The following is a 263765-nucleotide window of genomic DNA, read 5'->3' as shown; positions in this document are numbered from 1 at the left end:
AGATATATATATATATATATATAAATACGTATTACAGGTTTTATCAAAGAAAATATTTATTGTCATGACATTTATTGTTCGTTCAAATTAACATCAGGATGTCAAATCAGAAAGAACCTGAATCATAACTGTATGCTCAGCACTGAATACTGAACAATGACTTTGATCCTGAAGCATCGTTTGAACATTAAATGTAAGGTTCCACTGTTCTAGATCTGCCAGAGTGTGTTAATAAAACAAAACGTTCTATCAGCCAAGACACCAGCTGCGGTAATCTCATTCACTCGGATGTGCGTGGAAAAAAGACGTTAGCACGTAAAACATTCTGATAGTAATTCAAATAGTAGCATATAAATCTATGTTGGAGGAATGGAGGAGAGGGTGGTATCTTTGGACCTGGGGCAAGAAAAGCTAAGTGGCCCCCACAGCCTCTGCCCATGGTGTGAGTACACTAACTCACACACACACTTACTCACTCTTACTCTTGAGCTCTGCTTGTATGAGGTATGAGCTGCTGTTCTACCACTATTGGGTCATACAACCAGGGCCGGCACTACAATGGAGCCGACTGGGGCAATTGAAGTGACGTCAATTTCCGGCGCTCAGCATTACAAGCCGGCACCGTGGCAGAGCAGAGAGACTCGCCGCAGGACTGTTTAAAGGTAAGTACCGGGGCGGGCGTCGGCGGGGGGGGCGGCATTTTAAACTTCGCCCCAGGCGGCGTTAAGTCTTCGGCCGGCCCTGCATACAACACAACGATGGGGTCCCATAATACTTCCTCTTTTTGGGGTTTATGTGTAAGTGTGTGAGCATGTATGTGTAAATGTCTATGTGTGAACCTGGATACGTGTGTGAGCATGGATGTATATCTGTAAGTGTGTGTGAACATGGATGTGTGTTTGGGCATGGATGTGTATATGTAAGTGTGTGTGAGCATGTATGTGTAAATGTTTATGTGTGAGAATGAATGTGTAAGCATAGATGTGTAAATGTATGTGAGCAAGGACGTGTATATGTAAGCATGTATGAGCATGAATGTTTATGTGTGTGTATCATTGGCGGGGTCAGTCTAACGCGCTCATGAAAACTTCTGTGCCAACAAAATGATGGTCCTATGCGGACATCATGCGGTAGGGCAATATGGTCTTCTACCAGACACATTTGCTCTGTGCACCACTGACAAGTGATTATTCATGCTCATTTTATATCTAGCATCAAATTGGAGTTAAAATGAATAAATTTTAACAAAAAAGGTTTATCCCGGGCTTAAAAAAACATAAAGTGACTAATGTTTCATTTTATTCAACACATCGTACTACAAATATGTACAACATATTTGCGATACCCAAATATTAAGTACAACGGATGACAATCAACAATGAAATGGTTACATTCTGTAATACAATTACATACCACATACATGTAACACAGCAGAATAATAAATAAATGAACGATCATACAAAAACATTTGTGACGAACACACACATTCCTCCATTACAAATGAACTTAAATATATTAATTTAACGTAATCACGGATGGCACTAGAGCAGCAGTCAAGTCTTTAAGATTATTTTGTTGCCAAAGCGCAAAACAAAATGATAGTTGTATTGTTTCACTACGATTGTACCGCTATGTCTTAAACTGCAGTATTTTAAAATCTTGAAAAAGTCAATTTAAAATTATTGTTAGGATTCATGAATATGTAGCAGTTTTTTTAATATCACACTGATCATAATCATGAGAAATTAGATGGCCATCAGTATAAGCTTGATGACCATTTGAAATTGTATCTACATTGTCTCTTCTGAGGCTTTGTTTCCGGTTACAATATGCACTCGGAAGTAATCCAAAACCATTAACCTAACCCGATCCTGGACAGAAATAATGTTCTTTTACATAAGAATATTTTTTCTCCAAATATTTAGAGAAGTATTCAGATAGGGAAAGAAGATAAAGTTTGTAGACGAGCCTCAAGGGTGCTGAGATACCTTCTGGATGGCCAAACCCACTTGTGGTCCTCAAGAGTGGACCTTGTTGGGGCCAACTGCATTCAAGAACCTTGGTCATTCCTACAGAAACTTTCCTTAGACTTTGCATGAGTTATCAAGCTTCTAGCAAATAGCGCAGTTGACTTTAACAAGTTAAATTTGTCGTGGAATCAACAGAGACTCAACGCAGCAGAATTTTCCGAGATGCTTGGAAAATGGTAAACCCACCAAGCATTGGAACTGAATAAGAATGAGGATTTCATGTCACATATCGGACAAATGGAACATTACGTTTACCCAGTTCATTTCATGTTGTAATCAATGGAGACTCAACTTGGACAAGAAACTAGGAGAAGCTTGGAAAATGGTAGCTTCACCAATGTTGGAGCTCATGGTTGGGCTTCCTTAAACGGATTACTTATTGTACCAAATGGAGCATTTAGTTTACCAAATTAATTCCATTTTGGACTCATTGGATGTGCAACACATTTGCAGAAGCTGGGGGATGCCTTGGGAATTGTAAATGAACCAAGACAACTAATTTGGGACAATCAGCATAAAATGTAATGTACCACACAGAATTACCCTCTTATTGCAGAATGCATTGACTGTAACAGTACAAAGAGATTTAATACAAAATACAATACATTTGTTACATAGATAGAAATAGGAGTTTTTTTTATATAAAATGTTTCATTATTCGTATCATTAGCGTCTTTAAAAGAAGTTTAGCTACTAATGAGCTTACGTCCCCATTTCCTAAAAGTATATTGTTACTCTAGCAGTGATATTTTTAACTGAATATAATAAAATAGGAAGAGGGTTATCTCTGAAGAAATGCACAGCGCTGCCCGTTATTAACAAGTCCTTTTTTTTTGTTGATTTTGCACATTTTTCACATAGAAACATTTAATGAGCTGTTCTCGGAATATATTAAGCAGTGAACTTGGCCAACTCAGAACAAACTACCGAAGTATAATGAAAAATTAAAAGATGATGGATGTTAAGTGGCATTGTGCGCATAATGAGACCTGGATATAAGATATGAGAATACTTTATCATTGTTTCCAAACAAATGCTGCGTCGGATGGTCATTAAAGCCACGGAGAACATCTGTACGAGATGTTACAGCCGGTATGTAAATGCAATCCTTCCTGTAAGCATTCTGTCAGCAAAACAGATTCCGTCTTCTGCTGAAGCTGGGAATCGTCCTTGTGGGACGTGCGTGTATTGCTTAGATCATAAAAGCAGGTTTTTGCAGATGTGCAGGTTTCTCCAAAAATGCAAAGTGGCACATTCGAGGTCTTCGCAAGGTCTTGGGAGACATTTTGTGGTGCAAAAGAGAATATTAACAGAGCAAAGGTTAGCAGATAGCGTTCAATTTAGTAGATAAAGCAATGATCCTGGTTCATTCCATTCAATCCATTGTCTTCTTGGATCTTGGTTCAATCTCAGCGGACTATGATGTCACATCCAATGCTTGCGATACTGTAATGTGTCATGAAAAGTGTCCCTTAAGGAGCTGTTCTTCCCTAATATACTCAATGGGTATATTGGGCGCCTGCGAGAACCCAAGAGCATTTGGGCTCTGGGAAGCTGCTTTTATTTGCCCTAAAAGATGACCCAGATAAAGCCTATGTACTAAGGTGATTGAAAGCTTTCTCAGCATGACAACGAATCTCAAGCGAATGAGACAGGAACTGGAGAGGTTTGAACGGGCGTTAGAAAGGACTGATAACCAGGAGAGCTTTCAGAGCTTACTTACCATCCAAGATGAGCCATGTGCTCCACAACTTGGTAGAGTTTTCATATTGAACAAGTGGTACCTGCCTAGGGCCAGACATATAACTGTCCAACTATAGGGCTGTCCAACCTGCGGCCCTCCAGCTGTTGCAGGACTACATCTCCCATACCTCTTAGCTAAAAGAGCATTATGGGACATGTAGTCCTGCAGCAACTGGAGGGCTGCAGGTTGGACACCCCTGACTTAGTACAGGAAGGACTTCCTGCATTCTTTGATATATATATATATACATATATATTACACTAAAGGAATGTGTAGATCTAGTTTTAGGGTCAAGTTTACCTACAATATCCCTCCGGAGGACTTTGATGGCCCATAAGCTGCGCGTAATTAATTAACGTCAACTCTGCTCCTATGAAACGTGAAACACAGATCATACTACGGGGAAAATTCACAAAAAATCTTTCCAACCAAGCTGAGCCTCTGTGACCTTATTTCTTACATCCCCCAAGGCACGCGGCCGCCACAGAGTGTCCGTCTTCCGACAACCTAGTTCCATAACAATCCACGTTAAGCATTCTTTCAAAATAGAACCATGGCAGGGAGCGGTATATCTGGAAATAAACACGCAGGTGTTAACGGCTCAGTTAATAAATTAGAGAGAAAAAAAAAATATCAAGTGTACGAGATTTCTAGATATACCACACAGGTATTAGGGGGTTAAAAATTAATTTTGAAGTTCCGCGCTGCCTCCCCCATTCTTCCTGATTTCTAATTTGTTTTATAAGTTGTGCAGAAATGAGGAGCAAGTGGATCATACCGCTAGGATCATGCGTTTCTTAATATATTATTAAATATATATATATATATATATATATATATATATATATATATAATATAATTAGATATAATATATGCATAGATATATATATATATATATTTAGATATAATAAATATACATATATAATATAATTAGATATAACATATATATATATATTATATTAGATATAATATATATATATATATATTTGTTAAAAAGCAGCTGAACCATTCAAAAAATAATGTAACATTGATTAGGATGAGTTTTTCCATACGTTATTGAATAATCAGAAGTTACTGGGTAGTTTTAGAATCATCTAAAAGCAGCTTTTAGGCTTTAGTGGATAACCTAATTAGTCGTTTTAATTGACATTACCTTTAGAATTCAGTGGTTTATAAAAACCTTGGTGTCCATTAGAGCTATTCTCTTCCGGAATGACATGGTCTTATGGCATCATCTTTATGACATCAAGTTATAGAACCTCATATTATCAATACCTCTAATGCATCCTATCAATTCCAAGATGTGATTACGAGGAACCCAAGCAGCTTTGATGTAATTTAAAAAAATCACATTTCGACAGATCGTTGAACGTCTAATCAAATAAGCTACATTTAGCTCGCACCTTTCATAATTCTTTAAAAAAAAAAATCTATTGCACTTTATTAATGTAGAAATAGAATTATCCATCAAAGGGTTATGGATGTCTTCTGTTCGTATATCCAGATCGGTCCCAAATAAATCCTTATTCCTCGTCGTCTTCATCGTCTTCGTCTTTGCTGGGAGCACATCTTTGGAAACAATGTACCGTCGTAGCCAGGAAGAAACTCGAAAAAATAGCAGCGATAGAAACGGCGACTCCAGAAAACATGATAATTAAAAAGTCCGTCAACGACAAGGTGAATTTGCATTCCCCGAAACTGACGTCCGACAGTTCATGCAAGAAGATTTTTCGGTCATCTAAGGTGCAGTGAATTTCTTCTACACCTGGAGGAAAGGGAAAAAAGAAAGGAGACAAAATCAGGACAGACAATGTCAGTGCGCTTGTTTCTTGGGGATGATTGATTGCCAGAAATAAACACCAAAGGGTCTATTTAAAATTGTGTATTTTAAGGGGCCAATCCAGCCATTAAATGCACTTTAATGCATATGATAGCTGTGTTACAGTGTTTCTTTTGGCCATGAAAATAATGTATATGAAAGTAGTTACAAAGTCATTTTATTTGCATTCTTCATTGATGAGGCCGTATGAGAACTTGAGTTGCCCGTTAAAGAACCTGATCTGTTGTAGCACTGGAGTCATGTACTTAAATGCACTTGGAAATCCAATGGTTTGCCCCAACCTGGGCTGGATTCTTCATAAGATAGAGGCACTGTGCCACTGGTGAGCCTCTCTATTGCTTGCTACATCTGGAATCTATTGCCAGCCATAAAAAAACAGTCTAGAACAGTGGTTCTCAACCTTCCTAATGCCGTGACCCTTTAATACAGTTCCTCATGTTGTGGTGACCCCCAACCATAAAATTAAGTAAATATATATGGTGAAATATGTGTTTTCCGATGGTCTTAGGTGACCCCTGTGAAAGGGTCGTTCGATCCCCAAAGGGGTCGCGACCCACAGGTTGAGAACCGCTGGTCTAGAACAAGAATATTGTGGTTCTCCTAATTAGGGCTATCAGGTAAAAAAATCCAATGATTTGCCCCAAACTGGGCTGGGTTTTCCATAAAATAAAGACACTGTGCCACTGGTGAGTCTCCCTTGGGTGCTTCATCTGAAATCTAATCCCAGCCATAAAAAAACAGTCTAGAACACGAATATTGTGGTTCTCCTAATTAGGGCTGTCAGCTCCTGAAGTCGTGGCACGTGAAATAGACGCAGCTTAATTTAAAACAAAGTCAGAGATTTGATACCCTCCGGGGGCAATCATTACCGACCCGGCTAATAACGTGTTCTGGAGCCGAAGGTCGATCAGCTGAATGAATGGGGAGAGTGTGGATCCATTTCATTTATCACTACAACCAATTTTAAAATCGGTCCCAAAAATGGAGAATGGCTGATAAATTCCAAAATGTTGAGTAATGTTGGGTATTTTAGTAAGAGTGATGGAAAATGAAAACCCCGGCTTTGTTGTCCAGTAATTTGTTCTTGATATTGGTCCATTTGTAACAGCGACCAATATTCTCAATGCAGTCATTAACATGATGTATCTATTGGCTTCTACAGTCCGGGAACGCTTTAAATGCTATCCATGATCAATTAACAAAACAAATGGAGTGAATCCCATACTTGAATAAAAGCCCATACCTTCTAAATGTCCTGCTTTAAGATTTAAAGGTGCAGTTCCACATATTCTGCTGAATGTAACACTTTGTAACTATACAGATCATTAGAGACATCCTTCTTAGGACTGTTGAAAGTCAGAACCCTTCCTAGAAATAATTAGTTAATTATGTGAAATGTTGCCTCATTCATCGTTTTAACCAGAAACATTTGGAATTCACAGATAAGCTGTTTCCATAGAAACTGAAAACTTTTCCCCTAACCGTTTGTAGAAAGGAATAAAAATGGCCGATCTACCAGGATGCATACTAGGGAGCGCAAGTAATGTTTTATTTAAGTGGAACAGCATCTTTAAATCTCTATGCCTTTTTTTTTTCCTCCCCTCCTATCCACCTTTTCTAGAAGCTTGAATATTTTACGTATGTTAAAATGTATTTCAACGTAAGAAAAAAACGATCGATTTCCAGAAATACAATTTCTCTCCAATCTGGAGATCCGCAAATCCTCGAAGTGCTTTTCTAGGCGGCGAATTCATTTTCTCAGCCAGTGACACTGAGAAAATGAAACTATTTTTGTACTTCTCACCCGGCTGACAGCAGGTGGTAATTAATTTTTGTCATTATGGGCTGGAAATTGCAAATTATCTTTCTTACTCAAGCTTGCAAGCAGTTGTAATTATGTAGCGCTAATTTAATTAAGGGTCAGTCGATGGGGTCATGGGAATCCTCCTCAATCATTTCAAGCCAACAGGGGGAAAGAAGGACATGAATTACTTTGAGTTTGGCTACTCCTTAACCAAAGGTTTAATGCTGATCCTTTCATTAGAGCTTAAACACTTAACCAAAAAACAAAATCAAATGAAAATAATAATAATAATAATAAATGTAATAATAATAATAATATTTATAAAGCTCTAAAACATTTCACAACTCAATACAATTTAATGAGGTTGTCAGACAAAGGGAAAGAATATGAAAAATAAAAAATAAAGCCTTGCATTAAGTACAGTCCCCATGTAGTATTGTGGTGGGCATAGGTTTAGTGGCGCCTGGTGGCTGTATTTCTTCTACTTCCCGTAACTAAAAGACATTCACATACTAACATGCAGACTCACTATAACACCGTAAACATACATACATACATACCTCATCTCCCTCCTCTAATCCTTAGCTAACCCCTGATTCTATAACACCATACACACATACTGACATCAAATACTAACACACACACTCATGCTAACACCATACTATAAAATACACACACTCTAACACCATATGCTGACACACACTTCTGCTAACACCATATGCACACATGCTTATACAACAGACAAACACACGCACACATACAGTAACACACAGTCACGTTAACATCATACACTCATGCGCACTAACACCATACACTGACACGCACACACTCTGCTGCTATACAGTAACGCTCACTTACTCTGACATCATACGCTAACACACGCTTACAACAAAACCATGCATTTCCACATACTTACCCCGGAACAAAGGCCATTTGTGACTTATCGACATGAAAACGGTTATCATTTATAGTAAAATATTTAATCCAAACAAGGTGGGAATTATACAGCAGATGGCATAGGCTAAAAATATGTCACACGCAGCCTCGTGCGTTTCACACTGTGCTGTCTCTACATGATGGAATACATGTTTCTGGGCAATTATTTAGGTGTTACCCTGGGGTAGTCCTACCGTAGTTATTAGCTTAGAAGAAGTGAAAATATAACCAAGCCAAGGTGACGTATCGCAACCTATACAACATTTATTCCTGATTAAAGTTCTGTTAAGGCCTAAAACGGATACAATACCAACAAGTAAACTGCCGGTGTGGTATCGGCCCCGTAACCGAGTATTCTATACCTCCTGGAACCTGGAATTTCTGCCCTTTAATGTATAAGAGAAATGTGAGAAATGTGTCTTTCACCGGACTTGGCCGGCATTGCGCTCGTGGATGGTCTCTGATGAAACTGGAGCTCCAGAACTCACGGAGAGGTCAACCGTGTCGTTTTTCACCTGCTCTGTTCACTTATGTCGTGGAAAGAATCACATTCACATTTTCAGCATGTACTGTGATTCCCGCCGTAGGAAATATAATGTCTCGAGAGAAACCGGATCTGCTTACACGGATGCCGGGTTAGACAACCTTGTGCTCTTATAACAGAGGTGGGCAGCGCTCCGCTGTATTTATATCACATCCCTCGTCATGCTCCCTCCATTAAGTCATGGCTTCTAAGGACCAAATGTACTTTCCGGGAGCCCCTAAGCAAAGAGAACATCATCCTACTGTCTTTGGGTGCCCAGAAAAATATCAACGGATGAAGGAGAAGAACGAGAAGAGGGAGAAAAGAAGTAATAACCTTAACCCTAAATTAGCTGGTGTATTTTAAAAGCCCCCCCCAAACAAAAAGTATTTTTTAGTCTTTAGCGTTTCCAATTCCATTCTCTTTTATCTTTTTTAAAAATGTCCAACTAAACAAAACAGTTGCTTACAACTTAAAACAAGACGAGAGACGGCGGAAAGTGAGAAACAGATTTCCTGTAAATCATTTATAACGTGTTATTCATTCACCTTTAGAGTCTTTTTGATGATGTTGTTCGTTACTGGATGGTTCTTTCTATCACGTTTAATACAACAAAGATAAAATCACGCTCAAGTTTGTAAGGCCCACCTCAACATATACAACATACGCATTTTAGAGACAGCAGGTAATAGAGCTTGTGGTGGAGAGACTGAAAGATACGTTATATTATCATCGGTGTGACAATGAACCTCTTCCAAGTCATGGTCGGCGACTAGAAAATATCCAGATGTTCATCTTTGGCACCAAGGCCAGACTGGACATGACTAGGAGGCCCTGGTACTTTAAGGCCAGTGGCCACCAGATGGATGCATACGGCCACACGTGACTGCTCTGCAGGACCTGATCTGCCTCTGGAATGGCAATATGGGTAAAATCCCAAAGTCACATAATAATAAATCTACATGAAGTCACCCCCCCCACTCACAACTCTCCACAACCCTCAAAACACAAGTGTCCCTCTAATCATTTCACCAAATATTATAATCCAGACTTTCCGGGGTTACAAAACATTATAAAAAAATATAATAAATATTACAATCTCCATAATATGTAGATTTCTGCTACTTGTCATAAGATGTATTATGCTTAAGCTTCGGTGCATCTTTAAATGATCTGCAATAGGTCTAAAATGTAACCAATCCGATTTCCGGGTTCTCCACTTAAAAAATGAGTGATTTCCAGCGTCGTCCTTTAAAGGTAATAGAAATGCCTTGATAGGAATGAACCGCCGCTACGGATCAGACATCAAAGGGTTTCATTTCAGCAGACCTTCTGCCACCAGCATTTGTAGGATAGTGGTTTAGCTATTAGGCTACACGGTATCTCGGGATCAGTCTAACTGACGTCGTGCTCACTGCCAAGTCCTGAAATGAAGCCGCCTTCTTAGGTGAAGTACATGGCAGGACTTTTACTAAAGTTTATTGGTGGCACGAGGCTCCCATGGAATGCGGCCAGATCCTGTTTAACGAGCGAGAATCGAGCCTATTGAAATCTAGACGGGCCATATGGCGCATCGGGAAAACGCCTGGTGGGCCACCGGCCCGCAGCACCACTCACTCGAACAGAACAACGTAGCCACGCATATCCAGCTGTCGGTCGCGCTTGTGTCGTCAAGCGCCCGCTGGCCTTAAAGTGCCAGCCCTGGAACGATCCCATGTCCAGAATCTGTTTAATGAGCAGGGCTCAAGCTCAATTAAATTGTTACTTCTCAAGGATGGAAAGGTATGTTCTCATATGCAGAGATGTATTATGGTACCGAGTCAGAACCTCCAACACAACCCAAAATCTTTAAACCCGCTGCTTGCATTATCTTTTCACAGCGGGGTTCCATCTGAGATACAACAGAGCCTCTAGTGGCTGAACCGTGTGGTGCTCCCGGATATGATATCATAGCTGCCAACTCTCCACGGTGCAGCGGAACAAGGGGAAAAAAACGCAGAGATCTGTGCTAGAGCGTCACATCTCTCTGTGATTTGCTAATGGTGCAAATGTTAAAACTGAAAAAAACATTTTTTAGAGAAAAATGGAAAGAGAAATTCATCAATTGTGAACTGTGTAGGGGTGTAACGTGATCACTATATGCCTAGTGCTTCTTTGGCCATTCACGTTTCTAGTTAGAATAGTGCTAAGTCCTAAGAGCAACCTTTACCCTTATGTCTAAAGGAGGGTGTCTATGCGGCCCCCTAAACATCAAAGTCATCAAAGATGGACCCCCATTACCCAGAGACATAAATCAGGTGGGGGCAATTAATACTCCCATTGGAGATCTCTTGGGGTTCACCTCATGTGTAAAGGTGAGTCAAGACCTGGACCTCCTTGCTCGCTTGTACCTAGAGGGACACAAATTGCACCCCACTGATGGGGTCTATGAAGGTCCAGACAGATGCCTCTAAGGGTTAAACTGCATTATTGGCGCAATGTAACAATCTAACTGCACACGTGATAAGTTCGACTTCATAGCATCACGTTAATAAACCGCTGTCTCTGGATAATAGGCAGACCTTTCTCAAAACGCTCATAAATTGCACATTACATATAATTTAATTTAAAGCTCGATAAGAAAAACGGATATCTATCAGTTTTAGCCCAAGAGGAAAGCGAGTCTCCGGTCGAAGTTTATGTCATTTTACATCTTTTTCTATGTCGGTTCAATAAAAAGTATCAACTTCAGCTCAAGGTTCCATTTAGCGCTCGACATTCTATTCTTGGTATCCGCTTCATCTGTCTTTGTGGCTTCTCGTCATGATCGTTCCTCTGTGTGATGACCTGTAACCAATTTTCTGACTCCAGAGCAGATTACTTAAAGGAACGGCTCGCATTTCACCGTCTGGTTGGAGATCTGAATTTATTAGTAACAGGAGGTGTCAAAATGCTTTTTTATGTAACAATGTATCGGTATCTAAGACTATCGGTGTGTGCTTAGAGAGCCATGTTTTTAGAGATGCAAATTTAACAACACTCATGTCTGCCCTTGCTCCACCCCTTTTTTCACATTCTCTGACCTATTTAGGCCTTGACAGAAACAGAATTTGCTGACATATCAGCCCCATTCGGCCCGTCTAGTCAGCTTGTTGGTCGGTGGTCTCGTCTTACGGAGCCATGTGCCTATCCCATGCATGTTTAAATTCACTCACTGTATTAACCTCTTCCGCCTCTGCTGGGAGGCTGTTCCTCTCTACCAGCCTCTCAGTAAAGTAAAACTTCCTTCCATTCCATCTAAGCCTCTGACCCTCTCGTGTTAGATTCCGGTCTCTTGTTCTATCATTTCTCCTCCTTTGGAATAAACTCCCCTGCTGTACTTTGTTAAATCCCTTTATGTATTAAAAGGTAAGAGTAACTATTGTTATTATAGTTAATTATAATGTCATTATAATTAAATATATTTAACTGTTGGTAATTGTACAGTATGTGGGAGGTATAACCTCACAGGAGATCAGCTACATCGCTATACTCCCCACATACTGCAGGGGGCAGCACTTTACATGTGAAATGATTAAGTGTCCTGGATAAAAATGGCCAATGTGTTCACCCAGGGGCTACCTAATATACGTCACTAGCAGTTTGATATCACAGTGCACCGTCCACCTCTTTTTAATCACATTTATTGTCTGCTGAATCAGACATCATAAATGGGACGTTTCCAGCACCCCCAAAAATCGGGACGCTGGGTGGTACAAGGAACTTAAGCCTGACTCTTGAGACTGTCCTGGGAAATACAGGAGTGTTGGCTTGTATGCGAGTGGTTATTCTTGCGTAATAGATGAGTATGAGTTATATGCAGCCCTTGAGGCTGGAGTTCCACACCTGTCAACATGTAACTGCCCAGCTGCTCTGAGAATACAGACCTCATAAGGCTCGGTTACCTCGAGGCGCACTCACGGGATGCTGGGCGTCATGGGAGTTGCAGCTGGATAGTTACTTGGTGGCCGACCTTATAATTTACCTTCCAATAATAATGATTGTAGTATGCGATTTGCATTTGGTGTGTATGGTGATGTCACAAAAAGGGGCAATGTAAACAAATTAACCCCTTCTTATCTTGATGGTATCCATCTGCTTGCATGACTCCTGGTGTGATGTAATAAAAGAATTGCCCTATGTGCCCAATAAAATAAGGAAACAAAGCCATTTCTCATGGTGCGCTCTGAAATGGATTTACAAATGGGTTTGGATGCGTTAGGGTTATTTTTTATTATTATTTTTGATTAAAATTCCATTTTTTTAATTGTTAGAACGTTTAAATGGAGCACAGAATTCAGGCAGGTAGGAACGGCTGATTTATTTTCCTTAAGTCCTTGAATCTCCTCTTTTGAGACACCGCTGATTAAAACAGATGGTCGCACCTGCTCGGAAAATAAGATTTTTTTTTTAGGATAATCAGCCTCCTGCTCTACTGACCTTGTGTGCGACACACAAAAAAAAATAGTCATTTTCAAATAGCCTCCAATTTACCCAGTAGATCCCCTGTGGGTGATGGGCACTGTACCCAAGCCTAACCCTTGTATATTATAGGGTTAAAATCAAGCTCAGATTCATTAGCCATACAAAGGGGCTTCATTTGATTTATATACTAAACTAAATATCTACTTTTTCATTACAAAATATCCAAATTGCAAAAATCATCCTCTCTGTTAACTGACACTTAAAAGAAAATCTAACATTCCGTCCGAAAGAATTTCAAAAATATCGATTTTGCTCACCCGGGACGTGTTTCGATTTAATTAATATTATTATGATTATTTTTTCTTTATTGCATCATGGTGGATTACTTTCATGCCGCATTATGTATTCATTTGTGGCATTTTAAACACCAATTATTATTATTTATTGATTTGCATGGCACCATCATATTCCGCAGCGCTGTACAATGAGCAAACAGGACATTACAGGTAGAGCGTAACGTGACATCCTGGACTTACAGAGACAAAAAGGCCGTATGAGCTTACATATCATTAAACCCCTGCGAATAAACACTCCCATCACTCTCAGGCATTCCTACGAATCCACAGTTCTTGATATATCTTTGCTGGTTTATGCATCAACAAGCAGAACTCTGACGCTGCCATCATCGCTCCAGCCCTGAGGATGTACGTGGACTGACAGGTTGCCTGGGAATGATAGGAGTTGTAGCCTCCAGCTGTCAGAGGATTCCTATGCAAATTCAATGATTAAAGAGTTTTTTTTTTTATGGGAAACGTACCTTTTGGAAGCTTATTTGAATTTTCATCAATCCAAAAAAAGAGATTGGCAAAGCCACAGTCACATGCCCACGGGTTCCCCTCCAAGCGTATCGTTCGAAGGGATGGAAGAGATTGCAGGGCTGTCACGCTTAAACTTTGCAAGTTATTGTCGTTCAATTCCAATACCTGCAGGGATCCGAGGCTTTCGAAGGCAGCTTCATGCACCTCAGAAAGGTTATTATTCCCCAAATTCAACCTGATCAACCTCTCGGCCGATTTAAAGATCCCAGCGTCGAGCTGCGTCAAGTTGTTGTAGCTCAAATCTAGAAAAACCAGCCTGGAAGAAGTGCTGAAGGTGCCTTCCTCCAACGCGGTCAACGAGTTATTCCTGAGGTCCAGATACACGAGATCCCCGTAGTACAAGAAGAGATCGGCCGGAATGCTTTGAATGTGATTGTTGGCTGCCAGGAGTTTCCGTACGTCCAGCGGAAACGTGTCGGGAAGACTCGGGAGCCCTTGGTCCCTGCAGTCTATCGTGTGGTGGTCTATACAGACGCAAACCGGCGGGCACAGGAAGCACAGAGGCATCATGAGAAAACAGCACAGGCAGAATAACGGCGAGGTCCACAAAAGGAAACATGGCAACATTGTAAAGGTGCGAGAGCATGAGAGCAGAGCTAAGAGGCAGACATCGTGCAGGGGTGGCGAGCAGAAATGCCGGATACATGTGTGTGTGTGTGTGTGCGTGTTAGTATCCAGGAGATCACATATCATCATAGATCAGATAGCAGCAGACTTGGGGGGGGGAGGGGGACACATGGTCTGATAAAGGGAATATTTCTTCACTGTAGCGAAGGGCTGAGAAATGCAATCTCGAGCTCCGTTCCCTGTGCCGACCCCATGCTGCTCGAGCCTCTGCAGGAATTTCAATACATTTTTTTTTCACCCCCTAGAAGATGTTTTTCTTTTTTTTTTTTTTTTTGATCACATGATTTCTAAAGCGTCGTCGCCTTCGTGCCTTGCTGGCAAATTGGCACATTGACCTATGCCAGTCGGCGGGCTCCTTATAACGCAGTGAATACATTATCCAGTAATCAGGTCCAGGGATGTCTCATTCATTCATCTCATTCATCACCCTAAAAGATAAAAAAACAAATAGTGCTAGAATTACATATATATATATATATTTATATATAATCTCTATTTAATATTTGGTTTGGTTTTTTTTGCTTTTAGGGTGATTTTTTTTTCTTCTTTTTTTTTTAATATGTAACATTTTATTATAAAGGCTGCATGGTGCATTTTAATAAGATTCCCCCCAGCATTAGGAATAATCAAGAGAAGGTGCTGTTCCACTTAGACAAAAAAAACATTTACCGTGTTAAGCAAATAAACCTTGGCAGATCTGTCATTTTATTGCTCAAAAAAAAAAAAACAAGAAGCAACAACATAAACTTTTTTCAGTGTTTATGGCAACAACCTATCGGTGCTTGCTTTTGAGTCACATGACAATTTAGTGTTCCCAGTACAATTTAAAATAAAGAAAATTATTATATCCGGGAAGCGTCTGGGCATTCATTATGCTTTCTAATAGTGAATTTACCAAACCCTGAATTTATAGGGACGCTCCACCCGCCATATGCGTGTTAATGCTAAGCGTTACCTTTAAATGAATGTTTCTTGTCACCCCTACATGCTTTTTGGCCAAAGGCATCTCTTGTATAGTAATGCGCAAACTCCAGCCAGCTCCAGCACTGGCTTCTTCAATAACCCTAGGGTGTCTAATGAGACCTCCAGCATGCATGCGCTGAAAGCGCTCCCATTGAATTAAACACACCCTAGTGATTTTTTTAAAAAAAATTTGTATTCTTCACTGGTGGAGCTGCATTAAACTGGCAATTTAAGAACCTCACAGGCATCCTGAATATTAGCGACTTAAATTATCCCCACTCGCGGTACTCTGGGGTAATACAAAGGCGCTCGTTTGTCTTTTAAAATTGTATTATTTATCCTTTTGATACTCTGGCTTCTAAAGGGTACAAAAATGCATTGTTTAGCATAACTGAAGGTTAATGATTTAATGATTCCACATCTTGTAATGTTTTTCAATAAAAAAAAAAGCACACAAATTTGGGCTTTAATTAATGCAGGAAAAGAATTCTATAAAAAAAAAATAATAATTGTGGCCAGAAGAAAAAAATTGGGGTTTATAATATCCATGGAACCAAATATTGTTTTTGTTTTTACTTTGTAGATAATAATTAATTTTAATGTCATTTATTAAAATCTGGATGCAAATAATGAGCAATCAAGTAAATTGTGATGTGAAAAAATGAAGATTTTTATTATAGGCAGAAAAAATAAGTTACATTTTTCTCGTGGTCCAAGACGCTCGACAAATCTTGAACAAGAAGTTGCTCGGTACTGGGTAGACTTTTCAGCAGCAGTAAAGCGAGACGGCGTGCCTCGATGAGCGCACGGCGGTGTTAAAAAGCTCATTAGCATAAAGGGTCATGTCTGCAACAAATGAATAAAGACAAATACACCCAATACGCAAGGACCCTGCACCCTATCGCATTCCTTTCTTACGTCTGGGTAATTCTTAAATTGAGTTTTCTAATAAGCCGCCGGCGCCCTCCTGACTCTGCCAGAGAGAATTTGTTGGCCTTTATAAATAAATAATAACAGTGATATGAGCAAATGTGTCCTGCAATTCCTCCCCAGGGACATTTCCCAGCAGCGTATTCCCGAGCAATCGCTGCGAGATTATAATATACCAATAAAGCATCTATTTTATTATATTTTTATTATCTTTTATTATATCTGTTCACCAAAGTGTTTGGCATTGAATCGGGAAGTGTACGTGGCCACGCGTTCTGTAGCGTTATCACCGTACGCACGTAGCTAGGAGCTGTCAAGGTCTCCCGAGTCCCATGGGGTCCCCTCCAATCTCATGGTCCATGGTCCCATCTGGTACTATTCTCATTGTTATATCATAGCTGAAATTCCTGCTTGAATGCAGGTGAGTTCATCTACAATATCTCTACCTCCTGACAAGCCAAGGTTTCCAATGGGTGGCCACCATTGGTGATTAAGTACGATGTGAGCCAAGACAGACACGGGTCTTCTGGAGGATGGATTGCTCTTCATGGTTCTGGTCTTCCAGCCAACCTAGACCTATAATTGGGGTATTTGGGGGGAACACACTACTAGACCATCTTCTCCCCTGCCCTATTCAACAAGGACGATCACAAACATATTGGGGAGACCCACCATACGGAAGGCCAGGGGTAGTACATGCACAAGAAACACAGCATTCGCCAGCAGATCAGACCCTTTCGGCCCCCACCTTCGTTGGTCTTGTCTTGGATTCAGGAGCCATGCGCATGTTTAAATTCCCTCACTGTATTAGCCTCCACCACCTCTGTTGGGAGGCTGTTCTCCTTATCTACCACCCTCTCAGTAAAGCAAAACGTCCTTACGTCACATCTAAAATCCCAAGGCCCCGGTGAAGTTATCATCCGCCTCTGGGCAGAGCCGGCGTTATATCACGGTGGCAGGCCATTAATGCGGACATTGAAATATGTCAGACAGGCCGTTGTTAACCTACATGGAGCCTGAAGCTGGAGTGATTGATCGGGAGGCGCGCAGGGAAATAATTCACGGGCTAACAGGTGGATTGCAGCCTGTGAAATGAATGGCGGATGGGATATTGTTGTGGGAGATGGGAATTTGAGCCAACGGCGTTACTACGTATTGAGTTCGTGAAGAAAAATGAGTTAAATAAGACTGCTGGGTCTGGATCTCGTTACATGAAATCACATCGCTATATCTTCTGCATCCCAATACACGCAGCAGACAGGGTGACCCCATCCGCCATGTTTCCCAGGACACTAATAACCTCCACGTATTGCTGAGCAGCACACGTAAAGCGCTGCCCCCTGCAGGGCATTATCTGTATTACTGAATCCGTGCCACGGGGGGACATTTAAAAAAACCATCATTTTATTTGAATTTTACAATTTCATAACATTTTGGGAAGGGGCTCCGTAGAAAAAAGGTAAATACCCTTAAGGGAACAAGTGAGAAAGGAGGTCCACATCTGGACTCACCTGTACTCTTGAGGTACGAGGACAACTCACCTGAGATATCAACTTAATATTCTGCCCACTAATGTCTAGAGATCGCACCAATCGCACCCCACTGGTGAAGCCCATGAAGGCTGAAACGTGGTTGTTGGTTCCCTGGTGGAGAGGAAATTTGCCTCACAGTTTGGTTCTAGACTGCCCCTTGAGGGCAGGATCAGACAGATATGTCAATGGAGATTTTGACTCTAATAGCACAAGTGAGCTAATGCTTGAGTCCATACTCAGTCGTATCTTTTTGTATGCTGTTTCTCCCCTTGGGGAATCTCTTGGAGCTCACTCATACTTGGGAACTGTCCAGGTTTGGCCCAGAGAACTCTCCACGTCAACACCTGAATCATCTGGGTGGCGGAAGTGGGGTCCTGACACGCCCCACTCCCCGCCCGTTTCCCCTTTAAATGGGGGTGTTTCCTACAATGCCAGCGGGAACGCCCACTGACGTCCGTGGGAACACCCACCATCGTCAGCGAGACCGCTCACTGGCATCAGTGGACAGTCCTGGCCGCGTCCAGCAAGGGTAGGCTCCGGGTAGCTGGAGCCCAAAAGTGGACCTCAGATGTGGACCTCCTTTCTTATTTGCCCCTTCAGGGAAAACAGCTGCATGCTGTAGATAACGCCTATCCCAAAAACCATGAGATTGGGGACCATGAACTGTATGTTCATAAAACAAAAAAAACACGTAATTTTCCGCTCGGGTGGGTATTCCACGCACCCTTTCGCTGGTGCAGAACATTCTGACGTTACTCAATTTGACATTTAGTCTCGCTAATAAAATGAGCGAAGTGTCAGGAAAAATTAAATCACCCCGTGGACTGATCTCACGCGCATGAACAATGGAACTCGGACTTATTTACAGCTGGGAGAAATCACGATAGGCTTGTCATACAATCATCACCATCACGAAGAGGAGACGAGTCCACACAACCTTAACGCAGGGTTAAAGCTGCTAATTAAACACTTTCTGGCACATTTTAAGTGTTCTTCATGTTCATTAACCGTAGCGCAAACATCGTCTCGTGGATTCAATGTCACGGCCACGGCGCGAAGAGTTCACGGCGCCCCCTCTATACACTCTAAGTAATTGGATTTTTTATGTCAGATAATAAATCTTGATAAATTATCTCAACTTCTAACAATATATTAAACAAATGGCGCAAACACCCTTTCAGTGGCGCTTTTTCACTCCAATATAGGTATGTTAATGTGTGTAGGGTGTATATATGTGTGTATAGTGTTAGAGTCCATGGGTATATGTTAGTGTATGGTGTTGCGCCGTGTGTGCATGTGTATAAGGGTGTGTTGTTAGCGTGTGTGTTTATGGTGTTGTGTGTTACTGTATTGATTAGTATGAGTGTGTGTATCCCTATGTAGTGGTAAGCGTGTGTGTGTATTGGTGTAAATGGTGAAAATGGCCACAGTGGAATCGGATGCCACGAATATTAGTTTTTTTGGTGAAGGAAGTGAGGTAGCCTCTCCCAGTTGATTCCAGAAGTCCTTCGTCTTGCGTGGCCCTTCTGGCCGAGGAGGGAAGGAAAGGGTTGGCCAAGTGTGACCACGGAGCATGAAAACTGGTTGCACAGTGAAGCACGCAGTGAAGCACGCAGTGAAGCACTTAAACCTCTGGTCTTCCGAATAAAACGTCTGTATGTCTGAGGTTGTCGGTTCCCTTGTCCAGAGGACATTTGTCCTGCGTTGACCTGTAGGACAGGCTATGAGCAGGAGCAGTCTTTTATTTGTTTTGGATGGCATAAATATTTAAATTAGTTTTAAATAATAAAATGTTATTTATCATTATTGTTTGTCACCGTGTCACCGTGAATACATGATGTTATTATTCTGGAGAGGCCATTACGACCCAGTCGTCCCAGGACCCCAACTGATCTCAAACCTCTTAGGGTAACTCAAAGGTATTTGGTCTTATTATTATTTAAGTACTCCGAAGAGAATTAGGTGACTTCTAACGACCCTGTTAGCAGCCGCAGCCTGAAACGGTAACCCGCAGGCGAGATCGTGTTATAACGCTGACCTAACGGTGATTGCTGGGAGGGTGAAGAGTCTCTGAGACCACCTTATTCAACCCCCACCTTCCAAAACTTCTTAAGAACCTCCCTTTCCCCCATGCAGCTCCAGTCGGGAATGACTCTGCATCTATAACTGATTGAAAAATACTTTATCGGGGGCGCCGTACATTTCTCGGAGTAGAAGACGTCTTCTGGAGAAGCAAAATGTTCGCGTTACACCTTCTTCTTTCTCTGCTGATGGGTCTGGCCGTGGCCCAGGAAGGTAAGAAGAAATTTAAGATCTCAAGATGTTTTACCAACCACGGGACACCTTAAAATACCTACTGGCTCTTAAGATATTTATATAAAAAATATAAAAAAAATATTAAAAAAAATAAAATAATATATATATATATTATTTTATTTATAATATCAGATAAGTAAAGTTATATGTTTAAGTTTATTTGTTTTATTGCGCGTTGGTTAGAGTAATTACATAATTATGTAAAAAACGCAACATTTAACTGACAAATTTTATGAGTTTTTCAAAAAAATACTTTTTTAACAAAAAATTTCCCATTTAAATATATTTTGAATATATTATACTTTGAATAAAATGTTCTGTAAGACAAGTTTATTTTTGTGAGCTTCTTCTATGCGGAATGCTTACAAATGTATCATTTAACCCTTTAAGTGTAAATATCGATGTTTCGATCTGGTACACGGACCTCTCCCGATCTAAAATGTTGGCTCGGTGAACCGGCGCTCGTTTTACTGCAGATATATGCGTCCATACATGCATGTTTGGCATTTTTTGGGGGGTTTTTTTCTTGGACGCAGGCTTCATGTTTTTTTGGAACATAGAAACCTTTTTTTTTGCTTTTGGAAAAAAGTTTTCACAGAGGCTTCTTCATACAAAACTGTAAAAATAATCCTAACAGGGGAAATCCAAATTACATCGGCTGATTCCTCCGGGACATCAATAGTAAATCAGTACCTGTGTTAAGTAGGACCAGCGTCTACGTTAAAGAGAAGAAGAAAAAAAACAGCATTTGAAAGGGTTATTATGTAGCATTTAGCCGGAGAATGCGTGGAATGGTAGGATAAATATCTTTATGTCGTTCTTTCTCAATAATTCCCATTCATGACGCGGAGTACGTATTCTGCACGCTGATTACGGACGTTTGGGTTCAAAAGTCAAAAAAACGAAACAATGGAAGCCATTCATAGTATTCCGAGACGTTTAGAAGGTGATCCGTTGCATCCATGAACCAGGTTTGCAGGCATAAAGTATCCTCATCAGGCAGGTTCATTCAGGGATAAGCAACCCCCTGACTCTCCAGATATCGTGGACAATAAATGCCATGATGCGTGCGCTCCAGCTGCTACACACTGCATCCGCCATGATGGTGGAGTTGGAGTCCAAAGCAACTGGGTGGCAGCGGTCCTCATCGTTCAATGAAAGTTAGGAAGCTTTCCTATACCACTAATAACTAGTAACACGCCTGAAATGTATCACGAGAGGGTGGTGGATAAGTGGAACAGCCTCCCAGCAGAGGTGGTAGAGGGTAATACAGTGAGGGTATTAAACATGCATGGGATAGACATACGGCTCCTGAATCTAAGACGAGACCAACAACTGATTAAGGTTTGGGTCTTTACAGCAGGAGAAACGGGCGACTAGACGGGGGCTGAAAGGGTCGGATTTGCCAGCAAATTCTATTTTCTATCAGCCCCAAAATGTGAAACCATGGAATGGGGTAACTTGGCATCAGGTCCTGCCCTGCCCTGATATCACATCTGCTTCTAAGACTAAGAGGGATGATTGAAGGCAAACGGATGAGGAAAGAAAAGGGGGGGGTCGGAATATAGGGGGATTTACTGCAAATCATTCTAGGCTACTGCCTAGTGCCCCTGGATAGGGCCATAGGCCCCAAAATACAGTCTTACTGTAGACCCCTTTTACTGTAAATGATGTATAAAAGCTGATGTTGGGTAGTGGAATCTTGGTCCTGCTCAGAATGCGGCAGAAGAGAGAAAGAGGGCAGGTAAGTAAATGGCCGGACAATGGAAAACATCTTAGGAGAAAGAGTGAATAAAACAAAGAACAAACTGAATACCCAGTAAATGAGTCACAGAATACTGATTAGCTAATCAAGCCCTCTTTGTTGGCTATAAAGAATTAAAAAAATATGTTTCAAGACTTTTTAGAAAGTAAATAGAACATCAACTACTTATAACTTTAAACATTTAAATCTATTTTACCGCGTGTTAATATATTTTTTTTTATTATATAATATTTTTTGTCAAGCTACAGTGCTGCCAGTCACAGAAGACGCTGGAACGTTGGACGTCACGGAAAAGACTTTCATTCATTCTACCGACCCGCAGACCCAGGTATGTGCGTTCTAAACGCCAGCTCCGTATTCTGACTAATGAAAGTCTATGGGGGGCTGTCCATATCTTAGTACCATGGACAGGGCAAGGGGTACATGTGGACCTTTACATTACCTTACATTTTAATCACATTTATTCTGCCAAACTAAAGAGATCGCAGCGTTTTGTTTTAATCCTCTAGGCTTCCACGGCTGAAATAAACGTTACTGAATTCATTGGCGTAACAGAGAGTTCATCTTTGGAAAGAGCGACTCTGAGTTTGGGAAACGACAATTCAACCGATATCGTAGTTACAGAAGATCCCGAAGGTACACGAATATAAATACGCAAATGGGACAAACTGGTCCTGCATGATGTATAGTTAATAAACGATCATTAATCACAGGGCATCTCACTGATTTAATCATGAATTATGCAAGCCCAGCTCCGTGAAGAAGCTGGTATTCATAATTTATCGTGTATTAAAGATGTTAAAAACACTACTTCAGAATCCTGCAAACCTTCAGTTTGGGGTTTTGTGGCTGGCTCTGCCCCCTATGCCAGTTTCAGGGCCATATCTAAGTGTTCTGGTTTTCGGAAGAGAACCCCGATTTCAGTCAGCGGGGATCATGGGCCGTTCCGGGAGATCTTCTGATCTCCCTCCACGTGTCCCAGAAGCTGTAAAATCGGTGAAACCATTGGAGCCCCCATGTGGTCACCACACGACACTGCAGCTGAGTGCCCCAAGATGGCCCGCTGGGCAAGGTGGGTGGCCGAGCCTCGTTCTTCGCCCACTCCTGTCCTGCCCATTCCCTACCCCTAGTCCGATTGGGACAGCTGGAATCTCGTAGGGTATCCAAGGCTCCTATACGAAGGAGCACATCCCGGCCAACGTTCTCCATAGTCTACCCCTGTTCATATCTGGAATGTTCTCCATAGTTTACCCCTGTTCATATCTGGAACGTTCTCCATAGTCTCCCCCTGTTCATATCTGGAACGTTCTCCATAGTCTACCCCTGTTCATATCTGGAACGTTCTCCATAGTCTACCCCTGTTCATATCTGGAACGTTCTCCATAGTCTCCCCCTGTTCATATCTGGAACGTTCTCCATAGTCTCCCCCTGTTCATATCTGGAACGTTCTCCATAGTCTCCCCCTGTTCATATCTGGAACGTTCTCCATAGTCTCCCCCTGTTCATATCTGGAACGTTCTCCATAGTCTACCCCTGTTCATATCTGGAACGTTCTCCATAGCCTACCCCTGTTCATATCTGGAACGTTCTCCATAGTCTACCCCTGTTCATATCTGGAACGTTCTCCATAGTCTACCCCTGTTCATATCTGGAACGTTCTCCATAGTCTACCCCTGTTCATATCTTTAACGTTCTCCATAGTCTCCCCCTGTTCATATCCGGAAAGTTCTCCATAGTCTCCCCCTGTTCATATCTGGAACGTTCTCCATAGTCTACCCCTGTTCATATCTGGAACGTTCTCCATAGCCTACCCCTGTTCATATCTGGAACGTTCTCCATAGCCTACCCCTGTTCATATCTGGAACGTTCTCCATAGTCTCCCCCTGTTCATATCTGGAACGTTCTCCATAGTCCCCCCCTGTTCATATCCTGAGTCTTTTCTGGTTATGCCCGGTTCTGCAGTCAGGATGCCGCGGCCGCGCGGCTCAGCCCTACACACACATTGTGGGTGAAAAACTCACATTAACTTTGCTGAGTAACAAGATTTCAAAACCACTTAAAAATGTGTGGCGTGGAATCGAAATTCTGCAGTTGCGAGCATTTGAAGAATACGCCTGTTATTTATCAGAGACGCGGTATAAACCCATCACGTGGAATATTTACCATTTGATGAGTCACTCGCAAGGTTTATTTTGAGATATGTCTAACGTACAAACAGTATCCCTATTCATAGGTTTTTTTCTTTAACATAACATTCCGAAAGGAACTTACTATTTTTTTACAATTATTAAGCAGGGTCTTTCAGGAACCAATTTTTTGAGGTTCTTTATGAAGATAACAAATCAATCCAGATCCAAAATCAATTAAGAACATTTCTGAATATGCTTTCTCTTGCCTAAACTTAAAGGAGATTGGTCTCATGGAGCATGATTGCCATAGCATCAATAAAATGGTTTCTGTACTCAGAATTTATGCAATTAAAGTCACTTTTTATAGCGCTTCACAGATAAATTCATAACTTTTTTTACGTATTGACGTATTTCATTACCTTGCAATTTTTCCCCCCGGTAGGTCTGGGATTAGCAACGCTTGTGGGAATTGTGGCTGGCGTCATAACACTTATTGGAATAAGTGCCATTATTATTATCGTAATTGTGAGAAAAATGGGAAGATATTCGTAAGTAGGTTATTTTTTTTTTTTTAATCATGATATTATTTAAAAAAATAATAATTTATTCAGAAAAATAATAATCATGTAAATATCTTGATTTTCTGTACATTTTTGCATGTGTTCACCAAAAAAAAATAAAAAATCAAATATATAATTAAATAATGGCAATTGTTAACCAGGTTTGACTATGTTGCAAAATGTTAGACTTCAAACAAAACTTATTGAGGCAAAAAATGAAAAATTAAAGACAAACATTTATCATTTTTCTTCCTGGGGGCAATAAGTGTCAGTTTGGTCATCTAACAGTTCGCGTTTCTATTCCAAATGGAACATTGGGGAAAAATGTACACGCGGTAAGAATTTATTTTTTCTCGTTCGCAGACCCGGAAATTGAAGGAATTCGTGATGAAGAACAGAAAAAAAAAATTTATTACATTGAAAACAGTTAATGGTAAATTCTGGGCAAAAGGAAACATCCAATACAAATATAACATAAATGGAAGATATTAACTCCAAGAACACACAGGGACGAGTATGCAAATGTATCCATTTCCATGGGGTAAAATATGGGATAATATTCTAGTTATTGGGTGATATGTACAGGAAAAATAAGATTTTTTTTTCTTTAGCCATGCCATAAAGGTGTGTATGTAAATAATATGTACAGCATTTAGTACATGTGCTACATGTATACATCTACAGCGGAAGGTCCCACTGCAACGCAAAATATTAAAACCATAACTGTTTTTTTTATTTTATTTTTTAACCAGAGCATAAAATTTTAACATGAAGCTATCAAACTCATACATTAACCCTATAGGTGCGCTCTTACGCAGGTCTGGGACACCTATGCGTTTCTCTTGTGTTTTTATTGAACAATCATGCCCCCTGCTGGCCTGAAATGATACTGCGTTCAATAGATACGCGGGAAGCCCGGCTCCGCCACGCCAATGAATGTTATTATTAAAAATGGAAGCTTCATTGTGTAGTTAAAACAGATTTTTTATTTGCTGATAAAATGATACAAGTCACTGCAAATTAGACATTTTTCAAGTTAACTGACCTTGCCTTTTTACCGTTATTTATTAGATAGAGGAGGAATAAGAAATGGCTTTCTAGCTGTTGAGCTACCATTCTCAGGGCTAATTTATGATTTGCCACATAGTGACCTTGACCTTGAGTCCGAAAGGCTGCTTACTGACTCGTGTACTATATCAGGTCGTCTTCAAGGATGAGTTTCCAAGAGCAGTTGAAACATAGAATTTGCCCATAGATCAGACCCGGTCGGCCCGTCTAGTCTGGCTGTTTTGTCTGCAGTAAAGATTTGAACTTTAATCAGTCGTTGGTCTCGTCTTAGATTCAGGAGCCAATTGCCTATCTCATCCATAATTTCATTCCCTCGCCGAATTAGCCTCTACCACTTCTGCTGGGAGGCTGTTCCACTTATTCACCACCCTCTCAGTAAAGTAAAACTTCCTTACATGACACTAGTATTATAGAGATACTATGGGATAGAGTTTGGTAGCCCTTCTTTTCACTATTTTCCAACATGCTACATTTCCTTACCCGCACATTCATGCGCTTGCACATTCATTCATTTCTTTCTCTGCATCAAAAAACATCAATCAATGTTTTAAACCAAACCTTTACAAAAGATGCTAAAATGTCAAGAGTGCCATGGAAGCGCTCTCATTTTATCTTCAAAACCACTTGATGATATTTATTCCTCTGACAGAGAGGCCATTTCACCAAGGTTCAAGCTGATTATTCAGTTACTGACCTTCCTTACAGCACTTGACTAACTCAGCCTGAACAGTAGCCCTTTCATTCACAGAAAGCTGAGTTGCAGTTGATTGAGACGCTGGGTCAAGTTGCCGCTGGTTTGTCATTGAGTTGAACTCAACTGTCCTTGTGTTGTCCGTTGAGCTTGTAGTATGAGCATAATAGTATGAGTCTATTCAGTCAAGTCAACCATAGAATTTGGAGTTCTAGGTCTAAGACCACCTACTCGACCCCACTCAAATGTCCGAGCATAGACTATGTTTTTTGTAGCAACTCGCTGTGTGTTGATGATGGAGTCGACAATCATTGCAGTTGAGTTGACAGTTGAGTCAACATGCAAGTTTCTTATTATGAATTTATTCAGTTGGGTTGGCCTGATCAACTCTTCTTGACACGGGTCGAAACCTTTGTGAATACCACAATGGGACATCTCAAAGGCACAGCAGTCTCTACGGACACAATGCATGAGAAGTCAGTAATACCCCACTGACGGGGGCTTTCACTCTCTGTACGTTTACAAACCAAAATCCGATGCCTATTTGGGTTATTTATTAGTAGCAATTTCGCTTAATATTTCATTGTGATTTATATTAATAGAATAATGGATGACCTGTGAGGATTCCAACACACCTTTTTTTTTGTTCTTCACTTTAAAAATGTTTTCATTCATCGAGGATGTTTATCATCAAAGTATTTTAGCTTCCGATTGCTGGCAATGGAATATTCTGTGTATTTTGGCAGAATGATATGATTTGTGAATGTAGGTTTTAACATTTTTCCAAATAAGACCCAAAGTTGTAGATGGGATTGAAATAAAATGCGTCACTCAAAAATGTTTGGTCTAGCGATTCATTGGCATTCATCAGGCCTGGTACGCCGGGATGGAAAAATGGCGTCCTCCACTGGGAACGGGGTAACCTTCAGCTGGGTGCAACCAATACTCATGCATGAGGTCTGAGCAAGCATGGAGGCCTCCCTGATCTGTCACAGGCCACCTTATTGGTCCTCTCGGGCTGATACACGTGTCTGGGTTCCAGATGGCCCCTCTCTGGGGAGTAAGGCCTAGTGATCCCTTCCCGACTTCGGGGCCATGGTAGCACCATTACGAGCAAGGGAGGTGAGAGGAGCATGCGGCGGGTAAGAAGAGGTCCATGTGATGAGGTGGTGGGAGGAGCATTGGGCAGGTAAGAAGAGGTCCATGTGATGAGGTGGTGGGAGGAGCATTGGGCAGGTAAGAAGAGGTCCATGTGATGAGGTGGTGGGAGGAGCATGGGGCGGGTAAGAAGAGGTCCATGTGATGAGGTGGTGGGAGGAGCATGGGGTAGGATGGGCCAATGGGACCCTGTCTTTAGGATTGTATTGGGCCCCAAGATCTCTGATGGTGGCCCTACTGCTGAATAGTACTAGCACGGATCTCTTCATAAATGCTTCCTTGTTCACGGACCGCGTACCATTGGCTGCTCGGTGCAGGGATATGATGTCATACCTCAACATTCGAAAAAAGCACCTTTTACACATAAGCCAATGAAAACAGACTTTCTCAAACATAATGAACATCACTGCTCGGCATTGCAAATCAACCTCGTCCTTAATCAGTCGTTGGTCTCGTCTTAGATTCAGAAGCCGTATGTCTATCCCATGCATGTTTAAACCCCCTCACTGTGAGCCTCTACCACTTCTCCTGGGAGGCTGATCCACTTATCTACCACCCCCTCAGTATGGTAAATGTATGATGTTTATATAAACACATTCCATGGTGTTTCTACACAAAATATTGTGGATTTTAGAACACTGATACCCAGCTCCTACTGAGCTTCTAGAAAGGAGGAGAGAAATAGGGTCCTATTTGGGGTCCTAAACAGGGGCATTTTTTTTTCCAGGGGATGCGGTTGGGAGGCAGGGTTTTTCTGTTACTTTATTACTTGACTACAGCATTTAGAGGGCAAATAATGCATGTAATTGATACAATTTAGTTTACAAACACAATCCCTTCAACACAAAATATTGTGATTTTTTTAAAAATACAAATCCTGAGCTCCTAGAAAAAAAGGGACATCAAGGTGAGGAGTGAAGGACACAGGGATTTGGGTCCTAAGAGGGACTGCCCCTGGTACAGAGGGACACTTTAGAGCTATGTTTTGAAGATTTATATACCTAATTCCTGGGGCATGCAGTGTTACCATTTTAATACATTAAAAAGCCATAATTCATTGAAGATCAACCCCATTTGGTGCTGAAGCTGAGCATGATGGGAGTGATTTAAAAAAGAACCGTGATATATTGATACCTAGCCAACATTATGAGCTCCTGTGTGGGGGCATCAAGGAGGGGAAGGACAGATGGATTTGAGGGACTGCCCCCTGGTAGACAGGGACACTTGGGAGGTATGACTTGGAGGCATGCACTGTTTCCCTTTTAACACAGTAAAGAGACATAGCCCCTTTAAGATCGGCCCCAGCTGGTGCTGAAGCTGAGCATGCTGGGAGTACTATTCAGTGTGCAGGCCTGAGCTGGAGAGAATACAATCGGGGGATCCTGCTGCTGCTGCTGCTGCTGCTGCTGCTGTCAATGGGAGGATCAGGCAGGCTGGCGGGGACTGGAGCCGGGGCAGGTAGGTAACCATCAGCCCCCAGCTCAGCACCAGCTCAGCACCAGCCAGGGGGGGGGGGGACTCACTGAGGAGCCACAGGACTTTACTCCAAAACACAGGGAAGGCTGGAGAGAGGCACTTTAACCCCAGGAAGTTCTCAAACAAGGTAGACAGAGAGGATCAGGCAATGATAATTAATATTCAGGCCCCCAGGGGCCCCCAGAGATGCTCAGCCCTGCCACAGTTCATCTAGACCCCCCCTTGATGGAATCATCCCATTGCAACATTGTATCAATGAACATGTGCTGCACAAACCAGCTGTGGGGATGATAACATGGCTTTGTTTAAATACCTTGGGCTTCTGTCTTTCTTTCTTTCTTTCTTTCCTTCTTTCTTTCTTTCTTTCTTGTTGTTGTCCCCTGCACTTTCCAGGCAGGTCTCACTAGTCTCTTTTTTAATGATCCTCATGATGTGGGGATCAGGCATCGTTGAACTTATTGATCGCTGCATTCGGTTGGATTGCGTTCTATAACTTGTTACATTTGTATACAAAACACCAGCCTTGATCTGCATCAACTCCGTGGTAATTTCTTTAAAATCTTTTAATTCCAGCATTTTTAGCAGTTTTTTTTGGGTGCAGATCCATCCCTTTTAATCCAATTATTTCTGTCTGGGGGTGATAATTGATTGGTGTTTTGCTGCACTAGTAGACACACCTTTTTTTTTTTAAGTCTTTCTTGGATTTTTGTTTCCCATCCATCACTGACTCCCCAAAAATGAGATCTAAATATAATTTTGCCTTAAAAAGCCAAGCATTGGTGCATCAGAAGAGCAAGCAGTGTGTGGCACCCCGAGGAATCAGCCATTGCTTTGTTCTATTGTTGATGGTTTTGGTTCATCAGACTTGGATATTCAGCAAAGATTTAAAAATGTTCTTTTTAGAAAAAAACCCTCCCACTTTTCTGGTAATAGTGAAACAAACAAAATGTTTCACATTTAATAAAAATCTATATTTCAAATGAAAAATATAACCCCCCCCCAAAAAAAATAATTTACTTTCTCCAACTAAATAACTTATTTTATTGTTGCCTGTGTTTCTTTGTCCTTGTTCACTACTTATTGTGAAACTTAAATAATTTTTTTTTTTTAGAGGAATAGTGTTTTTTTTTTTATTTAAAAAATACACAAACAATTATTTCATGAATATAATCTGTTTGCAGCCATCTGTCTAGCACTGTTTTTAATTCCTGTTTGGGTGGTTTTGAAGTGATCTGTTCACCACTTTCACTTATGTGGTTGCCAAGCTGTGTTTTTTTTATGTTGTTTATTTTTTATTTTAGTGTATTTTTTTTTTTTTTTTGCGATCATACTTTTTTTTTTTTCTTTAATTTTTAATTTAAAAAACAATGCAATTTGTCTAAAAAAAAAAAATTACAGGTGGTGATTAATGCCAGTGGCAGTGTGCTTAGTTCTTAATACATTCTGGATGCATGTTTGTTGATTTTTTTTTTTTTATTATTTTTTTTTTTTAAGTGCGTGGCTGGGGTAATTCTCCGGATGCACCAGATCCGCAGGGGGTACTTTAGTGTCTGCGACAATGTGACAATTTTACACAGTAGAATTTTAATAATTCTTCCTGACAAAGACGCCATGTTAGACACATCATGCTTTCTTTTTCACTGCACTCTTTCTTTTGCATGAAAATATCTTGATATCATGTTTTACAGAAAAAAAAAACTCATTTTTTTTTCTTAACTTAAGCAATTTCTAATTAATTGTTTCAGATTTTGTTTTCATTTTTTTTTTATCACGTTAAAGAACAAAAAAACTGAGCTGCAAAAAGGAAGGAAAACATTTTTTTTGTGGTTTATTGTATATTATAACTGAACCTGCATTCTTTAACATTTTCCTTGCCAGCGTTATTCTTATCACTGCTGTCTGGGACTGAAATATTCAAAACATTTACTTTTAAAATAGAAATTGGACACATTGCTTAGGTGAGTAGGCAGAGAATTGTTTGCGAATTATTTAGTTAGAAATAAAAATTCCAAAGTTTGTATTTTTATTAATAATAATATTAAATATACAGTAGCAGATTACAAGGGATTTGCCAAACTGGCTATGCTTGTGTAAAGTTGCATCCAGGAAGGCAGAGGTTAAGTGCTACAAATGTGTCTTTTAGCGTTCATGGAAAAAGCATATTTGTGTGATTTATTTGATTATTTTTGAATTTTTTTTTAATATATTACTCTATAGAAGAAACATTTAATAAATTATTTTTTTTCTTTTAAAATATATATATTTTTTTTACCGTAAGCATTATGTGGCTGTCTTTATAGAACGTGCTGTAGGTTCTGTAAAGATAATTTCATCCGTGCTAAAGAAGTTCCTTTGAATAAAAAAACTTGTAAAAACAATACTATAGTTTACACAAGAGAAGGAAAATTGCCTGCTGTTACAAATATTTGGATTTTCTTTATTTTTCTGCTTGATTTTCTCGCTTGTGTCTGGCTACCTGTTGAAAACATCTGAAATATTTTGCCCGAAAAAATGTTTTTGCGGAGTTTCTGGCCACCGAAATTAAAAAAAAATTGCTTTAATTTAAAGAGCCAGCGAGAATAGAAGCGCTTGGCTATGTTTCGTCGGCTAGTGGCTTTTTAGGCCCTTAGGAAGGTAAATGCCCCCCCACTGCTGGTTCTTAATGCCCTTTTAAAGGCCTCCTTTATCTCAAAAGAAATTGTGCTAGATATTTATAAATTCACATGTAGTCCGCTTATGGCATTAAACTGTTCACTTTTTTATTCTTTTAGAGAACAGACCCTGGCAATTAAATCTCGGGGCTTAGCCTATAAAGCCGTTGGCTTCTAGAAGGTTCTCGGGGAGGGGTATGTAACAGGCTTCCCCGATCGGACGCAGCCTCCTATTTTGGGTTCCAATTTTTATTTCCTGATCTCCCAGTGCCCTGTATTTATTTTTTTTCTAATGCGCTCACTCCCATCACACTCAGCCATGATCCACGCTAAAGGACTTTGTATGAGCAGGACATCCCGGCTGAAATAATTTTTACAATTGATCATTTCACTCCACTTCCTACTCAACTGGGTCCTTTTGCTAGCATTGTTGTAGCTATTAATAAATATATATATATATATATATATATATATATATATATATATATATATATATATATATGTGTGTGTGTGTATGTATGTATGTATATATATGTATGTATGTTATAGGTGTCCATGATCAGGATGCGTGTGTGGTTTTGCATGGGCTTTTATTTGGTCATATCCTCAGATTTGGTTAGTTTGGAGATGTGACCTTCACAGGTGAATATATATCTGTATAATGATACCTTTTAAATGCAACCTGGTTATATATATATATATATATATATATATATATATATATATATATATATATATTTATTTATTTTCCCGCAAATATGGAATTTAAACATGCATGGGATAGGCATACGGCTCCTGAATCTAAGACGAGACCAACGACTGATACTAGGTGAGGGCCGAATGGGGCCGATCTGCCGGCAGGTTCTATGTTTCTATATTCTAAATAAAAAGGGAAAACCGGGTCACCCTAGGGTAGTAACTCTGACTATGCAAAAAGCCAGAAGCTCGTTTAATCGGCGTTTGCAATTTGTTTTAAGTCTCTGCGTCCTCCAAAGCGTTTGCAATCCTGTGTCGTGTAAGGAGGGTCTCCAGCTGAGAGCTGCCAGAAGACCCGTCCGCATGGAGACCACCCTGCTTATATCCGCGTGATTTAGGGTTCACTTCAATGAAATCCGTGTCATTGTGGGGCGATTTTCTCAAACAAAGGAAGGGATTTTGTTTTGAAAGCCTTTACGTTTAACAGACAAAGAGCCGTGTTGCTCACCCCCGTGGCTTTCAAGGGGTTAAAGCAGTAGCACACAATACATTTATTCAAAGTGGGCAGTAGGACCCCTTTCTCCCAAAAGCCAGATCTTTCCGACTTGGTGCTATTGAAAGAATTGGAGCAGTGGTGTCCGGTCCAGACCTGGAGGGCCAAGACTTAATATGTGATCAATAAATGGATAGGCATGCCTGGGGACGAGCTCTGGACACGCGTGTTCACACTGCCCCTGGGTTCATCTCCGTTGCTGGTGGACCCGTTCTGCCGCAGAAGACCTTTTGTGTGGTGTCTTCGCTGCGTCGCCTTCTTTAAGAAACTCTCTACAGGTCACATGAAGGATTTGTTAGCCAAATTCAAAATATCATTAAAAATAGTGTTGGCTGTTCTTTTAGTGTTCATCGCTAAGCAGTTTGGTAGACATTGTCCTGGTTTGTTTGTGCCCCTAGGACAATGCTGGAGAAGATGACCCATAAACGATATATGTTCAGAAATAGCTCTTTTTCACTTCGACGGAAAAGCCGTCCTTTGGAGTCGATTAAAAACGTTCTACGAAGGCTCCATTCACTCGGTTACTCGATCAGAACCTGCAGATTACTTAATCAGGTCGAACGTCCACGAGGACCTTCAGGGTTCAGCGGAATGCGCGTGAAACTCAATGGTTCCGAGTCTCTTCCAGGTTTATCTGGACCACCGAGTTCCATTTGGCCAGCAGAGCCTGCCCAACTTCCAGGAAAGAGCAGTGTTTGTTTGGCACCTTTACGTCTTGTGTTATGGACCCCAACGCCTTTTGGATTGTAAGCTTTTGTTCTAGCAGAATCCTCCTTAACTTTTGTATGGGTGATTCCAACCTGTTAACTAACGCGCTACTTATTACTGCTCTGTGGAATATGATGGCGCTATAATCAATAATATATATATTTTTACTGTCTGCATAAGTTATTTGATGCCCATGGCATGCGTTGAAGGAATGGTCGTAGTACGCGAGTTCCGCACGCTGGATACGGCCCTAGGCGTTCTCTCCGTCGTGCTTTTTTGTTTTGCTCCATTATTCAGAGTAACTGAAAGCTGTAAACGTTACGAGATCTTAAGACTTCCGGATGCACAGAAATACGCTGAGGAAAGGCTGACAGTTTGGAGAAGTTTCCTACCCCACCCTGGTTAAGGTCTGTGTAAGGAAGAGTGTGTGTGTGTGTGTGTGTGTATATGTGTGTGTGTATATGCGTGTGTGTGTATATATGTGCGTGCGTGCGTGTGTGTGTGTGTTTATTCCACTGTGTCTGTACATTTATTATAGTGTAAGATGCACAGACCTTTTTGTTCCGTCTTACATGGAAATAACGGTCCAGATTACTTGGCATTCCAGAGACCGTTTAATATACATTTAGTTTTAAATTGTATTATTTATAGCATATTTTGGTTCAAGCTATCTAGCTACGTATATATTTTGCAACTTTCTAAATGAGCTCACCCTGACACTCTTTACCTCTAACAAGGTCCTTTAAAAAATGTTGGCACCTGACCTCTGATTTAGAGCGGGCGTCCTGGGACCCCCGTGCGCTCGCAGTGAACTTTCGAGCACACACGTGTTGGCCCATGAGCGATGTTACTGGCCTCCATTTGTGTCCGGATCCATGGTTGTCTCTCCTGAATTAGAAACTGAATTGGTTTAAACACCAGAGACATCCTAGCACTTTTTTTACATGGCAGTCAGGATGCGCTTTGCAGGACTGTGGAAGGACCATCCTCCCGTACCTGCCTGTCTATACCTGCCTGTCTTCTCATTAGAAGCTGATGCCCATATAACCTTAATAAATCCTGATATTACAAAATAAAATGTTGCATATGACATCATACATTCCATCATTCTCCTTTTAATGATGTCATGTAGTGTTCCCAGCTGTTTGTGCGCAATACCCATCTTCGAAACCTTTAAAAGTGCATAAAAAAGTGTCTCTTCTGAGCCCTGCAAGTGGGACAGGTGACATCTAAACAATAGTTTATTCTCATTCCTATTACTAGAATGTACGAATACTACGCCACGCTAAAAGTTGTTGTTGTTTTTTGACTGGATCCTTTTATGATTCGCAGCGATTCCTACAGTTTTCAGGAGACAGGCTGCTTCTTTAGAAAGAAATAAAGCAAGTTGGCTTGTTGGATTTCTTTGTGATGTCCTTGAAAAGTCCTGGTGGGGAGTCTGGCGATTGTTTGGCTGCTGGTAACACCGGGAAACGAGCCAATGAATCGGCTACTCCGCCAAGCCGTCGGGAGGTAGATACAATGGGTGAGGACAGATGGTGGATTATTAGTGTCCTACAGATAATACGCTTCTTCCTCGCTCCTCTTTAGTTACTAAATGAAAAGTCCGTTTTGGTTGTGTGGTATTGATTTTATGGATAAATGTATATTAAGGGATTTTACTGGACAATCGACTGATGTATAGAAGAAGTGGCCCCTGCGGAGAACGGTGGAAAACCAATTCTCTGTCCTTGTTACAGACGGTTCCTACAACCCCGTTCTTGGGGCTGCTAGCATCTGACCGGGTCGGGACAGTACAGCCTGCTTTATGGCCCCCCCAAAGAGCCACTTTACAAAGCCCACCATCAGAGCGCCGGGCCATGTCGGAGCGGTCATGGAGGTCTTGTGCTGTGGCATCAATTTATAGCTCCTTGGACTGGTCAGGAGACTTTGGACCTGGACCATTTTGTTACGCTAGGCTGCCTATCCTATTGGCTTGTGTTGCGTCATCCTGGTCAAGATGGCACCTACATCCTATTGGCTATTTAAGAACTACTCCGGTGTCTTCCTGGATCGAGAAGATCCCCCTCGATCCCGCATTACGGGTGGAGATACCCGGTTTCTTACTTTTCAATAAACCTTTTATGTTGCTGGGAACATGCGGCTGCCTCTATTGCCAAGAGATGGTAGAGGAGAAGGTGAAATAACTTGGCTTTACCACCAAACGAATGGCTTCCATTTCTGGTAGAAGGAAGAACAAGTGTGTGTGTGTGTATATAAATAATATTATTATATATAATACATGGGTGTTTATTGTATGTTTGGTTTTAGGCAACAAGTGATCAGGGGCACGCCATCAGAGGGCTCAAGATGAATCAGGTGAGTTTTAATAACCGGGATGGTTTTTATTTTTTTGGAGGGGGGTAATTACCGTATTTGCTCGATTATAAGACGACCCTGATTATAAGACGACCCCCCAAAATCTGAATATTAACTTAGGAAAAAAAGAAAAAGCCTGAATATAAGACGACCCTAAAGGAAAAAAGTTTTACCAGTAAATGTTAATTCATGTAAACTATTTTTTTTAATAAAAGCTATGATTGAGAAAAATATTTTTTTTTTGTTTTTATTTCTTTTATATTTTCTATTGTATTTTCCAACCTGTCCCCCAGTTACGCACATCTGCCCCCAGGCTTGCCACACCAATATGGCACTGTGGCCCATGATATGCCTTTTAACCCTCTATATGCCACTGTGCCCCATGGTATGCCTTTTGACCCCCTATGTGCCACTCTGCCTCCAGAAATGCCTTATACCCCTATATCCCATTCTGGCATTTAGGGGGTTAAAATGCATATTATGGGGCAGAGTGGCATATAGGGAGGTATAAGGCATTTCAGGAGGCAGAGTGCACTATTAAATGCCCCCTTAACGCCACTCTGCCTCCTGAAATGCCTTATACCTCCCTATATGCCACTCTGCCCCATAATATGCCTTTTAACCCCCTAAGTGCCAGAGTGGCATATAGGGGTGTAAGGCATTCCAGAAATGCCCTACACACACACACACACACACACACACACACACACACACACACACACACACACACACACACACACACACACACACACACACACTTACTTACTTACTTACTTACTTACCGGTGCTTCCAATTTCCTGCTGTATTGCCGGGGCAGCGGGTTGACGTCTCATTCCGCGGCAGCCGGAAGGAGGTGGAGTTGGCAGCGGGGGTTTGTATGCGTCCGTCGCAAATACCTTCCCCGGCTGTCAGAGATCAGGAACTCTGGAACTCTGATCTCTGACAGTCGGGGAAGGTATTTGCGACGGACGCATACAAACCCCCGCTGCCAACTTCACCTCCGGAAGCACCGGTAAGTGTGTGGGGAGGGGGGAGGGGGGCGACGACAGGAGGATCCAGGTCCCCTGCAGCGGTGCGGGGGATCTGGATCTTAGTCTCCTAATCAGACCTCTATTTGAGGTCTGATTAGAAGACGACCCCGATTATAAGACGAGGGGTATTTTTCAGAGCATTTGCTCTGAAAAAAACCTCGTCTTATAATCGAGCAAATACGGTATTAAGCAAGTAGGGGGAAAATGGCTCTTTAAAATATGTCAACATGCCATAAATATGATCAGTGCTATGGTTTAATTTCTTAAAGCAGCAGTTCCACTTTGGACTAATCATTAAGTGCACTCTCTAGTATGCTTAGTATATAAACCTGAAAATGTAAATACATAGAAACAACACTTAAGGTTTAATTTTTATGCCAAGTGACAATTCTTTCCAGCGGAAAAAATTATGATCGAGGCTAAATACATGATTAAAGAATAATTTGGGCATTCAGCAGTACTGGTAATGTTTTATTCTAATGCTGTATTTTATTACAAAAGTGTTAGATTTAGCAGAGTAAATGGAACTGCACCTTTAAAATTAGATACGTGCTTTTTTTTGTTTTATCCTGTGGTTTAGGGTTTAGTTTCCCTTTTTTATTTGGCTAAAATAGAGAGGAGCTGAAGAAATCCTAGGGGTCATTTTAATTTATGTGGCTTCCACAGACAAGAGGAGAAGTTTAATAATAACTTTGGTGTTTTTCTTTAACGCGTAGGATGCGGTGCGGCTTCCAGGGGCAGCGGAGACCTTGGCCGAAGTGCCTGAACATATACTTAGGGGGATTCCTGAAGAAGTAATGCTTTCGCCTTCTAACGTTGATAAGACGCGGCTTGGTAAGCAATTCAATTATAAAAGTATCAACAAAGCTATTTGTCGACGCTACTTTCTGTGTCAATGTTAGAGATCTGATCTCAAATGACATCATCAGCTGACATCATACTGCCTTCTGGATGTTATGGTTTATGACCTTTTTCAAAAGTTTCTCTCCACATAAACATCGCTATATAATATATACTATAAAATAAAGTATACTGTATCTGTACGGCGGGACAGGTCTGCTTTGCTATTCACTGAAGTCACGGGAAGCAGAATGACTGCTTCTTTAAGAAAATCCCTCTCTGACGCATGCCTCATAATTGTAGGTTTAGTAGAATTAGTGTAATTAGTGCTTAGACAGGGATATCCTTAAACATCGGCTTGAAAGGCAACATCAGGACACGGCTGGAAAAAAAAAACAGATTTGTACCATTTATTATTGTTTTGCAGAAACATGGTGCCACTACCACTCAAATGTTTGGCATCGCTTGTTTCTGTAAGAAAAGCACACTTTGTCCATTAAAATAACATGAAATTAATCAGAAATCCAGCGCAAAGGCCCTTTATCACTCCCATCACTCCTGTGTTCCACTGATCCTTTACCACTCCCATCACTCCTGTGTTCCACTGATCCTTTACCACTCCCATCACTCCTGTGTTCCACTGATCCTTTACCACTCCCATCACTCCTGTGTTCCAGTGGCCCTTTATCACTCCCATCACTCCTGTGTTCCAGTGGCCCTTTACCACTCCCATCACTCCTGTGTTCCAGTGGCCCTTTATCACTCCCATCACTCCCATCACTCCTGTGTCCCAATGGGCCTTTATCCCTCCCATCACTCCTGTGTTCCAATGGCCCTTTATCACTCCCATCACTCCTGGGTTCCAATGGCCCTTTATCACTCCCATCACTCCTGTGTTCCAGTGGCCCTTTATCACTCCCATCACTCCTGTGTTCCAAGGGCCCTTTATCACTCCCATCACTCCTGTGTTCCAATGGCCCTTTATCACTCCCATCACTCCTGTGTTCCAATGGCCCTTTATCACTCCCATCACTCCTGTGTCCCAATGGCTCGTTGTGTTCGCTGATGCAAGTTTAAGTTTAAAAGGCTAACTGATGGTTAGAAAACCCTTTTGCAATTATGTTACAGCCAGAAATGTCCTTGTTTCCCATTAAAACCAAGAATAAATCGCTGGAGGCTCAGAGTATTGTAGCAGCATACACGGTCCTTGATGTTTATTAGTGAAGGGTTCATTTCTGTTTGCACGGTGACCTCTGTCATCTAGGTATTTGTCCCGCTGGCGTTTCTTCATACGTGTTTTATTTTTATTATTATTTTTTTTTTTTTTTTTTTTTTTTTTTTTTTTTACTTCTACTCCCGCTGGTAAAGCCGTTCTGGAGATGATTCTCCTGCTTTTTCTGTTGAGTGGTTCACCCGCTGTAGAATTGATGCTGTGCCTTCCGGAGGGCCGAGATAGTTAGGTGTTTAAAAAGGGAGATTTAAATCCGCATCTCTTGGTTTTGATCACGGCAAACCGTAGCCTTTGATTCTCCCGTGCCGAGGCAAGATCTATTTTGGATTCCCAGGTGGCTTCCCTGGAGGTTGAAGCGATGCCCGGTTTCTCTTTATTCAGTGACCGCATTTTACTGTTTCCATGGCTGATAATATATGTTACAGATTTATTATTTTTATTATTTATTTATTTATTTATTTCTTTTTTTAAACTTATTTTATATACTTTGATATTTTTTTGTACCCGGCAGAGAATGATACACTGGCTTTCTTTCTGGGCTTATACATTTAATACTCGTGAATATGAAACCTTAAATATTTTGGGTTAAAGAACCAATAAATCTAAATATACCAATTTTTTTCGACAGTCTCGGGTTGTTTTTCTGATTATATCTGTCCATGTTCCTAGGGCTCAGGGCTTTGGTCGGACTAGGCTGGAATACGTCGCTGGTTGGTCACAGGACTTTATAAAGACTCTTTACGTGACTTTGTTCATATGAATTGGTGTCTTCCTATATGTCCCTTTAATATAATGTATCCATTAAATATTAGAAACTCCAATCACTTCTGTCCAAAAAGAAAACTGAACGTCTAAAATTCTTCTGAAATATCCAATTTGGTTAATTCACTTTTTAGGTGTATATTAATCTGTAAGTAATTGGACATCTTTTATCTGTAATATTTATTTAATTGGTGATTAGAAGCGTAATATACTTACATCAGATATAAAAAGCACTGAATTATCTATCGTCTGTAGGTATCTGGACAAGAAAGCCGGTTCCAAAAGGAAAGAAGTTTGGCCCGTTTGTTGGTGAAAAGAAGAAACGGTCCCAAGTAAAGAATAACGTGTACATGTGGGAGGTGAGGCTCATGACCCCTGTTGGGACCTTCGGTTTGGCTTATTGCTGGTCTGATCTGGCTAATGCATCTACCTGCTACCTAATCGAGCGGACTTCTTGTTTGTTGTTACCGAGATGCACCGGGAAAACTGCATTCCGTTACCAATGACCAAAATGGATGTGGAATACAGGCGTGCGACATTTCAAAGTCCATAAAAACTCCTCCGAGGCAGGCAAAGCGTTCACCGCTATCATTCATTGGTTATGAGAAAAATGTATATAGTTGTAAAAATAGATTCTTTAGAAACATAGAATCTGCCGGCAGATCGGCCCCCCGTCTAGTCGCTCGTTTCTCCTGCTGTAAAGACTCAAACCTTGATCAGTCGTTGGTCTCGTCTCGATTCAGGAGCCGTATGTCTATCCCGCGCATGTTTAATCCCCTCGCTGTATGAGCCTCTGGTGGGAGGCTGCTCCCTTTGTCTACCCGTCCAGTTTAAGTTGATACTTTTTTATTGGGCCAATATAGAAAAAGGTGTAAAGTTACATAAGGTTTTAGGACTCATCTTCAGAGGACTCTTCTTTTCTTCTGTGTTGGTCTAATAAAAAAATAAATAAAAGGTATTCCTCTATTCCTGGCCCCTGTGCCCCAGTTCGGCTTTCCCACGCGTAACCGTTGGCGTTCACCATCGTGCATTCATTGCTTTGCTTAAATGATCATTTCTGTCTCCGCGTTTTCAGGTCTATTACCCAAACCTGGGGTGGATGTGTATCGACGCTACGGATCCCCAGGAAGGCAACTGGTTGCGCTACGTGAACTGGGCGCGCTCTGTAAAGGAACAGAACCTTTGCCCTCTAGAGATCAACAGGGCAATTTACTACAAAACCCTAAAGGTACAAAAAATGGTTTAAAGCTTCTTATGATGGAACCGTACAGCACATAGGATGCCCGTGAGCATGCGCAGAACCCTAAGTTCGCTTCTCAAGGTCTAAGACTAAACGGAGTCTAGTCTTACATCCTATGGGTTCTTCACCTGAATTCAGGGGACCCAAGGGCCTTAGATAAGGAGTGAATGGGTAATAATCACTGACTGCTCGAGGTGTGGAGGGCTTTGCTACACCATAATATTTAAGATCTTATTACATTTAACTCATATTTACAATTACTGATACTCTTAAAAACACTATCTAATATGTTTCTATAGTTAACCGTTTGCGGTACATGGTGTCCATGTAGAAAGACGCTTGAGAAACACGCGTTAAGGCTTCTTAAATCTCAAATTCTGGCCCCGAACCAAACCAGGGAAAACATTATGGAGTCAAACCAAAGATTGATCCCGTTACCCCCAGGGAAACTCCTCGGAGATATAGACACATTGAAACACACAAAAGACACCAAGCCGGGTTAATACAGAAGTCTGGTTGACCTATTAAGTTCTCGAATCCATTATGGGGTAGTTGGGGAGGTTCAAAGGTTTCTGAGCTCAAAGGCCTTTCCTCCTCGTCATCATCATGAAAAATACACAGCGTAGATTTACCGGGATGGAAATAAACCCAGCCGTAGATCCCTGCACGGGAAGGGTTCGTGGATTTTCTGCTGCTACCCTTTTGAACCCTCATCCCAATAGAGCAGAGGCATCCAACGTGCGGCCCTCCAGCTTCTGCAGGACTACATGTCCCATAATGCTCTTTCAGCTAAGGGGCTGGCTGAGGAGTATGGGAGATGTAGTCCTGCAGCAGCTGGAGGGCCGCAGGTTGGACGCTCCTGTAATAGAACGTCACCACAGACAGCCCGTTTCTCCTGCTGTAAAGACTCAAACCTTAATCAGTCGTTGGTCTCGTCTTAGATTCAGGAGCCGTATGTCTATCCCATGCATGTTTAAATCCCCTCGCTGTATTACCCTCTACCACTTCTGCTGGGAAGCTGTTCCACTATTCAACCACACTCTTAAGGGCCATACATTTTAAAGCCACATAACACCATGAGTGGGACATTAGTGTCATGCCAAATTATTGGACATATAATCGACTCTTCTTCCCGATCATAAGTTGTAAGGTGGATGTTGTGGGAGATTATTTGTCTCCAAATGGTAATAATACGTCGCTAACGTACAGAATGCTGTAAACGTTTACTATTAAATGACTTTTGATTGGCTCTCCCTGCAACTCTTGCTGGGCAAAGAAATGTTTGACCTAAGGGAGCCGTCCAAAAAAAGACCCAAACGCATCATACCTATTAATATATATATATATATTTTTTAAAGTTACTTTTCTATATTTTGAAACGCTTGTCAAAAGGAAAATTCTGTGGATGATAACAAAAAAGGGACTTTTCATCGTAGCTGAAATGAATCTGTAGAAATATGTTAGGGTGCGTGTGTGCGTGAGTGTGCGTGCTCAGGATTATATACTGTCAGAACATAACGGACATCAAGAAGTTCTGGATAATGGATGATTTTGATGTGGGAATAATCCTGAATCATTGGGGGGGGCTATGATTAAAGATCGATTCTGGCGCAAGCAGCGCGATTACCATACGAGGCAAAGGAACGCCTCCGCTCTCCGCTATTACCGCTTTTCCCAAGAACCGGCCTTTTGGAGCTGGGGTGGTAGGGCATGTGACTGTTAAAAGGGGTAAAAGTAGGTGAGTGGGGGCTTAAATCACTTCCCCGCCTGGTGAATGAAGGGCTGTTCCACCATCTTATTGGCTGCCAATGGCCATAGCAGATCAATGTAGTCCATGGTGGGGCCACAAAGTCCCGCTGATCGAGATGCAAATATTAATATTTAAAGTAAAATGCGGCCTTTTTGTAAATGTTTTATCGAATTCCATTGTCTGCATTGCATTCTGGAGCATCGTTGGTCCTTCTTTTCAACACGGGCGAAACGCTTCATAAACAGAGCGATCTGATGAGGGCCATGTGCATTCTGACCGCATATCCTAGAAGAACTAACCAAAAATAATTATGCAAAGGCCCCGTTTATTCCCAGCATGCAGTTTGTCTGGAAAGAGTTAGAGGTTTACCCCAAGTGTCGCTCGCGTGTGAATGAGTTTGATGAAGGCTGTTTCGGAAGAGACGTTGGCCAACACAGATTGCGGCGCTCTAGCGGGTCGGTGGCTACGCGCGCAAGGTTCCAATCTTCAATTCTTTTACAAATGTGGAAATGTAGGAATGCTGGTGCTTCCCAAACCGCTCTAGAATCGGGCTGATTATCTCATAAATCACAAATTAAAAATTTTTTTTGAATCCCACACACACGCTCATTCTAACACTGTACATTGAAACCCTGCAGTCTAGCACTGTACAATCGCACATACAATCATTATAGCACAGTACACACACCCATACACAGTTTAACTAGTACACTGTAACCCCCTACACATTTATTCTCCTCGTTGTAACCAGGCGTAGTCGTGGAGATGGTTCATGGCAGACATCTTCATGGTTGCAGGACTCGGAAAATTACTAATTTGAAAAAAAATATAAAACAATACTACATAGAGCCCCCGGGTTAAATGTGTTACAGAGAATCTATTCCCTCTAGGCACAAAATAGCAATAGTATTGGATAGACAGATTACACATATAATTCCTGACCATACACACATACACACGCACATACACACGCACACTCTCCCCTTTCTCTTTAACTGTCCTATTTTTTTTCTCGTTTCTCCTCCGATTTATCTCTTATTTCTCGTTATCTCTCCCCTTTCTCTTTATCGGTCCTGTTTTTTTCATTCTATTTTTTCTCCTTGTCTCTCCTATCCGTCTCTCCCTCTCTCTTCTTTCTCTTTATCTCTCCCCTTTCTCCCTATCTCTCCCCTTCTTCCTCTCCTTTTCTGTCTCCTTGATTCCCTCCGTGGTAGGGAGCTCCAGGTCCGTTTTCAGGGCTCCCTCGCTGAGCTCCAGGTTATGACATCATACCCCGGCCCTCGGCATCATACCCCGGCACGCGGGCCGAAGGGAGAGCCGCAGCAGAGGCCTCTGTATGAACAGACCTCGCGCCCCCTTCGTTTTGATCTGGTGCGGTCGCTGGGACCCGAAGGAGCGCGCTACTAAGTTACTTCCAAGATTTAAAAAAATGCAAGGAATTTCTACACAAAAGGTTACATTTTAACCAAAAACCTCCTGCTGCGAGCACGGTGCAGAAGTTTGACTCCGCATACATTTTGTTTTGTAATACGCAGACGTGACCGAAATCCACCCAGATTGGTGTCGTTTATTTGGATCACGCGCATTCTATTCGGCGTTCTGTAACATTTGTAGCAAGAAGCGGTCGTATGGCAGCCATACGTTGGGTTTGTTGCTCCCAAAGTCCTGGTTTTATTTTTTTCCCTTTTTAATGCTTAACGGCACAAAACGTTCGGTTAATCTTTTGCAGCGAATGTTTTGGCACCGGGGGCCAAAGTACAGTTTTATTTTTCTATTGAAAATGCTATATTTTAACTGCCCCGGGGTAAAAGATTTGTCCCGAATACCTCATCCATTATCCAGAACAGAGCGAGTGTGCGTGTTAATAGTACACGCTCCTGCCGCTTCTGTAACGTGGATCGGGACGGCGCTTCCTCCGGATCGCCCGCGACGACCGCGTTTAAGATGCCAATCACATTTCTCCGCCGCCAAGGGTCATTACTTCAAGGTCGTTTTTTAGGTCTTGTGTTAGAAGGAAGCATCCTGGGGATACGTACCCTCTATTATGAGAACTGCCCCAGAATGCGGTCCGTATTATGGCCCAAGTGGACACGGCGGGGTCTGGATCAGTGTGATGGGAGTTGTCGTGTACATACAGCGTGCCAGATACCGCTTATTTGCAGAGGATTCTTGGATTGGGTTGTAGGTTTTTATGCATCGTGTATAAAATGAAATAGAAATATTAAAACAAAATCCAAAAACTGAGTATGGTACATAAATAAAACAGCCTCCCATCAGAAGTGGTAGAGGGTAATACAGTGTGGGAATTTAAACATGCATGGGATAGACATACGGCTCCTGAATCTAAGACGAGACCAGCGACTGATTAAGACCCGAGTCTAGCGGTCAGACTAGATGGGGCCGAATGGGGCCGATCTGCTGGCAGATTCTGTTTGTGTGAAACGTTAGGATCTGGACGCCGATGCAGCATCGATGAGTTTTAATGCGATGATTAGCAGACGGGGCTGATCTGGAGCCATAAAAATGCCCCCCTGTTGGCTATCTGCCCCCCAGCCTTTTAGAAGCAGAATTTTCCAGCAGATCGGCCCCATTCGGCCCACCCTCTCATCAGCCTCTTTTCCTTGCTGTAAAGACTCAAATCAGTCGTTGGTCTCGTCTTAGATTTAGACCCATGCATGTTTAAATCCCTTCACTGGATTGCCCTCTAGCACTCCGGCCGGGTGGCTGTTCCACTCATCCACCACCCTCTCAGTAAAGTAAAAGTACATTCCACCTAAGCCATCTCTCCTCCTTTAGAACAAACTTCCCTCCTATACTTTGTGAAATCCTCTTTAATAATGCAGTCCTCCCTCCAGCAGAGGGGATTGTACTAAACCCTCCTTGCCTATTCAGCCTCTCTCCCCCCCTCCCTCCATCCTCCGGCATTTTGCCTGCAGTCTGCTCTTCCTGTTTGGTCAGTTAGGAAATATGTCGCTAGCGCCGAGTACAGCTGTTTATAATCCCCATTGCTAGCTCCACGCCCTCTGGCCCCGAGCCTGCCTCAGCCCTCTCTCTGCTCTCCCCACTCTCTCCCTTTTTTTTTTTTTTGCAATCCACTAACAACCTCCCCTCTGATTGGTGTTATATTTGTGTCTCTAATTCTTCCAGCCAATTGAGCCAGGAGAGGAGCTGTTAGTCTGGTACAATGGGGAAGACAACCCAGAGATAGCAGCTGCTATTGAAGAGGAGAGAGCCGCCAGCCATCGCAATAAGAAGAGCTCGCCCAAAGGCAGAAGGGGTATGGAGATGGGGGCAGTTTCGGGGGGGTGGGGGGTATTGCACGGATCGAAGGGGGGAGGGAGGGGGCATTGGGTAATGTCTGCACTGGGCTGTGACCTTTCTCAGACTGCTGTCTGATCGGCTGACGACTACTCCTTAAGGCTGAATCATATGATGTGCTGGCTCTGCACTCCTCCTCCTCCTCCCTGCGAACAGGCAGCCCTCCGATCCCGTCCCCCCCCCTCTCCAACAATCCTCCTCAGATATATCATGAACCCGGAAACTGGAACTCCCTGAGACGGCAGAAACCTCGCGATCGGCTCTTCCTTCCTGCCCTCCCCGGGGCTCCCGGAGCGCGCCGGCTGTTTTAAGGTTCGGTAGAGCGCGGCTGTGGTACGAAGTGTCAGTTTCTGGACACGTAGCACGTCAGCAAAGTTCTGGACACGGGCCGGTCACGTGATCGCGGAGGGAGGGAGCGGGCGCCGGGGCATGCAAGGGGTTAAAGGACACGGGGAAGTGTCATATGGATGAGGATTAAGACAGCGCAGGGCCTACCGAGGGGGCAAAACCCTCAGCCCTGATTTACCCCATAGAGCTGACACCGGTATTTACCACTCTGCTTAACCCTTTGGTGTATTTCACCTGCGATCTAGTAACTGTATATGTCTGTGTGTGTATATGTATGCCTCTGAATATCCGTGTTACACGCATGCAGCCGTGTGTGACCTGGTGTTAAACCAGGAAATGTGTGGGTTTTTTTTATACCGCTTTATGATGCAATTCCGAGCACTTCGGTTGCCCAATTCTTTGTTTTTAATCTTAAGCAGAAACCTTATTACCCCCCCCCAGCAGACACCTAATTTATCTGTCGGCCCCGTTCGGCCCGTTTTTCCTGCTGTAAAGACTCCAACCTTAATCGCTCGTTGGTCTCGTCTTCAGGAGCCGTATGTCTACCCCACGCGTGTTTAAATCCCCTCTCCCACGTATGCCGAGAGGCTGTTCCATTAATCAAGCGACCGCCTAGGTAAAAGTAAAATAAACTGGCTTGGTGTCGGAGAAATACCTTGTGTTATGTAACACTGTTTTCGGGGACGGAGATGCATTGCATCGCTCGTCTCTCAGGCTCCTGGTACTAAAGGGGTTAAGTTTTTCTATTTCGTTGGTTTTATTGAATTGACTTGATTCCGTAGACGGTAGTTGTGACTCACGGCTGGCGCGAATCGACTAAGCGCAGCGAGCGTTCCTTCTCGTAACCCGAACTCTTAACCGAATGCAAATGTGTTTTCTGGGGGGAAGCCGGGAGGTGCGCTCGGTGACCTCTCGTCCGATTAACCTCTTTAGCTTTAGAACCCCGGGAAACCCGCAGCCTTCTGGCCGTTTGGGATACCCTTGGATTCCGATGCTCGTGACCTTGTGTCATCTCCCTACGTTGTGTAATAGAAAAAACCCCCCATTATGCTCTGTAGATGAGAAAAGCCTCTTTGTGTCGGGGTTGAGAACATCTAAGATTACAGAACAACTATTTAGTAAGTGTTGCAAAAACTGTTGCTTGAATTCTTTGTGTACTGTGTTACTTTACTGAGAGGGTGGTAGATAAATGGAATGGCCTTCCCTTGGAAGTGGTAGAGGGTAATACACTGAGGGTATTAAACATGCATGGGGTAGACATACGGCTCCTGAATCTAAGACGAGACCAACGACTGATTAAGGTTTGAGTCTTTACAGCAGGAGAAACGGGCAGACTAGACGGGGGCCGAGTGGGCCGATCTGCCCTAAATTCTATGTTTCTCAGTAGAATGTTGTTGTTATTATTCTTAGTTTTGTTGGCGTTTACGGATCTGGTAGGATCAGGACGCTGGAAAGTAGTTCTTTAGACTTTTTGTTATTTAGAACTTTCTGAAGACCTTGGAGTCCCAGAATCCCGATGATGTCTCTCGGTGGGTTTTGAGTCTAGTGGGTTGCGAGATGTCCTCCACGCTCGTGGTCATCCCTCTGTCGCCGTTACCTGCAGATCCAGGGCGACATTGGATGGCTGGTCTTCTGTCTTAGAGAAGCTGTTGGTCTGTTGACCACCAGTGGTTTCCAGGACACTTCAAGATGGTCTTCAAGATGGGAAAAGCCTTGTGGAAGATACTCATCATCAAAGACCATCAAGGTTTTTAATACGCATCAAGCCCTAAGAAGTGCTTCTCGTTGGTGGCACGTACGTGTGGTTGCATTGGGGGGGCACGTTTGCGCACTCCTGGTCGTTCTCCCCCAACTGTCTGGTTTGAGGGTAGGACCCTGCTATGATCTGCCCTTCTTCTAGCCCACTGGACAGGGTGATATACAAGCAGGGGGCTGATGCCAAGGCATTAGTTCTCCACTTCATGGAACTCCAACTTGAGTTTCCAGCGGCCACCATACTTGTGGACTCATTCCTAAATTTAAATGCTTTTTTGGACCAAGTGTATAAACGCAGTGAGAGGGCATGTGAGGTTTATCAAGCTGGCTCAGGTGAGAGTTGTTTGAAGAAACCTTTAGTTTAAACCTTTTTTTGGTTTTCTTATTCCTTTTATGATCCGCAGCGGCGCTATAAGTATAAAACACTTCAGAGGAGCCCGTAAGTAATAACGAGTCCGTGTAATCCGGTCGCACCGGGATTGGAGGTGTTTGAAGATAATTCTTTTGTTCTCTCCAGAATTTTGTCTCTTCTGTCAAACTGAAGCCATCAAAATTCTGAAGACCTTCCGGCTCAGGAGTGTATTTTTGTTTTTGAAGAGGCGTCTGCTTTGTGTGAAGTAAACTTGTTAGAAGTGGGTGGGTTTCACTTCAATAATATTTGAAAAAATATCAATATTAATCACAATTGTAAAAATATCAAGTTTTGCTTTAAAGGGACCCTCCAGCCATCCAATCATTTGAATGCATACAATAGGCGAGAGGTCCCTTTAGGCTCTCCGGGGGGTCTCACCACCACTTCCAGGGCTCCTTCTTCTTCTCTATGCTGAAGAGATCTCTCAATGGCTTTGGCTGTACGTTTGTTTCATGCTGCAGAATAAATTGGGGGCCGATCAGGTGCCTCCGCGGTGAAGTTGCATGATGGATAAGTATCTGCCTGTACTTCTCAACGTTTGTCAGCGCGTCTCTGTAAAGGAGAAATGTATTTTGGCCGGCTGCGGAGATATAAATTGCAAACCCTCTTAGATCTGGTAATTTTGTATCATGAATATTGTGTAATAACATATATTACAATGGTAAGCGTGTGTGTGTGTGTGTGCCCAAAAGGGGCATTTACAACTTCAATTAAATTATACATGGCACGTGATAGGCTCGGCCTATACTCTGGGGGGCAATTGATCCCCATCGATGATTGGCTGATTCAGCAGCCCTTTCTATTAGTGTCCTGGTTAAAGGCGCCGTTATATTATCAGATAGTATTCAATGTTGCTTTTTTTTTATTTTTTTAAATAAAACAATATATAAATTATAAATAATAATAATATATAAAATAACGTTCTGTAGAATCTTATCCCCAAGGGACAGCGATGTCTCGAGATGGTTTCTGGAGCGCAGAGCTCACCTGTCTGATCCTTGAGCCTTTAAATTCAGACAGACACTTCTTTAAAGTCCCAAAAGTGCCATAATCTGCCTTAATCTCAGGTGGATTTTGTTGTTTTTTTTGTATGAAAGAAGGCTGAGCAGCGCAGCGTTTTATTACGTTCGTCTTTGCTGTTGGAGCCTTTAAACTTTTATCTTTTTGATACATCGAGGCAAATAACATTCGTCTACATTCTAAGATCTCTGAAGTCTAATTACAAGCTTCTCATGAAGATGAAGATGTTCTGTCGTTAAACCTTTTCGTTACTGCGGAAGAGTCCGTCGTTTTCCCAAGATCGGGGCTCGTAAACGGGTCGTCGGATGCAGGTCGCTGTAATTATTAATGCCGAGCGATGACGTCGCCTGTCTTTGAGTCTCGTCTTTGAGACCACCTCGGAGAGACGTGGGTTGGACGCAGCCTGAAGCAAAGGCATTTTCTGAGACGGAGCCTCGGCTGCGTTTAGTTGATGCGGAGGCTGCCGGCAGCCTGTTGCCAAGGAAACCTGAATTGCGAATACTTTTGATGTATGACTTGAAACGGTTGCTCTGATGTTACTGTAACTTCACGCGTAGCTCCAGACAGATGGCTTCGGTGCAAAGCGCGAATTAGCCGTTACGGAAAATCTTTGTGACGGCTGCGTAACCCGACGGGTCTTCTCGCCGGACAGACTTCGGCAGGGATCAATTATAAACCCTGCAGTCTCGGGACATGCAAAGGCGTCCTTGAGGAGCGCGCATGCACACCAAAGTCAGCCATACTGCCTGAAGAAGGCAATCCGGTACTACTGAAAACTGGCGCTAAGACCGGTCCACGCGTCGAGGCCCTCTTTGTTTAACGACGTGCCTGTAAATTGGCCGATCCACCTGGAGGCTGCCGTTTGGGGCAGAACTTCCCATTCCTAATGAAAAGCCCCCGGTGGACATATAATAATGTCTTTAATATGCCGTAATAGTCTACTGTGTAACCCGGAATAAGATGTGTTGTCTTAGTAGAGTGTCCAAACAGGCTAATATTAAACTAATAATGAAAAGCCCTCTATGGGAAGACGATTCCCCTTATAAAGAAGAGCCTTCTGCATGGCCGCCCCAGCTATGATAGTAGCGTAATAGTAGCGCCGCTGCCCTGGCGCAGAGGGATCGCTCAACGTCAACTATGTATTGATATGGAAGCATTTCAGATATTTGACACGCGATGAATGAGGCATTCCCGCAACCGATAACCCTCGCTTCCTTTCGACTTTATGTATTTAAAGTCAATGGTGTATATGTGTGTGCATGTATGTGTGTGTTATGTATATGTAGATTGTGACGCAGGAGAGTAAGAATGTCTGTATGGTTTATGGTATAAAGGCATTATTAGGACTTTAGCGGCTGCCGCAGGAGAGATCCATCTCTGATTAGTATGTAGTACTATATGGATATGTGGCCCCTTGGGGTTTACGGTAAATGCGTTCCTATAGGAATATATAGAAAATGCATGTTGAATGAGTGTTGGGGCGCTGCTGTTGGAAGTTCTATAGTAAACCTGTTAGTGTTACCGGAGAGTGGGTTGATTGTTGTCTGCTTTTTTTTCTCCTTCAGGTAGAAGAAAATCAATCAACAGTAAAAAGAAAACCGAACTCGGCAATCAAGAGAAAAAGACTCCTCCGGAAATCGGTGTCGGCGAAATGAAGGACTCTACAGACGGTAAGAGCTCCGTTACGGTCGTGTTTAGGACATAACATGGTATGAAGCGATATACGCTGTCTGTATGTTTAGCATAGTGGTCTTTCGGTATTATTTTTGGATCCAATGTCGGTCACTCGTTAAAATGAGAAATACTTATGTTTTCCTTAAATCTTATAAATCTACATAAGAATACATTGTGGGTTTTTGCTATATTGGAGCCAAAGTGTATGTCTTAAATGGGGTAGATGGGAAATAGGAGTTATGGGCTAGAATTTCCCCACCGGTTTCATGTTTATTATGTTTTCTTCACACAGCATAGGCAAATTACACACTTTTTTTCTTTTCTTTTTTTTTTCCACAGCCTCCAATGAAGAAGATACGAAGCCACTTGGTTCGCCAGTCCTGTCTCTCGAACAAACCGCGGTGATCCAAGAGATGGTGAATCAGAATGTCCTTCCGGAGCCCATTTCCATCGCTGCTCCAGAAGTACAGACATTACCGGAAAGTAAAAGTCCCGAACCTACCACGACGGAGCCCGACGCGCTAGACGAGCTGAATAAGGAGCTTTCGGACAGAGATTCTGTAACTATGGAAGATGACCAGTCGGAAGTGCTAGAAGATGTTAAAAGTACATCTGACGAGACTCCAGACAGCTCCCCCAAAAAGAAATTGTCTGCTAAACTTCCTAAACTCAAGGGCGAGGTGAACGGAGATTCGCAAGAAGGTTTCATGTTTCCGTGCCAACACTGTGAGAGGAAATTTACAACCAAACAAGGCTTAGAGCGTCACATGCATATCCATGTCTCCTCCATAAACCACGCGTTCAAATGCAGATACTGCGGGAAGGCGTTCGGCACTCAGATTAACCGCAGAAGGCACGAGCGGCGCCACGAGGCCGGCCCGAAAAGGAAGTCCATAATCCTTTCTTCAGGGGAATTTGGTGAAAGTCATAAACCTATTATCGATTCCCTGAAGGCACCAGAAGAAAGCAGTTGTAGACCTCATTATAAGCTGGCGGACTCCGACAGAGAAGCTTCACATTCTGGGCAGGGAGACGAAAATGGAGAATTGAGGGAGCTGCACCCGTGTAGATACTGCAAGAAAGTGTTTGGAACGCACACCAACATGCGTCGGCATCAACGCCGGGTCCACGAGCGCCACCTGCTTCCCAAAGGCGTGAGGAGAAAAGGCAACATGCTCGACGACCCTCAATTAAAATGCGAACAAAGTAAACCCGACGAAACCATTTACGTAGAAAATACAGAAATTGAGGAAGACGGCGAAGCGGAGGATATATATATTATGGATATTTCCAATAATATCACGGAAAACCTGGCCTACTACATCGACGGTAAGATACAGCCAACCAGCGCCAGCAGTTGTGATGTCGTGGAGGTAGAAACCAGCTCTACGGAGGTCCTGGGTCTTAACTGTCTCATCACTCCGATTAAGGTCGAGGTTTCTCAGAACTTCAGACCGTTACAGATCTCGTCGGATAATCCTCTCAGCGATTCGTCTTGCAGCGGGAAGATGGAACCGAAAAAGAGAAGAACGATTAGTCCACCTCTGCTATCGAAAATCAAAACCGAGGTGGAGGCCGAGCCCATAACGCCATCTTCCTCTTTAGGTATTCCTCTGAGCGTGTCTGTCGGTGACAGTATAGTTATTCAGAAGGAAAAAAACGTATTTTTATCCTCAAAACTTAAACAGCTCCTTCAAATGCAAGATAGTAACAAGTCTCCGGCCGGTCCCGCGTTGCTCTCGGAAGTTCCCAAAGTCAACCCTGCCGTGACCTCTCTGTCGGCCGGGACAAATAGGTTCAAAAGACGCACGGCCTCTCCTCCGACGTCTCCTCAACTCAGCCCAACCCCGAAAGACTTTGTTAAGCAGGCAGATGCGAAAACCACGTGGAACGATAGCGTTTGCTCAAAAATACCAAAGTTAGAAAGCCAGAGTAGTTCCCCTGTCTGGAGTCTGTCTGGTAGAGAAGAGCGAGAGGATGCCAGCCCAATGTGCTCGGAGGATGTAAAAACATCCAAGGATTGGACTTCAAATGTAGTCTTTGGGAATGTGTGCAGCCAGCAACCTCTGGATTTATCGAGTGGCGTAAAACAAAAATCTGAAGGCAGAGGCCGCTCACAGGTTCCCTGGGAATCCGTTCTGGATCTCAGTGTCACCAAGAAGCCGTTAAGTGACAGTGACGTGAAGGAGTACAAAGGGAATAACTTATGTGCTGGCACCAAAAAGAAAAAACCCACGACCTGTATGCTGAAGAAGGTCTTGTTGAACGAGTACGATGCCCCCGGGGTAACTGGGGACAGTGTCCCACCGACGGATACTCCTCTGGTCGTGTGTAAATTAGAGGAGAACAGAGTGGAAATTGGTGTTGGCTCCATAGATGTCTCTCTTGTTCCTGACAATGCTTCACCTGATCCCGATGACAGCGTCTCTGCACCGTTGTGTCGATCGCCGCCTGTTCTTACTCCATCAGCGGCGCATTCGCCAACTCATTGCCCTTCGTCTCTGCGTGATACATCATCATCATCATCACCACCACCACCTCTGCTCTCCAGTAACCTTCCATCACTCCCGGGTTCTTCATGCAGCGTGCCTCCCACTCCGTCGTGCCCGTCTCCGCTATCTGCAGGCACCCAGTCACCGCTTCCAATACTTTCACGTACTGTATCGCCTTCCCAGTCCCTTTCACCTCCGCCTTCTACAGCCGATCATTCGATATGTGCTTCTCCTGGACCTCCTACCCTGTCGTCGTCATCATCATCGTCGTCATCCTGTTCGTCTTCTTCGTCTTCCTCCTCGTGCTCCTCTCCTCCGCCTTTATCGGTGGTTTCATCTATCGTATCTCCCTCTGAATCTTCAGCTGTGGTGGTTAAGAAAGAGAAACCGGACGGAGAGGTGGCAACAAACGAATCGTTACACAAAAGGGTCAAGGATTCCTTTTCCGAAGGTTTCAGTAAGACCTTTGTGTGCAATGTTTGCGAGTCGCCGTTCCCATCCATTAAGGACCTCACCAAGCACATTATCGTACATGCCGAAGAATGGCCCTTCAAATGTGAATTTTGCGTGCAGCTTTTTAAAGAGGTGTCTACTCTTTCAGAGCATCGCTCTCTGCTTCACGGGGTTGGGAAGATATTTGTCTGTTCTCTTTGCAAGAAGGAATTTGCCTTTCTTTGTAACTTGCAACAACACCAACAGGATCTCCACCCGGATAAAGAGTACAGTCATCGTGAACTGGAGAGTGGGACTCTTCGACCTCAGAACTTTACAGATCCCGGTAAGGCCAGCTTGATTCATCATCCAGGGGCAGACGATGACCCCATGACTCCATCTCCAGAAGAAGATGGAGATTTGAACGATTCTTCAGAAGAACTTTACACAACAATAAAGATAATGGCGTCGGGGGAAAAGCAAAAAGATCCGGATGTCCGGATGGGCCTTAACCAGCACTATCCCAGCTTTAAACCACCGCCTTTCCAGTACCACAGCAAAAACCCCATGGGCATTGGGGCATGCGCAACCAATTTTACCACGCACAATATTCCGCAAACTTTTACTACCGCGATACGTTGCACTAAGTGCGGAAAAGGGGTCGACAACATGCCGGAGTTGCACAAACATATTTTGGTGTGCGCGTCCGCCAGCGATAAAAAGAGATACACTCCTAAAAAGAATCCGGTGCCCCTGAGGCAGATCGTGCAGCCCAAAAACGGGGTCGTGGTTCTGGAAGCCCCCGAAAAGACTTCCTTTCGTCATATGGGGCAGCCCAAAAAGCTTAACTTTACCCTCGAAATTAGCAGAATGTCTTCTAACAAACTCCGATTGAGTGCGCTGAAGAAGAAAAACCAACTGGTACACAAAGCAATCTTGCAGAAGAACAAGACGGCCAAACAGAAGTCGGATTTTAAGTCGGAGCTGCCGTCTGATCTTGATTCTCACGTCTGTCCGTACTGCAACCGGAAGTTCACGTATATTAGAAGTCTAAGTAAGCACGCGTCCTTCAGCTGTCCCAAGAAGCCCGCATCGCCGCCCTCCAGAAAACACACGGCCAAGTCATCGAAAAAGAACGTTCATAGTTTTCAGTCTTCTTCCAAGAAACGCAAGGTCAGTAGCACCAGGAGAACTGCTGACGCGGAGATAAAAATGCAAAGCACAGAGGCGCATTTAGGAAAGACGAGGGCGAGAAGTTTAGCGCCGGCGCCCATCCAGTTGACTCCATTACCGGTGAAGTCCAAGCAAAATGGGAAATACGTACCTCAGGTGAAATCCAAAAAGAACCTTCCCAGTATCAGGAACTCCAGCCCGGTGAGAACGGCCAAAGGTCACGCTGCCCCCGAAGGGAAAAAAACGAAAAAAATTACATTGAGCAGCCTGCCCCAATCTTTCGGAAAGTCGGCACGGAAACTACACGTCCGGGTGCAAAAAAGCAAGCTGCAAAACAAATCCTTGGCGAAAAAGAAAAAAATGGACAAGTTCAGGGGCAAATCCAGGGAGAGGGCTGGTGGCCCAATTACGAGAAGCTCTCAGCTAACCACGAGTACAGACAGCAAAAGGGATGATGCGCATGGAAAGCAGGAATCCAGGTAATTTTACCATCCGAAAAAAAAAAAAAAAAAAAAAAAATCTAATTATTAGAATGGACAAACTGTTATTGGAATCATCCTGAATTTTCGGTGAATGTTTTTATGTTGCCTTTATAAAAATAACCATAAAATACCCCTTAAAGTTCAGCTTTTCCACAGGTTTTTTTTTTATTTTTTTTTAAATGCGTATTTAAATTATATTACCAAATTTATGGCCTAAAGAGCCGTGTTCCCGTAAGAGGGAGTAAAAATAAGACTATTTAGAATTGCTTTATTACATGCGGGTACAGAAGGAAGAGAGGGCCCTGCTCTCGCGATCTTACAATCTCCATTTTTGGATTGGACAAATAATAATAATACAATAATAATACCGTTTTGGTGTAAAATGGACACTTTTTTTTTAAAAAAAATATTTTTATGTGTTTCCTCTTCTCAGGAGCCTGCTTTAATGCAAGACCTGTTTCTGACCGTCTGTGAACCACAGGCTAGCTGTTGCACGATGAATTTGTAAGCACTACAAGAACAAGAAAATGCAAACACAGCTGCAAATTTCGAGCCGCCAGTCCTTGCAGTGAAACGCGTAATTTTTTTTTTTTTTTTTTTTTTTTTTTTTTTATAATCCTTCTGGCATGCTGAAATAAAGGCTGTTCATTCCAAAACGGATTCTGAACATTCAACTAACAAATACTCATTTTAAGAGTAAATTTATCTTTTTAATGTGACTGTACTTGGAACAAAATGTATAATAATTAAGCAGGGATTGTGGATTATTTCCCTTGTACCATATAGAATTTTTTTTTTTTTTAATGTTGGCAATTCAGGGTTTGCAATTTTATTGCTGCATTTGACACATATTTTGGTCACGTACCAAATCAGTTAAATACACACTTTTTCTATGAATCCTGAAAAGAAAAAAAAAACAAATTCGGAAACTTTTTTTTTTTTTTTTTTTTTTTTTTTTTAAGCCCATTGTCACAATTTTATATTCATCCTGAGCTGATGGTTTAAAAACTATGTAAAAAAAAAAAAATTTCTTCGAAAAAATAAAAATGTATTATTTTATAAGACAGGTCGGAAAGTAATCTTTCGTAAATAGTTGTGAATTATTATTAAAATAATGTTAAATATTGCACACCTTCATTTTAGTACCTTAGAAAATGAATAGTTTGGCCTATTAAATATTTTACAATATTTCATTTTTTCAGGTTTTCATTTTTGGGGGGGGTTGTTTTTTTTTTTTTGGTTTTTACACCTACATTCAGAGCTATATCGTTCCACTTAGCTATGGATAATTACATTTACAATCCCCTTGTTATCAGTTTAAAAAGTAATCTACCTCCTAGACAGTAGTTTAAACTTTTTTTTTTTTTTTTATTTTTTATTTTTTTTTAGATATGTGCCACTTTATTGCATTTATTACCATTCCCATTTTGTTACATTTCTCAAACGGGGACTTCAGTGTTCACACATTGTACAAAGCATTTGTAGTAAGTTTAAAAAAAAAAAAAAAGTAAAAAAAATGAGCAAAAAATAAATAAAATATTTAAAATTATTTAAATTTTGTTTGGAGATGTCAGCTGTATTATGTGATTCTTTCGTTTTAGGAACTGTTATGTTTTGGGGAATTTTAATCGTAATTGTTCTTGTACTTAAAGTTTGCTGTTGGTTCCATAGGTTTTTTTTTTTGTATTTTTTTTTTCTGTTTTATCTTATTTTAATTTTTGTTTGTTTTTTTGACAATTGATTTTAAAAAAAAAAAAATATATTGAAATAAGGACAGTTTGCAATTCTGGCATACGAGTAAAGTTGTCACTGCTTTTAAACATTACAACGTTGATGAATATATTTAAAGTTGTATACAACGAAGATGTGGTTAATGCTATTTTTTATTCTGGCATGAAATCTTGTGATTGTCAGATGTGTTTTAAGAGGAAAACAAAACTTTTATGCGGTTTCAAGCACTTAACCTTATAGATGGGGCTACCATTATACATTTTATATATCTGTAACCAATAAAAAAAGAAAATCCACTGATTTTGGAAATATTGCATTTTGTTTTACAGTTTACTAACTACGCTTGCTTTTTAGGTTAATTGAGTATAGAGGCACTTTTTTGTACTTTGTTTACCAATCAGCATTAAAAAAGAAAAGTATGTTTTATACATTTTTTTTTTTTTATATATAAGGTTTATTCACTAAACACAGAATCTGATGGCAGATCAGACACAGTCTTGCAGTAAAGACTCAAACCAGTTCTTGGTCTCCTCTATGTACTGTATTAATTTCTACCACTAATGCTGGGAGGCTGTTCCACGTATTTACCATCCTCAGTAAAGTTTAAAAAAAAAAAAAAAAAAGTTACCCATTAGTGAATAGATTGTGATTAAATGTTTTATTTCAAAGCCATTATGGATTAGTCCATTAACAATAATTTTGTGTTCTGGTTAATATGACAGTAATGTTCTTTTTTAAAACTTTTACCAAATTGTCTATGTTTATCAGTTTAGGTTTTACATAATATATCCAATATTTCTATTTGTTGATTCAAAATAAAAACAGATCATGTTAATTTTTCTCACATTTCCAAGAAAAAAGGGAAGCGGAAAGTTCTTTGTAATCAACTGCTATGTAGTATTCAGTTTCTTCGGAGCGAAGAGAACGTTTAGATCTTTACAGGCCGCAGTTATTTGGAGGTTCCTTCATTGTGTCTTCAATACCTCGGAAGATGATGCGACGGCCGTAGCCTTGGAGGGGTCGGCTGCGGTCAAGGAGGTATTTTGATAAACTATTACGGTCTGCAATAAAGTATGAAAGACATCAGGACCCCTGTGTGATATATTGTAACCAACGCAATAGCCCAGTTACTGTTACAGTAGCCATAAAGTGTTTGCTTTCTACATCGGCGTCTAGAAACAGCAGGGTAAGGGAGCGTTACATGTTGGATGTATCCGGGAATCCTTACCGACAGACAAGTGCCAGGAGTGATAAGAGGTTTGTGTTCTATTCTGTTGAAGTACGTTATGTTTGTTCTCGTGTTTACTATAAATGCCTTCAATTGGAAATCTACAATTAAGTTCGGAATACGGAACCATCTTTAATAACGGCGTAGATGCTGGTTCTATGTTGAACATTCTAGAAAACCACCTGGTTTTAGGTGCGTGTGACGTTGGAAGTTGGGTTTTTGGACCGTTCCAAACTTAGTATTGAAAGCATTCAATCCATTAAACCATTGGGAAGTCATTCTGATTTTAAATGCGAAAGCTCGGGAGAGAACTTGAGATCCAACCAAAACTTTTAGGTGGCGCTTGGAAGCCAAGCCCAAGAGAAGACACCACGCTGGAGCCGCTAGGTAATCAATCAACCTTTATCAAGCTCTCTGGGTCACGAGCGGTGTCGATGAAGCCTGAATGATTTTATCAAATTATCCGAATGTAATCTGCATTACAAAGTCTTGTATTATTGTGGTCTATAAAATTACTTAAGGGTGACCTTGGAAAACAATGCTTGATGACCTCCGAATGGCTCTGGATAGACCCTCCTTCTTTTATGTTGTGGTAACGATTGGGTTCTCCATTAAATGTAACAAGATATCTCCCCTCACAAACTATATTACACTCAGCAGCACATAGTTTTGCTAAAATGCTTTTTTTTGTTTTTTTCTATTAACTTGTCCATACCTACCATCTCGCTGAAAGATGATCGGCATACGGCTTTACATCCGAAGACTGATACTGATATGGAGATGCAGAGCTCCAATAATGTAAAGATTACAAGTAGCAGCACCAATCCTTTCTTTACAATCTGCAAGTATTTAGAAAATATATTTTAAGTAATGTCTTCTGCAAAATGATTGACGTAGTGATATTATCCCCACTGCCATTAAAGTCCCTCTACGGAACGATCCGTATCGTACGGACGGCCACGTAGTTGCGTAAAGCAGATTTACTTCATTAATGCCCCTTTTCTCCCACGTTCTGTTACGTCGATGATTCGTTCTCACCTCTGACTCAAACTGTCCTTCGCATTTCTGACTTTCACCGTAATACGAGCAATAGTATCGCTTGTAATGAAAGCTACCAAAAGAGAAAATAATTAAGAAACTGATGACCAATATAATAATTGATACGGCGGCAGCTGCTGCGCTGATTGTGTTCATCACAAGGCTGGATCTCAGCTGAAATAAAGAAACAAAAGCTATATATTAGGAGCTTGAAGATCTTAAATATTGTGTGGCGTTCCCCCAAAATTTAGAATTCTTGTGTTTAGTTTCTTCTTCTTATGTTCCTCACCATTCCAAGTTTTGCTTTGTTTGATGCAGCTACCGAGAGTGATCCAGAAATAATGTACTGTGTAGGAAATGAAAAGGAAATATTAATAAATATCTGCAAGGTGTGTTATCCCCAAAGTTTAGTGAATAACCTGTGAAGCTTGGTCCGGATCTGCATCTGTAGACATCACATGGACGTGAATGGTCCATTTAAATGTTCATGTCTGCAGAATCCTATGCATTTGCCCCTTTTCCACCCCGCCCAGCTAAATGCCCTGCATGTGATATACTCTCCTTCAGTCAACTCCATCGCTGGCTCGGGGAACCCCGGTGTGGACCCCCAATGCGCATGTTCAGAACCGCATGCATGAAAAGTCATCTCATTATTTCAATGGAAGCACCTTCCTATCACCGATTGGCCGATTCAAGCAGCCAATAGCCCCGCTTTCCCTAAAGTGCCAGAATATACCTCGTATTTTGTATATGATTTTCATCCTCTCCGCTCTGGCGATTCCTTTTGGTGGATTAAATAAGAAAATGGCCAACCAGGTTTTGTCAGTAAGTCTGTTTTAGAAGAGGGGTATTCTTACCATAATTCCAGCCCAAAAAGGTAAACCGGTGTGAATCAGGACATGATACGAGCTCCTAGGTTCAACCATACTAATAATAATCCCGGTTAAGAAATGATAGATCCCGATAAATATCTGAACGACCTGTGGAATACAAGAGATATTCAAACTTTTCTTGCTGCTAACAAAATTCCAACTCTTGTTTCCTTCTTAATGTTGTGCAAGGCGGTCATAAAGCTACTTACCCCAAGAGCCTCAGGTTCTCCTTTGTAGAACACTTTGAGAGGATCAACCCTAGTGACTGGTGCTTTACCACCCCCTGCGGCACTGGCTCCATCGGAAGGGGTACTTGGTGGATTTAAGTGAGAAATAACCACAGAAGCACTGTCGTCACACTTGCTCGAGGACATCCTTTCCCACCTGTTCAAAGTGAGATTAAAAAGAGTCCGTCGTTAATGGTTTCTCCCAGCTGGTAGTAGGCTTTCTGTACAGCAGACCATCTTAGGTCAAGAATCTTCCCTTAAGGGTTGTGGTCACTCTTAGGTGGTCCCTCACTGAGTATTGAGATTCATCTTCTGCTCCTTGTGCTTGCTGACATCATAGTGCTCTCTATCCTCGACAAAGAAAGCACAGGTCTCAACTCTCTACTCCGGACCACCAAAGACTTGGTCTTCAGGCGGGGGTGTAGAGAATCAATCCTTATCAGTCGTTGGTCTCGTCTTTATGACTATCCCATGCATGTTTAAATTCCCTCACTGTATTAGCCTCTGCCACTTCTACTGGGGGGCTTTTCCACATATCTACCACCCTCTCCGTATAGTAAAGTAAATCTTCCTTACATTGTATCTAAGCCTCTGACCCTCAAGTTTTAGATTCTGACTTCTTGTTCTATCATTTCTCCTCCTCTGAAATAAACTTGTACTTTGTTAGATCCTTTTTAAATGTTTCACATCCCCTCTCTGTCTTCTCTCCTTGCCGGTAAAGATTAAGTAAGAATCCAGTTAAATAATAAGTTACTATTTTATTCCACCTTAATAACTCGAATATTAGAAATGAGTCTATGTAGCACTTCCCATACACAGCTGGAAATACAAGTTATAAGTTTATAAAACTGAGATGAATTAGATCAAATATTTGCAAAATATATATTTTTTGTTTCCCGTAACCAACCTTTTTTTCCCCCTTTTTTCTTTTCTTTTCCACCAGTCTTTCAATAACCCGTTATTCGGTTTCCTCTGTGATCTGCTGAATGCTTTATAATGAGTTATCTTCTCTATTGTCTTTCTGAAATCATGAAGTTGTTTACAGAAAAGGAAGCCGTCCGTTGTCATCTTTGATTGGGGGGGGCGGCGTGAAACGCACAGGGATCAAGTAAAATAAATATAAAAATGAATGGGAAAAAAATGAAAACACAGATTTATGGTCAAGTTTTACACTTGAATTTCAATATTTGCTTATTTTTTATTTTTAAAGATATTTGGTTCTTACGGGCAGCATTGGAACAGTATGAAGAAAAATGAGAATACAAGGATTATTGACTTTTTGCTTTTAACAATAAATGTATTAAGCTATATTTTTATAAAGCTTTTAAATGTAATGTGTGTCTGTTGGTGGTATGTGTGGCAGAATGTGTTCTGTTTGGCTGAGTATGGTGTGTGTGGCTGAGTATGGTGTGTGCAGGTGTGTTGGAGTGTGATGTGTGTTGCTGAGTGTAGCGTCTATGTGGTTGAGTGTGATCTGTGGGGCTGAGAGTGACGTGTGTGGTTGAAAGTGATGTGTATGGTAGTGTTGTTTATGTGGCTGAGAGTGGTGTGTGTGGCTGAGGGTGATGTGTATGGTAGAGTTATGTGGCTGGGGGTGGTAGGTGTGGTTGAGGGTTATGTGTATGGTAGAGTGTGGTTTCTGTAGCTGAGAGTAATGTGTATGGTAGTGTCGTTTATGTGGCTGAGAGTGGTGTGTGTGGCTGAGGGTGATGTGTATGGTAGAGTTATGTGGCTGAGAGTGGTGTGTGTGGCTGAGGGTGATGTGTATGGTAGAGTATGACCCAGCTGAGCGCTTGTCCCTTCCCTGCTGTATCTCACTGCCTTCATCGCTGTATATTATGCGACACTCATTAATAAGATACTTTATAACTACATTCAGAATGTTTCAGAGGGAATTAACTAAATCCAACTAACCTAAGCATGTGAAGAGCGCCGATCGATCCAGCAGATGTCCCTCTAACCCCACAAAGTACGGCCCTCCGTGTCCTACCAAGGGCAAAGATCTCACAAAATGTCCTCTTTTGTTCATTTGGGTTCCGGGAAAGACTTAACTCTTTAGAGAATTCATGAAAAACTGTAGTTCTCAAACATTTACCCAGAAATACGATGCAGAGGGACAAAGTCTTACTGCTGAAGAAGAGACTGCTATTCACCCCCAGAGCTCATGCGACTGTACAACTCCCCTATTACCGGGGGGTGACGTTGTTGTCTCAGTGGTGTCCTCAAAAAAGGAGCGTGAAAAAGAGTGTGAGAGAACAGGTAAGAGTGAGTAAGAGAGAAAGAAAAATGAAAATTCAGGCCATGCTCCATTTCTGTTTGCTGCGTTGGGGTCCCTCTCATTTTCAGACATCTGTACGAATCCAAATGCACAAATCTACTTTTCATATGAATTTATTACCCCATTCTGTTACCCCACTTCATGCGAAAAGTAACAGGGAGTGCTGGGAAGAAAGCAGGGCCAAAATAGCCGTGTGGTTGGACATATACAGCACCCAATCTGTCTTTCGGCCACCGACCCATCCAGCATTGGCCAGTGTACCAGATGGTCAGTCTCCATATTTCACTTTTCCAGCGTGGCTCCCGTGGATGTTTTATACAGAGGTCGATGTGTCGCACATTAAGCGCTTAATACCAGCAGGTTACAAATCTTCACAATATTATAATATTATATAAAATTCACGAGTCCTAAAAACCCCTTTATTGTAAAACAGGAATGATATACGGTTATAAATGAGATTCAAAATGGTGTTATTTGTTAACTATTTCTATCCTATTTCAGAAGTGTTTATATAAAATAATACATTTTTATCTAAGGTCTCCAATTTATATTTTTTAATATGCGCCTGGCGGGTTCCATTGTATTTAATTCATTTCTTGTTGGGGGTCCCCGGTGTTCACGTTTGTTGTTTGATATATAATCACGGTCTGGAAAGGAATGACAATGTATCGTTAGGCTTAAAATCAGAGCCGCGTGTAACATTGTAATTATTTCAGATTTTGTTTCTTGCAAACAGACCCTCGCTGAGAAGAATACGTATAAAAGTACTCTGACGCCGTCCTCCGCGGTATGACGAGTCTTGCCCCTATTGGCTGCTTGAAGCAGCCAATCAGCGTCAGGAAAGCACTTCCATTGAAATCGGTAGAGGATCTTTCCAAGCACATAGGAATCTGAACATATTACATGCTGGGTGACGTGTCTGGTCAAACATGCAATAAAGCTGGGGGATGGGCAGAGCCCCCCCATGCATTTACAAGGGGGGGCACCATGAACATTTTAGGGGTCCATGCAGTCATCCTATACATTAAAGTGCATATGACGGCCGGAGTGTCCCTTTAAATGTAATATGGAGTGTTTGCTTCTATTCTATTACAGATTTCAGGATATTCTCCTCCACATTCATACAATTTATCTGATTAATTAACCGACGCATTTAAAATAATTGGGATAAGAGATAAATAATATAATAATTGTTAAGTAAATAGAAGGCAACATTTGACAATTTCTAATATTAAACTAAAAAAAAATATGTCTGGTGCTTTACTCTCATTTTAATGCAAGTTACCATTGATTGATATTAAGCACATATTAGGGATATTAAGTATTTTACTTGGGATTTTTTTGTTTTTTAGACATGGTATAATAATTAATGGTAAAATTATTTACTTGATTAATTATTAAAAATAAATAATAAAATTCGAATAATAAGCATGAATAATAATAATATTTAGTAAAACCCCCCCCCAAAAACTGTAAACCCACCGTTTCACTAAAAGACGTTCGGCACACGGTTTTGCATCCAAACACAAATGTGGAAATCATGATACAGAAGTTCAGTACGGTAAATATTAGAAGCAAGGAAACCATACCTGCCAATACCACCTACAATAAAAAAATACAAATTACAAAATAAAAAGAAACACCCCCAAAAGTTGTTAAATTAATGAACATGCGCTGATTTATTTTCCGATTATTTAATTTAATGTAATTATCATTTTTTTTTTAGAATTGAAACCACATGCAAACATAACTTATGGTGTGTATGTAATGATTCAACATTTCATCTGCTAGAATTAACACTAAAATGTTTAATTTAAGTGACACTAACCCAAAAATACCATTTAGGAGAAGGTGGTCCAACTCCATGGTCTGTAGACACAAAGGGAGACATTTACTTAACCGTTAAAATGAAAGTATAAAAAATAGAGGGGGGGGAGTGAAGGGATTTTCTTCATTTTTAAGTATTATTTTTTATAAAATATGCAATTTTCCATTTGTAGTAAGATAATGCGATTATTATTCTAATTAATTAATGAATTGAAGACAGATTTTTCCGTATCTAATATGTAGAGCTTGGGGGAAATACGTTTTTAGTTCAAAAGAGGGGAAATCATAACGTGAAAGTAGAGGGTCAGAGGTTTAGATGGATTGTAAGCATGTTTTGAGAGGGTGGTAGATAAATGGAGCAGCCTCCCAGCAGAAGTGGTAGAGGCTAATACAGCAAGAGAATTGAAACATGCTAATGGGATACACATACGGCTCCTGAATCTAAGACGTGAAGAACAAGGACTGATTCTTTGCAGCAGGAAAAACAGGCTGACTAGACGGGCCGAATGGGGCTTATCTGCTATGTTTCCGTTCAATTCTATTGGTTTCTGTAACAAAAATAAAGCTTACCATTGGATTGAAGGACCCCTCGCACGTACCAGATGTTTCATGAAATGCACAGTATAAACCCCTACTGTATATACTAAAAGTTTTCACAGAAGCGATGAAGATTGAATACATTATGATCCCGACAGCGCTTACAAATGTAGTGATTATGTGCAGAACCAAACTTGATATCACCTGAAATAAAGCAGGGTATTGTGAAGTTACTGTATCGCATCCGAAGGGATTCCGGAATTTCCTAGTATTATGCCGGTACATTAATACGGATTATTTCCTTTTTCGTTCTATTGTTTCTATTCAAGCCTGTACTGGTCCTCTGGCACACGGGGCAAATGCCTGGTGGGCTGATGGCCGACTGCAAGGGCCGCTTAGTCATTGCAAGTCTGCCCCTGCTTACCCCCTTAAGGACAATGGGCGGTCCACAAACCCATTGAAAACAATGCATTTTGAGCCTGTACATGTACAGGCTTTGTCATTAAGGGGTTAATTATATATATTTTTTCACACCCATCCCATTAGAAACCCGGGAGGAAATTATTTTATTACCCATTTTCCACTGCACATAGCAGGGGTCCTTTTTAAAAAAATATATAAAAATATTTTAACTTTTTTTTTTTTTGCTCTCTCTTTCTTGCGAAGTTTCAGGTGAGGGCATGCGAGACGTCACACAATGAGGGTCGCACGTTCTGTTGATTGCTTCTGTGCACTCTAAACCCTATTATCCTAAGCCAGTAAATGGTTAGCATGCCATAATAAAGACAGCAAATATATCTTACCTTCCCCGGTGTAGGTTTATTTGCAGCAGCGACTGATAGTGATCCAGAAATGATATACTGTTAACGGAAATATTATTTTAGTTTCACATAACCCTATAACATTCTTACTGTCCTAAATACCAATTTTTGAGGTTTACGTTAGATATATTTTATGCAGAGAAGAGTTTAAATTGAGAGTCTCCGTGGGTTAAGGTGCAGTCCCACTGATTCAGCTCCTTGATAAGCAATATAGCCAAGAAAAATAAGATAGGACTCTCCGAACTTGGGGTGCTTTGACGTAGTGGCGGGCGAAGCAATATATGGCCATAAAGTGTTACGGAATCCCCAATATTTATGTCTTTGATAGGTGTTTTTTGAATGGTATTCACTGGGTATGACTGTAAAAATGATACATGTAGAATATACTGTAAAGTGTTTCTGTGATCCTAAAGTGTTTAAATAGTCAGTGGCGTCTTGGGGTCATAGGACTTGGTATGACAATAAGAGTCAGCGTCTTCCATATGCTCTTTGTCTGGTCTCTAAACCTATCCAACTTCTAAATCCTTTCACGATTTAGTGATGTGACGTAAAACCAAGAAAAGGTTTAATAAGAGTAAATGAATTGACTTTCTTACCATTATTCCAGTCCAAAAGGGTACGCCGGAAGTGACAATAAAAGACTGAAAGTAGTTGCAAAAGTTCAGACAGCCGATAGCAAAGGCGATGCCGATGGCAATGTGAAGGATTCCGGTAAATATGGAGGTCACCTGGAAACAAAGTATCATCCATATGCATCTATATAGTATACTCCACAAACAGTGGCTGTGGTGGGCATTAAAAGCCCATGTGATATCAAAGAATACATTCAAACATTTACACACCAAAATAATGCCAGCCCCCTACATAGTCACAATTCGGGTTACTCATCCATGTAACAAAAAGGTTACAAAAACAACATAGAAAATTCACACCCGATAAAATGTAACCAAAAGTATGTGGACTCATGATCATCACGCTTAAGCCTGTTGAGCATCCCATTCCAAAACCAGGTTAATATGGCGGTGTCCCCCTCCCTCCTTTGCAGTTTTTATAGCTTCTACACTTTCAACAAGATTTTGGGGTGGTTCTGTGGTTTTTGGGCATTCACCCAGTAGAGTATTTGGGAGGTCCGGCACTGATGCCCACAATCTCCGTTCCAGTTCATCCCAAAGTTGCTCAATGGGGTTAAGGTCAGGGCCCTGTGTGAACCGTGAACACTGTATGTGGTCTAACGCTTCCCGGGTCAGCACAGAGGACCGGGGCAGATCTAGCAGGGCAAAACTCAATAATTAGTCCACACACTTTTGGTCACTTAGTGGGTCATCCAGGCCAAAATATCATGCCTTGCACCACATGGCGGACTATCTTAATTATTCTTTTCACCCACAGTGTATCACTAGACAAGTATCTATATATATAATATAATATATAGATATTGTGAATCTGGTACTTACCCCAAGAGCTTCAGGTTCTCCTTTTAAAAACTTGACGACTGGCTTTGGTGTTGTGGTTGATGGGTTACCAGCTTGAGCTTGTGCATCTTGTGTATTACTGTTTGGATTTATTTTTGAAATGACCACAAAGCCCCCGGCGTCTGACGTAGACGAGGACATGCTTAGGTCGCCTATTGAAAATGTGAACGCTCATGTGATACATTCTACTCCCTTAAAGCTAAATCATATACAGGATCAACACAAACATATACATTGAAAGGGTCCCCCATAATGCACAGAATACTGAGCAAAGTATAATGTCTACCATTAGCTGTGCCAAGAGAGCCATTAGGATGTACTGGTCCGTAGTGACTTTGTTGCAGCAGCATGGACATCTCCCTGGCATTACAAGAGAGATCAGGCTGGGATTTCCGATTGCTTCCCCTGCTGGATGATCGCATGTATTGCAATCAGCAATGCTGGGCTATGTAGCTCTGCTTGCTGATCACAGTGTGATCAGCACAGACAGATCAGGACGATGAGAGGTCTCCCCCTTCCAAAGAAATGGGAAAAAAAGCAGTGCACAAACTAACTACATAAATAACTAAAAAGGGGAACTTATAAATAAAAAAATAATATATATTTTTTAAAAGGTGCCCCAATACCCCTTAATCATACCAGTAAAGGTAGAAATAATAATAATAAAAAAATCATCAAACACCTTAAGCCAATAGTATTAACCCTTTAAGGACAATGGGCGGTCCCCAAGCCCATTGAAAACAATGCATTTACAGGGGTTAAAAATTGAGCAAAATGTCTATGATTTTAAAAGAAGGCCCTACCTCTCCTGAGCAAACCAATATATAATTCTATGTTACCATATCCATGTAGCAAAATATTTGCAACAGCTGTGTGGCTCTTGGGAGCCTTGAACAAAGGGTTAATTCCCTATAGAGAATGCTTCTTCAGAAAGATACTTGGCATCGATGTCAACTTCCTCCTCTGTAAACATGGGGAACTGATTTCATGAAGAAACTATTGTAATGTATCCAAAAGATAATTGTTACATGAACGTATTCTAACCCTTTAAATGCTGAAGCTCAAAACAAAGCCAGCGCCCCCCCCATTCTGTACTTAATTATCAAATATCTCCTGCGAGGCATTGATTTCACAACGCCTGAAGAAGAGCTCATTCTTGACATTTTGTATTGATGGGCGAAGACTTGGATTTGTGTTTCTCGATGGGCTGGCCATGGGTGGGTTAAACTTTTGTTAATAAATACCTTTGTTTTCTTGACGTCCTGGTCGGCGAGAACGGTTACAACGTGAGAAGGTTTTCGCCTGGCAGCTAGGAACTTGTTTACAAAAAATAAGACCAAACCCACGCCGACGTCTCTAACGGGGAGGAGAAGTAATATTTTTAACTGTATTCATGCCAGAGGTCTGTACAGTACCGAGCTCAGCATCCTTAAAGAGGAAGTGTCGCCATCACAATTAATTTACCGAAACTATAAATCAGCATTTAGTATGAAAAATATCTAAAAATGTGGGGAAAATTAGGGGAAAAAAGGCTAAATTTTCACTATAATATATATATATATATAACCAGTGCAAATGGAAGAAAAAACCTCTAGAAATGTATTTAGGTATTTGTCCTGTTTTTGAAAACACCTCATATGCCTGGTATTTTCATTTATTATGACACTTACGGGGTTAAATATGAATGACGCGCATCGCTGTTTGTAAACAAGATTGGTGTGCTGGGAGTTGCTCCCCAATAGTTTAATTTTTAAAATTGTGGGGGGCTCTTTTGTGCAGTTGCTGGTTTGCCGGTGTATGTGGAGAGCTGCCCATGACCATCATCATACCCACCCACATTATAATTCATTCATCATATCCCTCACCACAATCATTATTTCATTCAATCATTTCAATCCCCTACCATTATCATCCCATATTGTACCACATATGGCACACATATGTGCACACACACACATACTCGCACTTACACATACTTATACACATATTGTTATGCCACACACAGACCAACACACACTCATGCTAACACACACACTTGCACAAACACACTCCTTTAACAGACATACACATTCATTCCTAACCATTTACACATACACACTCACGCTCATGATAGCAAACATAATTATACATACAAACTCATGCCAAAACATACACACTAATGCTAAAACACACCACTTAAGCTGACAGTTCTCCTTATACATACACACTTGTGCTGACACAGACACATACACTAACATACATACTCATTCATTCACCTCCCTTCCTGGAGGCTTCTTTTAGCAGCAGCCGCACTTTCACTGTAGGGGTCACGTAACATTGCGTAATGTGACCTTACTGTGTTCCTGCCTCCATTAGAGGGCTGGTCCAAGGTGGACCGGCTGGCCTGGCCTGGGTCCGGTCTTGAGGAAGCCCTGAGTCTAGAACGTTACGTAACTTCATAAGATGTGATGTCTCCACGTAGTCACCCCGTGATCGCTCTGTGGCTCCCTTGCATCGTGGAGCAGAGACTACCTAGGCACAGTTCTCCATAACGCCACCACTAGACGGCCTAGGCTTGAACTCACCATTGGCTTAACGTGCTGCTCTTTTTAGCCTGAGCAAGGTGACATGTCAACACAAGACAGCCGAGACATAACTGAAAAGAACAGAACACGGGGGGCCAAGGAACATCATAAAGATCTATGTTTATCCAACAATAATATCAAAATAAATAACGAAATAACGAGTTTACTAAGATGAGTGGTACTGAGCGAGGAAAGCTTAATGCCTTAAACAGAACCTTATGTTACCCTGACAAAAGTAGACCCTCACAAACAGCGAGGCTTGGAGACCCCAAACCAGACAGGGCAGAGAATCTTAAACCAATGGCTGGCCAAATCATTTATTATATTAATCATTATTCTGCTCAAAATCCCTTGTTATTAGCCAGTGTATATGTTTACCCCAAGGTCTACTTAAAAATAAAAATAAATCGGTAATAACGTCCTAAGCAATTATTGAGGCACTAACGAAGCGCAGATTGAAATAACTGGAAAAAAATACAACCCTTTAGAGATCAGTTCCCATCGGCAGAAAAAAGCGATATTAACTCATATTAAGCATGTTGGACGTCCATTAGAGCTCCTTCCCACGCAGCAGGCACAGAGACCTGATTTCTGCTGAAAAATCATATATTTTACAGAAGATATTGGGCATCACCGGGGATTCAAATTTGGGAGGAAAAACAGAGATTGCGCCACGATACTAATTATATTTAAGGAAATACAATTCCTATAGAAAATCATTTTCTTTGATTTTCTGCTCGTCTTTAAATTATGTTTCAGTGCTAGCCGGTATCCTTCAAAATAAATGTAGAATAACATTGTTTTCCTTTTATTATTGGAAATTTGGTGTATATTGGAATGTGAGTAAAAATCAATAGAATTTCCACCTTAATAACGGCTAAATGAACAATGTAAGTTACTGTATATATCTCAGAAACGCTATTACGTTTTTTTTTATATATTGTATTTGCTATTTATTTTTTCTTTGTGCTCAATGTGTGCGTTCAGTAGCAATATCTTTAAAAAAAAATATTTACTGTAAAATCTTTTATTATATATTTTTTTCCGATTTTTTATTCTGTGCTTATGATAAATTTTGTATGTACCAGTGAACGTTAAAAAAAACAAAACACATTAAACTTGGCAACAATTAATACGGCACATATTATGCTTTAATGTAAGTAAAAGAACTAATTTAAATCAGACCTGGTATTTGAAAAAAATATATATATTTTAATTTAAAAAAAACCTATTTTTTTTTATTTTCTAAAAAAAGTTTTAATAGCAGATTTTAACTCAACTTTCAAAAATCTTGTTATTTTTCTAGCACAATAAAATTATTTATTTGAGTTCAGCATACGTGCTAAGTGTTCCATAGCCGTTCCCTTTAGTGAATTATTGCTATTATTCTTCCAATCTACAGAAAGAGAGAAACCATATGGAAAATCACACCTCGGTAACGGAGTTTATTATCGTGGGGCTTACAGAAGTTGCGGAATATGAAATGTTTCTATTTTTAATATTTTTATGCATCTATATCACTACCGTGTTTCTAAACGCGTCTATAGTTTTTCTGTATATTTTCAGCCCAAACCTCCGAACGCCTATGTATTTTTTTCTAGCCAACTTCTCATTCCTTGAAATATGTTACGTGTCTTCTACAACGCCAAAAATGCTGTCCGTCTTTCTCGTGGAACCTAAAACGATCTCTTTCTACGGATGCGCCCTGCAGATGTATTGGTTCTTGCTTTTGGGTACCGCGGAGAGCTACATGCTGGCAGCCATGGCGTACGATCGATACAACGCCATATGCCACCCGCTCTTATATAGCGCCATTATGAATACAAAGGTTTGCGTCCAGCTTGTAGCTGGTTCTTGGCTCATTGGTGTTTTAAATTCACTCGCAAACACCACCCTGACGTTCCGACTACAGTTTTGCCGCAGCAGAATCAACCATTTCCTATGCGATATTCCGCCATTGTTAAAACTGGCGTGTGCCGAGACCTGGGTCAATGAGATCGCCCTCGTCATTGGCGGTTCCATTGTTTTTGGTTCATTCATACTAACAATGATTTCTTACACTCAAATCATCTGCGCAATTCTAAAAATCCAATCGAATTCCGGGAGGAAGAAATCTTTCTCGACCTGCACTTCCCACTTTATGGTGGTCACCATTTTCTACGGCTCCGGGTCGATGATGTATTTCCAACCGAAGTCGAGCTACTCAATGAGCAAAGACAGGACGGTGGCCGTCATGTACACAATCATCGCGCCTCTGCTAAACCCATTCATATACAGCGTAAGAAACCAAGACGTTAAAATCGCTGTTAAAAAATTAGCGAACTGTAATATTTAGGGTAAACAGAGAAGTGCGTAAGCCATCATTCTTATTCATCAGAAAGATTTATTGGGTAATAATACCCGATAATAATAATAATTATAATAATAAGGGGGGCCTAAGTTTAAAAAGAAAATTATTATTATGGAATTCCACACAGGGCGCCGACGTCTATGTGTCTTCTGTCATCCATAGGCCTTCTTCTCCATTTTTGGGGGTTTTGGATCAAGTATTTGATAAATATCAGTGTAAAAATGTGAAAATATGTCATGTATTCTTTAGCGATTATTTCAAACAGTAAAAAAGGACTTGTTTATGTATTTTACTATAGTATGATTTCGCTGTGTCTCCACAAAACCATTATAAAAGAATAAGTAAATTATTGGACTTATTTTATAGATTTCCCGATAGATTATTTGGATATTTATGTTATTATTATTTTTTACTCTGTACAGAAAAAGGTAAATAAATTACAATGATCATCTATTTAGAGGTTGGAAAAAGTTATTTTATTTGGGGCTGAAAAGTTGGTAACCTGTGTTTCCGCTATGTTGTCATGGTGGGGTTGACATATGTTGGCCGATTTATTTTTTCATACAATATTTTGTAGTGCTGTTGAAGTAAAAAATGCAGTTTTCTCCATAAAAATGTATTCTTATTATTATGAATTACCAATAAATGGATGAAATATTGGGATTTTGCACATGCTTTGATCCGTTCACTGGAACATTCTACCGGTTGCTATGGGGATAAGTACACTTTGCAAACTTTTCAATTAGTTTTCTCACATAACCTGTATTGCCTAGGAGTCCTGTGTGATGTAAACATCTCGTCGTGTTGCGTTACATGAAGGAGACAATTGGCTGTATTGAATGTCGGAAATTACATTGATATTATGTTTATATATTTGTTGCCAACTTTATTAGGGTGAGAAGCGCTGACAGTTTTTGTTTTTTGTATACATTGTACAGCCAACACACTGTATTTGCAGCAGGCTCACACTGTTTGGTAGGCCTCATTTGCATTATTTGAGCCTGAGACTAGCTTAGCACACGGACATTTTTTCATTTCAATGTCGGAGATGAGATCAGCATAACCCATAGATTCTAATGCAAAAAAAAATAGACAAAAAATATAGTGATACACCGGCCCGGTCAACTTGGACACTGGGCAAACTTCCGGTGGGTTTCTGGCCGACAACGCCAAATACTCACCGCATCAGGTACCGCAGTGTGGGGCACAAAAAATGTGCACTCATCCAGACATGGTCTGCGTTTAAGTTACCCAGAGGCCGCTGGCCTTAAAGTGGTAGCGCCGTCTAATCATCACCAGTCCGGCCCTCGTGATACATTTTATCTTAGGTAATAAATGGGGCTGTTTTAAGTCTGCGATCTATACAATGATTGACATTCAATTAATTGTGTTAGTTAGATCCCTGCATTAATTCCAACAACTTATCCAAAAAAACCCCACATATTTTACTGTCATAAACCGCAAACTTTGGTAGTATTAATCTGTCAAAATTAATTTAACTAATGGCTTATTTGTAGTTTATTTATCCTACAAGGTTTAACTTTCTACATTAAAGACAATGAAATTAAATTTAGTTTCTGTTTACTTTATCTTGTCACAAAGGATGAAGTCCCACTGAGAACTATTAAAAATATTATTATTTTTGTGTTGCTTTAATTGGTACTTTCCTTAACACAGATTAATGGCAGATCTGAGTAAAAAATGGCCCTTTAGAATTTATTCCCAACGGTTGACGGAACACGTTATTAAGGACCGTTGGACGTCGCTCAGCTTAATCTAAGTCGTGTTTGCAATTTACTTGATTTAAGACAATTTTATTTATTTTTGTCCAAACGATATGTTTTGTTGCTGTCCAATTTATAACATAATTTAATGCCTGGAGATCAAACTCATCAAATATTAGATTTTATTTTTTTTAAAAACATTTAATATTTTTTTTTCTCAATTTTTAAAGACGGGACACACAATGTACAGTAAGTAATTATCTAAAGAATTGAATGCATTTGAATAAATATATATATTACAGAGAAACAGGGAACAGGTTCTTAACATTGCAAAAAAAGAAAAATTGTAGGAATTGTGAAAAGTGACAAATGGATTAAATAAACATTATATTTATTGCGTTTTATTTATTTGTTTTTTTTTCGGTTTTAATTATCCGGAACTCTTGAAAAATCTAATTAGAGGCAATCTAAATTCCGATTCCTGGAAAACAAATTTACTGAAAATATTCCCAACTTGAAAACTGTCATGAATCTTCACAGGAAGGAAATGTGAAAAAAATGCGATGGATCAACTAAGCACAAAAAAATAAAATGAAATAAAAAATAGAACAAAATATTTAGTATATAGTAACAAAATAGTACATTAAAAATTGGACTCAAACAGAAGGTTTACTTTTTTCCTAGTAAATAAAATCATGCAGCATGTAATGATGTAATATTTTTTATATATATATTTGATGGTTATAATATTCTACTACTGCCAAGTCATGTGCGTATCAGTAAAATGCTATTATTATTATTTCCAACCCAATTTTTTTAAAAAAAGAGTAAAAACAGTTAAAAAATGTTAGTTTCACAGCTTATTGTTTAAATTTCTCTATTGCCATTTTTATATTTCTATTTCTTATATATTTTTATATATTATATAGATACACAATTTTTTGGAGCATTTACTACTTAATAACCACCACTTTTTAATTTCATTTATTTACTTATTTATTTTAATCTACAGAAACAATAAGAAAAGAAAATGAAACCATCCTAACCGAGTTCATACTCGTAGGACTCTCAGCGGACCCTAGACTCCAGTTTGTATTATTTCCCTTGTTTTTATGTATTTACGTTGTCACTGTTCTGGTAAACGCGTCTGTGATTTTTGTATATAAGTTCAGCCCGAGCCTGCACACGCCTATGTATTTTTATCTCGCCAACTTCTCATTCCTGGAAATCTGTTACGTGTCGTCCACCGTTCCCAAGATGCTGGCGAATCTTCTAGCAGACCGTAAGACGATCTCTTTTTACGGTTGTGCCGTACAGATGTATTGGTTTCTGCTTCTGGGCGGCACGGAGTGTTACATGCTGGCGGCCATGGCGTACGATCGTTATCACGCCATATGCCACCCGCTCTCGTACGCCGTCTTTATGAATAACAGGGTTTGCACGCAGCTCATACTTGGCTCTTGGCTCGTTGGCGCAGTCAACTCTTTGGTACACACTCTCCTGACCTTCAAGCTGAAATTTTGTTGCAATAAAATTAACCACTTCTTTTGCGATATCCCTCCTTTATTGAAACTGGCTTGCATGGACACCCGGGTCAACGAAATGGTTGTTTTTATCGTTAGCGGCTGCGTTATTGTTGGCTCATTTATACTGACGATGACTTCTTACAAGCAAATCATCTCGACGATTTTAAAGATCCGTTCCCGCTGCGGGAGGAAGAAAGCGATTTCGACCTGTACCTCTCACTTCATGGTGGTTACCCTATTTTACGGCTCTGGTATCTTTATGTACTTTAGACCAAAGTCGAGTTATTCTATGGATCAAGACAGAATAATAGCCGTGATGTATAGCGTTATCGCGCCTATGTTAAATCCTTTCATATATAGCCTGAGGAACGGAGAAATGAAAACAGCTGTGAAGAAATTAACGCGTAAACTTGCGTCAACCGAGGAGCTGTGAAATATATTTAAAGAGAGCATTTATGTTCTTTGTAAACCTTTAATAAAGCAAAATATTACTGGTACCAAACCCCTCGTCTTCAAAAGGGTTTGTAGACGCGGCGTATGGACATCTTATATTGGGAAATGTTGAGGGACTACGGATGGACTACAATTAAAACACCGTCAGATTATTGATTCATTGATTTTATGTTTATCCGCATTATTTAAGTAATTATTATTAAAAGTCATCAAAATGATTCTGGAAATATTTCTGAACCAACAGCTACCATTTATTTCTAAAATCTAAAGACATTCTGTATCACTACTATCCAAGGAGACAAACCAAAGGAACGCATACAACATAGCAATGAGCCCAACATAATTTGATGGATGCGATTGTAAACGTTTTAAGTCATTACGTCATTAGAAATCGAATTTATTCAAATCAGTCATCGACAAATATTTGGTGACTGTGGGCGACCTGTGGGGGTTTCAATCCTAGAGGGCAATATCTTCAAACAAAATGAGGAGATAATCAGGTTCTATCGGAAACAATACTTATATTTCTATAGATTACTTATGATGTTATTTACCAAAATTAGTGAAAATTCAAGAGAAAATACAGGAGGTTAATTCAAAAATCGGAGTGTATTATGTCATCGTATCATATATGGTAAAAGAGGAGATCTCCTGTAAATTCTCATAAAAGAATATTGCGACAGAAAAAATAATTAGCCAAAAAATTAGCCAGAAAAATCTGTCTTGTTTACATTTAAATAATATGCATTTTTCAGGAACCAGAAGCAGAGCTACTTGACAAGAATCTTGAACATTTTCTTCTAAATCATGTTTTTTCCCCCAAACACAAAATTTATTTTCATGATATATAAGTCGATCCTTTATTGATGATCAGAACTCTGTGTAATTGCCCCAGAATCTGCAGGGACATTGATCGAAGCGTTTTGGTAAATCACCACCGCCTACGACGAAAAATACACGCATTGTTAGAAAACGGTCGAAAACATTCATATATGTTATTAATTCATATATGTTATTAATTAATAATAATTCATAATGATTAATTTATACATGTGCAAATACAATATTTCCTACTTTCATTATACAAAATTAAATTATAAAAAATTTTTATCAAAAGTTTGGGTTATTGCGTGAGAATCATATAAATGTGCTCCGAGGGTCTTATAGGGGCTCCGGCTTAAAAAAAAAATGTCTAATTTGCACAATCGGTCGCGTACTTTACTTTTAAGTTTGTCAAAAACATACAAAATGTATTTAAAAAGCGCAGACCTACCACGTCACTCTCCGACGTCCGACACACCGTTTTGCATCCAAAAATAGACATGGATAGCGATACACAAAACTCCAGCAGCGCATGAAGAAATAAAACGACCACGATGCCCATCACAGCATGCTAAATGATTAAACATATATATATATATATATATATATACGTACGTAAATACTCACAAGCTAAACAATACAGTAAACATACAAAAGAACAGCTGAAGTTCTACAACTTGTCTACCGCAAAACTTTTTAAAATTGACCCACAAATTTTATTCTATGACACCTATCTATCCAGTTAAATCACTTAACTATGTGACACTCACCTAGTTCTTGCCTGTGTTCTGCCCGTAAATACTTTTAGGGCACATAACCAGGGGCAATTAAGTCCATAAACGTATGACCCCCCCCCAAAAAAAAAAAAATTGCATAGGTATATTTAAAAAAAAAAAATTACTTTTTCAATCATTTTCTCGTTAGTTTTCTGACTTACCACTGGGTTGAAATTCCCTTTACAATCCTCCATTGGATCCAAATAATAACAGTACGTGTACTTGGCGTACCTCTTGAAATAGTTTGATCCATGAAGGAAAAAAACGAAGAATATGAACAGGGCAACTCCTGAGAACGCCGTGCTCAATGTATTGAGAATTAAACTTGCCTTTACCTGGAAAAAAAAAATATGTTTTCAGTACAGGATTCTAAAAAGAAGAAGAGTGGGGACAATCGGGTAGAAGAAGAGTAACCAGGATTTTGTTTTCTTATAGCTCCCAGCTTTGAGCAGCTGGATCGTTATTTGGAATAACCCACGCAAAAAACATATTTTTCACCTTAAATCCAGTGCTGTATAGAGTAATGTAGATCGGCATTGATAAAAACCTGTTTTTATCTAATTCTGTTCCAATAAACTCCCTTTATCTGCAGACCTGGAGCCGCCGTTGCTGTCAGTCATGTGATATTTTGGGTGACTTTCCCGGCTCAAACACCACACTGAGCTGATGCTTTATGGCAATGCTAATGAAGTCCCTTCCTCCATAGACATTCGTTAGTCAGAGTGCCCGACTCTTTAGAATAGGGTGAAAAGCAAATTACTTCCCTAGTATATATATAATATAAAATATAGTTTGCCTGTGGGACCCGATCACTAATACACCCAGTTTACTACCTTTTTTTCAATAATAGCCATTACTGCCCCTGATGTACCTGGGACCGCCCACTGACATCACCGGGACCACCCACCAAGGTCACTGGGGACGCCCACCAAGGTCAGCAGGCAGTCCTGGACTCATCTCAAAAGGAAACCCATGTCCCAGATTAACGAACTAGTAAATTAGTAAATGTTGGAAAAATAAACATTTTTGACTCTTTAACTTAACACTACCATTTTCTAACAATGTCTTTATTTATTTATTGTTTTCTATAGGGCCATCATATTCCATAACATTGTATAGTGGAATTTTTTTTATGTGATATTTACCAATCTCTTTGTTGGCTTTTTAGCGGCGGTGACAGACAGTGATCCAGAAATACAATACTGCGAAAAAAGTAAAAAAACAGAAACAATATATAGAGATTACAGAAATTCTTCAGACAAATGAAAGAATAAATTCTGAATATTGTTTTCTTACCAGGATTCCAGACCAAAGCGCCACGCTGCTATGAACAAGTATATCCAGCGGAAAACATCTTCCTTTACAGAAATTATAAAGACTTACTCCAAGACTGATATGCAGCAATCCTACAAATATCTGAGTCACCTACAGAAAAAAAAATACATATTTAAAATACGTAATAATGCCCAAATAATCCAGTGAAAAAGCTCCAAAAGGAAACCCTGCCGAAATCTGAGATATACACCGCTAATATAATATTTAAGTAAATGGAAACAAAACTAGTTTGCCAAAAAATTAAGATCTTAAAATTAAAAAAAAACAAATAACTGAATATTTTTTCTACGTAACTTTTTTTTTTTTTTTTTTACTGGACACAATTGGAGTTGATACGATGTTAAAATCCCAATTAGGAAACTGGTTTACAGTCACCCATCAATCTTTTTCACCCCAACACAGGCAAGTAAAAGGGGGTCACCCATTTTTTTGTTTCTAGAATAAATGGTCAGCACTTACGCCCAGAACCTCGGGCTCCCCTTTGAAAAATTTGGAGAGGGATTTTTCAGATGGTAAGCTGTTACTTCGCTGTTCCTCGTTTCCGGGCGTTGAAGCATCTCGAGGAGTCACGTGAGACATAATGATGATGCCGCCTGCTTGTGGCTGCGCAGAAGACATGGCTCTCCACCTATGTCATGGAAAGACCCGTCACCAAACTCACACTGGTTCAGTTTAGCGCATGCCATTCACATATCATTATGGTTTGGATGGACCATGAAGTAATTGGAGACTTCAGGAGACCTCCACGTGCAGGGTTAGAGCCAGCAGAACTCCCCATTTATGTTTTTAGGTCCAGAAACTGATGGCCAGGCTTTCGAGGAAGGACCTTATTTTTTGTGCAGAGGATTGACTTCTATCCCCACTCATCTGGGTTGACTTTGTTACCCCATTTTAAGGAGCGATTTCTTATTACAGAGCATCTTCTCCATCCTCCTGTGTTTTCTCTCATATCATTTCTTGGTTTCCTCCCATATCTTGCTTATTTCTCTCCTTTCCATTTCTATCTTTTCTGGATTCAGGAGCCATTTGGCTATCTCATGCATGTCCCCTCACTATATTGGCTTCTACCACTAAACTTCCTTACGTTACATCTAAGCCTCTGACCCTATAGTTTTATTTTATGACCTCTTGTTCTATATTACTCTACAGTAAACCAGTCCTGTTAAATTTATGGTACTTGCCCGAGACACACAATTCCTACCATTTTCATCTGAAAAGCAATGTGGACCTAGCCAGGGGTTGGTTGATGACTGATCAAATAGGGCAGTTGTTTTAGGACATTATCCAGAACCCTTGTATCTTTCTTGCCCCGGGGCCCCTGGTCTTAATCGATCTATGAATTCTGCTTGCACCAACAAAAAACAAACTGATGTGTCTGAATTGTCCCTTTTTCTACCTACTCAAACTGGTAAATGAACAACTATACTCTGCAACAAAACATTTACATAGAACAGTATAGTGACCTGTCCTATATCATCACAGGCTATGACCAAATGATGTCATTGGGCTTCTTACATCAGCCTTGTCTAATACTATCATTCCTTAAACATAATTTACTATATTAAAATCCTCGTCTATCTGTCATCCATCGACATGTTTCTACTTACGGGTTACTTGATGCTGCTTTTTCCCTTTAGTTTTGCAGAAATGTGAATTTTTTGTATCCGTGTAGGTTTCGGACCGTCGAGAAGCTGTTTACAGACAAGTGAATAGAGCATTTTTTTTAAACAGGAAACAGACATTGCTGTGAACTCAAATGGCTTTGTAGCCAAAAAATAAGAGAAAAAAAAGATTATTTCTAACAGTGAGATAAAAGGAGAGAAAAAACCTAGATAAAGTCATTAAAAGTTGTTAGAAAGATGTATTTTTAGAATGTAGTTAATAAAATGTCATTCTCTCTGACCATTTCTTTTTCTTCAAAAAAAAAAAAAGCAAAACATCTATGGTGGTCGAAATATTATTGGACCAGACTTAGGTTGCATGCTAACGCTTGTTTTAACACACTAATCACTAAAATGTGTGTTAATTGCAACATTACACATAGCATATTTAAGAAGAGGACATGCAAATGCAATGAGAACTCTCATGCCCTCGCCTCAAACTCACAAGTTCTTCCCTCTGCAATATAAGGAAAAAAAAAGAAACAGTACTTCCCATATTAACAAGAAGGGGGACCCACAATCAACCTGGTGTCCCTTAACCCATGTGATGTGTGACAGGGTAATTAACCTGTTGAGGTATATATTGCCAAAATGTACCCTCCAACCCTATACCCTGCTCAGAGGGACTAAAGGGTTCAAAGTTATAAAATTAGCCTATAGAAAGGGTGAAAACCTGTGGGGGAGAAACAGATTATCCCTTAACTTTTCATTGCCCATCCATGGATGATCTGTATTTCCAGTCCAAGGAATATGATGTCATATCACAGCACTGTATATCTTAAATAGTGCTGCCCTGGGCTTACCAAAGAACACATTGGGTGCACCTAGAAGCAACTTTGAGTTACCATGTGATAAATCTTTAAATATTTTAAAGATGTATGGAAAAATCTAAATTGGTAATTATTACATTTTCATAACTATTGTTTTTTTTTTATATTCATGTCTCGTGTTTCCGATGTTTGCCATAAAATCCATCTCAGTTTTACTCTTGGAACATCACAGATAAAAACAAACATTTCCTATCAACTTTCTTTTCCATCTGAACATTTGGAATTTTTTCAGGCATCCATCTGTATTTCCCTTTCCTTAACCAAAGATACTGACAACCGCTGACATTCCGGTTTTATTCTAAATTCAGCAAAATGTTTGCAGCCCTTTAAACACTTTGTACATTAACCCATTATGAGGATGATACTAACTGTCCTCTATTGCACTTCGACTTTCCAGCATTTATTCTTTACTCAGCAGGAAAAGGTCATTCTGAAGCAGCCTGTTATCATTCCTGCCGTATCCTGACCACACATTAAAGCACAAATCACAGAGCTGGAATCAGTTAGGTGATAAATAAATGTTACATTGTATCTAGGCATAAGAGTAACAAGGCAGCAAGTAACAAGGGTATGACATCATAACTCAACACCATGGGTAACACTACACTGACTGCCAAGTAATAGGAGCTGCTGACAAAGGCATGATTACTGGAATGATAATTTGCTGTAAACCAGGAAGGAAAGTTATATGAAGAAGGAAAGTTTTATGATGAAAGACAAACTTGTATTGTTGAATGCAGAAGAGAGGTACTCTAAAATATATATATGGTGAATGATACACTGTTTGCTTTAATGTTTATTCCTGGTGTTTCCCTGGAGCCCTCCATCTCTGTATGGGAGGAATGGGGCTTGATATAGAAAGAGGTGGGGTTAGTCCCCAATAAGTGTGAAAAGGGCAGGGTGTAGGTGTGGTCAGACATCACTCCTCCCTTATCCAGAGATCAAATACTGCCCCTGAGGAGCCATAATCAACTCTGATTTCCTGGGCAAGCAATGATTTAAAGTATATAAAAATATTCAACAAATATTATCAATGACAATAGATAAGGAGAAAACAACCGGGGTACACTTACAGACACATGTCCAGCTGGGTGACTAAATCTGAGCCGATTTATTGTTTCCCATTTATTGTATCATAAGGAGTCAGGCTGTTTCTCTAGGAGATTGGGCCAAGGTAACAGAACATACAAATTCTAGCTCTACTTAATATTCAGAGATTTCAGAAGGGGGACATTCCATGGCCATTAGACAGAAAGTTTTGTATGCATAGATTATCCATAGAATAAAAATTTCCTTTTTATTACAGTTATGTACAAATCACCAAAAACAGCGGTTTTACTTTATTGATATTTTTTCCATTAAAATGTAACCAAGAACCAGGAATACAATTTAACAAATGTAGCTTTAAAAAGTTCAAATAGGTATTACACGTTATTGAATCAGTCTTCGCTTTAAACAAACTTTGGCTTATCCCCCAAAGGTTCTTTGAAATGAATCGTCCCAGAATACTAAAACTCAGATGTATTTCACCTGAGGATCCCCAAACAATTAAAACATTTCATAATTTATTACTAGTATTCCTGTGCAAAATAGACAGGAGCGTATTTATTCTGCGTAAATGTTACTCTTTGGAGACTCATCAAAGCATTGATATGGCAGAAGAAGTGGTATGTGATCATAGAGAATTCTTTCCCAAAATAAGAGGCTCTTTTCTCTTTTGCTCCAAGATCTGCCAGGCTCAGGACGTTCGTTCTTTGTATTTTTAATATCTTTCTAAAAAAAAGAAAAAAAAATATTGATAAATAAGAGAGAAATCTACTTTGCTTTTGCTAAAGTTCCACTTAACCTTTGTGGATTATTTAAATTAAATAATATATTTTTGTGGACAAGGACAATGGACTGCAATGATATAGATATTATCATTTCTTAACATGGAAATTTCATAAATTAAACTAGAATCTAAATTATTCATTATAAACAGACATGTTTTGCTGGTTTGTTACAGCTGATTTAGTATATTATTCTAGAATATATTGAAGAATGTTATCCATGCTTCTGGGAAGATCCTTACTGATTACTGATCCTTAAATTGTGATTTTTTTTTTGTCGTTTTCAAATGAATTTATAAAAACATTGGATGAGACTTACTGAAAGGGTTAAATAATTTACTGTTAAAAAATTGCTGTTTGTAGCTAACCACAGAAACTTGTCGTGTTTCTATAAGGAAAACGGGAAGTACCAAAATCCTATGTTTAGCGACAGATATCTCGTGAATTTTTACACCGTTACCCCGCCATGAAAAGTTCAGGCTTGTCCTGTATACGGTATCTGTCACGTACATTCTATTTTTTTGTGTTAGATATACTATAAAAGACGCTCACTTACACGTAATAAATAAAGTAAGGTTTGGTCAAGAAAATCTACAGAAACAAGCCAAACGCTTTACTTACAGAAACTCATATTTTGGTAAAAGGGCATTTTTTGCAACATGCTACGGAAAATTACTTAGTTACTGTTCTTATTCTTATTTTCTGAACTCTGAAAAGTTTTGTTATATCAACAGAAACATGAAAGCTTCTACATATGGCAGGAAAAAAAAATAGCTATGATTGTGAATGATTTCCTAGGATTATGTAGTAATTTTGGCATTTTACGTGAACCGTTTCTAATGTGGGAAATATATGTTGGAAAAATACTTTTCCCCCCGAAGTTGTTCTATATCGTAGATATATTCTCACTTTCTTTACTGTTTGTACAGAAACGATGGACAAAGGCAATGGAACCGCCGTGCGAGAATTCATTCTAGCCGGACTCTCCGAACTCCCCGAACTCCAGCCGTTTCTCTTTGTAATGTTTGCGTGTATCTATACGATTTGCTTGCTGGGAAACATGGCTATCATTTTCGTGTATAAGTTTAGCCCGAATCTTCACATTCCTATGTACTTTTACCTGGCCAACTTCTCCTTTCTGGAAATATGCTACGTCTCCACCACCGTCCCGAAGATGCTATCCACGCTTTTGACGGAGCGTAAAATGATCTCGTTCCACGCCTGCGCCGTACAAATGTATTGTTTTCTGCTGCTGGGGAGCGCCGAGTGCTACATGCTGGCGGCCATGGCGTACGACCGCTACAACGCCATATGCCGCCCTCTTCTATACGGCGCCGTTATGACGAAAAGAGCTTGCGTTCAGCTCATCGTCTCTTCCTGGCTTATCGGTGCGGTTAACGCGTTGATACACACCGCCCTGACCTTCACTTTATCCTTCTGCGGGGTAAATAAGATCAAGCATTTCTTTTGCGATATCCCGCCAGTGCTGGAGCTGGCGTGCGCGGACACCAAAATCAACGAGATCACCATGTTTGTTATCTGCAGCGGCGTCATTATAGGCTCTTTTATCCTGACCATGCTCTCGTACGCCAGGATCATCACCACCATTCTGAACATCCATTCGGATTTAGGAAGGAAGAAGGCCTTCTCCACCTGCACGTCGCACCTCATCGTCGCGGTTCTGTTCTACGGATCCGGCATGTTCATGTACGTCCGACCCAAGTCTAGTTACTCAATGGGTACGGACAGGCTGGTCGCGGTCGCGTATGCTGTCATCGCCCCGCTGTTAAACCCCTTCATCTACAGCCTTCGAAACAGCGACATGAAAATCGCCGGGAAAAAACTACTGTGTCAGATTTGCCTGGTTCAATATCCTCAGTCCTTGTGATTTTATACGGAAATAAAAAAAATTTCCTTTCCCGTGGCTTTTAAATAAACGTTGTCCACGCTGGAACCAATGAATGATATGTTTTATGTTCTTGTGCATATATGTGTGTTTTTTTATTTTGTTTGTAGTTGCGCTAGATTATTTTTGATGGTTTTTGGGAGGTTCTAACCTCAGCAGGGCCGTCATCCCGGGCGCTTTAACCCCTTAATGACAAAGCACGTACATGTACGGGCTCAAAATGCATTGTTTTCAATGGGTTTAGGGACCGCCCATTGTCCTTAACGGGTTAAGGCCATCGGGCTCCCGGTTGATATACGTTCGGCAACCGTCTGGATACATGTGACCACGAGTTACATTTTTACGCACGCAGCGGGCAGCCACATACATCCAGCCAATGCCCGTCGGCTGATGGCCAGCCTGGGCTTGAATGTCCGTGTCTTCGGAATGTTTCAAATAATCTAAGTTTATATATATATATATTTTTTTTTGGTGCAATATTTCTTCTTTAACGTGATTATTCTACAAATTAAATTTACAATAACTGATGGGTTGGAGGTTTTTAGTGGGCACATCAAGATCTGACCTTATTCAGAGATCAAACTGAACTGGCGGACGCTTTACGCAACAATATGACCCCCCCCCCACAAAAACAAAGAAAATTTCCCAAATTAATGAAAAAACCATGGGTCCTGGGCGTTGCGCGTCTTCATTTAAAGCTATTCTTTCCCAAAATAGACAAACTTAATTTCTAGAACATTCTGTCTCCACCATTTTTTCCAGCTTTCTTCCCCAATGAACCATCCAATGAAACCATCCGAAACTAAAAATAATTTTTTAATAAATTTTTAAATGTTTTTTTTTAACGATTGTGATTTTGTTAACTTTGTTCTATGATTATAAAGAATTCCGTTAAAGAATTTCCGTAGTATTCCTCGCACGTAGATAGCGAGTGAAGGTTCTTGTTCTTATGGGATTTGTCCCCAGCGGGACTCGCAGCAATGTTTAAAACGCAACACGTTCGGAATCGGTCAGAGTTTTTTCCTTAGAACGAGAAATATGTTAATACTTTCATATCTCTCCAGCGGGCGAGATTCCATCCACCTGATATATCTCACACCTCTAGATTCTTTCTTGTTTTTATTCTTCTTTTTATACTTTGGGCTCTTGGAAATCTGGCACGGTTTTTTATTTTTGGTTGAAAAATCTTTAAAAGGACCAATAATCTTGGTTGGGTTTTTATTCTCACTTTAACAAAGAATAAAGAGCGAAAGGGATTTGAATGTCCACCGTCATCTCTGTACACAGAAGGTATGACTAGAGGTCCATTTAATAAGAATTTTTTTTAATGAAAAATGTTTTGTTGCAGGTTGTATTTTTTATGATAATAAACTCCTTCAAGTTTACAAATCATTTTACATTTAGATCGGTTTATTAAAGCTATTGGAATATGATTATTATTCCTTATTATTATTTATTATTATTATTATTCATGTGTGGCATAAATTAAAAAAACTAATAATAAAAATAAGAAAGAATACCCTACGCTCATATTTTATAAAAAAAATTTATAAGAAATTAGCTGATGATAGGGGTGATGATAAGGGTGATGGGAGTTGTGGCCCATACATTGTGTGCGTGAGAAAAGCAAAAGGCTGGAATACTTGTGAAAATGTACCTTTTTTTATCTAAACTGTGTTTTTTATGGTGAATTATGTCATTTAACCCTTTAATTTCTGTGTGCCTGTGCTGTCTTATTCTGTGCGCTGTGTGCAGTAAGATGAGCGTCATGTATGTGCGCCCTGCAGATTTAACAAATTATACAAAAACCTAGTCATGTAGGGTATTTCTGGAGATGCAGCTGAACACGTTTGTGTTTTTTTTTTTTTTTTGCAGTTACATTTCATCTGTGCAAACAATCCTAAAAAAAAAAAACAAAAAAAAAACCTGAACAAAGCACCAAAAACGAACGATTCCCTTTGCTTGGTGCTTGAAATACCCTGGATTGTCTTCTCTCAAAATAAATCTATACTTTTTGTTGGTGTGTTTTCAAACTGGTTGGCTGCTAAACAGTCCCAAAGGAGACATAGGCTTCAGAAAATAACATTAAAAAAATGCACTTATTGGGGGAGAATTACAAAAATAGTGGGTTTATCGCCGTGTAATGATATTGCAATTAATAAAACATAATGATTGAGGAACTAGTTGATGCAAAGTGTCTTTATCTCGAGCATGGATGGATGGATGGATGGATGGATAAAATTAAAAAATAATAAAATTTAATAACGAAATATATTCTGATTTTATATTAAAATTAACATGTTCATGTCTGCTGCTGTCTACAACACATGATAATGTAACCTTTCAACAATGATGATGCAATAATGTTGAAAGCATCTTAATTTTTTTTTATTTATTTATTTATTTATTTTTAACAGATTCAGTCATTTAAATGGAAAACAGCAATTACTCTGAAATCGCAGAATTTATTCTTGTGGGATTTTCTGAAGTCAAAGAGATTCGATTGTTCCTGTTTTTGATGTTTTTATTGTCATATGCTCTTACCGTGCTCGGAAACATGACTATAATTGTTGCCTATTCACTTACCCAAAAACTCCACAATCCCATGTACTTTTGCCTTTCGAATTTCTCCTTTCTGGATATCTGTTATGTGTCTGCAACTGTTCCCAAGACGTTGTCGAACCTCCTAGCGGAGGATAAAACAATCAGTTTTTATGGATGTGCCCTACAAATGTACTGCGTTTTGCTTATGGGCGGCACGGAGTGCTACATGCTGGCAGCCATGGCGTACGATCGCTATAACGCCATATGCTACCCGCTCTTATATAGCACTATAATGACCAGGAGAGCTTGCATTTTGCTTATAGCGGGGTCATGGATTATTGGCGCCCTAAATTCTCTTATACACACAGTCCTGGCCTTCACTTTACCCTTCTGCAGCCATAAGATTAATCACTTCTTTTGCGATGTCCCCCCGTTACTGAAGCTGTCCTGTACCGACACCTTTACCAATGAAATTTTCGTTTTCTTGGTCGCCGGATGCGTTATTGTTGGTTCCTGTATATTGACAATCATTTCTTACATTCATATCATATCAACTATTCTAAGCATTCGTTCACATTTGGGGAGGAAAAAAGCTTTCTCGACCTGTACTTCTCACCTTACAGTTGTTGCCATATTTTATGGATCTGCTATTTTTATGTATTTTAGGCCCAAATCGCGGTATGCTAAATATCAAGAAAGACTGGTCTCCGTTATGTATACAATTATCGCACCGATGTTAAACCCTTTTATATACAGTCTGAGAAATAATGACGTAAAAGCTGCTGTTAGAAATGTATTGCCGCGAATAATTGGAACTCACAGGCACAAACTGTAATGCCTTCGTTATTTTTTATTAGCCTCCAGTCCAAAGAATGCATATAAAGCTGAAATACCGTTCAGAATAAAATATATGAAGTTATCAAACATTGAAATGAACCATCCTGGTGTAGTCGTAATGTTGTCAGCCGCTGGCGTGCCTACCAGCGCGGTCGCTATAACAACCGGTACACCATGAATAAGACCACACCCACCGGCGGTCTGTTCCTGCACTATACCAAGGCACCGACAGCGATCATCACGCTAGAAACCATGAGGAGGGTTGGCCGGTAATACACCTGTTAGTCTCGGTCCAAAAGGAAGGAAGCTCCCCGTCCCTTTCTAAGTCTTTGTCCTGATGGCTAACATACAAAACAAGTCAGAGATGCTCAGTAAAAACAGACAGATGTTTCATAGCCTGTCTTACGGGGCATCCATTGTTATAGTTTTTCTTTAATATTAAGCATATCTGTAAGTTATCCTTAATTCTACATTTGACAGGTCAATAAATTAAATGCGTTTAATGTCACACTGAGCTCACTGTATTATTTTATTTATTTTTGTATTTTTATGCTTTTTCCCCCCCCCTCTGTGGTTGCAATGCCAGCGATCGGCCATTAGGGGGACCAAACGAAAATACCAGCAGGGTTTAGACTAGTGATAGCAAATGTTTTTGGGCCCGAGTGCCCAATTTTCTGCATTGAATCAAGTTGCAGACCGCAAAGTGTCAACACTGCATATTAAACATGGAGAGGACGTTTTTTAGGTACATATCTACTATACACAACAGTGTGCATCAATTTGCCCATATAAATTATTTTTTAAGCATAGAAACAAAGAATGTGTCAGCAGATAATAACTATTTGGCCCATCTATCTGCCCAAGCAGAAAAACACATGAAAGGAGGGTCTATTCGTTAAAAGGATTTTATTAAATAAGATTTGCATTTGCACTGAAATTATATCAGTGTATAAAAAAAAAGTCATTTACACATATCCATAAATGCATTTTCAAAAATCATTCAAGCAATTCATCCACGCATTAATTTATCCATTCACTCATTCATACAGAATTCATTCACACATTAATTATCTCATTCATATACAATTTATTCACACATTAATTCATTCATTCTCTCATTCATATACAATTTATTCACACTTTAATTCATTCATTCTCTCAGTCATTCACACAATTCATCCACACATTAATTAATACTCTTATTCATTCACACAATTCACCCACACATTAATTCATACTCTCACTCATTCACACAATTCACCCACACATTAATTAATTCTCTCACTCATTCACACTTTTTATTTCAATATTTTTATAACCTCCCCTTCTCACCATCTACCCTCCTTCCTCCCTCTGTAGTTCACTTACCCTGCTGAAGTCCTGCAGTGGGAGCACAAGGTCTTTGTCTCGCTGTTGTGTCGTAGTGCTCACTGCTTCACTGCTGAGCGGCGGAATATGATGTCATATTCCTGCGCTCAGCATGAAATGCTGGCACCGCGACCAAGCTAGAGGCTGTAGTCAGGGCAGCATCGAGGTAGGTGGGGGCAGGAAGCAGAGGAAACAGAAGGGCGCCAAGAGGTGGCTGAAAACTTTTTCGTGAGCGACCGCTCAACGCCCCTCTCTCTCCTCTAACACATACCAAAGGCCGCCCTGTCAGTCGGCAACCGGGCCGTATGCCACAACAGAAGGCTTTGTGTGCCCATTGTGGGATGCGTGCCATAGGTTCGCGATTGCTGGTCTAGACAGACACTTCAGGGGATATCCTGTCATTCAATGACCTTCTGGTTGATGTCAGCAGTGATGTCTACTGGAAGGGAATGCCCGATCTTATGAATTGGGAAGTCTTTATGTAAAGGCGTAGAGATGCTCGTGCCAGCAACCATTACAAGTGATCGGTAAGTAGGCTGTGAAAAGATGGTAGCAAAATCGCATATATGCTGTTTTTAAAATTGGTCCCAGGGCCAGGAAATCAGCCATATTTTGTATTAAAAGCCCGACCCTCAACTCACCTGGACAGTCAGCTATATTAAGTTTGTAACATTAATATTGTAACATGCCAGACCTCTGAGTCCTATGGGCACTCAGCCACATCATGTATTTGCAAACTGGACCACCATTGAGTCATCAGGCCAGTCACCCATATTTAGTTGATAGGAAGGGTATGGGGAGCATGAGTTCATGAATAGCTTCTATGTCCCCCAAGTTTATGTTTAGAATGTTAAATCTCAGCCCACCACCAATAGAAAAGGGGAGACACAGAATAAGCTTAGTATCTTCTATAAAGGGCCTTTAACCACCCCATCCCACTGTATGAGGAGAGGGTTGGAGGCAGGAGGAACATTACTTGCATGCCACCTTGAATCCCTATATTGCTTCATTATACGAGATTAAATATGTAATGACTCGGTTGGAGGTTTTTAGTATGCTTGAATAAGACAATCTCCCAAACGACCTTGTAGGACCTTGAAGGTTCAGGGACATTGCAGAGGTATTCAAAAAAATAATTCTTTTCTTGCACGTTGAGAAATCTGACCGTGCTTTAAGATCTAAATCAAACTATGACCTTCGAAAACAAAAAGAAAATGTAACAATCAGTATGAAAACCACTAATCAGAATCTTCAACGTTCCATGGATTATCTTCCCAGTAACATATATATATATATATATATCGTCCTCATACATGAAGTTGTGACTCATTTAACTTTGTTCTGTTATGAAAAAGTTTACTTTTGAAAAAAATCAGTTATTCCTACAGAATTTGTAAATACTTGCTAAACTTCTGGGATTTCCCCCTGTGGGACTCAAAGCAATTCTTAAATGCATTGTGTCGGAGTTTATTCCTTAGTATCAGCAATATGTTAATACTGTCACATCTCTCCGGCAAGCAAGATTCCATTTGCCTGACATCTCTCACACTTTACAGATTTTTATACCACGAGCTCTTGAAAATACGGTACAAATTTCTTTGTAAAATAATCTTAAAGGACAGTTACACATTGATGGATTTTTATACTCGCTTTATCCAACGAGAAAGAATGAAAGGGATGTGAATGGTCCCACCATCTCTGGACACGGAAGATACATTCCTAAATTACGGCATTGATTGCATATTTTTAAAATACACATATTTAATAAGTAAGTTTTTTTGGTTATATGTGTAATGTATTGTTTTGCAGGCTGTATTTTATCATGGCTACAACATTTTCCAATTTTAGAAATCATTTGAAATGAACGCTGGCTCATTAATGTCATTCTTATATAATTATTATTATCTTTGATGCAGCATAAATTGAATGTGGAAAGTTCACAAACATAAGCAGCTCCTATGCCAGAAGAGACTGTGAAACGGGGACATTTAATGCAAGTCTTCGAGGTCTGCAGACAGTCCTAGGTAAAGTGTTTTCAAAAGCCAAAAATAAAAATTTTTTATGTATGTGTGTGTGCATGTGTTTGCCGGTGTGTATGCGTGTGTGAGTGTGTGCGTGTGTTTGAATTATGCTCTATAATAAGGACAGTAATTCAATTACTTGGAGTGTGACAATCCGATTGCAATTAATGTACTGATTTGCTAAATGCAAATTATCTATATTTCTATATTTTATTTTATTATTATTATTATTATTTATTGTTTTATATAGCGCCATCAAAGTCCGTAGCGCTAATATAGGGGATAGAAGCATGGAATACGTAGATAGACCTTCTGTAGACTGCAATAAAAAATCACACATGTATTGTCCCATTTTCTTTAACTGAGATAAAATGTATCACTATTTTAAGCAGTTTTTGTCAGATGGGAGGATTTCTATTGATTCGCTTGTGACATAGACATGAATAAAGTAACACAATGTATCTCAGTTAAAGAATACAGGACAATACATCTCTTTTTTTAGCTCATTTTTGTTTGCAGTATAAGGGAGGTTTGTTTTTCAGTTACAGGGGTAATTGAATTTCACGGTGCTGCTCGTCATGTACCGAGCTAATAATGACATAATAACAAAATAGGTACAGATTTCATGCTTATTTTAACATGTTCATGCCTGGTGCTGTCTACACCCCCCCACACACACATACACCATCCTCACCTACATACACACCCACCAACCACACACACACCAACCTCACCTACACACACATACTTACACCTGTTCACAATGATGGGTATCTATGAAGCTCCATTAGCTGGACCCTTCCATTCTGAAGTATTTGCAGGACTCTTGTATCGGCCACTTCTACCGAGTCACTGATCACAATGATGTTGAACGCGTCTTCTTTTTTAACAGATTCAGTCATTAAAATGGAAAACAGCAATTACTCCGAAATCGCAGAATTTATTCTTGTGGGATTTTCTGAAGTCAAAGAGATTCAATTGTTCCTGTTTTTGGTGTTTTTATTGTCATATGCTCTTACCGTGTTAGGAAACATGACTATAATTGTTGCCTATTCACTTACCCAAAAACTCCACAATCCCATGTACTTTTGCCTTTCGAATTTCTCCTTTCTGGATATCTGTTATGTGTCTGCAACTGTTCCCAAGACGTTGTCGAACCTCCTAGCGGAGGATAAAACAATCAGTTTTTATGGATGTGCCCTTCAAATGTACTGCGTTGTGCTTATGGGCGGCACGGAGTGCTACATGCTGGCAGCCATGGCGTACGATCGCTATAACGCCATATGCCACCCCCTCTTATATAGCACTATAATGACCAAGAGAGCTTGCAATTCGCTTATAGCGGGGTCATGGATTATTGGCGCCCTAAATTCTCTTATACACACAGTCCTGGCCTTCACTTTACCCTTCTGCAGCCATGAGATTAATCACTTCTTTTGCGATGTCCCCCCGTTACTGAAGCTGTCCTGTACCGACACCTTTACCAATGAAATTGTTGTTTTCTTGGTCGGCGGTTGTGTTGTTGTTGGTTCCTGTATATTAACCATACTTTCTTACGTTCATATCATATCAACTATTCTAAGCATTCGTTCAAGTTCAGGGAGGAAAAAAGCTTTCTCGACCTGTACTTCTCACCTTACAGTTGTTGCCATATTTTATGGATCTGCTATTTTTATGTATTTTAGACCCAAATCGAAGTATGCTAAATATCAGGAAAAACTGGTCTCCATTATGTATACAATTATCGCACCGATGTTAAACCCTTTTATATACAGTCTGAGAAATAATGACGTAAAAGATGCTGTTAGTAATGTAGGGCGCCGCATAATTGGAACTCACAGGTATTAGTTTCTCTGTAATGCCTTCGTCAACTGTTTGTTTTTCTATGTAGCTGTAATGCGTCCATAAAACGCATATAAAGCTGAAATACATATAAAGCTGAAAATATAAAATATATGAAGCTATGAGTGTAGATTTATGAAGCAATATGTTATCACTGTTTGACAAAAACCTGAAAATCAATCATTTCTGCAATGAGTGTGAAACTTCTTCTAACATGATTGAAACCGACCAACACTTAACCCAAGATGAATTCACACAAATAGTAAATAAAAACTAGACTTGGGCACCAGGGGGCTCTTCGTCTTTGTGCTCATCTTCGGCAAAAGAAAAATCTTCGTACTCTGCGAATATTCCCCCCTTTCCTGTCTTCTCTTCAGGCGAATATTCGTGGACATTCTTTGTATTCGTTTTCCCTTCGTTTTTTTAAATAAAGGGTTAATACGGGGATAACATGTACCGCAGCAGCTCTGGCGGCAGGAGTTTAAATGACCGTATGAGCAACTCTATTGTGGAGGACTGCATTGGGAGGAAAGAAAGTTGCGGGCGCGGGTGGTCTTGCTGGGGTTGCGGGCGGTCAGGCTGTACCTGCGGGTCCCGGTAATCCTGCGCAGTCCTGCAAGGCTGCCTTCTCATTGCTCCCTTACAGCGTCTCATCTCTTGCTCCGCCCAGGAACAAAACTGAGTCACGTGATGTCACTTCCTGTGACCCCGCCTTGTTCCTGGGCGGAGCAAGAGAAGAGATGCTGTGAGGGAGCAACTCGAGGGCAGCCTTGCGGGACTGCGTGGGAAATCTGCAGTTCAGGTAAGGAGGTGGGCTTAATTGGCCCTTTAACCTACGGATTTCCACTCCCATTATCTAACGCAGCATCGCAGGGGTTAACGGGAGAGGAAATCCGTAGGTTTCTGTCAGGAGTTAAAAAGGTCGTGCGAGTGAGCCTATTGGTCACCTGCAGGCGACCAATAGGCTCACTCGCACTGCCCTGTCAACTCCTGCGATGCCGTGAAGATAAGGTAGGCTGGATGGGGAAGGGACCGGGGAGATTAGTAGACGAAGACGATCACGAAGATTCTTCGTGGTGTGTGTCTTTGTCTTCGCCTACGTTTTACCGCCGCTCTCTTCTCTTCTTCGTGTCTTCGGAACGAACACGAAAACGCACTCTTCGTGTTTGTTGTCATGTTTACCTGAAGACGAATGCACAAGTCTAATAAAAACCTCAACAAAAAACTTACTGTAATAATAAGTATCGGCCACCACTGCACACCACTCCGTCCAGAAAACCAAAGCACGCAAAAGGGAACTCAAGAGAGAAAGACACTTAAAATCAAGATGACATATTAAAGACTCTGGATTACTGGATTGCTGGATTCCATCATAAACGGACCCATTTTCTTTCTTTCTTTCTTTCCTTTTCTTTCTTTCAGACTTTAATAAATATTTTCTAATTTAACTTTTTTCCCTGATTTAAAAGTTTACTTTTGAAAAAAATCAGTTATTCCTACAGAATTTGTAAATACTTGTTAAACTTCTGGGATTTCCCCCTGTGGGACTCAAAGCAATTCTTAAATGCATTGTGTCGGAGTTTATTCCTTAGTATCAGCGATATGTTAATACTGTCACATCTCTCCGGCAAGCAAGAATCCATTTGCCTGATAAATCTCACACTTTACAGATTTTTATACCATTAATTTTTAAAATATTGTTAAAGGACAGTTACTCATTAGTGGATTTTTATACTCGCTTTATCCAGCGAGAAAGAATAAAAGGGATGTGAATGATCCCACCATCTCTGAACGCGGAAGATACATTCCTAAATTACGGCATTGATTGCATATTTTTAAAATACACATATTTAATAAGTAAGTTTTTTTGGTTATAAGTGTAATGTATTGTGTTGCAGGCTGTATTTTTTCATGGCTACAACATTTTCCAATTTTAGAAATCATTTGAAATGAACGCTGGCTCATTAATGTCATTCTTATATAATTATTATTATCTTTGATGCAGCATAAATTGAATGTGGAAAGTTCTCAAACATAAGCAGCTCCAATGCCAGAAGAGACTGTGAAACGGGGACATTTAATGCAAGTCTTCGAGGTCTGCAGACAGTCCTAGGTAAAGTGTTTTCAAAAGCCAAAAAGAAAAAAAAAAGTATGTATGTGTGTGAATATGTGTGTGTGAGTGTGTGCGTGCGTGTATGTATGTGTGTGCGTGTGTGTGAGTGTGTGCGTGTGTGTATGTATGTGTGTGCGTGTGTGTAAGTGTGTGCGTGTGTGTATGTATGTGTGTGCGTGTGTGTGCATGTGTATGTGTGTGTGCGTGTGTGTATGTATGTGTGTGCGTGTGTGCGTGTGTGTATGTATGTGTGTGCGTGTGTGTGAGTGTGTGCGTGTGTGTATGTATGTGTGTGCGTGTGTGTGAGTGTGTGCGTGTGTGTATGTATGTGTGTGTGCGTGTGTGTGTGAGTGTGTGTATGTATGTGTGTGCGTGTGTGTGAGTGTGTGCGTGTGTGTAAATTATGCTCTATAATAAGGACAGTAATTTAATTACTGGGATTAATGGAGTGTAACAATCAGATTGCAATGAATGAATGGATTTGATATATAATTGAAGGATGGATACATAGACAGACCTCCTGTAGACTGCAATAAATAAAATCACACATGTATTGTCCCATTTTCTTTAACTGAGATAAAATGTATCACTATTTTAATCATTTTTTGTCAGATGGGAGGATTTCTATTGAATCGCTTGATAGACATGAATAAAGTAACACAATGTATCTCAGTTAAACAATACAGGACAATACATCTCTTTTTTTTAGCTCATTTTTGTTTTCTGTATAAGGGAGGTGTGTTTTTCAGTTACAGTTTTCTTTTTACAGTTATTAACCCCTTAAGGACAATGGGCGGTCCTTAAACCTATTGAAAACAATGCATAATGAGCCCATACATGTCCGGGCTTTGCCAGTAAGGGGTTAATATTCATTGAATTTCACAGTGCTGCCTGCCATGTACCGTCCTAATAACGACATTAATTGCATAATAAAAAAAACTAGATCCAGATTCCATTCTTATTTTAACATGTTCATGTCTGGTGCTGTCTAACCCCCCCCCCACACACACACACATACACACACCAACCTCACCTACACACACCTACACACACACACACACTTACACCTGTTTACAATGATGGGTATCTATGAAGCTCCATTAGCTGGACCCTTCCATTATTATATTGCAATTTCTGAAGTATTTGCAGCTATCAGGCAGGACTCTTATATCGGCCACTTCTACCGAGTCACTGATCACAATGATGATGCAATAGTGTTGAACACGTCTTCTTTTTTAACAGATTCAGTCATTTAAATGGAAAACAGCAATTACTCCGAAATCGCAGAATTTATTCTTGTGGGATTTTCTGAAGTCAAATGGATTCGAAAGTTCCTGTTTTTGATGTTTTTATTGACATATGTGATTACCGTGCTTGGAAACATGACTATAATTGTTGCCTATTCACTTACCCAAAAACTCCACAATCCCATGTACTTTTGCCTTTCGAATTTCTCCTTTCTGGATATCTGTTATGTGTCTGCAACTGTTCCCAAAGCGTTATCGAACCTCCTAGCGGAGGATAAAACAATCAGTTTTTATGGATGTGCCCTACAAATGTACTGCGTTTTGCTTATGGGCGGCACGGAGTGCTACATGCTGGCAGCCATGGCGTACGATCGCTATAACGCCATATGCCACCCGCTCTTATATAGCACTATAATGACCAAGAGAGCTTGCATTTTGCTTATAGCGGGGTCATGGATTATTGGCGCCCTAAATTCTCTTATACACACAGTCCTGGCCTTCACTTTACCCTTCTGCAGCCATGAGATTAATCACTTCTTTTGCGATGTCCCCCCGTTACTGAAGCTGTCCTGTACCGACACCTTTGCCAATGAAATTGTCGTTTTCTTGGTCGCCGGATGCGTTATTGTTGGTTCACTTATATTAACCATACTTTCTTACATATATATAATATCAACTATTCTAAACATTCATTCAAGTTCAGGGAGGAAAAAAGCTTTCTCGACCTGTACTTCTCACCTTACAGTTGTTGCCATATTTTATGGTTCTGGAATATTTATGTATTTTAGACCCAAATCGAAGTATGCTAAATATCAGGAAAAACTTGTCTCTGTTGTGTATACAATTATCGCACCGATGTTAAACCCTTTTATATACAGTCTGAGAAATAATGACGTAAAAGATGCTGTTAGTAATGTAGGGCGCCGAATAATTGGAACTCACAGGTATTAGTTTCTCTGTAATGCCTTCGGCAACTGTTTTTTTGTATGAAGCCGTCCTTAAAACGCATATAAAGCTGAATCATATAAAATATATGAAGCTATGAGTATAGATTTATGGAGCAATATGTTATCACTGTTTGACAAAAACCTGAAAATAAATCATTTTTGCGTTGATACAGAGCAATGAGTATGAAACTTCTTGTAACATCATTGAAACCGACCAACACTTAACCCTGCACCTGGCGGGTTGTTGGTTAATGTTTGTGTTGGTTGTTTATGCTGGCATGGGACAATAAAGCTGTGACCGATGCCCTACCCGCATATTGGTGTCTTTATTTAAGGGGTTTGGGTTGAAGTAATAGGTATAGACTCCAGGCCTAAGCAGTCAAGACATGAAATCACAATGATTTACTAAAGACACTGGATTCCTGTCATATAACCGTCATAAACTGACCCATTTCCTTCTGTTTCTTCTTCTCTTTCTTTTTTTCTTTCTTTTTCTTTCCTTTTTTTAATTTCTTTCTTTCTTTCTTTCTTTCTTTCTTTCTTTCTTTCTTTCTTTCTTTCGTTCTTAATTTATCTCGCATTGCCCCTTTTCACTCTTCTTATCCTGGACTTTGATTGTTTTGATCTGTACCTTATCAGTCTGTTTTTTTAACCCATACACTGACACAAATACCTGATTAAATAAGCCTTTTATTTAGTAATGCTCAAACAACGAACCATTCGGCTAATCTATTTGTCCATATTTTTTATTGTTGTAAAAACCTTAAATTAAACATTAAGCCCCTTAAAGTCAACCCGTACTTTGTTGAATTCTTTTATGTACTTAAATGTTTCTAACACATATCCCCTCTCCCTTCTCTCCTCTGAGTCTTTACGCTACTATTTAACGCACCACTTCTGCACCCATGGACCTCCTATGGTTTCATAAAGTGGGTAACTCGCTGGGCATTTAGCCAGGTAAGCTGTGGAGCTCAGGATACTGCCTACCGCCTCCAATCATAGAAATGGCAGAGCACCGTGTAGGACACGCTGGGCAGGGAGTATTGAGAAGGACCATCGCACAAGATGTGAGGGTTTGGTGGCTCAGGTGCTTCATGCAGCGATTTATTCTGGCCTAGGCCTGGGTTTCGAACGGAGACTCCGGGTCACGAGCCACTTCTCCGTGTCTCCAGCTCACTACGGGGGACCTCGGCAGTGCGGCACTCCCCACTCTGCTCCACCTTCCCCATTAAAAATATCATGTGTCCCGTGACATAGAGGGTACCGCCTGCAACATCAGCCGGAGCCAAAAGGTTCCTAGGTATGAATACCAGGGAGCAGATCACCCTCCCTGTGCTGCCGGCACAGCCCCCACAGGATGGAATATGCCTTTAAGACACAGATCACCAGGGTATGATGTCATATCCCAACATTCAGCAGTGATGAAAGCGGCTGCGTAGTAGGCAGGTGGGGGCACTGCCCTGGGTCAGGCCTAGGAAAGCACCCAAGGTAAACACATCTCTGGCTACACGACGATCACAACCTTAAGGAAAATTACCTATAAACACTTGAACATTTATTAAAGCAACAATACGGTCTATCTATATTTTAGTCCCATAAGCCTGGACCTTTATGAAAAGTCACATATATATATATATATATATATTTTTTTGTTTTATTTTTTTTCTATTATTCCGATTTTAATAGACAAATTCTGTAATATTTAGTTAAATAACTCACCATGTTCCAATATTATACACATTTTAATAATAAAAAAAAAGATTAAAATGCAATGAAAGCTATTATTATATTTCCAAAGAAAGACATCTCAAGGTAAGGTACACCCAAGTGTATCCCCCCCCCCCCCCCGGAACAGGTTAATTAAAATGAAATAAACAAATATAAAGATTTTCTTTGACATGGTTAAAGTCTTTTCACCTCGACTTAATGCAAACTTTTCATTGTGTGTAAAGCACGACGGCGAATTCCCTCGGCAGCTGGTAATATTAGCAACGAATATCCGTGATGTCAGCCAGAGCAAAACTATAAAAAAAAAGCATAAATTCATTTATTTTAGAGTTACTCTATCTCAGGTCTAATGTACTGGACATTTACCCAGCATTTACATCTCTGTTCATGTTTATTTATCATTACAGAAGAGACATATATTTTTTTTTTGATGTCTCAATTCCTTATTGTTTGATCATTGCAGGAAAAATTATCAATAATTATTGATTTTTGCTTTGTTGATGACCTGCGATTGATTTATTGCTATTAAACTTGAATGAAAGAAACACCTATCACATTTTGGAATGCTAATTAACATCAGAGGTATTCGCAGGTCTCATCGATCACCTATACAAAGTTACAAGTGGTAAGGCGTTTCCAGACTTTATCCTTTTAATCCATCATAAAATGCTTTGATTTTAACACATTATAGTTTTTTTTTTTTATCTATTGCTTCCATTCAAAATTCAGTATTTTCAGTTACACTTTTTTATCGTACTAAAATTAGCCAAAAATCTAAAGAAAAACAAAAACATTTTATATAACCCTGATAGATTTAATATTACATTTTTTTTGCTCACCTTTGTAACAATATTTACGTGGGCACATCTAGTTATAGAATAAATAATATTAAATAAAAAATGATGTTTTTAAAAGAATATTTGTGACATCTGATACTGGTCTAACACTTGACAAAATATATGTTAAGATTAATATTTTGGGTAAATATACATGCATTTGAGAAAACATACATAGTACAGCATTTTGAAAATTTTAATGCTGAAAAACTTACGTAGAAAATCGAGTTTAATGCACATTTAGAAATAAGTTGTAAAAACACCTAAAGTGGTTTTATCACCATAGTAACCAATGTTCCAACGAGCAGGAACATTCCATTCCTTGTCGTGGCAAAAAGAACACTTTTCAAACTTTGCACGAATATAATTTTTTTTATTTAATTCTGTATGTATTTTTTTTCCTGCAAATCTGTTTTTCAAACTCACCATAATCTCTTATATTTAGAGAATAAATCCGAATGGAGGAAGGAAACCGGACGTCGTTAACGTATTTTATCCTTGTTGGACTGACGGAGAACCCTGGATTCCAGCCGTTTCTCTTCGCGGTCTTTTTATGTTTCTACGTGGTCACCGTGAGCGGTAACACGTGTATCATTCTCGCCTATCGTCTGTGTTCTGCTCTTCAAACCCCGATGTACTTTTGTCTCGCCAACTTCTCCTTCATAGAAATATGCTACGTATCGACTATCGTCCCCAAAACGTTGGCGAATTTTCTTGCGGAACATAAAACGATCTCTTTTCGGGGCTGTGCCCTTCAAATGTACTTTGGATTTCTTTTCGGTGGTGCGGAGTGCTACATGCTCGCGGCTTTGGGCTACGATCGCTATAACGCCATATGCTTCCCGCTCCTATATAACACTATTATGAGTAGGAAAGCGTGCCTCCAGCTCGTACTGGGCTCATATCTCATTGCTGCAGGAAACGCTTTGGTCCACAACGTCCTAACGTTCGCTCTACCCTTCTGCGGGTCTAACAGGATCAATCATTTCTGTTGCGACGTCCCACCGATACTGGAACTGGCGTGCGCGGACACCCGTATCAACGAGGCGGTCCTTTTCGGCTTAGCCGGTTGCGTCATCATCGGCTCGTTCGTATTTATCATGTTTTCCTATATAAAAATCATCTCGGCGGTTCTAAGCATGCGTTCCACTTCGGGGAGGAAGAAAGCGTTCTCTACCTGTACCTCCCACTTCATGGTTGTTGCTATTTTCTACGGTTCCGCCATTTTCATGTATTTTAGACCCAAATCAGCTTATTCGATGTATCAGGACAGACTGGCCTCGGTGATGTACACAGTAATTGCCCCGCTGTTGAACCCTTTCATATACACTTTAAGGAATAACGATATTAAAGTAGCTCTCATCAAACTAATCCTAAGCATTTTGGCCAATAATAAAGCGGCCAACGAGAAACTCTAGTTCTAGCCAACCACATCGACCAAACCCTACTGTATGGAACCCTCAAGAGTCATTGGCCAAATAATGTCTTATGTTTGTTAGTTTAGATGCTTCACTAATTAATTGAAACATTGAAATTAAACATGAAAAAGAAGAAAAAAATAAACTGCCCCTTTGGCAGAAAAAAATGTGCTTAAAAAATAATTTAATGACGTATACTTGGGCGGTCTACTTATTTTGTATGATTATTTTTGCATTGAAGTATTTACATGATAGTTGATGATAAGACTTTCAAGAGGGCATTTATATACAGAATTACTGAAAAATATAATGAATACTGTAAAATAAAAACAGACATTTTTAAAAGAATATTTGTGTTATTAAATATTGATTAATTAAAGATTTAATATTACATTTTTGTACACCTCTCGAAGAAGACTTACCTTTCACATCTACTTACTGAAAAATATAATAAATAATCTAAAATTAGAAATTATGTTTTTAAACCAATATTTGTTCAATTTTGGACTAAAGGTACTGACCCCAAGAAAAGCAATTTGTATTTTTTTTATATGAAATATATGTCAGGGTAAATATTTTTATGATTTACTGTTAAATAAAAAATACTATTTTTAATATTTTGAGTAAATATGCTTGTAAATATGTTTCATTTTCAGTATGCGAAATTTAATGTATCTTTAAAAATACATCGGCAAAAAAAGCCAAAGGCCCAAAATTATAATACATTGTGGATGAGAGAAATAGCTACGGTACCATAAAACAAATTATTTCCATTAATTACATTTAATTAGATGTGAGAAATGCACTATTTTATTATTTTTTAATGTGATATTTTTAGAGAGAGCTAATGTCTGCGTTTCCTTTATTTGGAGTAATTGCCATAACAATCTCTTCATCAGCTCCTAATCAAGGTTTAAGATTCCGCAGGCGACTCGCTGAATTTTGATCTATGAAGATGAAATAGAAAGAAAAACTATTATAGCAAACTGGACACACTTGACGAGTAACTACACAGAATAGTCATGCCAGGGTATTAAAGGGTTATTATTTTAAGACTCTCAGGGTCAGCTCATCAATCAAGTTCCTGGGTATGATAATCATACCCCAGACTTTGCCCCAAAACGTGGGGGCTTATAGGTTACTTGTTTAATCTACAGACTGCTTCCAGGTCCAACATATCCCATGCAAGTTCTTCCCCAATACCCCCACTCCTAGCCATTTCAATCTTTGGGGGTCTAGACCCACCCTTATACTTATCGCCTTACTGCCTCCTATAGGAAGCTGAAGAGAAGGTTCACCCCAAGGGGTTAACATAGATGAACTTGATCATCCGGATTTGCACAAATTACAAATTTAACAACTTTTGGGGAATTCGGTACAAAGCCATGAAAACGGGGCCAGACCCCTTACAAGTTGGATGAAAATGAATCAAAAAGCTCAAAATTGTTGTCCAAAATTCTGGTGCTCACATTCCCTCACACTCTCATTCACTCTCTCTCATATTTATCATAAATTATTTATTTATAGGTTAATTTCTATGTATTTTTTGGGGGACGGGAGCTAAATATGTGTGAGTTTCAGGCCAAACTGGCAAAATGTAAAGTCACATGACCTCACCAACAACACACAAATTTGTGAGTCTTAACAAGTGAAGGCGTGCAACTTAAGTCAAATCTAGCCACTCAAGTTGACCCATAACTCAGCTGACTAATTGACATCTTAGTGAATAGATCCAAAAGTGGGAAGACCATGGATTGTTGAAGTGGTCATTGTGAAAATTCGGTCCACAGTAAAGAAGGTGGTTAACCCCTTCATGACAAACCCTGTACATGTATGGGCTCACGATGCGTTGTTCTTAATGGATTTAAGGACAGCCAGTTGTCCTTAAGGGGTTAATGGTTAGTTTTACAGTAAATTGAATTTGAATGAATTGAAGAAAAGTTTGCATTAAAGTTTTAGGTACTTTTTATATAACTGCATCCAGTATTCTCTCTTTGGGAGTTAGGTTTTCCCTGCAGAATACAAGAAACATATAAATATTATACATCCGAGAAGGTAATTTGAGTATAATAACTCACTATCGGCAAAAAAAAACCCCAATACCCCAAAATATTTATGTCCAAAAACATACATTTTTTAAAACAGTATAATTCATTATTAAATAAATTTATATTAACTTCCGCACTAGGAAAATATGGAAAGAAAAATGTAAATTGTTTGTTTCCAGAACTTTTCATTGTGTGTAAAAATATCACTTTAATGTTTTCCCCAGAGCAACATTAGCCCAGAACGTAAGTGACGTCACCAAAAAAAAGACCGTCTAAAGGGTATAAATCAGTAAATAATCACATTCTTGGTAACAAACGAGAGGCGCTTGGTTAACCCTTTCATCTCAATCTGTATTCCAGTTTACGGATGAAATACAAATTATCACGGACATTTATTTCCTAATCAATGGCGAGGGCGATACAATTTCTTCCTTAAAAACAAGGACAAAAAGAATAATTTCTGCCTGGAACGCATCCTTAATCAGCAGCAATTCCTCACAATAATAATATATATGACTACACAGTAAGTTCACTGGCGTCCTATTTAGTATTTTTCCCTTAATTTTAAAAATAATTTTTATACTCAGTACATGTTATCTATTTTTAATCCGCTTCTAGGTTTATGATTCATAAATAATGCACCAACAACATTTTCCGGACTGCATTATCGGAAATAATTACTTGTAGGATGTACGTCGTCCTTTTGCCGTTTTCAGTGTAAATGCAACAGGGATAATGTTATGATTATTCATTTTTTGGTCATTTTTTTAAATAAATAAACTGGTTTGAATAAGGAAGAATTGTGAATTCTTCTAAACGTTATAATTATACAATTGTCAGTCCATACTTTAGGGGGAAAACAATACGATGATACTGATAATACATTTTACGTTGTACATACAGGATTACAATAAATATTTTTTTAGACATAAATTTTAAAAATGTGCATATTGTTTTAATATGATTAATTCATAGAAAGAAAAATTACTCTGATAATAAGTACACTTATCCCTAGCTGTAAAAATGCTATAGAAACATTATATATATATATATAGTATATAAAGAGAGGGAAAAAAGAGTAAAAAAAAACTGATTAATTTAAAATACAGTTTTATGAATCCACAGAAACATAAATATTTTTATTTTTAAATAAACATTTTATTTTTAAATAAGAAGATACCCAGAGAATCCAACCGAAGAAACACACTGAATTATAAATAGGCCACCCGGGATCTATAAATTAAACTTAGATTTAGCGTCTCCCGTACAGATTATATGGCAAATCCTAAAATATGAAATTCTATGAAAAAAATAATGATATACAGTTAAAGTTCCCATTCATTTTATATTTTCAGCAGTTTAGAAAATGCACTTTAAAAAATGATCTGTTTGATCTGCGTAATATTTAGACTCCATCACGGAGGATTTTTTTTCTGCTCAGTAATTTATTTATGCCAATAGTATTAATCCTACAAAAAAATAACAAAATTACCCTCTAAAAAAAAATGCAAAATCATCCATGTAAGAAAAATAAAAGAGTTTATCCTTGCTGGACAATCAGGCAACGCAGAATATCCAGAATATTAGACTTTTCTTTTTATGTCTTTATCTAATTACTGTGAACCCCCCCCCCCCGTTCGGCCCATCTGGTCTGTCTGTTTTTTTTTTTTGCTGTAAAGAGTCAAACCTTAATCAGTCGTTGGTCTCGTCTTAGATTCAGGAGCCGTATGTCCATCCCATGCATGTTTAATTTCCCTCAAAGTAATAGCCTCCAAAATGTCTGATGGGAAGCTGTTCCATATATCTACTACCCTCTCATTAAAGTAAGATATTTTCTGCATATTTCACAATCCCTTTACAGAATCAAACTGAATGGAGGAAGGAAACCGGACATCGTTAACGTATTTTATCCTTGTTGGACTGACGGAGAACCCTGGATTCCAGCCGTTTCTCTTCGCCGTCTTTTTATGTTTCTACGTGGTCACCGTGAGCGGTAACACGTGTATCATTCTCGCCTATAATCTGTGTTCTGTTCTTCAAACCCCGATGTACTTTTGTCTCGCCAACTTCTCCTTCTTAGAAATATGCTACGTGTCCGTCATCGCTCCGAAAATGTTATCCAATCTCCTAACCGACCGTAAAGCGATCTCGTTTCGCGAGTGTTCCATCCAGATGTATTGTGCGTTTCTCTTCGGCGGTGTCGAGTGTTACATACTTGCGACCATGGCCTACGATCGATACAACGCCATATGCCGCCCGCTCTCATACTGCAATATGATGAGCCGGAAGGTGTGCGTTCAGCTCGTCGCCGGCTCCTGGATCATTGGTGCGGTTAATGCTTTAATACACAACGTCCTAACGTTCACTCTACCCTTCTGCGGGTCTAACAGAATCGATCATTTCTTTTGTGACGTCCCACCGATACTGGAGCTGGCGTGCGCGGACACCCGGATCAACGAGATCGTCCTATTCGCTGTAGCCGGCTGCGTTATAATTGGATCGTTTCTATTAACGATGATCTCTTACGTTAAAATCGTCTCCACCGTTTTCAGTGTGAATTCCGGTTCTGGAAGGAAGAAAGCCTTTTCCACCTGCACCTCTCACTTCACGGTTGTTTCAATTTTCTACGGCTCGGGGATTTTTATGTATTTCAGACCCAAATCTAGTTATTCCATGCATAAGGACAGCCTGGCCTCTCTGTTGTACGCGGTCATCGCCCCCCTGTTAAATCCTTTCATATACAGTTTAAGGAACAATGATGTAAAAGTAGCTCTCGTAAAAATAACACGTGGCTTAAAAAAATTCTAGGAAGAACTCATCCTAATCATTTACATATATATATATAAGGCAAAAAAATGAATATTTAGTGTATTAAATAAATTAAAAGATATTATTTTATGTATTTTTTTTCCATATTTCATGTTTTGGCTCATATCTAAGGCAAGAGTCAGGCTTGGCTGAAATGATATACGGTATATACCATGTGCCAATAATATATGTATATATCATTGATTAAGAAACCCAAAAGCTACCTGATAAATTTTAAAATCTCAAAAAGAAAGTAAAAATGTTGATATGACAATATTTAGCGGAAATGTACGGGTGTTCAGATGAATGTGTGTGCGATTTATGAAAGTGTTTCATATTTCAAATGGTTGTTCCCTCTCTTCACCCCTCTTTTATTCTCTCTTCCCTTTCCCCTACCCCTTCTCTCTCCTTTGGTTAGTCTTTCACTCAATACAGAAATTTCAATAAAACTTTTTAATAAAAACAAATGATCCCCCATCGTGTGTTTAGAGTCCTTCTTTCTTCATATTATTTATTATTACGTGAGAGAAAAAACTTTGAGAAGTAAGAAATGCTTATCTTATGCCGTTTTTTTTTTCCTACTAATGTCTCCTACTGTGAACTTTTACCATAAACTGTTAACTGCTGCTAGGGTTGCCACCTGTTTAGGTTTCACCTGGATAAACCCAGAAGAAAGAGGTGAGCCCTGGTTTACACTCCATGTTATTTGTCTCCTTGCCTCTCTCTATTTCTCCTCCCTTTTTTATTTTTTCTCCTCTCTTCCCCTTTTCTTCTATTTCTGCTCTTTCTTCTCTCATCTCCCATCTTCTTTCTCCATTCTATCTCTCCTTTCGCCTTTTCCTCTCTCCTCCCCTCTCCTTTTTCTCTTTTCTCTAATCTCTTTTTTTCCTCTATTTTCTACTATGTCTCTCCTTTCTATTTTTTCTTCTCTCTTCTCTCTTCTCTCTCTCATCTCTTTTCTGTCTGCTAAAGTAAACATTTTTGTATGTCACTGGTAAAGCCATGCCCATGGCCAGAACCCCAAATGCAACTTCTCAAAGGGTGTCAAGAAAACCTCTTTGCTAAAAGTGGCAACTCTGAAATTAAACACAACCAAATATCTATATAAATAATGGTGACAAGTAGTAATGACCACAACCTTCTATCGATAACCAACCTATAGACAAGAATGATTATATTAAGACTGATCTCTTCCCTTATAACCATCCCAAAGATTCTTAACGTTTTAAAACTAATTAACATTTTTCTTACATTATAGAATGTTTACATGGATGTTTAAGGTTTAAACATATTAGGTATTTGTTGAATTAATGTGAAACCAAAGTTGGCTGTTTGTGACAAATGTTAAATGTTGCACCTGTTATAATATTAGGGAGTAGGATGTCCTTCTGATGTCATATCTGCATCTTAATATAATTCCAGTCTTGTCCTTTTAGTCTGAGTATTTGTTTGTGTTAGAATGAGTGTGTGTTTGTGTGTAGGTATTTGTCTTGCTTCTTAATTTTCTCTCTTTTGTCTTTCTCGCTTTCATTCTTTCATCTCTTCTTTTCTCTTGTCCCTCCCCTCCCCCTTTTCTCTTCCATCACCTCCTTTCCATCTTCTCCTTTCTTTCTTGTCCCTCTTCCATCTCCTTATATTTCTCTTTTCATCCATCTCTCTCCTTTCTCTTGTCCCACTCATCTTCTTTCTCTCTTTTCCTATTTCTTCCTTCATCCTCCATCTTTCCTCTCTCGTCTCCTTCTGTTTTTTTCACCCTTCTCCCTCTTTTTTGTTCTCTCTTGTCGCACTTCTCCTCTATCTCTTTTTCCTCCTCATTTCCTTTTCCTTCTCTCCTTTCACTCATCTTTATGACTCAAAGACTTAGTTAAAGAAGCATGTAGTTGGAGAATTTTAACCAGCTATAGGTCTACGATATAATATCCTGAGAAATCCTCTATACACATTTTACCAGCTTCTAGTGTTTTATCGCATTAATGAGTCCTACATTTTTTTTGCCCTTCAAAATTTTCTAAATCATCTTAGAAGTGTATTAAAGTTGAAGCGTATAGCTATATTTTAAACCCTATAGTTAGAATTTGTTTGCGTTGGGGTAAACCTTAGAGTATTACTGTCTGCATCAGGGCAATTAAAAGAAAAAAATACATGTAATTATTTAGCACGATGAATTCCCTATTTGAACATTAATGAAACACAGACGCCATTCTGTTTATCATATATAAAACGCGGTAGTCAGGAGCATTTCCCAGCGACTCATTATCACCGTATATAAAGGATTCATTAGAAGTCATTTCAACGCCGCATAAAATCCTACATTTTTAACATGAATCTGTAACACTCGTCCTCATCTAATGTGTTTGGCCGGAACACGTTCATTTTTCTCGGAAATAAAACCATATTGAATTTTATTTCCTATATTAATGGAAGAATAAATTATAAACACAAGAGAAATGCGTAAGTTTCCTTTTTTCGCGTCTAGGCTAGGAAGCGCTTCATGGCTTCTTATAAAGTCTTTGAGAAGCATTCTCCGGGAATGTTGACATAAATCCTTACATTTGTGCCGTTAATGATTACAGATCCTTTGGTCACAGTAAGTTCGCAATGTGTTTTTTTGTTGATTTGACACACTTTTTAATGTTTTTTTTTAATGTACAGAAATATATTAATCACAATTTTTAAGCTAGCAAATTTTTTAAACTTACTAGCTTGGTATTGAATGGGTTAACACTAATTTTCAGAATATCAAAGCTTTTTGTGTTACCAAGAAGGAATTTATCTTTTGTTTTTCCTACTTTTTTTTAATTAAGTACATTTAAGAAGATATGGACACTCTACTTGGCAAAACCGAGATCTGTTTAAAATAGATGGTGAACCGTGAATTTGTTCTGCACCAGAGACGCTGTAAGGAAGATTTACTTTACTGAGCAGGGGTTGATACGTGGAACAGCCTCTCAGCAGAAGTGGTAGAGGGTAATACAGTGAGGGTATTAAACATGCATGGGATAAGCATACGGCTCCTGAATCTAAGACGAGACCAACGACTGATTAAGGCTTGAGTCTTTACAGCAGGAAAAACGGGCGAATAGACGGGGGCCGAATGGGGCCGATCTGCCCTAAATTCTATGCTATCATGTTTTAAAAAACATAATTAAAAAAATAATAGAAAACATTTTTTCTTGTATTTACAGAAATAAATAACAGAAGAATGAATAGAGGAAATGACACAACAGTAAAAGAATTTATCCTTTTGGGACTTTCCGAGATTCCCGAACTTCAGCCATTTTTATTCTTTTTGTTTCTTTGTATCTATATTGTAACCGTGGCTGGAAACACGAGTATCATTCTTATGTATAATATCAGCGCAAACCTTCACACCGCCATGTACTTTAATCTCGCAAACTTCTCTTTTCTAGAAATCTGTTACGTCTCGGTCTTCTCTCCCAAACTGCTGGCGGACTTCCTGGCCGACCAGAAAACGATTTCGTTTTATGGCTGCGCTCTCCAAATGTACTGTGCTTTCCTTCTGGGTACCACAGAGTGCTATCTCCTGGCAGCCATGGCGTACGATCGCTATAATGCCATATGCCACCCGCTTTTGTATCGCATCATCATGAACAAAAGACTTTGCAGCCAACTGATAAGCAGCTCATGGCTGGTTGGTGCCGCTAACGCTTTAGTGCACACCGCTCTTACGTTCTCTTTGCCGTTCTGTGACGACAATAAGATCGACCGCTTTTTTTGCGATGTCTCACCAATACTTAAATTAGCATGCGCAGACACCTGGATCAACAACCTCCTTATTTTCATCGTCAGTGGGGCAATATCAGTTAGCTCCTTCGTGGTAACAATGATTTCTTATATCAAGATCATCTTGGCTATTCTGAGTATCCACTCGAGTTCCGGAAGGAAGAGGGCGTTCTCGACCTGCAGCTCTCACATCACAGTTGTTTCTATCTTCTATGGGTCCCTCTTCTTTGTCTATTTGACTCCTAAGTCGACGGACTCAGTCTATCAAGACAGACTGGTCTCGGTGATGTATTCTATCGTAGCGCCTCTGCTAAACCCTTTTATATATAGTTTAAGGAATAACGAGTTCAAGGCAACCGTCCGAAAGGAAATCCAGCACCTTCGATTACCTAGGCTGATATAATACACATGCAATACATATAATATCACATACACTACATGGACAAAAGTATTGGGACACCTGACCATTACACCAACAGGGGCTCTGATGACATCACATTCTAAACACATAGACATTAATATAAAGTTTCCACAAAAGGCTTTTTGGGGGTTTCTGTGAGAATTTTGTGCCCGTTCATCCATTAGAGCGTTTGTGAGGTCAGGCGCTGATGTCGGACGAGACGCCCGGCTCGCAATCTCCATCGTGGTTCATCCGAAAAGGAGACATACCAAGTCTTTTTGGACAATGTCACCAAATACCAAGAATAATATTTTATCCTAACTTTTTTTCTTATTTTATTTCTGTTATTTATTTTTTAATTGACTAGTAGTCACTGTTTAGATGAAGAATGCGGCAACCTATTATTTCATGTAACTGGGAAGCAATGTTTTTATTCCATGGCCTTCCAGTAAATACCAACTCTTTTATTTTAATTTTATTCATGTATTCTCTCTCTTCCCTGTATTACCTTAACACATCAAAATATAGTAATTTAATTTACCTAATTCAACATAATTCTTTAAAACGGATATATTTGAGCAAATGTGATATTTTCACAAACCTTATGGACATGAATGTTATTGCAGCACTAGATGGTGCTCCTTACCTTAGTAATATTTTCTTTTTTATTTTTTATATTAATTATTGTAGACTTTTTCTATAAATTAGCTGTCAGTGTGTACTTTTATTCAACCTTATTTAATAAAGTATTATGTTTTAGCATAATAAGTGCTTATAAACATATTTATGGTTGCTCTGCGTTGAATAATGCCGTAATCTCTCCAGCTTGCGAGCCGGGCCCTCTTTACTCAATGCGTCGGTTCTTCTTAGTCTGTCGGTTGTAGTTCTGTCAGACCCAGACGGTAAGAAATGCTGCAGGAATTGTTGGCGCGATATAAATAAAAGATTTCTTTCTGTTTTGTTTCTGCTCATATTATTAACATAGAACGCAAACAAAAAAAAATAAATGAAAAAGTTAGGATTAAATATTAAAAAAATATTTTTATTATAAGTTCTTCTTGAATAAAAGTTATATATGACACCCAGGGCCGAATTGGAGGGATAAAATCGGCTCTGGCACTTTAAGGCCAATGGCCGATAATTCACAGATGTGCGTCTGCGACATTAAAGGTAGTTGGGAGGCGCTGCCAGGCACCGGCCTACCGTATATTTGCCAGACATTTGTCACGAAGGGGGATGCTACGTGGTAACGTATTGATTGAAACGTTTCTATTTCAGAGCCTCCCACCAACTATGGTCTGAAGAAGGAGAAAGAAATGCAATGGAGAGAAAGTTCCTCCAAAGACGTGAGAAGCGTTTATTCCACTTCTTACAAGAATCTGCCGCCTTCTGCCTTTGCGGTCGCCCGCTATGGAGTGGCTCCCCGCGCTCTGTCCAGTAATATGAACCAAAATAACAACGTCAACAAGAGCTTACAGCTCAGGAACCAGAGACCTCTTCAGGTTCCCGACTATCCAGCGGGGAGAACCAAGCGCAGCACCGTGACCAAGTTACCTCCTCTGCGTCAGAAACCACTGACCGCCGCGGAATAAACGACCCCAAGGCTTTGGGGGATATACTTGTCCATGTGAAACATAATAAATTGATCTGTCTCATGTTGGCCCTGAGTCTGCTAATTGTCATCATTGTTTTCTGCTGAATTTGACTTTTTTCTGAATTATCTGGAATTTAGTTCAACTTTAAAGCCTTTTTTATCAGTCATTAACTACAATATAATTTAGAGTTTTAATTTTCTCATATCCCATGGTTCTCTATTAATTCTCAGATGCACATTTATTATATTTCTATAACAATGCAGAAAAAAGTCTAAAATCCGTTATTTTTAAGAAGATTAAAACAAGAAATATGGAATAGGCATTAATACAAAATATGAAAGTATCGGCGTAGCTGTGACAGTAACTTTGTCAAACTTAAAATAAATATCTGCTAATTAAAATACAAAATAGTACTGAAAAGAATTCCTAACAAGTCAAGAAAATGATGCTTAATGACTGTTTCCCTAGAAAATATATTTTTGACAAGTCCCTTGGTGCAGGATCATACACCAGGGTATTATCTACCTCCCACCCAAACAATTAAAAGGAAAACCAAACAGCTGTCTCCGCAACTCTTATTAGAAACATAGAATTCGATGTCAGATCGGCCCCATTCGGCCCCCGTCTAGTCTGACATTTTTTTCTGCTGTAAACCTTAATCAGTCGTTGGTCTCGTCTTAGATTCAGGAGCTGTATGTCTATCCCATGCATGTTTAATACCCTCGCTGTATTACCCTCTACCACCTATGCTGGGAGGCTGTTCCAGCCATTTTTGCATTAAACACGAATATTACATGTCAAAATGGCACACGAGGGACATGATTCCAATATTCACTAATTCAAATCAGCATTCGTTACATGACGAAGAGGTAAGATCATTTTCAAATTTTAAACAATGCTCATATTTGTTTTTCATTATAATTTTAATATAAAGGACCTGTCATTTCTCACTCCTTATGTCAACCAAATAAATCTTAGCAGATCTGCCATTTTATTCTAAATTCTGGAGATTTAAACCCAGAAAATCAACTCTTTGAAGAAACTGTTTTAATTTCTATGGCAAATCGGTTCCTGCTTTTGTGTCACGTGACAATGAAATATTCCTTGGAAAAATGACGGACGGAGTTTTATGTTTTACAATGTAAGTGGAACAGCACCTTCAATATAAAATATATCACCATAATATTTTTTTATGCTATATAGATTTTTTGTGATTTATTTTTTATTTTTTAAGTGACAGTTCCTGATTTAAATAAATACCCGCTTACATTTTCCTTCGGAAATCCGCTTGCGTTTTGGTGGCAGATACATTATATCTGATAACATTCTTACTTAATTAAACAGCAGGCGTCAACTAATGGTTTTCCAAACTCCTAATTTTACTTTTTTTTAAATTATACAGAGGTTCTGTAAGGTGAAAGCAACAGCAATTAACTTGTCCTCCCTTGAAACATATTAACTAAGTTAATGTAAAAAATCTGTGGATTGTTCTGTAAATTATAGCATTTATGAGAAAATATTCAAACACTGAATATGATACTTTATACATAAAATATAAATAGGTACTTAATATTACTATTAATTAATATACATTAAATTCAAAGACGAAGTAGAATATTTGCTATGTTAAATGCAAATGTCACATGTTAAACTTTTTTCTTGGGCTCGTACATTTTTCACTTTTAGAAATAAGTATTATGATTAATCATACATTTTTTTCCAGCAAGAGATAAAAGTCCCTAGAATAAAAATGGATACAATTTCCTTAATGTCATTAAAATTTCAAAATTATTTTAACTCAAAAAACTACAAACACATTTTCTTAGTAAACAGTTTTTTTGGTTTTTTTTCAGGCCCCCTTCAGGATCTATTTAGTATGTGCGAATGAAAGAGCTTTTAAATAATCTATAGAATGAATACAGTATCTATAAATCTAATTTATAGATAATAACACAACCTATTGAATTAATGACATATTCTCCTTATCCACATCCGGGGTAATTTAGAAAGCAGGTAAGAACCAGGCCCCCTGCTAGGATGCCCACTATCTAGCATACCTGATCTAGCTCATACCTATTTATGCCATAGGCTCACCCCAGGCATTTATTTTAAATTCTAGAATGGCGTTTCATGTTGTGCCTTTGATGTTATGTTTCACTCATGACAGCAAAATCAACCTCAAATTCAAATAATAATTACACGTGAGACCCGAAAATCATAAAAAATAATAATAATAAAAATAGTAATAATACAAAATAATAAAATAATAATATTATAATAATAATGGTAAAATAATAATCATTCTGTGAAAGTTAATTTAAAAAATCAGTCACATAATACGCTATGTATTATTTAATCACTTTTTAGTACAATATAATGCAATATTATAGATCATGGAATAATATTATATATATTTAATATATAATACTGATGCTGACATAGTGATGTAACATGAAATTTAAAATGCCATAATATCATTTTGATAAGCAAGTGAGAAAGTCAAAATTTGTCTGAAACACCGGTCGCTCTGTTTTAACAGAATATCATTTGATATTTTACAGATCTTCCCACAAAACGCTTGTTATAATAAATTTCTGTTAATAAATCTCTTTCACCAACAGATTTTAATGGGGAAAAAATGGACAGAGAAAACTATACGAGAATAAAAGAATTTATCTTCGTGGGGCTATCCGAGGTTCCTGAGATCCAGCGATTGCTATTTGTTGTATTTTTATGCATCTATATGATCAGTGTACTCGGGAACACGTCGTTAATTCTTGCCTATAGATTCAGCCCCGATCTGAATACTCCGATGTATTTTTATTTGGCCAATCTGTCATTTCTAGAAATATGTTACATTTCAGCTACCGTCCCCAAAATGTTAGCCGGCTTGTCGGCGACCAGGAACGCCATCTCTTTCCACGGCTGTGCTGTTCAGCTGTATTGCTTTATCCTGTTGGGCGGCACAGAGTGCTACATGCTGGCAGCCATGGCATACGATCGCCATAACGCCATATGCCACCCGCTCTTGTATAGCGCTCTTATGAATAGAAGCGTTTGCATTCAGCTTATAGCCGGTTCGTGGCTCGTTGGGGCCGCCAACTCTCTCATCCACACCGTCCTGACATTTTCGCTATCCTTCTGCCATTCGAACGAGATCAATCATTTCTTTTGCGACATCCCCCCTCTCCTGGAACTGGCGTGTACGGACACCCGGGCCAACGAGCTCGTTCTCCTGGTCACTTGTGGTTGCGTTATCGTCTTCTCGTTTCTAATCACCATGCTCTCCTACATCCGCATCATACTGGCTGTTCTGACCATTCGCTCATCGTCTGGAAGGAAGAAGACCTTCTCGACCTGCACCTCTCACTTAATCGTCGTGTGCTTGTTTTACGGTTCTGCCATTTTTATGTATTTTAGACCCAAATCTAGCTACGTTATGGACCAGGACAGGTTAATATCCGCCATGTATGCTGTTATCGCGCCATTGATAAACCCTTTTATATACAGCCTCAGAAATAGCAAAGTGAAAATAGCTATCAAGAAGATGGTGTGTCAGATAATTATAGAACGGACATACTGAGAGCAATATGCTTCACCGAATGTCGTCTACTCTTTATCTCCAAAAATGTTAATCTTTTTTCCTTTGGTAAAATATTCTGCCTCTCGTCTAGCTCTCTTCTGCATTCCCCTTTATTTTATGTTACTTGGTGCAAGGTCAGACGGAACGATCTTCTGCAAGATTATCTCCTAATAAATTTGCTTTTAATGGGGAGCCCATAAAATTAATTTAGTCCAGGCGGCAGCACAAGCAAAGATAATAGTACCTCCAGTGAGATACAATCTCATTTTTCTTGCAGTTACTCCGAACCTGATGTATAATTAATTAGTAAACTGATTTCACTTAATATTAACCGATAATAACATCACATTCTATTTGGTAGAAGACATGTCAGAGTGATCGACTGTCGGGAATTTTCTACATAAACAACGTATCAATGGGAAAAGTTATTTTTGTTGAGTTGCATCATTCTCAAGTAACTTTCCTTAGGATTTCGGACACCTCAGTCTATTTCTTTTTCGTGCCCTGATGCCCCTCTGTTCTTGGAGATATGAATGTTTGCTGAGTATGAGGGTATCAGCCTTAAAAAAATCCAATAATGTGTATAGAAACAGCAAAAAAATGGGGTTATTAACTAAATTGTGTAAGTCAAATGTTATAATATGTCTTGATGCCTGACTTATTCGCATAAACGGCTATTAAAAGGTCACCAAGCCACGTACAAAGTATTGGAAATGCCCAACCAGTGTCCCTTTTTGGCTTCTTGAAACGCTGGGAGATGCGGAATCGCTCTTTATGATTTTGCTTCCTTTCGTTTTGATTCAATAGTCTCCAAATTCTGAGACAAATATGATGCTACCCAATACTTTTATAACCTGGTAACCTGAATCGTCAATCACCAGGTAGGTGGACATAGATGGAGCAGAATGAGGGATTTGATACATCCAACAAGTTCCTCTGCTTGGCCAGTAGACCACTCATGACTAACGGATCAACGGACCGGACGACCCTGACCAACGGACGCCTGATGGGATCAACCAAGGGCGGGATATGGGCGGCTGTGTTGTTTTGTGATGTTTTTATTGGCTGTTCCATGTACGAGGTAGATACATCTCTCGCTCCTCGACAAACTTCTACTAACCAACTCCTGGAGAAGGCTGGAGAGACTATCCAAGGTCATGCAGGTAATTAGCAAAGTTCGCACCGGTAATAAAAAGAGAAAGGATATACTAGTAAATAGGAGCTGCTGTGGGCTGCATAAATCAGCTGGGTAACTGCATTATACTCACTAAAGAACAAAGTCAAGAAGACGTTGTAACTCCTCGCTGTCTGAACCTTTTTATTAGCCGCCTGAGCTTGCGTGCTATTTATCAGCGGGTCGGGAACGCGGCGCACAAATCAGCCCCAAAGGATCCTCGGCCAATTTACTTCTAGGTCATCTAAACGCCACCATCTCATCTGTCTTAAACTCAACTACACGTGGAGGCTCAGGACAACTTCTGAACCTTAAAAACAGGATATTATCTGTATAGCGTCAGTTCCTTAAATCCTCCAGAGCTTTCAACCTGGCTTTAACAAAATAAACTATTACAAATATTTTGGGTTTTTGGGTTTTTTTTTGCACAAATCATCCAATTCTTAAGTCTTGAACCATATACAGTATATGACGGCGGTCACGGATTATGTATGCATTCACTTACACACCATATCTCTCACTATATAGACAGTATATTGTATTTAATTAATTTATTTATATAGTATATTTCTTGGTATATTTAATTAAGTATTTAATTAAATTATTTATCTCTCACTATATAGACAGTATATTGTATAATGTATTTATATAGTATATGTCTTGGTATATACACAGTATAACAGGTTTAATTCAATTACTTATATCTCAGTATATAGAGAGTATATTATATTTAATTAATTTATTTATATAGTATATTTCTTGGTATATATACAGTATTTCATTAAATAACTTATATCTCAGTTTATGGACAGTATATCAGATGTTATTTATTTTTACAGTATACGTCTCGGTAGAGTATATCAGAATGTAGTAATTCACTTACACACCATATCTCTCAGTATATAGACAGTATATTGTATTTAATTCATTTATTTATATAGTATATGTCTTGGTATACATACAGTATTTCATTAAATTACTTATATCTCAGTATATGGACGGTATATCAGATGATATCTCTCAGTATATAGACAGGACACCGGATTTTATTAATTCACGTATACGGCGCAGCTGTGTGTGTTAATCTAGTTAGCGCGCGCCGCGTACTCGCTCGGTATATAGCAATCTACGCGAAACGCCTCTTAAACTGACAATTAATTTCTCTGGGGGAGCGTAACAGGAAAGCTGAATGTCTTGCTGTGGGAAGCTGCTGCTGGTAATTTGGAAGGTTTGGAAATGTAATTGTTTTTGTCTGTAAACAGCTCACTTGTCTGGCTGTTAGTAAGTCGGCTAAAAGTGTGTTAGCCGCTACCCTGGGAAGGCTGATTTAATTTGAGCCTTTGCTTTATTTTTGCTGTGAAACCTTTTTGTCATCGATGGAGAAGCCGAAAATATCCAATTTTTATACTGAAATGTGATATACTCTCCGAGCCGGGAGACAGATAGGAATGGAATGGCACTTTGTTCTCTTCGTGTGTAGTAGACCCCAGGACCGGGCCGGAAAAGCAGCCCAGGCACGGTTAGGTCAGCCGGTGCTAAAGAATGTCAGTCCTCATTCAACGTCGCGACGTAAATAACGTATAACGAAATGTGAAAGTCTTCGTACCGTCTCCACCGACCACTTCCACGTCCTTGTCTCCTTTTCCGCAGCTCTGCTTCTCATCTTGCATCTTCTTGGTCTTCAGTCTTCTTTCTTCTGTCTTTGTCCGCTTCTCCCCGTGCTTCTTTCTTGGTCCTTGTGTGCGTGAATCAGGCCTCCCGGTGCACTTCTGCGAAAGGGTGGAGCTTCTCGAAAAATGCCCTTCCCTGATTGGAGAAACAGGGGATAGGATGTTCCTGGAAGCTCTGCCTTTTTTTGTAGCAGAAGTGCGCCTGGAGCCCTGACTCACGGGCCAAGATAGAAGACACGGGGAGAAGCGGACGAAGACAGAAGAAATAAAAAGAAAGAGGAGCACCAGGGGAAGAAAGAGGGGCATCAGGGGAAGGAAGAGGGGCATCAGGGATTTGGTGCAAAAAAGGGGGACGGCACCTCTTCACTACGCTGCGTATGATGGCTGGATTGTCCCGTTATATAAGCAGTGTGCGTGTTGCGTCTTTTCAGTACTCATTTGCTTGCAATGTAAAAACATAATTGACATTTACCTCTGCTGCAGTTTTACTGCCATGATTAATACTTAATAACACCCGGGGATATAATTATTTACCACCCCCTCATCGCCCCTTTGGTGTTACTCTCTGCACACTGGTGCTGCGGCTGCAGTGGAAACATTTGTTACCATCACATCTATCTTCCATTATTTATATGCTTCTTTGTATCAAATCTCTTTATACAACTTTTTTTGTTTGTATATATATATATATATATATATATATTGTATGAAAACTGTATTAACCTCTACCACTTCTGCCGGTAGGCTGCTCCACTTAACTACCACCATCTCAGTAAAGTAAAACATTTGCACATGACATCTATAATGTAATACGGCTGCAATAAACAATATATATGTGTGTGTGTGTTTGTTTATATTGGTTATTGCAGCCGTCTTTGTTTTTCTGGCTCTAGACCACATTTTGGACGGTCCAGTCCAAGCCCAGACACCTGGCCACTCTGTATGCAGCAACGCCGGCCAGAACAAGCCAGGCAAGAAACCGATGACATCATTCCTTTCTGCCGGTCTCTGCCAGCACTCCCTCCGCCGCTGCGAAAATAACAGGAGCTGCGAACGCTGCTGGTAATTACTGCAGCCGAGAGAGAAAAATACAGTCGGTGCATGAAAACCCCCATCCAGGATACAATCATTCAGAATAATTAAAGTGTTTTTTTTTTTTTGTCCCCTTAAAAAAATAACATTTAATCACAAGCATCCACTGATAATGCAGAATGCAGCTTTACCACCGATCGTTCTAGAACGCTCATAAATCCTCCGCTCCCGACGCTCTGTTGTAAGAGATCTCCTTGGGGTTCTAATTGTAAAATTACAGTCGGACGTTCGTGTCACCCAGCTGTACAATAAAATAAGATTTTTAATGTTTTTTTTTTTATTATTATTATTATTGGAAGCTGGTGGAGAGGCAGGTACGGGTTATACACCGACGCGTTCGTGGAGTCTTTAGAAGGACTGCAGAACCGCGTATCATTAAACTCGCACGCAGAACATCAAGAACCGACACATCTTTCTGGAATTTTAAAGAGGGCAAAATTGAGCTTTCAATCAAGCCTACAGCTGGGAGGATGTCCAGGCTCCAAAACACCCCCAAAATAAAACCGCTTATTCCATTCGGGAGACGATAGCTGAATCCGCTTTAGAAGACGGCTGCAGCTGACAGCTTTTTTTTTTCCTCCCTCCTTAATTGCCTCTGATTCAAGGATGTAAATAGCGATAGAAACAAGGGAGGCTTTTCCGGAACTCTGAAAAAAAAACTGATGCCCTTTTTTTAATTTATTTATTTGTTTTTCAAGAATTGGTTAATCTGAAGGAAGTGCGAATTTATTTCCATGGTAAACAAGCAACGTCTGCTGTTGGGATAAAGGCACATGACATTGAGAGCCATGGATGCCACCGGGCCTGTCACCTTCTCCAACGTCTTCGGCCAGCAGTGCGAAGTTATGGAGGCAGGTAAGTCTCGCGTGACACGTTGCAGACACATATAGCCAATTAATAAATATATATATTTTATATAAAACAATAAATAATAATAAAAAATGAATGAGGAGTTCCGATGCTATTATCATGTCTAACAGCTTATAAAATGAAAATAAATTAGATTTTGTTTTTATTATCATTTTTATATAATTAATTAGAATTAATATATATATATATATATATATATATATATTATATATGGCTGAGAGTCAATAGATAGGTAGACGGAATGTTTATATTGGCTACTAGTAATTGTACTAGTTTGGAAAAATAAAATTGTATTTAAATATTTTTATGAAATGGGTTGTGTATATTTAATAAAAATCCGGAAGGTTTGGTTCTTGGGGGCCATTGTTTTTGGTTTTGGTTTTGTACACAGGGCAACCTGATGCTTTTCTCAACTTCAATTTCAACCAGTTATGAAAATAATGTATTACTTATTAAGGCAATGGGTTGGTGTTAAGTTTTTTTTTTTTACAAATTTTGTACATTATTTAACAGTCAGTGATGTTGAAGAACCGTCTCTTAGGAGGCCTATTATAACATATCACCCGCTAGGGGGCGGAGCTTGGAAGGCAGAGTGTCAATCAAACTGGCAGTGCTACTGAGCATGTGCACAATTCTGCACACGTGCAGTATGCATTCCGGATTGCAGTCCCGAATCCCGTTGTCATGCCGAGCTATACCTCTGTCCCTAAAAGCGTGACAGAGGTAGAGCTTGACGGGACAGCGGGATAGAGTGGCAAAATTGGGACTGCCCAGCACGAAGCGAGACACTTGGGAGGCAAGCTACTGAGCACGTGCACAATTCTGCACATGTGCAGTATGCATTCTGGACCGCAGGATTTCAGTCCTGAATCCCGCTGTCCTGCCGAGCTCTACCTGTGCATCGAAAAGCGGGACAGAGGTAGAGCTTGACGGGACAGCGGGATAGAGTGGCAAAATTGTGACTGTCCCGTGCAAAGCGAGACAGTTCGGAGGCATGCTACAAATTAAAACGCCTCTATTTTGACAAGTTACATTTCTATGCATTATGCTCAGGTTGGGTCCTGGCACAAAGGGCCGCTGTTGGCCAGCCAGCCAAATGGCCAGTGTGCCAGATGATCAGTCTGGGCCTGATAGGATTTACGAATGTATGGCGGAAGCTGAAGCTTCGCTCATCTAAAAGCAGCATTTTTTATATATCTTTCTCTAATTACATGAGAATTACATAATAAACATGTGACGCTCCGTACCGATCAGACGATGATTGTGTTGGTCGGCTGCAAACAAATTAAAGCCACCAAGATAACACAAGGACGTTACTAAATCATCTTCGGAGGTATGAGCCAAAGTGACAGGTGGATCTTTGTAGGAGAGGAAAAAAAGGTAATTTATTCCATGTTGTTTCTGCAAATGAAACATGAAAAGAATGAATGTCAAATTACATGCGTCAGGAATACGGGTCACTACGTTTCGGTGCGAGACAGGATCTCTCGAGCTATAATTTGAACATGTAGGTTTATCCTAATTAGCGTAAAAGATTTGGCTGGAATAGGAAGTGGGACGCTAGGCTGCAGCAGAAAGAAGGAGTTAGTTATGACACTCATCTGGAGTAGTGAGTGCAGTGCAGGAGAGCTCAGCTCCAGAAGGATATAGATGTAGAAACATGTTGGTGGCAGTCATCACTATTCACTAAGAGAGTAGTAGATACGTGGAATAGCCTGCCAGCAGAAGGGGAAATTTTAAGAATATGTGGGATAGGTTATCCCAGATTGGAAGAGAAGGTCAAGGGCAAAGTAAGGGTATAGAAAAAATGGCAGACTGCATGATTCAAATGGCTGTTATCCATCATATATCACACGGTGACTGTAAAGCATTGTAAGGTGGACTGTCCATAGCCATGGTATTAGAAAGCACATTGCCCCGGGGGATGGGGCTGCACCATAGATGGCAAATTGGGCTTCCCAGGCACCAACCACAGGGGGCACTGAGCCGTGGCATATTCTCCCTGGGCCTTTTTACTAGAACCAGCACCGTTGGACCCTAAATCCCTCTGCCCTTCTCTCCTCCACCGACCGCCCCTCCTTACTAAACGATCAAAATATTTTGCCTAAACACACAGTAATTGTTTACAAACATTATACGATCTAACAAAGGAGAGAAAAGATTGAGGCCGGGGAGCCAAACAACTATTTCTACCTGGGGGGGGCAGTTTTTCTAAGACTGGCTCTGGAGAAGGTAATTAGAGAAAAGGCTATTAAGTCACTGGAAGGATAGTTTAGCGTGTTTCATTGTATCCAGCGAGTATTTATTATAAAAGGTGTGTAACTTATACTGTATTTGGTGTGTGGGGAGAGGAACAGAATGGGTGGACCCCCGGAATTACATGCCCCCCCATAAAGGTAAGCATCAATCATTTTAGTACTCCTTTCCCTGTAGTAGATAATAGCTGTTGTGCCAAATGCTGCATTGTGTGGCTAGTTGATGTGCGGCTATGAACAGCTTCTAGTAAATGTTGGGGGGAATGCACAATAAGGCATGCCGCTGGCCGGTCTGAAGTGTCCTTCAGTCCTAAGGAGACAGCTTAAGAAGTATAGTCGGTCGCTGAACGCTACGGAGACAAGAATCTCTGTTTTACGATCAGAGGATTGATCGTCCCCCCCCACCTCCGTATAGCGACTCATTTTTAATTCCGTTCTGGAGTTTCGTTTAGGGTGAGCGATATAACATGTCCTGTCCGTCGAACCAATGAGAACATTCCGCGTTGCGCAGAATTCCATCTTGACAGTAAAAGAAAAAAAAAAAAGAAATGTAAAAGTTTGTAAAACATAAAACCGACCAGCAGGGGGAGGAAGAGGGCAAAGAATAGAAAAATAAATACGTCGATTATCGCAAATAGAAGTTTTTTTAGATAGTCTGTAATTAACATTCTACACCTAGACTGTAAACTTATTGTTGATTCTTTCCTTGTCTGTATACTTTTACTTACGAAAATCAATAAATATTGATTTACCGAAAACAAAAACAAAAAAATAGAATAGAAAAATACGTTTTCGGTCCAATCTATACACGTCGCGTAGACGGCTTTTCATGCACATTTAGCAGATCTTGGGGCTTCTTCAATAAAAAAAAGAAAACTATTTGAGGGGGCTCTGCATGGAGTCAGTGATAATTATACATAGAAGAAGGAATGCCTATACATTTTAATTATATAATTTTAAGACAAATGACGCTTAACAGCACCTACGGGGGCCGACCGGGGGCCGTAGAAGCCGGTTATTTTGCTCGCATGGCAGCGCCACCTCTGAGAATACCATTAAAGGGACAAATCACACCGGTCTGTTGCTTTACGTGCCAATTACATTACATCTGCTCTCGCGCTTAGCCACCTCCCGGCGCAGTAACATTCACGCTCCTAAAGCACGGCTCGGTAAAACACGGCTGGGTACAGACAAGGGCTGGTTTGGTGGATGCCGGGGAGAAGCCGATTACCCCTTCCGCTACTCTGATTTTAGGATTGTAGCCTCAAGCTGCTTGATGAATAAAGATGTGCAGCATTAAAAAGCAGCGAGTTTAAATATATAAGGGAAATTAAATCTTATCTACCAAAGGTAATGTACGCGGGTAACTTCACCCCAAACATTATTATGTATCCGCACGTTGTAAACTTTCCTTTGAAGACCTATAGGGTAATAATATAAACCTCTCCCGGGTTGAGTTGGAATTCCTTTTTTTGGCTATTTAACCAAAAGTGCTTTTGTTCCCAGTATGTTATGGTTGATATCCCTGCTTGAATGCAGGTGACTCGATTAAGCGCATCTTCAAATAAGACCGGTATTAGAGCCGTCGGGTTAACACAGTTGGTGAGTCACTACATAGAATCTGGATGATGGGTCATTAAAGGGTTAATATTTAAATAGTAAAAGGGTTTTGGGGGGGGGCAATGTCCCTTTGCGCCATGTAGCTGCCCACTGTCCCACAATAGCGATCGTGGGTCATGGAGAGATCATCTGATCTCATGGATCGATGGAGGTCTGAACGCCGCAATGTGGCTCTTTTTGTAAGGTGAGTGAGTGGCCACGCCCCGATCCCACCCACTTCTGGCATTGACCCCACCCCTCCTTGCCTTTTGCCACACCCCCAATGCAATATAAATAAAATCGTGCCGGAAAAAAATATCAATTAATCCCAATCTGAGACCCGAGACACATTTTCTGGATCGGATGGAGGTAACGGCAGAGCAAACAATCCATAAATTAGCGTTTCATGGTTTAATGTAAAAATTAAAACAACATTTTTAAAAAATGAATCTTTCGTAAGCCACGTTTTAGTTTTACTTTTGCTCTTTGTTATTGATGTAATTGCTTGTAATTAGTATTGTGAAAAGAAATCCCATTTTATGCTTTCTGTTTTTTTTATAATTAGACTCATTCATTACGTTAAATTTGCCACCCAAGAGCGGTTTTTTTTTTTTTTTTCTCTGTATTGAACAATCAGACCATGTAAAAATTTCTACATTAGGAATTCAATTATTTCTAAAGCAGGGAAACAGACGTCCAAAATATATAGTGTCTTTTCTAGAAAATGTGATTTTATTTATGATATGAGGAGGGGGGGATCGGGTTATGTGAGGTTAATAAATTTAAAAAAAACCCATAATTTTACTCCGTACATTTAGTCTTAAACCCCCTCTATGCATGCGCAGTGAATAGACCTTCTTCTCGGCCTTAAGGGTAAAAATGGGCTTTTTGAGGTTATTTTTATTCTTTTTGCGCTCTTTCACGGGTAATAATGGCGTCAGATGTGAGAACCTTTTGTAGCTCTGATCTGTGACACTATGTTCTATTTATACAGTACAATCAAGCAAAAAAAAACCCCAGAGTGGAATGGATGCCATGGAAACAACAATATAAATCTATTCTTATGCAATTTAAGTTATGTAAAAAGAGCTGACACTGCGCCGCTAAGACATTCGCTTTTTACTCTTAAGCCAAAAAGCCCCATATTTTCATTAAATGAATTGCAGATAGCGGCTGCATCCCAAGCGCCCCATTCTTTTATTAACATGCATTATGTTGACGGTCGGTTTTGTATTTAATAAAATTTGTTTTAAAAAATATGGTTTCTTGACCTGATATTAGGAAAATGTAACTTTTCCTACAATCATTTTCATGTATAAACTCACTAAATACAACATTTGGGTCTTAAAGGCACCCACCATATGCCCTTTAATGTATATAATAGCGTTGTGGTCCCTTTAAATTTTCATGATATTGTTTTTGCATAGAATCCCCTCATAAGCATTTGCCCCCCCCCTCCCCCGCACGTAATATATTAACCTCCAGCCAGCTCCAGCGCATTAAACTGTCCCTTAACAGGATTCCAACACATTCTGCACCGAGGGATCATGGGAAATCAAAGTTTAAAACTTTGGTGAATGTAAAAAAAATCTAAAGGAATTCAAACAATTTAAAAATAGAGTTTTAAATAATAAAATAATAACCCAAGTCACAGAAATACCGTTCCAGGTCAGTACTGTCAGTTTTACGGGTAGGGGAGCGGGTTTGGTCACACTCACTTCCTGCCTACTCTTTTACCCACTTCCTGTCCCTTCAAACCGCTAGCCAGCCCCCCTTAATCTTGGCCACACCCCCTGGACTGGTCACCAAGTTTAAAGCTAGGCTATTGGATAGTTTTCAGTGCCTGATTATGTTTTTATTTCCGATGTTCTATTATACTTTTATTAAACATTTATTATAACGCAGTTCCATAGACAATGCTACGTTCACGTGTTTATTCACATGTAACATGAGAACACGCTAAATTATAAATATTTCACTGAATAAATTTACTATAATTTCCCCAGCATAGACGTTATTCGAACTTCGGGGGAAAAATATGACCCCGTGTACCCTGGTGCTAAAAATGTGTCGGTGGGACGCGGTCATGGGAACACGGCCCATGAAATATGTTTTCCGACCACTTCCTGGCATGTGTTTCGTCTCCTAAGTCTCCCAAACCGTCCAAAACATTCTGCGCGGGCCCACAGGAAATCCAAGCGATGGGAAAAATTCCTTTTGTTTAAATTATTTCATTTTCACTTCAAACATCCATGACAAGCAAAAAAAAAAGAAAGACGCGAATGTGTAAACACGGGCCTTTTTAACGTCAGGTTAATGTGTGATTTTACATGAAACTGTCACTTTTAGGTTAGAAACAGGAAATCCAGGCTTACGGAACCCGGTCTGTTGGAGGAATGCAAACGGAATGCTGCTGTAAATCCTTGTGAATTCGTATTCCACTCGTAAAAGTTAGCGCTATAATAAAAGATAATAATAATAATAATAATAATAATATGGTACAAAATTGGCCACGGTTTTAGCTCATATAGCGTTGCATTAGTACATTTTAGAACTAGGTTTTTACGTTCAGCGTTTCTCTCGCTAGTGTTACTAAGGAAGCAGATAAAAATGTGACGTTTCCATGGTAACCACAACATGGACATTTTTCAAGGTTCTCTTGGTACTAGAAACTGTACACCCATGTGACGTGACTTAGAGCACCATGAGACCTAAATCCCCTTTAAATTTAGTTTGCTGAAATTGTGTGTTCTTTTACTTTACTGAGAGGGTGCTAGATAAGTGGAACAGCCTCCAGGCAGAAGTGGTAGAGGGTAATACAGCGAGGGTATTAAACATGCATGGGATAGACATACGGCTCCTGAATCTAAGACGAGACCAACGACTGATTAAGGTTTGAGTCTTTACGGCAGGAGAAACGGGGGACTAGACGGGGGCCGAATTCTATGTTTCTAAAAGGCTCTGTGATAAAAGGCTCTGACCACAAAGTTAATGGTCGAGCTCTAGGGGGGTTTTAAGAAAACGCATGGAAGGTTTTAAAAGGAACAGTTAGTTCTCGCTTCTATTCCGTTTTGAAACAAGACCAATTAAATAAAATTACTCTGCGGTGGGAAGTTATATGAGCTGCCCACAGAAATAAAAATGAACGTTCACGGAGCGACTCTGTGCAGCCAGGGCCCGTCGGGGGACGGCTCATTAAAATGTGTGAAAAGAGCGAAATTTAGTGCGACGTTCCTCTTCTGAAAAGTTATATTTATCAAACCAACAATTCTAGGCCAAAGATCTCAACGTGGAGCAATTGCTATAGAAACCAGGAGAATGTAGAATGCCGAAATAACATATAGGAGTTATTGCTATGGTTACAGGGGTAAAATCTCTCTATTGCTTTAAATTGGGGTCTCTTGCATTCTTGCATCATAGTGGCCCCTTTTAGCTGCTTTTTTTATATTATGGATTATTTTTCTTTTTTTTGTAGATTTAAAAACGCCGCCAGGAGAAAAAAAAATAATTTGAAAAAAAAACCTGAAAGTAAAGCATTTTGTTTAAAATTTCCTCTCCAGTCTGTTTAAATTAGTAGAGCGTTCTTGGCTGACCCCTGGACCTTTTGTAGTCTGCGTTTCATACTGCAGCGTAAGCTCGTACTGCTCCTCCATCAATATCCAAATATCCAGCGTGTTTTATCAAATTGAACTCTTCAATCAGGATCGTAGCCGATCCATCTGACACTTTCAGCTCAGCCAATCAATATCTCTTTAATCGCATTCTCCGGGCGTCTGTGACCTCAGATCTTCATGCAGCTCCGGCTAAGTCTGCTCTCCGGTGTCTGGCATTAGAAGTGCGTACCCCATGTTTCTTTCTACGGCCACTGTAGAACTTTAAGGTACAACTTGAAAAATACCCCCAAAAGAGGTTTTTTTTTATCGGATAAAAAGAGAGGCTTAGAAGTAACCCCACCATACCTGGAAGCTCCCCAGTCTACCCTTCTTCTGAGCAGGTCCAGGGTGGTGAAGATAAGGCTGCCCTGGCACTTTAAGGCCAGCAGCCATTTATGTAAGTATAACCGACGGCTGGATATGAGAGGCCGCATGCAACGTTTTTATCCTCGCGCACCTTCTTGTGGGGCATAACTGCTGGCCGTACGCTACAGCACCCAATCTGCAACTGGAGTGGCACCTCGGGTGTGTATGGAGTGAAGTTGGCAAGTGGCATTTGCTCCAAGTGCTGCTTCTTAGGTTGAGGCTCCTTGAGGGCGGGGCAGGTTCTGCATGGAGGCTGGGCAAGCCACCTGTGGGGCGGGACTAGACCCAGACAACCTAAAAATGGATTGGGAGTAGGCGGAGAAAGAGAAAAGTGACTTGGAGATCCGAGGAAGCAGCTGTTTATCTGGAGACTCCAGGTCAACCCCGGAAGGTACCCCACTCAGCCTCAGCTAAACCCAGGTCCGTGTTTTTTTTATACCCCAAATTGTGTGCAGATACCCTTTCCATAAAGCCTTTTATTTTTTGGTAAAGAGTGGGGGTACCAGTGTAATATAAGACAAGCCTTTATTCCAGGCTATATGAGAGCATTCACATAATGTCAAATATCTAATTCTCATTGCGGCACAAATTTTATTAATGAGTGTTACAATTTCTCTAGTAATAGGTTTTCTTTCAGCACAGTGATTTAAACCGACGTGGTTTGATGAATGAGCCCTAGCTATCAAGAGCTGTCTTCTCAGAACAAGTTCAAGTAAACTTAGTGTATAAAACATCGGTTGACATACACTTCGTTATCTAATTAAATGCCCCCTCAAAAAAAAAAAAAGGAGGGCATCTACCCCACCGAGCGAGCGACAATAAAAAATGTTTGCGGAATAAAACGGCAGCGAATCCATCGCCTCCAATCTTTCCCGTGGGGATCGGTAAATGTATTTATGCTTTGATCTCCCTCTGTAACTCAGCAAGGAACAAGTAATAAAAATCGCTAATTGTAAAAATTTTAATAAGTCAGGTCGTCCTTTCCTGTCGGGGAAGCAAGCCGCTTTCGGTAGGATTCAAAAGCTCATCTTACCGAATGACCCACATGTCAGAAAAATTACTCCATATGGTAATGCAATCACAAAAGAGAAAGATAATTCCTCTGCAAATTGTTCCCTGCAGAAATCCGTGAACGAATATCATTATACTTAATCAAAATATCATAGCCTCCTTAGATTCATTTTGATTGGATTTTTTTGTCTTTTGAAAGTGTTGGGTTTTTTTTGTTTTTTTTTATGGTGTTCGATAAACTTAAAAGAGTCCTTTCGGGGGGGAAAAAAGGTGTAAAACGCGCCGGGTCTCGTGCGAGGTATAATTGAACCAGGAATTCTAACCGAAAACAAACGGCGGGGTATATGGCAATAACGGTTTAATTGTAGATGCACATAATTAAACAGACCATTGAAATTGATTGTTTTAATGACAATTGGGTTAAATAACAACATTTGATTAAAAGATCATTATAATTAACTTATTTCTTTATTATATAATTAAATATTTAAATCTGACCAATTTTCCCACTTTGATTTTACATCTGCTTAAAATAAAGAATGCATCCCAAGGATGCTTAAAGCATGATGTCTCGTCTCCTTTATGGAGAGCAAGTTCTTTCTACCAGATTCCCTCGGCTATGAGTCCCACAGCCTTAGTTTTCAATTTTGGTAGGCTTTATTTCATCTTTTTCCCCAAAAAATCTAAAATAAAGGTCTGGTTTTTAGATTTCTCACAACGGTCCAAATCCCAATGGTGTAATTATTGGGGTCTAACCCAGCACAGCACTCCAACCATCCCTAGGACCTACCTTGAGTGAGGCCTCTGTACTGAACCCCAGGTCATGACATCATATTCCGGCACTCAGACGACCACTCAAAGTCCTCTGGAGACTATGTCGGCCGGCCTCCGACAACCCTAGTACAAGGGTTACAGAAAGATCCTTGATCTTCCCAATTGGCACATTGACCCAACAGAGCACCCAATATGGTGGTCTACCCTCAGTAACGTTGGCCAAGGTTGGCCAACCCTCTGCCTGTACTGATTTCTGCCCTGGCTTGGGACATCAAATTTCTCGTTCTGCTGACCAGCAAGTGCCTAATGCTTACAGAGGGGGTTGAGACTGTCCTTCCTAGACAAGGACACTTGGTAGGTATGTGAGAGACACGTTTTCTTTGGCTGTCTGTCCTAACCGTTACAAGTTCATTTCAAGTACTTCAATTAAAACATGAAAATACACATCATCATTCCTAACTTAATTTCCTCGTGACATAAAGCTGGATACTTTGTAACAGTCATCTCAAACGCGTCCCATAAACCCGATTAGTCATGTCCTGATAATCCCCGTAATATGAAAAGTTGCTGATTCTCCAGGGTCTTTGTTTCTCAGCGTATTTCGTCCCCTGTTAAAATTCTGGGTCATAATCACCAGCCGTCCCCGTCAATACAATCAGGTTTCCCTCGCTGCACAGACACGTGTCATGGTACAAGTCAGCCTCATGTACGGCCATTGTGCGACAGTGTGTGAAAGCTGTCTCTTGGCTTTGCGTTGTGTTTTGCTACAGCACCACTGATGGTACTGATAGGGGTCAGCATGCTACATCTGCCATCTCCATTCCCCCAGAGATGACTGCCACGGGAAAACAGTCTATTAAAATCAGATGAAACAATCCATCCGAAGCTTCTCTCCGAACTGGGAAATAAGAGAGCCGTAGGAGTTGCCTGTTTATTTAGAACTTACTCCGGTGGCTTTCGGTGGATGCTTTTAACGTTGTTATGCGCTGATCCGACGCTTAAGACTTAAATGGATTGTTAAAGACTGATAAATACTCTTAGAAAGCGTTTAGATGTAAATTAAGCAATTCTAAATAGAGAAATAAATGATACATTTAGTCTTCTTAGAAAAAAAAATATGTGCAGTATTCTACTTTTCTCCATCTACTTACCAAGACTGATCAACATTCAGCAAATTGAAGTTCTAATCTGTAACAATGTAATTGTTTTTGAGAAATATATAGTTTAAAAGTTAACTTAATGGAAGCTGAGATTGGTGGCAGCCTGTGGCAGAGCCAGGATAATCTGATACATTTTCTCTCCTTGCTCGTCTTTTTGGATGCCTGGCCAATCAACAATCAGCAACTTAAAATAGAGGAAGATAACTTAATGGGGGGGATAATCATGCAGATCCCGAAGGAATACCTATGTAGGACAGTAAGCTTGGTGCTCATGATTCAGTCCTGTCTGACGTGCAGAAAAAAGGATCCAGCCATTGTACAAATGCTGCCTAAAGATATTGTCACGCTAGATGCCCCTTGTGGATGTGTGTGGAATAGCAAGGAAATAGTAAGTGGCCCATACGCCCCAACTTAAATAGTTGCGCCATGCAGTCCTACCTCGAGGACAAAAAAAATCTATATATATATATATGAGGTTGTTCTTCACTAATGTAGGTTGGTTTTAATAAATTTCTTTATGCGAAATAAAGGATACATCTAGCACCACTTTATTAAATAATCGCAAATAAGTAGGGCTCTCCCCACTGCCTATGTATTAATTTCATTAGTCTATATAATTTCCCCAGTTATAAGGAACAACATCTGATTACAGTACATATCCTTGCATGTGTGTGTAAACACGGGATTTACATGCATACTGATTGTCGAAAGAAGCAAAATGGATCACCGCTAGCGCCAACATTCTAAGACCCACAACAGACAGCGGGATTTCTTAAAATGACATGTGAATTTAACAAAATGTCAAAGATTAGCTGACATTAATTTAAAGCACATTTGCTCAGTTATGATAAACCACCCCATTTCCATTGGTCTAAGGATACAATGTGTCCGATTACAGAAATATTTACTAAGCATGAAGAAAACCATTGTAAAAAGGCAACTTTTTTCTACTAGACAAAAAAAAACCCATAAAAGTATTTTTTGTCTTGTGTTGACAATTTATTTGGCACTCCATGCAGCGTATTCATAATTTTGCTGAACAGATTTCACGTGGCTAATATCTCAAGAAAATACAATTTTTTAGATGTACTATTTATTCTTTGCTTAATATAATTATTGACTTTGTTAACATGTTTTTTTTTTTTTTACTATTCATTTGTTGACTTTTTTTAATAGATGTAGCCCAATTTACATTTCAAATTGAAACAGCTACCGTCGGAACATTAAAAACAAAGTTGTGGTAGAAAATAATGTAATTAAAACCTTTACAAGCCTTTTTCTTCCAGTAAATACCAGAGGAATATTAACTATATCCTTCTTAATAAGTTATGGTTTCCATAATAATAACACAAAGCAAGACACATTATTTAATCAGGACATTTACAAATATTTTACGTCTATGAAATATAGGAGGAAAGTTTTAAAATTAGCTTTAGAGAGCGAGCACAATAACAAAAGTACGTGGACAGCCCTCCTGAATATCGGGTTAAGGTGTTTCAGCCACATCCGTTGTTAACAGCCACAAGCCGAAGACCGTTATGTGCAATGACGAGGGTTGGGTGGTGTAAAGCCACCGCTACTGGACTCTGGATCAGCGGAAACGTTCTCTGGAGTGGTGAATCGCGCTTCACTATCTGGAAGTTGGATGGAGGAATCTGGGTTTCTCGGATGCCAGCAGAACGCTACCTACTGGAGTGCATAGAGCCTAATGAGTCCTGATGAGTCCTGACCTCAACTCCATCGAACACCTTTGGGAAGAGCTGGAACGGAGACTGCGAGTCGGACGTCTCGTCCCAGCATCAGCGCCTGACCTCACAAACGCTCTACTGGATGAACGGGCAAAAAATCCCACAGAAACTCCCAAAATCTCATGGAAAGCCTTCCAAGAAGAGTGGAAGTGACCAACTTCAGATTAATGACCATGGTTTTGGAATAGGATGTCCAGCAAGTTCATATAAGTGTGATGGTCGGGTGTCCACACACTTTTGGCCCTACAGTTGATATATAGTTAAAAAAATCTGCATCTAACACGAAGAGTGGAAGCCGTTATAGCTGCCGAGGGGAGACCAACTTCATATTAATACCCATGGTTTAGATAAAGGATGTCCAACAAGCTCATATAGGTGTGATGGTCAGGCATCAACATACCTTTGGACATATAGTGTATATCATTGATATTAAAATGATCTATAAGCAATTAATAAGCTGTTTTACCGGCTATGATACCACTTTATTAGTATGGATATATTATCGCTTTAACAGAGCTGGATGAGAGTTTAAAAAATGCTACATACGTATCTCCGAACGTTCACTTAAAATCTCTAACAAAGTCCCCAAATGAAAGAACTCAAATCAAGAAATGCAAGGGTGAAAAAATCTAAACTGTATTATATCATTTTTACAATGACAAGGGTGCCGTAATTTACCTATAACTAGTGAAAGTCACAAAAAAACTTACTCTTACTGACCACAAGAACTGATTCTCACCGAGCTTCATGACTTAAAATATTTGAATATTAAATTAGATTTATAAATAGCGCTGTTATAATAGGAGGACACCCAAAAATTAACAGTAACATTTAGAGTGACAATACACAAAGTTTATGATTAACACAAGTTAAGAGAACGATGCAGAAGAAGAAGAGGAAGGTCCTACTCTAGTGAGCTTACAATCTATTACAGGTTAACACAAAAAAACATTATAATATTTCTCTGTCCGATGGGTTCTGGGTTGCATTTCTCTGTGGTAATGAAAGAAGGGGAGCTGTTATTGAATTGTTCGGCACGGGTCACAGCTGCGGTTTGTATGTAGCGCAGAACGTCCGCATCTGTTTGATAAATGTTCATGCTTGGAGGCGAGACATTCACCATCTGCATGCAGCTCGTTAACAGAAACACGTTATCTGTAAGTATTGCCACAAAGGAGGAACCACGGATAAACATGTTATCAATTATCATAACACAAGCATAAAGGACACCGAGAGATGAGATTGCGATCAAAATGTATTTTAAACAAATAAAAAATGCTGGGTTACAACAATTACCCTAAAAACATTTTTTTTTATGAATCTAAACTCTGTCTACAAGAGTGTTTTTTCTCAAATCCTTCATATACAGGACCATGTTTGTAAATCATGAACTAAGCGCTAAGTAGACCAACAATGGACCAAAAACAGACAAACTTTTTGTCAGAGAGAGAGAGAAAGTGAAAAAACAATGAGATGCAAAGGAAAATTCCGGGCTCCATTTTCGTGTAACTTAAAATTGGCAAATTTTGTAAAAATTTTTAATTTAGACGATTCTGAATGCGCAGGCCTAGTTCTAAGTTTTCAAAAGTGTTGAAACGACCTCAGCAGGTTTCTCCTTTGTAAAGAGATGACTTGCCCCCACCCCGGGTGGCATCAGAAACTGGTAGTTTTCCCCCAACTTTTTAATGGATGGCATCGTTCCCATTAGAATTACCGGAGAACATTATGAGGTGTCCCCCTCTTCCCATAGGAACAAATGTTCAAATCTGTCCACATATGGATGGGTGGCTTGAATCCCGGTTCTATAGGATTGACAGAAGTCACAGTATCAGAGCAACCCCACATTTCTGATAGGATGCAGACAGACAAGATAAGAATAACAAATTTAGTCTTTGCATGAAAAAAATATTATCTACAGCCATGGACTGTTCTTTCTTTTCGCAAAATGTCTTAAGGATGAGTGTTTGTATTATAATAGTCAAGTGCACTCAAACCAAAAATGAGTTGAAAATGGTTCCGCCAATAACTATACTTAACAAATGTTGTAAAGCGCATTAAAGAGGCTTCACAGCTATAGAAACCATTAAAAAAAGTTAGCTGATTGGAATACTCCATCGGTTGCCTCCAATTCTGCAAGATAATCTGATTTTATACATCACACCAAATTTTTGATGACCTTCTGTGTCTCCAGATATGCCTTTAAATAGCGCATAAATATTGTAAAAAAGTAACAATCTCCTACTTTTAAAACCCAGTCTTGCTGAATATTCAAAGTTACCTTTTTCCACTCTTTCTTAAGCAAAAACTCACGGTATAAAATCAAATCCATTCCTTCCGTAATATGGCATTTAATACGATTGTCAGACACACACACAATCTAATCAGGTCCTCGTAGTACATTATTTCTAAGTTGAAAGACATAATCACCACAATCCTTCAGGGTTTAATTTAAAACCAATATCAAACAATATTAAATAGTTCCTGAAGGCGTGAGAAAATAATATACGCTAATAAATATTCTGTATTATATTCCTGTATGAGGCTGATCTATTTCTCCCGAAGACGTCAAGGTTATTGAAACATTCTATCAATTTATCAGATGAGGTCTAAATAAGGATGCGTTATGACGATGTCTACTCAATCAGGCCACGCTCCTAACCTTTAGGAAAAGTGTATCCAAGATTGATTAGACTGACATCTTATTTATGGAGCGTCTACAGAGGATAGCGCAGAATTCTAATGTCTATGGAGTCTAGTTGGTTACCCACGAGTCCTATCTTTCTACATATTGGTAATGTCCATCTTTAGACAACCCATGGAGCCCACCATCTTTAGACAACCCATGGAGCCCACCATCTTTAGACAACCCATTGAGCCCACCATCTTTAGACAACCCATGGAGCCCACCATCTTTAGACAACCCATGGAGCCCACCATCTTTAGACAACCCATGGAGCCCACCATCTTTAGACAACCCATGGAGCCCACCATCTTTAGACAACCCATTGAGCCCACCATCTTTAGACAACCCATGGAGCCCACCATCTTTAGACAACCCATGGAGCCCACCATCTTTAGACAACCCATGGAGCCCACCATCTTTAGACAACCCATTGAGCCCACCATCTTTAGATAACCCATGGAGCCCACCATCTTTAGACAACCCATGGAGCCCACCATCTTTAGACAACCCATGGAGCCCACCATCTTTAGACAACCCATTGAGCCCACAATCTTTAGACGCTAACAGCATGGTACCCATTTTAATCTGGTACCAACCATTACTTGGAAACCGTTGTCCCGCATTAATATGCCAATAACCGCCATGATGTCATTTCCGCCCAGTAGCGTACCTAGCGGGGGGCGGGGGGGCGGTCCGCACCGGGTGCCGCTCATCAGGGGGTGCCAACTTGCCGGCACCCGGCACCCCTCCAGAGACGGACAGTAATGTCCGCCGCTGGAGAAGAAGGCTCGCAAGGGAGCGGTATCGGAGGTCTTTAACAGACCTCCGGCTCCCTTCAGTGATTTTAAGCCGGGAACCGGCTTAAAATCACTGAAGGGAGCCGGAGGTCTGTTAAAGACCTCCGATACCGCTCCCTCGCGATCCGCGCGGCAACTGCTGCTGTGAGCCGGGGTTTGTTGTTAGATCCCGGCGCACAGCACTGAAGCCGCGCCCACCGCCGTCCGTGCCCTCTGAACCGGAAGAAGACAGAAGAAGAGGAGCGAAGAGGAAGAAAAGGAGCTGAGTGCTGTTAGAAGAAAAGAGGAAAGGTAGGAAATCATTCAGTGAGAGTGAGAGTGGATTGGTATGTGTGGAATCTGTGGATTGGTAAGTGTGGATTGGTATGTGTGGATTGGTATGTGTGGAATCTGTGGATTGGTAAGTGTGGATTGGTATGTGTGGAATCTGTGGATTGGTATGTGTGGAATCTGTGGATTGGTAAATGGATTGGTATGTGTGGAATGTGTGGATTGGTAAATGGATTGGTATGTGTGGATTGGTATGTGTGGAATGTGTGGATTGGTAAGTGTGGAATGTGTGGATTGGTATGTGTGGAATCTGTGGATTGGAATGTGTGGATTGGTAAGTGTGTGAGAGTGATGGGTGTTATGCTGTACCATTTCCAATGTCTTTTTCATTATGCTCTAAAGTACATCATAACTCCCATCACTCTATACTGTTCCATACAGTGGCAGAGCTGGGAGACAGAGGCCTTGCACCCCCACCGCAGGACTCCTGAAAGGTAAGTGAACTTCAGAGGGGGGAGAGGGTAGATAGTTAGGAGGGGGTAGATAGGGAGAAAGGAGTGAGACGGGGGGATAGGGGGTAGATAGGGAGAAGGGAGTCAGAAGGGGGTGAGAATGGTTAGATAGGTAGAAAGGAGGGTAGCAAGAATATTGAAATAAAGAGTCAGAATGAGAGAGCAAAAATTAATGGATTAATGTGTGGATGAATTGTGTGAATGAGTGAGAGAATTAATGAATTTGTGAGAATGCATCAATGAATATGTGTAAATAATTTGTGTAAAAGAATAAATGATTGTGTGAATGAATTGTGTGAATGAAAGTGAATTAGTGAGTGACTGTAAAAGTGTTTGTGTTAATCATAGGTGTATAGTTGATTTGTCAAAAAGGCAAAGATGGTATAAGCAGGGTGTTTATTGGACAAAAATGGCACAGGCAGGGTGTTTATGGGACAAAGATGGCACAGGTAGCGTGTTTGTGGGACAAAGATGGCGTAGACTCGGCTGTTTGGGAACAATGCTGACTCATGCTGGGCTGTTTGGGGGCAAAGATGGCACGTCCTATGTGTGTGTAATTTGGGTGCTGGTCAGGTTCTATGTGGGCAATGTGGGCGCTGTTTTATTTTTAGGGTTATTAAAGAAAGCACTATTATATGTTCAGTAAATGTTATTTAAACGTATTTTTTTTTACTTATAAGTTATTAATTTATTTTTTCAGATTTCTTGTTGTTTACAGTTGACATACAGTTTACAAATTGGTGCAATAAATATTCTTGCCAACATAATTTTGTAGATGTCTTTACATTTGGGGGGGGGGTGCCACTTACAGGATCCGCCCCGGGTGCCAAATACTCTAGGTACGCCCCTGTTTCCGCCAGGAAAGTTTTTGCACCTTCATAACATATTGCTAAACCGGTGAGCTCCAAATCTTCCGCAAATCCACTTACAAATATCTGCCATTGGTGAGCAAACCCCAATTTTATAGTTTAAAACCTGATTTTAAGGCTAAGATATCGTTTTGTTAAATGCAATAAAATAACCAGAGTGGTCTAATTAGGCAACATTAAGCCCACGTTATTCCTATTTTGGTGAAAGAACAGACACATTCTGCAAAATATGTATTACTTTGAACTTTGTGCTATTCACATTCATTCGTGTTTTGCACTTATTATGAGCATTATTTGTTTGAAAATGTGTGATTTTCTCACAGTACGTTATACTTAGTTTCCATTATTCATGGGCCGAATTTCTTTTTTTTTTTCATATTACACGTTTGATTTTTTGCATTTATATAGAAAATGTGGAGAACCCCAGGGAGTTTAGAGCTGCTTATGTTAGCCAATACACACGTTTATTTATTTAAATATAAAAAATATAAAGTATTTTCTATACCATAATGACTTTGAAGCAGAAATACATAAGGCCCACGCAGATCTTCATTATACGAAGATTTCGTACGAATGCGTCTATTATAATGTTTAGTCGCCTACAACATCTCTATTGATGCTGTACCGATAAAAAAATACATATACATACAATACATGTCCTACGGGAGATAAAAGGTTAATGCAAGAATTGATTACTAAGGACAGTAACCCACTTAAGCCACTGAAATTGTTGAATTATGTGCTGAGGTGGAAGGAAATAATGGCGGCGGCGTGCTCCTTTGGCATTGAGGAGGACGGGACTATAGCCATAATGAGAAAAACGATGTGATTTAAATAATTATCGTCAAAAAAGGGTGACATTTACTCTAAAGCACATGGCAGAAAAACCCATGGCCTGACCAAAAAATAAAAAAAGACGCTATGAACGTTAGACTTTTAGAATCTCCAGTGTTCATCGAATCCTCTCTGCAACTATTATTGGGATAGAGTTACCTTCATACTTTAAGAAAAGACCTTGGAGTAGCATCTGGAGAGCATAAAAAGGAGCTGAAAATGAGATAGATATTTAGATAGACAGACAGACAGATATAGATAGATAGACAGATAGATAGACAGACTCCAATAAATTTAATTAAACCACTCATAGGTAGAAAACAATACAATTAAAATGAATATATCATATATATATATATTAATAATAATATATTATTATATTATTATTAATATATATTAATAATAATATAATAATAATAATAAATTATAATAATAAAATAATATTTGATATTATATAAAATATATCCTTGGAATCACAAGTTTTGGTTTAATTGTTGAAGTTGAGGATTAAAGTTTTCTGTAAAGATGTAACTCTACATCTTTTCCAATGTTGAATACCAAAAAAAGGATCAAGTTCCTCTAAAGACTCGATTAAACCGAAAAAAAATGTGCCATTTCCCAATCCTCATTTCCCTTTTTGTTCCATTTAACTTGTAATCAGCACTCAAAGGCTCTTCTATTTCTCTTTCGACTTGTCGTTGATTTATCCTACGCCTTCTCAACTGGTGGCGCATGCACCGAAAGGTACAAGAGAGGCTTCCTTCCCGATATCTCCAGGTGGTGAGACGCATTCAGACATAAGCACTTAATTGCCCTGCCTGAAAGTCTATAATAATATATAGTCAATCGGATTAGAACATTGCGAATGCTAATCATAAGTTTGAGATCCAATTTTTCCAAGCAGTTTCATTTTTCTTTTATTTATGGTACCGGGAGAAGACTGTTTTTGACAGATGTGACTTCTACATAATAAAAGATTGCCAAAGAAATGGATTGAAAATACAATTTGTTAAGCTAGTGACAGGAACAATGCCATGTTCAATGTGTTAATCAAATCAGAAAAATTGCTTTTTTGTATCTCAATGCCATCGGGAGAGTTGCGTTTTTAAACCATGCATTTCATGCAGAGCTTATAAATTTTAGGTTGAAAGGACTGTTCAATTAACAATTTTATTGTTCCAAAAAGAGCAAATGTAACAGTGTAACAAGGGGTAAACCCATAGCGTCCTGAGGCCGTCTCATCCCAACTTCAATACTAATAATCATAATCATAATAATAATCATAATAATAATAATCATAATCACAATAATAATCCTAACAAATAATAATAATCATAATAACAATAATCATAACAAATAATAATCCTAACAAATAATAATAATTATAATAACAATAATCATAACAAATAATAATAATCATAATAACAATAATCATAACAAATAATAATAATAATCATAATAATCATAACAAATAATAATAATCATAATAACAATAATCATAACAAATAATAATAATAATCATAATAATCATAACAAATAATAATAATCATAATAAAAATAATCATAACAAATAATAATAATCATAATAACAATAATCATAACAAATAATAATAATAATAATCATAATAATAATCATAACAAATAATAATAATCATAATAACAAAAATCATAACAAATAATAATAATAATAATCATAATAATCATAACAAATAATAATAATCATAATAATCATTATAACAAATAATAAAAATAATAAAAATAATAATAATAATAATAAGTATGATGATAAATGGTCAGGCTGGTAAATATAACACTGATTTATTTTTACATTTTTCAAAGTTAATTTGAAATAACCATTAAACTGAAATATTCTATAAAAAAAAACTTGAAAAGCTTAGTTTACTATAAAAGAGATTCGTTTCTTAAATGAGCCATAAAGGCTGAGGGGAATGGCTGATTGTTTGAAAAGAAAGAGAGAAACTCTATAAATATAGCATAAATTGGCCCTTTAAAGGTATTTTTAAAGAAAGGATAATACTTTTTACATCGGCACATATCTCATATAAGCTGATGCTTCCTCCTCCTTTCAAATTGGATTTGTATTTCTCTCAAACCTGACATACATCACACATATATTCCTTCTAACCCCAACTTACATCACGCTGCACCTTATAAAGCACTCCTTGGTCAGATTTCTGAATAGAACAATGTTTGCTTTGTGTTTTTCATTTAGTTGCCACTCAAGTTTAATGTCTTTTGTTTTGGGGCCCCAATCCACACCAAATTATGAATGATATTAAATTAATTAAGGAGTAATTAAGGTTTAAGGTTGAAAAGAGACCTAGGTTCATCAAGGTCGACCTCTGCTCGATAGATATCCACGCTAGATGAATCCATATTGATTTTGGAAATGCTAATCCTCCCATAATTAGAAAAGTAGGAAGGTACAGCTGGCACAGGGATTGTTGTCTGTCTTCAGAAGAGGAGTGATGGGACGTGACATCATGTCCAGGCGTTCAGAAAGCACGATGTGGGTCCTGGGGGGAAAAGGGGAGCTGCTTTGGCCCAGATCAAGGATAGAAACCCAATAAAATTTGCCATAACGCTCATATTTTAAATGATTTTAAACGTCCCCATCTTTACCTGGTATCCACAAGCGTGTGCGGAAGGGTCCTACATAAGGTTATAAGGTTATAAGGTTAACGGCTAACACATATAACATCTTCAACATGAAGAACGTGTTCATATGGAGACACCAAGGATCACTCACAAACCAATCCACAGCCATTCGACACATTTATCGACATGCTTCCAAAGATAATACTTATTTACTATTTTTAATAACTTTGCACCTATACATTTCCTAGCAAATTGGCTAGCACAATGTATAGCTAAAGTGTCTTACCCTACAAAACGCTGCCAAAGTGGCAATAAAAAGCTAAGCCGAATCACCGCGTGCGCTCCAACCTCTCCGAGTCTTTGCCGTTGTAAAAAAGTTTCCGCCGTCCCCTGTGACTTGTATAATAGGAATCCGCTCACGCTGATACTTTGTATCCAAGGGAGATGTATCATATCCAGTTAGCAAAGATTCAGGAAACAAGCCTAAAATTCCTGCCTACTTAACTAAATGTAAATTACCAAGCAAAAGGTCAACACGATCATCAAATACACCCGACATTAAGTAGCGTCTAATCATTTCTCTCAACAGTACATTTTTCCCAAGAGAGATTTTATGTGTATTTTTTTTTTCCGTTATCTTTGACGCCACATTCGTTTCACAGGTTGCTAAGCAACATGATTGCAGCCAAGACCGATAGGAAAGCATTCTATATAATTAACTCTTCTGCTTTTAGAATGCGCCGCAACGCTTGGCAAAAGGGATGATGTCAGAGTTACAGTTTGTTGTATGAAGGGGGTTTATCTCAGAAGAATTGATGATAGGAAGTGGGAGGAAAGCAGACTCAAATATAAGGAGAATTTTTTTTACCTAAAGATTTGCATTTTGTATCTAGACAGAGACAGTGGAAAATACCTTATAGCGATACATTAATTCAGAACTATACAAATATTTTAAGTGTGAGAAGATTTTTTTGGTCGCTGACTGAATAGCAGGTGCTTTCAACTAATTCTGTCTATCTGTTTAAGAGAACATCGTTCCAGAGACGTAGCTTGGGAGGGAGGCTGAATAATGACAGCTTTTTGTTGTTAAATGGCGGAAGGTCATGTAGACGATTAAATCGAGGAAAAAAATCTAAAATAGTGTATTTACTACTTTTTTATACAGAATTTGTTCACTCTGAGTTTGCTGATGGGTAAAAATTCCAATAGAAGACATAACATGCTTTTTTTAAATCATTTTAAGGAAAATTTTAGCTATCTTAGCATAGTCCTGTACCCTGGGATTCAGACACACATATATGTAGTCAGGCTTGGACTTGCCATCTGGCACATTGGGCAAAAGCCCAGGGGGAGGCACTGGCCGACAGAGCCACTCACCTAATCCGCCCCTCCAGTGTGCCAGATGGCCGGTCCGGACCTGATGTAACTTCAGATCTTTTTTGATGTTGGCTCCATAAAATGTATCAACCCCATTTTCTCTTGAACTAATATGGCTACATCCATTTTTTGCAGGGAACTCTTACAGGGTCAAATAATAACCAGCGATAAATATCTCAATCAGAAGACCGTCCTTTTAAAGTGAGGACGTTTGGCCGACCTGCCCTACATCATGGCCTGATTGGTATGCTGCTTGCCGTATCCAAACTTCCAAATTATTCTGAGACACAGGTAGAAAGTTCCATACGAATAAAAAAAAAATATACAAACATATTCCGAGGCTTCGAAGGGATATAAAAGCTATGAATGATTTAAAACCCATAGCAACCCCGAACAAATAGATAGAACCTATAAACATATGCCGCGGCTGCGCAAGATTCCACTACATATATTTATTCCCAACAAAATATACTCGTTAAAATCATTTTTACGGGCTTCCTTTGCACAAAGTGTTAAGTTTATGACTAGCCTAGCCATATTACTCAGAACATAGTAAAAACAATAAAATCAAAAACAGAAAGTATGAATTCATTAAGTTATATGGACAGAAAGATGGAACACTTTAATTAACCAATTCCCTTAAGAGAGTGGAAATCCGTAAGGGCAAGAAGTACCTATATTTTTTTAAAAGCTTTTTTAAATTGGAATGCGGTATAACATGTAAAAAATAATTACAAATTGTATTTTCTTTAGATATTTATCATGTGTTAGAATAAATAATATGTATTATTAAATATTAAGTTAAGTTTATTACAGGTGTTTTTCTAAATACTAATTTTTGTAATTTTTTTCAATTAATTTATTTTTAATAAATATAAAAATAAATAAAATAGATAAAATATTTTGTTTGCCTTAGAAAACATAAGGCTATAATACATTTTTGTGGTATTATTGCCTTCGCCTTAGCAAGAAAAAATAAATACATTTGTTGCGTGACACAGAACTGAAACCATGGTGAAATTAGATTAAAAAAAAAAAAAAATAAGTTGAAAAATCAAAAAAAAATTAAAATTAAAAATAATGTAAATGTTACATGGCAGTAATTAAAACATTAAATAATTATCTAGCTATTACATTTGCAGAAGCATAGTTGAGAGGAAAATAAACTTAAACTCAATAGTAAGACCTCTATGACATCATCAGTAGACCCACATATGCAAATTAATAATATCTCGAGCACAGCAGCGCATTTGCATTTTCGGTACAAACTGTATATAGTTTTATTATAAATATTAAATTGTTCCTTGCCTATAATTTGACAACAACAATGAGCGGAGTGCTTTCCGCCGCAACATTAATTTTGTTACCTGGAATACCGCAGATTAATGCAGGACTTGTGCCAGCTCGTGAATGAAGTTATTAAGAGTTCTTGTTGCAAATCCCACACAGACCTCTGTGTACTTTCACCAGTTCCCCGCAGAGGTATAAGATCAATGATCACAGCTCTGAAGAATCAAAATGATCTATGTCAATATTTTTGAAGAAGGAAAAATAAAGAAAAAAAACCACACATTTTTAGTACCAAGAATGATAACTCCGTCCTATTGTATATTCATTGCTCTTTATACAGTAAGTATTGGTTAATTATTTTCTATGTATTATTAATATTGATTGTCGGAACATTAGCATATTTTCACATCCAAGACTATATGGATTTACCATTGCTCTTTGTCAAATCAGCATACTTCCTAAGTGCCCTTCTTTACAAGGGACAGTCCCTCCTTGGCACTTAAAAGGATAGTATGTCCAAAATTGACATGAGAGTCCCTTTTAAAAAGTATCTCTAGTTAGATGTACAAGTACTATTTTCTTCGAGATCACTAACATTCCTGCAGATACAAGAGGCGCGCGTACATGTTCTGGCAGCTTTGAAGTAAAACCTCTTATATGATGTCATACCGTAGAAAGAAATAATTTAATAGATCGTAATGTTAATAAATGTGATGTAATGTACAGCTCACACATTGTAGTCAGTTTACCCGTACATGGTGGGGTAATTATTGCACTTTGTGGCCCCCAGCAGTAAGAGTAGCCAAAAAAAAGTATGTTATTTCATACATACTTGATGGTAAATGATTTTTGTTTTATTAAGGGGTCAGACGAAGCTCAGGGGAGGCTATCTTATTTATAATTGACAGTGGCGCGCCATTAAATTTAATCGAGAGGACAGAGATCAAAAGATAATGAATTGCTCAAAGAATATGAAATCAGGATATGCAAACAAAATGAAAGAATCAAACCCGGTCGCATCATTTAAATTTCCTCTATTCCAGTTTTACCATGACTTTATTTGGGCTTCTGTTAGGATGGTTGCCAAGTAGTAGCCATCATCTGGTTTTGTTTCTCTAACGTACATAAAGTGGGCCAATGTTACAAAGAGCCATTCTGGTTTATGTTATTAAAACCGGAGAAATCGTCAGGAACATGAATGGTCCGCTTAGTACTTTGCCCCAGGTTCCATCTTAATAAATATGCCTGTTGCCCTTTTCCTTTCTCCCTGCATCTATTTATTAGCACAGAGATAGGCACCTGGAAGCGAGCACGTAGGAGTGGAACAGACCCCCCGTCTTTTTGATACCCCTGTAGACCACCAGTAAGAGGCAACGTTATAGTCATAGTTGGAGAATCATAGTCGCACCAACTACAACCCCTGCAGTTACACTAGTAGGAGACAAACATAATGTGTGGGTGCAGAGATTGCTGTGATTTATCTCTTCATAACTCCATAGTCGCTCTCCGTCTCCTCCTCCATTTCTATCCTCTTTTATTTTATGGCTCAAATGTATTTGTTCTGTTATTACAAAACTTAGCAACTATTCAATGCCAAGGTCCGTACATCCGCCGTCATCTAATTAAAATATGATTGTTTTCATTTATAATGGGGTTTTTTTGGGCGGGGGGGGTTGTTCTGGATTGTGCTGGGATTACTATCTTCATATATAATCCAGAGTACAAAATAATGCATCTAATAATAAGAATCTAGGTAACTGTTACACGTTGTCATATGTAGCAAGGGATTGGATTTTATCTCATCTCAAACACATTGAATTCTTTTCTTTGATATGTGGATCTGAGATATCAGTTATCAAACCATTGCCACGTTTCGTACAAGGACATATGCAGACTCATAATTTATTTACGCAGCAAGCTTGTTTTAAAAAGAAGATTCTACTGCGGTGAACCCAATATATAATACGGTGCGCCCCATCGAGCGTGGCTGAGCCGCCGCTTGGATTTCACAGAATGTTTAAGAGACGTTTTAAGAACGTATACGTGATTTTATTTGTTCAAAATACAAAGTTATATAGTTAAATACAACGAGGGGATGCGTGGGATAGACATGCGGCTCCTGAATCTAAGACGAGACCAACGACTGATTAAGGTTTGAGTCTTTACAGCAGGAGAAACGGGCGACTAGACGGGGGCCGAATGGGGGGGCGATCTGCCGGTAACTTCTATTTTTTTATTCTACATTTCTAGTGAAAGCTTTGACCCAAAATGCATGGTTTTAATGCCACTTGTTTCCATCATACAACCTCACAATTCAATTCACAAATAACAGTCATGTTCCTTATGTCTTACACACATATCACTTTTAAGATACGGATATAAGCTGTGAGATATTGAGGACATTCATTGAGCACCCGCTGGACTCAAATACGGCTAAAGCCTGACAATCAACATAACACTCAATATACAACACACTTCACATCCGTCAATACTCCTCGGGAAATCTAAGGATGATATTCCTGATCTGAATCCTGAAGTTGTTTAAACACAAAATGAACACAAATTCACTCCTTAAAGAGTTTCCACCCCAAGCAGAGACCTCTTAGATCCTGAAAGTTTATGTAATATTATTTTTTTTGTCTATGTTGGCCCAATAAAAGTAATAAAAGCTACCAACTTCTACCCAAGACTCCATTTTCTCTCGGCTAGAAAATTAATTCTGACAAGCTGAGAACTGTAAATATTTGTAATGCCAGATTTGACCTTATCTGCCAAAAGTAGCCCGAATACATGCTATTAACCATGTTCCTCTTGAGAATAAACCCGGCCATAAAGTCGTTAATGCTATTATTCATGGGATGCTGACAGGTGGGAGCGCAGCCAGAATGAACGGAATCTATTACACTCTTTGGCCGCTGAAGGGGTGATATAAATGCTTAAAAAACTGGCAGCGCCCACTCACCCTTCCCAAACGTAATATGCTGAGGGGGAAACGATAAAGGTTAATAGAAGATCGGAAGACATCTTTCCTGCCTCTCTTTCTGGAGAAAAACAGAGATGAACCTCCAGAGTCTCTCCGCTGCGGCCCAAAAATGGTGGAATGAGGTGGAACCCTACCATCTTCTATCTCTCCTCGTTTCGGCATGAGTCACCGATTTTTATTAATTTCTACCCATTTTTGCGTATGTTCTGCCCAGTTCTGCCGCGGTATATCCTACAAGCGTAATAAATAGCACATGTGGGCTGAGACTCTCTTTTCATGAAGTAGAACCTCATTTTTTCAGAATTCCAACAGAAAGCACAAAGTAACTTTGCTTCTACCGGCGTTTGTTTTAAAGCTTTACTGGCGCCATAAAGACAGGAAAATTGGGGAAAAACCCATATAACTTGCATTCTGCTTAGAAATAAAAAAAATATCCAATCAAGTAGTCAATAAAGCGTTCACATTCACCAGCAGATCTCTCTTTATGAGTACCGGGGTGTCGAGGAACCTAAGCATATAAGAACTTTATATTGTATCTGAATCCATGTCTCCTCTACAGATAAATAAATCCCCCCGTGCCTTGCAATGCGGCGTTATCTGCAATTAACTGACAGCGGGAATGGCGCATTCCCTCTTTTATGCGAATGTACCAAAATATTACCTTAGTGCGCAGCGATAGTTAATTGTCTATTCTAAGATTGTACTCCAGGCCATTTTTAATTACCGCCTTGACCTTTTCTCATTGGCATTTCAGAACATTCATTTTCGCATCACCTCACTAATTCTCTTTAAATATACCATTTTATGCAAAAAAAAAAAAACCCGCAAATTTCAGAAGGGATGAAAATAGGGATGTCTGTGCATGGTTTTTTATTTTTTTTTTTATATTTTTTACATGGGTTTGTGAAAGCTGACCTATCATTTTTTTTTCAGATTTTACATTGTTACCCTCCATGCATTAAATAAATCCATGTAATGGTGTCTATATATTATATGTTAATTATATTAATTTAATATTGAACAATATACTGTATAAGCTTCAGAAATATACCCAATGAGAGCAACAAGCTTAAAGGGGATGTCTCATTCAACAAAAAGTGACAAAAAACTAATTTTGCTCAAACTTCCTTTGGACCTGGAGGCCGCCATTGTTGTCGGTCATGTGATATTTTGGGTGACTTTCCTGCTTAAGCACCACACTGAGCTGATGCTTTATGGCAATACTAATAAAGTCCATTCCGCTATAGACTATTTAACCTTAAAGTTTTATTTCCATTTCCAAAATAAGATTAAAGTGCATAGGTTGAAGTGCATTCCACAAACCCCCATAGAATTGCATTAGTCAGAGTGTCTAATGGAGGGATTAAGACTGAGGCATTCTATTGTTGGATAAGGAGTCAGGGTGGTCATCTAGTAGATTGGGCTCTGATAACAGAGCGAGAACGATAACCTGAAAACATTATATTATGGGGCAAAAACTTGTATTTGGTTTCAATTTATTGTCCCCAACTTTTAAGTACTTTTTCACTTTTTTTACATGTTATCGTTCCGTGTAACTTGGACACCATAAGAAGTCTCGCAATCACGTAAGAACAAGTCCCAGAATGATTTCTGTCCCTCTGATGAAAACATTCTATCTGGTTTTAACTACGAGAAACACCTTTTCCAACTCCGCAAGCAGCACAGACCAGCATAGCAATTACCGACACTCGACTTTAGCTTTTTCTGTACTTATCTGTGTTTGTAAATAACATTCTGCCTTCTTAAGTGCAGTCATAATAAAGACCTACAAAGCTCTAAAGTGCCCGTTTTGCGGTTTAAGGGAACAGAATGTGTTAGATTGCTAATGGCTCGTTCACTAGACTTCAGAAGATACATCGGTTTGGGTTTAAAAACAAAACAAAAAAAGACACGGAGCCCAAATTAAAAAAAATATATATAAAATAATAAATAAATAAAAATTGGAATTTATAAAATGTCGAAATCGTAGGAGTTATATGATATGACTTGTAGGTAATGTTCAATCTCATCTAAGCTATGTGATAAAAAAATGCCTTCGTATTACCCTGGCCCAACGCAACCTTGGAAAAGGCATTTTTCAACGTGAGAGCTATTTCGATTTCCCCTGTGATCCGGGAACAAGGCTGCGGCATATACTTCATATAGCACTGCCGTGATAAATATGTTTTCCTTGTACATTTGGCATGCCTAAAGAGGTACTGTCACCTACACAGCTTTTAGCGTCATTACATTCATTCGTCAAAACTGCCTATTGCCTGTTTTTCAATCAGCGTAATTGTTTCCAAGGTACTTGGTTTGAATCGAAGGGTTTATTTACCTTGGTGAAGCTCATATCGGTACATATCTCAAAAGTCCCCCTTTAGCAGGAACAATGCCTGATGCTCCTCTTTTCTCCTCTTTTGCTGGGTATGAGGGGATCGCCGGGTTCCACAGCCCTGAAGACCCCAATAATTTGCATAGAAACAGCGGGGAATTTTAATCAGAAATAGCCACACTCATTTAAAATATTGTTGGAGGTGTGTATGAGTTCAACGATGTCATCAGGCCTAGGGTGGTGGAAGTCCTCACAACGCAAAACTGGTGGGTCTTGGGTGATCAGGGTACCTGGGAACGCTCCAGGTTTTGCCCAGAGACTCCGGGAGAAGCACCGTTTGCCCCCCGGAAAACTCTTTGCCGTGGAAGTGGTGCTGTGACACGCCCCACTCTCCGCTCATTTCCGCTTAAACAGTGCCGTGTCATGTGATGTCAGCAGGACCCCCCACTGACATCAGCAGGACCACCCACTGACATCAGCAGGACCACAATATTAACTGGAATGGATGACATCAGTGTGACCGCCCACCAACAGCAGCGGGACTTCCTTCCCACGCCATGTAAGGGGGGCTCCGGGTAGCCCGAGCCATAAAGTTCCCAGGCATGGTGATCAGGCCCCCCTAGTGTGCTGCTGCTCAATGGGCCATCACAGCTCCCATACCCTGCTTTAAAAGGTGCAGCATGCATTTAAGTCATGGAGTGCTGGGATATGACATCATATCCCAGCGCTTCTCATTCAGGACATGGGCCATGGAGGGGACCACTGGTGGTGCTGCACTAGGGAAAGGCGAAAAGTAATTGCCGCCATTACCTATTTTCCCTACTACCGGCAACGGGAAGACAGTCAGATGCCGGTAACTTGTCTAAAAGAGCACTATTTTGTCCATTTTTCTCCAAAAGTCTTTCTTTTTAAAAAAAAATACCAAAAATCATTGGTTTGGTAATTTTCCCACAGCTTAGTAAATAGGGGCCAACTTCTCGACAGGAAAAGGGCAAGCATCCGTTTAAGTACACAGTTCTTCAAATGTCATAAGCATGCTGCGGGGGCACGAGTATTCTAAAAACATAATATTAATTTCCACATTTTTACCGCATCCACCGACTTCTGTTCCTGAATTATAAATAGAGGTCACTCGAGTCAGGATAAAATGAAAAAGCACAGATTTATGTAAATGATGTTAAATTACCGGTTTTATCCTTCAGCTTCTGCAAGGATCCACCTCCACTCCACCGCAGTCGCCTGAGAAATATTGCGAAGATGCACCAGCGAGATTTGGGCGTTAGGAACACAAGATATTTTATAATGAAACCGGCGGCTTGCGCATACGTTCCAAAAACAGCCCCATTAAATGATCGCCTGCCTCGCATGCAATCAATGTATCTTTTGCTGGTTGTGAAGAAAAAGATGTAGTGCAACATTTATTAAAAATATTAACAATTTCCACCGACGCCATAAAATGCTCAAAATGCCAAAAAAAAAAAGAAAAAATATGTCTAAAAATATGGGGTCAAAGTCAAAGTCAAAGGCTTGTTTTGCTGTATAAAATCCCTTACGAAAAATTACTGCAGTTTTTCTGAAGTAATACTGCAGTTTTTTGGACATTTACTGCAGTTTTACTTCACTGTACTGCAGTTTTACTGCACATTTACCGCACTTTTTTTTTTATATTGCAAACCTACAGTTGTGCTTCAAAGTACTGCAGCTTTATTGCATTTGTACTTCCGTACAAAAATAACTGCAGTAAAACTGCAGTACAGTGAAGTACAAATGCAGTAAAACTGCAGTAAATGTCCAAAAAACTGCAGTATTACTTCAGAAAAACTGCAGTAATTTTTTCGTAAGGGATGGTTCACACTTTCAAAAGAAAAATGGATATTTCTGTATTAGCCAAAAGACAATATGGAGTTTTTGGTCTGATTAATACCTTTTATTCGTCCTACTTATGCCTGATGACGTAAGTGCGGCTTGATGGCTGGATATGTTTTTATGCTCCCGCTCGAAAAGTTTAGATACGTTTTTTATTCAGCTCTACATTTTATAGGTGGGAACTAACTTGTAAAAATGTAATTACATCACAAAGGAGCCTGTTGTGACATAATTAGATTTATACAATTTTCTTTCCTTTTTTGTGTGTTTTTTATGTGTTGAGTTTCACTTACCGGTATTTTTTTTAATTATTATCCAGTAATTTAAAATTACCAAAATATTAGGTAAAATATTTAACCCAGGGCAGCTGATTAATCTAATTTTGTCAAAGTGACAGATACACTTTAACAAGGACTCGCACCATAGCGCAGGGGCGTCCAACCTGCGGCCCTCCAGCTGCTGCAGGACTACATCTCCCATAATGCTCTTTCAGCTAAGGAGCTGGCTGAGGAGGATGGGAGATGTAGTCCCGCAGCAGCTGGAGGGCCGCAGGTTGGACGCCCCTGCCATAGTGGATACTCTGTGTTTTCTTTTATGTACAAAAAAAAAAAAAAACTTCTGAAATTTCTTAAAATAATGAAATTTCTACAATCTCGCTTTAGATGTTTTTTTTTTCTGGTTTGTTGACTTTGCTCTTAAAAAAATTACTTTGTACTTCCCATTTGACACGCTATCGACCAGAAAATTACCTTAATTCTTAATGTATATTTACTGCCATTTTTATATGTATGAGCTGTAAATACGAGGGGGGAAAAGGTGAATTCCATTACAGCCTGTGATCTAAAGAGAATTTATGGGCAATAGATAAATTGTGCATTAAATACTCACACTAAATCTTAAAAGGGAGTTTACTTTCTATAGTACAGCAGTTCAAGGTGACCCCAAAATCTCATGATTGCTAATACCTTGGAAAATATTTACTCTTTGCTCTTCGGCCGGAATATCTGGAATAAATATTTACTCAAGGCTTGTTATTTACATTTTGGAATGTTTGTTCTGACTTTGAATATGGGTTTTCTTTTGCAGATGCAGCAGATAGAGCAAAGCTCCCTGTTACTAAGACATTTAATCTAGATTAAAAAAAATGTGAAACCAAGAGCTCTTTTGGGGCTATAATTCCAATTATCAGAGTGATAGGGATAATATAGCATTAACAGCTGAAGCCAAACCATTTACCCCCGCCATTTATTCCAATCTTTGGTTCTAGATTTCCATTGGAGCAAAATGGTGCTAATTGTCTCAAAGAATTCATGGCTCATTGTGAAGGGCTCTAGATCAAGGTTCTATTGTGTCACCAGTTTGTGATCCAACCCAGCTCTCTCGACTGTTGGTTGTCTGTGGTGTTACCATTGGTTGACCAATGGCATAGAGTAAGAAGAGTAAATCATTCAAGATCAAGCAAAAGATGCTCCTCAAAGGTCCTTTCTTTTTACTGATCTCCCTCAACTCGCTGAGAATGGGAGGGAAGTGAGGAGACATAGCTGGAGGTCTGTGCTTCCCAAATAGATTAATGATTTAAATCTCCCCAATCCCCATGAGCAGGGCCATCTTGGTTAATAGGTGGACTCTCAATTTGTTTATTTATTAACTATTTTTTTATATTTTTATTATTTAATGAGGCATTCAAGTGAGTACATGTAGGTTCACATGCCCTCACCCGTAACTCACAAAATTTATGAATCTGCAAGTTATTTGGTTAGGGTTAGCATGCGAGGGCATGCGACTGAAGTTGAAGTTGCGCAGATGAATCGACTTGAGTGATCACGAGTCTTCTTAGGAACTAGATCCCAAAGAATTAACCCATTGTAGAAGAATGGACAGGATAATAAAGACTTTGCATAGCTTCCTAAGTGGCGCCCTCCTTTCCATGGAGACAGAATACATCTAAATCTTTGCTTATTTGGCTAGTTATAGCTAAGCGACAATAATCAACATTCATTGTTTACTTCAGTGATATAAACTGAAGGATCTGATTGACTCTTTTCTTCTCCTATACAGCTGTGAAGTCGCTCCATACCTTGAATGATCAGATTTCGCATTTTATTGTGGCAAAGCCGTGTCCTTTGGAGGATGACGGAGACGTCTTCCATCCTGTCGAAAAAGAATCACTGAAGAAGTCCATGATTTTGATGAGGCAGCTGCTGGTGGAAGCACAAGTAGGAATACAATGTTTACTTATTTGGTTGTTTATATTTTTGTAGCAATCTTATATTTTAATACACTGGACATCACTTGCCTTCAGCAGGAGAAATGGGCAATCCAGATGGGCCGAATGGGTCTGATCTGCCATCAAAGTCTATGTTTCTATGGTTCTGTGGTCAACTATAATGAAAACCACTGAAACATAGTCAAAATAATGGCTCCAACCCTCAATTTCTTTCCTAAAAACTTCTGCTTTCAGATAGAAAACCACAAATACCGTAATATTTGGACCATCCATACGTCCATAGTCCATAGAGTTGAACAAAACTTTCTATCGCTTGTTTCAGCAGTTTTAAAGATGTTTTTTAGTAATAGATTTTACCCAAACTACTTTAGAGCCGGTGAATCCAGGAATTGTAAGCTCAAGAATATATAATTTTATGCAAACTGACACCTCTATAAAACAGAATGTTTTACGACAGTACATTACGCCGTGTTTAAACATAAATATTTTATACATAAAATGTTAGGTGATATATTACCTTCTATATGCTGAAACACAGCTAGTGACTTAGTAATATTTTACCGTTTAGTTCTCCTCTATGTAACGTTATTAAACTGTCTCTCTTCCATCCTTAAAGAGCGTTGGGCAGGATTCCCTGAGTGGAAATGTTGTTTTTCATAATCTGTCAAAAGCAATTTATTATCTCCGTGTTGCTTTGGGAAAATCTTCTCCACTCGCTTCTTAATGAGCGTCAACACTGACTTAAACCCTACATTAATCATTAGAGGGGGAAAAAAAACTGTATTTTTGTTAATATTTTCAGCAGTTCATCAATCCATATATTAAAAACAATAAATTTTGATGTAACGTGCCCACCGATTTCCATTTTTCTGTAATAAAACAGTCCCAGGGCATGACTAAATTGTTGCGTTTCCAAAATATATTTATTCTCTAAATATTTGAAAAAATAACTTTTGAGATTTGAGTATGTTGAGGGCATAATCATTATTTCAGCTTCAAAAAAAAAAAAATACAAGAAAAATATTTAAACTGGAACTTTTTTTCATTAAATATTTTTACATATTTTTTTTAATTTATTTTAAACAATATTTTGTTCCTTCTCAGAATTAATAATTTTATGTAATTTTATATTTTATCAAAGAATATAAAAACCTAAAAATACACAAAACCAGCACATTCTAATATACTATGTGTTATTAATTTATGTTAATTATTATACCTCAAATATTTTTACCTGCCTTTTACAATCCCTGCAAATGTTACATACATTTTATTTCAATCAAAGTTAGTTCAATCGGAAATAATGTCTTGTTCTGCGTCTCTACCCTTTGAATTAGCCTATTTTTTTTTTATTATGATATTCAGAGCATTCGTTTCGTGGAGACCAATAATAATCACATAAATTCCACTTCGGGTTCAGAATTTAAATCTCTAAAGAGCATCAAATTCAATTTCCCTAAACTTCATTAATAGACTTTAATTAACTTATTGGTGAAATTGTATTACAGTATCTCATTGATCTCACAAGCCAGCTTCATCGGCGTTTTAGGAATCCGAGATAATAAGACGAGATAATTAATGGAAAGTGGGGAAATACAATGTATCAAGTTACTTGTTTTCTCGTGTACAAATGTGCCTGTTAATTTAATATTGAATACCTGGACAGGATCTGCGTGAGTTGCTCACGGAAATTCAGTCTTTAGTGTACACATAACCTTATCTACAACATTGATGACCAGTTTTGGTCCCAAGCTTGTCTTAGAAACCAATGAGTTTTATTCACGAAATGACTTAAGTTGACTTCAAAATTTAACTCATCACCCCGATGATTTTTTTTCTATAGCATAGTTAATTTAGGAGGTTTGCTTGTCATCTGATTAATATAGCTATACATTATGCAGGGCCAGCTCAGGGCCAATGAAGCACAATGGGGTTGGCCCGTTGGTAAGTTGAAATATTAGAGGTGAAGAGGTAGGTTGGAGGCGCCATTGGGCCCAGGCCCACCATTTATTTGACCAATGGACAGTTGACATGGATCCAGATTTGCAACATTCTATCAATTATAAAATGTCATAAATCATTAAAAAAAATGACACTTGGAATGAAAATGTTCTGTATTAGTTGCAGAAAATACATTTTCAGATCTATGGTCTTGGCAGAGGCTGATGAATTAAGTAATTTATCTTTTTAGGATCATTTTAAATAAAATAGACTTTCATCCAAGCATTCATTATCAGAACGTGTCTGTTTGCAGGACGTGACTGTGTTTGTTCCCAAGACGCCACAAGACTGTTAGTTAGCTTTGATCATCGTACACCCTACACTGGCGGCGTAAAAAGTCTCCAAATCCTTTGCCTCCCAAAACATATCGCAAACTAGATGTTCAGTCCTTTCCGACTCCAAAAGGTCTTCTGTGCTCTGCTACTTAAGTTTGCTTTGTATGGTATTTGACCCTTCGGAGTCCATGTGTAGACCTCCTCTTGAGCCTAGAGGTCTACCAACTGGACCCTATTGACAAGGCCCATGAAGACGTACATCTGGGGTCATTGGTTCTCGCATTTTGGTTCTGGCATGTTCAGATATGTTGATGGAGATTTTTCCTCTGTAATGGCACAAGAGAGCTCAAAACTTGCTCCCAGGTGGGGAAGCATCGTAGGCTATGAAGCAAATGTCCGTTCTCTGTAAGCTCCTTAAATTTCTTTTGTATGGTTGCTCCAGCTTAGCGTCCGTGTCTGTGGACACCCACACAGCCACTGATTACTCAAGAACCTGTGACATGATTTATGTATCCACAGACGGGAGGTGCGGATTCAATGTAATTTATAATTAATTATCCTATTAGAGTATTTACCTAGCAGAGTGCAATTAAAACCCACTGACTTTGTTTAGATTCACAAGAGGAAAACATTAACCCATTTACCGTTAGAAACGTCAGCGGTTCTTTTGCGTTCGCCTTTATCTGACGGCACAGGAAAAAGATTGATAAGTGATTAAAAAAACAACATTTTCCATTTTCTGTAAAGCATCTGAATCATCAGATCTTGTCTACAGCCAGGCAATTAAGTACCAAAAATTCTAACACGGCGACTTCAAAAAACGAAATATACATAATCAAGGATCTGCTGCGCTTTGATAAACAGAAATTAGATGAGTGGGAAGAAAACGTATATAAAGGGAAAGCAAGCTGATGGTGGGAAAATTAGACCCAGGAAAGTTGAACTGGGGAAAAAGGCTCATAGGGTTAATAAATAACTGGGACAAATACGTATAGCCAGTAGACTTCTCCACAAGGTCAAAAATAATTTTGGATTAATTTGTTTTGTTTCATTTTTTACTTATTAGTTTTCAGGCAACGAACTTCATTTTCTGCCCTTTCATTTTAGACGATTGGGTTTTTTAGATGAATTGGGTTTTTTACATTCCGAATCGAAATTCGGGGAGCCAAAAAAAACACGTCTCTCTCTCTCTGTCCCCTAGTCCTTTCTGTGCCCCTGCGCCCTCCCCCGCCTTGCTTAACACATGTACCCACTTTGAACCTTAAACCACATTTTCTGGGAATGCTGCCAAAAATGCTAATCATAGCTTGCTTAAGCCTGTATGGCCCCGTATAAAGCAACAATTTATAATTACTAGCAACCGTCCCAGAAAATGTGTGAGAATGAGAGATAACTCGAACGAATTTAACAAAATTTCAGCGGTTTTGCAATTAGTTTTCGTTAGTTTGTCCGTGATCGCCCTCATTTTCGGAGATAAATACAAATGGAGAAAATAGTCAAGAAAACTGAAATCGAGGCCAATTAAATGTATTGCCCTTTGACGTCAAGAAGGAATTGGCAAAATGTTTAAAAAAAATTGGGCCTTTTTTGCCTTCTTTTGGCTTTAAGCAGGAAAGATCAGCAGAAGGGCTTGACAGACACAATATCCAGTGTTAACAATCTGCGTGGTTACTGGGATGGATTCATAACGCATCAGTTTGTAGGTAACTTGCAGCAAGTTAAATAATTTTAATTCCCTGATTAACTATACATGCCCCTTGGTGACCTTCTGAAAGAACTGAGTGGATTCTCCATATTGCATTGTTAATTTGGGGAAAATTCTTTAAATGTCATCGCATCAATTCATCATTTCATCTTTCCGGGCCAGCTCAGACCTTCTCACAGGAGAAACTCGTGCAGGTTGGTCTTTTATAATACAGTGAATGAAATATCTAAATATTATCCTGAAAACAGTGTCTTTTATGCATACCTGGACACATTGTTGAACCAGAGATCCGCAGTCCTTTGCTAGATAACCAATTATGATTGGTTTGGGATCGGTAAACGGAAGAGCGGATCAGGGGTAGAAAGTTACATTTTATCTCTGTTGGGTGTTTTCAAAATGTAATTGTTCAGTGAAAATAGTGAAAAATTATTCTAAAGCCCAAAAACCTTCTAAATTCTAAAAACAAAAAAATTACCCCTAAATGAATATGCAAATCCACTCCAACAATTAAAAAAGTTATTAATCCACCTCTATCATATATAAAATGAATAATTATTTAATATGAAGACATATTACCCCAACTCGTCCATTTACACTATGGTGGCTGGTGCTCAGCATAGATGATGGCGGCTGTGGAGGGGGCGGCTTGGATCCCTGGCCATTGCCGAGGACGGGATAAATGCTGTCTAGGCGTCTGAATTACACATTTTTGTTCCACTGATACTGTGTTAGTGTATACGATCTAAGACTGAATCTGGACAGAACCATGCCCGGGGCAGAAAGACAATTAATAAAATATTAGATTTTAAGAGCAGAAAGGATTTAATTTACAGATTCTAACCAGACATTAAGATTGGATCAGAAATGTCAGGTCTCATGTGGATGCTTTGAGCTCTTGCAGGTGGCAGGCAAATTAATTCTTCCATGATGAATTTTTGCCCTTTATTTTTTTTCCTATTTCGAATTCATGCGTTCCTCATCCGGAAAAGAAATGACTTAACCTGAGATTTTCGTGTATACAATGTATCTGTCTGCATATGAAATTCAGTGTGTGTTTGATTCGGCATTGAGGTCATTTCCATCCATCGGTAAAGATCAGACTTGGGGATTTAACCATGGCCTACGGCCTAAAGCCACATTTTGTAGCTTCGGCGATAAATCTTTGATCCATTACCTCCAGGTTACTGCTTATATCCTCTTCCTTAGACAATATCATTTGATATATCACGCGGGAGCTTACGGTATTAAGAAACATAAACGGTTTCAGTTCCCTTAGGAGAGGGTTTATCTAAAACAATTACACTATTGTATGCTAATGTGTTAAAAAGTTAAAGCTTACAAAACAAAAGGCTTTAACTCGCTACTTTTACATGATTTGTTGTTCTTTCATATTGGTGATTTTTATGAAATCTTCTTACCCTGCGGCCCGTTAATGACACCCATGGGTTTCAGAGACTCATATCCGTAGCAAATACTTCCACCATCTAAACATATTCCTGGTAAATTATACATTAAGTAAACTTGTATTTAGCATTCAACAGATTTCTGGCTTTCCGTATCTTTTAGTTTTAGATGATGACCTCTTGTTCTGACATTAATTAGTCAGAAGGTCCCTCCAGGTGATCTAGACTGAGACATTTTATTGTCTATCACAATGAAGTATGATAGGAATGTGGTCTTTGGAAAGATGGACTTGAAAAAAAGTTAAGAGCCATTTATTAAGTTCCGCTATGTGACAATATGACATATTTAATTTATGGTATGAATATTTCAAGACCTCAATAAATTAAATGCTATTTAATAAAGTTTGTATTTTAAAAAACAAAAGCAAAGATCTCCGTTCTCCCGCCTGGACGTTAGATCAAAACCTTAATGGCTCTGATCGTTTCTAAAGATGCTTGTCTCCCAGGACCATCTGCTGCCGATAATCTGAACAAAATTAGATATCGAAGTTCATATTAGTTGACGCGGCAAGGAAAAGTCTGGATCTGGAGGCTTTTATACGGTGCCGTCGCACGGTAACCTTTCATAACATTCTGTCTTTTAAAATTTCATTATGTGAGAATTCTCTGCCATTTATAGTAGTGAGGACCAATAGGTCAGCCATACCCAGGTGCACCGGCAGCGTGGAAAGGAAAACATTTGTACGAGAGAACAAATTGAGACGATGCTGAGGGAGAAAAGGTCACAATCCACAGCCATATCTATTCCTCATGATTGAAAAGCCTAAATCAGTACTGGTAACACAATCCTTGCACCCTACCATCTATGTCTCTTTCCAAAGGTAGCTCAAACACTTCATAGTCTTCATAGAACAACACAGTGGACCAAGGAGTCCCATCTGAGGATAGAGGTGAGATGTTCAGGATGGAGCATGACATAGGGGTAGGTTCTTCATTGGTGAAAAGTTCCTCCCATGGGCAAAAAGCTATGGAAAGTAGGACTTTCTGCCCCATAAAAACAGAAGAAAGCCATGTTTCTGTGACTACCACTTCCATTTCCATCACAAGCCTTAGGACATTCATGTCCCGTGGCCGCCCATAACGCCATGATGAACGAGATGTTCAAGAAACATCTCTGAAGGACCTTTTTTTTCTCGACTTTGTGACCAGCTCTATATCATTGCATTAAAGTTTTGTAAGCTTTGTAAAGTTATGTGTTGCTCCTAAAAAAAAATCCCGCTCAGTGTTCCGGACTCTTTGTTGTGTGTATCGCACCGTCGGTTCTCCTCCAACTTGTGGACTTTTCTCGACCGAGCAGAATTTTTTTTTTCTGAACTTGTTTTGAGTGGGGAAAGTCACTCTTCTCTCTGACAGCGAAAAATGTTGACTTTTCCACGCAACCAATTTATAGATATCCAGAAGTGGAGGAGACCTGTCAAACTCGGCGGTGCTTGAGTGACACAAACGAGCAGCTTAAACTGGGTCATCTTTAAGACGTGACTTTGTGTCATTTTGTTCGTGTTTTTTTCCTAAGAGCACAAAAATAAAGAATCTGAAGGCAAATACATTAACCCTTAATGCAAGAACCCTTAACGCTCCTGGGCTCCTTTTCTCCAAAATAAAGCCCCTATGTCTACACCAGGGCTCTCCTTGTTTCGATAACGCATCAGGCATCATACTTCTAGGATAAAAGGTGATAAAATAGGGAAAAAATGTTATTATTCATATTTCTTTAACAAAAAAAATCTAATATAGTGAGAGAAAATGGCCTTTCACACCGTATGTCTCTGTTTAACTATGTAATTTTTCATCGTACAGGACTGAGAGATATATTGGTGCCGTATAAGTAAATTATGATAACAACAGTACGATGATTTGTATTGCAGCTACACAATTCTTTAATTCCACGCAATCCTAAATTCCACATGGATCACTAGGAGCTCTTATCTAACTGCCTCACAGGCTTCCGTAGTAGTGCAAGGGTAGTGATAAAAATGTAAAGAGATGTAAAAAAAAATTTTCAAAAAAGGAATTACAGTACATTTTTTTAATGCCGTCAGCGCTACAGAGTCGCTCTACATGAGCATAAAAGCGTAGCATAGGGCCGCGCATATCCAGCAGGCCTCAGGCAGCCGCTGGCCTTAAAGTGACAGGAACGCCCTGCCATTGCCAGTCCGGTGGAAAAGAGGCCAATAGGGCCACATACCTACCAATAGTACTGCTGTTCCAGGGGCAGATTGGGTCCTGCATTTATTAAGGGTTAATAACCCTGGATAATTAACCCTAGATAAAAACAGCAATTCTATACCTTAATAATATTTTTTTCTTTGCCCCTTTTTATTATTAATTGACTGATTTTTACAGCTCCATCATATTCCACAGCAACGTACAATGACGAAACATTCTACCTTTTTCTGATAAAAATGATCTAATGGAAGACCGCATCCCCTCTGCTATAAATAGAGCAGTTCTGGTTCAAAGTTCTAAAAGTGACTTTGTTCCCATGGCAACCTATAGAATGTTCCTGCTCATTGGCAAATCCTATTGGTGTCTCTGGCGATAAGACCTCTTCCCACTATCCTTCCCGTGCCACGTCTTCACTTTAATATGTTTCTAATTCACTACGCATTCCAAAGCGAACGCGTTAAAATATCTCAGACACGAAATACGGCCGACCCTGATTGAAAACAATCGGCTAGAGATATCATTAATGCATTTTATATATATGAGAACCGCAAGGACGCACGAGGACGGAATTGTAATCTCATTAATTGCCGTCTAACACCAGGGAGAGGAGTGTCCGCAGCGCTGAGATAATAGCGGGGTTGGGAGGCATCATGATTGCTTTGGGATCTGAAGCTGGCCACTTATTTCAACGGTATTTTATTTAATTTTATGTCACATGGAGGCCAGCCCGCCAACCTATAACTAATGTGATCCACAGTCTTTACCGTAGGATACTAAAACAGGGGTTTGGAAAGTGTGCACCTTATGGAAGAACTCCTATGGGTTGTTTCTTTCACTGAGGGTACAGTTGTGTAGTTAGTAGGGTACCTAGCATTGTGTGCTTTGTACGTTGGTGTTAGTTGAAGCAGTATGTTGGAAAATGTGACAATGCACCTCTCGGTGCGAAACGCGTTGAGCGAGTTCCTTTTGTTGCGGTATCAGCGGGTTTGACCGGCCGGTATGTTTATTGTTTTGTTTTGGATTCGTTTTACTACAGGACTACGGACCTAAATAAATGACTTATCATAAATGTTAAAAACGTGTTACTTTCTTCAAGGAGTGTCGGCACTTGGTTACATTTTGTGTTGCCGTTGGACTAGGGTGCTCCACATTTCACGCTTGAGCAGCCCGAGAGAGACTATAATGCGTCGTTTGGCTACAATTTCACGGTCGGAGCTGGCATTCCATCTATTACGCATGTTGGAAAACGTACCCAAAGTTTTCCATATGTGTCCTTGCTTCCTGGTTCCTTCCACGTGCACAGCCTGCCATTTTTTTCCCATCTTTATAGCGCTCTGGCGTCACCTCACCCACCCAAGCCACACCAACCAAACAGGGTGGTGACATCGTTTGATGACGTCAGATGTCCCTTGCGTTAAGCTGCACGATGCCAAAAACGATCACCTGCATTTTTGGCAATATCCAGCATGTCGGACACCATATGCATCCACCATACGTATGCAATGTGTGCAAGGTTATTGCTGAGCTGAGCTCCAAGTGGCTTCAAGGTCATGGTGGAAATGTAGGAGAGAGGGGATTATAGGTGAGTATTCATGACAAACATCAAAGTAAGTAAAATGTATCATTACTTACATCCAATAAAAAAATAATGCAAAATATTATAATAAATCTTTGGCCAGGGTGGTGGGAGTTCCGCATTAAGGGTATAATCATAGATGACTTGGGGAGACTTGCCCTCACATTTACATTTTTGTTTAAAAAAAGTAAAATGTTTTGCATCAGGGAGTTGTTATAAATTGTCTTTCCTTCTCGAGGGTTGGCTCTTACCGAGCTTAGTCCTTTGGAAATTGATTACTTTTTTTGCTTAGAAAGGGATTAGTACATGGTTAAAAAAAAAAAAAGGAGCGTATATTAGGATTTTCCGGCCGATAAAGAAAAGCCAGAATACATTTTCCTGACAGCTCCAACTTGCCTTTAAACTGTATGTTTCTCGGTGCAAAGATCACTTTCAACAAAATTGAGGACTGCCACATGCTAGGATGACCTGATACATAGAATTTCGTCTCCAAATACAGTATTTTGACAGTGGGAGGCATCGTGTACTATGGTGGGACATGCTGGATAGAGTTTACCCCTATATTAACCCCTTAATGACTCAAAATGCATTGTTTTCAATGGGTTTAGGGGCCGCTCATTGTCCGTAAGGGGTTAATGGACACAACCCAACATTCTTGCTGAGATACCTACTTAGTACACATTAATACAGACTTTAATAATATAGAAAAAATAATATAGTGAAAAAAATAATATAGTGAATTGAGTGGCTTCACAGATCGGTGGTCTTACTCTCACCCGAAACAAGGATACCCCCGTATGAGGTGTCACGAGACGCGAGCGTAAGCCCATGGAAAAAGTGAGCATTATCGAAGCAGAACCTAAAAATGTAAAAAAATAAATAGAAAAAAAATCGAACATTGCCGTAATAAGCCTGTTATTGGCTCAAGCTGAATTTAAAGAGCAAAAAGTTGCCTTTAAGCCGTTTACCATTATATCCCCTTTTAAAGCCGATTGAACATTTTTTGCAACCGAAAAGATATTACAAATTTATTTTCCCTGCAAAGTAACAGGATTTAGTCTAGAATTTCCCCTCGATATTTCTGTATCAATGTCTATTCCAGAAACTCGCTCCCAATTCTTTTTTTTTTATATAATCACAATTTTGGTTTTTTTAATCCTCAAAAATGTTAACTTTTCCGCGGCGAAGACACTTTTATTTGATTTAATTGCCGGCTGGCATGGAATCCATTCCTTTTGTGCTTAAATTGCTAAAATGTGAAAAAGATCGAGCTCATAAGAAGAAGCTTTGCCAATGGGGTATATTATTACTATTCTAGAATGTATCGTTTTTAGTTAGCATTCCAGAATGCAAAGTTCCTTGGCATCCGTGGCACAATCATCCGCTGGATCTATCAGATGCATCATTCGTGCTCCTCGCTCATATTATTTCATTCACACTTGTCCCCAGATTGGTCAAAATGTCCTAGCAGAGAATATAATTCCTTCTTCTGCCGCTCACCTTCTATCCTCTATTACATTTTAACTCAGAAAAAGTAGTTTTGCGGCAGTCTCCATGGCAAAGCAAATGAAAGTCTCCAGTCTGATCTTTTACTAGCTAGTTCTCGATACACGTTTCATTATCCGCATGTGTCAGGTTGTCATGTACGCTTTATTAAAAAACACGAGGCGAATGATTTACCCTCTTCCCACCTTATGCTCGGTAATATCGGTGCTCTCGGTAGCTGCCCCCAAATGTCCTTTCACTGGAAACCTCTAAAGAAATATATTATTCACACAAAAAAAGAACTATATTTGCGGTTGATACTTTAAAAAAAAATAATTTTTATGGTATTCTTCTATATTGACCACCATACTCTTGGTATAATAACTAGACTTGTGCATTCGGATTCGTACCAAGCACCGAAAACGGGGTCATACCCCCCATGATTCGGATGAAAACTAAGCAAAAAGTGCAGAATTTTCGTCCGCAATTCATGGGTCCACATTCACTCACACTCTCTCGCATTCTCATTCACTCTCTCACACTCTCTAAATGTATCCCTATCTGATCTGCCGACCGCTTCCACTTCTTCATCTTCTCCGTGAGAGAGAGTTAAAGAGAGTGTGAGTGTGAGAGTGAATGTGGGCAGCAAATTTAGTTCCCGAATCAAAAATGCTAAAAAAAATGGGCAGGGAACGAGATTTGTTGCTGAAAACAAACGGGACTGAAATGCCGATTCTCTTTAATGATAAAGTGAGCTAAAATTTGGGATGCTCCTAATGAAGGACGCATCGTGAGGAGGCTACTAAAATGCCATTCATTCTGAGTTAGCCTCATAACTCTCTGTACACATTTTTGGGTATTTCTTTAGGTTTTCCTGGAGTATAATGTCCAGAGTCCAGAGTCCAGATGTAGACCTCCTTGATCCCGTTTAAAGCAGGGAGCGTAGGCAAGAAGATCTATGATAAACCAAAAATTGTCTTTAATTGCCGTGTTTTGGCTGAGAATGCTTAAAAAGTCTGTGGAATTGGTCCACGCTAGTGTTGAAGTTACAGAACTCATCGTAGTCTCCTATCACTTTGTCTACTGGGACATAGCCTTGGTTGCCATTTCATAAACCGGACCCAGTTTCTTTATTTTAAAATGGCAAAACGTAACAGTATGTACATTGCTAACATTTCTCTTTATTTTAAAAAAAAAAAACATCTTTTCAGCACAAATGTGAAATAACCCTTAGGACTTATATAATTGTTTGTGTGCAGCAAGGAAATAATATTTTCTCTGCTTTCTTTTTTTTTATTTTACTCTTTTTTAATTTGATGTGGATGTCCTGATCTGACCTGTCGACGTTCACTGCTACAGTTTCATTTATAATTTATTCCCCGTCGCTTTCTCCTTCTCTTACATAGCCCGATACGCTCACCTGTATTCTCAACAACACAACGTAAACATTTGTAGGTCCAACGGGACACTATTACCGCACCCTCATCATCTGGCCATGTCATTCTTATTAGTAAAGAACAAAGGTTCTGTAATTATAGGAAACAAAAACAATGACCATATGGAAAGTCACTAAGAATATATAAAACAGATCAATTTGCTCCCTCCATCCCAGAGAATATCGATATATTTGTTTTCGTTATGGTTAATGTCTGATGGGTTAAACACAGTCCCACCGGCCGGGTCACGTGGACCTTTTCAAGTTTACCTCTCAATTTAGACCCAAACATATTTAATGAAAATTAGGAGGAAATACATTGCCGTTGTCTCAAATGCCACTTAAGATATCCCGCCCGACTCTGGGCCAGTACAAGACACAAATGGGCCATGGATGGAGCTTTCTGTAGTGCGCCCTTTATTTTGCAATGGCCCCTGTGGTTACAGTACCATTGGGACTTGGTGGCCCCTAAACTGGCACCCAAGACTATTAGTGTGTCCTCCCTAGAGTAGCTACTGACATGGAAGGACCTCTATGAAGTGGACAACCTACCAGGATGGACACCAGCTCCACCAATATCGAGGGCAGGACTATGAGCAGGGGGGGGTTAAGGACACTCAGCTGGCTCGAGGGCAGTTCCACGAACCTTTATGAAATTTGAAATTTCACTATTTTCCTGTGTATATAAAACATCGTCAATTTAAGCGAAACGTTGCTTATGTTTGCCCGCATCGCAATCTCGAGCTGTGCGTGGAGCAGATAAAAGCGAGATCAAAGGAGATCGGCAACAAGCTCGGAAAAGGTGCCTCAGGCTTTTTACACAGCATACGTGCAGCAGGAATAAGCACACAAGCCTCAAAGGGTTAAAACATCAACAACGATCAAACATTTCCAGAGATCTACGGGGCAACAAGAGACATCGCTTTCAATCCACTTTTATCTTCTAACCGGTCTCTTGTCTGGAAACCTCAAAATGTGAAGTTTGCACCTTTTAACGCTGGCGTGTTTGGATTTATTCACATCCTCATATTTTATTTTTTCATCGGCTTTCTATTTCTACGCAATGTGACAACCATGGAAGACGTTGATTAATAATAAACAGAACCCAATCCTTCTCTTTTTAGATCAGATTTTCACTTCATTTAAGTCAGTACGTGTCTAGGAAGGGTTGGAGAACTTAACTCCCGCCAGCAGTATTATCTCCAGTATTATCTGTTATAGACCAGTAAGAGGCATATCTAGAAACATTCCACCATTGTTGTCAGTCATGTGATTTTTTGGGTGACTTTCCCGGCTCAAACACCACACTGAGCCGATGCTTTATGGCGATGCTAATGAAGTCCGTTCCTACATAGACTTTCATTAGTCAAAGAGTCTGGCTGCATTATTAAGACTGAGCCATTCTATTGCTTGTACAGGCAATTTTTGTCTAGTACAGGGGTAGGCAAACTCCGGCCCTCCTGATGTTGTGGACTACATCTCCCATAATGCTCTTACAGTCATAATGCTGGCAAAGCATCAAGGGAAATGTACTCCACAACATCTGGAGAGCCAAAGTTTGCCTACCCCTGGTCTAGTAGATTGGCTAATATGCAGCTGCCTGAAAACATTATGTTATGGGGCAAAAACTGTAACTGTTAAAACATGTTAATCTGATACTTGTAATAAAACATTTGACAGGAGATCCAAACATTCTGAAGTTAAAAAAAAATGGGATGTCAAGACAGGAAAGAGGGATATTTGGTGAGGTTTAAAATAGTATTTTTTTGTCCATTTTGGCTATTACATTGGCATTCCATTTTTGACTATTATTTCATAATTTAACGCAATGGCTTCTTTTAGATTAAAACCATTTTTGTGACTTTGCTTCCTTAGATTTTTTGGTATTCAAAAAAATAAAATAAAAATGTAACAAGTTACGGCTCCACAAGTAGCACAAATGATGAAAGAAACTTGCGTACAAATCAGACTCAACCCAAGGAAGCAATAAAACTTGGCGTCGAGCGAATAAGCCAAATGAATTCTTCAAGACGTATTCGGAATGCTTTCACATACTTCTCCGAGACATGTCCGTGTGACGGACGCGGACAGACTCTGATAATATCATCACCTTCCTTTGGGTTAAGGACCGAAAGACGACTTTTTTTTTAACGCACTGCAAATGGAACAAAAAGTCAAAGCCCTTTTACGGCTCAGATACCATTGAGATAATTATCAGTAATGTGCCAAAATATATGTCACGGAGTCAATTTACAGCAAGAGCACAAATTAATCTTTGTCAGAATTATTCACATCTTTTCAAAGCACGACTTTATCTCAAGAAGTGTTATTGGAATAATGAATAATTGGCGATACGTTGGAAGAGACGTATTATGGGTCTTCTCTGACCCTTAAGAGTTCCAAATGGACCACTTTCTGAAGATAGCGATATACTTTGATTCTTGGTCTTTGTTGGTCACGTAAACACTTAAAAGGGATGCTTTTGTGAAAAATAAATGTCTATTATTGCATTATTACAACCAGGTGAAAATGGCAAGAAATCTTTGTCATCAAGGGATACACCAGACAAGGTGAATGGCTCAGCAATATTTTAGATTGAGGACACACTTGGCCCTTGAACTCTACATTTAGACCAAATTACATCGAGCAGACCGATCCTGCACATATAAATGGAATAATTATCAAAGGGTCAGTTCACCGAGCCAGTGGATGTAACTCAATACTAGATGCCGTTCAGCGTAAAGATCTAAAGCTCAGAACGTCTGCTGGGTATGAGGGTATCACAGTGTTCTACAGCCATAAAAGCCGTACATATATGAAGGAATTCATGAGATTGGGGCATAGTGTTCTTCAGGTATAGATCTCTTTTAATTTGTTCTGTAAATCTCAGTAGTAGATCTGAAATAACAGGAGGCAGAAGAAAGTGGTGGGGAGAAGATCTTCATTCTGGCCACCCCACTGAGGTTCTGTGTAGGACGCAGATGATAAATCTCCTATAGAATATGCATTTGCCAAAGAAGCTCCAAGAAAGGATAAACTCTTATGGAAATATGCCATCTTCCCATGTTTGAGTTTCTGCTGTCCACTTGCCCAGTTCTATCCTCCAACCCACACATTTTCCCCAATGAGACAACCATCCTTCGATATCAACACAAGAATGATTACTATGGAACCAGTTGTATTTGATGGCGCTTCATACTCACCGCTCCAGCAGCTGGATATGCCCGGCCGCTACCGGAGTGTGACGCCTGCATGTGGACGCACCTAAGCCATCAGGCAGCCGCTGGCCTTAAAGTGCCGGAGATGCCCCATGATCGCCAGTCCGGCCCCGTTGGCAGGTTCTTGACTTGGATACACCTGGTACTAAACCGGCTGCCATGGCTGCCTTCACATTGCCGCAGGTCTTGGTGGTTGTAAATCATTGATGGCTGGCCTGTTCTGGATGCTGCCGTTTCTGTTCTGTTCACATTATTCCACAATTCTCCAAGGTAGACTTCCTCGGCCTGGAAGTACACCGGCTCTGATATTTTTTCATTTCAGAATTTATAGCTCTGCCAAGATACGTGACCGGAATGCCTAATTTTCCATTTAACTGCTCAAAAGTTTTAGACTTTTCATTTTATTTCTCCTTACATGTAATTCATTTTTTAAAAAGTCTTCTAAACCGATTTATTTTTTGTTTACGCTCTCCTTCGGGTGAGTGAAACGGGTTCCATTTAAAATGTTTATTATTATTTTAGCATTATTTTCTCTTCCAGTATAACATAATACGCGGTCCTCAGCCCGTTCGTAGACAAAGTAACAGTTGACGGCGAAAGTCATCTGTATCACCCGCTACTGAACTCGAAAGCTTTGAAGGAAAGGCAGAGGCAACAAAGAAAAGAGCGTTATGGTTTTCTTCGGAAAATTGTCACCTGGAGTTTGTTTTTATGATTGAAAAGGATTCGAACGCAACAGAACGCATCTCAAAATTGGTTCAAGATCTTCATGCGACCTTGAGCAAATCACTTTATCTCCTCGTGACACATGTTAAAAAAAGGCGCTCATTCAAGGCAATGGCTTTAAAACGCCTATGCTCTTTATCTTGCATGGCAGTTGTCCACTCCATCAAAGTAATTGGTTCTGGATTCCTCTTCATCACCTCTTTGTCTTTGGAGCTTAATTACCAGGCGCATGATGTTTTTATTAAAGGCTTTAAATATTGGGCTGTGATACAGATTAATGTACGATGACAAACTAGGCAGATAAAATGACATTTATGACGGTGGTGTGATACCTTCAAGTTCTGGACCATACCACTGTAACACAGAGGGGTCAAATGTAGGGAGCGTGCTTCTGGAGTATTTCTGCCAACATATTATTATAGATTTCAAGATTCAGGACACAGAAGAGGGTGGGAAAGACGGTCTAAAAATAAGATAAAGACCTATTTTACATTTTACCTCCTTTCTCTTTTTCTTGTAAGCCCAGTGAAAATGGTGACTGTTATTCCCCTAATAAGAGAAGACAAAAAAAGCCTGGATCACTATATTTTTTATTTGAATATATGAATTGAATAATTTTGCTATAAGCAGCCAAAACAAAAATCTTGATCTTTTTTTAAAATAAAAACCATTTGGCTCACTTTTTTTGTCGGGGAAGTGCTATAAATAGATACTCATTCTCTGGAATTGGGTGCCTTGAATGAGTGAATGAATGAATGAATGAATTGAATTTATTAGCACAAGATTTCAGATCCCACACCCTCGACGATGCCGCTAGTTTCCTTGAATCATTAGCCAGTTTTTTACCCATGAAGGTCCACTCGGCAGATCTTAAAATAGACATCTCATTTATATTCCCGGATAATTGTAAAATCACTAAAGCGGCTATTAAAACGCGTTCTTAAGCAAATTCAGTTTTTTTTAACTAGATGTACGCCATCCACAAAAGTAAATTTACTATCAAGGCAACATCCATAAGCAGCATGCGCAGTACTCTCATCGCTATCGCTGTGGCTTCATGTATGAAGGTCCACTTGAACACCGTGTTAAAAATTCCATCCTCTAGATCGTAAGCCTGCGAGCCGAGCCCTCTTTACCTAATGTATCGGTTTGTCTGTCGGGTTCTATTTTTGTTGGGACCGTTTGAACGTAAGAAGCGTCGCGGAAATTGTTGGCGCCGTATAAAAGAGAGGTAATAATAATCTGAAATAAAAAGCTATAGGGAGTCCACATCCGAGACTGCAAGGGAACGATGAGGACATTTCAGGTCGCGTGGCCAGGTCGCATACAAGGTGTTTTTGCAGTTATGTTTCAGCGCGCTGACATTTGATGGAAAATACATCCACGGATTGGTTCGCAGTCGCTTGCGTAAGCGACGAATCTCTTTGCATGTTTGACTCTGAGCGCATCTGTAGCAGCCTCCTGACAAATCTGGTATTTCAGCCGAGACCCAGATCTGTCTGATTTGCTTCTGGCTGTTTGTCAGTAGAATTACCTAGATGAGAAGCGACTGGTTTCCAGCGCACACTAATTGAGCAGCAACGTGAAGTCCTGCATCAGAGATTCCCAGGCCCCCGGACTGATTTATTTCGGCTCCTGACGTCTAACCGGGACATGTTTGTCCCCTGGTTGTTTGTAGAATTGCTTCATGTGTGATCATCAATGGCAAACATTAATTTAAAAAAAGAAATAACATCCTGCAGTTACCGCTTGTCGCAATGTGATTTCCTTGCAAATGACACAATGGGCGGGACTATGACATCAAATATTTGAGTAGTGATGTTAAGGCAGAGCTTGATACAACATGATGTCACCACGTAATGAGCATGCAGTCTCCAGCGGCCATTGCTTGGGGGGAAATCGATCCTAATATTAGTCGATAACAGAATAATATAATAACAATAATAATAATGTATCATTGGATGTGATGAGGACAATATAACCCTCCATCAATGAAGCAGTGCGGAAGCCAATAACATTTATTGTAAATGATTTTATTTAAAAATGAATGTAAATAAATCTCCATCGATAAGCAAAGTGGGAAACAGAGTATTCCGCAATTGTACGTAAGCATATTTATATTTATTAATAGCTTATAGATGACCTTTAAAGTACAGTGGGCTATAGACATTTTCATCGGGATAAGTGTGAATACATTAACAAAGGATGTACATGAACCATAGAGCTTACAATCTAAGTACCGTACTTCCACTGGCTGAACCCTGAGAAGAAAAGGAATGATTTCTTCAGCCCGACAGGGATTTACTCTTCACCTGTGCTCATGCAGGTCCATCTACCAAATAAAACATGGACTTTGTTGCATTGGGGATGATATCAAGAAGCTCTTTATAGTCAGGGCCAAAGTTACCTCCCGGATACCCTTAGACTAAAGGCTTCAGGGACTGACCATGCCCAAAATGAGTCCAATAGAGGGTTATTGGTGCATGGAAACGTTTGTGATGAAAATGGAGGTAGGTGTTGGAGCTACACCTAACCACGGAAACGCTTACCTTATTTTTATTGTTACGCAAACTGCTCAGCAGACTAAAATATACTTTGAACGAGAGACTTCCAGCAATCAAACACCGAAACACACCCTACCTTCACAAAATAATGATGGATTCCCCTAAGAGAAAACTTCTAGACGGGGGCTTCTTCGGTCGGCGTCAGCGCCGTCTTTCTAGTCTGCTGACTTCGATAGTCCCCTGAGAGCCGACCGACGCGCAGACTAATAATGCCGTCGTCTTTCCTGACACCTCCCATTATGACGGCTGAGGAATGGGTTTTGGACCGCGTTTAGATGGATAACTCAGGCGCGTCGGATGGGTCCCCGTCTGCCTATTACACGAGAGTTCAGATAACTCGAGGAACTACAGCGCGGTTTACTCGGAAACATCGTCCCGTTCGGGATGAGCGTTGAATGCTAAAGCTCGTCCGCAAGCTGTCACCCCCTTCCTGAAATTAATCTTCTCATTTGCAACAACTGTTACGTTACTGCTCCACTCTGATATTTCAATTAATAACAGCAAAAAATGCAAGATGCGTCTAACGTCTGGGGAAACAAAAACAGACGGAAGACATAAACCGGTTGGAAATTTGTATGCGACGGACGGAAATATTGACGTTTTGTTGCCTCGTCAGCTTCGGTAAATATTGTGACTTTGAAAACGCACGGAGACGGGCGATGTTATCTTCAAAGCCTTATCTTGGAAAGTGGTGCCTGCCCTGAGTGGAGCTGGACCCTCATCCCAAGAGCTCCACGTGGCCTAATAATATTAGGTTAATGGGTGCAAGTAGGCCAGGGGTCCGAAAAAAGCCTTGCATTCATCTGCTGATTCTGCTTATTTGCACCTCGAGCTCCGGCAGCTGCCTGCCACTCGACGGATCTCCTGCCGGCAGCTAATTTTGTTTGGTTTTTGAGCCAATATCTTGGTCGAGTCATGCAGAAGGGGTAACTTTCCAGAAAAAAAGGACCGGGGTGACTGCTAGGTGTAATGAAAATGTCCCCGGAGAGAAGGGATTTCAGGGGAGATTCAAACCCATTGGGCCCCATCGAGTCTGCCATTTTTTCTTGCTGTAAAGACTCAGTCCTTGGTCTCGTCTTCAGATCGTCTTCCGGTTCCGGATCCCTATTCCCATGCTTGTTAGGATACCCTTAGCTTGGATGCCGATACAAAGTAGTAACTTCCATCACCAATGTCCACCAAATAAATCAGAGCACTTGAAAGGAACGTGTTTCTTCTTCTTTGCTGGGTCAGGTATAGACAGTTCTGTTTAAGGTATCGTCTTCTCGAATACCTGGTTTAATAGAGTGTAAGCTCACAAGAGTAGGGCCATCTTCTCCTTCTGTACCGGTTATGTCTTAATATATGTTAATCATACTGTCAGTTCTAACGTTACTGTTAAAAGTCCAATTCAGTTGGATACAGCTATATAAACCAGTACTTTCAGGTCAAATCTATCTCCTTCTCCGTCAGCCGCCCCGAGCCCAAGCCTGCAATGGCTCGTCCGGGCATAGTTTATGTGCGTTGGTTAGTAAGAGCCCCACTTTGCTCATTATAAATATGGCCAAATATTTGTATTTACCGGAGTTTTATGACTCGCTGAAATAAATAGTGCTTCTTCGCTAACCTTAACAAGCACGGCCACGCTCTGCGCAAACATCACATCGTATCGCGCAGGTCTGTACAGAGCAAAAGCGGATTCCGTGCATTCAACCGTAAACTCACAGCGATTTTAATTTACAGAACAAATCCGCAGCGTTTTCCGATCCAGGAACGCTGCACCAGCGAGAAGACGGCGGTCCTAAAACCCACAGGGGTCCGGACGTCGGCACCACTATGGGAAATATATATAATTATCCGGCAATGATGACAGTGAGGATCAGAAATGACATTTACTGCCGCAGAAATGAATGTGCGAAACCCCTGGTGGCGTCTTAGAACAAGATACACAGCTGACGCGGGCTGTTCTGTGATGGGAAGTTCCAGAGATATATATTATTTAAACTCAAAATGCACCTGAAACGGTTAGATTGGATTATTATTTTAGTTATTTATTGATGTATCCAGATGCATAACAATGGCGGTTACAGATGGCTGGGCCGGTCCTTATCTCTGTCCCTTTCCTCCAGGTCATCAAGTGGCAGAGAGCGTTGAGACCTGCATTTATAATATAAATCTTGTCTGGTAAGGCTTAGACGCTCATAACGGTGCTACCTTATGAGTTATAGCGTCTTCTCTGCTCAGGGGCGACAAAAGATAGCAAAACAAAGGTCATCAACACAAAGTACAAATAACACAAAAGGTCAAGGCCAAGTAGGGCAATATTAAAGGATTTATTGGCAATACTAAGTGGGCTATAATGGGCTGGAGTGTGGGTCTTACGCAGGACATCCCAGGAGCATTTACAGCCATGTGGGGGTCTTCAAATATCAGTATTGCTTGAAAAAAAATCTACAAATTAACAACAAGGTGTAAATTAAGACGAGAGCGATGAACGATTAAGGTATGAGCTTTTAAAGAAGAGAAAAATGGGTCAAATTCTATGTTTCTATATGTAGATTGTACCTAAAGGAGCTGAAGTCTTTATCTTAGCACGGATCAAGGCTTTTTTGTGTGTTTCTGTTACTCTTTTGCGCCTCTCTGTTTCTTAAAAATATCGATTCCAATGAAAGTTTTTTTTAAAAAATGAGCAAAATGATATGGTTATCAATTAAGCGCAATATCTTTCACTAATGTTGGCCAATATTAATAAAATACCTAGAATTAATAGCAAGTTCTGCTGGGAAAAAATGTAAATCAATATTCTGAACAAGTGAATTTTATTACTACACGTGCAGAATGATGTTACTCACTTGGATACAGTGTTATCAAAGCACTCCCATATATATGATATATTTTAATAAATATATATACGTTAACAGTCTTGAACTCCAGACTATTTGCTATCAATGGGACCCAGACACAATGTTTGGGAAGATCCAATATATTTTTGCAATTAGATACATTATATCTACCTTATAACGCTCGGTAGAATGAAACCTGAAGTTAAGAAGGTCACAGACAGCATGATAAGTGCTTTGTTTTTATGTGATTGAGTTCTCTCTTTGTCTGGAACATGAGTTTTAGTTAAATTGAGGTTATTTTGGTGTTTGTTCAGAATTCTTAATTCATTATTCCATCGTTAGCAGGAACATGGGACTGAGGAATTGTGGGTGATTGGGCCAATGGTAGCTGTGACCAGCGATAAAAACGTGGTTGATTTAGAGGGATCGTGCGGGGGAAGTCATGGCGTTATACGTTCCGAATTCTTTAGTGCATGACGCTTAAATGAATAGGCTTTCTGTGAATTGCAATTAGCATTTCTTCCATTCAGTAGCAGAGCACACCGCTGTTATAACGAAGACACTCGGGGGATGATTGCTAACCTTGGGTGATTCTACTTTTCCAGGGAAACAGTAACAGGCGCCACAAACACGGTGATTGCCGAGGAAAACGTAAACGGCCCATGATTTCAAATGCATTAAATGAGTAGGTTTGTTGCCGTAGCCAAAGTTGAGCCAAAGGAAGGCTTTGCTTCCAACTTGGTGGGAACAGTTTGGAGAAGACCCTTTTCTATTCCAGCATTACTGCCCCAGCGCCCAAAGCAAGCTCCATAAAGACACGGCTGGATGAGGTTGGGGTGGAAGAACCTGGCCGGCCGCACAGAGCCCTGACCTAAACCCCATCAAACACCTTTGGGATGAACTGGAATGGAGATTGCGAGCCGGGCGTCTCGTCCAACATCAGCGCCGAACCTCACAAACGCTCTACTGGATGAACGGGCAAAAAATTTCAACAGAAACTCCCCAAAATCTTGTGGAAAGCCCTCCCCAGAAGATTGGAAGCCATTATAGTTGCAAAGGGGGGACCAACTTCAGATTAATGACCATGGTTTTGGAATGGGATGTCCAGCAAGTTCATATAAGTGTGATGGTCAGGTATCCACACACTTTTGGCCCTACAGTTGATATATAGTTTAAAAAATCTGCATCTAACGCTATTGTGGCGACGTCTCCTTTAAATCAGTTATCTCACAACTTCCATTATTACACTTCCAATTTTAATTTAAAAAAAAATCTACAAAGGTATCATTTTGGTTTTAAATATTAACAAGGCGGCTTCATTCAACTCCCAGTCAAAAAGTAAGAAACAAACAAGCCAGAGAAGAGGTGTTTAATAATGCATTACCATTCCGATATCATCCTTGTTTGAATTAAAAATGAATGCAGATAAAGTCTGGAGGCACAAAGTGAAAGTGAGAGACTTCTTATACAGAACCGACTCAGAATCTTAGTGAGTTGGGTCACTTATGTCGTTAACAATCATTACATCAGATAATAAATGAGTATATTTCAAAACACAAGGAAATTTCCCGAAATTTTATAATCTGATCTATGCTTTTTATATTAATTTAAATTGTTTAATACAAGCGGCGTCAAATCTTTATCCTGGAGAGCTACTTATACAGCAGCAAAGTATTCTAGCCTAGGCCTACTATGCCTAAATCCTGGGTGATAGTTCTGGAGGCAGCAGCCCCCAACTAGGCCCTAGTTGGGCCACCAGCAAGGCAGCTGCTCAATGGGCTGCTTAAGAGCATCTCTGTAACCATGGCAATTTCCACTAGGAGGTGGTACGCCATTTTATGACATCATGTCTCCGCATAAAACATGGATTGGGGGTAGATGGGACACTGGTCTGGATAAGTCCTAGGTCCGAGCCCTTGTCAAATAAGTCACTGCGTCCCTGACGTCAGTCGTCCCAAATAGTCTCTCAATTTTCCTGGCAACCCTACATGCGCAATGCCCGAGCTTGGGACCCAAAGAATTAATTCACCAATGAGAAATCTGGCATCCGGTGCTAAACCTTTATTCTAAATGTCCTCAATATAACAAGTTTTACTGTAATAGATGCCAAAATGTACAAATAATATACCCATGAATACTTTGTTTCTTATAACATCAGAAGTTTAAATTTTTTGAAACCTTATATTTTTTTCATGATTCTCTATTACAGAAACGATCATTACCATCAGTTTGGCCCATTTTAGTGAGACTTAATTGCTTAATTACTAAGATATCTCATGGGATTCTGTAACCTGATATATTATTTGCTTTGCCTGATACTCTGCTTTCCTACATAATTATTCATCTATATGTTTATCATTATATATATCGTTATATAATACTGTATATATATATATATATATATATATATTTATTTTATATATATATATATATATATAGCATTTAACAATACTGGAAATTATGTTTATAATGCATTTACATACAAGAATATTAAATACAGTAGGCGAATAGGCCTAAATTCCCACAGAAACACCCCAAAATCTTGTGGAAAGCCTTCCCAGGAGAGTGGAAGCCGTTATAGCTGCAAAGGGGGACCAAGTACATATTACATTCTCTTTAGGTATTTCAGGTACATTATATACATTTTTTGGCTTAAACAGAAATTATCCAGAAGGGAATTCTTAGATACATTTACTTTACGTTTTTTTGTAATAGAAAATTCTGTGTTAAAAATGTTGCTTCCAGCTATTTTATCATCATTATTAGAATAATTCATTTTCATTTTTTTATAACACACGTGCCGTACATTGCAAAAATCAGAATGCGTATTAGTAAAGGAATGGCGCTATAACAGCTCGGGTTTGCAAATAAGACATTTTAATGGGGAAAAAAATGTCAGTTCCGACTTGCGATTTGTCCAAGTTCCTCTTCGAGTTTTCAAACGCTGAATGATTTGCTGTCACTTTATTTCACTGATATTTGAAGATTTTGTCTTTTTTTAGCTTCTGAAGATAACATTTTTTCCCCAAGAAACTAATCCATAACCACGGTTACTCATTGGTAAAACAGAGAGGCAGAATACGGGTTTCAGTCAAAAAATACCCACTGAAAAATCCAAAATAATTGAAATATTTGAAACGCCTGTTGGAGCTTCTGATCTCTCCGATTTTGGACAACTCATAATTGGAGGGGTCAGCATCTGCGTGTCAGGGTTCCAATTAGAACAACATATAATCAATGACCGGTAAGCCAACCAATGGGAAAGAACCCATTGGCTGCCTCCAGCTTCCCATTCTAAACTTCCAGTTATTCTCATTCCATGACATCAACGCTTACACGTTACCAAAATCAGTACCATATATTCCCTAAAGTAGGATTTTTGGGGTGAATTTTTGACATTTTAACTCATGAACTGCTTATACAAGGCTGGCCAATACCAAACACCATCCAAACAAGAAGCCCATTTGTCGTCCACACAAGCACATGCTTTTGAGACATTTTGAGCATGTCCTCCACCCATTGTGGTGGCTTCTATCAAGTACTAGGCCAACTTCTACTCACCGAGGACCTTTTCTGTGACTGGCAGCAAGACCCTGACCCAATCATGCCTGGCACTGAGACCGGCCCTGTGTGCGTTACGAGGTGCCAACCCTGGTTAGTTCTTCTCCTGAAAGAAACCACATTGGCCCTGGGTAATCAAGAATGTTTCTTGAAAGTCATGTTGCTGATTTACCTATACATTACACAGGGCCGGCTTACCCTTTTTGCATGAGAAGCTTACTGGCATTGGTAGTGAGTTGGCAAACTCTCCTTTTAGTGAATACAATCCTAAATCTTGATAGAGTGTTCTAAACTAGAACACTAAGCAGCCAATAGGAAGAAACCCCGCTGAAAACTCTACCATATATTCTACAAATAAAAATGGAAGTGTCCTCACATTATGATTCTAAATAAGAACTCGGAGAGACATTTATAAAGAGCAATTCTAGGATAAAGTTCGAAATGAAAGAAGTCACCATGGAAACCAGTGGAATGTTCCTTCTAATTGTTCTTTGCGCCAGAATGGATCATTCTAAATATGTCCCACTGTGTGCAACGTTAAAGGGGCAGACGGGTCATCCATTCCACTTCCCCAAAGCTACACAACAACAACAACATTAAAACCAACAATCGAATAACTTTTAGACCAAGTATGAAATTTTACATTAAAAAAAACTAAAAAATAAGTAACAAGGGGATGAGTTCTGTCTGCTTTGTTCGTTTAATTTCCCGATGAGATGCAGAGGCACTCGGGAGTATATTTTGTCTGAAACTGTCATTAGGTTCTTGCAGCTTGCAAAAAATTAGCATTAGCCGGTATTTTTTCTTCCTGCTGGATTTTTTCATCTTAGAAATAAGTAATAAGGAGAAAAAAAAAGTCAGTCTTGAGAGTCTTTGGAGTGATAGAGACGCAGTAAATTATGTGAGCGGGTTCATAGCCAGAAACAATCCTTGCACATTTATTATGCCGTACTAGAGACTGAAAACAGCTGGTTGATTACCTTCTTTTCTCCTCGAGGCAAACCTAACACAACCATAATATATTCTCTTACATGAAGAGATATTACATCCTGCATCAAAAACAATTAGAACTCCAATCCACTTATTGTGCGATCCGTGATGTAAGAATTAACGACGACTCGGTAGGGCGCCGGGTTCCTGGGAGTCATGTCCGCCATGGCTGGGTCTCTAAAGCTGACTTCACCTGTTTTGGGACTTCTAAGATCTCCAAGTGAAAAGGGCAACAACTCTAAAAGTAACCTAGGAACCATTCGAGCCGTGGACAGAGGTTACAGCTGGCAACATCCCTTAAACCACAAGGGGACAGCCAATATAAGGTCTTGAAGAAACATGAATGAGCCATCCATCCATTCAACACATAGATGGAGACAAGTGCCACCAGTCTGAAACCCATATAAAAGCATTTAGGGCAGGATGAGGTTATTGGATTTTAGTTATTTTTCAACTTAACTATATAATGGCATTGTTGTTGAATGAGATAGAATATGGCAGGGGTACTACAGCTACTGTATCCAGTTAAATCCATTCAATGGCACAGATCCATTTAAACATGCATGGGATAGGCATACGGCTCCTAAATCTAAGAAGAGACCGACGACTGATTAGGGTCCAAATGGGGCCGATCTGCCGGCATATTCTACGTTTCTCTAGTTTTTTTCATTTTGTAGTAACAAGAGTGTGAGATATGATGTCATAACCCACCACCTTCATTCATACTTCTTCTGAACCTAGATCTTTCTGATCCTGGCTGCTGGAACATCAGAGTGTCCACATCCTAAGGATCAGGTCCTTCATACCCACCATGGGCATAACTTTGGTGTAAAGCCCACCAAAGTTCATGGAATAACACAAGAAATTATCAAATTGAAGGCACTTCTCCCCAAGTAGTGTATCTGGGATCCGGTGATCAACCCCCTGATCATTTTTGAAACAAAGATGTGGAATCTACCATAAAATTCCTCCAGAACACAGACGGAAGACGGAATACGAATCACTTCTTCTTCCAATCATTCACTATCCAGAGATACTAAACTAGACGAAACTTAAATGAAAGCGTTGATGAAACACATAATGCAAGATGATGTATTTGGCCTGTTGAGCATGTATACCAGCCAGAACATTTTTCTGCTGATGTTAATGATGCAAAGAGAAAAGGATCTGTCAGTTTCCTTGGCAACAAAGGACGTCGCATTGAATGATGTATATATTGGTAGCAATGCGAATGTTGCATAAGTGGAGAATTGTTCGGATAATAGCACCGAAGCCGACTAGAAATGTTTCTTTATAAAAGGTGAACACGGAACACAATGAGAGGAAAATGTATTTTTTTTCCCCCGAACTGTGTCGCAGATTGATAAATGGCTTAAATCACTTTCGAATTGACAAAATCTCACTTCTTTTCAAACTCAACAAAAGCATAGTATTTATTCCCGGAGATGCTTTAGAACTAGCTAATATTTTTTTTGTTAGATTTTGTAAAAAAAAAAAAAAAAAAAAAGAAGTTTCGGTGTGTGTGAGCAATCGATGGCTGACCTTCAGAACTCTGAAACAGTAGCCCATTGCTGTTCTGAGTGACTTGTGCAACTTTACAATGGGGGATCGGAGTAGAAGTAAAAAAATGGAACTCTTTTCAAAGGGTTCTCCACTACTTCTGCTTCCCTGTGATGGCTCTGAATATAATCACTGCGTGTTTGATGTGCGTGAGAACAATACAATAACCATTGTCATTCAGTACTGGAGTGTTGGGTACATTGTTCGATTACTTTCTTCTTTCTTTTGTGTTAGAAATGACTGAAGACACTCTAAAACGAGACATTTCTTTCCCACACGGCAAGCTGTTGGGTGGAAAAACCCAAAATTGAAGCTACGCTGTAGTTCCCCTCTGTATTGGTGGCCAATGTTCTTAGAATGTGTTGGATCGTTGAGATCCGATTATTGGGGGGGGGTCATTAGCTAAATGTTGCTCTTTGAGCCCACTGGCAAATGTTAAGAGTAGGAGTAGCCAGATGGTAGAAGTTGGTGGCTGAGGGGTCTGAAGCCCATGGTCTATTGTGGAAGCCCCTGATACTTGAAGATCAAGAATATGGGCAAATACAAAAATTATAAATTGTAGCCTACAGCGTACGTAAGGGTTTTAGATGATAGGAGGAGTGGTGATGGTTGAGCAGGTGTTGACTGAAGCCCAACATCTTTCTCAAACTCCTCATCTCATTTCGAGACAGTTGGGAGGTATGTGAGCCCATTCTGCGCCCCTGCCTGGGGAGCTTGTCCGTGTAATTTTAACCATCCGTGGAAAATTACAATGTTCTTCTGATTATATTTCAAAATGAAATAGAAGAAAAACATGTTTTATTTCATTATTGCTCCAAATGATGATTATATGTCTCAATTTGTTACTGGGGTAATCACAGCTGAAGGAACGAAACATTTGGATGATATCGTGTTACAATGTACTTTATATCTTCAGATTCCGTCTAATTCTTTTTGCCAAAATACCCCCGATAGATTATTGCGGAAAGGTTTGGGTGGGATGTGGCCCGGGGGGGGGGACGTAGTAAAAGGTGCTGTAGCGTAGAGTAAGTCCTAGGTCGGGCTGAATTGCATTTCACGGAGGGTTTATTATTACTTTCTTCCAGCAGAGTAGCTTTTAGATCGCTCGGCTCTCGGAAAGAGAAACCCACTGTCCATTAAACACTTAGACCAGCTCCAACGCAAGGCTACGGAAACAGAGAAAACCTAATTCATTACCGCTTTACAATAACTAAGTTACTGCCTTGATTTATGTTTCCTAACTTCCACTCTCGGATAGATACTGAGGGAGACAGCATGAACTGCATAGGTTTAGAGGCATATAATTGCGTTATCTGCCCCGGACCTGGCCTATAGAAGCGATGCTTTTGGAGACAATCAGATTAATCACTTACCTTTAAAGAGAAGCTGCAGCCCCAGAGCTGCAGCACATCGCCTCTTTTTTCCAGCACTGTTGGCTCCTCGAAGCAGCCAATCAGCAAGAAAGAGCTCTCAGTGAAGTAATTCAGGGCTTCCGTTTAGACTCTTGGTGCTAGTGAGTATAGAATTCAAGTGTTTTAGCGGACAAGAGGTGTCCTCGGTGGGATCTCCTGCAAGCCAAAAAGCTGGGGGGCAGATAAAGAGGCAAATGCATATGGGGTATCTACGGAATCCACCCATTCTTTTATCTTGTCCCTCCTTCCATAACATGTGTATAGGCTGTGTTAATAAAGTAGTTTGTGTGACTAAAATGTTCAAAAAGTCATATAAATGACATAAAAAGTCTTGTGTTACCCACCCAACAGTTGCACCCCCACCGGTGTCTGCATTAATCTGTCAAAATGTTGGGATTTATGGATATTTTAAATATATGCATCGTATACATTGTGCTACATGATATAAATCAAGAGTGTGAGAGTAAGCGTGTTAGAGCGTGTTTCCTTACCGTATCACACTATATAAAATATAAAAATAACCTAACGGGACGGAGGAATTATCCCGCCACAGCCAGGGGTCGGATCGCGGCTTCCGGGGGACAGAGAATTCCCACCAAGGACATTATTACTGGAGAGAGAGGTTATGAGGAGGAATTTCGAGGGCTGGGAACTCGCAGCATAAATCCAGAGACTCCTGATTAACCCATAAGGCTCTCCAATAAGGGGGGCTTAGTCCAACTTAATATATATTTTACCAGTTATTATCATAGTTGCCAACAGCCTTGAATTGGCTGAGACAAACTGACTGCAGCATGTCTGGCATCTGTGCTCTAAATAGGCAAAGCTATTGCATCATCAACGTGACTTGTGATGTCACTTCTGCACTAACATTTTTGGCTGGAACCATTTAGTGATGTCACATGCATAGGTTTAATAACTGATACTAAACACTTCCAACTTTCTTTTTTTACATAAAAACATTGCCCCCCCAAAAAAACATGGGTTTTATACAGGAGTTTCTTATTATTTACATACAGGCTAATACTCTGTTAGGGGCTTCATGCCCGTGTTGGCTCCGTGTCCCACCTGTAGCGTTACTTTAAGTAATGTTTATTGCTATAGCTTTTTTCCAAAAAAGTTTAAGCCTAAAAGTACAATGGAAGCAGAAAGACAGCAAAATGGCAAATAAATACAAAAAAATGATATAGAACGTTCAATGTTCTGTTTAAAAATAAAAAAAAAACATCTGAAAAGATTACCATCTTATAAAAATAATTACCATCAATATAAAAATAAAACACACACATATATATATATATATATATATATATATATATATATATATATATATATATATAATCAGATAACGACAGCGCATACCTAGGTATTAATATTTATGTGGATAATTTAAGTTAAATTTATATATATATATATAGGTATTAATATTTTTGTGCGTGTTTCTTGCAGGTACAATGCGCTCTAAAAGATCTGTGAATATTTATTTGATTTTTCCCGTCATTGATTTCTTAAGTAGTGCATTACATGGAAGGACTATAGAGGCTCAATTAACCTCTGCCCTCAAAGGATCTGAGCTAATTATGGGATAAAACAATTAAGCGACCTCCCAAACGTCCTGAAAATGTGGCATAAAACCAATTTGGTGATCTTAGAAAAAAAAAAAAAAAAAAAGAAGGGAGAAAGGTTTGTTGAAAATAATTGCCCTCTGCGTTTGTATTGATTTGGGTAAAATGAAGCTGTTGAGGTATTATTGTTATTTTTTATTTTATGGATGTAAATAATTCCCGACACAGCTGGGGTTCTCACAGAAGAGAAGGGGCGATAGACCCCCAAAACTGATCTTATTTCAAGATCTTAGGCAATGGCGGTCGGACCCCTAAGCGAATCGTGTTTCTGGGTCTCTAAGCTTATATCTCAGCAGTCCAACCAGACATTTCCACCTAATGTGCCGGTGGCCAGACTTGGACCGGCACACTGGTCAGGTCTCTTCCCTTTGCTTCGGGGCTTTAATATTCGGCCATGGGCTGTCCAAGTGCAAGAGCCCCCAAATGTCTCTGTTTAGAGGATAGTATATCTTTGGGCCCCAAATCCCTATGCCCCATTTTTTTTCCTCCCCGATACCCCCTCTATGACCTCAGGATGTTCACTGGGCATCACGGGTTTCTACAGCCCTAACAACCCCAATAATGTGCAGCGAAACCGCAAGTAACGGCTTTACGCATCTAAATATATGATTCTTTGCTTAAATGCCTTAATCAGTTGCTTATATACGGTACCTGCTAACAGACCCAAAGCCACATATAAAGTCTTGATAAAGCCCTGTCCCTAGCCATGACTTTAACCCTCGGAACGCGGGGCGAATGGAAGGTTTGCAGAATACGGATAGCCTTCACAAGTAACTTTTTAAAACGGGGTGTTTTGGTTAAAAGTTACTAATAAGAGGTCCAGGCACCTTGTGATATACATTATTCCCTCGCAGGACATCAGTCCCGTGCATATAGGGGAATAATCCATAATAAACCACGTCCTTAGCTTTCACGCCAAAGGGACGATCGCCCCGTCCTCCTAAATAAATCGTTACTTTGAAATTCGCTTTGTAGTTGGAAAAACATAAAACACTAAAGACTATTAAAAAAAAAATAACATGTTGGGTTTAGTCGTCCTGTTGCCGGCACTAATCCGCCGGCGGGATCTTCTGCAGCGCGCTATCTGATGGAGCCGGCAGTTTTGAAGTGAAACCGCCCGTGCAAGTCCATTAAATCCAAATAAATCCTCCGCAAAGCCGCTTACATCACTCTTATCTCACTAGCGGACATCGCTTAACGGCACAAAATTAAAGGGGAAAGATATGCCGCAAAATGTATTTTGAAACAAAAGGGGGGAAGAAAAATATTTACAAAATTACCCTTGAAAAAAGTCCCCCTTTAAATGATAAAAGGCACCCATTAATGCCGTGGTATCTTACTACTCAGAAAAGTACTTTTTAGCTTTTATGTATGTTTTGTATTAATTCTATTTTCTCGTTGGAGAAGAAGGACGGGGGGGGGGGATTAATACTCCACGGCACAAAATACCCTGAAAAGAAAAAAAAACAGGGAATATCCCATCATTTTTTTCCCAAATACTAGTATCAGATTAAAAATAACGTTTTCAAAAATATTCTGCTGTTTTCCGTTTTTTAACTCAGTTATAGTTTTCGCCCCATTTGTATGATTCTCGCTCTGTTATCTGACCCCTGATCTACTAAACACCCCGACTCCTTATCATACTGCCTGTGTGAAGGAATGGAATGGCTCAGTCTTAATCACCCAGTCGGACTCTCTGACTAATGAAAGTCTATGGAGGAACGGACTTCATTAGCATCGCCATAAAGCATCAGCTCAGTGCGGTGTTTGAGCCGGGGAAGTCACCCAAAATATCACATGACTGCCAGCAACGGCGGCTCCAGGTCTGCAGATAAAGGGAGTTTATTGGGACAAAATGAGATAAAACCAGGTTTTTGTCACCGACCAACATTACTGCATACAGAGCAAAAATTTGCTAATATTAATGAAAAATATTCTTGAAAAGGATATAATGAAACAAAATTACGTTAACACTGCAGTTATTTTTAGTTTGCTCGATGCTGGCTGCGCATGATGGGAGTTGGAGCCATCAGCGGGCTGAGCGTTAGAGTTGATCTATATTAGATTATGCCGAAGATGTAAATCCGGTCAGGTTGGAATGGAAGCCACAGAGAAAGCCTCGCTGCGTTCTACGGGGCGACGCCGCGTGTTCCGCGCAGACCACGTGTTCCGCGCAGACCACGCGTTATGGAAACAATGAGGCGACGGAGCTAACAAGATGACAACAATCACGGAAACCACAATGATTTGTTACGTTTGGACTCGATCGCGTCGTTTCATAATCGTCTGAGCTCACAACTCCCTTTTTACAAATATCTGTTTGAGATCGCTGGAAAAATAAACATGGCAGCATGCGCGAAATACACGGCTTGGGGCGAATCGTATAATCCACGGCGCGCTTTGAGGCAGACATTCGCAACCATAATCGTAAAATAAAAATCTAATTAAACGTATCTTAAGCGGAACCAATCTTTTATTACCAGTTGTGTTAATTGAGCGCAGTGGCAAGGAATGAATGAACCATTTCCACGGGATGTGAAGGAAATCGAAATCAACGCAAAGAGTTAAGCGGACGTAACAGCTGCCCCCGAATCTAAGGATGAATACTCTGATTCATTATATTTTAATACAGTGAGGGGATTTAAACGCGTGGGGGATAGGCATATGGCTCCTGGATCGAAGGCGAGACCAACGACTGATTAAAGATGGTAGATCTGTGGAACAGCCTCCCAGCAGAGGTGGTAGAGGCTAATACAGTGAGGGGATTTAAACACGGAAGGGATAGGCATATGGCTCCTGGATCTAAGACGAGACCAACGACTGATTAAGTCAGTTTATTGATTGATTTTATGGCACTTTCACAATCCATAGCACTGTAAAATTATACATATATATATATATATACAGTATATATATATAAAAAAAAAGAATAGAAAGAGAGAAAGAATCCAAAAGTACTAAGGATCCTCTTAGTAAAGGTTTATAATAAGGTCTGTCACCGTTTCGGGGATAGTCACAGGACTTTTGAACATAATCCAGACACTAAAAGGTAAAATTACTCAAAGGGCCCCCAGCACCCCAAAAATAATAAAAATCAAAGTATGGGAAGGACTGTGTATTTGGTTTCATAACAGGGAAGGCTCCTAGTGGGCGGGGAATTACAAACAAATGGGCGCGAATTGGTCAAAATTGTTACATTGTGGGTGTGGCTATTACTAAAGAACTGCCTTAGGGATTCTGTTTTGCAGTAAATGAAACGAAGGTTAATAATACAATAAAGGAAATAATAAAGCCAGTTGGAGTAAAGTTTGAAATGAGTTATTGATGTTGTTATTTTTGTGTCTATTGAGAGCTCAGATTATCCCGTTTATCCAGCTATTTTTATCCGTTTTTGCGGCTTCTTCAGGAAGTTTATTTCAATCATCTCATTACTATTTATAAAAGTTATTATATGTCCCGGGGGAGGGGGATGTCTTCTCACAATATTAGACAAGGCTAATTCTAGAATAGTATAGTTTGTGAATACTCTACTAATCATTAATATAGAGAAAAGCATATAATAATAATTAATTATTATTATTATTATTATTATTCACCCAATGCCATATTTATATAAAATGAGTAAAGGCAGCTAATTCTGTGTTTATTTTTTTTTTTTTAAATAATTTAATTGTATAGATTTTTTTAATTTTTGTTTTATTTTTCAATCTGTTTATCTGTTTTGAGTAATGCACAACATCTTAATTTCTCTTAAATAATCACTGTAAAGCTAAACAAAATCACTGAAGATAGACAAGTATCTCGGGAATATAAAAAGAAAAAAAAATATGATTATAAGGATACTTTATAAAATCTGAATATTTTTATAGTTTTTTTTTTCTATATTATTATCTTTTTCTGCCATCTGCTCCATTATTTGCATTTCTCTTTTTTTTTTATTATATATCCAGTAGGCATCCCTTTGCCTTCTTCCCTTAGTGATTAATTAAACCTTAATAAAATCACCAGCTATTAAATATATAACACTCGCAGGAGAAATATCCAGTACAAACTGTCCTCGTTTGAAGAGCTCACCCGTCTTTGAACTCTAAAGGTCCAGTCTGACTTCACATCTTGCGGCTGAACCTACGGACTGCAGAGAACATAGCTGACATTTGTAAAAAAAAAAAAAAAAAAAAAAGCTATATATATATATATTCTTGGCATTTTTCTTAGCTGCCACTCAAATTTATGGACATGATCATGTAATGACCCAGGAAAGATCCGGAATCACAATTAAGCATTTTTCTCACACGTACAGCTGCATATATATTTTACCTTAAAGATTCCGTTTCAGGAATACTAATTAATTTAACTTTTTTTTCTACCTAAATCCAACATTAGAAACCTCAAACCCTTCTCGTCAATAAGTCTTTACACATTTTTGCCGGGAATACTTAATTGTCATGTGACATAAAGGCAGCCACTGATAGGTTGATGTAGAATTTTTTTTAAAAAAAAGCTTTTTAAACCTTTCTGTTTTGCTTTTATTTAATGAGACCTTTTTTTATTTGAGGATATAATGGCAGATGTGCTAAGGTTTACTTATCTAGCTAGGCTAGAGAGCTCCATTACCGTGATGCCTAAGTGGGACAGCACCTTTAAAATCTATTTTGCTGTCCAGTGTCATGTTTTGAACCTTTGATGTAGAGACTCCTTACTTCAATGTGGATGACAGGCGATCTCATTACCTCTATGATTTCCACATCCCTTTAAACATGGAAGAAGAAGAAGAATGAAGAGACTGCTGGTCGCAATTGATTTCGACAGCCCTTAAAGCAAACTGTTACCCAAATTGCGGATACTTCTGCGTTCAATCAATGAGCTGATATCGAATGGCTACTCCGTTAGTTTACGCTCCGGTAAGCACAGCGTCTTTAAAAACATATTATTATTGTCAGGAAGACAGATGGCGACTGAATAAAGCCGCACTAAATCTATATTATATGTCTTTCGCCAAATGCTGGCCGATTTGTTACTTGGAATATTAGAACATTTATGAAGAAGAAAATAAAGTGACCAGAACTATGGGGCAGGTTCTCTAAAAAAAAATTAATTAATTTGGACCAAAAAAAAAAAGAAAAAGTTTATTTTTTTCATCTGGGGCTGAACACCACTGCCAGACCAATAGTTGTACCCCAACGCACTTCTTCTTCTGCCGCCCCATTCCCTCTGTTGGCTTCTCATGCGCTCCAGAATTAAATTCAAACTTCTGACCATGACCTACAGAGCCAGAACTCTGCACCCCCCCCATATCTGCTCTCACACGCAGGTCCTCTCCCTACAGCTCTTCCTTCGTTCCTCCCACGACTTGCGTCTCTCTTCCACCTTTATCACTTCTTTCCATCGCGGATTCAGGATTTTACCCGCGCTCTACAGAGGTGTACAGAGGCCCTTTATCACTCCCATCACTCCTGTGTCCCAATGGCCCTTTATCACTCTCATCACTCCTGTGTTCCAATGGCTCTTTATCACTCCCATCACTCCTGTGTTCCAATGGCCCTTTATCACTCCCATCACTCCTGTGTTCCAATGGCCCTTTATCACTCCCATCACTCCTGTGTTCCAATGGCTCTTTATCACTCCCATCACTCCTGTGTTCCAATGGCCCTTTATCACTCCCATCACTCCTGTGTTCCAGTGTCCCTTTATCACTCCCATCACTCCTGTGTTCCAATGGCCCTTTGTCACTCCCATCACTCCTTTATCACTTCCATCACTCCTGTGCTCCAATGGCACTTTGTGTTCGCGGATACAAGTTTAAAAGGCTAATTGATGGTTAGAAAACCCTTTTGCAATTATGTTACAGGTAGAAATATTTGAGCGGTAGGGAAAAGTATTGTACACAACCCGAAAAGGAAGGGCTCCGGGTATTTGGAGCTTGTCATATCCAGGCGTCAGCTGCACTCATGGCATTAGGCAGCCACTGGCCTTAAAGTGCCAGAGCCCCCTAGTCATCCCCGGCCCTGGTTATAGCGCTGTGTGGATGTAAAACTATTTTAGAAAATGCAGAATTCATGGCGAGGCTGGCAGGATTCTTGAGCCGTTTAATCACAGAGTCACCGGAGAGACCCGTGTGGATATCGGATGGCACTGCTGCATTTTCAGTTTTATGCCAAAGGCAATTCTTCCTTGTGAGCGTTTGGTAGGAGTCGAGTCAGGAGACATTTCTCATTGTGGAATCCCAGACGGGCAGCACAAATCTTCAGCCCTGGTAGAATTCAGACCATTTTTAATATCTGTCACATTCCGGCGGTCAGCAGAATCTCTAACAGCAAGGAAACCTTCAGCCACATTCCGCTGAATTTACAGTTTGGTCAATGAAAAATGATGTCTGCGGAAACATAGACTGTATACATTATACATATAACACATATAACACATATAACACTTATAACACTATCACACTATCTTTATCTTTGTGCATTGTCAGTGTAAATACACAGTACGCGCTGCAAAACGCTTTTAAAATTGATCCATAAGAAATAAGAGTAACAGGTTAACATTTTAAATCGTCTAGGAGGCTTTAAGATAGATGTGTAACGTATTTCATTACAGAGATTAAAACATGATATTATCGATAAAACCATAATAGGATCCAGCCCTAATCTAGCCTCAGTGGTGTATTTTCTGCTGTCCTGAGCTTAACAATGCCATCTTTTGTCCCCAAACAGCTTAACGTTGCCATGTTTGTCCTTAAAAACCATAACAGTGCCATATATGTGCCCAAACAGCTTCCCAGTGCCATCTTTATGTCCAAGCAGCTTGTCTCTCCCATGCTCATCCCCAAACAGCTTAACAATGCCTTACCCATGCTCACATGTACATGCAGTCATACATACATACATACATACATACATACTCCCTGCCTTCCCTCACTTACCCCCTTATCTTAACTGCAGCTTTCACTCCGGCTGTGAGCAGCCTTGCATTTAACCGTTTAACTTGGGAGGTCAATTGCAAAATAGCGTGATCTACCCACAGGAAAAGAGGGCTAGAGGTTACTGATGCTGTGTTGTATAAAGGTGAAAAATAATAACATCAACTATAGGATGGTTCCCCTTTAAAGTTCCACCTATTGTGTTGAATATAACTCTTTTATATACTATCTAAATGCAGAACTAACTAATTACTTGTCTTATACATAAGTTTTGTTAGGGAGACTTAACTGTCATGTGACACAGAGGAATGGCACTGATAGGTTGCTGCCTTAGAACCAGGGGGGGAAAAAGTGGTCTTTTTTACATAATGAGACATTTAGAGGAAAGAATGAAATAACAAAAATGGTTAGTCTAATTAACACAAATGACACTAGAATTAATGTTAAAGTGGAACAACACCTTTAATAACCATGTCATATCTATGTGTACAGCAGATGGCGCCGCTGAGAATAAGACTGATTAAAGGAAACCTACTCTAAAATTACATTTATTTATATAGCGCCAGCAGATTCTGTAGCGCTGTTACAATGAGTGGGATAATTTAACCAATAACAAACTAATACAAAAAGAGGAGAGGGCCCTGATCCCGGGAGCTTACAATCAAGTCTATTTAGACATAGCTTGACATTTATTTGAATTTTTCTCGGTAATAAAACGCAAATTTCACACTCCAATAAGATTTGCCTTTCCCGCAATCGAGATAAAAACCAAGATTTTCAGGCCAGGAGGCGATATTCGGTGATGTATTTATACGCTATGATTAGATACGCATTCATCTCATTTCCTGCAAGTGAAATAGTTTTGAAGTTTTGAAGACCTTCGTCCCCCTTAAATAATCTCACATTCCTTATCGGAATTGTTACCAATTTCTTGATATAATTTTTCTAGTAAGGCGATTGGAACTTTACGCTACATTGTAAAGAAAGCGTTAAGCCGAAGCACTGGACGGAAGTGAAGATTATTCTTGTATTATAAATATGTATGTTTAATGTAAACAGTTCAAAATTAGCCATTTTTCAGAAACCGCGTTTCATTTTGCCCCGCGCTTTGCAATTGTTTATTTTGCTGCAACGCCATTTATCAGCTTTTATATTCCATAAACAAAAAAAAACGTTAGCTGTCACAAGAATTATGTTCGAAACACATCATTCGTATATTTCTTGGGGGTTCCTGTGGATTAATTATCAAAATTGGATAAACTGCGGTCGGATCGCGTTGCGGTTACCGTTCTATAACAGGAAGGACAAATGTTCTTTAATATTAAATTAATAAAACTAATTAATATCCAACTATAGTATTTTAAGTAACGAGGCAACCAATAGAATAGCAAATAGGAGCGGTAATAAACCCAAAAAGCTATTATAGTAACATTGTTATGAAAAACCTACCCCCCCACCTTCCCTTTTTATTATTCCTCCTCTCTTAGGTTCTTCTCCATCAGCGTTTTCCCCATGAGAGTCGTAACTCAGGGTTAACAAGAGAGCTAAACGCACCTGTCGCTGGGCTAAGCCGATAAAGTCGTGAGATTGCAACAAAAATAACCCAAAAACACATATTTCGGAGGAGTAGAAATATCTACCGTTTAAGTCGATATATTATGGAGGCCAGAAGGTCAGAACCTTGAAGGAGGCGACTGGAACGTTGACCAGCAGCGGTTTGGAATAAACACCATTGAGCCAGTCAGTAATGGGAGTTGCAGTCCTAAAGCAGATGGTGGGACTGCCAATTGTCCACTTTTGACCTAATGCATCAGTGGAAGGTCAAGAAGGTCAAGCAGAATGAGTTATAGGAGTTGACAAGTCAAAGGGGGTCTTTGGGTTTCCAAGGGCAGCCAAATGCAGCAGAAAGCGAGAGACCCTCTTTAATATTAGGAGGGTCAAACGCTGACCACGAGAGCTTTCATTCTGAGGAAGCTTCAAGAATTCAATCAACAGTTAACTTAAGGACGTCCAAATTCATATGGGGTGTCCTGAAAACCCACCGCGTTCCGTGCCACCCCCTGAGGAATGGAATTTAACGCACCTGTTGACATCGAGAGAAAATATGACATCTCAAATTCCTGGAAGCTTTAGTAGTAGTTGACACAAGCTCTGCTGCCCTTCTTTCCTGCAAAGCTTGTAGTGTCTTGTAGGTTCTTAAACATGCTGTTCCATCCACCGTCCTAAATAATGTGAATACCAATAATCATTCCTTACCCCAGCTAGATTGCGCCATATTTATATTCTGTGGGAACTATTTAACTCGATTCTGTAGTCATGTGACTCAAAGAAGAACACTGATAGGTTTAAAAGGTTTGTAGATTATTACACAAATATAAAATGTTACTTATATGCTTATTAACCTCTTGAGGAGTGGATTAAAAAAATTCAATTTTGAGTGGCCTTGAAGAACAGTTGGTTATCAAAGGATTAGAGGAACAGCCTACCAGCAGAAGTGGTAGAGGGTAATACAGTGAGGGGATTAAACATGCATGGGATAGACATACGGCTCCTGGATCGAAGACGAGACCAACGACTGATTAAGGTTTGAGTCTTTACAGCAGGATAAATGGGCGACTAGACGGGGGCCGAATTCCAGAGTTTGAAGAGTTTATAATGTCTTTAATAGGCGCAGAGCAGGTAATAATTATGACATCATAGCGATCTTCTAGTCTACCCATCCTCCTGCATTTCCTAAAGTGATGAACTATGTGACACACGGACCACGCAGCTCCCTGGATGTCTACGTAACTCATGTGGCAGGTGGAAGCAGATCATTAAAATTTAACGCGCATCATAAGCGGCCGAATGCCAGACTAGATGTGCAACAAACTCCTGTTATGATCGCAACGGCAAACACGAGGAGGCAGAATTCCATATTACGGCTGTAAATACACAAGAAGAAATAATAAAAAATCTTCACGTGCCGGATAGGATGCATCTTCACAGCCCGGAAAACCCAAGGGTCGTTCGCACCAACGGGACGGCGACGCGGGTCAGATGTGTTCTTTCAAGGAACTTGGCCAAGATATTGTCTGTGTGTAGGAAGTGTGGAAGGAATCCACGGACTTCCTCTCACCACTGATAGGAACTAAAATAAGACTAGGATGGGGCTGAAGCGCGCGTTCTTTCTTTATGATCCAAAACAATTCATCTCGTAGGGAGGGAGTAACTGGGAAGATCGGGACTTAGACTTTGATGCTGCCTTTGAAGCAGGAAAACTTGGTCTGGTTTCTTAGGGAAGCAACGCTTCATTCCAGTAAAGAACAGTTTGTGTGATGTCCGGATAACACTTATGTCCATCGTTTCGGCTTTCGAGTGCCGTCTACTTTTTGAGTTCCAAGTTTTAAAGGCTGGCCGTCTGCGTGTGATAGATGAGCGGCCCCTTTAAATTTCCATGTGGTTGCCTCTCTTGGTCGCTTTGGAGGCCGATTAAGAAAGGGACTCGTTTATACCTGGCACAGTTCCTTTAATGAGTGTTAGGGCTTGGCGATGGAGAATCCTGGAACAGGACTCCATGGCTTTGAAGCGCGTGAATCGACCCCGCGCTCCGGGAGGAGACAGCCGGTGCCGAGTCTTAGTCTCTCTCTCTCTCTGCAATGTCACTTGCACGTAGCATGGTGATTTGATAGCGGTGAAAGAAGAGTATGCCTGAATGGCAGAAAATAGTGATGACAAGTCTAATGCTGTTTGAATGAGACCAGGAGAGGAAGAAAACATCTCTTTATATGTAAGGGAAGGCAGTTTTAGCGTGGTGGATATGTGGAACTGTCTTTCAGCAGAAGTGGTAGAGGTTAATCCAGCAAGTGACTTTTTAAACATGCATAAGGCTATCCTGATTATAAGAAAAGACGAAGGACTTAATAAAAATTGGCAGTTTGGGTCTTATCCGCCATCAAACTTTATGTTTCTATCAAAGACCGGGTTTGGAGTGAGAAGGGGGTTCTGGCACTTTAAGGCCACCAACCCCCAAATCACAGGCGTGCAGCCACCTGCTATGTACACGTTACAACGCAATTTATATGACCCACAAGCACCGATCGCATGAATACAACAGGCAGCCCCATGCTAAAGAATTGGATCAACCACATCTGCTGATGGAGGCGAGTTGAAGGTCCCATTCCGAGGCCCACACCGGCCATCAGGGAAATGCTGGTGCGCTGAAGGCCAACAACAGGCATACTTACCCCAAATGCTGCCCCATCGGCAGAAGGGGTCACGCCGACGGCTGGATACGTGTAACGTGCAGCTGCACCTCTCCACATATGACATTTAGCAGCAGTTGGCCTTAAAGTGCCAGCTCCTCGCATCCTGTTTCTATCTCACCTTGATGACCGTATTACCCCTGCAAACCTAGGGTCGCCCCATAATTCATGGTGAAGTCTATGAGCTGAACCGTTTAGCGAATAATCCCCAATATTTTCAGCCAACACCTATCGAAACCAGCGGCGACCGTTTTATAACAACGTGCTAAAACTTTTCCACCTTTGCATAAAGGAACCGGCGCTTGGGAACGTCACAAAGGCTTCAAGTTGCGTATCTTTTTATTATTTGAAGCTCTTGTAGCGAGATCCGTGGAATAAACAGCCATTTATATTCATGAAGGATATAAATATATTATATGCAGATGCCAGGCAATTATCTGCATTCCCTCTGGTGAGCAGAATCCCCCCAGGTCTTTGTGGTTCCTCCTCACCTCCTCCCCCCCCTCCCGAGCCTGGGAAATGGTTTGTCTTGGGGACTCAGCATAGAATAAATAATGAACAGCGAGAAATGAAGCCAAGAACCGGGCTCAGGAGTTTGGGGCTGAGATTTAAAGGGGAAGGGGGCCACCAGAGCAAGGGGGGGGGCAGCTGCCAATCAATCCGCTCCATTAACCAATGAATAATGTTACATAGTATCCTGTAGAGCCTGCATTGTGTGCTTAGAGCTCCTTTGTTACATTGTAGCGCTTTAGTAACCCTTTCCGCTGCTGCTGGGCGGATGGAATGTAGCCGGTGCTCAGGCAGGGCTCCCCTACGCTTTAGCGGCTGAGTGGTAGGTTCCATTTAAAGGGTGCGTGTCATGTGCGCCGTGTGCTGTGTCCTTTGGAGAGGGAGGCTGTTTGCTGTGCGTCTCCTGCAGCGCTCCTCATTCCTTCAGTGGAGCCTCAGCCTGTAGGCTCCGGGCTGCTCTCATCACCATGCTGATCTCTCCCCCTAGGCCAAGATCCTGCGAATGATGGAGGACAACAAGCAGCTGGCCCTGAGGATAGATGGGGCCATCCAGTCTGCCAGCCAGGAGGTGACCAACCTGAGATCAGAGCTAACAGCCACCAACAGGAGACTGGCAGAGATGAACAGCACGGACCCAAGTGTCATGGAGAACAACCAGCATAACACCCAAGGTAGGGCACTTGGGCACTAGGCAGCTTGGTGGGGGGTGGAGGGGCTGCAGACTGGTGTAGCATGCATATTAATCACCTGGCTTCCCATCCTGGATCTATCCCCCCCCCCATTTATCCTGCATTTCTGATTTACAATCAGATTTCATGTGCAAACTTTTAAAGGGCTCCTAGGTGTTCGTTTTATTCTTTATGACCCTGGATGTGCATTAACCTGTGTGGGACCACATGGCTGAGAAGCACATTCTTAGTCATGGCTTAACCCCCTGTGTACCTGCAGGAGGTGGTGGCTGCAGGGATTTGCAGAGTCACCAATTAAGAGGTTTGGCATTAAGGGTGTGTTTGATATCTGAAACCCTATAAAATAAGGCAGCGGATTCAGCTAGCTAAATATCTACATGACATGCACAGTGTTTTCTGCACACCAGGACCTGTCCTCCCTCCCCCCCTCTCTTCTTAGAAGGTTGAAGGGTATTATTTGACATCAGTAAGTCCAGTCTGACCAGTAAATTCCACACAAAAAAAAAACCCCACTGGATGCCCCACAGTGACACCCACTAGTGTTTTTTAGCAAAGGTTTCCTACAACGGTCTCGAGTGTGGAAAATGTGGCGGTTTGATCTGCCGGTTCTATGTTCACTTCCAGCGTTATTGTGTAATGTGAGAGTCAACAGAAAGAACTTGGGAGATCAAGTGAAGCGTAAAAGTTGAATACAATGGATGGGTTTAACCCTTTGAGCGTCGGGATTTGTAAAGAATCTCAAAGCCCGGCATCCCGCGTCTCCTTGAGCTCTCGTCGGCTTCGTTTCCTAACCGCCAACTTCTCTTAAGGTTCCATCTATACTGAATATTGAGTATATTTATCTCCTGTAATCCGGTGCAGCATCTGATGTCCAGCGAGGAGCCCTGTGCATCCTCCAGACGGTTAAAATAATAATATTCTCTCTTCTCTGCCCCCCCACCAGTGGAGAGCCCTGTAGATTAAGGGTTAATCTTCAATTAACGACAATGCTTCAATCAAAAGACCTCACGCTTCAAACTACATTACTTTCCAGAAATTGCTGCTGAGATTTGATAGCAACACGTCTCCGTTGTAATTCTAATTAATATTTTTTATAGTTCCGCTGATAAGGCTGCATTGAGATTCTTTGCCGTCGCCCGTTTGTCGGATAACATTTTGCTTCAGATGTTCTTGAAAACCCTTTTCGTTGGGTAATGTGTATTTTTTTATTATTTATTTTTTAACTAAGGATTTGCCGTTATCTCCTTTTTTAAATATTTAAGAGCACCCCTTCCCTGCACCGCATGTTCTCCTACACCCTGCAGTGTATGAATTTTACAATGTAAGCATACAATATATATATATATATATTATTATTCTTTGTGCCGCTCCTGCAGTGATCTGGTTGATAAGACGTATATTTATATAAATGAGTGTTGAAAATGGCTTATTATTATTAAAATATTCTCCCACAGAGGGGTTAATCCTTCTGCACAAGTGGACTGGATTTTGAGTATCTTTCCCCGTATGGTTGCAGAGACAATGCGGGTTATATATAAACCTAAAAAAGTAAAGTGCTTGTTAGGCACGTTGCCTTAATCGCCATGGCGACTGCACCACTCTTTCCACTTTGCACCTAAATTGCTGTATTAACAACCCATAATCTATTCAGTATGAGGGTGGCAGGTGCACAGCCAGTGGGAGAGCCTTTTATGTCCAAAATTTGATGATATTTGGTATACTTATATATTTTAACCAATCAGGCGACAACCCCTCTCCTAAAATACTTAAAATACTTTGCATATGGCCGGCTAGAACTCGATGCGTTGCGTATCACAAACTTCTAAGTGATATATCTCTTATTGAATAACTAACGCATCACGTTGTCTCACTCCTCTGGCAGTCGTTGGGTTAAGTTCCGCTGTTATGTTTACGAATAACGATGTCATAGCTATGACCACAGAGCTGCTGTTCATAAATAGCCCGGCGTCTCCTTCAATATGCTGGATGATGGGAGATGCCCCTGTTAAGTGCTGGTTACTTCATAGGCTATCACGGAGTTAATAGGGGTCACGTCAACCACTGAAGACATCCTGCAACAGCACAAAGATTAACCATTTCCTTACTCGCATCCATTTACTGTAAGGACGTTCAACTGGGTTCCCAACTCCTATAAATCTTTACAAATGGTCCAGAAGGCAAAGCCAGCCGCCCTGAGTTTCATAATAGTCATAAATTGGTAAATTATTGAGAAATAAAATGTAATTACAATGTTGCAAGTTCTGTTCTAGCTGAAGAAATAGGAGGCCCGGTCCTCTGTCTCTGTTCTTAACCTGGGTTTAGCTGTTAGCTGTCCTATCGGAGCAATTTTTACCATGACTTTTTATGGCTGGCTGATCCTTATAGGTGTCGTGGCATGATCCCATTTGCCAGTGCATTTTGTTGGCTGAGCGTTATAGGTGTGGATGTGTCTTTGGACAGTTGAGGTGTCCAGCTGTGCTGTTACCTTACACTTCATGGAGTTTGATGGAGACGCTACTGAATGAGTATACATCACGCTCGTTGATAAAGGACAGTTACTCCAACTTCTGAATCCTGGGCCCAATATCTCTTCCTCTTACCGTTGTCTTGTGCTTCTTGAAGCTGTAACTCCTTTTTATTACATCCCCGTTATTTTTATTACATCATTAAGAGGCAGAGGTTTCAAATATTTTCTTTATTGGTTCACGGAGATGCTTCGTTAAGTTTTTAATATTTTTATTTAGCCCGGTATAATTCTTAGTCCTAGACTATTTCCCTCTGTAATGGACATAACGCCTTTGGCCAAACCTTTGCCCGTTGGGGAGAATGGTCGCAGGGCCCAACGCGATGCCCCCAAATATCTGGGGATTCCCATCTGCTATGTGGGATGGGAAAAGAGAGCTTCTTGTACCATTTAAATGCCAATTGTCCCAAGGTCTCGTTCCCACCCCACTATTAAGGTTAAGATAACAATTCTTAGACCTTCCTTGATAAATCTCTCTACGATCTCCCTTCACCTTGTTTCAGGAGTGCGTTAGTCTGCAGGCAAGTACTGTGTGTGCCACAGGTTCAGTTTAGTAATGGTTAAACTTTTTTGAAGAACAAGATGCAACTGTTGGATAAAACGTTCCAGGAGATACGATGGGGACAACACTTTTGACTTTAGCCCAATCTACTTGACAAACACCCTGTCTCCTCATGATACTATGCATGATAGTCAATGGAATCACCCAGCCGGACTCTCTAAATAATGAAAGTCTATAGAGGAACGGACTTCGTTAGCATTGCCGTAAAGCATCCGCTCAGTGTGGTGTTGGAGCCGGGAAAGCCACCAAAAATCTTGCTTGACTGACAACAATCAATGGCGCCTCCAGGTCTGCAGATAGAGAGTTTATTAGGAAAAAATAAGATGAAAGCCAGGTTTTTGTCAGTACTGTATACAACCCTGGGGGGAGGGGGGTGTTACTGTGTACAATGCTAGGGGGTTATTACTGCATACAGCCCTTGGGGGTTGTTACTGTCTACAGCGCAGGAGTTATGCTCAATGAGGGCAATATGTGTGTGTGTGTGTGTGTATATATATATATATTATTTTTTATCCCCCCCCATAAGGCTTTCCCTACGTTCAAGTGAAGTGACCAACCTGGGTAAGATACCTGTATCGGATGAATGATGCCATTAAGAGGACGCTAACGATGGTTTTAAGGAGCAGCCCATGAGAAGGAGAGCTTCAGGTCTGGAGAATAAATCTAGAAATTCACTTGAAACGAGAATAAACTCCATTTAAAGTTAATTTAACGCTGATTTTTAAATATCTGGGAGGAAATAAGTCATCTGCGCCGTTAAGCGTTCAGAAGATAATTTCGGTGCGCCCATGCCAATAATTCCCTGCTCCTCTGCCATTACTATAAATTGTCAGGAGCCGTAATCGTTCATCGACAAGTCAGTGGTTGCAAAATCATTGAAATATAATTTCGGATCCTCCGCGGCTTTGTACGGGGCCGGGAGTCCAAACGCCTGCCTGGCAGCTCGAGAATGAACGTTTTTTTCCCCGTTGAAAAGAATTAATGATTTCTATGACTCACAGAACATGTTCCTGTTTTGCGATAAACATGGAAACAAAGCAAAATGATTGCATTTTTATTCATTCTGGTTTTCGGCCGGGGGGGTGGACGGCTTCTCCTCGGGCGGCGAGGATCTGCTTCTGTGCCGCGGGGATAACTTTTATTTTTTTTTTCTTTTTCAGTAATTCTATGAATGTATTTTTTTTGGGAGAAACATCAATGCAATGCGTGTTAAGGACTCTAGGACTTTGATACTTTGTTCTTTTACATAAAAATGAATTCAGCCAGAGACGGCGTCCATATTTCCCAACTTCTACCGCCGGCGAATGGGGGGGGGTTGGGATGTAGAATGTCACTCAAGCTGCCAGCGCCACAATCTGCACACGTGCCGCATGCATTCATTTAAGATGTATGTTCACACGGAAATGTGTCAGGGTCCACGTATGACATTGAGACGTCTCCTGTTAGAAGGTGTTGACATGCGTGAATGTTGTGACCCGTGTCAAAGCGTTTCTTGGTTATTAACTTGCATGTTGTGGTGTGTTGTCAACGCGTGCCATCGCCAAGGGGACAGCTATTTTGTCCACTCACACAGCCACGTGGCTTTCTCTAGTGTTTAATCTCTAAAGTGTGAGTTTATAGGAGAACTGCAACTCCTAGATCCGACCCCAATAGGCATCACCTACACGATGTCCTCGGTGGGCCCTGATAATGGCTAGTGCCATATTCTGGCCTAGGGTCGGGGTGGCCGTTCCGGTTTGGGGTGGCCAATGGCCTCCTTGAGTGATCCGGCCACCTGTAGCTCCAGTTTCGTGAATAAATTCCTCTGTCTCCCTCTCTTACTTCTATCGCTCGGTTTCTTGTATGATATTCTAGAATCCCAATGTGTTTGGAGAGTCGCCTACTTAAAGCCATATCCAGAGGCATATCTCCATACAACGGCCCTTCCGGCATATTTACCCCCCCCCCCCCCCCCATGGTTATGAAATAAAACACTTTCAGAACTGTTACCAGCCAACCTAGTGCCGGTATATAAAATATGTAGTGTTTATGTGCTGCAGTAGACCGTGACGGGGAGGAATCAGGCATGTTTCATGACCCTCGTGCAGGCTTTGTATGTCCCGCCGTGGCTCTTAAAGGGCAAGGAGCACATTTTAAATCCCATATATAATCTCTTGGGCTCATTCACAGTTTAAATTTTTATAGAGCCGGCTTCTAAGTTTTAGAAAGCAATTTAGGCATCATACCGGTGACCTCATAGCGAAAAGCTGTCTGTGACCTTATGGTCAGAGGAGATCCACCAATATTCCAAGAACATTCCATTCGATTATTGCTTTGATTCCGTATAATCTTTTTGATATTAGTTAAATATGTGACGGGAGCGGGTTCTGAACATGTATGTCTACGAGAAGAAGTAGTTTTGCATCATGGAGATGACGGGAAGACCAGTTGTCCTTCTTGACTATGGTTCTGGTGACATTGATGACATGGAATGCAATGATTTACTCCGCATTAACGTGGAGTCCGTTTCCAAGCATGTCTAACGCCAGGTGTTACAGTCCATAAAGCAGCAACACCCAGACAGCAAACACACCGAAAATGTGCAACGCAATCTCCCTTCTGATTAATGACGGCTCCTTCCACCGACAGAGGCGGAAAAACAGATTTTGTATATATTACGTCCCCGAAGGCAGAGTTTCGCAATCCAAATTGCAGTGTGAGTTGCTAGTAATGCCGGTTTTCCTTGGTTGTGTTGCGAATGTTTATGGAGATGATCTCATCGGGTGCTAAGGTATCGCGTAAGTGGCATTCTTTAATGCAGGGGTACTGACCTGCTTTGGATGGAACGCCCAAAAATCAACCCATCCGGGCGTCCTGCAGACACTCCTTGAAAGCTCGCCTCTTATTGCTTCCAAGCCTTCTGCGCGTAACATCGTTCCTCTCGTCTTCTGCCGCTCTAATTCTAGATTGTAAGCTCTTTGAGTGATGAGAGGAGCGATGTGGGTCAATCCCCTAACCAGCCCTGCTGATGCTTGGAACAGCATTGGGATGCTGGGGTGAAAACGCATTAAAGTTCAAGAGATAAATAATGTATGTATCCATACGTTGGAAAACCTTTAGCCGCCAAAAAACCCTGGAATCCATTTTTAGCCAATTTGGCTCAGTAGCCATCATTCCTTCCGTTGCCGTGGCGAATAAAAAGGCAGTAAATGAAGAAACGTTCTATATATGCCACATTTTATATGGATTTTTTTTTTAAGGAGGTCTTCAAAGCAATAAAGCCACCAAGCCTCGATCTCCTTGTATGTGGGCTGCCATCTTTGGTTGCGCTGTGATATATGACGGATGTATTATTTTCTCTCTCCCTCTCTCTCTCTCTGTATGTTCCAAGGAGAGCAATGAAATAATTCAATAATATATATGTTTTAGCCCAGACACAATGCGTCTTGCGGTGCGGTCTCTCGGTGAGATTTATGGAGGCTTTCCGAGAACGTTCTCGCAGGAGGCGTTGTGTGGAGGTCGGTTGTTTAGAAAGGTCACAGATGGACGCCGTATATCCCGCTAACGGACTGTAACCGGTTTGACCCGTCCAGCCGCAAGGTGTTAAAGCCCAGATCCGCCAGGCTTCGGCTTAACGACCGCCTTCAGGAGTTTCTTAAATCTTGTGCCGTCTCGGCTTTTTTTTTTATTGAAATTCCATTCCAGGTGAACTAAAAGAGCAGACCCGGCGATTATCCATCGGAGCCGGGACTTTAAGGATTCTGAGTCCGTTTCGTGGAATTATAGCCGCGTTGGCCACAAATGCGTAGAACGTATATGGAGATTGCTCCGGCGTTTCTGTCGGCGTAGAAGTGATGCGTTGCGCTTGCTTGGTAGTCATCGGCCGGTAATCGGGGCTTTAAACTTCCGCCGATAAATTGCGGCGGCTGAACTTTAACGAGGTTCCTGAGTCTGTTGCTCGCTTCTCTGTATCGGCCGATGTGGGGCCGCTCTTAAGACCCATTGCAGCTCAATCTAAATTCCTCCTCTGTTTATTACCAGGCATGTGCAGTGCGTTACAATATCATTGGCTTATTTATTTATTTTTTTGGGCCAAATCGGCACCTTTTGTTGCATTTTTTTGATTAATGCGCCATAAGACCTACAGGTACAGAAGGAGAAGAGGCTCCCGTCGGTTATGATACCGCATGGAGAGAAGATCAGCTATAATCTTCTAGAGCAGGGGTGTCCAACCTGCGGCCCTCCAGCTGCTGCAGGACTACATCTCCCATAATGCTCTTTCAGCTAAGGACCTGACAGAAGAGTATGGGAGATGTAGTCCTGCAGCAGCTGGAGGGCCGCTGGTTGGACACCCCTGTTCTAGACTGTAAGCTCCTTTGAGCAGGGCCCTCCATACCGTTTTATTTTTAATTTTTTTCCTGGAAGTCTAATTTATGTGCAATGTACTCCTGCCTACACGTTGTACAGCGCTGCGGCATATGGCGGCGCTACGTAAAATAATTGTTGGGATCCTGATGAGCAACTTAAGGATACCCATAATGCACCACGTTGTCCCATAGCACTGGGGGCGCCTTCCTTTTTTACTTATTGTCGGGGTTTTATGCCACGCAGCAGGTGGGCTTTAAGGTGGGAAAAAAATCTATTTCTAAGTTGAGGATTTCTTTATTTATTGTTATTATCCCCCGAAAGACATCGAGGTGAAATCCATCCTTTCAGAATGTTGTTGTTGTTGTTGTGGTCTTACAATCATTAACGATGTTTGCTTAAAAAATAAATCATCTGAGCGAATGTTTAGAATGTTTATGTTGGCAACAAAATATCTCCTTGTTCTGTTCTTTGATTGCAAAGCATTCCAGGAATGGCTTTAACCCTTCGCTGGACACCAGCGTGTAACGCAATATGTGTAACGCAGGGTGGTTCCTAACTATATATTTTTTACTTTTTTTGGTGATCTGGTGGCTTTTAATAGCTGGTCCCGTGCTATAAATAGAGAATGCTATGTGAGAAATAAATAGAAACAGAATTTGCCAGCAGGTCGGCCCCCATCCGGCCCCCGTCTAGTCGCCCGTTTCTCCCGCTGTAAAGACTCAAACCTTAATCAGTCGTTGGTCTCGTCTTAGATTCAGGAGCCATGTCTATCCCCTGCATGTTTAAAACCCTCACTGTATTACCCTCTACCACCTCTGCTGGGAGGCTGCTCCACTTATCTACCACCCTCTCGGTAAAGTAACACTTCCTTTCATCCATTCCAGCCTCTGACTCTTCAATGAGACGTGAGGTTTGATAAAAGATGTGATGACCTCTAAACTCCAAATCGATGAAATCCTCTTGCTGAATGGATCCATAGGATTTAATATTATTGTTCTCCTTTTATGAAGCGCTGACATATTCCGCAGCGCTGTACAATCTAAATTTACATATTTATTGTTTTATGTAGCGCTGTACAATCTGAATACAGGGTGAATGAACATAAACAATATACATTTACACGTGCGGATATAACAGGAGTTGAGGACCCTGGCCGTGAGCTGGCATCTTTCATCCTGGTGGGCTCCTGAGGGCCCCGTGTGTTCACATTTCATATATAGGTATGTGTGTGAGATACAAGCGTGTGCGTAAACATATATGTCTCGCAATATAAATAACAATGTACAGTCTTATTAACAGACCGGTATATTCCCCCCCTCCCTTTTTTTTTTTTTTTTTTATAACTTTGCTTTTGCGTGCCTTCGGTTGATTGCCCACACGTAGGCACTGAAATGGTTAATACACTGACCCCGCGTGGCCCTTGTGCCTGCAATTAAAAAGGTCAAGAATCAGAGTGGCCCCGGCTCCCCGCGGACCCTGTAAGAGCCTTAAGGCTTTGCTTTGGAAGCAGGTTTGGCCGCAGCAAATCCCTCGCTGTGTTCGCTGCTGAAGGTTCGCATTCCTCCTCCCCGTGTCCCGGAGCAAATCGCTGCGCATGGACACACCTGCTTTCATTCCAGCCCCGGCAGATGCTTTTGGAGAACTGATAAAAAAAAAAAATAAAAAAAAAAAAAAAATAAATGGACTGCGAACGGTTAATGACACCGCGTGGCGTTCTGTTTGTTTAAAAACAAATAAAAATATTTAGCATTTTTGTAATCCGGTCAGTGTGGTTTTGTATCTTTTTATTAGGTTTTTTTTAATTTATTTATTTTCAGCTTAAATTAATTTTATTTAAATCCGTGTTTAGGAATTTATTTTCAGTTTTGAGTCAGTGTTTGTTAGGTCACTGAAGGTTAGATTTTTCTTTTGGAACAAGGGTTAGTGATTGTAGATAAGTAGAACAGCCACCCTGCGGAAGTGGTAAAGGCTAATAGAATGAGGTGAATTGAACCGTGCACGGGATAGGCAAACGGCTCGTGAATCTAAGACGAGACCAAGGACTTGCTGACTCGGCTTCGCCGCGTTTTGGTGAATCTCCTTTGGTATAATTCCGTCGCTCTACTGGTGTCGCTTGCCGAGATGTTCTAGAAGCGGAGGTCGGCTTCCGAGGCTGGAGGGAGGGGAGAGCCGGAGATCGGAGGGGACTTCGCTGAATCTACTCGTAGCGGAGGTGACAGGCCGAGACAGTGAGGGAATTCACCGGTGCGAGCGAGACTCCCAGCCGAGGAAAGCGCGGGGATCGGCGGTCTCTGCACGCCGGGCTCCTCTTACCGGCTGCCGGCCTCGGCTGCGCCGCTTGATGGTTCCGCTAGGCGCGGGCAGATTGTTTTTCTCGTTGGTATTCAGATGAGCGAAGCGTGTAAAGGGTTTTTATCACCGGGGGATGGCAGGTGGCCGCGCGCTCCGGGAAATAGATTGCCCTTGGAGCGCGCGGTTTTATCCTTTGGCATGCGCAGGCGGCGGCCGTACGCAGAGCGCTCTGCAGATGTCGCCATCAAGTGTGTTCAAAAACCGGAGGACTTTTCACTAAACACGAACCCTGCGATCTGTGCTCTGCTTTCACTCAATGATGGGCTTTATGGGGTATCAAAGTACGCATCGAACCCCCCCCACACACACACACACCTGCCCTAGGCATCTGCCTAGGTGACCCCGAATGATGCAGCCGTCCCTGTTAGCTGTAAAAGGCGTTTTGACCCCCAAGTCTCAGGGTTTTTGCCCAATCTCAGGGTGAAGGGGCAGATTCTCGGGGTCACCCAGTCTGCAGCTGATGTGATATGTTACGGCTGGTATCCCTGCTTGAATGCAGGTGACTCAATTTAAATTATCTCGCCATTTGGGGGAGCCACTACATAGAATCTTCAGGGGTGGGCTATTAAAGGGTTAATTTATTCCTTTAGTTCCCAAGTATGTATTCCATTGGTTGCCGTAGTGATAAGACCACTTTTCAAGCTTTGCACAAGTATCAATTTTTAGGGATAACCTCTGATATTTAAATTTAAACAAATCTTATCCATGCTAGATAATATATTATATAAAAATATACGGGTATCAAATAATTTTTTTTATCAGATTAGAGGATTTTGACAAATTTTTTTTCCCAAGAAGTTAACATTTTTGCGCAGTCCGGATTCTATAAATCATGAAGATCAGCCAATGATAAAATAACTTTCCCAAACTGCCAAAAAAACATTTTATAAAAAGATTCGTCTCGACCTCCGAGAATTTCCGGGGCAAAGATTCAGAAATGCTGTCGCAGCAAAAGGTGCTGCAGCTTCTCAGACCGCGTGCAGCGGCAGCGAGCCCTTCCCGGACCTCCCCGAAAACAGGAAGATCTATAACCTCTGCACAGCACGTAGACATAGTCACTTGGGCAACCACTAGCCGTTCCCATCTATGCAAGAGGGATTTTTACTTTACTGAGAGGGTGGTAGATAAGTGGAACAGCCTCCCAGCAGAAGTGGTAGAGGGTAATACAGCGAGGGTATTAAACATGCATGGGATAGACATACGGCTCCTGGATCTAAGACGAGACCAACGACTGATTAAGGTAGAGTGGATCTCATCTGACATCAGATTCTGTTTCGTTCATTAGATACAGATATGTATCCTTTATTCTGCAAAGGCAATTACCGTATTTACTCTATTATAAGACCCCAAAACTTCACGTCTTATTGAAATCAAAACCACTGTTTTAGCCATAAAATATTGTTTAATTATTACAACACAATGTATATTCTCAGTGTGTATGTATATATATATATATATATATATATATAATCTCTATATCTATTTATTTTACATAGCGCCATCATATTCCGCGGCGCTGTACAATGGGTGCATTGCTTTTGATTAGGTCAGTCTCTCTAATTGACTAGCATTTTAATTTTTAGCTGCATCCGCTGTTTTCTCGTAGATTTATCGTGTAGTATACATTTTTATAAAAAAATCATTTTAGAGGTTACGTTTTTGTTCTTATTTTTTTGTGTTCTGGAAAGGGAATGTGTTACGGGCGCTCTGTTATTTGTAATAAGCACTGATTTTACTGCAAACAGAGCTCCAGCCAATAAAAAAAAGATTAGAAGGGACGTTGGAATTTAATGTCTTTTGATCTCAATTGTAACCATTTCTCTGAAAGAGGCATAAAATTATATTTTTATTTTTGACGCGTTTTATTTCCCATCAAACAAAATAAAACCTGGACAGTAATTTGTTGGAGGTGCAAATCTTTCCAAATCTCTGTCCGGGCGATTCGGCGAGAACGCCTTCCCTATCGAGCCAGGAAAAAAACAGCAAAAATAATTAAAACCACATAATCGCATTTTTAATGTATGAAACCCGTTATCGGATTCCGTTAGAGGTCTCGTCCTCGTTGAACCGGTCGTGAGAGCCCTCGGCCTCTGCAGTCTTTTCATTTCCGAGGGGCACAAATTGCTGGAGGTTATAAGGATGTCAGAAATTCCTCCCCAATAGCTGTGGGTGGGGTGGCCTTTAAACCTCTGGCTGGAAGGAGTTAATTTATCATTTTTACAGTTTTTTTCGACCAGATACTCCTGGTTTAACCCAGCTCTCTGAGTAGCCACACCCACCCCCAACCCATGCTATGCTCTCTGTGGTAGCCACACCCACTCCCAACCCATCTTATGCTCTCTGGGGTAGCCACTCCCAACCCATCTTATGCTCTCTGGGGTAGCCACACCCACTCCCAACCCATGCAGTGCTCTCTGGGGTAGCCACACTCACTCCCAACCCATGCAATGTCGGGTATGATGTCATACGATGCTAGATGTATTAAAGGCACGGTGCACCTTTTGTAATGAAGGGAGGATTCTGACTGCAAAAATGGGGGCTGTGGAGTGCAGTCCTTCCACGCCCCCCCTCCATGCCGTTTCTCGATTAAATCTCCCGCCATGCCGGTGGGACCGCCCACTGCTGGCAGCAGGACCACCTACTGCAGGACCCCCCGGTAGTTCCCAGGTACGGTGTACAGGTTATAAAGACTCCGGGGCCCGCCGCTCCGGATCGCACTGCGTGGAATTTCTCATCGTGATAACTCCTCGTGCCGTGCCAGCGTGTGATTGAATTTATCGAACCCTCTTTTAAATCAGTTTTTCTAATCTCGCTGCAAACTATTAACTATCTGACTAATTAGAAAGCGCGCTGTTTTATAATTTGTTTTCCAGATATATTTTTAATGAATTTCCCGTTTGGTTTTTTGCTGCATCGCCTCGCTGGATTATCCCTCTGTGCCAAACGACAGCCTGTTGGATTTTTTTTATTGTTTTTAATGTCCTGCCCGTTCTGACATTTTCTTCACGAATTTCCCTATGCCCCCCAACACACCTTAAAAAATCTAGTTTTTAAAAACTAGAATTGATGGACTAAGACGACCCGATACATTAAGAGGGCCCGGGCCCCAAGAGCTTACAATCTAGAGCTATGTTTAGCGTTTGTTTTTGACGAGGCACCCAAAAAAAAACAACTTTGTGTCCTTTGTGGATCTTAAATCCAAATACATTGTAATCGCATTCACCTCTTCCCGGTCAGCGAGCCGCGGGTTATAATCAGGTGATCCATACGGAAACGGCTTGTGTAATGGATGAAATCGTCATGACGAAATGACCTTTTCTTTGTAAATCACAGCTTTTTGATGATTGCCTCGTTACCTGCATTAATCTATCATTTAATTTCTATAACTTTCCCATTTTTTTGTATATTTGAATCAGTCAACCCTGTAATAAATGGGGAGAATATATAGAATATAATATAATATATTTTGTTTAGGTTTAAGCTTGGGTGACGGACGAAGGATGCGACTCTAGCGGAGTGATTTTAGGTTCATAACTCCAGGGCTGGACTAGCGATGACGAGGTGGCCCTGGCTCTTTAAGGCTGGCGGCCTCCTTGTGACACGTGTGCGGCGGGCCACATGTTAAAATGCCCACACGTAACATGCGGCCAGGCATATCCAGCCGGTGGCCACACGCTACCGCACCTGATCTGCCTCCGGTAATGAATACGGGGTGCTGTCGGCCGGCAGCCCAGATGGCCAGTCCGGGCCGGCCTCGAAACGGGGAAAATGAATCTCCCGGATTGTGGAATAGAAGCTCGTCCGATGGAATTCTACTACGTATATGTGACACTATTACACGGTATTAATGTATAGAACCCTAAAGTGTAGGATTTAGAAGAAAAAATATGGCGGCTCCGGTTTAATATTTTGTTAATAGCGCGAACTCCTTTTAACCTCCTAATCGAGTACCAGACAGTCGCTGTGTTTTTTGAAGGAAGTCCGATTGTGAAATGAAAACAATAAAAGGCCGGGACGCGGCATTAAGCAGCCGTCCAAAAATATTAGCGAAGACTTCTTATCTCAAACAAACAGCCCCGCGGAGTCGTCTTTAATACTCTTCTAAAACAAACATCACAAATTCCTCCGATCTGATCGCGAGCGCTCTGCACGCCGCGCCGTCTGTGGAGATCAGATGTACTACATCAGATATATATTATATATGTACTATATCAGAAATACTATATATGTACTATATCAGATATATTATATATGTACTATATAGGTTTTCTTGTTAAACAATGGAATCCGCAGGTATCTCGTTCTTCACAAAAAAAAAAAGTTGGATGACGTGGACGGATGTTCTGCAATCTGGAATAACCCAACGTCATAGCTGTCAAGTGTCCCAAAACTCAATGGGCAACCGGCTTCCCTTGGATTGCACTTGAAATTCATCTTGAAATGTTTATATTCGGGAATAGAATAGATTTTTATTTTCATTTTTTTTTAAGTAACTGTCATTTTGCTGAATAGCACGCGGCCTCATAAACTGTAGAAAAAGGTTTCTATTTGTTTACGGGCAAAGAATCTTGGAAGCGTCCTGTGAAGCCCCTTTTAATCTTCTGAAGGTGTTACTGCGTGTGATTATGGGGCAGCCGCGTCTACTTGGTTTCCTTGAAGAACGGCTCCTGTAATCATTTCTGCCTTCCACTTATTAAATTAGATTTTTAAGACACCGTTGTTTGAGCCGCTGATGATGTTTACCTGTCCTTTCCTTAAGGGAAAATCCCCTGATTCAGAATATTTTGACATAGAATGTTATCTGTAATCTACAACCTGTGTTATTCCCAGCAAACAGACGTGAAATGTCCTTGTTTATGAAAGAAAAGCCAATGTTATCCATTAAAATAACACGAAATGGATCTGAAATCCAGCACAGACGGGGTTAATGTTGGAAATGACTATTGAAGCTGGGAACGGCTGATTTTTAATGGAATCTCTTCATAGGCATACAGAGACCCTTTATCACTCCCATCACTCCTGTGTTCCAGTGGCCCTTTATCACTCCCATCACTCCTGTGTTCCAATGGCCCTTTATCACTCCCATCACTCCTGTGTCCCAATGGCCCTTTATCACTCCCATCACTCCGGTGTTCCAATGGTCCTTTATCACTCCCATCACTCCCGTGTTCCAATGGCCCTTTATCACTCCCATCACTCCTGTGTTCCAATGGCACGTTGTGTTCGCTGATCCAAGTTTAAGTTTAAAAGGCTGATTGATGGTTAGAAACCCTTTTTGTGATTATGTTACAGCCAGAAATGTCCTCTGTTTCCATGAAAACAGCTCAGTGACCCCAAACTTTTGAACCGTAGTGTATGTCCCTCTTTCTTTATTTCCTGGGTCCTGCGGATATTACCCATCCCCTCTAGACTGTAAGCTCCTTTGGGCCGGACCCTCCTCACCTGTTGTCTCTGTAAGTCAATTTGTTATGTTATATACTACTCGTTATGTCCTGTCTACCATTGTACAGCGCTACGGAATTTGATGGCGCTATATAAAACAATAAGTAAATCCCTTCCATCCGCTCTTCCGTATTGTATGGCACTGGAGGGGTTGTATGGATGCCCAGCTCGGGTAATCTGTGCTCCGCTATTGTTGCCGTCCGTCACCATGGGTTAGCCTCGGATATTATCGATGAGCCGCTGAGACGCCGCCACTATTTTGAAGTAAAAAAGAAGAATCCGTGTGATTCTGCACCCGCAGGACCATTTAGGGATCCGTTAAAACCCACTTGGCAAAGCTACCAATTAAAGTATAAAATAAATAAATAAATACACATCTTATGGATCCCTTTTTAAAGATAACTGCTGCCAGTGACTTTATATTCGGTGCCGTGATGTGCGTGCGCCAGGAATCTTATAAAATCACGTGGCGGACATGCGCTGAAGTTATCAGACTTGGATGACCTACATTCGGTTCATATGACTCCCGATATAATGGGAAGCTGCTGACTGTGTGCCCGGCGCTGACGAGTTACAATTGTCATTTGACCTGAAGATTACGGGGAGTGAGAGCTCAGAACGGCTGACAATGCGAGGTGCGGTCATCGACGTTCTTGGAAGGGAACATTCGCAGATTTTATTACTCGATGTATTTTAAAACTAAATATCGGGAGGTTTTCTTTGGTTCTCTGTTCTATTTTTTTGCGTAATATTTTCAGGCAGCTGCAAATCATCCATTTGTATGATTCTCGCTCTGTTATCTGAGCCCCGATCTACTAAACCCCCCCCCCCGACTCCTTATCATACTGCCTGCGGGAAATAATAGAATGGCTCAGTCTTAATCACCCAGTCAAACATGCTGACTGATGAAAGCCTATGGAGGAGCGGACTTCATTAGCACACAAATACCTTTTTATCTATACAAAAAAAATGTTCTCTACATGGCTTTCAACTCTCACTATCCTCAGCGAGCTTCCTTCTTTCGGGGCGATCGTTACAGACCGGGCAGTAGACAGAAAAAGTATTTTTATAAAATGTGGCCCTTTTTGGGGATTATCAGGCGGGATATACCTGTAAGAACATTCTCCATTGCAAGGTCTGCTAATCCTAAAACAAAATTTATGGGGTTTTTTTGTTTGTTTTTTTATAGTAGTAAGAATAAATTAATAAATTCTGTGTTGCAGAATCCATGTGATTTTTTTATTTTTTTATTTTTATTTTTTTTATTTTTTTATTTTTTTTTAGCCCTGTAATGAATCTGAATCTTCCAGAAACTTAACACCAAAGCCCCCAAGTCCTATCATATATTTGCATCTAGCAGAGCATTGTGGGAGTTGTAGTTCAACAGTCATTTGATGTATCCAACTATTCCATCTCTACGCTCCCAGCTCCCTCCTCTGATTATCGGTCAGACCAGCTTTACCCGCGTCTGGGCCGAGCAGAGGATCGTTAGTAAATCGCTCGCCGTATAGTTTAGTAACTCATCATTAGATTAGATTTTAGCCATTCTGTTCGTCTCGGGCTCCGGTGAGATGGATTAGCAACGCCGCCCATCAACCTTACCCGACCGCAAAAATAATTATATGTCCTACAAAAACTGTAGGGCTTTTCAGTTAAAAATGTGTTTATTTGTTTTTTCCCTTTAAATGTAACAAAAATTTCTTTTGGCAGAAAAAAAAATCCTGAAGTCTTAATCGCCTCCTTGTTTTTCCTGGTGGGTGGAAAACCAGAAGGGCTTGTTGGTACACAAAGAAAAAAATAATTTCGTAAAATACGCAATTGTTTGGAAAAATGTGTGTGTGGGGGGGGGGTTTGTTTTGAAATATGCTATCATTTAGGGAATGTTTGCTTTATATTTATTTTAATTTTAAATTTTTTCCCCAAAACTTAAGCTTTAGAGAGTCTGAGTGTTGGAAGTATTTTGGTCTCAAAGGATGAACAACCTTCTCTTTGTGGTATCCAGACACGAGACTTTCAGCCAGAAGATGCTGGATGGCGGCCATTAAACCCACCGGGTCTGGAACGGGCTTCGCTCCGAGGGTCTCGTTGGCATTCCGTGTCTGTAGTTTTTCCAAGGAGCCTTTTTTGGCCAGAATCCTCAGATATTCTGTGGGTCGTCATCACGTGTGACTCTCTTGGGCTCTGGCCTAGCAGAAATCGGGGACTATTGTCTTCATTTCAATTCAGAGGCACAACAGGCGTTCGGTTACCAGGCAGGAATGACAGAGACTGTTTGCCGAAGAACGTGTTGATTTCCATAGAGTCCAATTACTGTGTTCCGGAACAGGCAACAGTGTTGCAGTTGCTGAGTTGCCCGGGCCAGAGACCAAGAGTTGCCCAAGTCGCTCGTTTTTATAAAGTGTTACGTTGTGGCTACACTAAGCTTCCATTTATCATCGTCTTGAGTAATGGGGGGCAAACGGTTTGGTTGCCGCACTCGCGTAATCTTACATGTCAATCACATTTACGCTGTTGATGTGTAAGGAAGTCCTGTCCTTTTAAAGGTGTTGTTCCACCTACTCTGAATTTATCACCTTTTGTAACGAAAGGCAGCATGGGAACCCACGCACGCCCTTCATGGAAATCATTTGTTTTAATCACGTTAATGTTACCTCATTCATGGAGTGTCTGAATGTGATACAGAAGCGAGCACTGATTGTTGTTACCATGGAAACTGTAAAAAAAGGATCTTAAAAGTTTGTTTTATGAGGTTAAACATTAAGCAGAAGGAATAAAATTGTGGATCTGCTATAGTTTGTTTCTCTAACATGCTGGAGAGAGGAATATACTGGATTTCTAAAACTAGAGGGTAAGAGGCTTAGCAGTAACATAAGGGTGGTGTACTTTACTTAGAGGGAAGTAGATAAGTGGAACAGCCTCCAAACAGAAGTGGTAGAGGTTAAAATAGAGATTTTAATTTCTCTCCGGGGACACTTTCCTAATTCCGGAAGGTTACCCCTCCTGTATGACTTGAAATATATTGGTTCAAAAACCAAACAAAAATCGCAGCTGGCAGGAGACCCGTCGGGTGAAGCTACGGGACCGGTAGCTGCCGGAGCGCCAGTGGGAATTAAGCAAAATTAGGTGATTACCTGTATCTTAGTGTCCAAACCTGTATGCCGGGCTCATCTTAATGCTGTTTCCAATTAAACCATTTTAAGAACTATGGGAAGACTAGCCAAATACTGCTAGATCGTTTTTAACGGATTCAGCTGGGTGCTGAGTTTTTTTTCTTTGAGTATTTTTATAATTCTTTCTATTTAATATTTTCGATCTATACCGTGATGTGGCATGTTATGAAATGTATTTTCTAATTATAACCTGCAAATAAGGTAGCGATCAAAAATTCCTAAACATTGCTTATTCTTAGGTCTGGAGTACGGCAAAATGAAGCTGAGCAGATCTGGGACTCTACAAACGCAGGAAAAGTACACTAACGGCTGTAAGTAAATCTGGAGTTATTTCTCTATAAGTTACGATATATAGATTCTGTTTTATTGCTAATGGATCCATTTTAATGGGATAAAAAAATAACTATATATGTGTGTGTGTGTATATATATATATATATATATATATATATATATATATATATATATATATATATATATATATATATAACATAACATAAAATTCTGGAATGGTTACTGTTGAAATGTTACATTTTTTTTTTTTTTTTATATATATAATTTTATCCAGACGGCACATGTATTAGTTAGTTCTATGGTGTGTTAGTTTATTTTATATGCATGTTCCAAGCACAAGGGACAATCGATGAATTATTATATTTTATTACTGTTGCTTTATGCTAGATTAATATAAACTAGATTTTATATATTATTTTTCTTCCTTCCTAAGAGCGATTTAGATCACATGATTCGTGTTTCTTAGCGATTACATAAACAACGTGTCTGAATGCCGAAATGATTTGTACAATGTGTTGTAGTTTTTCTCTGCAACTTGAGAACTGGAAGATAATTACTCCTTTATGGCAGGGAGTGGCGGCGCTCTCACAAAAACACCCGGATTTAATCTTTAGTTGCGATCCCAGCGAGCTTCGGCCCATTGGAGCAATGGAGGAAAAAAACTCCTGTATGGCTACTTTTATTTAAATCATTCTAATTGTTTTATAACTTTCCTTCCTTTCTTGGCTTAAGCGGGGCAGTGGGGGCATCTATAACCATTCTGTTTGGTCCTTTGTGCCCTATGGGTCATTATGGGGGGGGTGCATTGACCCCCATTGTGTTCAAAACAAGGGCTTTTGGTTGGGGTCAGTGGTTGGCCATGGCAAGTCCATGGGAACAAAATAGTTCTTTTCACTTCTAATAAATGCAAAAAAATATATGTATTTAACTATTCTGCCTTGAAATGGTATCCGACATCATGGGGTCGAAATGTTGGCTTTCTACATTTGAATTTTTGCTTTTAAACAGAAGGAAGTCGCAATATTCTATTAAATTAAGCGCACATTGCTGCCTGCACCTCTTTGACGAGCCAAATCCTAATTTATTCCCCCCGGAGAGGCGGCCGTCCCCGTGGAGCAGGTGATCTGAGGCTTACTTTTGGCTGCGTTGACAGCAAATCTCATTTCAATGACAGAACCGAGCCTACAATCCAAAGAAAGTATAAAGCGGGTCCTTTCTGTGGCAATTCAGCTGATAAAATAAAAAATGTGTCATTTAGAATCCGAGGCACCGTTAATAGACGCTCCAAAATGCCAAATAATTAATTAATGACACTGATGTTTATTTTTGTTACCATTTGTGTATTTTTATTGTTACATTGTTGCCAAAGAAAACACATTTCCCGATCGGCCTGTCTTGCCGTGTAAGATGTCTCGGCCTACAACCTTCTCGTTCCGTGGATCACTGAAATATCATGAATCTGCATTTAAACTGAAAAAGATTTGTCTTTTAAAACCTTTTTTTATGTCTTGCTTTTATTTTGGATCCTGAGCTGTGGCTTCTATGCAAGGAAGCTGAGCAAACACCCCCCCCCCCCCCGCGCTTTAATACAACAACCCATTCAGAATGGCTCAGTCTTATTGACCCTGGTAGAGTCTTTGTTTTTTTTAAAGGATGATCTCTTCTCTCTGATTGGGTTTTACTCCGTTTCGGGTTTTCCATCAGACTTCTCCCCATTCATTTCATTGAACCCGTAACATGTTGAAACCCGCTCCAAACAGTCCCTCCTCCTCCGGGGCTGATGTGTCCGTTAGGGCTTTGAGCGGCACAGACCCAGAGCAAACACAACCCAGTAAGTCAGACAGAAGAGACCTATTGTGAGCCGAGCCAGCTCCTCCCGCCACCTGCTGACTTCTATTGAAGTGCATGCGCGGCAGCGCTCTCTGTGCTCCATACAATAGCACACGGCTAGTTTCTTTTTGCAGATGGCCAAAATCTTACGTCTTCATTTTGCTGGCTCACCTGTTACTGAACTCATTTCTACAACTCAAACCTTAAAAATATTAGAAAAAAAATATTAAAAAATGTATATTTTTTTATATTATTTTATCGCCTGGCAGAGCGGGTGCCTCAATTTATTTAAAATGACTTTACATAGTACTGCGCTATAATTTATTATTTATGGCTTTAAATTTGAAATGTAGTTCTAGACTTTAAATTGCGCTTATGCTGGACGACAGATCTAGTACCGATTTCCCAGAGGCAAAGCTGTTAAAATAACACTAAAGGCTACTTAAAACCCGTGCATATTTATCTATTTTATTATTAAATTATATGTGTGAACGTCAAATGCACCAACTGTCCCAAAAAACTTTAATATATTTTTTTAGTATAATTAAAATTTTTATCTTTTCTTTGAAATACTATGTTTCGCTCGGCAGTTTATCGGGTCGTTCTGCGATACGGCTGTCCGTCTAAATTCTCTTTTTCAATCTGTAATCTCTCTATCCAAACGGAAAGAGACCGCTCTGGAAAGGGACCGTGAGCGTCGTTATTAGAAGTCGCTCTCGTTCAGACAGACTGCTGATTAGGGTTTTTTTTTGAAAGATGAAAGGCTCGCTTGCGTGAAGAGTTTGCGTTATTAATGCGGTGACTCTGGTGGCGCGGCGTCGCCCCCGGCCGGGTGTTCTCTCAGAGCCGCCGTTTAAAGCCGTGGAAGCGAAATGGCTTCGTACCTCCCAGCCGCATCCCCTGCGTCACCCGACTTCATATCCAATCTCGCTTCTTGGCAGGAGCCGGATTTTTTATTTGCTTGAGCTACTGGCAACATGCGCGGGGCTTTTATTACTGATCGCTGGGATTCCTGATGGGCCGTCTGATACGCCGTCGGAATAAAGAATCTTAATACAGTCGCTTCTCGGCGTATAAACATTCTGCGGAGTTTAGAAGGAAACAGTTGCCGTCTTCGGGTGGTCTTGCTGTTGAACGAACGAATGAATGAATGAATGAAGTGTATGATTAGGTTTTTATTGTCTAGAAGAATAGAATATGCTCTGTACAAATACACCGTGCTGGCCCATTCGGCCCCCGTCTAGTCGCCCGTTTATCCTGCTGTAAAGACTCAAACCTTAATCAGTCGTTGGTCTCGTCTTAGATTCAGGAGCCGTATGTCTATCCCATGCATGTTTAAATCCCCTCGCTGTATTACCCTCTACCACTTCTGCTGGGAGGCTCATCTACCACTCTTGTGCTAGATTCATTGAGACTGTCCTGACTTGGAACCCATGGCCCGAAGCTTGTCTGTGAATGTGTGAGCTCCTCGCTGGTACTATCGGGCTGTAGGGGGTAAGTTCTGCCACAGTAAGCTGTAGATCGATGTATAGATCTGTTTTTCGCTCTTTGAGCGGTCATCGTGTTTGTGTGACGGCTCTGCTGGCTCCAGGATTGGCCTCTCCAAGCTTTTGTTCTGTTTTCCGCAGCCTCCTTGTGTGCCGGTCGTACCGTTGTGTTGTTAATATTGTGCGCTCTTAATGTCGTTGTTAAACTTGTGTTCTGTCTTCTCTGTAACTTGGTTCCGGAACCTGCTGGCCATAAATAAAATGTAGTAATATTCTAATAATTTTGCGGATTACGGGCATAGAAGTGATTTTAGAAATCTGAGGAACGCCAGACTTTTGCCCGCGGTCTGAGTGTCAAAAATCCCTATATTAAGTTACAATCGTTTTGGGGATTCTAAAGATTTCTTATGAAATCGCTCGCTCCTTTTTATGAATCCGGCCGCAGTCCTCGGCCGAGTTGTTTGATGCGTGTCCTGGAGATGTGTTTTTCGCTCCAGTGTGACTCCAATGGTTATAGAGGAATGAATGCCGTCTTTGTTGGATGGAAATAACATTGTGTGCTATTGGATAAGGCATGTCTCATCCCACCCATCTGTCCTGCTCTGTGTGGGGCAGTCCCGATTCTCCGATCCCACTGTCCTACCGAGCACTACCTCTGCCCTGCTTTTCGGGGACAGAGGTAGAGTTCGGCGGGATTGCCTTCACTATTTCAATGTCTGGTGCCAGGGAGCGCAGGCACAAAATCATGAACATGCCATGCCAGTTTGGGTGACGCTTCCTCCTCAGCATCACAATTTTCTGGGGGTAGAAGGTGGTGGGGGGGGGTGGGGGGGTACTGTATGTACATGTGGCTCTCTTGCTCCCCGACCTTTGCTTTATTAAAGACTGGATGTCAGACTTGCAGGGCTGAATTTACAATCTCTGAATCCCTGCTTTTGCAGCAAAGATAAAGTACGCAAGGCACTAGACTAGCGCACACCTGGATGCTGTACTAGCCATCTTCTGCCAACGCCCCCTCCACAAATCATTATATATATATTTATTAGAATAAAAAAAAAAAAACACCATTAATATATTCATCTTTTTTGAGCCTTTTTGTAATGGATAACGAGCCGGTACAACACACTGCAGGCCAAGTGGCCTCTCGCCTCTCTCCCTGATCCTTTGGTGTGCCGGTACTAAGTGGCATTTCGCGTTGGCATCTGTGTGTCCAGACGCGGCGAGTGAAACGATTCCAGCCCTTCTGTGCCGGGCGGCATCTGCCGGAGCGGAGATACGGGACGCCCGGTGCGGGAGCGCGATTAGCTGGCGGATCAAAAAGCCTCTTATTGGAATTCTGGCCAAACAAACACTAAAGGAAAAAAAAAACCGTCCAGCCTGCGGCGTCGCTGCCCTCCTCTCTTCCGCTGCCAGCGACTCGCATGAAAATCCAGCCCCGAAAAGAGTCTCTGGCGCTCTCACAAAAGCCCTGCCAGGCAGACCAAAGCAACGGGCGGCCCGATGTCCGCCCGTCACATAAAATGACATTCATTAAAATATCGCTGCGGTTTATCATCTGTGAAAATGAGGAATGTACTTGAAAAGCAACAAAAAAAACCCCACGCACTTTTATGGTTGAAACCTTTCATTGCTGGATAAAGGCGGCACGTGGTTTGTGTTCTGCAGAGCCCCTGTCGCTCCGGATGTCACCTGCATATAGTGTAGCCAAGCAGAATGTGTCAAATATAGCCATTTCTGTCTCATTGAGTTCTCGTTCTGAGCCCCGATCTACTAAGCAAACACCCCGACTCCTTATCATACGGGCCTGCGATAGAATGGCTCGGTCTTAATCTAGCTGGACGCTCTGACCAATGAAAGTCTATGGAGGGACGGACTTCGCCCCCAAAATAGTTTGATAAACTCAATACCCGTTCTGTGCGCTCGCTACTGTCTGTCTCCCCTCTGCGGTTTTTGTTTTGTTTGTTTTGTGTTTGTTTGGGTTTTTTTTGTTTTCTTTGTTTTTGTTAATTTTTTAGATTTTTTTTTTTTGTCTGGGGGCCGGGGACTTCCCAAACTGCCATCTGTGCGTTTTATGGTCCCATCTCTAGCTTTGTGGGAAACCCTGATACGCTGTTTATTCTACAAACGGGGGAAAATATTTACTCGGCTTCCTTTGTTATGGAAATGCGAGAGGCGTCTGCGCTCCTGATGAATAATAAACGGTTATTCCTAATTAAACCTTAAGTGCTTCGGTAATGGTTACTATAAAGTAGAATATTTCAACAATAATATTTTGGCGAGTGTTTGAAACGAAACGAACGGATGTGGCTGCAGGAACTCGACTAGTCATTTTCACAAAATATAATCTAAAAATCATCGGACTTTAGAAAGTTTGCTCTCTATATATAAAATATATAATATTTATTATAATTTATAATATATATATATATATATATATATATATATATATGTGTGTATATATAATATATATATATGTGTGTATATATAATATATATATATGTGTGTATATATAATATATATATATGTGTGTATATATAATATATATATACACACACATATATACACAGTATAGATTTTATTTATATATATATATATATATTATAAAATTTTATCATGGTATTTTTAATACATTTTGCTTTTTTGTTTTGCTATTCATGGTATATTTATAATTTTTTTTTTATTTTTTGATCTATGCCTTGGCTGCAAATTTTTTTTTTTTTTTTTTTTTTAACCTGGTTTTATCTATTCCCTGTCATTGCAATTATTGTGCAATCACCGGGCGAAGCCAAGGAGCCGCTCCGTAAATCCCTTCGGGTACCCGGCCGGCCGTCTTTTGGCCCCCGCACTCTGTACTGTGAGTTTTGATATTTTATAGTGGTATCCAGGTTGTGCTCTAAACCGTGATTAGGGAGCTGTGTGTGATGGGAGTTGGAGTGAAGGCCTGCAGAGTGCGCCCGGGTAGTCTTCTCGTTCTTGTATTGTATGTAAGAATCTAAAAAGCCGGTTTTTATACCCTTTTTTTAAAATGTATTTAAACAAAGCGTGTAGGAAGGCAGGGTAAGGCTTGCCGAATGTTTGAATGGCTGCTGGAAACCGGAACTGCGGTGTCGAGTTACCACGCTAGATCACCTGAGCCTGGACCGAGGGACTGCAACTCCCAGCATGCTCAGCCGTGATCTAGTGATATGTGTGAGAGTGGTTTCTGATTTAATTATTGAATCATTCAATGTAAAGACTCAAACCTCAATCAGTCGTCTTAGATTCAGGAGCCGTATGCCTATCCCATACATGTTTAATACCCTCACTGTATTACCCTCTACCACTTCTGCTGGGAGGCTGTTCCACTTATCTACCACCCTCCCAGTAAAATGTCAGTGACAGGGTTAGAATATCCTGCGGGGGAATGCAGTGCAGTGGATGACGACATGCCAATCGTGTATTATGGAGGCAGTACGCCTTTTCTGAAGCCCCCACACCCCCTCCCCCCCGCTCTGGTTTGGAGAGAACCCGAGGCTCGCCGACCAGGTTTAGGTGACTCGGCAGCTGTGCAGGCTCCGCCCCCTCCTTTAGGTCCCGGTGACATCACGCCAGGTCTCCGGCAACCTGCTGGAGGGTCAAATTCCTGGCAGCAGGTAAAACCAACACAACTTCCTGGGAGGGGCCTGGGGGTGGATTGTGGCCGAGCTTTCTATTACCCTTTTGGGAGGATTAATGCACAGCATGAAGTCAGACGGGGAGGCAAATAAACCCGGTATGTTACACGCTATCGAGGGGCCGATCACGGCCCGCAGGAGAACGCAGTCATTTGCTACAATGAAAGAATAATTACCTTTTTATTATTTATCAGAGAATAACAGTGTTTATTTCAAATAATTACCCCCCCGGGGGGGGTCCCACTGATACCCCTCAGTCTGAAGTGCGTTTTCCTGTCGTAATCAGGAATAACGTGTAAGAATGCCGCCCGTAACCCCCGCTTCGCAGAGAAGCAGAAAAACGTCTCTTTTTATGCTTGTTGCGCTCTCCTTGTGACGATTAAAACAACAAGCGTGCGTCTTAACGCCCCATCGTATCCTCTGACATAACAGCTTAACTCCTCGACACAACAGACGGCGCTTAGCAACCGCAGCGTGGATGAATGAGTCCATGACTTTCTATTTTCTGTTGTGTATATGTTTAGAGCCAACATATTCTGCAGCGCGGTACAAGTTGGAGTTCTAAGGGTGTGGAAAGGCATCTGAGAGCTTTGGGAGCATCTTAATAGGTGATGGCTTAGATTTAATGTAAGGAGGTTTTACTTTACCGAGAGGGTGGTAGATAAGTGGAACAGTCTCCCGGCAGAAGCGGTAGAGGGTAATACAGTGAGGGTATTAAACACGCATGGGATAGACATGCAGCTCCTGAATTTAAGACGAGACCAACGACTGATTAAGATTTGAGTCTTTACAGCAGGAGAAACGGATGACCAGACGGGGGCCGATGTGCCAGCAGACTCTGTTTTTGTCGTCTTTCTGTTTTAGTGAAGGGTTGTTTTTTTTTATTATTATTATTTTTACAAAGTTAAAAATGGATAATAAAGGTAACGTTTCTTTTGAGCCACCCTGGGTCTAAACCCCTCCCCCCTATTTACTAAAGCTGTTGATAGCCAGCAGGTAGCTGACAAGCTGTTGGAACTACAACTCCCAAGATGCCCTGCCAGCCGTAGACGCGCCTTTTGTTTTAAAATACTTGCTGCTCGTCATGTAGCTCTAGACCGCATCGAGAAATACTTAACGCTGCCACTTCTGTGCTCAGCAAAGGGGTACCTGGGGGGAGTTATATATCCCCCCCGTTCAGTTTAACCCTTAAAATAAATCCGTAATTCCAAACCTTTGGTTTATTTAAACTTTTCCTCCCAGCCTCCCCAGTAAGATTCGTTGTCTTGCGTCCCTTGTCACATATCGGAAACGAACGTCCCGCGGGGATTTGTCCAGCTCCGTGCATTACGCCAAGTCTTTCTACGCTGCTCCCCGACAGCCAAGAGTCCTTTGGTGTGTAACACGCTAGCGCTGGTGCGTGTGGTGCTTGGGCAGAGCATGGAAGAGGAGGGAGGCTCGCGGTCAGATGGTCGGTGACATTGTATTGCCTCTGTTTTCATTTCCTAATCCTGGTCTGTAGCCAAGGGGCAACCAGCGCTATCCAGCAGCCCCTGTCCCTCCGCCACGGACAGAGCGAGCCACGTGCCTGATCTCTGATGCCGTCTAAACGTCCCGTGGTTAAGGACAGGCGACGTGTCGGTTATCATGTAATCTTACCTCAAAATATCCACGTTACGTGATTTCACATCCAGGTGGATAGGCGTGTGACCCCCCCACACACACCTCCCTTCGAGTGTTTTTCCTCCCCAGTTTCAGGGCATCCAGGGGGATAGACAAACAGTTGGGCTTGTTGTGTACATAAAACCTCTGGAGTCTGAGAATCTTGTGTGTCTGTTAAGTATTGTAACTCTTCTCCTCTTTACAATCTCCCGTGTGAGCCGTGACGAGAGCTCAGCCCACGGGGGCCGGTAGTCCTGTTAGTGCAGTTGATTGCGTTACCCTCCGCCGCTCGATATCAGTCGCTATTCTCTGAAGGGCGATTGGGGTGCAAATGGCTCTCTGGTTAGTCGACACAATGGTGAATTCTCGCGGTTTTGGAGAAAGTCGCATCGGCGCTTCTGATTGGTGATTTCTTTTGTGTTACAATGTAACGCAATTCGCACACAATGTGTCAGACGCCGTGTAGCTGCCCGCCGGCGGATCAGGACCCCTGGCTACTCCGCATGAGGTGAGTTTTTGGCATGTGTGGCAGCTGGTCTCGTCTATCCCCTCTCTGCATCAACCACGTCTGCTGGTAGGCAGATTTTAATTATAGTTCATGGAACTTCCTTGGTTCTCGCAGGTTTTCGTCTTTTGCGTCTTTTTTTTATTATTTGTTATTGAGCGATCGGGCCGGGTAGCTTTGGGAGTAACTCCGGAGCTGAGTCACCCAGAAATATAACGTCTGCCGACCCGATAACGCAGCGTTTCACGCGGTGGAGACTGATGATGTCTGACAGGTGGACACAGAAAGATTCCTCTGCTCTGTAGACCGGCGCACCGGCAGATAGCGATACAACCGCGGGAGGAGAATGCCTGGAATCGCAGGGCTTCGGAAATAAATGAGATCGCGCGGAAATGCTTGCTCCAGAACCTTGGCAAAATTTTTACTTTTTGAAACCAAATACAATACATTAAAGCGCTAAATATTAATACATACATACCATACATACATACATACATACTTTACATACATACATACATACATACATACATACATACATACATACATACTTACACTACGGTTCAAAGGTTTGGGGTCACTGAGCTGTTTTCATGGAAAATAAGTAAATTTCTGTCTAACATAATTGCAAAAAGGGTTTCTAACCATCAATTAGCCTTTTAAACTTAAACTTGGACCAGCGAACACAACGTGCCATTGGAACACAGGAGTGATGGGAGTGATAAAGGGCCATTGGAACACAGGAGTGATGGGAGTGATAAAGGGCCGTTGGAACACAGGAGTGATGGGAGTGATAAAGGGCCATTGGAACACAGGAGTGATGGGATTGAAAAAGGACCATTGGAACCCAGGAGTGATGGGAGTGATAAAGGGTTGTTGAGCCGCCAATACCATGATCCTCAGCTAGCTCTTAGTTGATCACCAAGATTAGCAAAAGAACCAGGAAACAATGTAACAATGTATTGACGAAGCCTTGGTATGGATCAAGCAGTGGGTGTTTTTTTCTCTTTAATGAAAGGCTTCATTCTCTTTGTTTTTCTTTCTAGTGCTGTTAAGAGAAGAGGTGTCGCAGCTTCAAGATGAGGTTCACTTGTTACGACAAATGAAGGAAATGCTAGCCAAGGATCTGGAAGAGTCGCGAGACAGCAGGTCGGCAGAGGTCCTCTCCGCCACCGAGCTGAAGGTGCAGCTGGTACAGAAGGAGCAGGAGCTTGCGCGGGCGAGGGAGGCGCTTCAGGGTAAGACCACCTTAGCCGTCCACCTTTTTTCATTCCCAACGTGTCAGGTTTGAGAAGCCCACGTCTGCGCTGTCACGCTGCTCCCGATATAACCGGGGGGCTGTATCTTAAGCCCCACCGTCGCATGCTCTCGGCAGATTATTTCTCTAGCTGACATTTCATGTTATTCCGTCCCAGTAAGTTAATAAACTTAAAAACAAATTATACTATAGGAGCAAAGACTTCCAGCCCCGTTCTAACAGCCCCCCCCCCACACTTGCGCCCGTAGAAATGCTGGGTCTTACTTCCCTGAAATGTAAAGTATGACAGGGAACCCGTCCACGGTGTGCGTTTACGAGCCGGCATTGAGTTTCCACGTCTATTGTGAGCGCGACTGTAGAACAGGTGAGCTGCATTGTAACCCCCACAATACCCTACCGGTTCCCAATAACAGGCGCCCGCAACAATCACTCTTTTGTGCAGCGTTTTCGTGGTATGCGCGTTTCTTCTAATTTACTAATGCGCTTTGGCATGCTTATAGCCCAGGTGTGTTTATACCGCAGCATCCTTCGGCTTGGGATCTATTTTTCCTTTTCAATCCCTGAATTATTATATTTAGATCATTTATACCAACTATTCATAGAATGTAGAGGCAACGCTCTTAACCCATTCAGCACCAGGTTAAATCATTATGTTTGTGATATCTATATAATGTATGTGTGTGGGGGTTTGCTGGCGTCAAGCTGATGAGAAATTACATTCCTCTGCTGAATTTTGTTGCCCGTCACAGGTGGCCGCACCAGCGGAAATTTCCATCCCTGTTTTATATACAAGAAAAATACGCGTACAAAGTCAAACCACGCGGGCTCCTGGTTACTGTAGCCATGAACTCTTTTAATATAAAAAAAATATATAATAATGTTGGTCGTTGTACGTATAGAAGGGTTAGAACAAGAGGTCATGATCTAAAACTAGAGAATCAGAGGCTTGGGTATAATGTGAGGAAGTTTTACTTGACTGAGAGGGTGGTAGATAAGTGGAGCAGTGTCCCAGCAGATGTGGTAGAGGCTAATACAGTGAGGGTATTAAACATGCATGGGATAGACATACTCACAACTCATTTTGGTTATTTCTTTAACAAAATTTTCAGTTCTTCCCTTTCAATTTATATATCTGAAACATTTAAGTATCTCTTTAGCCGCCCCCCCCCCACCAGTCATTATCGGTGATTTAAAGGACTGTCACCTTTCTTCGCTGAAATAATATATATTCTAGAAATATTTTCTCGTGGGAATAACGAATATTGAAGCGCAGGTTTAAGAAGTGTGGCTTTTATTGCATCGGACGGGGAGGAGATGGTTTGAGGAATCCTTGTGACCTTTAAAAAAAATAAAAAATAAAATCTTTAACCGATTTATGAAGAATAAATAGGATTCCAAGCTCGCGCGTCTGCGTATTTCTCCTCTAGCCGGCGGGATAATCACGCGTCTTGCGTTATATTAAGACATTTGTGCGGCCGCGTGATGGGGTTTGTAGAACTTCGCTGTTCATCTTTTATAAATGATCTCATTAGCTCCTGGGAAGCAAATTCACGCCGGCCGAGGGTTTTTCATTTTAAATTATCCAGAAAACCCGCTGCGTGCTTTTTAAATAATGAAGCTTTAAGAGCGTCGGATCAGGAATATTTACCAAAGAAATGAATATGATTGACAACCAAGTTCAGAAAACGGGTTCAAACAATATAGTGTGAGAGTGTATCGATATAGTGTGAGCGTGTATCCATATATATTTTTATAATTTAAAGTGGAATTATGCTTTTTTGGGGGGCTTTATCATAGGTACACGCCCATATGATGTCATCCGCCTTCCCCCTGTATGCAAATCAGCGGTACGGTTAATTTTACACCTGTCTGTAACATTAATTTGGTTTCCGACAAAATCATTTGGTTTTTAATTGAAAACTGGAAACTGCCGGTTCCCAAATCATCCGATATTAATCAAACCTGAAAGATCTATTAAATATTTAAACATTTATATATATTGTATTTTTTAATTTTTGTTTTTAATGCAGCTATGAAGGCCGATCGGAAGCGTTTAAAGTCTGAAAAAACAGATTTAGTGAGCCAAATGCAGCAGCTTTACTCTACCCTGGAGAGTCGGGAGGAACAACTGCGTGACTTCATCCGAAATTACGAGCAGCATAGAAAGGTACGCACATAAGCGACGCTCTCGACTTCTAGACGTGACTTTGTCTCGTGGTGCTATAGGCGAGCAGGGAAAATATACCCCGTTACGGGATTTGCCTTCTCTCCGTGTCTCAGAATCCTCCAAAATGCAGTTTTTTACATAAAATGTAGTTTATATATTGAATGCAGTATTCCGGGACCTGCTCTCCCATACAATCTAATCTTCTTCCGCTACCTACTTGACAGAAGTCAGAGTTCACTTCACTATTTACAAAGTACGGCACAAAGCTGCTATTGTGAAAGATACTTTTTTTTCTTCTCCTTTCTGACTTCTACCCTAAATCACTCTGCTCAGATCTAATCAAAGAGGCGTTCTAGAGAGCACCGGATACATTGTTAAAGCTTAGTGCGGACTTCAGTCGGCAACATGGAGGTAAAAAGAAAACTAAAATTACATTTCAACCAAAAAAGAATATGTGATGGGCGTGATAAAGGGCCATTGGAACCCAGGAGTGATGGGAGTGATAAAGGGCCATTGGAACCCAGGAGTGATGGGAGTGATAAAGGGCCATTGGAACCCAGGAGTGATGGGAGTGATAAAGGGCCATTGGAACCCAGGAGTGATGGGAGTGATAAAGGGCCATTGGAACACAGGAGTGATGGGAGTGATAAAGGGCCATTGGAACACAGGAGTGATGGGAGTGATAAAGGGCCATTGGAACCCAGGAGTGATGGGAGGGATAAAGGGCCATTGGAACCCAGGAGTGATGGGAGTGATAAAGGGCCATTGGAACACAGGAGTGATGGGAGTGATAAAGGGCCATTGGAACCCAGGAGTGATGGGAGGGATAAAGGGCCATTGGAACCCAGGAGTGATGGGAGTGATAAAGGGCCATTGGAACACAGGAGTGATGGGAGTGATAAAGGGCCATTGGGACACAGGAGTGATGGGAGTGATAAAGGGCCATTGGAACCCAGGAGTGATGGGAGTGATAAAGGGCCATTGGAACACAGGAGTGATGGGAGTGATAAAGGGCCATTGGAACACAGGAGTGATGGGAGTGATAAAGGGCCATTGGAACCCAGGAGTGATGGGAGGGATAAAGGGCCATTGGAACCCAGGAGTGATGGGAGTGATAAAGGGCCATTGGAACACAGGAGTGATGGGAGTGATAAAGGGCCATTGGAACCCAGGAGTGATGGGAGGGATAAAGGGCCATTGGAACCCAGGAGTGATGGGAGGGATAAAGGGCCATTGGAACACAGGAGTGATGGGAGTGATAAAGGGCCATTGGGACACGGGAGTGATGGGAGTGATAAAGGGCCTCTTTATGCCTATGAAGATATTTCATTAAAAATCCAGCTACAATAGTAATTTCTAACATTAACCCCGTGTGCACTGGATTTCTCATCCATTTCATGTGTGAACGATTCTGATTTTAAAAACCTTTCCAAAGTTTGCCCTTCAGGTACTGAAAGGGTTATAGTTGAAAATAAACTCTCCCGCCTACAGCGTGCTCTTAGGTAACGTCTGTTACCTCTCCGGTTAAGGAACTTCCCTGCCAAAAACTCTGCGGCCTCCAGATGTCAGCCACTTCATCAAGGTGATGACACCCTCGGAGCCGTGTTTTGGAAAGAGGAAACGTGCGCAGGGTGTGAGAATTTGTAAAGATAGGATTCGTGCGGATGCAGGAAATCGAAGAGAATTTACAGAAACTTCTAGAACGCGTGAATATTTTAAAGATAAAAACTCTGTACGTTTTGGGTGGATGTTCAGCCTCGGCATCTTTACCATCCGACGGCCCGGCCAGGCTTCTCCCCGTTAGACGCGAAGGGGGTCGCTAATAAATCCTCCTTCGGGACACGGCCTGGTCCTGCGGAATGTTACAGGATAAGCCGCTCTCGTCTAACATCGTGCGCCTGCGTTGGTTAAAACGAGACGTGGGCGCCGGTGGAAAATCCGTGTTCCTTTTCACTGGGGGGGAGGGGTCTTCGTATTCGACGAAATTCGTACGTCTCCGCATTCGGTTTGGACCAAATTCGTCCATTTTCGTTTTTCGGAAATCCCATTCATTTGTTCGGTTGCCATGGAAACAAAATAAACGCGTAGAAGAAGTTGAATAGGGAATTTGAGATCCGTGGATGGAAGGAAGAGAGTCAGCATTAGATAGAGGGTAGTGGACGCACGCGGGTTGGTTTATTTATTGCTAAATAGGATTTTTGTAAAAATTCCAGATATTTTGGGTTATGTTTTTATTTTTTGAGCAGTAGAACTTCCAAATCTTCAACGTGATGAATGCATACAGGATGTTTTGTTGAGATTATCTCCTTTTCGTTCCTTTAGCTGGACCGAGTCCTTTTGTATTCAGCTACAGTTTGAGGATGAAAGAAAAGACTTAATTCCTTGAATCGCCAACTTTCACAATAACCTCTATTTGTAGATCTTAGAGAAGGAACCACAAACGGCATTTATTATTTATATTAAAAATGTCAAAAGGAGAAATTCCCTCTCAAAAAAACATGTGACCCTCCTTTGTTTAAAACTTCTCATTAAAGTGGACCAATCGTCTGAATTTAATTGACATTAATCAATAGAACATTTTTTTCTAATGATACTTGATTCCCTGATTGGCTGCTCGTGGGAAAGCTTATTAAACTGCGTAACTTTGTTTTTGTTTGCGTGTAAATTGTAAGAGAAAGTTCAGATGAATGTCCAAAATAACTACAGTGTAATGACTTTCATAACTAGCGTCAACATTTTACAGATACTCCAAAAACTTTCACATGGCACATTAAAAAAAATAAATAACTTTTGTTTTTTTTTTTAAATATATATATATATATATATATATTTTTTTTTTTTTTTAATACGTTCCACTGATTTATTTTATTAAAATTCTCACCTTGCTGCACATGGTCTCTTAAATATTGGGGGGGGTGCAATGCATCGAATATCGTCAACAAGGGTCGAGTTGATTTTCAGAAGCCATTTTTCTTTTCGGGTTTAAATCGTAAGAAATGTTATATCATTCCCCCGGGGGCCGTCTATTAATGGATGCAGCTCTGCCAAGACCCTGGCCCCTCGCGCGCCGCTAAAAGCATTTAATTGGTAAATTGCATTAGCGCGTCTCTCACCGGCTTTGTACACCTTTAGCCGTTTAAAGCGAGAAAGGCTGAGCCGTTAACCGTATTTACTAAGCACAAACACTTAAGACCGAATTAATAGGGAATAGATATTTGGCAGTATGATTGCTCTTGCGTTTCGCGCTCGCCGAGCCAAATAGATATTTGCCTTGAAGCCCGTATTAAATGAAGCCGCCCAAAAAAAAACAAAAAAAATCGGTGCTTGTTTACCTTGTTGTGTGTAATGCATCAAAACGATAGTTTTTTATTAGAACCCTGGAGGCCGCCGTTAAATTAATATATCCATTTAGTGCTATAAAGCATTGGAAAAGCAAGTGTTTAACCGAAACGTACAAAGTGAGATTACTATAAAAAAAAAAGATATTAATATATAAAAAATATTTTTAAATTTATTTTTGTCTTTTTATAAAACCTGTGCCTCCCTCCGCTCCTTCTTTTCTCTAAGGGTGAATTCGGTGAACGTTGTCTTATGGTCATGAGTGAGCTGCAAGAAAAGGCGATATTGGGAAGTCTGTAATGAATACAGCGCGCCTTCGATAAGCCGGGCCATCTGTTTCATACCGGTGGTCATGTTATAATGGGGCTGCGCACGCACGATGCATGTTGTAAGCCACGTTACTTTGTGCCAGAATCCCAATTGCCCGGTAACTTCCATTTCTTTAATAAAAATAGGATATCTGTGTTTAGCAGTCACAGCTATAACTCTACAGCCTTTCTATCTAAGATCTGCTTATAAGTTTTTGCTTCAAGGTCATTTACAACATCTGCTTGTCATCTTTATATATGTGCTATGAAGCCGTCACATCTGGAAATGCTTGAAACCACTCTGGGACCTTTTATTGCGAGACAGCGCTGAACTTTTAGAATGTCACAATGTGACCTCTCCCACGCGAAGTCTCCGGTCATTCCAAACTCTGCTCACATACATGTGCGCTGCCGTTCAAAGGTTTGGGGTCACTCCGCTGTTTTCACGGAAAACAAAGGAATTTTTAGCTGCAACATAATTGCAAAAGAGTTTCCAACTATCAGCCTTTTAAACTTAAACTTGGATCAGCGAACACAACGTGCCATTGGAACCCAGGAGTGATGGGAGTGATAAAGGGCCATTGGGACACAGGAGTGATGGGAGTGATAAAGGGCCATTGGGACACAGGAGTGATGGGAGTGATAAAGGGCCATTGGAACACAGGAGTGATGGGAGTGATAAAGGGTCTCTGTACGCCTATGAAGATATTCCATTAAAAATCAGCCGTTTCCAGCTACAATAGTCATTTACAACATTAACCCTGTCTGTGCTGGATTTCTGATCATTTCATGGATAAAATTTGCTTCTCTTTCAAAAACAAGGACGTTTCTAAGTGACCCCAAACTTTTGGGAGGGGGGCTAAGGTTTCCAGATGGCCAAGAGTAAGACATTCATTATCAGCGGTCGACCCTCAATTTTGGGAATGTAGACATTCTGGATATTATCCTTGTGTCTTTCCTTGCCGATAATCCCAAATATTTGGAAAACCAGACGCCTGATGCCCCTAATCCTGCTCATTTTTTAATCATTCTCTGTCCAAATGGCAACGATGGCATCTCTTTTAAAGCTGTGCGGTATAACTGGAGGCGCAACGTATTCCTTCTTCATGGGCCATTTAATAAAATGAGAGGGACGACCCTGCAATGTCGTATACCCCGGGGGGCGCATGTCACTGAGCTCGACGGAATGAAATGTGAATGTACAGAGATGCCTAGGAGCCCAGAACTGGTAATTCCTTCAGATGACAACAGGATTTTCCCGCTCCTCTATACACCGGCGCAAAGCCAATTCCGGTTTGCTTTCATGTTCCATTTCATCCACAATCTATCTTTTTTTCTTTCTGTGATGACCGCGCAAGCGCTTCTGATTTAGTTTTAATGATTAATACCCATAAATAAACCCTTTTATTCCACTTGTTTAGCAAATGAGTGACTATTTAAATCTTTGCTTCATGCTAAACGGAGCGCGAGGGCCTCGCTCTGGGCTCTGGGTCGGGGCGACCGCCTCGCTCCTTTCGGGCTAAGTAGGGGCCCTATGGCCTTCTGTCATGGACACCCAAAACCTGAAATAAGCAGAAATTAAAGAAACCTAACGGATAATGGTCAGGTTGGACATAAACACCCCTCTTATGACACTAAAGCGGTGCGTGTTCCTCTAATCCCCGGAAAACGATAATTGGGTCGGTACTGCCTATTTTAGGTGTTTATATCATTACGCACACACTTATACAATGTAATTATACACACTCATTTTTCTTATTTGCTATAACTTTTTACCAACAAATCTTAAGCATGAAATAATGAGAAAAAAAAATTTTTGTTACATAGCGCCATCCTATTCCACAGCGCTGTACAATGGTTTAATAGGACATAACAAAACGGCACGGACTTACATAATATAGCAAAAGAGCTGACACTCTAAACGGGAACAAGTGTTCGTTCTCCTTTTCTATTTTTCTATTTCTAGTGTTTTATTTGCGCGATTTGTTGGTTTATTCATCGGGTCAGGTCTGGTTCAAACGGCTCTATGTGAACGGCTCGCGATCATTAACTTATATGGCCAGATATGACGGCAGCCGGTTACTCTGCCGTGTGATGCCGAGGATCCTATCCGGGTTCATTACTGCCTTATCCGACATATCAAAGATGGAGATAACGGCATCAGAAGGTTGGAATTTTTTTGTGATTAAAGATTAAACAAATACTTGTAATTTTTGTTTTGTCCGTATCTGGCAGGCCAATGGTAAAATGATCCTTTTACAAGCGATGGGTTATCTTTTTTTTATTATTATTTATTTATTTTATTTACTTAATTTTAAAGAAGAACTGGATGTCTTGGAACTGGATCGGGTTTTTAGAAAAAAAAAAAAAATGTAGTGTTCTATAGAGAATTAGGGGTTTTTCTTGACTTCAAATGGGTCTCGACAATGACTGTTGACTTGGTAGACGGCACCAAATGGCAGGTTCGTTTAGCTGACTTGTGGAATTCCGGTGATAAATAGACACGGACTGTAACTTCTTAAAATAATCTGGCTGGGTTTTCGGGTGCCCTGGAAACCCTGGACAACCAGTATTCTGTAGAATGAGGTCACTCTAGGTTCAGTTTCCTGATGGGTCCAGCAGATCTTAAATGGGTTCTAATCCCTCTTCACCAATCCAAAGGCGTACCGGTAGACCACCACTCTTGAGGGTCGTTTAACATTATGGCTTCTTTAGGATGTCCCTACAACGTAGAACAAAGTAAAGTTCCTCACCAATCTGTCGCTAGAAACCTTTATGCCATGTGTTTCATCATCAATGCTTGATATCCTTTATTATGAGGTCATCCCTTAAAGTGTAAATGAGATGTGACTGCAGAAATAAATGGTCAGGTCCTCGGTGTTTGACCTTAGGTGACCTCCCCTTGTGTCTCCTCCAAAGTTTTCTTGTGGACACAAAAATCTGTGATTGCCCGTTTTTTACTATTTTTGTTTTCCTCTTTCAGGAGAGCGAAGATGCAGTGAAGGTTTTAGCAAAAGAGAAAGACCTCTTAGAACGAGAAAAATGGGAACTTCGGCGCCAAGCCAAGGAGGCGACGGACCATGTAACGGCCCTCCGGTCGCAGCTGGATTTAAAGGAAAACCGAATTAAAGAGCTTGAAGCTGAGCTTGCAATGGTGAGACCCTCATAAAATTGGGGGGGAACCTGTTTTTAAATACTGATTTTTATTTATTTTTTCCCTCCTGTGTTTTTTTGTTTTTCCTTTTTTTCTGTATGCACGTTGTCCTTTGGGGTCACTTGCTGTTTTTAGTGAGCATGTGAGCCAGATCTGTTTTTCTGTCCACTGTGGTATGTTGAAAATATTTGTCCTAGGAACAGAACGGTTTTATGCTGCTAATTTAGGACAAATTCTGGAGAATTTATGTGGTCAGTGACCTAAGAATCTTGTACCAGAATTCCATCTGAACCCCCCCACACACACACTCTCACACTCACACTCACACACACACTCACACTCACACACAACTATTCTTCGTTATGAGTAGCCTAAATCTTTCGCAGTACAGGTCACACATTTAGATTTTAGCTTTGGAGGGAGAGTGGAATGCGTTGTTGTTGTTGATGCGTAACATTCTGAACCGAAAATATTGTCGTGGAGCCGAGAAATGACACATGTAAAGTGTATCAGTGGTGACAAGTCCACGGCATCCAAATGATTTGTGTTTCCAGCTGGTGATCTTACGAGATGCCAAACTAGAAGCAGATGGTGGCTGCTCCTGCTTCTTCTTGTCTGAGCGGCCTTATTGCTACGCTATGTGTGTGTGTGTGTGTGTGTGTGTGTGTGTGTGTGTGTGTGTGTGTGTGTGATATATATATATATAATATTATATATGTGTGTATGTATGTATGACAGCTATTAATTACTAAACTATCGGCAGTTTTTTGATACTACTCCAGTCTTGTATTTAAACCTTAGCGCGCTATATAAAACAATAAATAATAATAATAATTTTACCGCATGGTTTTTACCGCATGGTGGCATCACTGCTGCCCCTAGTGGTGGAGAGAGGAAACTGGAAATAAGCTTCTGCAAAAGGTATTTAGCGGAAGCCTAGGAGGGAACACACACTTAGAAACAGCCAATGGGAACTGATTGATCCAATTAATCAATTAATTAGATTTACGGGAATAACACTTGTTACAGGTAATGTCTGCATCTGCGATATTGCACAAGGGTATTATACTGGGTTCATTTCTCCATAATATTTTCTTATTATATTGACATTATATTTATTTTATGACTTGATGGTTTCTTCTATATGCGGCTGGAGTAATTCCATAGTGGTGACGGGTGTCCAAGCTATACAGGTTTTTCTATAGCTGGACATTCATTTAATAAATATGGGTAGGTGAAGCAGTATGGCCTCTTATTCTAGAAAATGATGGGGGATACAGCAGTCTATTTGGAATATTTTTTGTGTTTCATTTATTTTTAGTAATTAAACAAACAAAAAATGGCCATATTACCCAAGACAAAACATAGTGTTTAGCTTAAGTTGACACCATATATCGGGCCATTAACGGTTATTAATTTGGGGATTCATCTGGGGATGAATTTAGCCAACTCCTAAACTATGTATTTAAACGAATTACCTACAATAATTTGGATTATTGACAAGTTGATACAAAATGCAGATACAGGTTCTGTTATTTTCCTGTAACTTTGTTTCGTTTTTAGTCCGAAATCCAATTTGGAGTCCTTTTTTGTAATTTATTTTTTTTCTTCTTCCAAATCTTGTCACTTTTGTGTTTTTTGTTTTTTCTTTCTTTTTTTTTTCTTGAAAGAATGTTCGTCTTCTGTTCGCATAAACTCTAAAGTTTTCTAAATTCCTGGTCTTGCATGTGATTGCTTGCGCGGACCTATGGTTTTCTTTTTTATTATTATTTTTTTCTTCTCTCTTCCCTATATTGAAAAAAAAAAAAAAAGATGGGAAATAAATCTTTTAATTTTGAAACATATTTTTTACAAATTTCATTGATCTGTTTTCACTTGCCTTTTAATGTTGTATGTAGTATATATATATATATAGTTTGTTCTTTATTCTCCTCTTGCCCCTCCAATGTGGCTCGAATTAAAGGATTCCCCAGTTAGATTATCATTCTTGTGACCTGTTTCTCCAGATAACAAGGTGTGTTGCCCAGAGAAAGGAATATCGTGTTTTTGATCACCTCTCAGAGAAGGAGCCCTCATCAAGAGGGATTTCGGTAAGACTGGAGCCTTTAGGGAAAATTTACTCCATTTTCCCTAATTATTGTATGTCCTTTTTTTTTTTCTTTTCCTTTTTTTTTTATATAATTGGATCAGAATGCACAATTTTGTCATGGCTAACATGCACCCTTATATTCTGGAAATTCGCACATTTTTTTTGTTTATTTTTAACACACTAGTGGTAATCCGATTATAAATTCTGTGCTAACGGGGTAGGCATATGCATAATTGCCAACAAAATAACTCTATTAAAGAAAATGTATAATTAATCCAAAAGACCTTTTAATAGGCTTTTACATGCTGAGAATCTCGAGTCTCAAAGTAAAGACATCTTTATACGTTCCACCATATTCTGATTTTCTATTTACAGCGTACACCCCAGATATTAGGAAATTTTTAAGATTTTTACGTGTTGGCACTTATGCATGTGTTTGGGATTAATTTTAATTATGATTCAATTAAAACGCTATTATCTTCCTGTTTAATAATTTGTTATTTTTTATGTAACCAGCTATGTCCTTTTAAATATAGATACATTTTCTGAAAACTGTAACATTTTAATCCTCTAATATCTGAGCCACGCATATTTACTTACCCTGATCCCATGAAAGAGGGAATAACTCCTTTACCATTCAAAAAAAAAAAAAATCCCGTTTAAAGGCGATGCACTCTTTAAATGTCTCCCAAGCACATACTATCACGCAAAACATTTATTGATTAATATGTATTATTTTTATTACAAATTTCTGGGTTTGCAGAGCTGGGAGCCGTACCCCGAAACCTCTCCCAAAGTGTTCTGCATTAAGAATCATTGACGACGTGTTGGAAAATATATGCTTTTTGAACTATACATGTGCTGGTCGCTTTCTAGCACAATGCAAATCTCATGTATATCTAATAAATCTAATGTATATGGCTTGCGCTATAGCAGTGGTGTCCAACCTGCGGCCCTTTAGCTGCCGCAGGACTACATCTCCCATAATGCTAAGCTAAGGGGCCGGCTGAGGAGTATGGGTATGTAGTCCTACAGCAGCTAGAGGGCCACAGGTTGGACACCCCTGCGCTATAGGGTTTTTTGGGTTTTTTTGCCCCTCGTCTATGGGAGCATAATTTTACTTATATACCCTTGCTGCGGATCAGTAAGTTTTTTTGTTTTTATTTATTTGGGTTTTTTTGCTGGTTTTTTTTGTTTTCTTTTGTTTTTTTCTAACTAAATAGGACTATGTGTGAGGACTTGAGTTTTTCTTTCTTTCTTGACGGTTTATCGATCCTCCCCATCGCTTATATCCGTCTCTCAATCTTTCCGCGAGGACGAGCGAAGAACGGCACAGGGAGCTCTAGTGATGTTACCCAGCAGGGGCCGCGCAAACCGCTCAATCTTCCTCGCTCATTAAAAGCAGATGCCTTTGGATTCTCAAGGAGTTGGCCATTATGATTAGCCCCTGCTGGAAACCCTTTGCTTCCTTTTAAATAACTTAAATTGGGTTATTTTTGTTTTCTCTAAAATACCCGATTTGCTGTTTTTCTTCTCGTTTCCTTTTTTTTTTCTCCATCACAGATAACCAGGGGAAAAAAATCTGTGTCGATATTTGAAATGAAGATGTTTGCCGTTTAATATCTGTCCTTGAATAGCTAGTTCCGTGTTAAATACGTCACAATTAAATACGACTGGCTGTAACTTTTCACCAAAATATACAGTAATCCTCGTTGAGTAAATTTACGGCGACCCCAACGGGGTTAATTATTAAGACCACGTGTGCACCAGGCATTCAGACGCAACGTCAAGACAAATGAAACCCTGTAAATACTGCGTTTAAATAAACTCCAGGCAGGAACCGTCTTGATAAACGTCCCGGTGGGAAGAAAGTATAGCTCCGGTTTGTTTTTTTGAAACACTTTAGTGAAATGAAACGGTCTCCTGTGCATTGTTCTAATTTGAGCTTCAGAAGCTGCGTCTGGTATAATGAAATGTTGCGCGTTTTCATTAGGTCTGCAAATGGGTTGTCAATTTTTTATTTTTTAAAACCACTACAGTTCAATAGTTTGGGGTCACTTAGAAATGTCCTTGTTTTCTAAAGAAAAGCACATTTTCTCCATTGAAATAGCAAGAAATGGATTAGAAATCCAGCGCAGACGGGGTTAATGTTGTAAATGACTATTGTCACAGGAACACTCCTGTGTTCCAATGGCCCTTTATCACTCCCATCACTCCTGTGTTCCAACGGCCCTGTATCACTCCCATCGCTCCTGTGTTCCAACGGCCCTGTATCACTCCCATCGCTCCTGTGTTCCAATGGCCTTTATCACTCCCATCACGCCTGTGTTCCAATGGCCCTTTATCACTCCCATCACTCCTGTGTTCCAATGGCCCTTAATCACTCCCATCACTCTCCGTAATGCGATCTAGGAAAAAAAGGAAATAAATACCGAGGTTTTTAGAATTAGCTGTTTGTTTATTTCAAAGAAATATGTTCACGGGCATCTCCGTTTAAATTGCTGTCTGACACATGCAGAAATCCCGGGAATTTAAGGATATTAAAATCTTAAAATTAAAAAATGCCCTAAAGCACAGTAAATTTAATTATCTCAAGTAATAAACGCCACAACAAATAAAAGGTATCTTCCTCTGCAGTGAGTTAAATCGCATATATAGTAGCGTTCGGTTTCACGGTGTTCCTTATCCTCCCTTAATTCCTTGTAAGATTTATGATTCCTGTCTCTTTCCTTAAACAAATCTATTATTGCCCTTTATCTTTCACCTCTAATCTCTTCTATAATCCAATGTAATTTACCCAACCTGTACTTTTACCTCCTCGTTACCCTGCCCCCCACCTAATCATCCTGTCACTTTTCCCCCACCCCAATGCGATTTAATGCCCCGTTCCCCTGCCTACTATCCTTCTCTGACAGCCGCTATAGTGAATACGGAAGGGGTTAAACGCATCCCAGGACTGGTCTTTCTGAGCGGTTTCTTGTTGAAAACCCTCCTGAGGTGAGTGAGAAATAGGGTGTCCGTGCGCAACGGGACAATTTATATGGGCCTGTATGGTTGCTATGGTTACCATGTCTGCATGTGAAGTGGCCATGCGGAGAAAGGCTTTAATATGAATCAACGTGACGTTGGCTCTCTAAGTGTCAGCAGCACATCGATTATCCCTATGGCATTTAAAAGGTTAAAAAGCAAATTATGATAAGATATTGAACAAAATGGTATAGGGGTTATGCGTTAAACGTAATTGTGAAAGTAGTGCCTGCTGATTGAACCGTTCCATTGGTTGCTATGGGTTACCAAGACCGTATGTGCTGTAGTAATTTCCCGTGTCATGCGCACCATTGACTTAATGTAAGGATCTTGGCATGTATTGGATCGTTTGTATCCGTCGTGGTTCTAGACTCTCAGGCTTCCGAGCGTCGAATTTGTAGACAAATCCAGACCCAAAGAGGTTTTTGGCCGTCAGGATAAAAAAAAAATAGCTGACATTCCAGAAAACGAGGCAAGAAGCCATAAGAGTTTTGGCAGAAGCGAATAATTTTTCAGGTTTTGCAAAAGGCCGGAGGGATGGATTTCGTTGGGTGAGGAACAGCTGGAAGCGTCTCGGAGTTCCCCGCGTCCCTCGCGGAAGGAAAGCCTTGTAGGGTGCAGAGCACATCAACACACTTTGTGTGGATTAACGCGCGCCCCAGAAACCCTACTTTATTACCTACGCTTGTCAGAGAAAATAACAAAAAATATAAAATATATAAAAGAAATATATACTGGGAATGTCCGAAGTGAAACAAGACTAGAAATCACCTTCCTTCAGCTAAACGAGCCAATGATTAATCCCGCCGGTGGGTTTTGTCCGTTCATGTTCCAGATGGAACGATCAATCTTTAGATTCTTAAATTCCGCTGATGGGTGCGACAGACCCGAGCGAGCGCGTAGCCGGCCCTGGTGTTCCTCCTCTTGATTTTTGGCAGATGGTGGTTTTGGCTGCAGGTTTCCGTCGGTCGTATTTCCTCTTGGCCTACAGATAAAAGATTTCCAGAGTTCCACAAGATGTCAGCTCTGTAGCGTTCCGAGGATCACGACGAGGTGATCGTAATTAATGGATCTTAGAACGCTACTTATTGTAATTGCTCAGCAGAAGAGATGGCAGATGGGGCTCTTGAGTAGCTCCGCACATCCCTACCCTACGCCTGTACGCTTTATTGTGACCGTACGTCATCTACTTGGTGAGCATGAAGGGTTCTGGTGCCACTCAATGGAGTGACCACCGTTCCATACAGCGAGGGGATTAAACATGCATGGGATAGACATACGGCTCCTGAATCTAAGACGAGACCAACGACTGATTAAGGTTTGAGTCTTTACAGCAGGAGAAACAGGCGACTAGACGGGGGCCGAATGGGGCCGATCTGCCGGCAGGTTCTACGTTCCTGTGCATCTGTTAACATGTTCAGAGCCGCAGACTCCTGAGCAATAAAAACTCCATACATAGATTAAAAAATAACATTGTGATCCCAAGGAAAGTCCTGTTGAATATATATCCCAGACTGCCAAACAAATTGATAAATAGGCGTATAAAAGGAAAGTGGTTTGAGGTGGTGATGCATTAATGAATACATCTTAATGTTTTGATGACATCATATTTTTGCACGGAGCAAAAGTGCCACTGATGGTGACACGCGATGCCCTTACAGGTTACCCCCCGCGAATGCTTTGAGCCGACTCTGTCCTCATCTCTCCTGTCTGCTACAAACATTGTCTCCGTATGTTTCAATGCATCCGTTATTTCCTCTTCTCTCTCCATCTCCTTTCCATTAATCCAGAAGAATAGATAGAGAGAGCTGTCAGTCCGCAACGGTGTTTCAGAATTCCACATGGCGGATACTCACAACCGCTGTTACCAAAAAATGTAATTTACATCCCCTAAAAAGCCTGAGAAAAGACTGACAAAAAAATAGTTACTTGGATCTTCTCCGTGGATATTGAGCAGAACCAAAAGACTGCAAATAAAGCCCTGGACAGGGTGTCTGCATTTTATGTCATTTACATAAACCATATATTACATCCATTTTTCTTTTCGTTTAGTTTTGTCTTCATTTTTCTTTAATCTACCTTTTTATTATTATTATTTATTGAATTATTGATTTTTTTTTTATTTTTTTTTTTTATATGGTTTAAACAATATTTATACATGCGGACCATGGATACATAACCTCCTTCTCCTGATTCCCCTGCCAGTTATAAAAATGGTTTATAAAAGGTAAATAAAATTAAGGCAGGTAAGAAGAAAGGTGTGTGACGGCAAATCCTGTTTCTAGGTCCGCAGATGACATTAACGCAAATCTCTTTTGAAATCGGCCAAGCCTTTAAGCGGTGTTTGTGCAAGACACGTAGTATTTTATAGGCTTTATTGATTTATTGTGACGTTATGTTCTCTTTTAATTTCTTTAACCCTTTGAGTAAAAGGTAGCAACCACCTGGCAATAGATTCTGGGTATTAACGCGGGGAGCGCCGATATTTTCTCTGCTTTTCTCCCCGTCTTTTTCGGGCGCTTCGAGCAGCCTTTCTAAAATCATGTTTTTTTTCCTTGTAAATCCTGAAAAGGATGCGTTCTGATGGCAGCGTTCAGCCATAATGGTATATAGAATAATTTCTCAGAGATCTGTTGTCGACGGGAAATGTAAAACCCATTAGATGCCGGCATTCAGAGGCTGGAATTAGCCTTTTTCGGTGTGTATTTAAAGGCTTTTTACGGAGTACAATGCGAATACATTGTAGGCGCGTTTATATGGTGGGTTTAATGGGCTCCTGCAATGTACTTCAAATTAAGGCAGTCTTCTGTGATTCTCTAATTTGAGGTAAGTGGTGGCTTTTTTGTTTTTCTTTTCTTTTTTTTTTGACAAGGAAGCTATTTGGATGATGACATATATCTTTCATCCAGCCTGATTTGAATATCGGATGTTATATGTGATGGAAAACATAATTTCGTAGACCTTTTTCATTTAAATTTTTTTTTTTTGTTCATTTTTTGTAATTTTCTTTTTTATTATTATTTTTAGGCCAAGCAGTCTTTAGCAACACTCACTAAAGATGTCCCCAAACGCCACTCGCTAGCGATGCCGGGAGAGACGGTGCTCAACGGGAACCAGGAGTGGGTCATGCATGCGGATCTGCCGCTCACCGCTGCCATACGGCAAAGCCAGCAAACGCTATACCACGCGCACCCGCAGCATACCGCAGACCGACAAGGTTTGTTCCCCATTTCTGGCAGTTCCGTGTCCTAACACGTGGAAAACAGGCAGGGTAGGACAATGATGGAGCTCCTTGTACTTAAACCACGGCGCCTGTATGGGCAACACCTAGGCAGCCCTGGTACTTAAAGACGAGCGACTGCCAGTTAGATAGACGTGGACGCATGTTACATTTTTATGCTCTCGCGACATGCTCCCCGCGTTGTAGGACCCAATCTGCCACTGAAGCGCCATTATCAGTAAGTATGTTGGCTACCCGCCAGTTGCCCGATACGCCAGATGGTCAGTCCAGGTCCTAAAACTGCTACAGGCAAAAGGGGGGGGCCCAACCATAGCCGTTAGCCCAACTGTCCAAGAGAGAGGGTAAGAGAGGAATGACGGGTAGGACGTCTCCAAAGGGCATCCAACACCTGAGAAGCATTAACCAGACATCACGTTCTGTTTTAGCTGGGGCAGCGTGTTCCATGGAACTGAAATTTACCTTCCTTTCTAGTATTTTATTGCACATTTTCTTTGGTTGTTTCTTTTTGCCTTTCTGTTTTATTTCATTTTTTGTGTTTTTTTTCTTCCAGTGTCTCCATTCCTAAAACTCCCCGTTTTGCACACAATGCTTTTAGGTATTCCTAGAACAGAATATACAGTCGCCAGTAACGTCCTACCTACGAATGTTCACAAGCTTCATATCTATTCTGTGCTAATACTTTTATCCCGTCGTCTCCGTCTGTGTGTCTTCATCGTTTGAATTGTCCGTACTTGGCATTTCCGTACTTAAAGACCATTCCCTGCTGTTTCTCTTTAAGCGGTCAGAGTAAGTCCCTGCCACTCAAGACAACCCTCTATAATATCTGACGCGTCGGCAGCAGAAGGAGACAGGTCTTCGACGCCAAGCGACATCAACTCCCCGAGGCATCGAACGCATTCCCTCTGCAATGTAAGACGGTAGTGTAGGTTTTGCTTTTCCTTTCGGCTTCTACAATCATTTCCTGCAATTGAACCCTTTTTGCCTTATTTTCTTCATGTTCCGTCGCCGCGCTCCGCTGAGTAGATTGGGTTGGCGCGAGCGGATCGAGAGGCTGTTGTGTTTCATTATAGGCGACGGCGCTGACGCCTTTATTCGGGGTTAGTTACAAGGTACGGGAATTAGATGTGACATAAGGAGCCGAGGAAAATTATATACGTTGGCGAGCGAGCGTGCCGACGAATTCATTGAGATTCATTGCTGTCGGATCGGCGCGTTCCGTCTTACTAACGGAAGGAGGCTCCGCGGTCTAAAATAAGGGAGAAAAGCTGCTAGGATTACCGAGACCGTAGGACTAATGTGTACACGCGAGAGCGCGTTTTCAAGAGACGCTCGGGGATTTTACCCAACGCGGCCTGCGTGGGCGTTCCGAGACGCTCCTGTGTAAGTGCAGAAAGTCTTTAGTGGCGGCGGATTAAGTTATTTAATTTTGGAAATTCGTGAACTTTTCTAAATAGATTCTGGAGCTTCCACTGCTCCACCTTCTCGATGTGTCCGAAAACCCAGCGTTATAAATGCTAGCTTTAGACGAGGACCGGATCGGGGTCATGGCGCAGCCCGTTTTCCGATGGGCTCGTGCCGCTTCACCTTATACCGGAAGGTCTTTGGCTCTAAAGGGAAGGAACACTGAATCCCCGGGTTACATTGTAACATTAAGGGGACTGCTGTTTGTCTTGGAGTCCTTAAGCCCGCAATCTAATATCTAGTGATTTATGCAGCGCCACACGATGAGCGGATATTATACTTTGTTGGGGTTCCATGCTTAGAATGGTTCATACAGATGTAGACCAAACCCCAACATAGTTTATAAAGAAAAATAAAAAAATAAAATAAAAGGTGCATGTAGAGATGCCTCAAAGGCTAAAGTGCCCCCTTATATTTTTTTTATTATTTTTATTTATTTTTTTAAGCTTTCACAGGCCACACGCTTTTCCCCCTTCATGCATCTCTGAGCCAAATGAGATGTTCCCCTGGCGGTATCGCCTCTACAGTAAGCGCGTCTTAATCCTCACGCCAAATGTAGCATTAAAAAGTTCTGTTGAGTGTACAAACCTGCCCCGAAATAATTCTATAATAATATAAAATTTCACTGTATTCATAATTTTTTTTTCGGGATTGCTTTTAATTGTCAGGTGACACTAAGACAGAGCCTGATTGGCTATCTTTATGTAATTGAACCTCCAGTGGAAATAATAAATGTTAGAGAGCCTGATAGGTTTTTGTTTTCCTCTAAAAGGAAGAGCACCTTTGTGTTCGAATTAACACCTAAACTCCAAGTTGTAGATTGCGTCGGATGATAGGAATTGTAGTCAGACAGCGACTGCCAGGTCACGCGTTTCCAGGACAATCAGCCCTGAGCTTGCAAAGAGTGTATAAACTATTTATTAGACCCAAGCGTAACTTTTCCTTCCCGCTGGTTTCGTTCGCAGTCTTTAGAAGACCTCGAAGACCAAAAGAGGAAGAAGAAAAAAGAGAAGATGGGCTTTGGTTCAATTTCAAGAGTTTTTGCAAGGGGAAAGCAGCGGAAATCCTTAGATCCTGGCCTTTTTGACGGTACGACCCCTGACTATTACATTGAAGAGGACGCGGATTGGTGACCAGCTGTATTGCCTGTGTATTCTGTGTGTGTAAATGTCAAAGGGTGTTGGTGCCCGTTTACCAAGTCACAAGACAAGTGAGCCTTTTATTCATATTTTATTATCATTTTTCATTTTTTTTTTTTTTTTTGCATCGCCGATTCTGTACTTGCTGTAAATACTAGAGAAATGTGTGTAAACATCCGTTGTCGTCCATTATAGCGATGCAAGTGTGTTGTAAAAATTTTATGGTTTTACTGGGTTTTAGTCCCTGCGATCGGGGTAAGGGCATTTATTTTTAATAATTTTTTTGTTTATTGTTAGATTTTTTTTAAAAATTTTTCTGGCTTATTTTGGTAATTTTTTTTTTTTTTAGTTTTTTTTTCTCTTTTTAGTTTTTTTTAGTTTTTTTGAAAACTTGAAAAACTGCTGTGTATTTGTAAATAACAAAAACTGTGCACTTTGTGCTTGTAGCGTCTTTTTGTCCAGAAAGCTGGTGTGTTGAGCCCATGGTGTGATGCATTCTGTATTTGATATGTTTTTAAGTGATAATATCCTGTTCAAGGGGTGTGCCAGCGCTTTGTAGAAAACAAACAAAAAAAAAGATATTCTATACACAGAATCTTTATTCAGAAACGTACTTTTCTGGATGATGTATTAATCTTTTAATGCCTGCCAGACAGAATGTTTTTTGTTTTTTTTTCTTTGTATTTTTTAATTTATTTGCATAAATGCACAAAGTTGTTTTATCTAAATTATAAAAGAAAATGTTGAAGTTATATTTTTCCTATCGGATGAAGGGTATGTTTATATCATGTGTTCTCTATGGCTGCTGACTCGCCAATGTAATAAGCGCAGATATATACATATAAATATACATATATATATATGGTGGGTTCAGACAAAAAAAAAAAAAGAAATTCAGCGCAACCAAATTATGTTAGCAATTTAAACAATTTCAATATTCGCTCGGTTATGTCTTCCAATATCCCCCCTGCACCCTACCCTCAGTGTTCAGAAAAAAAAAGTTACTATTTTATGAGGATTTGGAGAAATTTACATATTTTCCAACGCAGGAGGTCACAGAAAAATTTACAAAAAAATCCAGAATATTTTTTTTTTTTTTTTTTTTTAGTTATTGAAAAAAATTTTGTGCAAAAATATATATAAAAAAAGGCAAACATCCTTTTTTTTTTTCCCCCTCTGTGATTTTCATTGAAAAGCAGCTATTTTTGGGGCCATGCAGAGTAGTCTGACAAAATCCTATAAAAAAAGAAAAAAAAAATCATTGTTTGGGCATTTTTATATCGAAGTACTCTATGTGTGCAAGTGACTGTGTTATTTAAACTCTTACACATTGGCTGACTTGCCTGTAATTGGTCTGTGCTTTTAACAAAAAAAAAAATAATGTTTCAATGACTGGTACTAGAACGCTGCCGCAATTTTATTTTATTTTTTGGGGTTATTTTTGTTTTAAACAAAAAAATAAATGAATGTCAAGCTCTGAAACATTGTAACATTCGATAATGTTAGATGGTATTTTTGAATTTAGTCTTACGAACTTAAACCTGTTTGATTGTTAACTTGAGTCTTATCACTGACGAGCAGTGACTTTAACCACGATTTACTGCTTTTTAAAGGGAACGCGGCCAGGCGAATGTTTTATAAAAGCTTTTTTTTTCTTTTTTTTTTTTTTTAAAAAAAGCTCATGGTTATTTAGTAGGTTTTTCATTACACGCTAGGTTCTAATTTTAAAGAGTTACTAAGCAGATGGTCTATTTAAGAGAGCGATAATACATAGTTTAATGGATTGGTGAATTTAGTTTTAATTATGCCCACCTGAGTGTGGATGAACTCTAAAGGCATGGAGGCGAAAAATAAAAAATAAAGCTTATTTTAAAATACTGCTGGCTGTTGGCTGTTGGCTTTCTTTGCGTGCGTGTCGCTGATTTGGGGAAACATGCGGCAATACGATGGGCTCCATGACTGAAGTCGGGTTAATGGAGATTCCGCTTCCTCCCCTGATAACAAATCACTCGGAGCCGCGGAACGCCGCTGTTAATCCCGGCATCTCGGATCGTTCCACGGAGAAGAGTTTCACCGGAGCGGGGTCTCGCTGGATGCGTCCCGCGCTCCTCGGCCGGAGGAAGGTTAATCCATCGCAAATGTCACAGCGTGGTAGCTGTAATAATTGGCAAATTTGGTGATGGAATTGTACAATATTTGATTAAATGTTTTCTTATATTAATAATGCAATAAAAATGGGGTATCTGCCATGTAGGGATTGAGCCAATAGGACGTTAATATGCATTTTAGCTCTAATGCCCCATATAACCACCGGGCTGTGCTTTTTAGGAAGGTCTTTAAGCGGATTGACTGGATCCATCATGTGCTCCATCCCAAAGTACAGTTACCAATGTCAGGTGAGATCAGCCGTGCCCTTTCTGGAATAATCGGGGGTTAATGATGAACGGGCTTCAGATGGAGACTCCAGAACCCCCCCAAATGATCATTTTTATAATCATGTACAGACCGGCAAAAGCTTTTTACGCAATATAAGAAGTACTGGTACGCTTGCCGTATGAGCTTACACTTCAAAATCAAGTATAGTCGGCGGTGAGCTGAGAGGCTTGGGAGGGGCTGGCGCTCGTTCTAAAGAAAATTTCCAGTTTGTGACCTTTTGGAATCTATAAAATGCATGTTTTTCATAAAGTGAGTCATGCGCCGGTACTTTATTGATTACCCGTAATGAGCTTTTACTATTTGATAATATCTCTGGGGGAGAGGGGGGGCAGCGGTGACATTTGCCTCCTACAGCATTACTGCTAATGGCACTTTGGGCGCACTCTCTCCTATCGGACGGTTTGAGTCACGATCTAAGTTGATGATATTCGAAATGTATGCCGAGGGTCACCTCCTTAAAGGGCAACGCAGGAACGGATAAGAGACGGAGCCAGGAGATGGAAGAGGTCGGTTTCCATGTCAGAGGGGAATGATGTCATACTTGCATAGTTCCTGTCTCGCCCTTTATAACCAGAACGTTGGTAATAGAGCCCTGTCCAACACTGGGGGTTTATTGATTAAATGGTGGGATGTGAGTGACGCGTTGAGAAGCAAATAGCATTAAATATATTATATGTAGTATACGAGGCTGAGGGGGAAGCCAGGCTGACTTGGTCCTTCTTCCTCTTCCCATAACTCTTAACCCTTCAGCTCACCGTTTAGTAAATAAGCCCCTCAGACCCCAAGATGGACTGAATAGAAAGGCTTAAGGGTCGCAGAAAGTATACAGACTGCTGCAGACACGAGAAGCGTGGGGTTGAGCTTAAAAAAGTAGAAACCGCTAATAAACTGTCTTTCCCACAAATCCTAACGAAGGGTGATTTATTTTAATGGGAAAAAAACAGAAAAAAATGAAAAAAAATCTCCGCTCACGGAATGCAACGCAAACCATCTGCCTTTCATTTGGTGTAAATACGGCGGCGCATGTTTCCTGCTCGTCGGTGAGAGTCGAAAGGGAACACATTTTTCACATTTGTGTTTTTTTTTCCCATGTCTTGGCATCGTTACCCAAAACCGATGCAAATGTAACCATTTTCAGTATACTTTCTTGCTTTTCTCTGTAATATTAGCTTTTTTCTGTCGCCTCCGCAGCTTTCGGGATCATTAAATCCATTTACTAAACACCGGGGGGGGGGGGGATTTATCTTGGAGATGATTGGTTTAAAGGCTCCAATGTACTAACAGCATAAACCCTTTTGATCTAATCGGCCCTAACGAGAAAAGTGACGCTGATTTATCATAATGAATCATCCCTTAAATGTGCTATGTGGATACCAAAATTCTATGTCTTCGGTGGAGAGGGTGGTAGGTAAGTGACACAGCCTCCCAGCAGAAGTGGAAGAGGAGCTTAAATCTAAGACGAGACCAACGACTAATTAAGTCTTCACAGCAGGAAAAATGGGCGACTAGACGGTTCTGCTGTCATATTTTATGTTTTTGTGTTTATTTTGCATATTCCTGGTCTGTAATTTTCTCACCTACCAGCAGGTGGCAGCGCAGAGTTTCGGAAGGAATGTAAAGTAGCTACTTTTTTCTGTAAGCAAATTGCTTGCAGGGACTTATGGCTAATAACAGGGGATACATCTCCTATAGGACACCCAAGGGTGTGTGATGTCTCGCAGGCAGTGTAGGCAGTGTGACATCATGCCACCGTTGGAGTATTCCCCGTACGTATCTACCAGCAGAAATGGTAATCAGAAAAGCTGTTGGGACGAGACTGTTGGCAGCTATGCCATTTGTAGCTGCCAGGCATCACTTAGTGTCCTGTGATTGGACGGCTGTGGTTTTTATTTTGTTGCATCATGGGTCAGTTCACAAGAAGATCTTTTATGGGTCATCACACATGGCTAACCTTTGATTTAATGCGGGCTAATAAAAAAATACCCAGTAAGAGGGGCAATCGTGATGGTCCCATTGTGGTCGTTTGCTTGCAGCTGGGGCTATTATTTAACCGTTATTTGAATAATCTGCCATATTAAGGAAATGGATTGTATTTGGAACAAAATCTTCAATTATTTAACAATCGAAGCAAAACGGTAACAAAGCGGATAAAATACAATATAAATATACTTTATACAGCCAGAAAAACGCCAACAATAATTATTTCCACGTGTTTAGAGAAGAAAAAAAAAGACTTGAAGTCTTACACCAAGTTACACCAATATTACGCGTTATTCCGATATATTTCGTTGAAACGTGCAGATAATGTCCCTTTAAACATTCTTGTTGCTTGGTTACCATGTCCTCGTCACAGAAACATAGAATTTTGGCCAGGTCTACCCGTTTCTCCTGCTGTAAAGACTCAAACCTTAATCAGTCGTTGGTCTTGTCTTAGATTCAGGAGCCGTATGTCTATCCCATGCATGTTTAATCCCCTCACTGTATTACCCTCTACCACTTCTGCTGGGAGGCTGTTCCACATATCTACCACCCTCTTCCTTGCAACACATCTAATTAACGATGACAGAGTTCCATATTGTGGGTTTAGGTTTTGTCACGGTAAATAAACAGGAATACAGTTGCCACAAGAAACAATGGCTTCTGGATTTGCCTCCTCCTGGGGCAATAGACCATCAGACATCTCCTCCTGCCTCAGGAATAGCGTTTACTCCACGGCAGGAAGTAACACAGTTAGAATATTGCTACGTTGTTACCAGCCTAACATATTACTTCCTGTACAAACACGGAGGGCGTTGGATGTTTGACCCGTTATCAGGTGCAATTATGTTACAGCGAGAAATGTCCTTGTTTGCCATGGAAACAGCTCAGTGACCCCAAACTTTTGAACGGTGGTGTATATATATATATATATATATAGAAGTCAGTCGAGATAAACCTTCAAATCCCGTTCTAATAGCAAGGAGAAGATGCACTTCAGGGGTTAAATAACCACAATATTTCATGAATAAGCGCTTTCCGGGGAAGTTGGTTTAATAAAATCTGATCCGCCGCCCGACGTGACACGAGATGGGCTAATGATGGGCTGTGGGGTGATGTCCAACAGAACTGGGGCTGAGCTGGGAAATCAGACTGGAAAATCGGTAGAGGGAGAGGATAAGCGGCACCGAGTCCAAGGGTCAAGTCCTGCTATACTCTGTTCCTGATACGATGCTTGTTTGCAGAAAGCCATGCGGCTCACCTGTATGACACTCAAATAAAAGGAGTGTCCGTTCATACATACAGGCACGTGAGTCTGCGTATGGAGAGCTGCTGGGGGGGGGGGTTATCTAGCAGTCCAAAGTTTATATTGGAGCTCTAAGGGTGAGTTTGGTGAGAAAACATTGAATTGCAGATCAAAAAAATCCAGCTCTACATTGTTAAAGATCACTTTAGGATGTGATGGATCCTACAAAGGTGCGAGCCATGTACCATTTAAACTGTCATTACGGAGGATGACCCCATTGGCCACATTTTCTAATACATATGGTTTCCGCATATTGGTGACCGACGCGGGTAAAGTGCTGCCCCCCGCAGGGCGCGGGAAGTATAGTCATGGAAGGGAATTATACCTCTCGCTCACTGCAGGGGGCAGCACTTCACATGGGGAAAACATGGCGGATGGGGTCACCCTAGACCGGGCACTGGGCTTGTTACCCCCGCAGTACCCGTCCATGAAAAGAATCACCCGTGCTACATCTCCGTGTGTTCACCGCGTGTCACATAAGTGCCCCCTACCTTAGCAAATTATTATATTATTATTATTTATTGTTTTATATAGCGCCATCATATTCTGTAGCGCTGTACAATGGGTAGACAGGACATAACAAGTAGTGCATCACGTAACAATCAGGATTTACAGAAACAAACATTGAGGTGGGCCCTGCGCAAAGGAGCTTATAATCTATTTACGATGACAGCCGGCTCTCTGGCACTCAGAGAGTTAACTGGCAGCCCTCACCATACGGGTTATTTATCAAGAAAAATTGTGTTGCAAACTGATAAGGAATAAAAAAATCAAGCAATCACCATGGCAACGAATGGAATGTTAAGTGGCGCTCAACTTTCCCCACTTTACACCCGGGCCCCTCTTTATATTCGCGGCCGTGACGTCTTCAGTCTCCTGCTGTTTGTCTGTGCTATGGGATCGTTGGGAGGAAGTAGACCTCCGCGGCAGTGAAAGGGTTAACGAGGCTGCTCTGGCCCGCCTGGGGAGGCTGCTTGCTTTAACCCCCTGCGTGCCGGAGAGGTCCAAGACGCTTAGCACCGGGTTGTCTCTGACTTCCTGACTCGGTCTGAGCTTTAGGACCTGGGAAGTCGTTACCAGTTCACTCCCAGTTCCTGAAAGTGGGGGTGGGCGGGGGTGTGAGTGCGGCTCAACTCACCTTCCCAGTACTAGAGCAGCTGCACTCAGGGAGCTGGGACTCGCGCGGGTACTCATACACCTGGAGGAGGGAGACCCCCGGGGCTACAATGCAACCGAAACAGGTAAGAGAGGTCCTCCTGGGTCAAGGGCGCAGGCTACGCCCGGGTAGGGGTGGGAGGTAAGCCACGCGCCCGGCGGTGGGACGTATTCACTAAACCGGCAGTCGCAGGTGAGTTCGTTTAGGACGAAGAATCTTATCTCAGCCCTCAGGAGGAACCGGCCGAGGTCGGCCCTTTATAACGCATCGTCTTTCTGTCGCTTTCCTATCTATCCTATAACTTGGCTTTTAGCAGACCCCATTCAAACAAAGCCCAATTCATGGGGGTCCCTGGGGTACCAGACCGGGAGGGGGGGGCTTCGCTACAAGTTTGGAGGAGGGAAGTTTTGCTGAGAGTCCCTTTCAGGGTATCCCCGTTCTAACGTCTGCCCCGGTGCTTACAAAAGTTTTTTTGGGGCCGGCAGCAACCTTGTAGCGTTACGGCAGAGAGAAGCTGGAGGTATCTACTTGTTACAACAAGACTCGTTCTGGCTGCGCATGTACAGTATGTTTCCTATAAGGTACGATCCATACGGTGTCTCGAGGAACTTGGCCAACTGGTAGCAGATGGCCGACGCTCCGACTCGCGCCGAGTGAAATTTTAGTACTTTATTTATTTTTTCTCAACCCAAACTCTTGGAATTTTCTCCGTCGGTTTGTAATTCTCCGTAATGATTTCTTGAAAGAGAGCGATACATTGTGTCGCGCGGCCCTTACGCCTCTACCGGTTTAACACCCCGCGCGATGACTACGCAACTCCTTATTCCTGATGCGCTAATAGTGGGAGAGAACCGGTCCTGCTTCGCATCTCACATCTTCCAGTCTCCAAAAAGAATTCCTTGGTTTTAGTAACGGTGTCAGAGATGGCTCAGCAGTAGTTGCCGCTTTGCTTCGACACCCGGGGGGTGTGTTTGGGACGTGTTTTTTTAATTCAGGGTTTAGATGATGTTGAATTTTTTTTTTTTTATATCTAAAGAACTCGCTTCCTCCTTAATTATTTCTTGTTTGGGATAAAAATTATCGTTTTATTGAAACAAAAATCACTAATTTTAAATTGTGATGTTATTTTAGCCAATTATTTAGGTTTGCGTTTATATCTTTATAAGATATTCCATAATTAGAGCGATGGGATTCGGATTGTCAGCTCTTCTGTCTCACTGTCTTTTGATCTCTCCGACGCGTTTGTCTCCTCCCGTACTTTACTTTATTATGTCTGTAATATCGTGAATCACGCAGAGGAGCCCAAAACGCCTGATTTATTTAGCAATGAAATACTTTTTTTTACGGCTTCCGATTTATTAATATCCCAGGAAATGGATGATTTCGCCGGTTTCGAAACGCGACGTTTTTCTGAGCTGCGCCAGGCGCGGTTATTTTCAGAAGTCTGAACAGAATTACGAAAGCTCATGGGAAATGTTGTAAGAAAATAATCTTTGAACGCTTGATTTAGTCGCTTTATGGCTGTAGAGTTGAGTTGATACTTTGTTGCCGCCGAGAGTGTAAAAGATCGCGAACGTCCGCGGAATCTTTATTTTTGGCTAAAACGCGGCTTTTTGTTCCGTGCCGGTCGGTCCTCGGGGCTGTTGGCTGATATCTGGTGACTTAAGCGGAAAATGAGGCTGATTTGGCAACAGCCAATCAGAACGGCCGCATCTGAAATGTCAAGTAGCAATCATTGCTGATAACGGGTTATATATCGGAGTGCGGAGGTGACCAGTGAACTTCAACTCTCATCACTATTGGCCCAAAAAAAAGAGGCTGCGTACTATACCGAGCAGAACGGGGTAAATCCAAGCAGTGATTCTACACATTGATTCCCCCCCCCCAGAAAACAGGACAGGGTGGTGAGTGCATGGAGCGGCCTTCCAGTGGAAGCAGAAGGTGCAAATACTACAGGGCAGTTATTGGTGGCTGTGCTTTCGGATTGTGAATGCGTGCACCCCAAGTGTCCCGATTTACCACTTCATTTTAAATTGGTAGTCATGGATACCAGGCGCCCTCCGGAATTCCGGGCTTTTACCCCATGGGGATTGATGGCCGTAACGCGCTCATCATTGTCCTTCGTTCTAAAGGCCTTTTCTCAGCAGCCTTCTCTTTATTTAACCCAAAAAAACTGCCGAGCTGCCGGTGAGCGGCAGGTTAACGAGACGGCACCGCTTTGGATGAGCTGAGGAGTAACTAATAATATTCTTTCCGGGAAATAGAAGTAAACGATAAAGAGACTCGTGTGGTTTCTGGGAGCAGAAAATAAAGTCCCAGCCCTGACATTGTTTCGATGTTTCGATAATCTGTATTGTTTATAACCCATTAAAAAAATGACGACGTTATTAACACGGACTGGACGTGTTAGTCAGTCAAATAAGGAGGTTTTATGTCTTTGGTGATTAATCCTCCTTTTAAGGGTGCCGTTCCACCTACTCGGCTTTAATCTTCTAAACGTTGCCTTCATTTATAACTTTTGCTGGGAACATTTAATTGTCATGTGACCCAAAAGAAAGCAATGATTGGCCGTTGCCGTAGAAACTGAAAACTTTACTTAAATCACTACATCAGTCGTCGGGCCCAGAATGGCCACTGGCCTTAAAGTGCCGGGACGGCCTAGTCATCCCTGCTCCGGCCCTGGCCCCTGTGTAATGCCAGAACATTGCATCTGTTTTAAGGTGAAAGCTCTGTTCTTATTATTTTCATGGCGCCGCACCTCCCAACAGTCCCGCTTTGCACCGGACAGTCCTGATTTATTTTCTTTTTTGGGAAAGCGGTAGTTGTCTGGCGATGCGTACTGCGCAGGCGCGGAATAGGGCACGTGCACCTTAGCGCTGCCGTTTGAGTGACACTACCTCGCGAGCCCCGCCCCTCCCGTGCTCCTTACCCTTCGCCGTCCTTTTCTAATAAACTGGTTTTCGCAGCGGATCTTTGAAACGCGCCAGCGAGTTATTTTGATAACAAGCAACCCGAAGCATCTGTTTACCCAACAAAATCCCGTCTTAAGACGCCGGCGCTGCGCACCTTTAACGCTTGGTTGCCTTTCTACGCATGTTGGGGTTTTTTCCAGTTATTTTAATAAGTCGTAAAACGTATCTTTCCGATGGGAACTTGCTGCGTTGTTCCCCCCCCCCCGCGTCCCATGGCCCCCCTCCCCCCAGCGTCCGTCTCGTGTTGCGCTTCTGCTGTTATCGGCTTGAAATATAATATATCGTTTATTGCGGATATCCATCGCGTTTCTCCGGGCGGCACAATGAACGACGACGGACGCGACGCGGAGCCCCGGACCGAGACGGATCTTTTATTTCAAGGAGACGAAACTCGTGTGACACAAACTGTCAGCGCCGTTACAATGTATCAAAAAAACACAAAAAAACTTCTCTTCTATCCCGTTTCATCTAAACGACCAGCCAGGCGGCAGATCGCGTTTATTTACTTCGAGGTTCTAACCCGATTGGATCATTTCTGTTTTACCGGGCTAATATTTTTTTGTTTTTTAACCCCAGCCGGTTCTAACCAGGAAACATCGCCTGACTTATCTGTACAGGTGGTATACAAACTATAATAAATATTATTACAAACAATATATATCTATAATTGTAATATCTTACGAAAATGAACATCTATATGTATTTTTTAGTAAATAATCACAATTAATATATAATATGTTAGTAAATAAACAAAATAGTCGGTTATGTGCTACATAAAGTATAGTTGCCATGGTAAACGTGTGACTTTAAATTATGAAATCACTAAGTTTTCTTGCATAAACGGTTCGCCTGGTGATGTCATGCGGAAGCGCGGTGCACCCTCAGCCACCGGATGATTCAAATGTAATCGTGGGTTCGTCATTTATTTAGCCAAATAAAAAATCTTAATTACATTTTTTTTTTATTTTATTTATTTTTTTTTTTTACAACCCCCTCTCCAACTCCGCCAGATGGTATGATCCACGATTACCACCGATTCACCTGCCCCGGCTTGTCTTTCCCAGTTGAGACACTTGGGTCCAGACTCGAGGGTCCGTTTGTCCGGAGGGTAGCCGGTGCTCCTAAAATATCACTTCTGGCCCCTAAAATAAATAATTAAAACTATTTTTGCCTTGACTTCTTCAAAAATGAGCTCGGCTCGTGTTGAGCGGATGGTGTTCTTGCGCGAGGACCTTGCCCCATCGGTTTCTTTCACGTTTGTGCCCTTCCTTTATAAATTGTAAATATTTAGAAAACAAACAATGTTGAAACATAAAAAAAATGAGGCCGGCTCGTGTTTGCTCAATCACCGCGTTCTGTAACCGTTTCTCAACTTGCTGATTCTGGATAAGAAACTAAATGTTTGCCGATACGAAGGAGGAGGAAAAATGTCATAATCTAAAGCTAAAGGGTCAGAGGCTTAGATGGAATGGAAGGAAGTTATGTTACTGAGGGAGTAGTAGATAAGTGGAACAGTCTCCCAGCAGAAGTGGTAGAGGGTAATACAGTAAGTGAATTAAACATGCATGGGATAGGCATACGGCTCCTGAATCTAAGACGAGACCAACGACTGATTAAGGTTTGAGTCTTTACAGCGGGAGAAACGGGCGACTAGATGGGGGCCGAATGGCTCAAAAAGTAACGTCCCTCGTGTCCTTATTTGCGGATCTTTGACTGTCCCCGGTGATGAGGGAGAAAGTAGGGCTACGGGTGATGTTTACCATGAAAGTCAAATATTTGCTCTCCCCGGGGGTAGTTTGTCGGTGATTTCAGGGCTGTTTGCGGGGTCCCGTGGCTCGTGGACACAGGTGTAACGGTATCTCTTATTTGCAGTTGAGTCACATGACCTGCAGAGTAATAAATTAACGCCCAGCAATGAGGCGGCCGGGCGGCTGATCCAGGCTGATTCCCAAACGGCACATTATTACAGAGATTTAACTCTTACTGTGCATTCATCAAACGTCAATCGCATCGGACTTCATAAAATAAATCAAATAAGATCCTTTTAAAAAAAAAAAAATCATTTTTATCCTGCGAATTGTTCATAAGTTTGGGCGCCTCCTCTGAATGCTCTCAGTATCCCTCCGGAGATGGGGGGGAGGGGGGGGTCTCCAGGACCGTACCCCAAACTCTGACCGGAGATCTATAAAGAGTTGATCATTCTACCACCTGGGCCCCCCGATCAGACAGTTACTTTTTTTTGATGAATAATGTATCTGCGCAGTACAGTGACTTATAGTTTCTGATAAAGTAGATGTACGAGATCCTTGGCTGTAGAGCTTGCAATCTATTATAATTGGATATCCTTTTTTTCCGGTAGGTTTTTCTATGATGGCTGCGTCATGAAGCCCCCGAAGTCTGGATTTTCCGGTATATTTCTGAGGATGGTATAACCGGCCCGCGGGGGACGCTCTCTCTATATATTTTCTGCGCGCAGAGGTCTTGGTGGCAGCGATGGCCCAGTCCAAATCCACCGGCTCGTACTACGCCCTGACCGCCATCGGCGTGGGGCTGCTGGTCCTCGGCGTGGTGATGGCCGTGTGGAACTTGGTCCCGGGATTCGGCAGCAACGGCAACCCGGGATCTCCCCAGGGCAACAGCAGCCAGCCGGAGAACAACGGGGGCACCAACCTGAAAAGCAAGACTTTCTCGGTGGCGTACGTGCTGGTGGGGTCGGGGATCGCTCTGCTGCTCATCGCCATCTGCCTGAGTATCCGGAACAAACGCAAGCGGAGGCAAAGCATGGAGGGCACTCAGATCGCCCACGAGGAGACGCACGGCCCGCCGGCTAATGGAGAGGGGTAAGCGAGAACGGGGGCCTGATCTGGGTACAAATTATGATTTTTATTTATTTTATTTTAATTTTTTTATTTTTTTGCCTCCGTCATCTGTTTGGTTATTAAAATCATTTAATAGCGGCTCAAACGGTAGAAACTTCTTTTATCCTACTGCTGGGCCACCAAACCTTATTTCCATCATGTGAAGTTTGCTTCATTCGTATATTTTGCCGGGAACGCTTAATTGTCACGTGACTCGAAGGCACCAGCTTATTGGTTGTTGCTATAGGATTTGAAAAGGGCCTTAAATTAAGTTGTTTTGTTTTTTTGTCATGCTAGAAGGCTCTTAATGTTTTGCAGAAAGTGATTTTTATTTCGGTAAGAAGGCTTTTCCTGCCAAGAATACTCAGACGATGGAGGAGGAGGAGGGTAGCTGCAGCCCCTGAGCTTCAGCTTCTACTTAGGGGAATTTTTTTATTATTATTTATTTATTAAAAGAATGCATATTCAATCATTTTGATGTGCTTTAAAATTCTGCTTTTATTTAATTTTTTTGTGGCTGTAAATAAAACATTTGTCTCCGTATTCGGAACGCGCGCGTCATGGTTTCGTATTAAACACAAGTTTAATATAAAGACAGGATAATTAAAAATAAATTCCTAATTATATAGATGTATTAAAAAAATGTCAATTACCATAGCAACGAATGCAACGGCGCCTCTTTTTTGGATCATTCCATTGGTTGATGTAATAAGACGGCTTCTCAAGCACCGGAGCTCCTTCGTCTTTAATGAAGAAATGCTTTATTTTTAGGGTATAAAGGAAGACGCTGTTTATCTTGGGTTGTACATTCCGTTCCCGTGAGAATAGCGGGAACTTCAGGGTTAATGATATGGCCGAGGCTTCCTTCCCGCTGGATAAATGGGTCATGCGAGCCGTTCCAGTGTTTTTTTATTCACATTGTCCGATGTAAGAAAGGAGTTGAAATCGCACCGGGATGGATCGGTTTCACGCTCACGCAGCCGGCGCCGCGCAGGGAGATCTAGTATTAACCCTTTGAGGCCACCTGGATCTCCCAATAGTTAAACAGTCCGTGAAATCGTTGCTCGTTTTGAGCGGCGCGTCTTCCCAAGAAAGCCTCGTTTTGAGACTACGTGTTTATTCACAAACGCCCGCTTTGATCGTTCTTCCTTGTTTGTGGAAATTGTTTGAACCGCGATCCCTAAAACAGATGCCGGCTCGGCGGGTTCTCCCACGGCTGCTCCGAGCGGCTCGTAAACCTGTCTATGTTTTGCCGGATTCCTTTTTGATCTGGATTTTATTTCCGGAGTTCTGGATGACGCCCGGAATATCCTCTTCCCTGCAGGAATACCAAATAGCGAGCGTGTTCTAGAAGCTTAGAGATCCGGACCTGTAGAGTCTGGCCGAAAGGTCATCGTACTGGATTTCCCGTCATTCATTGGCTTCTGCAAGCAGCCAATCGGTGGGCAGAGTCATCAGATCCGGGGTTCATTTATGTTTTAAATGAAATGAAATCGTCTCAAAAAAACACATTTACTGAATATATCGATTCAGACGCTCGGGAACATGAAACGCGCTGGAAATCTGCGCATGAAATGCGGCGGGGGTAACGAGACTGTTTGTTTGGGATTTAGGAACGATCTCCGTCTCTCTATTAATCCGTGTTTTTGGGATGTATGTAAATTCGCTTGGTGCAGACTAGGTGGTCGCTCTGCGTCTCCCAATGATGAGAATTCCAGAAACATTTTCTATTAAAATGATTTATTCTGCAAATTCTCCTGATATTTAAAATTAAATTTTTCCAGTGAGCCTTTGAGTAATTTCCTATATTTTACCCTCTAGATTGTAAGCTTGTCAGCCAAGTCTTCTTCACCTAATGTATCGGTTCGTCTTAGTCTGACGGCTCTAGTCGGACCCTTTTGGCGTAGGGACTGTAAGAAGCCCTGGGGGGATTATTGGCGCTATATAAATTAAAATAGAAAAAATAATGAATTTTGTCCACTGAAAACAGCCAAGTTTCTGGCAATTTAAGAAAAAAAAATCCTTTGCTTGGTCTTCGACACCGTTCATTTTAAAATATTCTTCTATATATTTTTTGGCATAATTCTTTAGAATACATACTTTATTTGTAACTTTAGTGTCGTATTTGTCTGTAGGACTAGCAGTTTTTTTATTTTTTTTTAGTTTCTATGGTTACAACTTTTTTCTGCTTTTTTAGTACGGTAGTTATCAAAAAAAAAAAAGTGGAACAGCACCTTTAATTTCATTGTTCTTGTTACAAATTTTTGTAAACTACCCCCCCCCCCGGTAAGAAAACACAATCTCTCCTCGCTGATTGTAAGGAAAAGAAACGACTCCAAGATGGAAAAGTCTCTAGAGACACATCGCGCGCCTGAGTCGCCGTGACTCGCGTGTGCGATCCATGAACATGTTTACACGACATACGAAGTCACATGGAGGAAGTAGCCGCAGATCACGCGATTAACCAACATGCACACGGAGCAGAGGATATAATTAAAAACTTCAAAGAACTTCCTTACGAAACCGACTCTGTATCAAACAGTCCTCCCTTGTTACATTTTTTAAAGGTTCTGTTCCACTTGGACAAAACATTACAGCAACAAACTTTAGCAGAGGTGAAGGGTTAATCCTATAAAGACACCGAAGAAACGCCTATCAGTGTCGGCTTTTGTGTCACTCGATTAAGTGCTGGAGAAATATTAAAAACCTGCAGAAATAAACCTCCATAAACATTCAAAAGCAATAATAAAATAATCCTATAGATCTTTGTTTTTTTTTTGTGTAGTCGGAAGGATAAGAGAACGTTCCTCGACCACCTTGAAAGGTCCTTTTGTTTTTTTTTCACCGATGTTGTGTAATGGTTTGCAGGTTGTGTTCCGAACAGTAATTTGTGTAGGTGCCGTTTGTTGATGGGAGTTGAGTTGTATTTATGATGCTGACAATGTCACAAGCTCAAGGGCAGCAGGACTCGTTGGTCTTCTCTCTGCCAATCGAGGACGGATCTGTCTTCTTAGGAGTTCTGGTTACATCGCGTAGGATGCCAGCAGAAGCCGCAGTCCTGTAACAAAAGCATAGTTATTAAAACTAACAACAATATACAACTTGACAATAAGATTAACACAGTACAGATGGAGCGGAGTGCCCCTGACCATGAGAGCTTACAATCTATTATGCATATATGACCCAGGGATCTTTATTTTATGTTTTGTGGGGGGAACAGTTGGCCTCAATATACCAAGATAGGGCAACATTTTCCACCTTGTCTGGATTCGTTCTGTAGAGCATAGTTTTTACTTCTGATTGCTTTATTTCCTTTTTTTCTTTCTAGCCCCGAAGAAGAAACGGACGCTCCCAGGTACACGGCCCCCAGTTACGAAGAGGTGATGAGGATCGGGTACGAGCCGTCGCGTTCCACCGAGATTGACCAACACGAGGGAATGAGCATAACCCTCCCTTCCTACGAGTCCTTAACGGAGCTCGATGAGTCGACGCCAACTCGGCCCAATGCTGGGTCCGCTAAATCGGGACAGGCCCCGAGGACGAATTCCGGGTCGGGGAAAGAGAAAAAACCCTTAAACGTTCGGAGGATCAAATCGGATAAGCTTCACTTAAAGGAGTTTAGGCTTAATCTATCTGGTCAGAGCAATCCGTCCAAGACTCCCGCTATCGAACCATTGACTCCACCGCCGCTGTACGAGGACAAGCAACTTGGGTTAAACCAGCCTTCATAGACCTACCGTACCGGACATACCGTATACCAAGTCCGGTGACGACCAGTCATTGGCCCCCGGTTGTATGTCGGTTCTAGAATGCTTGGCCAACCAACTGGTCATCATCATTAACGTCGTATGACCGGCAAAACACGTTT

The 263765-nt window shown here is 40.6% G+C and overlaps 16 protein-coding genes across 23 annotated transcripts in view; 13 read left to right on the top strand and 3 right to left on the bottom strand.

The window, feature by feature from the left end:
- Positions 1-4949: 4949 nt before the first annotated feature.
- On the bottom strand, positions 4950-14823 carry LRRC38 (leucine rich repeat containing 38). The gene is made up of 2 exons (XM_053452509.1): positions 14138-14823; positions 4950-5539 (listed from the first exon to the last, which is right to left on the bottom strand). The coding sequence occupies exons 1-2, from the start codon at positions 14763-14765 to the stop codon at positions 5298-5300; spliced, it is 870 nt and encodes a 289-aa protein (XP_053308484.1). The 5' UTR covers positions 14766-14823; the 3' UTR covers positions 4950-5297.
- A 5564-nt stretch (positions 14824-20387) lies between these two features.
- On the top strand, positions 20388-26060 carry PDPN (podoplanin). Of its 3 annotated transcripts, none has more exons than XM_053452051.1 (5): positions 20388-20545; positions 22580-22659; positions 22841-22967; positions 24903-25008; positions 25384-26060. In XM_053452051.1, exons 1-5 carry the CDS (start codon positions 20488-20490, stop codon positions 25394-25396), a joined length of 384 nt encoding a protein of 127 aa, XP_053308026.1. In that variant the 5' UTR covers positions 20388-20487; the 3' UTR covers positions 25397-26060. The 3 variants fall into 3 exon arrangements, with proteins under 3 accessions (XP_053308026.1, XP_053308025.1, XP_053308027.1); XM_053452050.1 differs by having other exon boundaries at positions 22574-22659; XM_053452052.1 differs by having other exon boundaries at positions 22574-22659; positions 24903-25012.
- Positions 26061-29347: 3287 nt separating this feature from the next.
- PRDM2 (PR/SET domain 2) lies at positions 29348-56937 on the top strand. Of its 3 annotated transcripts, XM_053451397.1 has the most exons (9): positions 29348-29395; positions 36332-36379; positions 38128-38245; positions 40500-40603; positions 41320-41472; positions 46382-46511; positions 51653-51757; positions 52101-56337; positions 56774-56937. In XM_053451397.1, exons 2-9 carry the CDS (start codon positions 36371-36373, stop codon positions 56784-56786), a joined length of 4869 nt encoding a protein of 1622 aa, XP_053307372.1. In that variant the 5' UTR covers positions 29348-29395; positions 36332-36370; the 3' UTR covers positions 56787-56937. The 3 variants fall into 3 exon arrangements, with proteins under 3 accessions (XP_053307372.1, XP_053307374.1, XP_053307373.1); XM_053451399.1 differs by lacking the exons at positions 29348-29395; positions 36332-36379; positions 38128-38245; ... (1 more) ...; positions 41320-41472; positions 46382-46511 and adding an exon at positions 46745-46864; XM_053451398.1 differs by lacking the exons at positions 29348-29395; positions 36332-36379; positions 38128-38245; ... (1 more) ...; positions 41320-41472; positions 46382-46511 and adding an exon at positions 46745-46869 and having other exon boundaries at positions 51657-51757.
- A 1777-nt stretch (positions 56938-58714) lies between these two features.
- On the bottom strand, positions 58715-69719 carry LOC128470518 (uncharacterized). The gene is made up of 14 exons (XM_053452410.1): positions 69616-69719; positions 68354-68523; positions 67496-67627; positions 66882-66938; positions 66112-66282; positions 65197-65316; positions 64305-64361; positions 62344-62528; positions 61419-61593; positions 61195-61317; positions 60627-60683; positions 60338-60511; positions 60019-60138; positions 58715-59132 (listed from the first exon to the last, which is right to left on the bottom strand). The coding sequence occupies exons 2-14, from the start codon at positions 68510-68512 to the stop codon at positions 59037-59039; spliced, it is 1626 nt and encodes a 541-aa protein (XP_053308385.1). The 5' UTR covers positions 68513-68523; positions 69616-69719; the 3' UTR covers positions 58715-59036.
- Positions 69720-72352: 2633 nt separating this feature from the next.
- Positions 72353-73270, top strand: LOC128470517 (olfactory receptor 1019-like). Its single transcript, XM_053452409.1, has one exon. The coding sequence runs from the start codon at positions 72353-72355 to the stop codon at positions 73268-73270; it is 918 nt and encodes a 305-aa protein (XP_053308384.1).
- A 2446-nt stretch (positions 73271-75716) lies between these two features.
- LOC128470516 (olfactory receptor 1020-like) lies at positions 75717-76968 on the top strand. The gene is made up of 2 exons (XM_053452408.1): positions 75717-75721; positions 76032-76968. Exons 1-2 carry the CDS (start codon positions 75717-75719, stop codon positions 76966-76968), a joined length of 942 nt encoding a protein of 313 aa, XP_053308383.1.
- An 851-nt stretch (positions 76969-77819) lies between these two features.
- Positions 77820-80539, bottom strand: LOC128470514 (membrane-spanning 4-domains subfamily A member 4D-like). Its single transcript, XM_053452407.1, has 6 exons — positions 80381-80539; positions 79883-80011; positions 79732-79788; positions 78748-78921; positions 78262-78381; positions 77820-77929 (listed from the first exon to the last, which is right to left on the bottom strand). The coding sequence occupies exons 1-6, from the start codon at positions 80537-80539 to the stop codon at positions 77849-77851; spliced, it is 720 nt and encodes a 239-aa protein (XP_053308382.1). The 3' UTR covers positions 77820-77848.
- Positions 80540-85175: 4636 nt separating this feature from the next.
- LOC128470513 (olfactory receptor 1019-like) lies at positions 85176-86129 on the top strand. The gene has a single exon (XM_053452406.1). The coding sequence runs from the start codon at positions 85176-85178 to the stop codon at positions 86127-86129; it is 954 nt and encodes a 317-aa protein (XP_053308381.1).
- Positions 86130-88578: 2449 nt separating this feature from the next.
- LOC128470111 (olfactory receptor 5F1-like) lies at positions 88579-89582 on the top strand. Its single transcript, XM_053451947.1, has one exon. The coding sequence runs from the start codon at positions 88579-88581 to the stop codon at positions 89524-89526; it is 948 nt and encodes a 315-aa protein (XP_053307922.1). The 3' UTR covers positions 89527-89582.
- Positions 89583-93813: 4231 nt separating this feature from the next.
- LOC128470019 (olfactory receptor 5V1-like) lies at positions 93814-94777 on the top strand. Its single transcript, XM_053451847.1, has one exon. It carries the CDS (start codon positions 93824-93826, stop codon positions 94763-94765), a length of 942 nt encoding a protein of 313 aa, XP_053307822.1. The 5' UTR covers positions 93814-93823; the 3' UTR covers positions 94766-94777.
- A 3351-nt stretch (positions 94778-98128) lies between these two features.
- Positions 98129-99238, top strand: LOC128470579 (olfactory receptor 5V1-like). Its single transcript, XM_053452461.1, has one exon. It carries the CDS (start codon positions 98129-98131, stop codon positions 99068-99070), a length of 942 nt encoding a protein of 313 aa, XP_053308436.1. The 3' UTR covers positions 99071-99238.
- A 2850-nt stretch (positions 99239-102088) lies between these two features.
- Positions 102089-103783, top strand: LOC128470512 (olfactory receptor 1019-like). Its single transcript, XM_053452405.1, has 2 exons — positions 102089-103000; positions 103736-103783. The coding sequence occupies exons 1-2, from the start codon at positions 102089-102091 to the stop codon at positions 103781-103783; spliced, it is 960 nt and encodes a 319-aa protein (XP_053308380.1).
- Positions 103784-106968: 3185 nt separating this feature from the next.
- On the top strand, positions 106969-107904 carry LOC128470511 (olfactory receptor 1019-like). The gene has a single exon (XM_053452404.1). It carries the CDS (start codon positions 106969-106971, stop codon positions 107902-107904), a length of 936 nt encoding a protein of 311 aa, XP_053308379.1.
- A 3202-nt stretch (positions 107905-111106) lies between these two features.
- LOC128470510 (uncharacterized) lies at positions 111107-117226 on the top strand. The gene is made up of 4 exons (XM_053452403.1): positions 111107-112041; positions 112874-112950; positions 113327-113611; positions 116265-117226. Exons 1-4 carry the CDS (start codon positions 111107-111109, stop codon positions 117224-117226), a joined length of 2259 nt encoding a protein of 752 aa, XP_053308378.1.
- A 4613-nt stretch (positions 117227-121839) lies between these two features.
- KAZN (kazrin, periplakin interacting protein) lies at positions 121840-247425 on the top strand. Of its 4 annotated transcripts, XM_053451486.1 has the most exons (11): positions 121840-122017; positions 155092-155249; positions 198005-198188; positions 216843-216914; positions 227056-227247; positions 229298-229434; positions 236065-236235; positions 238242-238325; positions 244379-244568; positions 245371-245501; positions 247019-247425. In XM_053451486.1, exons 1-11 carry the CDS (start codon positions 121936-121938, stop codon positions 247184-247186), a joined length of 1569 nt encoding a protein of 522 aa, XP_053307461.1. In that variant the 5' UTR covers positions 121840-121935; the 3' UTR covers positions 247187-247425. The 4 variants fall into 4 exon arrangements, with proteins under 4 accessions (XP_053307461.1, XP_053307462.1, XP_053307463.1 ...); XM_053451487.1 differs by lacking the exon at positions 238242-238325; XM_053451488.1 differs by lacking the exons at positions 121840-122017; positions 155092-155249 and adding an exon at positions 197734-197839.
- Positions 247426-254035: 6610 nt separating this feature from the next.
- The window catches only part of TMEM51 (transmembrane protein 51), a 9751-nt gene continuing 21 nt past the window's right edge, over positions 254036-263765 (top strand). Inside the window, exons 1-3 of the mRNA XM_053452010.1 lie at positions 254036-254152; positions 259399-259879; positions 263226-263765. The exon at positions 263226-263765 is cut by the window's right edge and continues 21 nt beyond it. Of these exons, the coding sequence (XP_053307985.1) occupies positions 259533-259879; positions 263226-263628 (750 nt within the window). The 5' untranslated portion in view covers positions 254036-254152; positions 259399-259532 and the 3' untranslated portion in view covers positions 263629-263765. The remainder of the gene's footprint in view (positions 254153-259398; positions 259880-263225) is intronic.

The sequence above is a fragment of the Spea bombifrons genome, chromosome 12 (genome assembly GCF_027358695.1).
Source record: "Spea bombifrons isolate aSpeBom1 chromosome 12, aSpeBom1.2.pri, whole genome shotgun sequence".
Lineage (NCBI taxonomy): Eukaryota > Metazoa > Chordata > Amphibia > Anura > Pelobatidae > Spea > Spea bombifrons.
Note: the sequence above shows the minus strand (reverse complement) of the source record. Positions and strands in the feature narration are given on the sequence as shown.

What these genes read in the sequence shown, in the direction of transcription:
- LRRC38 (XM_053452509.1), bottom strand. Translation starts at nt 14,765, where the DNA reads ATGTTGCCATGTTTCCTTTTGTGGACCTCGCCGTTATTCTGCCTGTGC. An exon ending in TTCAAATAAGCTTCCAAAAG is followed by an intron (nt 5,540 to 14,137) that starts GTACGTTTCCCA and finishes CCTTTCCTCCAG; the next exon opens with GTGTAGAAGAAATTCACTGC.
- PDPN (XM_053452050.1), top strand. Translation starts at nt 20,488, where the DNA reads ATGTTCGCGTTACACCTTCTTCTTTCTCTGCTGATGGGTCTGGCCGTG. An exon ending in TCTGGCCGTGGCCCAGGAAG is followed by an intron (nt 20,546 to 22,573) that starts GTAAGAAGAAAT and finishes TTTTTTGTCAAG; the next exon opens with CTACAGTGCTGCCAGTCACA. An exon ending in CTACCGACCCGCAGACCCAG is followed by an intron (nt 22,660 to 22,840) that starts GTATGTGCGTTC and finishes TTAATCCTCTAG; the next exon opens with GCTTCCACGGCTGAAATAAA.
- PRDM2 (XM_053451397.1), top strand. An exon ending in CGTTGATAAGACGCGGCTTG is followed by an intron (nt 38,246 to 40,499) that starts GTAAGCAATTCA and finishes TATCGTCTGTAG; the next exon opens with GTATCTGGACAAGAAAGCCG. An exon ending in ATAACGTGTACATGTGGGAG is followed by an intron (nt 40,604 to 41,319) that starts GTGAGGCTCATG and finishes CCGCGTTTTCAG; the next exon opens with GTCTATTACCCAAACCTGGG.
- LOC128470518 (XM_053452410.1), bottom strand. Translation starts at nt 68,512, where the DNA reads ATGTCCTCGTCTACGTCAGACGCCGGGGGCTTTGTGGTCATTTCAAAA. An exon ending in GAGAACCTGAGGCTCTTGGG is followed by an intron (nt 61,318 to 61,418) that starts GTAAGTAGCTTT and finishes TGTATTCCACAG; the next exon opens with GTCGTTCAGATATTTATCGG. An exon ending in AAGGACAGTTTGAGTCAGAG is followed by an intron (nt 60,139 to 60,337) that starts GTGAGAACGAAT and finishes AAATACTTGCAG; the next exon opens with ATTGTAAAGAAAGGATTGGT.
- LOC128470517 (XM_053452409.1), top strand. Translation starts at nt 72,353, where the DNA reads ATGGAAAATCACACCTCGGTAACGGAGTTTATTATCGTGGGGCTTACA.
- LOC128470514 (XM_053452407.1), bottom strand. Translation starts at nt 80,539, where the DNA reads ATGTCTTCTGCGCAGCCACAAGCAGGCGGCATCATCATTATGTCTCAC. An exon ending in AAGGGAATTTCAACCCAGTG is followed by an intron (nt 78,382 to 78,747) that starts GTAAGTCAGAAA and finishes TTAATCATTTAG; the next exon opens with CATGCTGTGATGGGCATCGT. An exon ending in GGACGTCGGAGAGTGACGTG is followed by an intron (nt 77,930 to 78,261) that starts GTAGGTCTGCGC and finishes TTTTCGTCGTAG; the next exon opens with GCGGTGGTGATTTACCAAAA.
- LOC128470513 (XM_053452406.1), top strand. Translation starts at nt 85,176, where the DNA reads ATGGACAAAGGCAATGGAACCGCCGTGCGAGAATTCATTCTAGCCGGA.
- LOC128470111 (XM_053451947.1), top strand. Translation starts at nt 88,579, where the DNA reads ATGGAAAACAGCAATTACTCTGAAATCGCAGAATTTATTCTTGTGGGA.
- LOC128470019 (XM_053451847.1), top strand. Translation starts at nt 93,824, where the DNA reads ATGGAAAACAGCAATTACTCCGAAATCGCAGAATTTATTCTTGTGGGA.
- LOC128470579 (XM_053452461.1), top strand. Translation starts at nt 98,129, where the DNA reads ATGGAAAACAGCAATTACTCCGAAATCGCAGAATTTATTCTTGTGGGA.
- LOC128470512 (XM_053452405.1), top strand. Translation starts at nt 102,089, where the DNA reads ATGGAGGAAGGAAACCGGACGTCGTTAACGTATTTTATCCTTGTTGGA. An exon ending in AAGTAGCTCTCATCAAACTA is followed by an intron (nt 103,001 to 103,735) that starts ATCCTAAGCATT and finishes CTTTAAAAATAC; the next exon opens with ATCGGCAAAAAAAGCCAAAG.
- LOC128470511 (XM_053452404.1), top strand. Translation starts at nt 106,969, where the DNA reads ATGGAGGAAGGAAACCGGACATCGTTAACGTATTTTATCCTTGTTGGA.
- LOC128470510 (XM_053452403.1), top strand. Translation starts at nt 111,107, where the DNA reads ATGAATAGAGGAAATGACACAACAGTAAAAGAATTTATCCTTTTGGGA. An exon ending in CAGCACCTTCGATTACCTAG is followed by an intron (nt 112,042 to 112,873) that starts GCTGATATAATA and finishes TAATCTCTCCAG; the next exon opens with CTTGCGAGCCGGGCCCTCTT. An exon ending in GACCAAGTTACCTCCTCTGC is followed by an intron (nt 113,612 to 116,264) that starts GTCAGAAACCAC and finishes TTTCACCAACAG; the next exon opens with ATTTTAATGGGGAAAAAATG.
- KAZN (XM_053451486.1), top strand. Translation starts at nt 121,936, where the DNA reads ATGACATTGAGAGCCATGGATGCCACCGGGCCTGTCACCTTCTCCAAC. An exon ending in CAACCAGCATAACACCCAAG is followed by an intron (nt 198,189 to 216,842) that starts GTAGGGCACTTG and finishes GCTTATTCTTAG; the next exon opens with GTCTGGAGTACGGCAAAATG. An exon ending in GAACGCATTCCCTCTGCAAT is followed by an intron (nt 245,502 to 247,018) that starts GTAAGACGGTAG and finishes TTTCGTTCGCAG; the next exon opens with TCTTTAGAAGACCTCGAAGA.